This window comes from Salvelinus namaycush, chromosome 3 (assembly GCF_016432855.1).
Source record: "Salvelinus namaycush isolate Seneca chromosome 3, SaNama_1.0, whole genome shotgun sequence".
NCBI classification, from domain to species: domain Eukaryota; kingdom Metazoa; phylum Chordata; class Actinopteri; order Salmoniformes; family Salmonidae; genus Salvelinus; species Salvelinus namaycush.
Window position 1 is genome coordinate 33,735,524 of NC_052309.1, and position 243,754 is coordinate 33,979,277.

The 243,754-nt window shown below is 42.8% G+C and overlaps 7 protein-coding genes across 10 annotated transcripts; 4 read left to right on the forward strand and 3 right to left on the reverse strand.

The window, feature by feature from the left end:
• Window positions 1-13,660: 13,660 nt before the first annotated feature.
• arl10 (ADP-ribosylation factor-like 10) lies at window positions 13,661-18,634 on the forward strand. The gene is made up of 4 exons (XM_038975915.1): window positions 13,661-13,956; window positions 17,034-17,208; window positions 17,586-17,761; window positions 18,167-18,634. The coding sequence occupies exons 1-4, from the start codon at window positions 13,819-13,821 to the stop codon at window positions 18,332-18,334; spliced, it is 657 nt and encodes a 218-aa protein (XP_038831843.1). The 5' UTR covers window positions 13,661-13,818; the 3' UTR covers window positions 18,335-18,634.
• A 1,562-nt stretch (window positions 18,635-20,196) lies between these two features.
• LOC120030492 lies at window positions 20,197-22,271 on the forward strand. The gene is made up of 3 exons (XM_038975904.1): window positions 20,197-20,874; window positions 21,020-21,302; window positions 21,493-22,271. Exons 1-3 carry the CDS (start codon window positions 20,789-20,791, stop codon window positions 22,174-22,176), a joined length of 1,053 nt encoding a protein of 350 aa, XP_038831832.1. The 5' UTR covers window positions 20,197-20,788; the 3' UTR covers window positions 22,177-22,271.
• Window positions 22,272-27,258: 4,987 nt separating this feature from the next.
• On the reverse strand, window positions 27,259-30,183 carry LOC120044333 (nucleolar protein 16-like). The gene is made up of 5 exons (XM_038988949.1): window positions 29,995-30,183; window positions 28,618-28,726; window positions 28,464-28,533; window positions 28,035-28,141; window positions 27,259-27,860 (listed from the first exon to the last, which is right to left on the reverse strand). The coding sequence occupies exons 1-5, from the start codon at window positions 30,099-30,101 to the stop codon at window positions 27,717-27,719; spliced, it is 537 nt and encodes a 178-aa protein (XP_038844877.1). The 5' UTR covers window positions 30,102-30,183; the 3' UTR covers window positions 27,259-27,716.
• A 5,192-nt stretch (window positions 30,184-35,375) lies between these two features.
• Window positions 35,376-88,683, forward strand: LOC120030515 (G protein-coupled receptor kinase 6-like). 2 transcript variants are annotated; one of them, XM_038975924.1, is made up of 16 exons: window positions 35,376-35,568; window positions 39,061-39,156; window positions 57,044-57,156; window positions 61,927-62,004; window positions 62,235-62,341; window positions 63,004-63,096; window positions 64,785-64,848; window positions 65,206-65,346; window positions 67,722-67,912; window positions 68,359-68,396; window positions 69,111-69,200; window positions 70,217-70,425; window positions 71,635-71,772; window positions 83,015-83,152; window positions 83,636-83,770; window positions 84,128-88,683. In XM_038975924.1, the coding sequence occupies exons 1-16, from the start codon at window positions 35,517-35,519 to the stop codon at window positions 84,176-84,178; spliced, it is 1,734 nt and encodes a 577-aa protein (XP_038831852.1). In that variant the 5' UTR covers window positions 35,376-35,516; the 3' UTR covers window positions 84,179-88,683. The 2 variants fall into 2 exon arrangements, with proteins under 2 accessions (XP_038831852.1, XP_038831860.1); XM_038975932.1 differs by lacking the exon at window positions 83,015-83,152.
• A 21,510-nt stretch (window positions 88,684-110,193) lies between these two features.
• LOC120043848 (proline-rich protein 7-like) lies at window positions 110,194-120,552 on the forward strand. The gene is made up of 2 exons (XM_038988448.1): window positions 110,194-110,506; window positions 120,092-120,552. The coding sequence occupies exons 1-2, from the start codon at window positions 110,194-110,196 to the stop codon at window positions 120,550-120,552; spliced, it is 774 nt and encodes a 257-aa protein (XP_038844376.1).
• Window positions 120,553-126,228: 5,676 nt separating this feature from the next.
• LOC120030532 (drebrin-like) lies at window positions 126,229-219,875 on the reverse strand. Of its 2 annotated transcripts, none has more exons than XM_038975950.1 (14): window positions 219,735-219,875; window positions 149,752-149,807; window positions 146,922-147,034; window positions 145,048-145,122; window positions 142,755-142,904; window positions 139,806-139,883; window positions 138,929-139,080; window positions 138,783-138,840; window positions 137,821-137,877; window positions 137,332-137,446; window positions 133,147-133,260; window positions 129,528-129,976; window positions 128,920-129,010; window positions 126,229-128,692 (listed from the first exon to the last, which is right to left on the reverse strand). In XM_038975950.1, exons 1-14 carry the CDS (start codon window positions 219,815-219,817, stop codon window positions 128,640-128,642), a joined length of 1,644 nt encoding a protein of 547 aa, XP_038831878.1. In that variant the 5' UTR covers window positions 219,818-219,875; the 3' UTR covers window positions 126,229-128,639. The 2 variants fall into 2 exon arrangements, with proteins under 2 accessions (XP_038831878.1, XP_038831871.1); XM_038975943.1 differs by having other exon boundaries at window positions 145,033-145,122.
• A 9,242-nt stretch (window positions 219,876-229,117) lies between these two features.
• On the reverse strand, window positions 229,118-242,687 carry LOC120030547. Of its 2 annotated transcripts, none has more exons than XM_038975963.1 (10): window positions 242,587-242,687; window positions 239,135-239,281; window positions 238,753-238,860; window positions 237,163-237,568; window positions 236,726-236,841; window positions 236,298-236,445; window positions 235,979-236,031; window positions 235,728-235,825; window positions 232,734-232,866; window positions 229,118-232,513 (listed from the first exon to the last, which is right to left on the reverse strand). In XM_038975963.1, exons 1-10 carry the CDS (start codon window positions 242,605-242,607, stop codon window positions 231,035-231,037), a joined length of 2,709 nt encoding a protein of 902 aa, XP_038831891.1. In that variant the 5' UTR covers window positions 242,608-242,687; the 3' UTR covers window positions 229,118-231,034. The 2 variants fall into 2 exon arrangements, with proteins under 2 accessions (XP_038831891.1, XP_038831899.1); XM_038975971.1 differs by lacking the exon at window positions 242,587-242,687 and adding an exon at window positions 242,050-242,152.
• Between the last annotated feature and the right edge of the window lie 1,067 nt (window positions 242,688-243,754).

Sequence of the window (243,754 nt, forward strand, 5' to 3'; positions counted from 1 at the left end):
AATTTTGGCACAAACTGTCAGAAACCGTCTCAGGGAAGCTCTTCTGCTTGCTCGTCGTCCTCACCAGGGTCTTGACCTGACCGCAGTTCGGCTTCGTAACCGTCTTCAGTGGGCAAATACTCACCTTCGATGGACACTGTCACGCTGGAGAAGCGTTTTTCAAAGATGAATCCCAGTTTCAACTGTATCGGGCAGATGGCAGACATCATTTATGGCGTCGTGTGGGCGAGCGATTTGCTGATGTCAACGTTGTGAACAGAGTGCCCTATGGTAGCGGTGTGGTTATGGTATGGGCAGACATAAGCTATGGACCATGAACACAATTGCATTTTATCGATGGCAATTTGAATGCACAGAGATGCCGTGACGAGATCCTGAGGTCCATTGTCGTGCCATTCATCTGCCGCCATCACCTCCTGTTTCAACATAATAATGCATGGCCCCATGTTGCAAGGATCTGTACACAATTCCTTGAAGCTGAACATTTCCCAATTCTTCCATGGCCTGCATACTCACCAGACATGCCACCCATTGAGCATGTTTGAGATGCTGCGGATCGACATGTACGGTGGCATGTTCCAGTTCCTCCCAATATCCAGCAACTTCGCACAGCCATTAAAGAGGAATGGGACAACATTCCACAGGCAACAATCAACAGACTGATTAACTCTATGCGAAGGCGATGTGTCGCACTGCATGAGGCAAATGGTGGTCACACCAGATACTGACTGGTTTTCTGATCCATGCCTCTACTTTCTGTGATCAACAGATGCATATCTGTATTCCCAGTCATGTGAAATCCATAGATTAGGGCCTAATGAAATTATTTAAATTTACTGATTTCCTTATATTTAAGTCATTTAGCATTTTTTATTTATTTTATTTAACTAGGCAAGTCAGTTAAGAACAAATTCTTATTTTCAATGACGGCCTAGGAACAGTGGGTTAACTGCCTGTTCAGGGGCAGAACGACAGATTTGTACCTTGTCAGCTCGGGGATTTGAACTTGCAACCTTTCGGTTACTAGTCCAACGCTCTAACCACTAGGCTACCCTGCCGCCCCGGTATATAAACTGTAACTCAGTAAAATCTTTGAAATGTTGCATGTTGCGTTTATTTTTGTTCAGTGTATTATGACCACTCTATGGAAAGGGGAGACGCTCAGGTAACCCTTACAAATGAAGTATGTAGGTAGTTTTGTGCCAATAAAAATAAGGGGTTAAACGTGTACAAAAAACTAAAATATTTCCTGAGTTTTCTTGTATCTCCTAGATATAGGACAGACACTTCAAAACCTTATTCCTTATGATTTATTTTATGATTGTCTTTTTTGCTATTTATGAATGTTTTATTCAATGCGTTTCTGTGGGCTATAGTAGTAAATGCCAAATACAATATTTACCAAATAATTTTTTAATATTTGTTTTTATACCAAAGGGGGCATTAACATTCTAATTCAAATAGCTAAATGATCCATGGTATGACCATCTTAAAACAATTCCATATGTTAGCTTAGTACTCCAATTGATTCGTCAGTGATTCAAATGGAATGTAATCCATGCTTTCTGAGCTCAGTAGACCTAATACTGCTCATCACTCTTGGCCTTTTGTATTTCATCTCGTTATAAACTAAATGTTTTCCATTTACATGATTGGTCGTGTTGGTCCCTGCAATCAGTTCTATCTTGATTAATGGTAATATTCTCCAGCAGCAAACTGTGGCAGGGTGGCCATTGACAGTAATATATCAATCAAGAACTGTGGCTTTCAGCTTCAGTAATGTTGCCTGTAGCTTATTAAATGCAATTTCATGGTTTTGTCATCATTCTAACAATTTGTTCTTATTACAGGTGGAGCTTCAGTATCTTAAGAATGTGTGACAAAATATATTTCCGACATCATACACCCTGACCAGACAGGTTTTATCCCGGGCCGACATATATACTACAATTTGAGACGCCTTTTCAACGTAATGTATCATGATCATAAAGTTGAGGCAGTGGTAATAGCTCTTGATGCAGAGAAGGCGTTTGATCAGATTGAGTGGAAGTATATGGTGTCGGTTCTGGAGCATTTTGGGTTTGGAAAGGAATTTATTAATTGGATAAGAATTATTTATGCACACCCAATGGCCTCCGTGGTGACCAATCAGGAAATGTCGCAGTCATTCCGCCTGTTCAAGGGGTGCCGACAGGGGTGCCCTATTTTGCCTGCTCTCTTCGCTATAGCCATGGAACCCCTTGCTACTCGCATTCGGGCATGTCCCGATATAGCTTCTGTTAAAATAAAGGACACACAGCACAAAATTTCCCTATATGCAGACGATGTTTTTTTGTTTTTGTCCAAGCCTAAAACTTCTATTCCACCCTTACTTAACTTGATAAACACATTCGGCTCCTTCTCTGGCTACAAGATAAACTGGCAAAAAAGTGAGTTGATGCCAATATCACGGCCTGTGGATATGCAATTTCTGCAATCTACCCCGTTTAGAACAGTGAGGGACAAGTTCACAAGCCTTGGCATTGTAGTGACAAGAGACCTTGATCAGCTATTGAAAGCGAATTGGGACATGAAAATATATCAGCTTAAACAAAATATAGATTTTTGGAAAACTCTGCCTATTTCCTTGGTTGGTCGTATAAACGCTATTAAAATGGTTGTCCTACCCAGGTTTCTTTACCTCTTCCAATGTCTACCCAATTTCATACCACAAAGCTATTTTAAGAAACTGGATTCAATAGTAACTCCATTTTTATGGGATAACAAGGCAGCCAGAATTGCAAAGAAGCATTTATGCAAGTACAAGATAGAGGGGGGCTTTGGCCTTCCTCACTTCAAACTGTATTATTGGGCTGCTAATCTGAACATTGTGTCTTTCTGGAGGGAAAGTTTACCTGCGATGAGACAGAAGGATATGCCTTCATGGCTTTTGATTGAGCAGGCCTCCTGTCAACGTTCCTCACTCCCTGCACTTGTTAATAGCCCATCATATGTGAAAAAAGCCACTTATGACTCTCCAACCCAGTCATTTGTCATACGCTTAGGATCTGGAAACAGATTAGGGATTTTCTTAACATACCCACTGTTTACATAGACAGCCCGATTAGCCTGAATCATGCTTTCCACCCTGCATTGGATGATGTGGTGTTTTCACAGTGGAGGGAGAAGGGGCTCACAACAATTGGTAATCTATACATAGATGGTCAGTTAGCTTCATTTCAACAACTACAGGCAAAGTTCAACATGCCAACAACACATTTTTTCAGATACCTCCAAATCAGGAATTTCTTAAGGACACATATCCCACAGTATGGCATGAAGCCAAATAGTCCTACATTAGATAGCTTGATCCTTGTCAAACCCCATTCAAAAGGGTCGGTCTCTAGACTGTATGATGTGCTACAGGGCCACATAGAGGTATCCACAGACACCATTAAAAGGGCTTGGGAACAAGAACTTGGTTCAGAAATCTCAAATGAGGACTGGATAGAAGCTCTCAGGAATATAAACCACAGTTCAGTGAATGCCAGACACAACCTTGTACAGTTTAAGGTGATTCACAGGTTACACTACTCAAAAGTAAAACTGCATAAAATATTCCCGGACACCTCACCACTGTGTGAGAGGTGCAAGCAGGAGGAGGGGACGTTGACCCACTTATTCTGGACATGCCCTAAATTACATGCTTACTGGGCTCTCATTTTTGATTACTTATCTAAGGCCTTTGATAGAGTTCTAGCCCCAGACCCATTGATCACTCTGTTTGGTACAGTTGATGGGAATAACCAGGAAGGGAAAGCTGTCTCTCTTTGTACTCTATTAGCCAAAAGGCTCATATTGCAATTTTGGAAATTGGAGACTGTACCTACCTTTGAAATGTGGTTACGGGATTTAGGGAATGTAATACATATGGAAAAGATTCGATACAACACCTCCAATAGAAGTCCATTGTTTTACAAAATATGGCAGCCGATACTGGATAAATGGTCTAGTCCCGCTTCATAACTGGGCTGACGATCTGCTGCTACTCTGTGCTGTACTACACTCAATATTTATTTTTGGCTTAACTACACTGCTTGTAATGACTATATGCTGTCTTCTTATACATGTACCACCTAATAGGATTTTGTTTTATTTTGTGTATGTGTGAGTTAACTTTTGTTTTGTCCTCTAAAGTGGCCATCCCATTCAACTGTACAATGAATGTCATTGTTTGTATTGCTGTCTTTTTTACTTTATTTTTATTGGAAAATAATAAACATATTACTAAAAAAAAAAAAAAAAAAGAATGTGTGACAACTTGCTGAACTGATCTGGGGAAATTCTTCTTTATGCAAGCTTCAAACATCATACCCTACTAACAACTGTTTGGTCCCATAGCCACCACCTTCTGGTTACAAATGAAGACTACCTAGCAATGGGTTTACCACGCCGTTTCCTTTACTGCTACAGTACAAGGTTCATCTGGCACCTGCACGGGTTTGGGTAGCACTCCGTTTTTAATAACACTTTTACTCAAGTGCCTTTTTTACAGCTGGTGCCACAGTTTCTATGGTCATGTAGCAATAGCATCCTGATTTCAGATCTCATTATAGACAGTTGGCTCTGAGTACGGGTTTACTACGGACGCTTCCCATCCGTGTACTTTTGAGGGAATTTTTAGGCATTGGTTATTACCTTTTACGTTTCAGATACTTGGTTCATCTTTAGTGGGCCTCATTCATAAGCCTAGAGTCAGCATGTCGCACACTAGGCTAATGACATTAGTCAGGCACTACTACGTCTAGTTGTGTTGTCTCGTGCCATCTTTCCCTATTTTTATCTCATCAGAACGACTGTTCATCGCAACAAGACAAACTACTTGCTACTTCCTATTTTCCAGCATATGCTCGCAGCCTCAGACAAGGCGGTTTCCTCCGCTTGACGTCTCCGATGTCGTATTCTTACTGGTTATTCATGGTTCCTTCAATGTACACAACTCCTATTTACCATTTTCTTCATGTGATTTAGGGTTTCTGATGTGGTCTTTTCACCTTAATCACTAGCCTCATTCCTAAGCAATCTAAATCGGGTTCCTGCGGAACTATCATGATGGCTCCCACTTACACTTATCATTTCTCTTGCTTTATGCTTATATTTATTCATGTTCAACCCTACTCCGGTCCTTATCATTCATTCTCGTTTCATCCTTCCTATTCAACCCTCTGTTTCATTCCTCTCCTTTCTTAAATAATATAAAGGTGCTATCTTTCTCCTCTAAACTACACTGGTCTTTCTTTCAGAACTGGAGCAGTAACCACCGCAGCTACATTAGGTATAATTCCACCATCACTCTCCAGAAACTAGGCCACTGGCTATGCTCTGCTACACCTCACTTGTTAGGCCCAATCAATTTGACTTCTTCTCAGCAATGGCTGCTTACCATAGCTAATTTAGTTGCAGAGTTTCTAATGATACGCATGTATGTTGCGGTCATTCATATTACACCCGGCTTTTGGGTCAGTCATTATTTGGCATGCGTCCCCATCACTCATTTACTGCATGCACGACTGGATTCGAAAGAAGCAAACGTCTCATATTTGACAAATCGCATTACAGAATGTGTGGTTGGGTTCCACATACAGTTTAAATCGGAAGTTTACATACACTTTGGTTGGAGTCATTAAAACTCGTTTTTCAATCACTCCACAACTTTCTTGTTAACAAACTATAGTTTTGGCAAGTCGGTTAGGACATTTACTTTGTGGATGACACAAGTCATTTTTCCAACAATTGTTTACAGACAGATTATTTCACTTATAATTCACTGGATCACAATTCCAGTGTGTTAGAAATGTGCATACACTAAGATGACTGTGCCTTTAAACAGCTTGGAAAATTCCAGAAAATGATGTCAAGGCTTGAGAAGTTTCTGATTGGCTAATTGACATATTTTGAGTCAATTGGAGGTGTACCTGTGGATATATTTCAAGGCCTACCTTCAAATTCAGTGCCTCTTTGCTTGACATCATGGGAAAATCAAAAGAAATCAGCCAAGACCTCAGGAAAAAAATTGTAGACCTCCACAAGTCTGGTTCATCCTTGGGAGCAATTTCCAAATGCCTGAAGGTACCACGTTCATCTGTACAAACAATAGTAATCAAGTTTAAACACCATGGGCCCACGCAGCCATCATACCGCTCAGGAAGGAGATGCGTTTTGTCTCCTGGAGATGAACGTACTTTGGTGCGAAAAGTGCAAATAAATCCCAGAACAACAGCAAAGGACCTTGTGAAGATGCTGGAGGAAACAGGTACAAAAGTATCTATATCCACAGTAAAATGAGTCCTATATCGACATAACCTGAAAGGCCGCTCAGCAAGGAAGAAGCCACTGCTCCAAAAGCGCATTAAAAAAACAGACTATGGTTTGCAACTGCACATGGGGACAAAGATCGTACTTTTTGGAGAAATGTCCTCTGGTCAAATGAAACAAAAATAGAACTGTTTGGCCATAATGACCATTGTTATGTTTGGAGGAAAAAGGGGGAGGCTTGCAAGCCGAAGAACACCATCCCAACCGTGAAGCATGTGGGTGGCAGCATCATGTTGTGGGGGTGCTTTGCTGCAGGAGGGACTGGTGCACTTCACAAAATATATGGCATCATGAGGCAGGAAAATTATGTGGATATATTGAAGCAACATCTCAAGACATCAGTCAGGAAGTTAAAACTTGGTCGCAAATGGGTCTTCCAAATGGACAATGACCCCAAGCATACTTCCAAAGTTGTGGCAAAATGGCTTTAGGACAACAAAGTCAAGGTATTGGAGTGGCCATCACAAAGCCCTGACCTCCATCCTATAGAACATTTGTGGGCAGACTGAAAAAGCATGTGCAAGCAAGGAGGCCTACAAACCTGACTCAGTTTACACCAGCTCTGTCAGGAGGAATGGGCCAAAATTCAACCAACTTTTTATGGGAAGATAGTGGAAGGCTACCCGAAAAGTTTGACTCAAGTTAAACAATTTAAAGGCAATGCTACCAAATACTAATTGAGTGTATGTAAACTTCTGACCCACTGGGAATGTGATGAAAGAAATAAAAGCTGAAAGAAATCATTCTCTCTACTATTATTCTGACATTTCACATTCTTAAAATAAAGTGGTGATCCTAACTGACCTAAGACAGGGAATTTTTACTCGGATTAAATGTAAGGAATTGTGAAACACTGAGTTTAAATGTATTTGGCTAAGGTGTATGTAAACTTCCGACTTCAACTGTACCATCATACATAACATTTATTCTAAATAATTCAGAGTAACAATGCACTTAGCAGGTCCTTTTTGGGCCTGTGACTCGGGCAGATGCCCATATCGTCCTGCATTTTGGTGTGCACTAAAGCTCGGTTAGTGTTTCATGTCAATCATTACGGCATGCATTGTTGGATTCAATTCTAGGTTAGTGTTTCATGTTAATCATGCATGTCTCTTACTGCATGCGTGGCTGTGTAGACGTACACGTCTCATTTCAACCAAACACATTCCATATGATACTTCCCATTACAGAAGAATTGCACTTTGTCTATTCTTTACATACATCTCTTTTACATCTATTTATCTTGTCTTTAGATCCAACCATTTCTCCGCCATGTCCCTTCTCCCTGTTGAGTAACTTTTTTTCATTGGAGAGGGGTTCAATGCCAGATGTCCAGCACAGGACAACCGGTCATCAGCATCTGGCTCTGAGGAGCCTTCCTTGGAAACGAGGCCTACCCCAAAAAATTCAATAAAATTCCTTATTATATTCTCTCTGTTGTCATTCAGTTAAGCTTGTACTCGATTGAACCATATACATTTGCATAAAATAACTCGCCAACAGTAACTGTTTCACTGTTCAAGCTATACACCAAACCAATTTTCTCATTTTCAGGCTAACTTCAAATAATTAACTTGTAGCAACTATAACTATATACATTTGCATAAAATAACTCTCCAACAGTTACTCTTGAACCGTTCAAGGTAGAGACACCTAACCAACGTTCTCGTGTTCAGGCTATTCTATCCAATCAATCAGCCAATTAATACATTTTTCCATCTACCTACTTTTTCAACAGTATAACCAGTCACTACCCTTACTACTGCAGTCACTACCACTACTATAACTTACTTCAAACCATAAATACTTTTGAAAAAGCTAGCAAGCACACACATTTTCTTCAGGAAATGTACTTCTCTAGTTTGCTGTTTGATTTGGAATTAGGCCACAAAGTTTCAAAAAGGGAGGGCCATGGCAAACTAGATGATAAAGTTCTTGAAGGTGTTGCCAGAATGTTTTGCAGTGACTCAGTCTTTCACTGTAGTATTCAGCAAAGGAGTGACTATTTCTGAAATAAAACTATGGCAAATTGTTGCAGTTTATTTAAAAAAAAAAAAAAATCACCTTTATTTAACCAGGTAGGCTAGTTGAGAACAAGTTCTCATTTACAACTGCGACCTGGTCAAGACAAAGCAAAGCAGTTCGACACATACAACAACACAGAGTTACACATGGAATAAACAAACATACAGTCAATAATACAGTAGAAAAAAAGTCTATATACATTGTGTGCAAATGAGGTAAGATAAGGTAGGTAAGGAAATAAATAGGCCATGGTGGCGAAGTAATTACAATATAGCAATTAAACACTGGAATGGTAGATGTGCAGAAGATGAATGTGCAAGTAGAGATACTGGGGTGCATAAATAAATAAATACAGTATGGGGATGAGGTAGTTGGATGGGCTATTTACAGATGGTCTATGTACAGGTGCAGTGATCTGTGACCTGCTCTGACAGCTGGTGCTTAAAGCTAGTGAGGGAGATATGTGTCTCCAGCTTCAGTGATTTTTGCAGTTCATTCCAGTCATTGGCAGCAGAGAACTGGAAGGAGAGGCGGCCAAAGGAAGAATTGGCTTTGGGGGTGACCAGTGAGATATACCTGCTGGAGCGTGTGCTACGGGTGGGTGCTGCTATGGTGACCAGTGAGCTGAGATAAGGCGGGGCTTTACCTAGCAAAGACTTGTAGATGACCTGGAGCCAGTGGGTTTGGCGAGTTTGCAGATAACATCTTTTTTTTTTAAATGCATTTTATTTTCCCTGGAACCTAAATATGCTGAACTGCCCACAAATTCTGAAACATTGTCTAGGCCTACCCTAGACATTTGAAATAACAAAGTTAATCCTCTGTTCTACTGTTATGTTCTAATGTAACATTTTAACCTGAGGTCCGGATCTGATCATATATAGCATAATATTTGAAATAGCTTATCTATTTAATACTTTGAAGTAGGTCCAATTAAATATGCAATATGTAACTTTTTGGGCCACCCAACCAATTCACAGAAAAGTGTGTTAGATCTGTCATTCTCATTGAAAGCAAGTCTAACAAGCGGTCTGTTCTATGTGCTATGTTTCAGGTTCTTATGTTTCGGTTTTGCATCTTTTACTTTCTGTTTTGTACACCAGCTGAAAATACAATATTTTGGGATATGGAAAATACATTTCACAGCGGTTTAGATGGTTTAGTCCCAAACTGAAATTGGCGAACTATTACAATTTTCGCAACCAGGAAATGGCACAATTTCTGCATAGTGAATCTTTGAATTAATTGTATTCTAATTTGTTGAATATGTTATTTAGGGAGTATGAAACCATCAAATGTTAAGAATTTATTTTAAAATTTGATCATATTACTCCAGTGCTAGCCTCCCTACACTGGCTTCCTGTTAAGGCAAGGGCTAATTTCAAGGTTTTACTGCTAACCTACAAAGCATTACATGGGCTTGCGCCTACCTATCTTTCCGATTTGGTCCTGCCGTACATACCTACACATACGCTACGGTCACAAGATGCAGGCCTCCTAATTGTCCCTAGGATTTCTAAGCAAACAGCTGGAGGCAGGGCTTTCTCCTATAGAGCTCCATTTTTATGGAATGGTCTGCCTACCCATGTGAGAGACGCAGACTCGGTCTCAACCTTTCAGTCTTTACTGAAGACTCATCTCTTCAGTAGGTGCTATGATTGAGTGTAGTCTGGCCCAGGAGTGTGAAGGTGAACGGAAAGGCTCTGGAGCAACAAACAGCCCTTGCTGTCTCTGCCTGGCCGGTTCCCCTCGCTCCACTGGGATTCTCTGCCTCTAACCCTATTACAGGGGCTGAGTCACTGGCTTACTGGTGCTCTTCGATGCCGTCCCTAGGAGGCGTGCGTCACTTGAGTGGGTTGAGTCGCTGACGTGATCTTCCTGTCTGGGTTGGTGCCCCCCTTGGATTGTGCCGTGGCGGAGATCTTTGTGGGCTATACTCGGCCTTGTCTCAGGATGGTAGGTTGGTGGTTGAAGATATCCCTCTAGTGGTGTGGGGGCTGTACTTTGGCAAAGTGGGTGGGGTTATATCCTGCCTGTTTGGCCCTGTCCGGGGGTATCATCAGATGGGGCCGCAGTATCTCCTGACCCTTCCTGTCTCAGCCTCCAGTATTTATGCTGCAGTAGTTTGTGTCGGGGGGCTAGGGTCAGTCTGTTATATCTGGAGTATTTCTCCTGTCTTATCCGGTGTCCTGTGTGAATTGAAGTATGCTCTCTCTAATTCTCTCTTTCTTTCTCTCTTTCTTTCTTTCTCTCTCTCGGAGGACCTGAGCCCTAGGACCATGCCTCAGGACTACCTGGCATGATGACTCCTTGCTGTCCCCAGTCCACCTGGCCGGCTGCTGCTCCAGTTTCAACTGTTCTGCCTGAGGCTATGGAACCCTGACCTGCTCACCGGACGTGCTACCTGTCCCAGACCTGCTGTTTTCAACTCTCTAGATACTGCAGGAGCGGTAGAGATACTCTCAATGATCGGCTATGAAAAGCCAACTGACATTTACTCTTGAGGTGCTGACTTGTTGCACCCTCGACAACTACTGTGATTATTATTATTTGACCATGCTGGTCATTTATGAACATTTGAACATCTTGGCCATGTTCTGTTATAATCTCCACCCGGCACAGCCAATAGAGGACTGGCCACCCCTCATAGCCTGGTTCCTCTCTAGGTTTCTTCCTAGGTTTTGGCCTTTCTAGGGAGTTTTTCCTAGCCACCGTGCTTCTACACCTGCATTGCTTGCTGTTTGGGGTTTTAAGCTGGGTTTCTGTACAGCACTTTGAGATATCAGCTGATGTAAGCAGGGCTATATAAATACATTTGATTTGATTTGATTCTGCAATGATCATGGAAATAAAATAATCAGGAAATAGATTTTTTAAAATTGTTATGGCAAAGATTTTTGCTCATCCCACTAAGGGCAAATTATTAAATCTTGTTGTATTTTCTTATTTTTGGGGTTTTATGAATAAGCGTGTCATATCCCCTATTTGCACAAAATACCGCTTACCTGCTTGCAATGAAATACTTCAACCACCAGAAATATTATGCTCGCATGGTCTCAAGTTTTCTAGAAGTTAAGCACATTATCTTAATGTTTTTATTTAACCTTTATTTAAGAACAAATTCGTATTTACAATGATGGCCTACTGTGGGGAGGGGTGCTGGGATGAAGATTTTTTGTTATATATATATATATAAAATATAGGACACAACACACATCATGACAAGAGAACAACACAAAGAGAGACCTAAGACAACTGGTCAAGTAAATGTTTTATAAATGGCAACTTTTGCGTAAAAACTGGCATATGCATGCTTTATTGCAAACTGACCCCTTGCCAATAGGCACAAGAGTAGAACAGAGTATTGAATTTGTATTATTGGTTGCTTACTCCAGCTGTGTCAGATCTATATGTGCTTTTAAGACAACTGGGAACTCTGAAAAAAAACGAGGTCATATCATGACGTCAGTGATCTTCAGGTCGGAAAGTCTGACTTCTAGAAAAAATGCCAGAGTTTCGGACTTGGAATTCCAAGTTGGATTTGACCAGTCGGAGCTGTTTTTTTCCCTCCCAGTTCTCAGTTGTCTTGAACGCAATAAAGTCAGAAGTTGGAGATTTCCGAGTTCCCAGTTGCTTTGAACGCAGCATATGCAGAGAGGCTATGCCCAACATTTTATTCCACCCTATTTTTACTAGAATATTAACATTTTGTTAGGTTTTAAATCTGGAATAATGTGGAACTCTTACGTTATAACATAAAGGACACGAGCCAATTAAATAATTGGTTTGGTGAAAAATGTCTGTTGCTCTGTGTTGTGTGACAAGTGTGTGACGCCCTGCAATGGTCAGATTTTATTGAAGGTGTTCTTCATTTTTTTGACAATGATTTCACTGTCCACTGGTTACTTTAGTGTGGTTCACAAATGTTTTCAATATTTACTAATTTCACAACTGGAAGTGTTTTAAATATAGGTCATTATGATCTGGTTATAAACTACAGTTCAAAAGAAAACAGGACATCTGTGACAGTAAATTGCACTGTAGGGTAAATATTTAGGCACTATTATATAGATAATATTTTTGTTATTTCAAGGGAACTGACATGCCCTTCTGCAATTACATTCAAAGTGAACTCAGAGGCTTCGTCCACAAAGTACAGTCGTGGCCAAAGGTTTTGAGAATGACACAAATATTAATTTTCACAAAGTCTGCTGCCTCAGTTTGTATGATGGCTATTTGCATATACTCCAGAATGTTATGAAGAGTGATCAGATGAATTGCAATTAATTGCAAAGTCCCTCTTTGCCATGCAAATGAACTGAATCCCCCCAAAACATTTACACTGCATTTCAGCCCTGCCACAAAAGGACCAGCTGACCAGCTGTGTATCTGCACGCGCAGTGAGGCGAAGACTTCTAGAGGATGGCCTGGTGTCAATAAAGGGCAGCAAAGAAGCCACTTCTCTCCAGGAAAAACATCAGGGACAGACTGATATTCTGCAAAAGGTACAGGGATTGGACTGCTGAGGACTGAGGTAAAGTCATTCTCTCTGATGAATCCACTTTCCGATTGTTTGGGGCATCCGGAAAAAAGCTTGTCCGGAGAAGACAAGGTGAGTGCTACCATCAGTCCTGTGTCATGCCAACTGTAAAGCATCCTGAGACCATTCATGTGTGGGGTTGCTTCTCAGCCAAGGGAGTGGGCTCACTCACAATGTTGCCTAAGAACACAGCCATGAATAAAGAATGGTACCAACACATCCTCCGAGAGCAACTTCTCCCAACCATCCAGGAACAGTTTGGTGACGAACAGTGCCTTTTCCTGCATGATGGTCCATGGCCAGGAAGCTCCCCAGACCTTAATCCCATTGAGAACTTGAGGTCAATCCCCAAGAGGCGGGTAGACAAACAAAACCCCACAAATTCTGACAAACTCCAAGCATTGATTATGCAAGAATGGGCTGCCACCAGTCAGGATGTGGCCCAGAAGTTAATTGACAGCATGCCAGGGCGGATTGTATAGGTCTTGAAAAAGAAGGGTCAGCACTGCAAATATTGACTCTGCATCAACTTCATGTAATTGTCAATACAACTATTTGACACTTATGAAATGCTTGTAATTATACTTCAGTATTCCATAGTAACATCTGACAAATATCTAAGACACTGAAGCAGCAAACTTTGTGAAAATTAATATTTGTGTCATTCTCAAAACTTTTGGCCAGTCAGTAGCTGTTGTTGCGCAGCCCGTACCCTCTGCTGTCGTCACGAATCGAACCGACTGAAGGGTACAAGGAGGGTGCTGACGGGGCTCTTTCCAATACAAACAACGCGGAGAGATCAGGTGCACTGTCAAAAGTGGAAGTCATTAGATAATTTCATCCTTGGCTATCTGTTGTGTCCTGGAACGCAACATTATCCGGGCTTCCAGAAGTGCAACATGGTTCTGCTTCGGCACATATCCATCGCCCTAACTGCAGCGGTGGCTGCATTCGGGTCCGCGCTGTTTATCGCCTTAAATTATTTATACAGAAGGCGAATATGGTCTCCCGAAGCGGAATATTACATGATCAAAGAGGTAAGCTTTGCCATGTAGGAATGTTCAGTCGGCATAAGTTTATGGCTCTGTAACTGTTGCAATCGGGGGACAGACGCACAGTTTTCACGGTTTATCTCTGGATTCTTTACGTGCCAGAGCGTTAAAGTTCTGAAGGGGAATGTGGAATCGAACGCATGCAGGCATAGAGATGATTTAACGAATCACTTATGTATCGACATGGGGCCTTCCAGCCCAGAGAATGCAAATGACAATGATGCGCGTTCATCTCAGACCATGTTGATAAACTGACAATCTGACTTCACGTTGATAATGATGAAGCGTTTTGATAAAGAATGATGCACATAATGAGAATCATACAAGATTTACGGTCCAAGAAAGCTACAGTAGAAGAGAATACACACTAATAGTCTAATGTTAAAGTAGAAAATGCAAATCATTCCAAAGTAATTCACAGTCATAATAATACTTGAAGCATTTCCTCTGACTATAGCCTGCCCTATACGGACATGGGCATATTACCTGAAATTAACTAATATGATTTTCAGGAGCTCATTGGTCTTGATTCACACAAAGAGGCCAGATTAGACTACAGTTAATGTAATCGAGGGAGAATTGCTGAGAAACTTGCTGACTCCTCAAATGTGCCTCTCACAAACCAATGAGATGGTATAGAGCTGATGTAACTAACATTGGTGCCATAACAACATTACATAGTGGTCAAAGTGCAAATGCAGCTATTGTGGCACAAGTAGACAGCTATTGGCGGTTTAGTTTATTAGGATCCCCATTAGCTACTGCAAATGCAGCAGCTACTCTTCCTGTGGTCCACATAAAACATACAAAGTACAGAACAGTAAGAGACAAGAACATCATAAGATATTACATTAAATTCGAGTTATATATAGGAAAGACAACATACTATTTACACACTATTCATAAACACATTTTTATATTCTTATTTACTGTACAGTTAAATTAGATCTTTAGAAAGAGGAGATGAGCTGTGATACAATATGTTTTTCATCTGTTTTTTAAAGCTAAACTTGGATTTTGCCTGAGTAACCTCTGGTGGCAGAGCATTCCATGATGACATGGCTCTATACATAAGTGAGCGATTCTTTAAATCTGTTTTTGGTTTGAGTACCGTGGGGTCACAACAACAGAGGCTGTTGCCTGCATTGCACACAAAAATGCAAGTGATTGTGAAATACTGCAGCATTATCTATACTTTACTGGTAATCCTACAGGGACAGATAGTGAAAAATACTGATGTACAGTGCCTTCAGAAAGTATTCAGACCCCTTGACTTCTTCCACATTTTGTTACGTTACTGCCTTATTCTAAAATTGATCAAATCGTTTTCCCCCCTCATCAATCTACACACAATACCCCATAATGACAAAGCGAAAACAGGTTTAGATTTTTTTGCTAATTTATAAAATTTTAAAAAGCTGAAATATCACATTTATATAAGTATTCAGACCCTTTACTTAGTACTTTGTTGAAGCACCTTTGGCAGTGATTACAGTATCGAGTCTTCTTGGGTATGACACTACATTATTTACATAAGTATTCAGACCCTTTACTTAGTACTTTGTTGAAGCACCTTTGGCAGTGATTCCAGCCTCGAGCCTTCTTGGGTATGACGCTACAAGCTTGGCACACCTGTATTTGGGGAGTTTCTCCAATTTTTCACTGCAGATGCTCTCAAGCTGTCAGGCTGGATGGGGAGCGTTGCTGCACAGCTATTTTCAGGTCTCTCCAAAGATGTTCGATCGGGTTCAAGTCCAGGCTCTGGCTGGGCCATTCAAGGACATTGAGAGACTTGTCCCAAAGCCACTCCTATGTTGTCTTGGCTGTGTGCTTAGGGTCGTTGTTCTGTTGGAAGGTGAACCTTCACCCCAGTTTGAGGTCCTGAGCGATCTGGAGCAGGTTTTCATCAAGGATCTCACTGTACTTTGCTCCGTTCATCTTTCCCTCGATCATGACTAGTCTCCCAGTCCCTGCTGCTGAAAAACATCCCCACAGCATGATGCTGCCACCACCATGCTTCACCGTAGGGATGGTGCCAGGTTTCCCTCAGACGTGACAATTGGCATTCAGGCCAAAGAGTTCAATCTTGGTTTCATCAGAGAATCCAGAGAATCTTATTTTTAGTCTTTAGGTGCCTCTTGGCAAGCTCCAAACGGGCTGTCATGTGCCTTTTACTAAGGAGTGGCTTCCGTCTGGCCACTCTACCATAAAGGCCTTGGTGTACGATGGTATTCCTTCTGGAAAGTTCTTCAATCTCCACAGAGGAACTCTAGAGCTCTGTCCGAGTGACCATCAGGTTCTTGGTCACCTCTCTGACCAAGGCCCTTCTCCGATTGCTCAGTTTGGCCGGGCGGCCAGCTCTAGGAAGAGTCTTGGTGGTTCCAAACATCTTCCATTTAAGAATGATGGAGGCCACTGTGTTCTTGGGGGACCTTCAATGCTGCAGACATTTTTTGGTACCCTTCCCCAGATCTGTGCCTCGACAATCCTGTCTCGGGGCTCTACAGAAAATTCTATCGATCTCATGGCTTGGTTTTTGCTCTGACATGCACTGTCAACCGTGGGACCTTATATAGACATGTGTGTGCCTTTCCAAATCATGTCCAATCAATAGAATTTACCACAGGTGGACACCAATCAAGTTGTAGAAAGATCTCACAGATGATCATTGGAAACAGGATGCACCTGAGCTCAATTTTGAGTCTCATAGCAAAGAGTCTGAATACTTATGTAAGGTATTTCTGTTTTGTATTAAAAACCTGTTCTCGCTTTGTCATTATGGGGTATTGTGTGTAAATTGCTGAGGAATTTTGGGATTTTAATCCATTTTAGAATAGGGCTGTGACGTAACAAAATGTGGAAAAAGTCAAGGGGTCTGAATACTTTCCGAAGGCACTGTATGTAAACAAAACATATCGCAGTTCTGCACTTTACAGGAGCAACAATGATCTATATATCTGTACCTTTGAGAAGAAAGAAAAATGGAATAAGATAACTTCATGTTGCTGTTGTGAGAGAACAGGTGTTCTGATGGCATCCTGCTGTGTCTGCATGTTGAGCAGGAGGAGGATGGACAGCGCCAGGTGCTAGTCCTTGGCCTAGACGGAGCTGGGAAGAGCAGTATGCTTCAGGGGCTGACAGCCACAGACGGAGACAAGAGAGGGCACTGCCGTCCCACCAGGGGCTTCAACTTTATAAGCCTCAGTGCCCCTGCCCGTCAGCTGGATTTCCTAGAAAGTAAGCTATGCAGTTTGCACAACAGATTTTTGCATATGCTTGCAGAGCAATTCAACTGGCCTGTAAGACTCCATGCAGAGTGCTTTAAGCCTTCTCTATCACCTTTAATTTGGTCACATGGATTTTAAACTATCAGATTAGCCCTGAAAATGCCAGTGGCTTTACCAAAAGCATTATAATCATGTGCCTTTGCTTAGACTCACTCATACGTTTGGACAACATGCATCATTTACCTTTTCTTGAGTGGAATAATTCATTTGGCCTTCTTGTAGTGTGTCAAACAAATAAGAAAGTAGAAAACATAAGTTCATACATCTTCCTTATTGCCTAGCAACACCTCTCAAGTAAACTTCCTACCTCTGTCTGCTGTCTTCCAGTTGGAGGGGGTGAGGATTTGCGTATGTACTGGGCAGAGTACCTGGGGAAGACGCATGCCCTGGTGTACGTGGTTGACTCCTCTGATAGACGACGTCTCCCACAGGCCAAGGCTGAGCTGCATCGCCTCCTCAGACTGCACTCACAACTTCCTGTGGTGGTCCTGGGGAACAAACAGGTGACCTTGACTATTATACGGGTTTATACTGTCTATGGGCAGATTTCCATCGGAGATAGAAACACCAAGAGAATGGAAACGTATTCAATTTTTATCTAAATATGTTGATCTTAGTGTGGGCAATATGAGTGTCTCAGATATGGATACACGTATACTGGATACATGAATGCTCTCCAGTGAGCACATACTGTTAGTAACCCCTCACTTGAGCAGTGTTATAAAGAATTTGTAATACTGTTATAAGTGTGATGTTACAACTGTCATGACCAGTATTGTGACACATCCATGCATTGCTGTTTAGATTGTCAAACTGTTTTATTTATGATTTAGTCATTTTAACAGGTGCTCATCACACCCAGTGTGACTTGATAGTAAACTTCACTGTCCGTCTTGTGTCCCCTCTAGGACAAGCCAAACGCATTGAGTGTGTCGGAGCTCCATGAAGCCCTGTCTCTGGGGGCGGTGGCTGACAAGAGGAGGCTGTTCCTACTGGCTGCCCAGCTAGGCTCAGATGGCCTGATTGTCTCCCGTAATCTGCAGGCCTTCCAGGACTTGCTCCTACAGCTCGTCTGACGCCCCAGGGCAGGAGTAGTGAAAAGGGGGTTGACCAGGCAGGTGGGATGGGGAAAGTGGTCCATTGATGTGCCCGTGTGGTAAGGACCAGTGGCAATTGGACATGACTGTGTGTGAATACTTTTGAACTACAGTAGATCCTTCAGGGCCATCTGGAAGGTAGGGAGCGAAAATTGTTTGATACACAGTCAGGTCCATAATTATTGGCACCCTTGATAAAGATGAGCACAAAAGACTGTATAAAATAATAAATACTTTATATTTTATACTAATAAAGTTGCTCAAAGAGATTTTGTTTAACAAGTAATAAAAAATACATTTTTTTCAAAATAGACAAAAGATAGGGGACAAAATTATTGGCACCCCTGTTTTCAGTACCCTTGCGAGGATAACGACACTGAGCCTCTTTAAAAATACTTTATGAGATTGGAGAACACATTAGGAAGGATCTTAGACCATTCCTCCATATAGAATCTTTCCAGATCCTTGATATCCTTAGTTTGAGCTTATGGACTGCCCTCTTCAATTCAAATAATGCTTCCATATGCTTCCCTTTTTCAACGCCAAACCCACCCCTGATGTGCATGGCCAAAGAGCTCCATTTCAAGTCATCTGAACATAGCACCGCCTGGAGTTTGATAAACGGCATTGGCATTTGGATTGGAACCGGCGCTATGGTCAGATCACATGAAAATAGAGCTCTTTGGCCACGCAGACCAGAGGTATGTTTGGCATTTAAAAACAGAGACATATGCAGAAAAGTACCTCATACCTAAGGTAAAATATGGTGGTGGATTGTTGATGTTATGGGGCTATTTTGCTTCCACTGGTCCTGGAGCCCTTGTAACGCCAGTTAGCATTGTCTCTCGAAACTACCTTTTAACTTCCTTCATACTGGACACAGACACAAAAATGCTATCCATGAGTTTGGAAAGTAGCGCTCACAAACCAAAAGTGGTCCCTGAAAATTGCGTACATACACTATATATACAAAAGTATGTGGACACCCCTTTAAATTAGAGGATTCGGCTATTTCAGCCACACCCGTTCCTGACAGGTGTATAAAATGTTTTGTTATTATTAATAAAAACATATGTAAGACAGTTGTATTGCAAACATTTTTTAATATATATATATATTGTAGAGCACGGTCAGTACCATGAAATTGGCTTGTCCCTCAGGTCAGGAGTCATGGTTTAGAGACATTTTGAGTTTAAAAATATATTTTTCTCCCTCTTTAAATGTCATAATACAACGGAAAGTATTACAGTTATTTAGTGGACTACTTAAATGAAAATATCAAATAAATATTACAAATAATTTACAAGTAATAGCTGTCCCTCAATTTCATGTCACTGGTGTTAAAATGTATAAAAACCACAACTTTGAAAAAATACAACATCCTTGCCAAATTCTTCCTGGATCAAAGGTTCATTGGAGACGGCACTGTTTTGAAAAGCACATGGTGAGTGTGTACTCTTCATATGTTAACAATTTGATGATTAACTTGGTGATTTCATGCAAGGACTTAAGATGTGTCACTGGTGTTATACAGTTTATAGAAAGGGGAAAGGAAATTGGATTAAAATTAAAATTGCATGATTAAGTGATTTATTTACAATTTAAGAAGTGTTGTTTGAGCAACAGTGGCCGCCATCTTAGATATGCCATCTTGTCTGCAGATTTGTCACTGGCGTTATCACTGGTGTTACTGTTCTTGCTGGTAACACCAGGGACATGACAATAACGCCAGTTACAATCAATAACACCACAATCTTTTTTCTTAAAATAATGTTTTAAAACTCAACAATTATATTTTAAAAATACAAAAATACCTTGTCCATAGGTATACGGTAAGGAAACCAATATGTAATTGCGTAATTCAGATGAACTAACCCTTTACAGTTTTGCTCAATTGCTAAAACACTAAACCCCATTGGCTGAACAAAGTTCTCAGTTGCCTGGACTCATTTAGCTAATTATGCAGTCTGTTGTCAATACCTTAAACCATTTCACATGGTAAAACACAATATGCAGATCTCACTTAGACTTTTCAGCAAAACTCTAAACACATTCTCATTCTCAAAACACATTCTGCACTCTAATGCACATGTCATCCATACTGGTAAACACAAGTGGCAACAATCAAATACAAATAGAGAACACATGTCATTGATTGAACACAACCAGTAAAAATGTATTTAACAAGTTTCAAATGATGCGACACAACCAATATAAGCCAGTTCAGAGAGCAAACAGGTTGTTGAAGGTGGGAAGGAGAAAGTCTGAGAATGGATAGAAGAAACAATGTGAGAGGACGAGGACGAGTGATTATGCGAGGTGGGCGACGAGGAGGAGGGCGAGGAAGAGGAGGACGAAGAGGAAGACAAAGAGTGGAAATATCTGATAATTCGAGCAACAGTTATAGACCATGTTCTTGTCCATGGACTGACAATGAGGGAAGCAGGACTTAGACTGCAACCCAATTTGAGCCGATTTTCTGTGTCCACCATAGTAAGGACATTCAGAGAAGAGAACAGGTACAGTATACTACTGTATTTTTGTAATTGCAAATTTACTGTACTACACTATATGCAGCTGTTTCAATAGACATTTGTAAAGTTAATCACTGTATTTATTGTACTGCATGAATATGTTTTGTAACTGCACAACTACTTTTTGTAGAATTGCAAGGCTGCCACATGCAGGTGGAAGGACAGCTATATTCACTCGGGAGCAAGAGGCCGTTATAGTTGGCATGGTCCTTCAAGATAATGCAATACGACTCAGAGAAATCCAGGAACGAGTGATACAACACAACACACACTTCCAGGGAATCGACAGTGTGAGAATTTCCACAATTGACCGTGTCCTCCATCGTAACAGGATGCGAATGAAACAAATATACAGAGTACCTTTTGAGCGCAACTCACCAAGTGTGAAAGAACTGCGAGCTCAGTATGTGCAAGTAAGTGTACATTCAGAAACATTTACTGTAATCCAGATTGTCTACAGTACTAACACATACTATGTGAATGACATTACTCTTCAGTACATACAATGTATGTGAATCAGAAGCCTAATTGTACTCTACAGTATAGCACCGTCTCTGTACGACTTACAAAATCCTACATACAGTATATTGTATTTCTACACAGACAATATTTGACTTGGAATCCTTGGACAGACCCCATGAGTTCATCTTTGTCGATGAAGCAGGCTTCAATCTAACAAAGAGGAGAAGGAGAGGCCGAAACATGATTGGACAGCGGGCCATTGTTGAAGTCCCTGGTCAACGAGGTGACAATGTCACAATCTGTGCTGCTATCAGCAACCATGGTGTTCTACATCACCATGTTACACTCGGGCCATATAACACCGAGCACCTTCTAAGATTTATTGCCAATCTAAGAGATATTTTATTTGAGCAGCAGGTTCAAGAGCAGCAGGGTCAAGAGCTAAATGAGAATCCCATTCCCACCTATATGATGGTGTGGGACAATGTCAGTTTCCACCGAGCTGCTCAGGTAAGGGAATGGTTTAACATCAATGGGCAGTTTATGAACTTGTACCTCCCTCCATACTCGCCTTTCCTGAATCCGATTGAGGAGTTTTTCTCCTCTTGGAGATGGAAAGTGTATGATAGACAACCCTACACCAGAGTAAATCTGCTGCAAGCCATGGATTTAGCCTGTGGTGATATAGGTGAGGAATCATGTCAGGGCTGGATACGGCACACAAGAGGCTTCTTCCCCCGTTGCCTCAGGAGGGACAATATTGCTTGTGATGTCGACGAAGTGCTCTGGCCTGACCCAGCCCAAAGACAAGTAGAAGCACATTGATCACATGTTTACTCCTTTGATTTTTGTCCCTTTTAGTATTGTATACTGTAGTACAGTGCATTGTAGGCTGTATACTGTACAATGGACAAATTGTATGGCCCTGAACATTGTGCTTTCCATTTATTAACAGTACTGACTGCTCAATAGATTTTGACTGGTTGCAGGTTCATAACAAAAAACAAGAATTACAGTATCACAGAGACAAAGAACAAGAATTACAGTATCACAGAGACAAAGAACAAGAATTACAGTATCACAGAGACAAAGAACAAGAATTACAGTATCACAGAGACAAAGGACACGTTTGTGAGATGCAGGGTACAGTACTGTAAAAATAGGGGTACACGGAGGAGGAAGAACAAAAAACAAAATTGCAAAGAGTAAGGCAGAGTAGTAATTTCTGATCAATTTTGAGCTACTATGATAGAACATGTTTTCGTTCATCAAAAGACAATGACGGAAAAATGTGAATATTTTTTTAGATTAAAAATGTACTTCTCCCTGAGAATTGTATGTTTTGAACAATGTGTTTTCTATTTTTCGGTGTATTGTTTACTGACTGCTTGAGTGTATATCATTTTGATCACTTTGTTTATGATTTGAGAGCAGTGTTTGAATTTGAAGACAGGTAAAACAGTTTTGAGGCGAATGTTTCATTTTGCGAGAGGCGTCAGAGGTTATGTAAATAGTGTTTGAAGATGAGGTTTTGTGTTTAATGTTTTCAGGAAATGGAGCAAGGTTTCAGAAATTGTGTTTTAGCAATTGAGAAAAACTAAGTAGACCTACACAATATGTCACGACAAGAATTGATATACTGTTTTAACAAGCTACGCGATTTTGTGGATAGGCGTGAGAGTAGGATTTCATGTTTGTATTATGTTGCATGCATCTTACGCTGGAAATCGAATACAATTATATATTACATCTTTACAGACAACGAATCTGTTGTGTTATGAAAGACACATTTTAGTCAATCAATCTTTTGGTCTTAATCTTTGACCAATAACCCTCATTTTATTGTTCATATTAAATCAACCCATCTCATGAAATCTGAAATGTGTAATTAAAAATTACTAATAAATTGATACAATGTCTTTGAAATAATCTTATGTTTGTCATTGGTTTCACATTGTGTCACTGTATGGCATATTGGTGTTGCCCAATTTAATTGAATATGGTTTTTGTATCTACCTAACTGTTGCTACATTCATTAGTAAACATTTTAAGGATATGATCATTCAATTTTGATGACTCAACCTTAATTATTTCGAATGTTACAACAAAAAAATGTGTATAAATGGAAAAATGTTAGAGAATAGAACTTTACACATGCATGTTTAAAGTAAATTATCAATCAAAACAATTTCTTAGTATTACCATAAACCTTTGTCTTTAATTTGCATATATAATCAAAGACTGAAATTACATTCTAGAAAGCCTGAATTGTCATCTAAAATATAGGTAACACCAGTGCCAAAAAAAGGCAGCACAAGCATTTTTTTAATGTAATGTAGTAAAAATATAAAAATGTTAAGCTGTCATTTGTTGATTTATAATGTTAAGGGGTTAACTATTATCTGACTAAGTTTATTTTTTTAAATTTGTATTATTACAATTTGTAAAACGTTGGCTGTTCAAGAAGCCACCATTTTCATAGAATGACCCAGTTAATATAAGTTAAGCATGTAAATTGATGTAAGATTAATATAAATAGGTGTATGGACTTTGTTGTTGTTGAGAAATTCATGCTCTGTTTGAATTATTAAATATTTGTATGTTTTAACTTTTAGGAGGCAGTTGTTTTGCAGACAGCTTTTATTGAAACATACCTTTCAATCGTCTTATCTTCAACCTTGTTATCAATGACCAGTCATTCCTAAATCATGTATGAATTGTAATGCCATGTTTCTACTGCAGTAGCACTTCTGGGTGTTTTGTTTGACTGCTAAAGTGAAGTGTGGTTGTTAAAGTGATGGCCTTATTTGTTTAAATCTTAGGTTTTTTGACACAGTGGGAAAGTAGAGGCACTTTTTTTTAATGGGGGTAGATCAGCTTTAATATCAGAGATAGATTGTGGGTTCTATCATTTTAATTGTTTACATCATTTCTAATCCACTATATTATTTTTCTTAACACTGTTTTTCACCCATCCCTACCATCCTTACTGGAATGTCTGTAGACCGTCGCTGTGACCGTTAGTTTCCTTGTCGCAGACATGATAAAAAGTATAAGTCTCTGCAACCTGACCAAATCCTCCTGTGACAAGATGCAGGACTTCTAAAATGATCATATGACCTACTTTTAATTCATCCCAATGTGGCAGTACGCTATTTTCTGTAAGCTCACCATTACCTTGTGAATAATGTTGTGGGTTTCTTTTCCTGTAATATGAATAAAAAGTAGCTAAAGACATTGTCAGCTTTACTCTGGTCATTACTTGAACTGGCTAGCCAGCTAACTAGCAACGAACCAAAACATTGTTTAGAAAATGATTGATGTTAAAATAGAGAAAGTATGCTATTTGGAGCATCGGGCTGCCGATGTCAAGCAGAGGCTTTCGTTTTATGTTTATTATTTTTCATAAAGACAAGTTTGATGTCTGACGACAATAGAATGTAAATGATGTCGCTACGACAATTGTCTACAGACATGTCGCTAGACAGACTGTAAACCAGCCTTAACCCTGGCAATTTGACTGGTAAACTCATTGGTACACACGCAATGGCTACCTGGTATTGTGATGCAAAAATGTCAATAGTAATGTAGAACGTTCATTCAAATAATGTTAACGGATGTGGCACATGAAATGGAATGTATTTTTTGTAAATATCAGTTCAGTTGAATCAACAAATCACAGCATATTGATGGGTACACGTCCTGCTTTGCTCCTATGAGTCTAGGTTGAAGATGCAAGAATCTAGTTCTCACTATATAAAATGGCCTTAAATTGCAACATTTTATGAATGCAATATTTCCAGGTTGCGCATTCAAACCTAATGCGCACATATACGTATTTCGTTAAGGACAAACTGTTCCTTGATATAGCTAGTGTTTCCTGAGAATCCCCTAGAGCAGTGGTTCCCAAACTTTTTATAGTCCGGTACCCCTTCAAACATTCAACCTCCAGCTGCGTACCCCCTCTAGCACCAGTGTCAGCGCACTCTCAAAAGTTTTTTGCCATCATTGTAAGCCTGCCACACACACAATATGATACATTTATTAAACATAAGAATGAGTGAGTCTTTTTCACAACCCGGCTCGTGGGAAGTGACAAAGAACTCTTATCGGATCAGGGCACAAATATGATAATCAATAACTTTGCTCTTTATTTAGCCATCTTACATATAAAACCTTACTTGTTCATCAAAAATTATGAATAACTCACCACAGGTTAATGAGAAGGGTGTGCTTGAAAGGATGCACATAACTGCAATGCTGGGTTGTATTGGAGAGTCTCATTCTTAAATCATTTTGCACAGTCTGTGCCTGTATTTAGTTTTCATGCTAGTGAGGGCTGAGAATCCACACTCACATAGGTACGTGGTTGCAAAGGGCATCAAGCTTAACGACACGATTTGCCTAGGCAGGATACTCTGAGCGCAGCCCCTGACTTCAGATTCAATTACATTTTCACAGAACCGCTTGTTGCAATTTCGATAAGGCTCTCTTGATCAGATATCGGTAAGTGGACTGGAGGCAGGGCATGAAAGGGATAACGAATCCAGTTGTTTGTGTCGTCCGTTATGGGAAAGTACCTCTGTAATTGGGCACCCAGCTCACTCAGGTGCTTCGCTATTTCACATTTGACATTGTCCGTAAGCTTGAGTTCATCTGCACACAAAAAAATCAAACAATGATGGAAAGACCTGTGTTGCCCTTGTTAATGCAGAGAGAGATGATCTACAACTTCTTAATCATAGCCTCAATTTCGTCCCATACATTGAATATAGTTGCGGAGAGTCCCGGTAATCCTAGATTCAGATCATTCAAGCGAGAAAAAAAAACTCACCCAGATAGGCCAGTTGTGTGAGAAACTCATCATCATGCAAGCGTCAAATGAAAATGGTCAGTAAAGACAACTTTAAGCTCATCTCTCAATTTTAAAAAAACATGTTAATACTTTGCCCCTTGATAACCAGCGCACTTCTGTATGTCGTAAAAGCGTTAGATGGTCGCGGCCCATATCATTGCATAATGCAAAAAATACGAGCGTTCAGGGGACTTGCTTTAACAAAGTTAATCATTTTCACTGTTGTGTCCAAAATGTCTTTCAAGTTGTCAGGCATTTCCTTTGCAGCAAGAGCCTCTTGGTGGATGCTGCAGTGTACCCAAGTGGTGTCAGGAGCAACTGCTTGCACGCGCATTACCTCTCCACTATGTCTCCTTGTCATGGCTTTTATGCCATCGGCACAGATACCAACACATCTTAACCACCAAAGTCCATTTGACATCACAAAGCTGTCCAGTACTTTAAAAAATAGCCTCTCATTTTGTCCTGGTTTCCAGTGGTTTGCAGAAGAGGATGTTTTCCTTAATTGGCTTCCCATAAATGTAACGGACATGTGCCAGGCCCGCCACATCTGTTGACTCATCCAGCTGTAACGCATAGAATTCACTGGCTTGTATGCGAAGCAGTAATTTTTTCAAAACATCTCCTGCCATGTCACTGATGCGTCATGAAACAGTGCAGGTGTAGTACTGCTGGTAGTAGCAGTACTACCAGTAGAGCTGGTATGTCTATTTTCGAGCAAACGGTATGAGCTGCAGCTATGTTTGGCCACATACGGACCATTAGTGGAATTCCCGTGAGAGTAACAGTTAATGTGATTGATGTTAATTATTTGACTATGCTACCTGTATTTGACATTGTGTGGTTATTTCGCTGAACAGTAGATCATTTTATTTTAGGCAGTGAAACGAGGCTACTCAGGCGAGAAAAAAACATCACCCAAATGAATAGCCCCGTTGAAAATCTAAATCGACGGCATTAGGCGTACCCCAGTTTGGGAATAGCCGCCCTAGAGCATGTTCTTCATATTTCTGTTTTATTGTGTTGAGTTGTAATACTTTTATATGCTGCTGTAAGGTTTTTCTCACTTTTATTTTTACAGTGACATGTTACAACCTTTTACACAAGCTTGACAAATGACTCTATGCTTATACATCTTCCCAAAAAAAATCCAAAGAGGAAATGCATTAATGAAACTTACAAACATATGTTGACATCATTACAAAAGCAGTCTTAAATGTTCTTACTGTATATCATTTGTGTTACTGTATTTTGGGGAAACATACTAGAAGTATATAAAAAATAGTATTTTATGCATGTTATATCATGTCTGGTCTTTTTCTCAAATGTTTACAGTTCTTTAAAATCCCTACTCACTGTCTGTTCTAAATGATGAAAGCTTGTGTTTCTGGGTGAACTTTGACCCCCTCTCCTGTTCATCTTTGCCACAGTCACAGAATACTTGCGAGTCAGTGCTCCCAGACTGTCCCCCATCGATAAAGAAAGTCTTTGCCCACAACAAGAGCCACAGTTATGTGGAAACTGCTTTCCCACCTTTGAGAGACTCCATGAAGGTGGTGTATTCCTCTGGATGGCAGCGTTTATACTGGTCCACTTTCCTCCTGATCTGTGAGGGCGTGTCCTGGTAATAGTTCTTCTCATCTCTGGCCATAGCCTACAGAAATAGAAAAAAATCTGGTCTCACAATGCCCATAAGAACATACGGTACTAATTGCTATGACCCAAAAGGCAATATACTGCAACTACAAGAATACCAGCGCAACCTTTGAAATAGTACTACTGTAAAGAGTTGTCAAGTAAGGTGAAACTCCTCATCAGCTGTTCTTACCTTGTAGTTCTCGCTGTGTTCCCTGACCATGTACTGCACATACTCGATCAAGTCTGTGGATAAGGTCTTTGTGTCTTTCTCTGGGAGACTGGCCTCAGCCACCAGCTCTGTTGAAAACAAGAAGACATACCTGAGTTCACATGAACAGATCTTCTGATCAAATGTAATAGGTGAAGCGTTATATATGACTAGTCATATTACTGTCACAGGGAATGTGTATACAGTAGGTGTAATGGTACTCTGTAGCTCAGTTGGTAGAGCATGCATGGCGCTTGCAACACCAGGATAGTGGGCAGGACATGTATTATGTATGCACGCATGACTTAGTCGCTTTGGATAAGAGTGTGTCTGCTAAATGGCATATTAACATCCTGCTGGGTGAAGAACACAAACATTATGTCTAACAAGAAAATATGATTGGTGCCTTACCATTGAGTACATATGGCTTCCTTACAAGTTTGGGAGCGGGAGCATCTTCAGTTCTCCCCACAGCAGCAATCTGCAGACATATCAATTATAAGTGACTCAATTCACTAATTATTGAATGTATAGCATATCACCATGATGCACAGGATATACTCACGGCCGGTGTCTTAATTGGGAGGGCGCGGTTTGGGTCAAATGCCAGACCCATGTCTCGCAAGTTTCTTGCCACAGACTTTTTGTCACTCCAGGCATTTCGGATCTGAGGACTTGGAATTAACATTCATTTGTTACACAACTATAGCCATCTACCCATATGAAGTATTGTATGTCTGGAGAGTAGCCACCCTTTGCCTTTAACAGCTTTCCACATTCTTGGCATGAAGAAATTACGTATATTTCCCTTTTTTTCTGCCTTCTCGCCATTAAATCTAGTTGAGGAAATCAATGCCTTTGCAGGCTGAACGGAGAATGTTTTGGGTACGAACCGGTCCACGGGGACACAAGAGCATTGACGGCAGGTAGCCTAGCCGCCAATAACCCAAAGGTCGCTGGTTCAAATACCCGAGCCGACAAGGTGAAAAAGCTGTTGATGTGCCCTTGAGCTAGGCACTTAGCCCCAATTTGCTCCAGGGGTGCTGTACTACTATGGTTGACCCTGTAGAACAACACATTTCCATGCACCCATCTGGTAGAAGTAACAAAACATTCCTGGCTGCATACACTGCGTTTGGTCAGTAAGATTAAACCATCAATACCAGATCGCCATCTGCCAACCGTTGTGCTACCATTAAACAAAATTCCCCTATGATTATTTCATGGAACACTTATCACATAGTCCCAATGTGATATGGCTATGCTTTCCACTGCCTGTACATATCTTGCAGACTAAACTCAACGATTTATGATGGAGACTAGTGTGGGGGGAATGTTGTTATTTAACTAGGTATGTCAGTTAAGAACAAATTATTATTTACAAAGACAGCCTACCACGGCCAACCGCGAACGACGCTGGGTCAATTGTGCGTCGCCCTATGGGCCTTCCAATCACGGCCGGATGTGATTCACCCTGGATTTGAACCAGGGACTGTAGTGACGCCTCTTGCACTGAGATGCAGTGCCTTAGAACTCTGCGCCACTCGGGAGCCCACTCGGGAGTTCGGTATTCACATAAAATGACATGATCAAAAACGTGTAATTGCGGGTGTTTAAATCAATCGTTTTTGATAACGTAATTTAAGTGACTTCGAGGCCCTGACCGCCGACACTAGTCGCCGATCAACTCCATTGTAAATCGTGGAGTTTTGTTAAATTAGCTAAACCACTGCCGGACTAGCAAACTGACATAAAACAAGAAAAATAGACTACACACAATAATCCAACGATTCGCTAGCTAGTAGTTACCTGTCTAGATAGTTTGCTTTGATTGCTAGCAAACCTAGCTAGCTAACGTTAATAGAAACAACCACACAGGATGGATGCGCTAACGTTAGCATTGCTAGCATCGTTTGTTTTTCATCAACAATATTCGACTTACCACTCTATTCTCGGGGCTTCCCTTTTCTTAAACTGCTTTTTCAGTTTCTTTCTGTCTTTACTGTAGTCAAACTTGTTTCTTTTACTTTTCTTTTTGGCTTTAGGCATTGTTACTTTGCTTTAAAACGTGCTACCTTTTGATTCTGAACAACAACGCGTGGAGCTGAGCAGGAAGCAAGTGTGGACGCATGTGTTCTAATTCTTCTTCGATGGGGTTTAGCGGCGGTTGGCATACAATGTTAATGGTGCATTACCGCCACCAGCTGGACGGGGTATTGAATAATAAAAAATAAAAATAAACACTTTTCGGGAAAGGGGGAAAACGTCCTGCAAAAAAAAGTTAACTAAAGAAAATAAATACATCATACTTCTTCAATCACAGTCCACTCCAAAATACATCCTCACACAGCCTCAGGGGCCTGTGATGGGGTACATTCACAGACAGGATTTCTTGCACAGCCTCGGCTGTGAAATCACGAAGACCCCAAAAACCATCAGCGCATTCACAACGATTCCGATTTTGTTAGACTTCTTCTCCGCTTGTGCTCTACAGTTTATGAGCATTGCAATAAATACAAAGTCCACATTTTCAGCATGTAGCATTTAACTATCCCTCAGTTGATGAGTAACCTTCACTGGTCGTGGTGGCTCTAACGTTACTACCATTGATTCCAGTGGCGTGCCGTGGGCCTGGGGCCTGGGCCTTCAGTGAGGTACTACACAGTCCCACCCGAATTAATGCACCTCTTATTACCATCATTATGATGCCATGGCTCTAGACACTATACAGTTAGACAGAAACGCAGTATAACCAGGCGTTGCGTCACCTTGAAATTGACAAATTGACATTTTTGGGTAAACAGTGACACAATCAATCAATCAATCAAAACATGACACAATCAATGAGTCTTTTCAATATTTCCCTTCACCTTTTCATTGTGCAGCTCCGTTGCCCTGTGCGTTTGTTCGTTGAGCTGTAGATCCACTCCGGTGTCCCCAAAAGTTTTCAAAAGCACCATTGCTTGTAAGTGCCCAGCCGTACTTTGGTGTCTCGTTGCTGCCTTGGTTAGACAACTCAAGTTTGCAAAGCCAGTGTGGCTCCAAACACCAAATCGATCACTTGCAAATAATAGGCATTCTCAGCAGTACAGTTTGCAGTGCTTCTCGGAGCCTGTGAGCCATTGATAGCGCTGTTGGTCGGCGTCGGGCGACCTCTCCTTACAATGTCTAACTTTTCTTGAAAAGTTCGTCTTGAGAATGGCGTTATAATTATATCCTCGACCAAATCGATATCTTCTCCTCCTTCCGCCATTGTGGGTTGAAAAAACAGCTTAGTAGTACGCGAATTAATTCGTTTATCAAATTCAGTTTCCTAGATCTGCATAGACCTGCCCATAGGACCTGCCTCTCAATATTGGTAATCCAATCAAAAGACGTGCACGCACTACGCCTGCTAGCTGGCTCCTGTGTAACACTGGAGCCAGCCAGCAGGCGTACAATAGCCAACTCTAAAGCTGATTGGTTGACACTAAATTTTCATTTCCATTCCCTATAAGCTACAAGCGCCCGCACTGTTGATTCTGAAGGCCTGAGGGCAGATTTTAGACCCCTGGCAACACATGATGGCTGAATATGATTGGATAAAAGATCTAACATAAAGACCAGCCCTCCAAATCTCAACCTGGGGCTGGAAGCAGTGCAACCAAGAGGAAAGCTATGAAATGAAGAGTATAACTCTTACTCTGGGGAATAATTTAATACATATTTGTGGGAAAATATATTTTAAAAAAAAATTATATTCTGATGATGTTTAGGCCAGCAGAGAAGGCCTTGCTGGCCCTGACGGCCCACCACTGATTGATTCGTCCTCGTTCCTTCCAATTTTCTCACCGCCTCCAGATAGGCGACACGTTGGACACTCCTTATCGTTGCAGGGCACTCCAAGAATTCAGGCGCATGTTCACCTCCACAGTTGCAGCATCTCCCTTCATCTGGCATAACGATATTCGTCACTTCTGCACACACTTAACACATGACCAAATATGGTACATTTATAACACTGAAGGGGCTTGTGCACAAAAGCTTTTACAGGGTATCTCATGAATCCTAACTTTATATGAGAAGGGAGAGACTTCATCAAAGAACAGTTGCATGAATGAAGTGACGAATATCGTTATGCCAGATCTTGGGGAATTCCTCATCTTCCATTCCCCACATCCGTTACATCCCTCCTCCTCTCTTCGGATTTCGGACGCATGTGTTTGGTGTCACGTGAGTGGAATAAACGCCCCTTTACCTTTGACCTTTCTGTAGTAAAAAAAAAAGTAGTAGCAGATTAAATAAAAGTATCAAGACAATATTACTATCAAAATCTAATTGAAATCCATTCAATTATGGGCGACAATTTGATAACAGGGAAGGTGTGATAATGACCTATTCTGCTTTTGGTGGTGCTGATCGTGCTGCTATTGGTGATGATGATTATGATGAATGATGAGGGATTCATTATGAAATATCATTATAGATTAATTTGCAAGTAATATAACCCAAGAGTAGTCATTCTTCATCAGTGCCAACACAAAGGTTCCAACCACCTAGCCTACTGCGCAAACATCAGAAAGCTGTACTTTTCCATCTGGGTTCATTTCAATTGATTGACAATGACAAGGACTTTTAGCATCGATTGGGTTGAAATTGGTTGTCGTTCTTATTTTCAGAATATATTTCTTAACAAATTAGAAAGGATGTACACAAGCATTGGAGAAAGAGAGAGAGAGGAAGAGGAGAGAGAGAGAGAGAGGAAGAGGAGAGAGAGAGAGAGTTCGCCACCTCTGTGCAAAATCTATTCCAGGTGACAATAGCCTCAAAGATATGAACATCCAAGAGGATTTCTACATTTCATTCTGAGGACAAAAATAAAATGAGGCTTGTAGTGGTATCATTTTTTCTTCCTTGTCTTCTGGGGACCATGGTAACCAGGTTGCCAGCATCAAACCTCATTCAGGGGTGTAAGGGCATGCATATTGTACTGAGAAGGAGAGATCTCACTTTTTGAACCATTGGATTAGTGTGTTCTCAGGAGCGTTGATTCGATTTCATACTCTCCAAATGGACTTTGGTATATGACTGTTTCCATTTCCTTCACCTTAATGGAGGATTCTGTTACTCTCAGAGGAGATGTCTTATGTCCATCATAACAACCCACACTCACTGAGACTGTAACTAGTGTACCAAAAGAGAGCTTTTCTTTGGACGTGAAAGAACATTTCTTTCAAATCCTTTTTTCTTTCTATCCATTCACACTTTTTTTCGGCATAGACTATGATATCTAGTTTTATTAAGCATATCAACCTGAGAGCCAATATGAGAAACAAGACCCAATGCTATTACACATCTATACATAGTTTATGCTATTACATTATCTATGAATGTGTTACTTTTTTGGTAACCATATTTTAATCTCAGAGAGACAAATAGTCTCTATTACCAGACTCCGTGCATGACAAAAAAAGAGACACGCAATGGTCAAGGGGGTGTTAAGCGGAGCAGCACAGGGGAACCCAAGAACAGACTCAGACCAGGAAACAGGGATGAATGAACCAAGATATTTATTGTAACACGGGGAGAGCTGAAGTGCAGATCCAGGGAAGCTTGGGTGAGTTGTAGGAAACCAGATGTGGAGGCTGAGGTTGGAGTGAGCTGGTTTGGGACAGGGTAAACAGGTCCGGAGGGGAATCCAAGGGAGTGATGAGTTGAATCCAGAACAGGGTAGCAGGGTTGTGAGATGTGGAACAGGAGACAGAAACCAGAGTGGCAAAACTGCAGCGAGAGGAGAAACTGACTGAACGGGATTACGATCTGGCAGACTGGAACTAGCAGGACTGAGTATTTATAGAGGTCTTGATTATGGAACGGGTTGCATGTGGTGGGGAACTGCTTTGACTCCAGCACACCTGTCTCCAACCACACAATCACACACAGAGAGAGCGAAGAAGAGGGAGAGAACTGGGGGAATGGCTGCAGGTCAATGAGACGCCGGATGTCCACTAGGGGGTGTAGCAGGAGCAGATGGGACAGGGGGGTTCTTGTTAATGCATTGCCATGCCTCTAGATGTCCCTGTAACCAAGCAAAATATCTGTTTACTGTAGAATCAATTCTTCATGCTCATTTTCTTTATTCAGACATTGCATTCAACTGAATGGTCATCAGGCAAAAGGTGTTATATTGCCTCCCCTAAAATGTGAATGGCAACATTTTGTTAATAGTTGGCAGTCGTTTGAAACTATGCTGCATTTATAACAAAGTGGGGAAGTGGTAATTACCAGTTGTGAAGTCGTAAATACCAATTAATACATTCAAGTGATTTGAACTCGAAACGCTGATTGGCCAACAAGCTGCATCAACCCTAAACTAAAAATACAGTTATCATGCTTTTAAACAGATTATAGTGTAATTTTTTTTATGTACCTCCCAAGTGGTGCAGCGGTTTAAGGCACTGCATCGCAGTGCTAGAGGCATTACTACAGACCTGGGTCGCAGCCGGCCGTGACTGGGAGACCCATGAGGCGGCGCACAATTGGCCCAGCGTTGTCTGGGTTAGAGGAGGGTTTGGCCGGCTGGGATGTCTTTGTCCCATCGCGCTTTAGAGACTTCTTGTGGTGGGCTGGGCACATGCACGCTGACACGGTCGCCAGTGTTTCCTCCGACACATTGGTGCGGGTGGCTTCCGGGTTAAGCAAGCAGTGTGTCAAGAAGTAGTGCGGGTTGGTGGGGTCGTGTTTCGGAGGATGCATGGCTCTTGACCTTCGCCTCTACCGAGTCAGTACGGGAGTTGCAGCAATGGGACAAGACTGTAACTACCAATTGGATATCACGAAATTGGTGGAAAAGTACACACACAAAAAACAGAACAAAAAAATAACTTATTAGATTGCTTTTCATAAATAATGTTTTGTGTTACATTTAACTGCCGACAAGTGTGTAATCTAGGCCATTTCCTTAGTAGGTGACGTCAGAGGTCAGGATGTGGGAGAAGTCGAAGCTCAGGAATGAATGAGGAGTTTCCCACTTGCAATTACGACTTGGAGGGGCGTTCATGTGTATGGTTCACAGTCATATGTGGTAAATACCACCGTCCCACTTGGTTATGAATGCAGCATTGGTTTGCGCTGCCTACGTCATGTGTTGAATAACTGAATATGAATATGAAGATTTTATCCACGTTTGGTATTAAATGGGCGTGGTTATGTCACAAGAGCCCAATGAAAAATATACAACTATTTACACTGTCAGAATACACCAATAGTTCACGTGTGGGCGGGGTCCAGTGGTAAACACAAAATAGTCCCAGTTGGAATCGACGCAGTTTGACGCTTCGGGGGTGGAGGTACTACGGGGAGAGAACGACGGAGCGGAGAGTCATTCAGGGTTAAAATATTCCGCCTTGGGGGGTGGGGGAGGACATACTTCACTGCCAACCCGGTGACAAGGTTGGGTCTGCGGTGCCTGCAACCCAGGAAAACATGGAGCTCGAGAATATCGTGGCCAACACAGTCCTGTTGAAAGCAAGAGAAGGTAAGAGACGTCGAAAGGCAGGGACGGGTGACAAGCTTGACAGCTCCTCTCTCTGCACCGTCAGAACCAACTCTGAATCCGGGGATTCCCCCAGGAAATCCAGGCCATAGAGATAGGCGCTGGATGATTGCTGCCCCTCTTTATTATTTGCAAATCCTCTGAAGCGTTAAGATAAATATTAACATCCCATATGCTCGCTGTGGCCTTCGTCACACAATATTTATCCGAGTTTAACCTTGGACAGTGGTAGGCTACAGAAAAGATGCGAGTGTCAATCTGACTGCGCGAGACGTTTGATTCCCCTTATTCTGCTTTATACACTACAGCGTCCTTCGGTATTTTTTAAAAACAGGATGTTGAACAGAATACCATATTCAATGAGAATATAAAGAGCAACACTCATCACTCATGCCAGTACACATGCATTTGTGGACCTCTTTTTGGCAATGACAGTGTATGTCAGTGCGCTCCATGGTTGCAAGAATATTGTAGTGGTGTTGACAAGGGTGTCAACATTGTCAATTTGTGAAACGACAACAAAGATTAACTGAATAAGCAGCACTATAGGCTTTAGTATACTATCTGTGGCAGGTACTGTAACAGGCAGGATGCACATTTCGAATAACTGTATAATGTGTCCATCTGAAACACAAATTGCAACAATGTATATCAATTTACCACCCAATCACAGATTATCTGCAAAAGTAAGACATTGATGTATCTATTTATCAATTAGTGCAAACACAATAAACAAATATCTTGTTTTAGAACTAAGGAATGTGTTTCCTTCAAACTGTCTACAGAATCATTCCGTTCACAGGGTGGTTGACCCCAATCTCATGAACCTCGCTCTGGCTGTATCAGTCTCATTGCTTGCACAGCCTTCTAGCAGATCTGAAAGTAGTGGATATATAAAGTAAAATAGAAAATAATATAATAACTTTTATTTTCCCCAGATAGAACATCAGTATCATCATTGAATAACATCATACTGATCTGTAAATGTATATATTTCCAATCAATCAATCAGTTTTTCATTAGTTAAATGTTTTATAATGGAAAACAAAAAAACGATTGTACTGTGGTAGTCTATAGCAAAACACAGGGTTCAAAATGTTATTGTCCTCTGGTAGGATCAATAATGAACCACTGTGCTGGCTCTGTCTACTGTGCTGGCTCTATCTATTGTGCTGGCTCTGTTTGATAGAGAAGAAGTATTGAATCAGCCATAGACTTTACACAGACTTCTGTTGTCATGTCGCCTCTCTCTGGTCAGGTTGTATGCAAGTGAAATCTACATTCAATGCCACTGTGTAGTGTTATTATAGTTGGGTATAGTACACCTCAACCCTAAGTCACTGTGTAGTGTTATTATAGTTCCACTGTGTAGTGTTATTATAGTTGGGTATAGTACACCTCAACCCTAAGTTCTACTTAAAATCTCTTCAGATTGCAAGTCTTATTTCAGCCATCAGGGACTTAAGAGGGTGTGTTTTGCAGCAGAATGTAAAAAGATTAATCAATTAATTCTAAATGATAAAAGTAGTTATCTGAGAGACCGAGCCCTACTCAGTAGCCAAGTGAAGTGGTATGATCAACTCCACAAGGAGAATAACTCTAGTTATTACTGCAAACCAGCCATATTGTATCTGCTACACCCCAATATGGTGTTCTAATAGAAGCACCTCTACTTTATTTCCACTCTTGTTGTTTATGGTGGTGGTAATAACACTGCAATTATCTTATTATCAAATGGTAATAAAGTAGTTAATAATAGCTTAATACTTTCGGTCACAAACAACAGTTTAAAATGGAAAAGGACGGTAGAGTGAAAGAATAAGAGTCTCTGATTTGCAATATTATTTCCATACTGTTTGTCTGTCTTTGCATTTGCACTAATGCAGGATGTGAATAGGTTTGATCTCATTCTTTCAACACCAGTGAGTATATCTCCATCAAACAATACTGGGTTAGTGATAATATATTGTACACTGTCATTTGTCATTCTTGTACATCTATTTGCTAGGCATAAACCATGTACTCAGCGTGTTATTTGCATCCTGTCCACTTCCCATTGTGATAAAACATTGTTAGCCACACATAGTGTCAATATGTTCTCTGCCAACTACTATTTGAATAGCAAATGTTACTTTGCATGGCATCCAGTTCCTCCTCGTGCCCCTTATAGAGTTGGTTTCACCATCCAACCAAGATGGGAAACTTTACATCATAGGCAGCAGGCATATTCTGCATGCCAGTTTGTTTGTTTTCATACTGTAGCTACCCTTGACCAATGTCAGATTGGGCGAGGATTTTTGGATAGTTGGTGTCCCTTATTTGCACTGGTGAAAGTTAAAGCAGGATAATGGTCAGCTGTGCAAAGCCTTGTTTTGAATCTGGGTTCTGTTGATTTTTTTTGAAGGTGCACTTCCATTACCATAAGGCAACAAGTTAACCCCTAGCTTTTTAACTGGCACTTAGTTGAAACGAAGATGAGGAACTGACTTCATTTTCTCTACTTATGTTCTTTGTCTGCGGGACAGACGTTAACAAGTTCCTCATTGCTGCCCTGAGTCCATGTATGCTAGCTAGGCCTATATATCACTACACTAAAACCCTCCCTCCCCATTCCCTTCCTCTACCACTAAAGACAAAGGGCCTCAACCCTCCTGCCTCAGTGTGTACTGTAGGCTCCAGTTTACACACACACACAGTCAGCCCTGTGACCTTTCCCTGGACGGCATGTTGACAAGCCAGCTTTTCTAATAAGGAGGGAGCAGCAGGGCCTCGCACCTGGACCAGCCATTCTGCCTGCTCGCTGTGTGTGAATGCTGCAGCGTGTGACGTGGGTCTCACAGACGTCAGGCCAGCGGGGCATTCTCATGGCATTGACATGATTCTTTTCCTGAAGCCACTCCAGGACGCCTGCAGTCCATAGGCCTGTGGGAGGGAAGGTGGTGGGAGGGAAGGGAATAGTGGAGCCTTAGGCTGGGCAGCCTCCCTTGAGGAAAACAGAAATGGAGGAAAACAGAAAAAGTTCACTCTCTCTCCAGTCCCCCTGGCTCTTTCAGACCCCATGACCTTGGCGTGGGTCAGGGTCTCACCAGTCACCATTCAAGGTCAATGTTTGTGTCAAGACCTTAAAGAAATTCAAAAGCTACAGGCTATTTGTTAGCATTGTGGTTGGGTATTACTAACCATTTCCATTAGACAGTAATAAAGTAAGTATGCTTTTTCTATGTCAACAGTGGAGCACTGTCTTCTTGAAACACACTCCAGGACATCCATTATTTTAATCACCCTGACCCTCCTCTTTATCTTGGCCAATGTACAACAGCACTTTTGTTCTGAGTGTTTTTAGGAGAGCTGTATGTATTTTATGGGTCGCTCAAGTCTTAGTCTACTTACTGTATGTATCAGGTATTATTTTAGTGTTTCACCATGTGTTAAATGTTCCCTTTATTTGAATAATCAACCACTGTTCTTTTGCAGGAGGTGGTGGAAACAGAAAAGGAAAGAGCAAGAAATGGAAACAGATGCTTCAGTTCCCCCACATCAGCCTGTGTGAGGAGCTCCGGCAAACTACAGGTACGCTACCTCTCCTCTGCCCGCTAGCTCACCGCTCGCTCATGACTAGATATACTATATGTGCAAATGTATGTGGACACTTGCTTGTCGAACATCTCATTCCAAAATCATGGGCATTAATATGGAGTTGGTCCCCCTTTGCTTCTATAACAACCTCCACTCTTCTGGGAAGGCTTTCCACTAGATGTTCGGAACATTGCTGCGGGGACTTGCTTTTGTTCAGCCGCAAGAGCATTCCGAAGTTGGAAGCACAGAAGGGTCTAGAATGTAATTGTATGCTGTAGCGTTAACATTTCCCTTCACTAGAACTAAAGGCCCTAGCCCGAACCATGAAAAACTTCCCCAGATCATTATTTCTCCTCCACCAAACTTTACAGTTGACACTAAACATTGGGCAGGTAGCGTTCTCCTGGCATCCGCCAAACCCACATTAGTCCGTCAGACTGCCAGATGGTGAAGCGTGATTCATCACTCCAGAGAACGTATTTCCACTGCTGCAGAGTCCAATGGCAGCAAGTTTTGCACCACTCCAGCCAACGCTTGGCATTGCGCATGGTGATCTTAGGTTTGTGTGCGGCTGCTTGGCCATGGAAACCCATTTCATGAAGCTCCCGACGAACAGTTCTTGTGCTGGCATTGCTTCCAGAGGCATTTTGGAACCTGGTAGTGAGTGTTGTGACAGAGGACAAATTATTTTTACACGCTACGAGCTTCAGTACTCGGCAGTCCCATTCTGTGAGCTTGTGTGGCCTACCACTTGGCGGATGAGCTGTTGTTGCTACTAGAAGTTTCCACCTCACAATAACAGCATTTACAGTTGACCAGGGTAGAAATTTGACTAACTGACTTGTTGGAAAGGTTGCACCCTATGACAGTGCCACGTTGAACGTCACTGAGCTCTTCAGTAAGGCCATTCTACTGCCAATGTTTGACAGTGGAGATTGCATGGCTGTGTGTTCCATTTTTTTTACGCCTGTCATCAACGGGTGTGGCTGAAATAGTCAAATCCACTATTTGAAGGGGTGGATTTTTATATATACTTTTGTATATATAGTGTACCATGGTAGTAAAAGTCTGAACAAAAACACAAGATGGGAGATCCTGAAATCCACACTCGAGGTGAAAATTCACACAAAACAATAACTAGGCACTGAGATTCTTTATAAAATGCAATTCAATGTGAAGTTCACTGTGGTGTGGTCTGACAGAAGTCAAGGTGGGGTTGGTGGTGACAGACTGTTATGTTATGAAGTAGTCTGATGGCAGTTGACCATACTGTGCTTTCAATGGTGGAGCAAATCCCCACCCCATCCTCTCAAGACAAGAAGCATATATAATTTAGTACAGTTGGAATGCAGGTCTGTATAATATGCATCAGCTACCTTATTGTCTAATCATCCCATTATTTCCTTAGGAAGTACATTAGTTATTGTACATTTTGTGCACAAAGCAACATGTATTGGCTTTGTGTTTTTTGGCAGTTGTGGCTGGTGCTGCTGGTGGTAGTCAGGAGTTGTTGAACATGGAGTCACACCAATGCGGATCAGCTCACTGCATGGTCTTTTGTAATCATGGGGCTTGCATTGCATCCTGTGGAACACGTGAATGCTGAAGATAGGCTGCTGTGGTAACTTCTGTTTTTCTCAACCTTTCCCGATGATTTAGAGGCATTGTCGGCTGTTTCTCTACAGCGGCACAGAGAGGGTTTATAAATCCCTCTCATCCATCACTCTCTCAGATGGATGAGTTTGGGATTAGGTCTGTGATGGTCATGGAATTTTGGATGACGGTTATTGGCCAGCCAAATGACCGCAGTCACCATAATTTAAGACGCACATTTTCTCCTCTCTGCTCCTGACTTCATGTGCTGCCATAGAAATAGAATGAATAGAACGGGCGTCCCCGTTCAAGTCAATGAGGGCATAATGGGTGGACTGTACCCATTGGAGCAAAGCAGGAAGTAAAAGCAGGAAGTGTACCCATCAATATGTGCTGTGATTTGTTGATTCAACTCAACTGACATTACAAAAATACACTGCTCAAAAAAATTAAGGGAACACTTAAACAACACAATGTAACTCCAAGTCAATCACACTTCTGTGAAATCAAACTGTCCACTTAGGAAGCAACACTGATTGACAATAAATTTCACATGCTGTTGTGCAAATGGAATAGACAAAAGGTGGAAATTATAGGCAATTAGCAAGACACCCCCAAAAAAGGAGTGATTCTGCAGGTGGTGATCACAGACCACTTCTCAGTTCCTATGCTTCCTGGCTGATGTTTTGGTCACTTTTGAATGCTGGCGGTGCTCTCACTCTAGTGGTAGCATGAGACGGAGTCTACAACCCACACAAGTGGCTCAGGTAGTGCAGTTCATCCAGGATGGCACATCAATGCGAGCTGTGGCAAAAAGGTTTGCTGTGTCTGTCAGCGTAGTGTCCAGAGCATGGAGGCGCTACCAGGAGACAGGCCAGTACATCAGGAGACGTGGAGGAGGCCGTAGGAGGGCAACAACCCAGCAGCAGGACCGCTACCTCCGCCTTTGTGCAAGGAGGTGCACTGCCAGAGCCCTTCAAAATGACCTCCAGCAGGCCACAAATGTGCATGTGTCAGCATATGGTCTCACAAGGGGTCTGAGGATCTCATCTCGGTACCTATTGGCAGTCAGGCTACCTCTGGCGAGCACATGGAGGGCTGTGCGGCCCCACAAAGAAATGCCACCCCACACCATGACTGACCCATCGCCAAACCGGTCATGCTGGAGGATGTTGCAGGCAGCAGAACGTTCTCCACGGCGTCTCCAGACTCTGTCACGTCTGTCACATGTGCTCATGTGCTCAGTGTGAACCTGCTTTCATCTGTGAAGAGCACAGGGCGCCAGTGGCGAATTTGCCAATCTTGGTGTTCTCTGGCAAATGCCAAACGTCCTGCACAGTGTTGGGCTGTAAGCACAACCCCCACCTGTGGACGTCGGGCCCTCATACCACCCTCATGGAGTCTGTTTCTGACCGTTTGAGCAGACACATGCACATTTGTGGCCTGCTGGAGGTCATTTTGCAGGGCGCTGGCAGTGCACCTCCTTGCACAAAGGCGGAGGTAGCGGTCCTGCTGCTGGGTTGTTGCCCTCCTACGGCCTCCTCCACGTCTCCTTATGTACTGGCCTGTCTCCTGGTAGCGCCTCCATGCTCTGGACACTACGCTGACAGACACAGCAAATATTTTTGCCACAGCTCGCATTGATGTGCCATCCTGGATGAACTGCACTACCTGAGCCACTTGTGTGGGTTGTAGACTCCGTCTCATGCTACCACTAGAGTGAGAGCACCGCCAGCATTCAAAAGTGACCAAAACATCAGCCAGGAAGCATAGGAACTGAGAAGTGGTCTGTGATCACCACCTGCAGAATCACTCCTTTTTTGGGGGTGTCTTGCTAATTGCCTATAATTTCCACCTTTTGTCTATTCCATTTGCACAACAGCATGTGAAATTTATTGTCAATCAGTGTTGCTTCCTAAGTGGACAGTTTGATTTCACAGAAGTGTGATTGACTTGGAGTTACATTGTGTTGTTTAAGTGTTCCCTTTATTTTTTTGAGCAGTGTATATTCCATTGCATGAGCCACATCAGTTAAAGAATTTGCTTTCGGTTTTGTACAGCAGCTTCAAACAGCTGAAAATACAATATTTTTGGTTATGAAAAAGGTATTTCACAGCGATTTAGATGGTACAATGATTCACTATACTTGCTTGTTTTGTCACATAAACTGAAATTAAGCAAACTATTAGAATTTTAGCAACCAGGAAATAGTTCATCTTTAAAATCATTTGAATAAACATTCTATATTACCATGAAAATTATTGCGTCACAATACCAGTAAGCCATTGCGACGGTACCCATGAGTATACCAGTCAAATTGCCTGGGTTAGAGGTCCGTTCTATTCATTCTATGTGACTCAACCACATGAATGCCCTGCCATCCTGTCCTCAGTCAGCTGTTCGTGACAGTTATTTTATTTTCATGACCGTCTTCATCCATAACCAACTGTTACACGGTAACTGTACCAGCCCTATTTGGGATGTTTATGAAATTAATCCTGTTTACGCTGTAAATGCTGAGTGCATTTCATCATTGACTTCAGCCATGAAGCAGAGGCAGACATACTGTATTCGTGCTTCAATTGTACCACAGAGGAAACTGCGGCCTGGGTAGAAAGAGGAAGCTGACTCGCATGTATACTTGAATTCACTCTGTTGTTTTAAAAAGAAAATGGTGACACAAATGTTTATTGGTTTGGAACAGAAAGTAGGCACAGAACACACACACTAGTTTTACTGTGAGATGTCACTCACGATAATTGAAGTTTCGTACAATAAGTAGACGTTAGAACTGTCAAAATAGGTTTGTGATGCATATTTGAGTATGTTCTGCAGCAGTTTGAAGAGATTGCATTAGTTTAATACAAAACACAATCTAAACTAAGGAAACAAAGGTGGGACGTTCCTCTAAAATGAGTGACTCAATTAGAAATTGTGCACCAATATTGAATTTTAAAATCCAGTTATATTCAATGAAGTTCCCTTTATTATAAACCACATGGACTGCATTTACACAGGCAGCCCAATTCTGATCTTTTGCCCCTTTAGTGGCAAAACATCTGATCTGATTGGCAAAATACCAATTAGAGACAAAATATCAGAATTGGGTTGCCTGTACAAGTGTGAACATTTACATGTTAAAACATTTAAACGAAATTGGGATCCTGAAAGCTGCAATATGGAACTTTTTGGATGACACAACCAAATTATCATAGAAATGTAAGTTATAGATCTGTCATTCTCATTGAAAGCAAGTCTAAGAAACGGTAGATCTGTTCTATGTGCACTATTTATATGCTTCAAACAGCTGAAAATACAATACTTTTGGTTATGGAAAATATATATCAGTGGTTTAGATGGTACAATGATTTTCTACACTATACTTGCTTGTTTTGTCACAAACTGGCGAACTAGTGGTTTTTAGACTGTTATTCATCTTATTGCTTGCTAGCTACTCTGTTGACAGTTTGACAAGAACATGTGGTAGGTAGCTAACTAGCTTGTTGTTAATTGTTTACAAACCAATTAGTGAATGTGTTAGAAAGCTAAACAGCTACCTAGCTAGATGGGTGACTGCTGTGCCTAGCCAAAAAGGACTCGCTTTGAAAGTTGGATCATGTTATCCTTTGAGGCTTTTAAAATAGTTCTTACCCTATGATTTTGAACATTCAAAGCAACTGGGAATAGTCCATGGCAGGCATTGTTGTCACCTTAGCTTGCTAAATAACGTCTGAGTGATAGAAAGCACAAGCACCACCACCAATCATCCTACACCAGGGTTCCCCAACTGGGATACTGGCCTTCAAGGCAGAGTTCCTCTCTGTCCAGTGTCTGTTCTTTTGCCCATCTTAATCTTTTCTTTTTATTGGCCAGTCTGAGATATGACTTTTTCTTTGCAACTCTGCCAAGAAGGCCAGCATCCCAGAGTCGCCTCTTCACTGTTGATGTTGAGACTGGTGTTTTGCGGGTACTATTTAATGAAGCTGCCAGTTGAGGACTTGTGAGGCTTCTGTTTCTCAAACTAGACACTAATGTACTTGTCCTCTTGCTCAGTTGTGCACCGGGGCCTCCCACTCCTCTTTCTATTCTGGTTAGAGCCAGTTTGAGCTGTTCTGTGACGGGAGTAGTACACAGCGTTGTACGAGATCTTCAGTTTCTTGGCAATTTCTCGCATGCAATAGCCTTCATTTCTCAGAACAAGAATAGACTGACTAGTTTCAGAAGAAGTTATTTGTTTCTGGCCATTTTGAGCCTGTAATCGAACCCACAAATGCTGATGCTCCAGATACTCAACTAGTGTAAAGAAGGCCAGTTTTATTTGATCTTTAATTAGCACAACAGTTTTCAGCTGTGCAAACATAATTGCTAAAGGGTTTTCTAATGATCAATTAGCCTTTTAAAATTATAAACTTGGCTTAGCTAACACAACGTGCCATTGGAACACAGGAGTGATGGTTGCTGATAATGGGCCTATGTAGATATTCCATAAAAAAATCTGCTGTTTCCAGCTACAATAGTCATTTACAACATTAACAATTTCTACACTGTATTTCTGATCAATTTGATGTTATTTTAAACACACACACACACACACACACACACACACACAGACACACACACACACACACAGACACACACACACACACACACACACAGTGTGCTCAAATTACTGGCACCCCTGACTGGCAATGCACAAACAATACTTAAAAAAATATAAACAATATAATTATAGAGAAACTCAATACCAACGTGAGAAATACTGTACTTTATTAATGTTACAATGGAACCAACCAACATCATACAATTATTTAATACAAAATACATTTCACCAAAATCAAGGTTTCATAATTATTGGCACTCCTCATTTAGTACTTAGTGCAAACACCTCTGGCAATGATAACAGCATGGAGGCTTTTCCTGTAATGTTTGACAAGGTTAAGGAACACATTTGGAGGGATTTTGGACCTTTCCTCTATGCAGATCCTTTCAAGATCCTTCACATTCTTGGGTTTGCGCTTGTCAACTGCCCTCTTCAACTCAGGCCACAGGTTTTTGATTGGATTGAGGTCCGGCTACTGAGATGGCCATGGCAGAACATTGATTTTGTTGTCACAGAACCATTTCTGTGTGGATCTTGAGGTATGTTTTGGGTCATCGTCTTGTTGGAAAGTCCACATACGGCCAAGTCCCAGACTTCTGGCGGAGGCAACCAGATTGTCAGCCAAAATTGCCTGATACTTGGTGGAATTCATTATGTCATCAATCTTAACTAGTGCCCCTGGACCTCTGGAATTAAAACAGCCCCAAAACATCACTGACGCACCACCATATTTCACAGTGGGTATGAGGTGCCTCTCCTTGTATGCATTTCTGTTTTGACGCCAAACATGCCGATGCTGTATCTGACCAAAATGTTGGTCTCATCTGACCAGAGCACCTTCTCTCACCATCCTCCTCCCTATCATGGGGGGCAAAATGCATTTGCGTCCTCTACCCGTGAGGTTTTTAACTGTTCCATATCTTTTGAATTTTTTAAATAATTGCTCTGACGGTGCTCAGTGGTATATTCAATTGTTTGTGGATCTTCTTGTTGTCATTACCATATTTATGAAGGTCTATGACCATTTGCTCTTTTGAACTACCAGTTCTTTTGTTTTCTTCATGGTGTTGTATGACAAAGGGATATTGCATGCGTGTTACCTCATGTTTATACCCTATTGAAACATGAAGTGATGTAATGGCTCAATATAGTTCCTTAAGACTTAGATCAACTTAAATAAGGGGAATTTAATTCCTGGTTTAATTTTGGTAGATGTTATTTACAATAATCGTTAAGGGTGCCATTAATTGTGAAACCTTGAATTGGAGGACATTGATTTTTAATTAAATCAATAAATTATTTTGGTGGGTTCCATTGAAATATTAATAAAGTACAGTATTTCTCACATGTTGGTATTTTGAGGTTCTCTTTAGTAATATTGTTTATATTTTTTTAAGTATTGTGCATTGCCAGTCAGGGGTGCCAGTCATTTTGGAGCCCACTGTGTGTATAACACATATGGAATCATGTAGTAACCAAAAAAGTGTTAAACAAATCAAAATAGATTTTAGATTCTTCAAAGTAGCTACCCTTTGCCTTGATGACAGCTTTGCACAATCTTGGCATTCTCTCAACCATCTTGAAGGAGTTCCCACATATGCTGAGCACTTGGTGGCTGCTTTTCCTTCACTCTGCGGTCCAACTCGTCCCAAACCATCTCAATTGGGTTGAGGTTGGGTGATTGTGGAGGCCATGTCATCTGATGCAGCACTCCATTACTCTCCTTCTTGGTCTAATAGCACTTACACAGCCTGGAGGTGTGTTGGGTCATTGTCCTGTTGAAAAACAAATGATACTAAGCGCAAACCAGATGGGATGGCATGCTGGTTAAGTGTGCCTTGAATTCTAAATAAATCACAGACAGTGTCACCAGTAAAGCAACTCAACACCATCACACCTCCTGCATGCTTCACGGTGGGAACCACACATGCAGAGATCATCTGTTCACCTACTCTGCATCTCACAAAGACACGGCGGTTGGAACCAAAAGTTTGGACTCATCAGACCAAAAGACAGATTTCCACCAGATATCCATTGCCTGTGTTTCTTGGCCCAAGCAAGTCTCTTCTTATTGGTGTCCTTTAGTAGTGGTTTCTTTGCAGCAATTCGACCATGAAGGCCTGATTCACGCAGTCTCCTCTGAAAGTTGATGTTCCAGGTGTGTCTGTTACTTAAGCTCTGTGAAGCCTTTATTTGGGAAGCAATTTCTGAGGCTGGTAACTCTCTAATGAACTTATCCTCTGCAGCAGAGGTAACTCTGGGTCTTCCTTTCCTGTGGCGGTGTTCATGAGAGCCAGTTTCATCATAGCGCTTGATGGGTTTTGCGACTGCACATAAACAAACTTTCAAAATTCTTTAAATGTACCGTATTGACTGACCTTCATGTCTTAAAGTAGTGATGGACTGTTGTTTCTCTTTGCTTGTTTGAGCTGTTCTTGCCATAATATGGACTTGGTCTTTTACCAAATAGGGCTATCTTCTGTGTACCACCGTTCCCTTGTCACAACACAACTGATTGTCTCAAACGCCTTAAGGGAATAAATTCCACAAATTAACTTTTAACAAGGCACACCTGTTAATTGAAATGCATTCCAAGTGACTACCTCATGAAGCTGGTTGAGGGAATTCCAAGTGTGTGCAAAGCTGTCATCAAGACAAAGGGTGGCTACTTTGAAGGATCTCAAATATGAAATAGATTTTTGTTTAACACTTTTTTGGTTACTACATGATTCCATATGTTTTATTTCATATTTTACATTTTACATCACATTTTATTTCATTTTGATGTTTTCACTATTATTCTACAATGTAGAAAAACCCTTGAATGAGTAGGTATGTCCAAATTTTTAACTGGTACTCCCTTTTTCCTCCAAACATAATGAAGGTCATTATGGCCAAACAGTTCTATTTTATCAGACCAGAGGACATTTCTCCAAAAAGTATGATCTTTGTCCCCATGTGCAGTTGCAAACCGTAGTCGGGCTTTTTTATGGTGGTTTTGGAGCAGTGGCTTCTTCCTTGCTGAGCGGCCTTTCAGGTTTTGTCGATATTGGACTCGTTTTACTGTGGATATGGATACTTTTGTACCTGTTTCCTCCAGCATCTTCATAAGGTCCTTTGCTGTTGTTCTGGGATTGATTTGCACTTTTCGCACCAAAGTATGTTAATCTCTAGGAGACAGAATGCGTCTCCTTCCTGAGCGTTATGACGGCTGCGTGGTCGCATGGTGTTTATACTTGCGTACTATTGTTTGTACAGATGAACATGGTACCTTCAGGCGTTTGGAAATTGCTCCCAAGGATGAACCAGACTTGTGGAGGTCTACAATTTTTTTTCTGAGGTCTTGGCTGATTTCTTTTGATTTTCAACTTGATGTCAAGCAAAGAGGCAATGAGTTTGAAGGTAGGCCTTGAAATACATCCACAGGTACACCTCCAATTGACTCAAATTATGTCAATTAGCCTATGAGAAGCTTCTAAAGCCATGACATCATTTTCTGAAATTTTCCAAGCTGTTTAAAGGCACAGTCAACTTAGTGTATGTAAACGTCTGACCCACTGGAATTGTGATACAGTGAGTTAAGTGAAATAATCTGTAAACAATTGTTGGAAAAATTACTTGTCATGCACAAAGTAGATGTCCTAACCGACTTGCCAAAACTATAGTTTTTAACAAGAAATTTGTTGAGTGGTTGAAAAACTAGTTTTAATGACTCCAACCTAAGTGTGTGAACTTCCGTGTGTGTGTATATATATATATATATATATATAGTGGAAGATCAAAGCCCACCTTTTAGGATTAGATGGCTGTTTTCAAGGGTGTCAGTACAGTCGATGGCCTACACCCAGTTTGGAGCAGTTTGTTACAACACCACATTGACACCATTCACTCATTGCAAAATCTCACTACACTTCCTGTCCATCAAAGTGTCATGAAACTAGGGGCAAACGGTTGTATTGTGGTTCCTGTTCCTAGTTCTTACCCATCTTGTCTGTAAGGGCAGCACGATTTTACTGATTTGAGTCAGGGTCACACAGTAGGTTGTTAGTGGGTGGTGGGCAAAGAAAGAAACAATCCCTTATTAAGGTTAAATGGAATCATATGATTGCCTATTCGTCATGATTTATCTCCATAATACATTAGATTATGTTGAGATGTATCCACTGGGCTGAGGCTCCATCTGGCCAAGGGCCTTCTGGGTTATGACTCCAGCTCCCATGGTGGCCTTCCATACATACAATAGACACATTGATTGTTCCCTGATCATTCAAATGTTTTATTTCCCCCTGAGGTTATGAACGAATGTATTCCGTCTTTTTCTTTACTGTGCTTTCTGTATGAAGCTACAACAGCTAGCTCTATAGACTGGGCTGATTGGCATACATCTCAGCATTGTCAGACAGTGTTGCCATGCTGAAACGTGGGAATGGTGGTGGTAGAAACATGCAGGTGAAGTAGTCTTGAGTCTGTAGTGGTGCATTGTTCACTTCGACTCCAGTGGAGCACCAAGAGCCTAACGGTACAGTGCTTTCCACTTCAGCTGAGGCTCAACTTGCTTCAATCAGGAAGTGAAAACAGCACTTCATGCAAGTGGTGCATTTAGGGGCGGGGGAAACAAGGACAGGCTAAAACGGTTCTGAATTGTTGGTTTGTTCATTCACTTAATGTCGATCATAGTCATGGGTCCTCAGACAGTCAAAATGGCATTCAGTACGCTCCCTTATGAAGAAATGAACGATAATGGTTGTCAAGAGCCAAACAATGTAAACATTGTGAGCAGGAATAAGCTGTTAAGATGAGCTTAGAAGATAACAGGACTGCCCTAAGGCCTCTGGTTTATTTAAAAAGTCACCCCAATGGCTAGGCCTATTCCTAGACCTTATTTTCCTTCTAATACGCACATATACATACATACACTCACACACACACAATTGAGTGCACATTCAGAAGTGCATGTGTGCACACACACGCTCAGTAAAGTCTTCTTAATCATTGTGTTTTGAACATTTTGTCAAAGGACTCTGAACAATAACCACAGTGTTATGACCTGGTGAATTACAAATCTAAATTTGATTAGCTTTTCATCAACGCTGAAGCCGACTCCTAAGGCTTCGGAGCATTCCTTTAAGTGTTGGTTTCTAAAGCGCCGCTTGAGATCCACTTTGTCATATACATGTTGCCCCAAACTAAAACGACCCATGTAATTGGAGGTCAATACAGGCAACGCAATCTTCTTTTTGTCCTCCAGGAAAAAGGCATGGTATAACACAAAGCTTGACAGTGTTGCGAAGAGGTCTTGTTTGTGTCATATTCTCACCATAATGTTAATGCTTTAAGCTACAAACTCAGACCAGCCTGTCACGGAGAGGCTGTTGTTGGAAAGACATCCGGAAGTTAAACAATTAACTGATGATGACCCGGGAGCCAGTGCTATATGCTCCCACAGGGAGGTGACCAAGAACCCGATGGTCACTATGACTGAGCTCTAGAGTTCCTCTGTGGAGATGGGAGAACCTTCCAGAAGGAAAACCATCTCCACCAATCAGGCCTTGATGGTAGTGTGGCCAGACGGAAGCCACTCCTTAGTAAAAGGCACATGACAGCCCACAGATTCTCTGGTCTGATGAAACCAAGATGTAACTCTTTGGCTTGAATGCCAAGCGTCACGTCTGGAGGAAACGTAGCACCATCCCTACGGTGAAGCATGGTGGTGGCAGCATCATGCTGTGGGGATGTTTTTCAGTTGCAGGGAATGGGAGACTAGTCAGGATTGAGGAAAAGATGAACAGAGAAAAGTACAGAGTTCAGATGAAAACCTTCTCCAGAGCGCTCCGAACCAGACTGGGGTGAAGGCTCACCTTCTAACAGGACAATGACCCTAAGCACACAGCCAAGACAATGCAGGAGGGGCTTCGGGATACGTCTCTGAATGTCCTTGAGTGGCCAGACAGAACCCAGACTTGAACCCGATCGAACATCTCTGGAGATACCTGAAAATATCTGTGCAGCAATGCTCCCCATCCAACCTGACAGAGCTTGAGAGGTTCTGCAGAGAAGAATGGGAGAAACTCCTCAAATACAGGTGTGCCAAGCTTGTAGCGTCATACCCAAGAAGACTCAATGCTGCAATCGCTGCCAAAGGTATCTGAATACTTTTGTAAATTTAAATACATTTGCAAAAATTTCAAAAAACTATTTTTTGCTTTGTAATTATGGAGTATTGTGCTTAGATTGATGAGGGGAAAAAATATTTAATCAATTTTAGAGTAAGGCTGTAACGTAACAAAATGTGGAAAAAGTCAAGGAGTCTGAATACTTTCAGAAGGCACATTACAACAGGGGGCGTCATTACAGGCCTGAGCGGCTGACATTTTGATATCCCTCATTGTTCACTGGTTGTTACCTTCACCAGATGCTGTCTGATACACAGCGACAGAGAAAGACAACCACCCACTGAGATTGTGCAGGATGAAAACACACAGTTGTCTGCGCACCAACTCAAAGCTTTTCTTCTGCCTGCAGTTTGCAAAGAGAGTCTAGAGAGAGGGAGAGTGCGTGGGGTTCAGGAAACCCTCAACTTCCGTGTTTACCACTGAGGCCTGACAGAGAAATTGTTTACTACCCTCTGTTAAAGTGGGGCAGGAGAACACCTATGCACACCCACAGTTTCCTTCCAGTCCCCCAGGGAGCACTGTGCCACCCAATGGGGCAGAGAATGACTGGACTGTCACTGACTGAATGACTTTTCTCATCTCCTGAATGACCTGGTTATTTAGAAAGGCCCAGGCCGCCCCTCTTCCTCTCCCCAACTGCCGCCCTCCTCCCAGGCTTCAGCCCTAATGAGGGTTCCTCTGGTCTCCATGCTCGGCCTGGAGTGGCTGTCCAATCGTCTGGTGGTCAATAAAGCTTTGTGCACTCTCTGTGTCTGCTAATGAGCACTGGCTTCAGGTTTAACATACAGCGCCTGTGCTCGCTGCCTCCCTCCTCTCTCCATACATTTGTTACTGTTATCTGAGAATTGCCCCCATTGACAGTCAGAGCAGCGATGAGAGAGGGGAGATGGAACAGGGCAGGGTGCAGTATCAGGCAATCAGCCCCAATGCAATATGGCACAGATTTGCTGAATGCAAATAGCTTACTGTTTTCCTAGATTTAATGCCTGTGATCTTGTGGGATTAATTTCACAATTGGAACATCACTACACGTTTTTCTAAGAGCCCATGGAATCAAGTGTATATGTTTATGTATTAAATTACACCAAATACAGTGATACATTTTTTGGCTGACTTAAATTCTCCTCTCAATCTTCTGACTCACATTTTGGTTGAGTCAGGTGCTCTTGTAGCGGGGCCAAAACAATCCATCCATTGGATGCAACAATAGATGTGAAAAGGCCAGGGCTCAAAGGGGGGAGCTGCATGATCTCTTCCGACTGTCTTCCTGTCAATAGAGCCTCTGTCAGGGACTAAATGAAATTGCATTGTAACTAATGCGATTATCTCTATGAAACGGCCATTAGTGGGTCAAATCTTGTTTGTCCTCCTCATCGTTTCATTGTACAACCCAATCAGAGACCACCTAGCATAGGCCACTGGCAGAGCACATGGGGCCCTATAGATACACAACAGACCCACAACAACCGACAGCTCATGAGCATCTATCAAAATGATTTATTGGAAAGAAATGGGTAGTACTACTGTTTTTAGTGACATTAAAGGGCAAATCTGCAATTTTGTTATAGACAAATAAGACATACACATAAGACAAGCATGTTGCTAAATTAGGCTACAACCTGTAACTGGAAATCTCTACACTATCGCATAACATGCGCATAACACTTCTAGCAACTAATTTAGTTAAGGCCAGTGGTGATTTTAGCACTAAATCTTGGTGGGGCTAACCCCCAAACATTTTTTTAGATGCATGCCAGCAAAGCCACTACACAACACTAAACAATGCATTAATTGCGCTATAACGGTGACAAACGGTGCCCACAAACTGTTAGGGTCTACAGAGCTTTCTTTTCAGCACCATGGAGTGAATCTTTACCACTGCTACACCTGGCTATCAGCAGAGCCTTGTCTGGCAGTGAAGCAGTTCATTCTGGCTCATGTACTGCCTAAAAAAACAAACGTGGTTTCTACTGACAATTGAGATGTACCAACTATTGCATAAGGGGAAGATAAGAGGCAATCCGTAATTTCGATTAAGACATTAATGAGCGAGCTAAGACGGACGTAGTCAATATAACTATTCAAATCAAATTTTATTAGTCACATGCGCCGAATACAACCGGTGTAGACCTTACAGTGAAATGCTTACTTACGAGCCCCTAACCAACAATGCAATTTTAAAAAATACGGATAAGAATAAGAAATAAAAGTATCAAGTAATTAAAGAGCAGCAGTAAAATAACAATGCGAGACTATATACAGGGGGGTACCGGTACATAGTCAATTTGCAGGGGCACCGGTTAGTTGAGGTAATATGTACATGTAGGTAGAGTTATTAAAGTGACTATGCATAGATGATAACAACAGAGAGTAGCAGCGGTATTTGTTCAGCACTTTTGAAATGTACAGCGACTGAATTCAGAACATGGGCCGTTCTTACAGTATTCTTCCTGTACACCAAGTCAGAACAGTAGGATAAATAAAGGGGGCTTATAAGCAAACAATGAAAGCTCATACAATATGTGAATGTTTATCATTTTAAGCTTGGAAAAGAGACCCTTAAACCCAGACTTGGACCACACACCCTCTTCACTGACTAGCAGGCTACTGATTGCTTTGCAACGCTTGCAGTTAGCCACTGATTCCTTCCTAACCACTCACTGTTGAATTTGCGATTTCCAACTTGTTGTGTAATGTTTATGTCCTATGGTCGTTCAGCACCGATACGTTTTATCTATAATTTTCATATGACAAGGATTTGCCAGTAGATTGTCGACTTGATTCGTGACGACGACTGCTTGTCTAGCTTGCTAGCTAAGATTTTGAAAGTATGATGTTGACATTATCAGTCCAATTAAAGTTACGGTAGATATAACGTGATTTGACGTCATTTTATCTGTGGCCAATGACCTTTAGCCTTCTTGGATGGGCACTTCTAATGTAAATCCATGGCAGCCCCCAAGGGGCTTGAAATTTTGAGCTCTCACTGTAGAGTTTGTGATGAGTAGTGTCCCCATGACTGATAGAACACTGAGTCAATCACAGTGCAACCCTTAGCTCTGTATGTTACGCTGGCTGCCCCACCACCACACAAAGTACTGAGCTAGGCTGAAACACCTGCATTTTTGGAGTTGCCTTACTCAAGAAAGCAAAAAGAGACAATGTTTGTATGCGGCATTATTAGCTCAATTACATTTTTTATTGTTTGCAAACTGATACATGACACATATTAATGCCAAAAATAACATGCAAAACAGGCAACACTTGTTTTTTACTTGAACATTTTTTTTTTTAGCTAAACAGGTGGGGCTCAAAACAGGTTTTGAATGATGGGTCGCCACCGGTTAAGGCACAGTAGAACTTTTGTTTTTTTCGTAGAGAGTAGTGCTGTGGCTGTTATGCAATGTTGTCAGCCTGTTTAATGTCATGCAAAAGCCTACGGACTCATGGTAACATAAACACATTTAGCATCTCCAGGCCTCCACGCATACAAGCTGCTGATGTGCCTTTTGAACATCTACATTTAAAGTAAAATAAATCAGTACCATAAGCTGTAGGCTTGTTCGTTTAGCTGACAAGATAAATTTATAAGATCCATGCCATTATGTTATAGGATTTTATAGAATATAATTGAACTTAGCTGAATAAAATGGAAAGGATATTTTTCCCATTACAGAGCAAGTGCATGTGAAGTGGCTATGTTGAGCGTAAAAGTGATCATTCGAAACACGTCCTATATGCTACATTTTGAGTTATTTGGCAACTTTAGTTGTGAACGATACCAACCTTAGAATGTCTTAGAAATCAACACATATATGGGCAGCATGGTGCGACTACAGGCTATTGAGAAAGTAGCAAAAAAAGCTTGCGATCTGTTCCTTGCCCCAGGCTGCACAGCTGTTCTTTCATCATGTGATCATATTTTCATCCATCAGACTAAATCTCAATTGAATCTTGTCTTTTGATTTAGAATGGCCCAATGGAATGGCCAAATTAGAATTATCAAATGGGCAGGAGGAAAAAGACATGTAATCTGTATGCCCTCAAATAGCGAATGGAGGCCGCGTGCTTTCACGCCGGTCCATTTTGTAGGCAACTTGGGTTATATAGCAGAGCATGTGCTTAATATGAGCAGCTGAGAAATACATTTAACAACACTTATTTCACTCCACGCATCAACATCTGTTTGAGGAGCATGTTCTCGTTGCCTGACAGGTGATACAAAAATTCCTTATTACTAGGCTATTCAAAATCAAATACAAATTCACTAATTATAGGCTAACTGTAAGCCTGCCCTGCACAATCAGTGAACCAACAGCATCGCCTAGGGCTTGGCTATACGTTCTCTACCAGACTCATGGATATACATTTTGGGGCATAGCATAAGGTAACCAGTCCATCCAGTATCCATAATAATACAGTCCACACTCAAAAGCTAGACCAATTATGTACCAAAGACCTCTTAAATCAGTTTTAAAAATGTTGACTTTTTTCTGCCATGCTTAAAATGCGGTAGGCTATGTATTATATAACAGCACAATCATCATTTTTTCTTGTTTTGATGATGCGTTTGATGTGATTTTTCGATTGCATTTGCATTGATATCAGAGTAGTTAGAGGGACAATAGATCTCTGAGTACCAGACCATTAGGACCTGATGGTAGTTAGAAAGTTGGGTACTACCAAAGCATGTCCAGAGTGCATAAAATGAGATTCCGGTGTGGCCGTAATAAGGTCACCGCAAAAGCCCTAGCAGATAGCATGTAAGGTACCATACCGCACATGCATAGGCCTAACACTTCCAAAAGGATGTCTGCTCCTGAAAAATGTAACAGCTAGCTAATAGCTGTGTCTGCACTGTGCGCTTGTGTGTGTCTAAAGTTGCTCTCCGGTTACAGAGAGGAGCTTGCAGCAGCTCTCAAATGTATTTACTCAATAACGGCCACCTACACATGTCCTCCTTAGGCTCGGCTGGATCCTCACATTGGTTTTTGGGTCATACAGCCTCCTGTGTCCTCTTTTGCATCTAACTGAGCCGCAGATGCAAATCGCAGTATCCCTCTGTCAATTTGTTGTTCACCACACATACACAGACTGACAAGGAAATGGGGCCTAATAACTTGGATATATAAACGTAAAATACCTCTCCATAGCTATTTACACATGTGGAGAGACGATGGACCGTTTCTGATTAATTAGTTGAAGATGAGATTGTGCTGTGTGTAGGGTACGTCTAGACCTCATTCATAACCATTTCTCCGTCTACAAAGGGTGGTTAGGCAGAGGTGTGTGGGAATAGTTTGATACTCAGAGTACTCATACAGTACATTTGCTAATGTGCCCTATGTCTATACAAGATGTTTAAGTGCACACGCCTTTGAGTGGGCGTGAGCATGTGCGTTATGCACAGTACAGTATATATTTATTTACTTCTAATGTGTTTTTGTGCTTGAGTGTTTTCATTATACCCCGAGAGAGGCCCTCATTGACACCCCTGTCTTGTGTTCTTCCACAGAGAAATACTATAACAGCCTTTGTGAGCGGCAGCCAATCGGACGCATGCTCTTTCGGCAGTTCTGTGAAACCCGGGTTGAGCTGAGGCGCTGTGTCAAATTCCTGGACACTGTGGTAAGCAAGAAAGACAGATAGGCAGGATTAAAACGCTTGTGTTTGTTTTTCCTCGAGATGCACATCTTCTGAAGGACTGAATGAGCTTGTCCAAATGTATCTCAAGTTCTCATGTGTTAGGGGGAAGGAGAGGGGAAATCATTCAGTTGAAGGCATTCAGTTGTACAACTGACTAGGTATCCCCCTTTCCTTTCCCTCATGAAATACAGGATCTCTTGACTTCTGGGAGCAAAGGGTTGCAATCTGCGTCAATTTTCCACCCTCCCTCCCCTCTACTTTTTCAGTGAATGCGCCCCGCACTACGCTCTTGTGGAATAATGTTTAGGTTCTACCCACCCAGGCCCGCGAGGGAAGGTGCAGTGTTAGGGGGTGATGTGGAGGTGCAGGGGGGGCAGCAGGTTAGCTAGCCTACCAGTGTGTTGTTCAGAGCCCCTACCTGTTGACTCAATGATAAACTTGATCTTCCTCTCCACCCTGGCTTACCCCCATAGCATTGTGTGGCATTCTTCTAAAATATTGTTCTGGAACACACATACACACACGCGCGCTAGAGGTCTTCACGTGTCCAACAGGCCTGAAATTCTGAGGTCTGACCCGGGACCAGTGCAGTCCTAAATTATGACTTTTGTCTTTGATCCGGGTTGGGTCTGATATAATTGCCACGGATCTCGGGTATGTGCAATTAAAATGTATACTGACTGGACCCGATTGGACAGTGTTCTCTGTTAAAGAAGCCAATAAGGGGAATGTCTTCAGGGACAAGTTTTAGTGAACAAAGATGAGAAGAATGTTGGCGCAGTCAAATGGACTGTGTGCAACTCGCTATTCAGGTTTGATGCAATTTTCTAACATTAATTTATTTTCACATTTGTTCTCATTTGTTTTTGTATATCATTATTATTATTGTAGGCCTATTTAATAAATATAAACCAGTTCTTTTAAATGAGGCAAAAAGTTTTAGTTTTTTTCATTTTGCTGAGATATTTTTGTTGGCTAAATGAAGTTCGAACTGTCTTTTTAAGTTTGTGCTACATATTTAGTTAAAAGATAGGTTAAAAGTAGGCCTGTTGTAAAATAAATAGGATTAGCCTCTTGCTGTAATTTGTTGGGTGGGCCTTTGGTAGGCACTCACTTTTGTTGGTAATTTCTGCAATATAAGCCTGTTCAAAACTTTTGTTGGTAATTTCTGCAATATAAGCCTGTTCAAAACTTTTGTTGGTAATTTCTGCAATATAAGCCTGTTCAAAACTTTTGTTGGTAATTTCTGCAATATAAGCCTGTTCAAAACTTTTGTGAAGGTTGAAATAGGTGTTTTTATTTATTTCTGTTGAGCCATTTTCTTTGGCCAAATTAAGTTAATGTTGTGTTTGCCGCAATATAATAGAATTACCGGTAGGCCTACTGTAGTGCTACTCCCACTCGAACCATGAAGAGGGAAAACCGAAGAGGGCAAGATGCAAAATAATGCCACAATATAATAACATGTTTGTATTTTCCTTATTAACAATGACTTGAATTACTTTTGATATTACTAATAAAGTCAAACTTTTGTGAAGGTATGGTGGGGTGTGGATATTATTAGGCTTAGCTATGCAGGCCTATGAAGGCAGTGCGCACCAGCGTTCCAACTGACTCCTACAGTTGAACTTGAGGTGAGGAAGTATGTTTTGGGCCTATGAGGGTTACCAGCCTGTCGACTCAGAATAAATTATTCCGCTGCTCTGTCGTTCTCTACATACTTTAGTCTGAGACTGACATCATTTGAAGTCGTTTGTGATGATGAGGGGCACGAGGGGCGTTGTACAAGAAGTCATCAGCGATTGGATCGTATCTAACCAATCTGAATATCAAAGCTACATTTTCAAACTGCCGCTTTACTTTCACCTGTGTTCTGGCTCTGGCCCAACCCATGGGTTTCTGAAGCAATCAGACGGCCCTGAATGTGTTCCCATTCGGTGAATGTTGGAGGAGGTTCTCAGGTCCAGACTTATTGCGGAGAAGAAACTAACGTCCATTGGAGTAGTGCAGCGTTTGGCCAGAGCAAGGAGTCTGGGTAGCCAGGCAACAGAGTTACTTACCCCTTTAATCTAACAATATAATGCTTATCTTTATTAAATAAATTTGAATTAGCCTCTGTCTGTACGCCTATAGAGTACCACAGTATGAGTCATAATACCCATAAAACCTAGCGGTCAAACAAGGAAATGGTTCCAATCGTTTTTCCACCATACATTTTTCCCATGGGGGATTTTATAAACACTTCAAATAATGGCTGTGTTTCATGTAGGCTTACCGTGGTGTGATGATTTGATAACCGTGTAAATCTCTCTAGTACAAGGTGACTTATCAATATATTCTCCCGTATTTACCCCCCAAAATGAAATGCTAATGTGGCTATCATAAAGAACTACAAATGCCATGATGATCTGGACGAGACTGCCATTGAGGCAGGATTAACTATCTAATTTTAGCTACATATAGTAATGAATAAATTGGCTATATTTCTTTAAATTGACAATTCTTTGAATTATCTTGTGCAAGTTTTAAATTGACACAATACCTGTTAGCAAAGGTGTCAGCTAGATGACGTGCAGGAGCTTGCAGGGATTCATAGCCTTGCATGATGTCTACTTTGATGCTAATTAGCATTTTAGAATCAAAGTAAATAGAGCCGAATATATTGATAAAAGTCACTTTGTCCGAGAGAGATTTACATGGTTATCAAAACGTCATGCCAGGGTAAGCCTACGAAACAAAGCCCTTTATTTTAAGTTTTTATAAAATTACATAAGGGAAAAATGAATGGTGGAACAACAATTGGAACCATTTCACTCTTTGACCGCTAGGTTTTATGGATTTTTGGTATTTATTAGGATCCACATTAGCCGCTGTAAACGCATCAGCTACTATTACTGTGGTTCCACATGAAACATGACATAATGCATTAGCCAAGGACTGAAATACATACAATTAAAACGCCACACACAGCCTACATTTCAGAACATACACACAATATCTAGGTCTAATACATAGTACAGTGCAAATTACAATACAGGATATATAAAATGGCTGTGTCTCTTCACAGTTCCCTTTGTGCAGTAAGGTGTTTTTTAAACTGTTTTGTTTTTGTTGCTAGCTTGAGTTACCTGTTGTGGCAGAGAGTTCCATGTATTCATGGATCTATTTAATACTGTGTGTTTCCCAGCCTCTGTTCAATATTATGACACCTCCACTGTGGGGATCTATATCTGTATAGTAGTAGTAGCCTATCTGACAAGTACAAAGAAATGTATACCTGTGTCAGAACTAAAATGTAAATGTAGAATGGGAACATGGTACCGACATCTCGGTCTCTCTAGGGCTAGGCCTAAGCTTCTCTTCCTTTTTTTTTTTTATATACATTTTTTTAAATATTAAAATCATACAGTGGACGTCTAGGCCTATAGGAATGACATGATGCATTTAGCTCTCATCTCTGACAGCTGATCTGTGAAGTGGACAAATATAGTTTTTGAAAAGTAGAAACCAATAAAACAATAGGCTACAAAATGTTGATTATGCTCTACAACGAATAGTTTTTTCTTTCATTTGTTATAGGCAGTTAAGAACACATACTTGGCCAATATTGCTTGTTTATTGATGGCGCTGCCCGGTTGGGGGGTTTCTTTATCTCTCTTTCTACTCTTGGATATGAACGGGTCTCTCGACTCCGAACCGGTACTGGTCTGTTTGGGTCTGTTTTTCCACATGGGTCTGATTGTCCTTGGGTCCATTCGAACAGGTCTCTGTTTTCCTTTTTTTATTTGTATTTATATCTGGTTGGGTGGGAAAGCCATGGATCCATTTCAGACAGATCCAACTATCACACACACACACTCAGTCATGAGCCACCCACTTTATCTCCTTCCCTCTAACACATTATTACTCACACACGCTAATATTGATATGAGGAAGTGTCCTTGTAGCTAGATCCTCTCCGGTTGATTTAACAAATGCAAAAGCCAAGTAGGAAAAGGCTCAATGGGATGATAGCTAGTAGCATAATGAAGATAGTCAATGGCAGTAAAATGATGAATAGGTGGCTGACTTTATGAATTAAGAGAGAGCAGACAGTCATAACAGCTTTTATCAAGCAGTCTTCTCAAACTTCGTAAGTAGTGATCATGTCCTTTTACTGCACTGTCTCCTTCCTGCCTCGCACAGAGCCTGGGCTACATGAGAAGGAGCAAATGAGATTTGAACCGTCTCAACTGTCATTAACCATTATGGACAAGTTGTGCTGAGAGTCCATCGGAAGCACTTTAGAGTGAGGCTCTTAGCTTACTGTAAGTCATGCTGCTGGATGATGGCATGACACATGGGCTTGATGCTTTTGTACTTAGCAGGATTCAGGAATCAACAACACAGAGAGAAATATTAAAATAAAAATGATTTTTGGAGTGGGACCCAGGCGTGTGGCTTTGTAGAACTGTGCCTTAGTGAAGGGATGTACTACTTACAGTAGGACTGGGTTGTGTTCAGTATGCATATTAAACTTGTTTAATGAACATACTCAGGTAGTATCTCTTCAGTTTCAAATAGTGTTCTACGGCTGCGTGCCTACTGAACACGACCCTGTGGTTGCAGTGATGTGGTATTTTGGTACCATCAGAGGTTGTACAGAAAGTACTAGAGTGTAGGCTACTGTTATGTGGAAATAGTAGAACTGCCCCGTTAGAGCAGGTGTACTAGCGTTTGAATGATGTATGCTACTGTTTCTTCCCCCCACAGGCAGAGTATGAGGTCAGTCCAGATGAGAAGAGGAGGGAGTGTGCTCAGGAGCTCCTAGACAAGTACTTCAGCCCAAAGGTACAGTAGAAGAACACCTATTTTCAGCCAATGAGTGATTTGATGTCAAATATTCAATAATGGTGACGTGTGGTTTCCCGGGCCCAGATTAAAACTATTCACGGTCAAAAAATCTATTTCAATTAAGATACTCCATCGAGCATGCTTTTTAATTCAGGAGAGGGCTTAATCTGGGCCTATGACGTCATATATATGAAATTCATGCTGTATTGTGTTCCATCCCCCTGTAGTCAGAGGATCATGTCCCCGAGTTGGGGGAGGAAATGATGGGTCAGTTTACAGAGAGACTGGAGCAGGAGCAGGAGCCCTGTAAAGAACTCTTCAACGAGTGCACCAAGTGAGTCTGTTAACACAGAAACCCAGTCACAGAGAATAAACTAACATCAATACTTACTTAGCATATGGGATATATTCAAGATGGGAAAAGGTCGATTTTTCTTTTTAATGATCATCACACCATTATTCAACGAAGGAAGTCAGTTAAGAATAAAGGGTCATTTTCAGTGATAAAATATGCCAAGAGGCAGAATTTTGGAGTTTTCATTTAAATTGTCTCCTACATTGTGCAACATCCTGTGAACAGTTGTTCACACTTGTTGTATGGGCATGTCAACAGCATTGAGTGTATGTGGCGGCTGATGAAAATAGTTCTAATCAATCAACCCTAGCAACTTCAATCACCGCCATTCCATTCAGCAACATTTATATTCTAGAACATTCTCACAACTGTTCCAACAACATGAACTGACTCTTTATGTCATTCCTCCATCTGGTTGGGGTTAATTAATGTTTAGATGTGAACTGATGTTTGGGGAATAGTAGACAGAGAGATGGGCCCATGGCGTAGCAGCATGGTACATGTGTAGGGCCTGGAGATTTTCCTGGTCATGTGACCTGACCAGAAAAAACTCAAGGCCTTAGGGAGGGACCAGAGTATTTCCTGTTTAGGTCATGTAGTGGGCTGTATGTGTTCTGACTGTGTTCTGTCCTCTGTTGTAGACTGATCCATGACTACCTGAGCGTGGCTCCCTTCGCAGACTACCTCGACAGCATGTACTATAACCGATTCCTGCAGTGGAAGTGGCTGGAGAGGTATGGTAGCCTACTAGTTGAACTTGAAATCAAAGTGAAAATGACAAATACTCACACACCCTTTTGCTGCTTCCCACACTTATGAGAGCACACACACACACACACACACACACACACACACACACACACACACACACACACACACACACACACTCTTATCAGCCTGAGAACCTCACCTCAACACAGCACGAGTGATTACATGTTACGGCAACTTCTCACCACTCCATAGTATCCTCCTAGTCACGTGTACTCCTCAACAATGGGGCTGGCTGTGTTTTTGATATGCTCTGCTGTTAATTCTCCTATTGATGTGATTTATATATATATATTAGCGGCTCTCAAGGTTTTCTCCTATCTAGAGTTATTCTTATCAACTGTTCCTCAACTTGGTCTCATGGGTTTTTAGGCCAGTTTACCGTTAAGAGCTTTGTGACAAAAGTATTTTTTAAAAGCTCTACACAATGCACATACAATGTTATGAAGCGATTGATAGTGTTCAGGATAGTGGCATTGTGATGTACTGTATAACCTACACTTTTGGTTTCGTTTACATTCATACTCATACTTCAAATCAAGCTTTATTTATACAGCACATTTCAGACATGGAATGCTACACAATGTGCTTCACAGGAAAAAACTAAACTGAAATATTTACTACACAATTAACATAAGAGGATGAAAAGCAAAAGAATAGCAATAGAAACTGAACGACTAAAAAGCACCCTGAGCAAAAGCAAAGCTAAAAAGGTATGTTTTAAGATCTCATATAAATATGTCCACAGTTTCGGCCCCCCTCGGGTTCTCTGGCAGGCTATTCCAGATGCTTGGGGCGTAATAACTAAAGGCTGCCTTTCCCTGCCTCGTGGTCCTAGGCTTTGGGATAGTTAAAAGGCCAATGCCAGAGGACCTGAGAGACCTACTGGGTACATAACTTTAACGCATGTCTGACATGCATTGGGGTGCACAATCATGGAACATTAAAAACCAATAGAAGAATCTTAAAATATATTCTAAAACTCACAGGCAGCCAGTGCAGAGACCTTAAAACTGGTTTAATATGTTCTCTCCGTCTGGTCCTATATGGGCCATTTAAAGACCTTTAGCCCAGCAGGCCTATCATACATGGAATGGTCTCTCTATTTATTTACATTTGCAAACAGAACATGTCTCCACTCATCAGCCTAGCAGAGAGGCAAGGCTTGTGCAATGCCCTTCCCATAATAGTCATAGATTAAGTTTACCCACACACTTTCATCACTTTGGCTGTTTTGTAAATTGCACCTTTAGTGCACTACTTTTGACCAGGTCCCATAGAGTTCTGGTCAAAAGTAGTGCACTATGTAGGGAATAGAGTGCCATTTGGGACGCATCCTTTGACTCACAGTAAATATGCCAACAATTGTTAAAGGCCTTAAGAAAGTTGTCTCATCTTGTCTTTGGTGCTGGGCCAAACTCAAGTCTTTCTTTACAAGATAAAACAGAACATTTGACAGAATAGTATTTTTAAAGCAAAAACATTGTTAAAGTGTAATGGTCAAGCCGTTTACTTACAAAGTCAGATGTGTATGTTTCTGTGCGTTGCTGCTGTACAGTCAGTGTATGTCCATGAAGTTGAGCAAATTTGCCCCACATTGGACAATAAAGTTGTGTTGTTTTCTATTGTATTGACCCTGTTCTCTGTGTCATAGGCAGCCAGTCACCAAGAACACATTCCGACAGTACAGGGTATTAGGAAAGGGAGGCTTTGGGGAGGTAAGGACTCTCTCTGTTTCTCTCTAACTAAAGCATCCTTTCATTTAGAATGAGATTTTAGAAGTGGATAATGAGAAATAAAGTTAGTCTCTTCATCAACTTGTAAATGATCAACAAGGTCCAACAAGGATCTGTCTGGATGTAATTTGATGGGCCTATACAATTATAAACTGTGTGTTTGGGAAATAACTGCCATTTAACTGGTGTCATCTTGTGGTGTGAAATGGGTCATGCCACCATTACATTGTATTTACTGGGTCAAAGAGTAGACATTGCAATGGGGTGTTCATCACTTTTCTCTTGACCCCCCCACCCTCCTCCTCTCCCTTTCTCTCTCTCATCCACTTCTCTCGTCAGGTGTGTGCTTGCCAGGTGCGAGCCACAGGAAAGATGTACGCGTGTAAGAAGTTGGAGAAGAAGAGGATTAAGAAGAGGAAAGGAGAGTCCATGGCCTTGAACGAGAAGCAGATTTTAGAGAAAGTCAACAGTAGGTTTGTAGTAAGTATTCGAGCTACCTACTTACATACGTGACAAATGGTAGGCGGTATTAGATATGCACTGTATGTAGGGTTGTGCGATATCAAATTAATTTGAATATATGTTTTAGCGCAATGTTCCAAATGCCTTTATCGCAAGTCTCTAGGTTTTTATTTGGTCTCGTCTCCTTCACTCCTTCTGTGCTGTGTGCACTGTGCACCTTCCCACTCGCACACAGACACCAAGCCCAGCCCCTTGCCACTCACAGCAACAAAGATAAAAGATCACTTCTTCCTGTCTGACAACAAACAGTTTCAACTCGCTATTTGCATTTGAGGTTTGGTCAATGTCCCCTTCTAACGATACCCTTTTTATGTCTCAACTTCCAAAATGTGGAATAGAGTAGACCCTACTAAAACGGGAGTTATCAATGAACATGATTGTGGAAAATGAATGCTCAGTTTTTGCAGTACCGTAAGCAGCATTTTAGCTACATACTATTATGTGCTAGCTCTCTAATCTGTGTTTTATAAATGTGCAATGATCATAAAAATAAGCATTTATATAAGGAATTGGCAACTGTTCTCATTCTGAGAAGTAAGCATCTTACCCAGGTTGGCCACTTGATTTCAACATCTAAACAAAGTGAACAGGCTGTTGTTCAAACAGTTGGAGATGGACAGGAGCGTGTGTTCATAATAGTTCAGCTGTTCTACCTTGTTAGCAAGCATATAGATCCAAGTTGGCTAGACTTGAAATACAAAGATTAGCTGGCTACTCACTAGAGATTGTTTGAGATCTGTGTTCATTTTCTATAATGCCTGCTACAAGTAGTTGGTCATTATTGGTGGATGTGCATGGTTCTGGTTAAATTTGTAACAAAAAGGGCATTTTCATCGACAGACATGAAAGCCAGATCAGTGATTATTGCAAAAAAAAGCATGTTAAACTATACGGAACAAGAATATACCCACTGGGGAGCCAGGCTCAGCCAATCATAATTAGTTTTTCCCCACAAAAGGGCTTTATTACAGACAGAAATACTCCTCAGTTTCATCAGTTGTCCAGGTGGCTGGTCTGACGATCCCGCAGGTCAAGAAGCTGGATATGGATATCATGGGCTGGCATGGTAAAACATGGTGTGTGGTTGTGAGGCCTGTTAGACGTACTGCAAAATTCTCTAAAATGACATTGGTGGCGGCTTATGGTAGAGAAATTAACATTAAATTCTCAGGCAACAACTCTGGTGGACATTCCTGCGAGACATCTGTGGCATTGTGTTCTGTGACACAACTGCACATTTTAGAGTGGCATTTTATTGTCCCCATCACAAGGTGCACCTGTGTAATGATCATGCTGTTTAATCAACTTCTTGAAATGCCACACCTGTCAGGGGGATGGATTATCTTGGCAAAAGAGAAATGCTCACTAACAGGGATGTAAACACATTTTTGCACAAAATTTGAGAGAAATAAGCTTTTTGTGTAGATGGAAAATTTCAGGGATCTTTTATTTCAGCTCATAAAGCATGGGACCAACACTTTACATGTTGCTTTTATATTTTTGTTCAGTATATTTTCATAAAATAATGTAATTATTAGTAGGTCTTGTGTTTGTGGAAGGCTTATATTTAGCCTAGGTATAATTTTTCAAGCCCCGATTTAGATTACATTATGTTATTCCTAACTGTTTGAAATGCAGTGTATTGACCTTAAATTGTCCAACAAAGCTTATTTAGAGAAAAGTTGATCAAAATAGATTGACTCGCCCATAAGTTTGAATTTAAAAAAAAAATTGGGCTAAAAATCCTATCTGTATGTACCGTATATGTAATATATTTAATGTATACAGTACATGATCTACATGCATATATTATGCTGCACCACTTACTCATATTTCGACCAAAGATGTCAAGATGTCTGAACTCATCGAATTCAACTGTTGACCGCAACATAAACACTTTTGACCAGTTGAGTCTAGATGGCTCTTCCAGACGACTGTGTGATAGCTCGTAATAATAATAAAAACAACACTAGTAATTAAAAGATAACATCAGGGTTTGGTTCAGTGGGGTTTGTTTTCATTTCAAGTGACCCACCCCACACAACCCATTTTAGACTTATTTTATTTGGACATCCATCAGTCGGTGATCCAATGTTCTGGCCAAAAGTGGGCTTAGATGTTCATTCTGTTTCCCACATACACTCCTCTCCTTTTCTTAACTCATAGCTTCGAACTGGTCTCTAAACCCAGGGTATTCATTAGGGCACACCATAACAGAATGTAGCGAAAACAAGCGCTTATTGGACAAGTTCAGGTAGTCCCTCCCTGTTTAAGTCTGTTTTCTTTTGTTTGGTGCCTAATGAATATGACCGTGTTGTCTGTCTCTCATGGAGGTGAGTCTAGCGTACGCCTATGAGACGAAGGACGCTCTGTGTCTGGTGCTCACCCTGATGAATGGGGGAGACCTCAAGTTCCACATCTACCACATGGGAGACGCCGGCTTTGAGGAGAAGAGGGCTGTGTTCTACTCTGCCGAGCTGGCCTGTGGCCTGGAGGACTTGCACAGAGAGAGGATCGTCTACAGGTGAGGCTGCACACACAGTCTCACACACACACAGGCACATATGCATACACACACACACACAAGGCTGTTCTAAGGGAATGGTTTAGCGGGTACTCAGCTTTCTGCTTACAAGGCTGCAGGAACTTTATGGAGCATATTTAGTGTTTACACAAGTATCAGCTTACAAGGGCGGATGGAGAGAAAGAGAGAGAGCGCTTCATGTTTTCAAAAGGGAGAGAGAGAAATGGAGAGAGGGAGAATGATGGCTAGCAAGATGTAGATTGAAAGAAAGGGGGGGAGAGAGGGAGAACAATAGATAGCAAGATGTAGAGAGAAACAAAGAGAAGGAGCGATGGAGAGCTTGTCAAAGTTTTGTAAATCTGTCTCTCAGCTGCTCACAATGCTGTTGGAGGCGATAAAAGTTAGTTCTTAGTTTCATAACTCCTGGTATTTCTCTCTTCTTCCAGGGACCTGAAGCCTGAGAACATACTATTGGACGACCATGGTGAGTAGAGATAGCAATAATATGAATGCCCACTTGTATACAAGTAAATAAATATTCTAATAGCCCAAACCCTGGTCTTGGAGACCAACCATGGTCCTGGAACAATAGCCTGCATACCTTGTTGTTCCAGCTGAGCACTACTTTAAAACAATTGATTCAACTAATCAAGGTCTTGATGATTAATAGATCCGGTGTGTTTGTGATGGGCTGGAACAAAAGCCTGCACACATTCTGTAGCTCTCTGTAGCCAGACCTTACTGCTTGTGTGAACCAAGGCTACCATTCTGTTATTCACCAATAGAGGGAGCAGATTGTCTATGAAAAGACTTGTCTCAAGATGAGGGCTCCTGCTTTCTCAAGGTTGTCAGTGAATTCTGCTACCACTGAATGGAGCTCTTTAGCAAAACAACATAGATAATGTTTCCACAGTATGTGGCTTTCATGAGATCTGCTTTGACCAAAGGAAGCCCTCTATTGATATACATAGTCTCTTGTCCAGACTCCAGACTGGAGATAGCCTGTCAAATGACATCGGATTGAAGGGTATGCTATGTAATACTGTATGTGTCTTGTTGTGTTGTGTCGTGATTGGCCGTACCCGGGGATCTCCATTGATATGCATCGTCTGTGGGGATAGCATGTCATATGACATAAGGTTAACTGTTCCAGCATTAGGCAGTGTACTGTAACACAGTGTGTGATGTGTTCCTTTAGGCCATATCCGGATATCAGACCTGGGGTTGGCTGTCCACGTGCCCGAGGGAGAGACTATCAAGGGTCGAGTTGGCACCGTTGGGTACATGGGTAAGTACATTCAACAAAAGATATTTAACATATTTTTTTCAGATACTGTTCCTGTACTGTATAATGAACAGTAGCAATATACACGGAACAAAAATATAAACTCAACATGTAAAGTGTTGGTCCCATGTTTCATGAGCTGAAATAAAAAATCCCCAAAATGTTCCATACGCACAAAAAGATTATTTCTCTCAAATGTTGTGCAAATTTCTTTACATCCCTGTTATTGAGCATTTCTCCTTTGTCAAGATAATCCATCCACCTGACGGGTGTGGCATATCAAGAAGCTTATCAAATAGCATGATCGTTACACAGATGCACCTTGTACTGTGGACAATAAAAGGCACTCTAAAATGTGCAGTTTTGTCACAGAACACAATGCCACAGATGTCTCAAATTTTGAGGTAGAGTGCAATTGGCATGCTGACTGCAGGAATGTCCACCAGAGCTGTTGCTACCATAAACTGCTTCCAATCTCGTTTTAGAGAATTTACGTAGAGAATTTACGCAGTACGTCCAACAGGTCTCACAACCGCAGACAATGTATAACCACGCTAGACCTTGATCTCCACATCCGGCTTCTTCACCTGCGGGATCGTCTGAGGGGTGCTGGGGTTGTGTTGAGGAGTATTTCTGTCTGTAATAAAGCCCTTTTGTGGGGAAAAACTTATTCTGATTGGCTGGGCCTGGCTCCCCAGTGGTAGGGCCTGGATGCCAAGTGGGTGGGCCTTTGCCCTCTTATGCCCACCCATGACTGTCCCCCTGCCCAGTCATGTGAAATCCATAGATTAGGGCCTAATGAATTTATTTAAATTGACTGATTTCCTTATATGAGCTGTAACTCAGTAAAATCTTTGAAATTGTTGCGTGTTTTATTTATATTTTTGTTTAGTATAAATGAACAACGACATTCATAAAGTCATAAGTATTACGTAAATGCTTCGTAATCATGTGTCTGTTTGTGTGCGCATACGTATGTATGTATGCGTGCCTGTCATCCTAATGTGTGTGTGTGTCAGCTCCGGAGGTGGTTAAGAATGAGCGCTACACATTCAGCCCAGACTGGTGGGCGCTGGGCTGTCTGCTGTATGAGATGATCGAGGGCCAGTCTCCCTTCCAGCAGCGCAAGAAGAAGATCAAACGTGAGGAAGTGGAGAGGCTGGTCAGAGACGTGGAGGAGGAGTACTCAGACAAGTTCTCAGAGGACACCAAGTCCCTCTGCAAAATGGTACTGGACTGCAGTACCTCTTCATATTATCAACAACATGAGATCATGCTTTGTCTGTTGGCACAGGCATTTGCTTTGCATATCAAAATATATCTTTATAGTACTGACTTTTATTTGTGAAGGCAGCGTCATGTTTAAAAAAAGAATTTGCATTCGTGACGTACGTGCATGAAGGACGCTTTTATTCAGTTTTTTTATGACTTCTAATATAAGCACAAAAGGTTGTCTTTGATGATTTGAAAACTCCAAACACATAGTCCCAGTCAGTATCCACATAATAATAAGGAATTCTCCTCGACCATGCCCATAAATTGGGGAAAACCAACATTCTTTCCTATTGAACCCCATTGTAAGAGGCAACTTCGTCGTTGATGTTATACAGAAACAACAAAATATGCCGAGAAGCTGCTGTGTTGAATTTCATTACCTTCTAATTAAGATTAAATTAACTCCAACCCTGACGTGTACATTTATCCAAAGCTGGTCCTTTGGTTTACTCTGTAATCAATAGTGAAAGTTAGTTGACAGAGGATCATGTTTTTTTTTTTCTACATAAACTATATATACAAAAATCATGTAGCCAGGTCAAAAATCCCAACCCACAGTTCGCAATGCTCCCATGTAGGGAAATACAGCCTGCGAGAAGAGCCCTGTGGCTTGAGGCTATTCGGTGTGGTAAATGTGGGGATGCGTAGGCTACACGTAGCTATGTGTGTGTGGAAAACATTTAATCACAGGTAAGACATTTAACTTGTTAAGTACAGCCCGTTTGTAACTCCACTCACTACTTGTAGCTGTATAGTCCGTTTGTTTGTGTTGTTGGTCTTGGCTAGCTTAACGTTCCGGTCGGTAGCTAACTAGCACTCACTCACTTAAGTGGCTGCTAGCATCGTCATGAAACGGGGCATTAGGGAAGCCGTACAATATACCGTTTTTTAAGTAGGGAGAATGCTAGGGAGCAGGCAATGTTGAATCTTCAGACACATTTTTCTTTAAATGTAGTTTTATAATGAACTAAAACAAGCAGACAAGAAAATTGCTTTGAAAAGGTCAAGTTTTTGCTGTGAGCCAATGGGGTAACCTAGGTAACCATCTATTACCGACTGGGTCTATACAGCAGATCAGTCAATCATTCATCAGTTTAACAGTATAACATATTTACTTTGTTGCTTAGTAACACTGCTATCTCTCACTCTTGTCTCCGCCCAGCTGCTGGCCAAAGAGCCCAGTGAGAGGCTGGGCTGCCAGGGGGAGGGTGCTACGGAGGTGAAGGCCCACCACATCTTCCGATCCATCAACTTTAAAAGGCTGAAGGCTGGCAGGCTGAAGGCCCCCTTCACCCCTGATGTAAGGAAACACACTGTGTGGTCCAATCTGTTCACTGTACAGACGTCATCCTCCATAATGCATAATTTAGATAGATTCCAAGAGTGACACATGTAGTGACATTGTCATGGCATGAAACATCTAGCCTTTTTGTCTTTATATGGTAGTCTTCTTGGTTAGAATGAATGAGCTGCCTCCACTTGATGTGATTGCGTGTGTGCACGCATGTGTTTAGTGTATTACAAAGCAGGATTGAAATAGATGTGATTCGGTCATTGATCTATACAAAATACTCCATAATGTCAAAGGGATACTTCAGGATTTTTACAATGAGGCCCTTTATCTACTTTCCCAGAGTCAGATGAACTTGTGGATACCATTTTTAAGTCTGCTAGCCGATACCCATAGACTTCCAGTCATTGCACTAATGCTAGTTAGCATTGGCTCGCAAAACTACCTTTAACTTCCTTCATACTGGACACAGACACATACAAATTGTATCCATGAGTTGGGGAAGTAGATAATGGCCTCATTGAGAAAATCCCAAAGTATCCCTTCAAAGTGAAAATATATATTTTTTTACAAATGAAATAACTCTGTCCGCCATACATACAACATCTGTAAGGTCCCGCATGACCCCAAGTCACTTTGGATAAAAGTGGTTACTAAATGGCATATGCATTTGGAAAGTATTCAGACCCCTTCCCTTTGTTCACATTTTTTTATGTTACAAATGGATAAAATATATATTTTGCCTCAATCTACACACAAAAACTGCTTTTTTTTAAATTTGTGCACATTTATAAAAGAACATCTGAAACCTGACATTTACATAAGTATTCAGAACCTTTACTTAGTACTTTGTTAAAGCACCTTTGGCAGCGATTACAGCCTCGAGTCTTCTTGGATATGACACTACCTTATTTACATAAGTATTCAGGCCCTTGCTATGAGACTCAAAATGTAACACACACCTGTCTATATAAGGTCCCACAGTTGACAGTGCATGTCAGAGAAAAAAACAAGCCATGAGGTCTGTTAGGTTCTAATTCTAAGAGTAAAACACTCAACGGACATTATGAAAGCTTAACCAAGTTTATTTATATAGCTGCATTCAGACAAAACATGTTTCCACCACCACAAGTATATATACTCGAATTTAGGCACTCCTCCTTCTCTCCAATCCTTACATCTATTACGGTTTGACAGGAAGACGAAGTAATAGGGTAATAAACCATAATTTCTCCCTTAAGGGGATCTGAACTGACCTCAACCCCTCATTTTCCTAATCCACAGATGTTCACCCGTTTCCCCTATAGCAATCCTGTGTCTTCCTCCTGTCCACCAAGCACATTCCAAAGCCATCTGGCTCCTAGAGATAACCATTCACTTCTGATGTGAAAACCCTCTAAACCTCAGCACTCCATCAGTGACATTAATAAGTATATTCTCAGAACCCAAAAGGTCGAAGAAATTGTCTGTTGCGCTCCAAGACAGGATTGTGTCGAGGCACAGATCTGGGGAAGGGTACCAAAAATTTTCTGCAGCATTGAAGGTCCCCAAGAACACAGTGACCTCCATAATTCTTAAATGGAAGAAGTTTGGAACCACCAAGACTCTTCCTAGAGCTGAGCTATTGGGGGAGAAGGGCCTTGGTCAGGGAGGTGACCAAGAACCCGATGGTGACTCTGACAGAGCTCCAGATGTCCTCTGTGGAGATAGGAGAACCTTCCAGAAGTACAACCATCTCTGCAGCACTCCACCAATCAGGCCTTAATAGTAGAGTGGCCAGACGGTAGCTACTCCTCAGTAAATGGCACATTGACAGCAAAATTCCAGTTTGCTAAAAGGCACCTAAAGGACTCTCAGACCATGAGTAATAAAATAAAAATAACTATTTGGCCTGAATGCCAAGCGTCACGTCTGTAGGGAACATGGCACCATCCCTACGGGGAAGCATGGTGGTGGCAGCATCATGTTGTGGGGATGTTTTTCAGTGGCAGGGACTGGAAGACTAGTCAATAATGAGGCAAAGATGAACAGAGGAAAGTAGAGAGAGATCCTTGATGGAAACCTGCTCCAGAGCGCTCAGGACCTTAGACTGGAGCAAAGGTTCACCTTCCAACAGGACAATGACTCTAAGCACACAGCCAAGACAACGCAGGAGTGGCTTCGGCACAAGTCTCACTGTCCTTGAGTGGCCCAGCCAGAGCCCGGACTTGAACCTGATCTAACATCTCTGGAGAGACCTGAAAATAGCTGTGCAGTGACACTCCCCATCCAACCTGACAGAGATGTGGCTCTGCAGAGAAGACTGGGACAAACTCCCCAAATACATGTGTGCCAAACTTGTAGTGTCATACCCAAGAAGACAAGACTGTAATCACTGCCAAACTTGTGTAGATCGATGAGGGGGGTAATGATTTAATCAATTGTAGAATAAGGCTATCACAAAATGTGGAAAAAGTCAAAGGGTCTGAATACTTTCCAAATGCATTTCAAGCACAGACTGAACTACAAAGACCAGAGAGCTTTTCACAAGCCTCATAAAGGGCAGTGATTGGTAGATCAAATCAGTCATTGAATATCTCTTTTAAAGGCAGCTGTTTCTATCTCGGTATCAAATAATTTCTGGGTAACAATTAAGTACCTTACTGTTATTAATATATTTTTTTAAATGGATAAAAAGAGACAAAAATAGCTTCTTAGCAAAGAGCAATTTCTCAAGCAAGAATTTTGCCAGAACTGGCTGTGAGTGGCCTGATTGAGGGGCTTAATTGGACAAGATTATGGGAGGGATATGTAATCTGAAAACAAGCTGTAATTGGAAACTCTTTGTTATTGGTCTATTAACTTATACGCCAGGCAGGCCAAAACTCCATCCCACCAAAACAGGATAACATTTCAGGTGGTCTTTACAAACCGCTCTTCCACTAAAAGGACATTATCATTTTCACAATTTCATAGTGGGCAAATACAAACTGACAGAGCTTGAGAAGGATGGGAGAAAATCCTCATACAGGTGTACAGATCTTGTAGTGTCAACCTGAAGAATGGTGCCGGAGGGGGGATGGCTGCCGTTTTACTGGCTCCTAACCAATTGTGCTATTTTGTGTGTTTTTTCGCATTGTTTTAACTTATTTTGTACATAATGTTGACGCTACCTTCTCTTATGACCAAAAAGAGCTTCTGGATATCAGAACAGCGATTACTCACCTCGACGAAGATTTGTTCTTTAATGAGTCTGACGCAAAGAATATAATGTCTAGTTTGAGAAACAGACGCCTCACAAGTCCTGAACTGACAGCTTCATTAAATAGTACCAGCAAAACACCAGTCTCAACGTCAACAGTGAAGAGGCGACTCCGGGATGCTGGCCTTCTAGGCAGAGTTCCTCTGTCCGTGTCTGTGTTATTTTGGCCATCTTAATCTTTTCTTTTTATTGGCCAGTCTGAGATATGGCTTTTTCTTTGCAACTCTGCCTAGAAGGCCAGTTCACTGTTGACGTTGAGACTGGTGTTTTGCGGGTACTATTTAATGAAGCTGCCAGTTGAGGACTTGTGAGGCGTCTGTTTCTCAAACTAGACACTAATGTACTTGTCCTCTTGCTCAGTTGTGCACCGGGGCCTCCCACTCCTCTTTCTATTCTGGCTAGAGCCAATTTGCACTGTTCTGTGAAGGGAGTAGTTAGTACACAGCGCTGTACGAGATCTTTAGTTTCTTGGCAATTTCTCGCATGCAATAGCCTTAATGTCTCAGAACAAGAATAGACTGACGAGTTTCAGAAGAAAGATCTTTGTTTCTGGCCATTTTGAGCCTGTTATCGAACCCACAAATGCTGATGCTCCAGATACTCAACTCGTCTAAAGAAGACCAGTTTTATTGCTTCTTTAATCAGGACAACAGTTTTCAGCGTGCTAACATAATTGCAAAAGGGTTTTCTAATGATCAATTAGCCTTATAAAATTATAAACTTGGCTTAGCTAACACGACGTGCCATTGGAACACAGGAGTGATGGTTGCTGATAATGTGCCTATGTAGATATTCCATAAAAAATCTGCCGTTTCCAGCTACAATAGTCATTTACAACATTAACAATGTCTACACTGTATTTCTAATCAATTTTATGTTATTTTAATGGACCAAAAATTTGCTTTTCTCTAAAAAACAGGGACATTTCTAAGTGACCCCAAATGTTTGAATGGTAGTGTAGGGGTTCCTTTTGTCCAGGTGTGAAAGGGCAGTGTGGAGTGCAATAGAGATTGCATCATCTGTGGATCTGTTGGTGCGGTATGCAAATTGGAGTGGGTCTAGGATAATGGTGTTGTTGTGAGCCATGACCAGCCTTTCAAAGTACTTCATGGCTACAGACGTGAGTGCTACGGATCGGTAGTCATTTAGGCAGGTTACCTTAGTGTTCTTGGGCACAAGGACTATGGTGGTCTGCTTGAAACATGTTGGTATTACAGACTCGAGCAGGGAGAGGTTGAAAATGTCAGTGAAAACACTTGCCCGTTGGTCAGCACATGCTCGCAGTACACGTCCTGATAGTCCGTCTGGCCCTGCGGCCTTGTGAATGTTGAATTGTATAAAGGTCTTACATCGGCTGCGGAGAGCGTGATCACACAGTCTTCCGGAACAGCTGGTGCTCTCATGCATGTTTCAGTGTTATTTGCCTCGAAGCGAGCATAGAGGTAGTTTAGCTCGTCTGGTAGGCTCGTGTCACTGGGCAGCTCTCGGCTGTGCTTCCCTTTGTAGTCTGTAATGGTTTACAAGCCCTGCCACATCCGACGAGCATCAGAGCCGGTGTAGTACGATTCAATCTTAGTCCTGTATTGCCGCTTTGCCTGTTTGATGGTTCATCAGCGGGTATAGCAGGATTTCTTATAAGGTTTCGGGTTAGAGTCACCCTCTTTGAATACGGCAGCTCTAGCCTTTAGCTCAGTGCGGATGTTGCCTGTTATCCATGGTTTCTGGTTGGGGTATGTACTTAGTCACTGTGGGGATGACGTCATCGATGCACTTATTGATGAAGCCAATGACTGATGTGGTGTACTCCTCAATGCCATCGGAGGAATCCCGGAACATATTCCAGTCTGTGCTAGCAAAACAGTCCTGTAGCTTAGCATCTGCTTCATCTGACCACTTTTTTATTGAGCTAGTCACTGGTGCTTCCTGCTTTAATTTTTGCTTGTAAGCAGGAATCAGGAGGATCGAATTATGGTCAGATTTGCCAAATTGCAAATGTATGCGTCACTGTCTGTGGAGCTTTGTATGTGTCTCTGTGTGTGGAGTAAAGGTGGTCCAGAGTTTGTTTTCCTTCTGGTTGCACATTTAACATGCTGATAGAAATTTGGTAAGACAGATTTAAGTTTCCCTGCATTAAAGTCACCCGCCACTAGGAGCGCTGTCTCTGGGTGATTGTTTTCCTGTTTACTTATGGCGGAATACAGCTCTTTGAGTGCGGTCTTAGTGCCAGCATCAGTCTGTGGTGGTATGTAGACAGCTACGAAAAATACTCTAGGTAGATAGTGTGGTCTACAGCTTATCAGGAGATACTCTACCTCAGGCGAGAAAAACCTTGAGACTTCCTTCGATATTGTGCACCAGCTGTTATTTACATAGTCTGCCACCCCTTACCAGACGCGTCTGGACTTACCACTGTTCTATCCTGCCGATACAATGTATAACCAGCCAGCTGTATGTTGGCAATGTTGTTGTTCAGCCACGACTCCGTGAAGCATAAGATTTTGCAGTTTAATGTCCCATTTTCCACATAGGTCATCGATTTTATTTTCCGAAGATTGCACGTTTGCTAGCAGAATGGAAGGCAGTGAGGGTTTATTCGATCGCCTACAAATTCTCAGAAGGCAGCCCGCCCGCCGGCCCCTTTCCCGGGAAAGCGGTATGTCATTCAAATCATAATGCTGGTAGTTCTGGTGAGTTACCACCACTCTAATATCCAATAGTTCTTCCCGGCTGTATGTAATGACACACAACATTTCCTGAGCTAATAGCATAAAAAATAGTACATAAGAAAACAAAATAGTGCAAAGTTTCCTAAGAGCTAGTCACGATGCTGCCATCTCCGTCGGCGCCATCATTCTCTCCAAAGCAGTGGTATTCAAAGTTGGGGTTCGTGACAGGAGAACTGCTTTGGTGTCAGCAAAATTTCAACTACAAAAGAATATTAAGAAAACAGATTATTGTATGGGAATATATACAAACGTTTTTGAGAAAGCTCATTTAAAACATGCAATTTTATTGAGTAAATGTATTTATATGATTCTTTTCATTTTGATAAGAGATTAAAATTATTTGAATTTAAGCTTGTTGATATAAAAATAGAAAATTTACAGATTTTAAGGTTGTATCATTAGATTTGGGGTGTGTTGGGGTCACAAGAAATGATTGTGAAAAAAATGGGGTCCCCGCTGAAAAAGTTTGAATTCCACTGCATTAAAGTAATACTTCAAAAAAACAAGGCCTAAATACAAAGCCTTATGTTAGGGGCAAATCCAACACAACACATCACAGAGTAACTGCCTCCTTATTTTCAAGCATGATGGTGGCTGCATCATGATATGGGTATGCTTGTCGTCGGCAAAGACTGGGGGGTAAAAAGAAAATCCGAGTGGAATCCCTGCATTAGTTAACAACATAGCTCAAGCAGTAGGAAGCTCTATCTTCCATTTATATGCAGATGATAGTCTTAAACTGAGCTGGCCCCGCCCCGGATTTTGTGTTAAACGCTCTAAAACAAAGCTTTCTTAGTGTCCAACAAGCTTTCTCTGCCCTTAACCTTGTTCTGAACACCTCCAAAACAAAGGTAATGTGGTTTGGTCAGAAGAATGCCCCTCTCCCCACCGGTGAGATTACTACTGAGGGTTTAGAGCTTTAAGTAGTCACCTCATACAAGTACTTGGGACTATGGCTAGACGGTGCACTGTCCTTCTTTCAGCACATATCAAAGCTTAAATCTAGATTTGGTCTCTATCGTAATCGCTCCTCTTTCATCCCAGCTGCCAAACTAACTCTGATTCAGATGACCATCCTACCCATGCTAGATTATGGAGACGTAATTTATAGATCGGCAGGTAAGGCTGCTCTCGAGCGGCTAGATGTTCTTTACTATTCGGCCATCAGATTTGCCACCAATGCTCCTTATAGGACACATCACTGCGCTCTATACTACTCTGTAAACTGGTCATCTCTGTATACCTGTCGCAAGACCCACTGGTTGATGCTTATTTATAAAACCATATTAGACCTCACTCCCCCCAATCTGAGATATCTACTGCAGCCCTCATCCTCCACATACAACACCCGTTGTGCCAGTCACGTTCTGTTAAAGGTCCCCAAAGCACACACATCCCTGGGTCACTCTTCTTTTCAGTTCACTGCAGCTAACGACTGGAACGAGCTACAAAAAACACTCAAACTGGACCGCTTTTATCTACATCTCTTCTTTCGAAGACTCAATCATTGACACTTTTACTGACAGTTGTGGCTGCTTCGCGTGATGTATTGTTGTCTCTACCTTCTTTCCCTTTGTGCTGTTGTCTGTACCCAATAATGTTTGTACCATGTTTTGTGCTGCTTCCGTGTTGTGCTGCTGCCGTGTTGTGTTGTTGTCATGTTGTGTTGCTACCATGCTGTGTTTTCATGTGTTGCTGCCATGCTATGTTGTTGTCATAGGTCTCTCTTTATGTAGTGTTGTGGTGTCTCTCGTTGTGATGTGTTTTTGTCCTATATTTGTATTTAATATTTTTAATCCCAGCCTCCGTCCCCACAGGAAACCATTTGCCTTTTGGTAGGCCGTCATTGTAAATAAGAATTTGTTCTTAACTGACTTGCCTAGTTAAATAAAGTTTTTTTTATTTTTTAAATCAGCTTTACTCCAGACACTGGGAGAGAAATTCACATTTCAGTGGGACAATAACCTACAACACAAGACCAACTCTGCACTGAAGTTATTTATCAATAAGACTGTGAATGTTCCTGAGTGGCTAAGTTAGAGTTTTGACTTAAATCTGCGGCAAGACTTGAAAATAGCTGTCTAGCCATGACACCTAACACCTTGACAGAGTTTGAAGAAGAATGTTTAAAAGAATAGATATATATACTGCACAGTGCAGGTGTGCAAAGCTCTTAGACTTACCCAAGAAGACTCACAGCTGTAATCACTGCCAAAGGTGTTTCTAGCATGTTACTCAGGGGGGTGAATACTTATCTAATCACTACATGACCAAAAGTATGTGGACACCTGCTCGTCGAACATCTTACTCCAAAATCTTGGGCATTAATATAGAGTTGGTCCCCCCTTTTGCTGCTGTAACAGCCTCCACTCTTCTGGGAGATGTTGGAACACTGCTGTGGGGATTTGCTTCCATTCAGCCACAAGAGCATTAGTGATGTTGGGCTATTAGGCCTTTGCTCGCATCCGGCGTTCCAATTCATCCCAAAGGTGTTCGATGGGGTTGAGGTCAGGGCTATGTGCAGGCTAGTCAAATCAAATCAAATTTATTGGTCAAATACACATGGTTAGCAGATGTCATTGCGAGTGTAGCGAAATGCTTATGCTTCTAGATCCGACAGTGCAGCAGTATCTAACAATTCCACAACAAAACCTAAGAATATATAAGTATAAAATATATGGATGAGCAGTGACAGAGCAGCTAAGATGCAATAGATGGTAAAGAATAGATAGTGAAGGATACAGTATACATTATATACATGTGAGATGAGTAATGCAAGATATGTAAACATTTTAAGTGGCATTGAAGTGACTAGTGTTCCGTTTGTTGAAGTGGCCAATGATATCCAGTCTGTAGGTAGGCAGCCGCCTCTCGGCGCTGGTGGTGTCTGTTTAACAATCTGATGACCTTGAGAAAGAAGCGGTTTTTCAATCTCTCCCAGCTTTGATGCACCTGTACTGACCTCACCTTCTGGATGGAAGTGGGGTGAACAGGCAGTGGCTCTGGTGGTTATTGTCCTTGATCTTTTTGGCCTTCCTGTGACACTGGGTGTTGTAGGTGTCCTGGAGGGCAGGTAGCTTGCCCCTGGTGATGCGTTGTGCAGACCACACCACTCTCTGGAGAGCCTTGCGGTTGTGGGCGGTGCAGTTGCCGTACCAGGTGGTGATACAGCCCGACAGGATGCTCTCAATTGTGCATCTGTAAAAGTTAGTGAGTTTTTGGTGACAAGCCACATTTTTTCAGCCTCCTGAGGTTGAAGAGGCGCTGTTGCACCTTCTTCACCACACTGTCTGTGTGCGTGGACCATTTCAGTTTGTCTGTGATATGAACACTGAGGAACTTAACTTTCCACCTTCTGTACTGTCGATGTGGATGGGGTGGTGCTCCATTTGCTGTTTCCTGAAGTCCACGATCATCTCTTTTGTTTTGCTGACATTGAGTGAGAGGTTATTTTCCTGACACCACACTCCGAGGGCCCTCACCTCCTCCCTGTAGGCTGTCTCGTCGTGGTTGGTAATCAAGCCTACCACTGTTGTGTCGTCTGCAAACTTGATGATTGAGTTGGAGGTGTGCATGGCCACGCAGTCATGGGTGAACAGGGAGTACAGGAGGGGGCTGAGAACGCACCCTTGTGGGGCCCCAGTGTTGAGGATCAGCGGAGTGAAGATGTTGTTTCCTACCTTCACCACCTGGGGGCGGCCCGTCAGGAAGTCCAGGACCCAGTTGCACAGGGAGGGGTTGAGACCCAGGGTCTCAAGCTTAATGATGAGTTTGGAGGGTACTATGGTGTTGAATGCTGAGCTGTAGTCAATGAACAGCATTCTTACATAGGGTATTCCTCTTATCCAGATGGGATAGGGCAGTGTGATGGCGATTGCACCGTCTGTGGAACTATTGGGGCGGTAAGCAAATTGAAGTGGGTCTAGGGTGACCGGTAGGGTGGACGTGATATGATCCTTGACTAGTCTCTCAAAGCACTTCATGATGACAGAAGTGAGTGCTACAGGGCGAAATTTAGTTCAGTTACCTTTGCTTTCTTGGGAACAGGAACAACGGTGGCATCTTGAAGCATGTGGCGACAGCAGACTGGGATAGGGATTGATTGAATATGTCCGTATAAACACACCAGCCAGCTGGTCTGCGCATGCTCTGAGGACGCGGCTAGGGATGTCAAGTTCTTCCACACAAATCTTGACAAACCATTTCTGTATGGACCTTGCATTTGTGCATGGGGACATTGTCATGCTGAAACAGGAAAGGGCCTTGCCACAAAGTTGGAAGCACAGAATTGTCTAGAATGTCATTGTATGCTGTAGCGTTAAGATTTCCCTTCACTGGAACTAAGGGGCCTAGCCCGAACCATGAAAAACAGCCCCAAACCGTTATTCCTCCTCCACCAAACTATGCATTCGGGCAGGTAGCGTTCTCCTGGCATCACTCCCGAGAACGCGTTTCCACTTCTCCAGAGTCCAGTGGCGGCGAGCTTTACACCACTCCAGCCAACACTTGGCATTGCGCATGGTGATCTTAGGCTTGTGTGCAGCTGCTCGGCTATGGAAACCCATTTTATGAATCTCCCGACAAACAGTTATTGTGCTGAAGTTGCTTCCAGAGGCGGTTTGGAACTCGGTAGTGAGTGTTGCAACCGAGGACAGATGATTTTTACGCACTTCAGCGGTCTCTTTCTGTGAGCTTGTGTGGCCTACCACTTCGCGGCTGAGCCGTTGTTGCTCCTAGATGTTTCCACTTCACAATAGCAGCACTTACAGTTGACCGGGGCAGCTCTAGCAGGGCAGAAATTTGATGAACTGACTTGTTGGAAAGGTGACGGTGTCTCATTGAAAGTCACTGAGCTCTTCAGTAAGGCCATTCTACTGCTAAAGTTTGTCTATGGAGATTGCGTAGCTGTGTGCTCGATTTTATACATCTGTCAGCAACGGGTGTGGCTGAAATAGTCAAATCTGCTAATTTGAAGGGGTGTCCACATACTCTTGTATATTAGCGTTGTATTTTTCATTAATCTTTAAAAAAAAAAAAATATCTTCCACTTTGACAGAGTATTTTGTCTAGATTGTTGACAAAAAAATTATTTAAACCAGATTTAATTTAAAATGTGAAGAAATCCAATGGAGATTCATACTTATGATACCCACTGTATATACCATGTGATGTTATTAATACCCTCAAGAGTAATAAGGCATTGTCAGAGCACATGATTACATAAATGTACAGTGCATGCAACACAGGATATACAGTAGACATACAATGTTGTTTGCTTCCCCAGCCCCAGGCCATTTACTGTAAGGACGTACTGGACATCGAGCAGTTCTCCACGGTCAAGGGGGTGGAGTTAGAGCCCAAAGATGACTCCTTCTACTGTAAAGTGTCCACAGGCAGCGTGTCCATCCCCTGGCAGATGGAGGTCAGAGGTCACACACGCACGCACCAAAAGGAAGCAACCTGAAGCAAAAATGACTGGCGTGGTTTGATTTGTCATCAGCCCGTTTGAAAACACTTTTAGTCATTTCGAAGACAGCGTGTCAGTCAATTATTTTCCTATCAGCTATGTCCGACAAAGCCACTGGGCAAATGAGCTCTATTTTTTAGATGCTTTCACTTCCCTGTCCTATCAAGATGGCCTTCACTTTTATCATACTAATGTGCTGGTCAGTGGCCTGGCAAAAAAACACTTGGGTTCTGCACCATATTCCCTATGTAGTCCACTACTTTTGACCAGGGCTCATAGGGCTCTGTTCAAAAGTAGTGCACAATGTAGGGAATAGGGTGCCATTTGGTACGCATCTCAAAGTCCCCTTTACCCTGATATGCCCCTTTATCAAACAAGCTGTGTAACGATGGATTTTAGGTTTGATGTTGCGATCAATGTTGTTTCTTCTGTTTCCAGATGATCGAGTCTGAGTGCTTTCAGGAGCTCAATGTGTTTCACACAGACGGGACAGTTCCCCCGGACCTGGACTGGAGAGGACAGCCCTCGCCACCACCCAAGCAAGGGCTGCTGCAGAGGCTCTTTGGGAGACAGGTGAGCTCCTCAACCTTATTAAACATAAAGCCTCAGTATTGTTTGTGTCATTGACTCTCCATTGTATCTTATTATTGATAGGTCTCTGTATGTTTTTGGCTGTAAGTGTATGTATTCTTATTGACTACTGGGATTTTTTGATAAACCAGAATACACCTATTTTAGCATTTGTTATGTACTACATCACCCACCATGCTCTGTGTAAGATCTCACACCGAGCAGTATGGGTACTGTAGTACATCAGGCTCCTGAAGCTTACATATTGGTGTCCTGTCGCCTAATCAATGCTCCAATGTTTTCCTCATTAACTTCTCATTGGGCCTCCTGATAAATCTTTTCTGTATCACCCCCTGTCAGGACTGTTGTGGGAACTGCAGCGACAGTGACGAAGAGCCCACCAGGCTGTGACTGAGCTCCCTCCTACCAACTACACCAAGGATCTCATTTGTTTACAAATTTTGCACATTTGTATCTTTAAGATAGTTCTATATAAATATTGGAATGTATATTTTCAGTATATAGCCATAAAGTCCATGTCATTTAAATGTAATCATTATTCAGAACCCATCATAGGAGGCAACAACAGGTAAGCCTAACACTGCTATGTGGTCACCCCCCCAATCTGTTGATAGTGTTGTCAGCTTTTCTTTCTAATTTTCTTTCTATTTTAAAAAATGTCGACCGTGCTCAGATTGCTAAGTGTTTCTGAATGGGGGATGAATGAAAAGTGTACGTCCACAACTATTTTTATATTTATATTTTATTTACTTCATGTAATTCTAGGCAATCAAATTAGGAATGTTGTGTGAACTGTAAGCTTAAAGGAAATTGAAGACTAAGGTGAACTTTTGGTATGAGGTGATACATTATGTACATTCTAGGGTTCAATCTAGAGACACTTGATATAAACCAAATAGATATAACTTAACAATGCATATGTAAGTGCAAACAAGTGTATAATTTGTGACACTCGCCTCTAAAGTCCTAAGTGTGTCTTCCAATGAATCTGAGTTTAGGTAGAAAGCATGTTAGTTCCCAACCATATTAGGAGCTAGAGAAGTGAATTGACAAAAAAAAAAAACTTAATTGTAGTACAGTCATTCAGTTGTAAGAAATGACCTTTTTCATAAGACGTGGATAGCCGAGAATGGCCTTGAGTTTCCTCTACCATGACATCCTCTAGATGGCTACACGTTTGTCACGGAGCACTTGAGTTTAATTAAGCAATGCACTTATGACCAAACCGGTTTGTTTTCATCCTCCAAATATTTTTTAGGATTAATTCCTTCCCATTCAAGGTTCCTTTGATGGTTTATGGTACTCTATATAATTACCATATTTTATCAAATCTAACAAAGCTGTCTGTCAAGTAGGTTGAGACCATGCTGCGTCTCTCTCCCTCTGCTGTACCTCGTGTTCCTTTGCCGTGCTGATGTGTTTCTCTGCATCGTGTAACTCAGTGGGATTCTCCTTGTAAATGTGGGACTATAATAGGACTGAGGGACTGAGCTCCCTGACAGACTATGGGTCTATGGTATCACCCTCTGAACCCTCCTTACCAGAGACTCTATCAGACTGAGGAAGAAGAAGGTTCAACGGGGAAGGGAGGGGTCACCGAGAGGTCAAACCATCTCAATGTAAAGCTCAGCACTCTTACGGAAATTGGAAGAGACTCCCAAACTCCTCCTACCATCCTCGTCTCTCATTATCAAATCATGTTTTATCGTATGTGATTCTCAAATTAACTTGCCTACATTCCACTCTATACCGTACTGTACAGTGTAAAGTTATGCTACTTTTGTTTATTTTGCAATGTTTTTTTTACCAGTGTAAAGTTACAACTACAACAACAATAACAGTTCCACCATGAAACTAGAATAGGACTGAAAGTAAGATTAGTATGATTTCTCTTTACGATGTGCTCCTGAGCCAGGCTTACACACTGTGAGAGGAGGGAGGGCTTCTGTCTGTCTCTGCATCCATGAAACACCTCTGACACTTTCTTTTTGCAATGCACTGATGTTTTTTGTGTGTGTGTACGCATGTGTCCATATGTTACCATAACCACTAGACTCTGTACCCACTTGGCACAAACTGGTCAAGTCAACGTTGTTTCAACGTAATTTGTCAACGTATTGTGACGTGGAAAATACATTGGATTTGAAAAAAGTAATCAACTGTTGTAATTTCAACCACAGGAATATATCATCATAATAACCAATTTTCTAAATATGTTGAATTTGTACCTTTGAAACAACATCAGATCTTCAACATAATGTCCACTATAAGAAAACAACTGTAGGCAGGGGGGAGGGGAGGGTTCTACTAAGCTAACATAGGGAATTGTTTTAAGATAGCTAAATTATCCATCATATGACTATTTGATTCAGAATTGTAGGACCCCTGTAGGTATCCCCCCATTGATTTTGGCCTTCACCACTATAGTGCATTGAGTAACACATTCATATGTGGGAAAACAGACAGATAAGGAATAAGGTTTTTGATGTCTGTCCTATTTATAGGAGATATAAGAAAGCTCAGGAAATATTTTTGTTTTTTGAACACATTTAACCCCTATTATTGTTGGCACAAAACTAACTCTAACCTTCCGTTCATTTTTTAAAACTGGTACTGGGTTACATTCAGACCGGTCCCGTGACACTTGTGGGGATCGTAGAGCAAAACCAGTGTGTTCTTTAGTTTCATCTTTCCATAGAGTGGTTATATTCGTTAGTAGGCCAAACCGTTCAGACGTTTTTGTAAGAAGACCGATTTTTGGGATGTGTCCTGGTCTGACAAACAGCGCCGTAGCTCTGCCATTTTCTACTGCAGTGGCGGAAGGCCGACATAGGCGGATACAGTGGATTGAGATGCAACCCATGCAAAAAAACTAACTGATGGATTTTGATTGGGATTCTTTTGTTTGTTAATTAGATTGACGCACTTAAGGATATTTTTACCAAGCCCAGCCCTGCTAAACGTTGATATTTGTCACCGATTGTTACTAATGTGCTATCGTGAGAATGATTGTTGATTAGCAACAGTGAATCTATCAAAGTCAAGGGTAGGTATAACAGAGCAAATGAAATATGACCATATATCATCAATGATGATATTTAGGCCTATATAGCATTTCTAAAGTCATCAACAGCTATTGTTTCAATTCAACACAGGATTCAAGCTTTGGTTGATTTCAAATGGAATCTACAAGTTAGTAAAATATAAAGTTGGATTCATGTCTCCATCTCAACCAAAAATCTAAGTTAAACAATGACTAAATTAAATCAAACTGTATTTAAAGTGCATTTAATGTTTCATCTGATTTAGCCCTATTAATTCAAATTGTAAGTATACATTTGTAGACAAACTGGAATTAAAGCCAGACCGTGGCACGGACGAAACTATCCAAGGACACATCTCCTTCAAATGTCTATATTTGGTTGCGTTGACAACCAAGCACAATTCAATATTTTTGCAATACAGTAAATATCCTATTAACTTGTCAATCAGTTAACAAATTAATTGTGTGATTCAGGTCTTTATCTCAACAGAAAATAAAAGTTAGAGAATAGGATTAAGCCAGTGGCTCAGATGGAACTATACAAGCAGCAGATATTTCCTTTAAATGTTTATTTGTTTGCGTTGTCAACCAAACACAATTCAATATTGCTTTTGTAATACAGTAAATAGCTTAAAGTTATCTTACAAACTAAAGTAACACTATTTATTCAACTTTAAAATGAGTATCACATCCCTGGCCACATTGAGGTTACTGTAACAATAAATGTCTTATGTAATCATAGAAAGTGTGCATGTTCAAGATAGCATGCAAATGTCGCAGGTCTGTGGAGATTTCCTTGCCCTGGCTACCCAAACCCTTTGCTCCAGCCAAACGTTACGCCATGCCCACAAACGTTAGTTTGTTCTCCGCAATGAGTCTGGATCTGTGTACCTCCCTGACGATTTCTAGAATTCTCCACGTTGAGATTACATGGTGTGCAAAGTGGGTACCCACGTATGCAAGAACTGGTTAAATCAATGTTGTTTCCACATCAACGTGATGTTGAATTAACGTGGAAAACTGACTGGATTTTTCACCCAACTTTTATTCTAAATCCAATGACATGGTGAGATTTTGTGTTGAATTCACAGTTGACAACTCAACCAAATGTAACTCAACTAGATGTGGAACTGATGTCTGTGCCCAGTGGGTAAGGTACTGCTCATGATGAGTGAACATGCTACTGTACTAAAGGGAGTTCTCTGAACGTTCTCTGAATGTCAGGAGGTTGTCTAAATCTCTGTTAGCTTCCCAAGCCCAACAGGAGAGCACTAAACAACAGGTTTTGACAGTGGGTATGAGAACAGTTACATTTGACCAAACACATACTTAATTTTTACCTCAGTAAAGAATGCCGTAGTTAGTAGAGTACCAACAATTAAAGCACTGAAAGGGATGAATACAACATAAGTCAAACTACAATATACACTACATGGCCATAAGTATGTGGACACCCCTTCAAATTAGTTGATTCGGCTATTTCAACCACACCCGTTGCTGACAGGTGTATAAAATCGAGCACACAGCCATGCAATCTCCATAGACAAACATTGGCGTTAAAATGGCCCATACTACTGATGAGCTCAGTGAAATCAACGTGGCACCGTCATAGGATGTTACCTTTCCAACATGTCAGTTTGGAAAATTTCTGCCCTGCAAAACTGTAAGGGCTGTTATTGTGGAAAGCCGCGAATTGGTAGGCCACACAAGCTCACAGAATGGGACCACCGAGTGCATGAAGCACATAGCGCGTCAAAAAATCATCTGTCCTCGGTTGCAACGCTCACTACTCAGTTGCAAACTGCCTCTGGAAGCAACGTCAGCAAATTACTGTTTGTCGGGAGCTTCATGAAATGGGTTTCCATCTGGCAGTCTGACGGGCGAACCTGGGCTTGCCGGATGCCAGGAGAACGCTACCTACCTGAATGCATAGTGCCAACTAAAGTTTGGTAGAGGAGGAATAATGGTCTGGGGCTGTTTTTCATGGTTCTGGCTAGGCCCCCTAGTTCCAGTGAAGGGAAATCTTAACGCTACAGCATATTCTACATGATTCTGTGTTTCCAACTTTGTGGTAACAGTTTGGGGAAGGCCCTTTCCTGTTTCAGCATGACAATGCCCCTGTGCACAAAGCAAGGTCCATACAGAAATGGTTTGTCAAGATCGGTGTGGAAGAACTTGACTGGCCTGCACAGAGCCCTGACCTCAACCCCATCAAACACCTTTGGATTGAATTGCCGACTGCGAGCCGGGCCAAATCGCCCAACATCAGTGCCCAACCTCAACAATGCTCATGGCTGAAGGGAAGCAAGTCTCCTCAGCAATGTTCCATCATCTAGTGTAAAGCCTTCCCAGAAGAGTGGAGGCTGTTATAGCTGCAAAGGGGGGACCAACTCCATATTAATTCCCATGATTTTGGAATGAGATGTTCGACGAGCAGGTGTCCACATATTCTTGGCCAAGTAATGTATGTGCACAATAATGGGTCAAAACTAATGAAGTGCTTGTCTTGTATTGAGTCATGGACTGGACTGAGCTGTTTCCTATGTGAAAAGGCTCTATCTGTGAAGCGGAAATGGCGGTTAGCATCTGCTAGCACTGGATAATGAAGTCATGTACTTGTCAGGTTCATGTGTCACACACGTTACAGTACATTGACTTTAAGGGTTCAGGGACGTTTGCTTACCCTTTTAATATTATCTGTTGATTTTCACTGCTTTTGTTATTTTGCGCTCTTAACGCTTGTTTTTATAGCCTTCTGTGAGTCTAGACTGTAATGCTAGGCTATGCTAATACTAGGCATTCAAAATTGCCATGTCCTTATTAAGGTGCTTCCTTACATTATCTACCTGTACAATACATCCGCATTTTATTTCAGTATTTATTTTTTGACCATGTGCTCAATGTTTTTACCTTACACTGTTAGCTCCAAACTGGTTTCAGTTCAAATATTCAGTCATTTTTTTGATGTTGCCATACTCTTCACATTTTGCCAATTATGTTCAGACTGCACTAAGGAGGTACGCTTTGTTACAGTTCACGGGGAGAGAATTGACAAGTGTATGGGGTGAAAAAAATGTATCTGAAATTATATTGTGTCCAGTGTCCATATCCTTTAAATACCATATTAAACCAAGCACTAGTCTTCATTGTCTGATTAATTGTAACTGAATCCATGTCACATCATTTGTTTCAACGTTACATTGTAATGCAGCTCTGCTTTGGCGTTCCGTGACATATTGTGTGATATCTCTCTAAGCTCTGGAAGGTTGGAGATTTTATTCATGTAACCATCCTGTTACTCAATTGCCTTCCCACCCTGTCCTCTGCTAGGCCCCATGGCATACTGTGTGTGTCTATAGAGACCATTAGATCTGTTGTCCTACTGTGTTAACATGCCAAATGGAAGCTACCGAGATGATGATCGAGATCATATGTTGACAATGATGATTGATGATGATAATCAAATAAAAGCGTATTGGTCGTGTACAGAGATGTGTTATAGCAGGTGCAGTGAAATGCTGATGTTACTAGCTCCAACAGTGCAGTAGAATGTCTAGCAAATACAATACTAATACACAAATAATGAAAAAAGTATAAAAATAAATGTCAGAACGAGTCAAATTAACAATCCAAAGTAGATATATTAGAGTGAGCAGTGTCAGAATCCAGAATATAAATATTAATACGTGGTGTGTATAGACAGTTCATAATTTAGAAAATAAAATGGTATGTACAGTATTAGGTATATTAGGATGAGCTATGTCGAGAATACAATATATACACAGTGAGTAAACAACAGTATATGAATTGACCAGCGTTCAATGTCTCTCTGTACATGGTGCATTAGTCTCACCATGCAGGGCAGAGTACCTGGCAGGTAGATGGCTAGTAATGGCTGTACAACAGTCTGATGGCCTTGTGATAGAAGCTGTTTCTCATTGTCTCGGTCCCGGCTCTGATGCACCTGTACCTTCTCTGTCTGCTAGATGGTAGCAGAGTGAACAGACCGTGGCTCGTGTGGCTGAGGTCCCTAATGATCTTCTTGGCCTTTGACACCAAGTGCCATAAATGTCCTGGAGGTGATGATCATGAGGATATGTAAATGTGCCATGTGCATGCTATGTATCACTCTGATGTGATGTGTTTGTTTGAGCTCTTTTGGTTCTCTCTCTCTCCCCTCTGAAATCAACTCGTACTGTCTGACTCTGACCCGTCTCCATAGGTGCCTGTGAAACTACATTAGTCATGGCCAGTCAAACTGGACCTCCATGTAACATATGAGTTGGAATATTATTTTTTTGCATAAGTATTTTACTTCAATAAAACCATGTTTGTTTAGCTTTGGCTTGTCTTGTGTAATTCTTGCAAACAGATTTATGACCGTTTGAAATGTCATGAAGATAGGAGGAGCGAGGAGAATGTAGATGACAGTAGACTGTAACAGGTGGGATTCGTACCTGGTAGCTCTCGCTCGAGAACCGAAATTAAGTCTTAACCATTAGACTAAAGAGAAATCCCCTGGTCCAAGGGGGAACTATTTAGCTTATGCGTTTCAGGCAGAGCTAGCAATCACAGTGTGATTTGAAATTATTTCCGCTACACCTGCATTCCTTTAGGTATTCGATTTTCCAGAAGAGATTAAATTGAGGAAAATTTGGAGGAAAGCTGCCTGCACTCAATGGGTGGCTCACATCAACACCATCATCCCGGAAACACTAAACCCACTCCAATTCGCATACCACCCCAACAGATCCACAGATGACGCAATCGCGCTCCACACTGCCCTTTCCCACCTGGACAAAAGGAACACCTATGTGAGAATGCTGTTCATTGACTACAGCTCAGTGTTCAACACCATAGTGCCCACAAAGCTCATCACTAAGCTAAGGACCCAGGGCCTAAACTCCCTCTGCAACTGGATCCTGGACTTCCTGATGGGCTGCCCCCAGGTGGTAAGCGTAGATAACACATCTGCCACGCTGATCCTCAAGGGTGTGTGCTTAGTCCCCTCCTGTATTCCCTGTTCACCCCACGCCTGTGTGGCTAAGCACAACTCCAACACCATTCCTCAACATGAGCAAGACAAAGGAGATGATCGTGGACTACAGGACAAGGAGGGCCGAACACGCCATGATTCACATTGACGGGGCTGTAGTGGAGAGGGTCGAGAGTTTCATGTTCCATCACCAACAAACTATCATGGTCCAAACCCACCAAGAAAGTCATGAAGAGGGCACGACAACACCTTTTCCCCCTCAGGAGACTGGAAAGATTTGGCATGGGTTCCCAGATCCTCAAAATGTTCTACACCTGCACCATCGAGAGCATCCTGACCAGTTGCATCACGTCCTGGTACAGCAACTGCTCAGCATCCGACCATAAGGCGCTACCGAGGGTAGTGCGTACGGCCCAGTATATCACTGGACCTATATACTAGGCGGTGTCAGAGGAAGGCCCCAACAATTGTCAAAGACTCCAGTCATCCAAGTCATAGACCGTTCTCTCTGCTACCGCACGGCAAGTGGTACCGGAGTGCCAAGTTTAAGTCCAAAAGGCTCCTTAACAGCTTTTATCCCCAATCCATAAGACTGCTGAACAATTAATCATTATTGTTATTATTGTTATTTTACTTTAGTTTATTTAGTAAATATTTTCTTAAAACTGCATTGTTGGTTAAGGGCTTGTAAGTAAACATTTCACGGTAAGGTCTACAACTGTTGTATTCGGCGCATGTGACACATTTTTGGGTGCAGCAGATGCATCACCTGACATTATAACAGTCTGACTGCTCACATGTTGGTACCCACCATCCATTTGAACTTTTCCCCCCGTAGGATCGTGATGTAGCACCCACAGCACTGCATATCCCCTGTCCTCTGTTCTACCAGAGAGCCTCTGTCTCCAGCACTTATTTTCACCATACAGGGCTGATACAGTCTCTCCAAACCATAATCTATGCCTCTCCCTCCCTCACATCTCTCTTCCCTCTCACTCCTCACTAGCCTCCCCTCTGTTGCCTGGCAACTCTCTTTAAGAGGAATTTGAAATAAATAAATAATGCTGCAAATAGACTCTTGTTTTTTTATATTGAAAGGAGGCACGGAGTGCCCAGTGCAGACTGTCTTTATGGCATGAATGTATCATCAGGGTGTTGCATGCTTCAAGAGGGAGGGAGATAGAGGGTGCCTAGACAACACAATGTTTTTCTATTTTTCTCTCCCAGTCGTGGATCACCAAGGACGTTGAATGTCTTGTTCTTATGTGGACATTAGCTGATTGGGAGTGTGCTATTTGGCGCCCCTCTTTTATTCTCTCTCTCAATCTCTCCTGAAGCATGTAACACCAGGAACCCCTCTCCCCTCTTCCATCCCCCTCTCAACCACTGATGGCTTATGTTTGAAGGCGGTCAGTTACTGATTAGAGCAGGTGACTACGATGATGTACAGCACAGAAAACACATGTTTAGGCTCAGCTGCTGTCCCTTCAGGTATAGAGAGTGTTGCTACCTTAACGATTTTACAGCATTTGAACAATGCTGGTACAACACAAAAACTTTTACAAAACAGTATTTATTTAATCACATAGATCTGGATTACCTGTATCATCTGTGTCTGGCTTAGCACCTTTAATTTAATTTCTCAGGTACCCTTTGTCATCATAGAAGAGTGCAGTATGTGGATCTTAGAACGGTCTCTTCAAGTATAATGGCGCCGGAGGGGATGGCCGCTGTTTTACGAGTTCCTAACCAACTGTGCTATTTTTGTTCTCTCGCATAGTTTGTAACTCATTTTGTACATGATGTTGCTGCTACTGTCTCTTATTACCAAAAAGAGCTTCTGGACATCAGAACAGCGATTACGCACCTCGAACTGGATGAATTTTTTTTTTGTTAATGAGTCCGAGGCGAAGGATATACTGCTTTGTCAAGACAAGGCCCAAATTCCTGTCATCGGCGCGTATAAAATACAGAGAAAAAGGGGGAGGAGGGAGGGGTACCTTGTAAGAATTAGCCGACGAGTAGGTAAACCACCACTATCCTCCGTATTATTGGCCAACTTGGAATCATTGGAAAACAAACTGGACGATCTACGATTAACACTATCCTACCAATGGGACATTAAAAACCAAAATCTTATGTTTCACCGAGACGTGGCTGAACGACGACACTGATAATATAGAGCTGGCTGGCTCCTTGGTGCATCGGCAGGACAGAGCAGCTACGTCCGGTAAGACGAGGGGCATGGGGTGTGTGTCCATTTGGCAATAATTGCTGGTGCGCGATGTCTAATATTAAAGAAGTCTCAAGGTATTGCTCGCCTGAGGTAGAATACCTCATGATAAACTGTAGACCACACTATCTACCAGGAGAGTTCTCATCTATATTATTCGTAGATGTCTATTTACCACCACAAACCGATGCTGGCACTAAGAATGCACTCAACGAGCTGTATTAGGCCATAAGCAAACAAGAAAATGCTCATCCATAAGCGGCACTCCTTGTGGCTGGGGACTTGAATGCAGGCAAACTTAAATCTGTTTTACCTCATTTTTACCAGCATGTCACATGTGCAACCAGAGGAAAAAAACTCTAGACCACCTTTACTCCACACACAGAGATGCGTACAAAGCCTTCCCTCGCTGTCCATTTGGCAAATCTGACCATAATTATATCCTCCTGATTCCTGCTTACAAGCCAAAACTAAAACAGGAAGTACCAGTGACTCGCTCAATACAGAAGTGGTCAGATGACGCGGATGCTACGCTACAGGACTGTATTGATAGCACATACTGGAATATGTTTTGGGATTCATCCAATGGCATTGAGGAGTATACCACCTCAGTCACCGGCTTCATCAATAAGTGCATCGACGACGTCGTCCCTACAGTGACCATACATACATATCCCAACCAGAAGCATTGGATTACAGGCAACATCCGCACCAAGCTAACAGCTAGAGCTGCCGCTTTCAAGAAGTGGGACACTAATCCAGACGCTTATAAGAAATCCCGCTATGCCCTCAGACGAACCATCAAACAGGCAAAGTGTCAATACAGGACTAAGATTGAATCCTACTACACCGGCTCTGACGCTCGTCGGATGTGGCAGGGCTTGAAAAATATTATGGACTACAAAGGGAAACCCAGCCGTGAGCTGCCCAGTGACGCGAGCTTACCAGACGAGCTAAATGTCTTTTATGCTCACCTCGAGGTAAGCAACACTGAAGCATGCATGAGAGCACCAGCTGTTCTGGACGACTGCGTGATCACGCTCTCCGCAGCAGATGTGAGCAAGACCTTTAAACAGATCAACATTCACAAAGTCGCAGGGCCAGATGGATTACCAGGTCGTGTACTCAAAGCATGAGTGGACCAACTGGCAATTGTCTTCACAACACATATGTCATGTTGATCCTCAACACTGGGGCCCCTCAGGGGTGCGTGCTTAGTCCCCTCCTGTACTCCCTGTTCACCCACGAATGCGTGGCCAAGCACGACTCCAAGATCATCATTAAGTTTGCTGACAACACAACAGTGGTAGGCCTGATTACCGACAACGATGAGCCAGCCTATAGGGAGGAGGTCAGAGACCAGGCAATGTGGTGCCAGGGCAACAACCTCTCCCTCAATGTAAGCGAGACAAAGGAGCTGATCGTGGACTATAGGAAAAGGAGGGCCAAACAGGCCCCTATTAACATCAATGGGTCTGAAGTGGAGTGGGTCGAGAGTTTCATGTTCCTTGGTGTCCATATCACCAACAAACTATCATGGTCCTAACACACCAAAACAAGAAGGGAAGAGAATTGGCATGGGTATCCAGATCCTCAAAAAGTTCTACAGCTGCACCATCGAGAGCATCCTGACTGGTTGCATCACTGCCTGGCATGGCAACTGCTCGGCATCTGACCGTAAGGCGCTACAGAGGATAGTGCGTACGGCCCAGTACATTACTTCGGCCAAGCTTCCTGCCATCCAGGACCTATATACTAGGCGATGTCAGAGGAAGGCCCAAAAAATTGTCAAAGACTCCAGTCACCCAAGTCATAGACTGTTCTCTCTGCTACTGCACCTCAAGCTGTACCGGTGTGCCAAGTCTAGTACCAAAAGGCTCCTTAACAGCTTCTACACCCAAGCCATAAGACTGCTGAACAATTAATTAAATGGCCACCCAGACTTTTTACATTGATCCCCCTTTGTTTTTACACTACTGCTACTCTCTGTTTATTATCTATGCATAGTCACTTTACAAATTACCTCGACTAACCGGTACACCCTGTATATAGCCTCGTTATTGTCATGTAATTTTGTGTTACTTTTTATTTTTTACTTTAGTTTATTTAGTAAATATTTTCTTAACTCTACTTCCTGAACTTCATTGTTTGTTAAGGGTTTGTAAGTACGCATTTCACAGTAAGGTCTACACCTGTTGTATTTGATACTAGGAAGTTCACAAGGTGAGAAAGACAGCTGTTTCCCTCCTCTCTGTCTATTTGTATTAGCCAGAGATGACGCTATGCTGCCAACTCTCAGCTGGTTCATCAGCAAGGGCCATGGAAGAATTATAGCTTTATCTCCTCTCACAGCCTTCATGTGTCCCAGAGTGGCTACAGGCAACACGCATGCATACCGCATGTCTTGTGTCCCTGAGGTATTCTCTAATTACTGGGAAATTAGGACCTCACTTGAGTCCACTTCCAGAGAATACCTAAGAAGGCCTCGAGGAGAGTGAGTGAGCGGGACCCGACGTAACGACACAATGCTTTTCATTGTGCCCCGGCCTGGCCTCCGTGATGCTGCTGTGTCACTGATGCTATCAATCTGAATTACACCTCCGTGTGCCACGTGTCACAGTCACACTGAGTCACAACAACCAATCACAATGGACAGAGTGACTTGAATGTCACTCCAGTGAGCACATGATATGCACACATCTCTGACTGGGGAAAAAGTTACTGTTTAGGTATTTTCAAAGCTCTCACTCACAAGGTCACATTTTCCTGAGTCACACACATAATTATGACCAAGCCGCATTCTCCTGTTCCCTATAGAACAACACTGGACATATCCAGTCAGGATTAGGTCACATCTCACACCCAGAACAGTTAACCCTTGCTGTGAAATAAAAATATCACTCTTCAGTATTTAGGAAATGGGTTTCCTTAATCTCATCCTGACACTGCATCTGACCACTGAGCCCACAGTTTAAGTCAATCTGTCAAAACACTATACATAGGGAGGAGAGAGAGACCACAAAGAATTTGAAAACGAATCCAATTTTGATAAAACTCCTATTTCTATTGGGTGAAATACCAGTGTGCAATCACACCAGCAAGATGTAAATACAACCCATATTTATTTCCCCTTTTGTACTTTAACTATTTACACATCGTTACAACACTGTATATAGACATAATATGACATTTGAAATGTCTTTATTCTTTTGGAAATTTGTGAGTGTAAAGTTAACTTTACACTTTTTAAATAATTTATTTCACTTTTGTTTAGCTATTTCACTTGCTTTGGCAATGTAAACATGTGTTTCCCATGCCAATAAAGCCCCTTCAATTGAGAGATATTATTATTTTGGATTAAATTAGATTTTTTTTATTTCCTTGGTTGTACTGTACTCATGGGAATAAAGATACAAATTATAGCTCTCAATGGCTGATTGGCCGTGATTCCTCGTGAACATGATGTACTGAATATGTCATGATTTAGATGTTTGTGTTTTCAAAATACTGGATAACACTTTACTTAAGGCGTACAGGTACAGTATAATGCATGATGACGCATTAAGGGGCCGATTCAGACCCTAGTTAAGTGCGTGTAAACTGAACTTAAATCCCTTTTTATACACTTTTCTCTCAATGCGTATTCTGACCTTGAACTTAAGCATGAGAACAGCATGCTATTCACCCGCTATTAGTTCGTGTGGGGATCTAAGAAATGAAGATGTGGTGGAAGTGTGTCTACGTATATGCCATATTCTGATCTGGATTTAATTCCCTCATAATTCCACACCCTTTACACGCAAGGGAAACCACTGATAAGGTTGAGCCGAACCTACCGTTTCCAAGTGGAAAAAGGATCTACTTTCTTTTTTTTCCGACAGAAACATCATTCTCCATGCACTGTAATTTATAAATTGATAAGAGCTATTGATAAAAGCTAGGTAAATGAGTAATCCATTTGGAGAAGGGGATTGTAAATACACATTGCTATTTTTTTTGATAATTTTTCATTATGATCCCTGGAGACGAATGTGAAACCTGTCATATGGAGGCAAACAAAAAATCAACAAGACCTATTGCGACCCCTTTTCCACAGTGAAGTAGGCTATAAATAGATGTGCCGTTATTCAACATTTCCATTGTGTTCCCTCTTAATTTGCGTGGATGAAATTTGGAGACCCAAGCTATAAGCTTCTGTAGGGCTGAACCTGCCAAATTGATGAATGCGACGACACTGTATGCCCAGACTTTTCTCCATTTTATTTTACAATTTGTAACATGTTATATATTAGCCACTATCATGAGCCACTGTCAGTAATACCCACATACATTCTGTCAATTTGTCGCTTACATTTAGCATCATTCCATTTCATTATGTTTACCTTTCTTTACTCTGTCACGTCCGTGTGTTTCCTGAGGGTCGCTAGCATTAGTGGGTCATAGTAGGCTAACGTTGTGGAATAATTTGGGGCATGTAGCCATTTGACTTATTATGGAACTCAGACCACACGTAGCAGGTTAAACCTGGAGCCTGGAGCACAGTTCACTACCACTGGACTGAGTATTTTTAAATCTACCAGTTGGTGCTGAAACAGGGACCAATATGAATGTATTTTTATGGCTTTCTTTAATTGATCCCTATATTCTGAACCTGTTCTCTTGATGTGTTCTAGTGAGCCTGTTGCCAAAATTATCATTAAAAAGGTACACCATATTAAAAGGGACGGCTTAAGAAAAATGTAATGAAAACCCTATTGAATGAAAACTCCACGAGAAAATCTGTTGCCAGCAAGTGGGAGGGCTTTCAGCGGTTGAATAAAATGTTTTCAGCGCCCTCAATGGAACCACGCCTGCAAAGCCCATTACGCACCTGCTTAAGGTGTCTGAATGCCAACTACTGAGAAGTGCGTAGGAAAGGCGTGGTTAGGAAAAGCGTAATTGACCTAAGTCAGAATCTGCCCCTATATGCCTTGTCAAAAGTATCTATGAACTGCTTATAATGTGTTAGTATTCTCTTATAATGAGGCCTCTATTAGAAAAAGTGTCAAGTCTCTCCCCTGAACTCTGGTTTCCCTCAGCAAAGCGAAGGTCAAAGCCGACAAGAAGAATGCATATTTTCAGCTCAGAACAAAGACACTATTTCAAGGAGCTTTTCGCCCAGGGTCCTAAAAACCAAGAGGGCACAGTGTGCCTCACAAGTGAACAACAGAGGAACTAAGTAAGAGCTGGTGTGTGTACATGCGTGTATTTGTGTGTGTGTGCGTACGCCCCTGTGTGTGCGTGTGTGCACTGTGCGTGTGTGTGTTCAAACGAGGCACGGGACCGAGGTAAGCTAAGTTAGCTCTAAGGCATATGGAACAAATTGGCAGAAGAAACTGCTAGAAACGAGATGTCTCTCTTGGCTTTCTTCACTTCTTGGAACAGAGACATGACAAATGTACAGTGCTTTCTCCCCAGACGAACGCTGTTATACTCTGTAACGCAGAGTGTGCCGGGGTTTTTATTTAGCTACCCCTGTAGTGATGAGATGAATCAATCCGAATGCAGGCCAACACCTAGACAGAGAACTACATTACTGCTGCATACTGTTGCTATTACGTCGCTAAATCACCATGAGGCAACATGCAGCATCTTTATGATGACACTGCTCCGGTGCCCTTTCCTCTTGGCTCTGCATGCTCTCTGGTACGTTTGTTATCTATTATCGCACAAAAAAAGGTGAAGTGAGAGAGATCATTCACAGTCTTTAGTACTGTAATATCCCTCAGCTGTGAGTGTTGTCATAGCAATGTGATACTCAGGTCTGTATTGTTTCATAGTGATGTTGTACAGATTCCAAATTGAATGATAGGTCACCCAACCACAGATTGTTAGTTTAGAGCTAGAAAACTGTTTGACCACGTTTGGAACTTCTATAGTAGCCAGATTCCCCTACTTTGGAATAAAATGGTCTGGAATGGAATCTAGTGGTCTAGGTATATTTCAAACAACAACAACACAACACACTTCTCTTTATTACCAGAATGATTTAGGCTGGGATTCAATCTGACCGTGCTTTGTTGACAATGTGCCATTTAAAGGTAATTTTCCAATTGAGCCGACATATGCAGCGTTTACCGTGAATGCGGTCTCCGTGAACGCGGGAACATTGCCTTTAAAAGACTCATTGTTCAGAAAGCGCGATTGGATTTAATCCTGGCCTTAGTCATACTAAGTCAATTAATGTGTACATGTGTACAGTACATGTGGTAAAGGAGGACACTAAGTCAATTAATATTTATAGAAATGTCGTACAAGTACTTTGGCAGATCCAGTCTGACACATAAGCCACTGAACACAAGCAGGGGAGAGATCCGAGCCGTCCCTGTAAAAAAATCCATAAACCCTGTACATGCTACAGCATTTTCTCAGTTGCATTAAATATTGTCTATATGGTGTTCATATTGAGACTGAGGTTGTCCTAACATGGACACTTCATCTGCAAAGTTAATAAAAGTTATGAATTTCACTGGAGAGTAACTCATTTGACAATGACCTGATAGAGTGGTACATAGAGGCTTCTAAAGCTGAGTTTGCACAGCAGACCATCTGACAATATCCAGTTTTCAGTCAAGATTTACTCTGTTTTGAAGATTTGAAGTTGAACATTCAATGTTGATCAGCCTCAAAATCCATTTCTGGATGTATAAATTAATGATTATGTACCCATTGATACTTGAAGAATATAATTTATAAATACCTTATCAGCTTAGTTCAACTGTCGTACCCCATCAGAACTCAAAATATAACCTTGTTTTACTCCAATGTTTGTAAACAAAGGTAATGTAAAAACACTATATAGCACCAAAACATGGTTAAGGGCTCTATTCAATCTATATCGCGGAAATTCAGCGTTACAGCATGATTGAAATTTAAAGTCAGTTTTTTACTGAAACAGGGGCGGGAGGATGCTTTCTTATTGTTTTAACTGCTGATTGCCGCTTTAAGGAGGCTGTGGAGAATCTCTCTCTCATAACCTCATGTAGTGTTTGTCTAATTCATTACCCTGTGACACAGTCGTGGAGACTTCTGACACGGCCATGGAGGTTTTAGAGACAGCTTTAAACGGCGTATTAAAATATGGGTGAGGTTTGCGCAAAGGAAAATAGCCAGAGGAAATAACTTTTGATTGAGCTAGGCCAAGAGTCCAATTGAAATCACTTTTTGGGAAACAAATGCATCTTTTATGATAGAGAAGCTGGATGAAGACAAGAGTTCTAGTGTATAGTATTGTTATGAACTGTAGAATGCTGGAGACTATTATGAGATCAAATGTTGCAGTGCCAAGAGTGGAGTCGGCTAAAGAAAGGAGGGCACAGAGGTTGGTTTCTGACAGGACCACAGGAAAAGACTGCTCTCTGAAAGAGAGCCATCTACAGAAAAATGTCAAACCACTATTGACAAAGAATTATGATTGAATGATAATTCATTGCATTGTTCTGGGGATATTGAGGCTGTATTGTGTGGCGTACCTCTCAATTTAAATCGGCACGTGTCCCAAAAGACACCAAGTGTTAAACAATGATCAATGAACACACAATGGCTGTATTGTTAGAGTGGATATGGTGAGTAATGTAATGGGCTGGCTCTCTCAGTCATTGAAGAACAGTGGGATTCTCCAATGGCGTGTTACATAGGTTAGCAATGCAATGTATTGCAGATGAGCAGAATCAAGTTTTATAATTGGGCTCACAACTTTGTCTTTAAACTCCCTAAAGTATTCAACCCTAAAACAAAGCCACACAGTCACTGGACAAAGCACATGGCCAAACGCACACAAAGGTTATTCAACCAGTTTTTGGCCAGTGTGATGACTCCTGTTATGTGAAATATGGATACAAAATGTGCCATTTGCAGGTCTGGATAATGGGGTAGCATATTTATACAATAACACGCCAAATATTATTCAAGTAAATGTGAGAAATCAAAAAAAGTTAGATAATCATACTCTGCTATGTCAAAGATTAAACTCTAACCTTTTCAATGTAGCCTACTTGTGCGCTTTCGCCTCAGCCACAATACAACAACAATTACGCACTTGTGTCCTGCGTCCTTGGAAAACCCCTATCCGCATTGATTGTGTGGGTCACGATGATTACGATGGAGGGAAATGAGAAGAGATTGACTGACTATACGACAAATAGATAGGAAGGGAGGAGCCAGGTTGCCAAGGTGAATGTAGACTACTGTCTACTCTACGGTCTAGTCTACGGTATAATCCAGACCTCATTACTAAACACGACACCGCGCACATGATTGCCGCACATCGTTCATTAAAGGCGATACCAAGAAACCAGAGGAAATTAGCGTGGAACGGACGCGTAACATCACTCACTTAAATTGCGGTCAAGGCAACATAAAACACTTTATGAAATCTGTATTTACTTTATTGATAAATACACCCGAAACACCTTGATTTACCTATTTCCTTGCTGTCATAAACTGTGCGCTCAACTGACATTTCAATGGAACGGAGCGAGTCGTGTTTCTGATCCATCAGGAAGCTAGGAGACGTCCTGGCAACAAAGGTAAACAACGAATTGTATTTGCATTTTTATGGTCAGATTTTATGGAAATGGCGCGCTGTCTCCCTACCTGACATTCATCAGGTGCGCATGCGAAAGAAAGAAGACAGTTAGGTTTTTATGTCACAAGTGTTGCATATCTGTTGCATCATTTTAATTGTCCATCTCGTATGCGTTTTGGTTAAACTTGGCACTGGCATTATCATTCCAAGATAGATTAAACAAAACATTTAAAGTGAGTGTACATGGTATTTGTCGATTCAGTTTACCAAAAATGTGTTACCAGGCTCTAACATTTAATGTCAAATCCAATCCGGATTACTTGTGGAGTTAATTTAATCAAATGGAATTGACATATTTGGATTGAATAACTTGTTGAGTGAACAACAATGTGCTTCAACTGATATTTGTATTAGTTGTGCTAATAAAGCTACACACGTGGTTTTGACAAATTACTAAGAGAGGACAACTATTTGCTAGTCAGAAAAACAAAACTGTTGATTTTTTCAAGTTACCAAAGTTTGTTACCAGGCTGCCTTAAAATTTTAAATTGTGTCAGCTTCCTATACAGTAGAAACAACTGCTTTGAAAATTACACGTTTCAGAAATGACAAAATCTTTGAAATTATATAATATAGATTTCAGTAGGGAACATTATGCTTCAATCTGTCTCTTACACGTGTGAGCTTTTTTTCGACAGTTTCAAAGCTGGCAGTGCACTCAGTAATGTTCAGTTCTGTGTTTCACCAGATACAATGCTATACGCTAACGCTTATAGGGAAGCGTCAATCATAGTCTGCTGATGGAAAAACGTATGTGGTATGGCTTTACACCCCCTGCTATATTGTGGATAAAGAGTTACCCGTCTAACACAACACAGAGGTGTTTTTTAATGGAAGCCTCTCCAGCATAATTCCGGTAGAATCAGGAATTCCCCAGGGCAGCTGTCTAGGCCCCTTACTTTTTACTAATGACATGCCACTGGCCTTGAGTAAAGCCAGCGTGTCTATGTATACGGATGACTCAAATCAAATCAAATTATATTTCTCACATGCGCCGAATACAACAGATTTGATTTGAGTAGACCTTACAGTGAAATACTTACTTACAAGCCCTAACCAACAATGTAGTTTAAGAAAAAAAATATGAATAAGAAATAAAAGTAACAAATGAACAAAGAGCAGCAGTGAAATAACAATAGTGAGGCTATATACAGTGGGTACCGTTACAGAGTCAATGTGCAGGGGCACCGGTTAGTCGAGGTAATTGAGGTAATATGTACATGTAGGTAGAGTTATTAAAGTGACTATGCATAGATAATAACAGAGAGTAGCAGCAGTGTAAAGGGGGGGACGGAGCAATGCAAATAGTCTGGGTAGCTATTTGATTAGATGTTTGACTAGATGCAAATCGTCAATACAGGACTAAGATCGAATCATACTACACTGGCTCCGATGCTCATCGGATGTGCCAGGGCTTGCAAACTACTACAGACTACAAAGGGAAGCACAGCCGAGAGCTGCCCAGTGACACAAGCCTACCAGACGAGCTAAATTACTTCTATGCTCGCTTTGAGGCAAGCAACACTGAAACATGCATGAGAGCATCAACTGTTCCGGAAGACTGTGTGATCACCCTCTCCGCAGCCAATGTGAGTAAGACCTTTTAACAGGTCAACATTCACAAGCCAGCAGGGCCAAACAGATTACCAGGACGTGTATTCCGAGTATGCGCTGACCAACTGGCAAGTGTCTTCACTGACATTTTCAACCTCTCCCTGTCTGAGTCTGTAATACCAACATGTTTCAAGCAGACCACCATAGTCCCTGTGCCCATGAACACTAAGGTAACTTGCCTAAATGTCTACCGACCTGTAGCACTCACGTCTGTAGCCATGAAGTGCTTTGAAAGGCTGGTCATAGCTCACATCAACACCATTATCCCTGAAACCCTAGACCCACTCCAATTTGCATACCGCACCAACAGATCCACAGATGATGCAATCTCTATTGCACTCCACACTGCCCTTTCCCACCTGGACAAAAATAACACCTATGTGAGAATGCTGTTCATTGACTACAGTTACGCGTTCAACACCATAGTGCCCTCAAAGCTCATCACTAAGCTAAGGACCCTGGGACTAAACACCTCCCTCTGCAACTGGATCCTGGACCTCCTGACGGGCCGCCCCCAGGTGGTAAGGGTAGGTACCAAAGCTGATCCTCAACACAAGGGCCCCTCAGGGGTGCGTGCTCAGTCCCCTCCTGTACTCCCTGTTCACTCATGACTGCACGGCCAGGCACGACTCCAACACCATCATTAAATTTGCCGATGACACAACAGTGGTAGGCCTGATCACCGACAACGACGAGACAGCCTATAGGGAAGAGGTCAGAGACCTGGCCGTGTGGTGCCAGGACAACAACCTCTCCCTCAACGTTATCAAGACAAAAGGAGATGATTGTGGACTACAGGAAAAGGAGGACCGAGCACACCCCCATTCTCATCGTTGGGGCTGCAGTGGAGCAGGTTGAGAGCTTCAAGTTCCTTGGTGTCCACATCACCAACAAACTAACATGGTCCAAGCACACCAAGAAAGTCATGAAGAAAAAACCTATTCCCTCTCAGGAGACTATAAAGATTTGGCATGGGTCCTCAGATCCTCAAAAGGTTCTACAGCTGCACCATCGAGAGCATCCTGACTGGTTCCATTACTGCCTGGAATGGCAACTGCTCGGCCTCCGACCGCAAGGCACTACAGAGGGTAGTGCATACGGCCCAGTACATCACTGGGGCCAAGCTTCCTGCCATCCAGGACCTCTATACCAGGTGGTTTCAGAGGAAGGCCCTAAAAATTGTCAACGACTCCAGCCACCCTAGTCATAGACTGTTCGCTCTGCTACCGCACGGCAAGCGGTACTGGAGCACCAAGTCTGGGTCCAAGAGGCTTCTAAACAGCTTCTAACCGCAAGCCATAAAACTCCTGAACATCTGGTCAAATGGCTACCCAGACAATTTGCATTGTCGTCATCCCCTCACCCCCTCTTTACACCACTGCTACTCTGTTGTCATCTATGCATAGTCACTTTAATAACTCTACCTACATGTACATACTACCTCAAATGTACATACTACCTCATTGTTGGTTAGGGGCTCGTAAGTAAGCATTTTACTGTAAGGTCTACTACACCTGTTGTATTCGGCGCATGTGACTAATAAAATTTGATTTGATACACATGATAAGACACGCACTCTACACACACTGCCTTGGCAGCAGCTAATGGGGATCTTTATTAAATACAAATACTGTCCAGTTGTGTGGTCAGGAGCCACAAAGAGGGACTTAGGAAAATGACAATTGCCCCAGAACAGGGCAGCATGGCTGGCCAACAAATGTTCACGGAGAGCTAACATGAATAATATGCATGTCAATCTATCCTGGCTCAAAGTAGAGGAGAGATTGATTTCATCACTACTTGTATTTGTAAGAAGTATTTACAAGTTGAATGCACCGAGCTGTCTGTTTAAACAAAAAAATACAAATTTTCAGTCAACACTACTGTTATGTAGCTTCAGTTGATTTTACTTCTTGGTTGAATTTCTAAGTAAGCACATAGTTCTTAGCTGATTCAACTTGATTTCATAAGTTAACGTAAGACAATTTCATACATTGTAGTTATCTTGTAATTTTTTTTGTATACATTTTTTTACCCCCTTTTCTCACCAATTTATATGATATCCAATTGGTAGTTACATACAGTCTTCTCCCATCGCTGCAACTCCCGTACGGACTCGGGAGAGGTGAAGGTTGAGAGGCGTGCGCGTCCTCCGAAACACGACCCCGCCAAGCCGCACTGCTTCTTGACACAATGCTCGCTTAACCCGGAAGCCAGTCGCACCAATGTGTCGGAGGAAACACTGTACATCTGGTGACTGTGTCAGGGTGCCTAACCCGGACGACGCTGGGCTAATTGTGCGCCGCCTCATGAGTCTCCCGGTCAAGGGCCAGCTGCGACATAGCCTGGAATCAAACCAGGATCTGTAGTGACACAGCTAACACTGCGATGCAGTGCCTTAGACCACTCCGCCACTCGGGAGGCCCCGCGTTGTAGTTATCTTAACTTGACATTTTTAGTCAACACAACTGCAGGTTGCGTAGTGGTTAAGAACCAAAAGGTCGCTGGTTTGAATCCCTGGTGGGAAAATCTGCCGTTCTGCCCTTGAGCAAGGTAGTTAACCTGCAACTGCTCCCCGGGCGCCGATGATGTGGACGTCGATTAAAGCAGCCCCCCGCACCTCTCTTATTCAGAGCGGTTGGGTTAAATGCGGAAGTTGTACAACTGCATTCAGGCAGACTCACGAAACACAAATGCATCGTTTGTAAATGACGTTTTAGTGTTGAAGTGTACCCCTGGCTGTCCATACATTTTAAAAACAAGAAATGGTGCATCTGCTTTGCTTAATATAAGTTATTTGAAATTATTTACATTTTTACTTTTGATACTTAAGTATATTTTAGCAATTACATTTACTTTTGATACTTAAGTTTATTTAGAATCAAATACTTGTAGTATTTTACTAGGTGACTCACTTTTATTTGTGTAACTTTCTATTAACGTATCTATACTTTTACTCAAGTATGACAATTGGGTACTTTTTCTACCACTGGTTGAAAGCAAATCAACATAACATTTTTTGTCAACTCAACAAATTATGGGGGCACAAGGCAAGACCCAGATGCAGACACAGGAGGCAGATGGTTAGAGTCCAGATGTTTATTAACAATCCAAAAGGGGTAGGCAAGAGAATAGTCATGGACAGGCAAAAGGTCAAAACCAGTTCAGAGTTCCAGAGGTACAGAATGGTCAGGCAGGCGGGAATGGAGTCCAGAAAACAGGCAAAGGTCAAAACCGGGAGGACTAGTAGAACAGAATAGAAAAGCAGGAGCACGGGGAAAAAACACGCTTGTTGACTTGAACATACAAGACGAACTGGCACAGAGAGACAGGAAAGACAGGGATAAATACACCAGGGAAAATAAGCGACACCTGGAGGGGGTGGAGACAATCACAAGGACAGGTGAAACAGATCAGGGTGTGACACAAATTTAGCAATTTTAGTTGACATGGCTAATAAAACAAGTAATTTTGACTGAATTTGAAAAAACATTTTTTTTACAGTGTACAGAGGAGAGCAAGGCGAGTATCAGTCAATAGGAAAGCTGTTTATGTTGGCATCAGGTGCATGCAGGGTGGTTTCTCCAAGCATGGACATCTGCATATTATTATCTCTCCAAATTAATGAACCTCTAAATATTTACCTTTTTTGTTGGATGTTTGATATTGAATATAATGCATTTGCATGAACTTTCTTGTGTACTGTATATCAAGATGTAATAGGTATCAAGATATAACAGTATTAGGCTGCTACAGTGTAATAATCAGAGTATAGTCTAACCAACAAATGGCAGAATCGTAATAGGGGTTTCAGTGAACAGCTGTGTTGGGTTATTACATGAGAATAGGTGTCGATGCTTTACAGTGCGTGACTCAAATGGGTAATATAGGAGTCTATCAGCCATTAACTCTTGTGTAGATTGCACCGGGGCAGGGCTCACACGCTGAGATTGGACTAGTCATGCTGTATATTAAGTGAAATGTGATGACAGCTTGTGTCACAGTCACCCTCCAATAAACTACCTGAGGAGAAGGAGGTAAGAGGAGAGATTAAGGAGAGGAATCTAGGAAGCTTGGGGTAGAGTGGTGTAACCTTACCAAACCACAGCTTCTTACTCCAGCCCTATCCATTATCATGCTGAGTCACAGTCAGGAGGTGTGCCAGGTAGTAACATCAGAGAAAGGGACAACAAGACACTTCCATTGGTTCCATAGGTTTGGAGATGTTATGAGGGAATCACTCTTTCCTTTCTCCTTCCTAACCACCATTCTATAAGTCATCCATCCATTTCTCAAATGACATGCATTATGCCACCTCTGGGTGTTAAAGTATGATAATCATCAGAGATATACAAGATAAAAGAGCAAGGCCAATGACCCGTAAAGGAAGGAATTTATCCACCTCTAAGAAAGTCATGACAATAAGAGTCTGGGTGTTATTATTCTGTGGGTGTATGGAGGCCAAGGCCAGATTACAAATGCTCTAATGTGATGTGATAGTGAGGAGAGTGGCACGACTAGAACGTTTACTAGAGGTATCAACAACTCAGTCTATAAGATTCAGTATATAGGGCCTGGAGTTTTTCCTGACCATGTAACCTGACCAGTTAGAACTCTGGGCCCTAGTTAGGAGCGACTAAGATCCAGAGTATTTCCATATTTTTTCCTGGTTGGGAAAAAACGTCATGGCCTAGTTATAACTATGATTTCTGGTCAGGTCCAGTGATTCCATTGAGTACTGTCCCAGCTAGTGCACCCTGAGTGTGGGTGTGGCATGTGGGGACAGAGAATGACCTGCTATGTTGAGGTCAGCCGTATTAGGGCCCACACAAAGGGCCCTGTTTTCCCCATGAGATCCATGTAGGGTTCTGCTCCTTCCTCTCTGATGTGTGAAACTGATACTCACCCCCTGAGGTCACCATCATAATGATGCTTGAACATTTGAGATCACTTACCAGACAGGCCCATTTTTTGGGCGTATTTCATAATTGATAATGATTGTCCCCTCTGCCCTCTCTCCTCCCTCTCTCCCTTTGTTGAGCAGCGTGACGTTGTGAGTCCTCTGGAGTTCTGAGGTGCCAGAACCCATCAGAACCCATAGTCTGGGGATCAGGGTGCCAGAGGGGGGACGCAGAACCAAGTAGAACCCCACGGAAGCGCTCAGAACTCCGCAGGAGTGTACGGAACCCCTGGGCCTGGACCGGTGTCCTGGAGGAGGCAGCTGTGGGACGGACCGGGGGCGTCACGTGGCACTGCTCTGCCTGACTCCCACCCAGACCTCACCCCTCAGAGGGCCCTCTCAGTCTGCCTGCTGGGGAGAAGAGCAGGCCTTCAATCTCAGTGGGAAGGAGGAGCAGTGCTCTGTGTTTATTTGTGTTTTCATTAAGCTGTGTTTTTTCAGGATACCTGGACAGTGGATGTGATTTAGACAATGTGTTTTGCAGTGAGACTGCATGGAGAATGTAGATGACCTTGTTTTACCTGTAAAGAACCATAGGACATCTGATCTGCAGTGACCAGCAGGCTGGAAAACAACTGATCACACCTGGCCTTTGGACTACAGAAGCGCCTCTGAGACAGTACTGTTGGTGTGGGTGTTGTTGTGTGGGTATGAAGACACTGGACAGCCGGTCATTTTAACAGGGATCATGTACACTGTCATCAGGGCTGATCTGAGACATCAGCTGTCACACTGATATAAGATGACTATAAATCAACAGAAGACTACACATTCAACCAAACTCCTCTGGAAACTGGAGCCCTGTCTTTAACTTAAATGTTTTCCCGTCTCCTCAGTGACAGTCAGTGCTATTTGATTTAACGTATCTCCAGTCCAGTTGGCTCCTCATTTCACGCACCTCGGTAGTGCCAAGTCAACTAGTTTCTCATCACCATGGTGATGTCCCAGGGCACATACACATTCCTGGCCTGCTTTGCTGGGTTCTGGCTGGTGTGGGCTCTCATCGTCATGCTGTGCTGCTTCTGTAGCTTCGTCCAGCGGCGTCTGAAGAAGAAGAGGGAGGAGAGTCTGAGGGAGCAGTGTCTGAGGGCCTTGGAGATGGAGCCATTGGAGTGCCTGGGCCCAGGGGGGTTGGGAAGGGAACCCCCCACCAGAGAGCTCCTCCATTTCTGCCCCCCGCTGACCCTCTCCCCTCCAATGCACATTCTTCACTCCCTCCCACAGGGCAGCTGGGCCTCCCCTCAAGGTAATGTACCGATACAGTACTTTTCTTTACGGCTTTGAATATTCTACCACACAGATGCACGCACGCACACACACACACTATGACTAATTAAGATTAGACTGCAGTACTTTGAATCATACACACTTCAACCAAGCTAAATTACTTCTATGCTCGCTTCGAGGCAAGCAACACTGAAACATGCATGAGAGCATCAGCTGTTCCAGGCGACTGTTTGATCACACTCTCCTTAGCCGATGTGAGTAAGACCTTTAAACAGGTCAGCATTCACAAGGCCGCGGGGCCAGACGGATTGCCAGGACGTGCACTCCGAGCATGCGCTGACCAACTGGCAAGTGTCTTCACTGACATTTTTAACCTGTCCCAGACTGAGTCTGTAATACCAACATGTTTCAAGCAGACCACCATAGTCCCTGTGCCCAAGAACACTAAGGTAACTTGCCTAAATGACTACCGACCCGTAGCACTCACGTCTGTAGCAATGAAGTGCTTTGAAAGGCTGGTCATAGCTCACATCAACACCATTATCCCAGAAACCCTAGACCCACTCCAATTTGCATACCGCCCCAACATATCCACAGATGATGTAATCTCTATTGCACTCCACACTACCCTTTCCCACCTGGACAAAAATAACACCTACGTGAGAATGCTATTCATTGACTACAGCTCAGCGTTCAACACCATTGTGCCCTCAAAGCTCATCACTAAGCTAAGGACTCTGGGACTAAAGACATCCCTCTGCAACTGGATCCTGGACTTCCTGACGGGCTGCCCCCAGGTGGTAAGGGTAGGTAACAACACATCTGCCACGCTGATCCTCAACATGGAGTCCCCTCATGGGTGCATGCTCAGTCCCCTCCTGTACTCTCTGTTCACCCATGACTGCATGGCCAGGCACGACTCCAACACCATCATTAACTTTGCAACAGTGGTAGGTCTGATCACCGACAACGATGAGACAGCCTATAGGCAGGAGGTCAGAGACATGGCCGTGTGGTGCCAGGATAACAACCTCTCCCTCAACGTGATCAAGACAAAGGAGATGATTGTGGACTACAGGAAAAGGAGGACCAAGCACACCCCCATTCTCATCGACAGGGCTGTAACGGAGCAGGTTGAGAGCTTCAAGTTCCTTGGTGTCCACATCACCAACAAACTATCATGGTCCAAACACACCAAGGCAGTGGTGAAGACGGCACTACAAAGCCTATTCCCCCTCAGGAGACTGAAAAGATTTGGCATGGGTCCTCAGATCCTCAAAAAGTTCTACAGCTGCACCATCGAGGGCATCCTGACTGGTTGCATCACTGCCTGGTATGGCAACTGCTCGGCATCCGACCGTAACGCACATACTGAGGGTAGTGCGTATGGCCCAGTACATCACTGGGGCCAAGCTTCCTGCCACCTAGGACCTCTATACTAGGTGGTGTCAGAGGAAGGCCCTAAAAATCGTCGAGCCACCCAAGTCATAGACTTATCTTTAATACCGCACGGCAAGCGGCACCAGAGTGCCAAGTCTAGGTCCAAGAGGATTCTTAACAGCTTCTACCCCCAAGCCATAAGACTCCTGAACAGCTAATCAAATGGCTACCCAGACTATTTGCATTGTCCCCCCCACCGCCTCTTTTACGCTGCTGCTACTCTCTGGTTATTATCTGTGCATAGTCACTTTAACTCTACCTACATGTACATATTACCTCAATTACTTCGACTAACCTTTGCCCCCGCACATAGAGTCTGTTCCGGTAGCCTGTGTATATAGCCTCGCTACTCTTATTTTACTGCAACTAACTATTTGTTATTTTTGTTTTTTACTTATCTATTTTTTTACCAAATACTTATTTTTCTTAAAACTGCATTGTTGGTTAGGAAGTAAGTAAGCATTTCACTATAAGGTCTACACCTGTTGTATTTGGCGCATGTGACAAATACAAAAAAAAGCAAGTTTGATTTAGCTCTTTGTTTCTGATGCTTACCATGCAACCTCTTTACAGCTCCTTTTCCAGTTCAATATGAGCAATATATATGAGCAATATAAACACACAAAGCGCATAACCCAGGAGACACCTGCAGTTTTCTGTACATTACATGCTACAGGCATGACAGCAGTGACTATGAAGGTTTGCTGTAGGCTCTTGTTGTATCTGTAGCTGTGTTCCTTCGTGGGTGACATGGTGACAGTTAGCGCTGTAGAGTAGGCGGTGTGTAGGCAGAGCAGTGGTAGAGTTGGCAGCACAGCAGCCAGCGCAATGACAGAGACTGCTAGCAGCTCGACACTTAGTTGGCGCTAACGGCGTGACAGTCAGTCAGTGGCATGAAAGGTAGGCTAGCAGCAGCCATTGAAGTAGACAGAGAGGGCTAGCAAGCACAACAGCCAGACAGAGGAAATCAGTACCAAGGCAGCAAGGACAGGCTGGTTAAGGGGTGCACCTCAGAGTGGTAGAAAAATGGGGATATCCTCCCCCAAATGTCATTATAGCTCCAGGACATAAAATGTACATTTTTTATTGCCGTTTCCTCATGCTGAGATCCATAGGCCTCCAGCATTGGAAAGGACTTTTTCCAATAATACCTTCCTCCATGCCGCTGCTGTTGTGCTTGCGTCATAGGGGCTGTCCTTGGCGGCAGATGTGGGCCCCGGAGCCCCAGGGTCACGGAGGCTGAGATTAGCAATCCTGTCCCCAGTGAAGGTGGCTCCCCTCTGGATAGTCCCTGAGCCTTGTCCCCCCCCTGCCATTCCACCACCCACCATACTCCTCCACGGCCCTGCCAACCCTCTGCACCTGTGGCTCTCTCTAGGTTTGGAGGCATTGCTGACACTGGAAACAAACAGCCGCCTGGCGCAGCACATGAAACACTCCTTTCATCTCCCAGTGTTCTGGGCCTCCATTGTTACTGTATGGAAGTCATTTTTATTCATACATATAGCGGCTGGAACTAATATTAGAGACCAAAGCAGGGCATTATGAATGTGTAGTGGAAAAAGAGATCATAAAAACTATAGTGTAATTTGTTGTGAATATGTGGACACATACAGGGCATGTACAGTCGTGGCCAAAAGTTTTGAGAATGACACAAATATTAATTTCCACAAAGTTTGCTGCTTCAGTGTCTTAGATATGATTGTCAGATGTTACTATGGAATACTGAAGTATAATTACAAGCATTTCATAAGTGTCAAATAGTTGTATTGACAATTACATGAAGTTGATGCAGAGTCAATATTTGCAGTGTTGACCCTTCTTTTTCAAGACCTCTGCAATCCGCCCTGGCATGCTGCCAATTAACTTTTGGCCACATCCTGACTGATGGCAGCCCATTCTTGCATAATCAATGCTTGGAGTTTGTCAGAATTTGTGGGTTTTTGTTTGTCCACCCAGCGCTTGAGGATTGACCACAAGTTCTCAATGGGATTAAGGTCTGGGGAGTTTCCTGGCCATGGACCCAAAATATCGATGTTTTGTTCCTCGATTCACTTAGTTATCACTTTTGCATTATGGCAAGGTGCTCCATCATGCTGGAAATGGCACTGTTCATCACCAAACTGTTCCTGGATGGTTGGGAGAAGTTGCTCTCGGAGGATGTGTTGGTACCATTCTTTATTCATGGCTGTGTTCTTAGGCAAAATTGTGAGTGATTCCACTCCCTTGGCTGAGAAGCAACCCCACACATGAATGGTCTCAGGATGCTTTACTGTTGGCATTACACAGGAATGATGGTAGCGCTCACCTTGTCTTCTCCGGACAAGCTTTTTTCCGGATGCCCCAAACAATCGGAAAGGGGATTCATCAGAGAAAATGACTTTACCCCAGTCCTCAGCAGTCCAATCCCTGTACCTTTTGCAGAATATCAGTCTGTCCCTGATGTTTTTCCTGGAGAGAAGTGGCATCTTTGCTGCCCTTCTTGACACCAGGCCATCCTACAAAAGTCTTCGCCTCACTGTGCGTGCAGATGCACTCACACCTGCCTACTGCCATTCCTGAGCAAGCTCTGTACTGGTGGTGCTCCGATCCCGCAGCAGAATCAACTTTCGGACACGGTCCTGGAGCTTGCTGTACTTTCTTCGGCGCCCTGAAGCCTTCTTCACAACAATTGAACCGCTCCCCTTGAAGTTCTTGATGATCCGATAAATGGTTGATTTAGGTGCAATCTTACTGGCAGCAATATCCTTGCCTGTGAAGCCCTTTTTGTGCAAAGCAATGATGTTGGCACGTGTTTCCTTGCAGGTAACCATGGTTCCATGGAAGTATGCTTGGGGTCATTGTCCATTTGGAAGATGCATTTGCGACCAAGCTTTAACATCCTGACTGATATCTTGAGATGTTGCTTCAATATATCCACATAATTTTCCTCCCTCATGATGCCATCTATTTTGTGAAGTGCACCAATCCCTCCTGCAGCAAAGCACCCCCACAACATGATGCTGCCACCCCCGTGCTTCATGGTTAGGATGGTGTTCTTCGGCTTGCAAGCCTCCCCCTTTTTCCTCCAAACATAACGATGGTCATTATGGCCAAACAGTTCTTTTTTTGTTTCATCAGACCAGAGAACATTTCCCCAAAAAGTACAATCTTTGTCCCCATGTGCAGTTGCAAACCGTAGTCTGGATTTTTTTATGGCTGTTTTGGAGCAGTGGCTTCTTCCTTGCTGAGCGGCCTTTCAGGTTATGTTGATATAGGACTTGTTTTACTGTGGATATAGATACTTTTGTACCTGTTTCCTCCAGCATCTTCACAAGGTCGTTTGCTGTTGTTCTGGGATTGATTTGCACTTTTCGCACCAAAGTACGTTCATCTCTAGGAGACAGAATGCGTCTTCTCGCTGAGCGGTATGATGGCTGTGTGGTCCCATGGTGTTTATACTTGCGTACTGTTGTTTGTACAGATGAACGTGGTACCTTCAGGCATTTGGAAATTGCTCCCAAGGATGAACCAGATTTGTGGAGGTCTACAATTGTTTTTCTGAGGTCTTGGCTGATTTCTTTTGATTTTCCCATGATGTCAAGCAAAGAGGCACGGAGTTTGAAGGTAGGCCTTGAAATACTTCCACAGGTACACCTCCAATTGACTCAAATGATGTCAATTAACCTATCAGAAGCATCTAAAGCCATGACATAATTTTCTGGAATTTTCCAAGCTGTTTAAAGGCAACTGTACATAGCAGATCAGTGCCACCATGACAACACTTCAAATCAAACTTTATTTGTCACATGCGCCAAATACAAGAAGTTTAGACTTTACCTTGAAATGCTTACTTACAAGCCCTTAACCAACAGTGCAGGTCAAGAAGAAGAAAATATTTACCAAGTAGACTAAAATAAAAAGTAACACAATAAGAATAACAACTGTCACGTCGGCATAAATGATTCGGGAGACAGGCGCAGGAATGCGTAATAGGGTATTGTATTGTACCGACATTACGGTGTGCCTTGTAAAGGCACAGGGATGAAGACCAAGAAACCAAAGGGCACACGCATACACGTACTAATCAGTGGGAATAGGGGACAGGTGTGCGTAATGAAAGTTCCAGAGGGATCCGTAACAATAATGAGGCTATATACATGGGGCACCGGTACCGAGTCAGTGTGGGAGGGTAAAGGCTAGTTGAGGTAATCCGTACATGTAGGTGGGGGTGAAGTGAATATGCATAGGTAACAAACAAACAGAGAGTAGCAGAAGTGTACAAAGGGGGGGTCAATGTAAATTGTCCGTTGGCGATTTTATGAATTGTTCAACAATCTTATGGCTTGGGGGTAGAAGCTGTTGAGGAGCCTTTTGGTCCTAGACTTGGCGCTCCGTTACCGCTTGCCGTGCGGTAGCAGAGAAAACAGTCTGTGACTGGAGTCTCTGACAATTGTATGGGCTTTCCTCTGACATGGCCTATTATATAGGTCCTGGATGGGAGGAAGCTTGGCTCCAGTGATGTACTGAGCCGTACGCACTACCATCTGTAGCGCCTTACGGTCAGATGCCGAGCAGTTGCCATACCAGGCGGTGATGCAACCAGTCAGGATGCTCTCAAGGGTGCAGCTGTAGAACCTTTTGAGGATCTGAGGACCAATGCCAAATCTTTTCAGTCTCCTGAGGGGGAAAAGGTTTTGTCATGCCCTCTTCACGACTGTCTTGGTATGTTTGGACCATGATAGTTCGTTGGTGATGTGGACACCAAGGAACATGAAACTCTCGACCCGATCCACTACAGCCCTGTCGATGCAATGGGGGCCTGTTCGGCCCACCTTTCCTGTAGTTCACGATCAGCTCCTTTGTCTTGCTCACATTGAGGGAGAGGTTGTTGTCCTGGCACCACACTGCCAGTCCTCTGACCTCCTCCCTATAGGCCATCTCATCGTTGTCGGTGATCAGGCCTACCACTGTTGTGTCATCAGCAAACTTAATGGGGTCGTGTTTGGCCACCCAGTCGTGGGTGAACAGGGAATACAGGAGGGGACTAAGTACTGAGGGGCCCCAGTGTTAAGGATCAGTGTGGCAGACGTGTTGTTGCCTACTCTTACCACCTGGGGGGCGGCCCGTCAGGAAGTCCAGGATCCAGTTGCAGAGGGAGGTGTTTAGTCCCAGAGTCCTTAGCTAAGTGATGAGCTTCGTGGGCACTATGGTGTTGAATGCTGAGCTGTAGTCAATGAACAGCATTCTCACATAGGTGTTCCTTTTGTCCAGGTGAGAAAGAGCAGTGTGGAGTGCGATTGAGATTGCATCATCTGTGGATCTGTTGGGGCAGTATGCGAATTGGAGTGGGTCTAGGGTGTCCGGGATGATGCTGTTGATGTGAGCCATGACCAGCCTTTCAAAGCACTTCATGGCTACCGACTTGAGTGCCACGGGTCGGTAATAATTTAGGCAGGTTACCGTCGCTTCCTTGGGCACAGGGACTATGGTGGTCTGCTTGAAACATGTAGGTATTACAGACTCGGCCAGGGAGAGGTTGAAAATGTCAGTTAAGACACTTGACAGTTGGTCCGCACATGCTTTGAGTACACGCCCTGGTAATCTGTCTGGGCCAGAGGCTTTGTGAATGTTGACCTGTATAAAAGGTTTTGTTCACATCGGCTACCGAGAGAGTTATCACACAGTCATCCAGAACAGCTGGTGCTCTCATGCATGCTTCAGTGTTGCTTGCCTCGAAGCAGGCATAAAAGGCATTTATCTCGTCTGGTAGGCTCGCCGTCACTGGGCAGCTCGCGTCTGGGTTTCCCTTTGTAGGCTGTAATAGTTTTCAAGCCCTGCCACATCCGACGAGCGTCAGAGCCAGTGTAGTAGGATTCAATCTTAATCCTGTATTGGCGCTTTGCTTGTTTGATGGTTCGTCTGAAGGCATAGCGGGATTTCTTATAAGTGTCTGGATTAGTCTCCCGCTCCTTGAAAGCGGCAGCTCTGGCCCTTGCCTGTAATCTATGGCTTCTGGTTGGGATATGTACGTACAGTCACTGTGGGGACGACGTCATCGATGCACTTATTGACGAAGCCGATGACTGAGGTGGTGTATTCCTCAATGCCATTGGATGAATCCAACACATGCTGTGGAGGATTTGCATATCACACATTCCATATCCTTGACATCAATCAGTTGTCGTGTTTTTAGAGAGCAGCAACATTTCTTCCATTGGAAAACATTCTGTGCAAAGTTGTATGGCTTCCTGGAATATATAGGGAGACTCTCAACTGCATTCTCCTCGCATCTTCTCTCCTTGCCTCCTTAAATCTCATTGGATGAGAAAGCCAATGGTCCCACCTCTCTGACCTCCTCAAATCTAATCACATTTTATTTGTCACATACACATTTTTAGCGGGTGTAGCGAATTGCTTCCTCCGATGAGTTTTGAGGAGGAGGCGAGGAGAGCGGACGAGTGGAGTATGCAATTGAGGTTCTCCCATTATATAGTATAGAAAGGCTGTGGGTAGTCTTTGAAAGAGATGCGGGCTGGAAAATTGAGTTTATGATTAGTAGTACCTCTCCCTTTATCAGCCTGGGTTTCCACACTGGAGGAAGTAGCACTGTCAAAGCACTACAAATAAAGTACTCCAGAGGTGTGGTCAGAGGGTGTGTCATTGTTATTAGCCTAGCTAGCTACATTTACAACCCTCCAGATTCATCACCGAGTAGTCAGAGTCCAAGGAGATATTACTGCACCCGTTTTCTCCACATCCTTATCTCTGACTTGTATTCTGTTGTTCAAACCACAAGTGTATCAGAGTTTCCAGGCGTGAATAACCTATGACGTCTCAACTGTACTAACCTCACATGACGTAATTCGAAAGGAAGCCGTCCCTATATGGTAAACCCTGGAGGCGTGAACACTTCATACAGTTGAATGTACTTTACCGCCCACTAATTATTTTACAGATTTCATGTTATTGCCTCGTGCTACCTGACTGTTTGTCACATCAAAGCATGCTTACTATGTTTTATGTATCAATTGCAGTGATACCTGTTTTCAAAGACAGAAAAAACAGAGGTAAAATAAATGTTCTACATTCAGGGATGATCAAAAGCCCAAAACAAGAATATATTGATGATACTTTCATTACAATCAACATGACGAGCACAAGGCTCTATCTGTAAAAAGAAAGTTCTGAACCTTTATCGGTTTGAATGGTGTCAGCAATTTTTATCTTGTATTCTTTTGAACTTAATTAAAAACATGAATTGGGGTATTTAGAAAACGATATGTGTAGAGAACATTGAACAGAACAATAACTCCATTTGGACAAAAAAATGCAGATAGAACCTTATAGTCCCAAGCTCTCAATGATTTGTTTCCCCTGAAAAGAAATGCACAGTGCTTTCAGAATGAATTGTCTAATTCACACTGAACACTAGTACAGGCTTGGCTCGGTTCGGCCCTACAGTGTCTATCTACCCGCTCGCCTCTACTCCCATTCCATCTTTTACAGGTCCCTCTCTCTGTGTCACACCTGTTCTGTTCCTGTGGGTTTTCTCTTTGAAGGGAGTGAATCCAGATGATTGTGCTGAATACATCAGTAAATTAGCCTCCGACTTGTGGCTTGAATGTTTCTGTCAGAACAAATATCTCATTAAGCTCTCTTTACACTGTGTGTGTGTGAATGTGTGCACGTGTGTGAAGCCATTCAGTAATTCAAAATGCACAGAGTCCGAATTGAGTCATCAAAGAAGCCTTTATTGTCGGCTACTGTACTCATCAATGGAATGCTCACCGCTCAACCTGTGTTCCACATGATTCACAGTTTAAAGGCAGAGCTGTCAGTGTAGGAGTTGGACTTGGCAGTGGTATCAGTAACTTTAGATGTATAGTCAGCCATTTGAGATGACTGAGGCGTCAGTGAAGCTACTGCTACATTAACATGATGTAATAGCCAGCAGGAGTCAGCTTAGCAATGATAAACACCCACACAACCCTTTCCACAGGATCCCTAAGGTCTACCTTTAGACCTAAACACTGACAATACCATGGCCTAAAATGCCATGGTAAAGTAGCATTTGATAATAATGATGGATTTGGTTTATATTAAGCTTTTCCAATGCCAACGGCACTTTACATTGTTAAGGGGAAACTAACATACTGTACACGTTTGTCTGTTTCCTCCCCAGAGACTGACGTGTTTGGAAAGCCCCCCTGCTATGAGGAGGCTGTTCTGATGGAGGACCCCCCTCCTCCCTACTGTGAGGTGCTGGCTGACAGCCGGGGGGGCACAAACATCAAGCCCTCCTCCCGGACCTCCAGGCTGGAGCAGCAGGAGACTGAGACCTCCAAGACTCTTCCGGTCACAGTGTTCTCAGAGCGGGGCTACTCCTCCCTGATCCGCCTGCCCACTGCCCGACGCTGGGACTCCCTGGGACACCTGCTGTCTACCATGGACCTCAACCACAACACCCTCCCCACGGAGCCCCTCTCCCTGCAGGCCCAGGCCACCACAACCATGCCCCGCGAGGGCCGGACTCACACACAGCCAGAGCTGGGGCTGAGAAGTATCCAGGGGCTCAGGCGGCTAGAGCAGAGCTGTGGCCTGCCCACGTCCTTCCCTCTGCTGGGTCGCAGCACGGCCGTGTAAGCCTGAATAATCCTCCTGGAGGTGGGGGTGAGGCTGAAGCTAAGGACGCTGAATTGAGGTGGAGAGGCGTTGGGTTGGGTTTGAGGAGGGGCGTCTGGTTTGTAGAGTTGGACTGATGGAGGGGGTAGAGGAGGAAAAACACCTTTCAGACTCCCAGCAGCCAGAGGTGTTGTTCTCTGCTTGCTTCTCTGCAGTGAGATGAGGACAACCTTTCAAAAGATGACCTATCTGCCTTCCCCTCATCATCCCTCTTTTATCTGGCTTCGTCTCCCTCCATATCTGTCTCGCTCTATTCTCTCTCTCTGGTTGTGTTGATGTCTCTATTCTCCATGGCGTCGCAGCCTGATGCAGAGTAGCTATTACACCGAGTGTACAAAACATTCAGAACATCTTCCTAATATTGAGTTGCAACCCCTTTTGCCCTCATAACATCCTCAATTCATCGGGGCATGGACTCTACAAGGTATCGAAAGCATCCACAGGGATGCTGGCCCATGTTGACTCCAATGCTTCCCACCATTGTGTCAAGTTGGCTGGATGTCCTTTGGGTGGTGGACCATTCTTGATACACACGGGAAACTGTTGAGCGTAAAAAATCCAGCAGTGTTGCAGTTCTTGACATACTTAAACCTATGCGCCTGGTAGTTACTGTACTACCATACCCCGTTTAAAGGCACTTAAAACTTTTGTCTTGCCCATTCACCCTCTGAATGGCACACATACACAATCCATGTCTCAATTGTCTCAAGGCTTAAAAATCCCAGTGGTGGAAAAAAGTACCCAAATGTTATACTTGAGTAAAGGTAAAGATACTTTAATAGAAAATGACTCAAGTAAAAGTGAAAGTCACCTAGTAAAATACTACTTGAGTAAAAGTCTAAAACTATTTGGTTTTAAATATACTTAAGTATCAAAAGTAAATGTAATTGCAAACATATACTTAAGTATCAAAAGTAAAAGTATAAATAGTTTCAAATGTCTTATATTAAGCAAACCAGACGGCATAATTTTCTTGTTTTTTAAATTTACCGATAGCTAGGGGCATGCTCCAACACTCAGACATAATTTACAAACAAAGCATGTGTTTAGTGAGTCCGCCAGATCAGAGGCAGTAGGGATGACCAGGGATGTTCTCTTGATAAGTGTGTGAATTGGACCATTTTCCTGTCCTTCTGAGCATTCAAAATGTAACGAGTACTTTTGGGTATCAGGGAAAATGTATGGAGTAAAAAGTACATAATTTTCTTTAGTAAAAGTTGTCAAAAATATAAATAGTAAAGTACAGATACCCCAAAAAACTACTTAAGTAAAAATACTTGAAAGTACTACTCAAGTACTTTACACCACTGAAAAATCATTATTTAACCTGTCTCCTCCCCTTTATCTACACAGATTGAAGTGGATTTAGTAAGTGACATCAATAAGTGATCATAGCTTTCACCTAGATTAATCTGGTCAGTCTGTCATGGAAAGGTGCTCCTAATGTTTTGTGCACTCAGTATATGAGTCTGCTGTTGCCATGGCTCCCTGGAACTGTCTGTTGCCCATGATGTCTTGGCCCCCTAGCGACTCCAGGTAGAAAGACCTCTAGTAGCTCTGTGTTGCTCCTGTTGTATAACATTAACAGTGAAGGACCAAGAGAGTTGCTGAATTCAGTAGCTATCGCCCTGCTCTGAGAATTGCGATGTGCAATGGAAACATTGTTTTGAATTGAAAAAGCTCTTCTCCATCATTACTGTCATATCTTCAAGATGTTCTGGGACTATGTGGACTATGAATATCAATTTAATAAACCACAGCTGGGGATTGTTGCTCCTCGGTGAACAAATGACTGTGTGCGTGTGTGTGTGTATGTGTGTGTGCAAGCAAGTGTATGGTTGTGCGTGTGTGGTCTAGCTCCTAAATCATTAGTCCAATCAAGTACAAAGGGAGACAGCAGCCTTTTTCCAGCAGGAATAAGTTCCCTCTATCCGAAGAATTGAAACCCTTGTATAAATAATTCATAATGCTAATCATAAGATTTCCTTTCTCTCCCTCTCTGGGTTGTAAATGACTTCCTAATGGTTGCTATCTGTCCATCAGTGAAGCGTTTCATCGAGATTGTAAATCCATCTCTCTCTTTCTCTCCCTCTCAAGCTACTCAACAGGCTAGATGTGACTGTGAAACACTCCTTCACATTGCCATGCGGGTGCTACAGTACATACAGCAGACACCATTACAGAAAATTGAAACCGTCATGGTAGCGAAGCAAACCCATCACCATGCAGCAATTGCAGACACAGGATTTTCGTTCCTTTTTTCCTCAAATATTATTTAACTATTCATGGCTTTCTCTCTCTCGCGCTCTCATAATATCTGACCCCTTCTCTCAGCACCACTGGTGTTTTGAATGACATTCAGACAGCTCCTCTTAGTAGAGCTTTGGAAAACACTTCTCGCTAGTCATTTCCATCTGATTCTGACGAGGAACTCTAGCCTAGTGCTGAAGCATAAGTGTTAAATCTAATAATTCCCATTAAGGAATGTATAATTAGCATACACCCTCGGAGGGTGGGGGGGGGGGGGGGGGGGGGGGGGGGGGGTACGAAAGACGCTTTAAACAAGTGTTTTCCCTTGTCACTCACAATCAATTATATCTTGGGAATATTGTTTCTGTTTTCAAACATTTTTCACAGCTAGTGTGATTAAGCGCTGAATTCAATCCGTAGCGCTGATGATCAGTGTTACAGCATGATTACATTTAAAGGCAATGTTCCCCGTCAGCAGAGACTGCATTCACAGTAAACCCTGCATATGTCGGCTTAATCTGAAATTACCTTCATATTTTGATCACGCAGTCGTGCCCCAGATGCTTTTGCAGGGGAAAAATCTGAAAAATCATTAGGAAAAATGAGTGAGATATGAACAATAGTGCGTTGATTGCATCAAGGCCAAAGTATTTCCTTCTGAATCCATCCAATACGGGGCCCCTTTACTACCCTTCTCAGCCTATTAGGAACCATGTTACCCACCAAGGTCCACCTCTTTGTTATTAGCTGTTATGTAACCCAATTCAATCACATTATGTAACCACTGAAATTAATGCATTATTTGATGGGCTTACCTGGCAGTACCCTTGAGATGCTTGAACAAATTAGGAAGCTTGTCAGCTTGGTTCGGTCCTCAAGGACGCTCGAGTTAGGGTATTGGATTGGAGGTCTTCAATCCAAGGAACACCACCATTACAGGTTATAGCAGGTTATAGCAGGTTATACAAATGTGCAGGTAGGGAACATAACAGTACCCAACGGAAGGAGAGAGATGGAGAGACAGGAGGGGAAGAGAGAGAAAAAGGGGTGAGAGGAGAAAGAGAGCATGAGAGAAAGCTACTTGAGGCCATTCCTGTAAATAGAGATAATGTTATTACTGAGGGGTAAAAAAAAAGTATTGCAGTTTGAAGCGAGGGGCAATAGGGGAATGTCAAAGAGCACTTATTTATATATTAAGGTAGTTGTGGTTATCTTGTGAAAATCTCAAATTGAGGCAGTCCATTAAGTTTATTCCTGATGCTGTTTCTTTTTTTTTTTTTTACAGTATACAATTGCATTTAGACAATCATTTTGAGAGCTTAGGAGTTTTCCTTTTTTGGAACAATCAATTTAAGCTGATTATTATGGCCCCTGAATGTACAGATTCATGATATAAGTGTAACTGAAAATGAACACTATTTAATTTGAGGTGTTTCTATCCATGCTTGAATGTAGAAGTAATGTTAAATATTATTTTGCCAAATGTTTTGTCTGTTTAAATCACACACACGTCATATACAGTCTTCTTGATTGATTGACAATTGCTTCTGAGCTGTCATGCCTTGATTCCAGTCGCTTATTTAATTGTACAACTTATTTTGTTTATGCGGTTTTCATTTTCTCTTTCCCCACCTCCGCCACAGAAGAAAAAGACAGAGGTGTAAACTGTCATCCTTCCTCTGTTGGCCTACGTGTTGCTTGGCAACCACCAGGCCAGAGTGCTAGCTCAGAGTCTGTTTACATAGAGTGAATGGGAACGCCAGCTGTGTGGCCAGTGCTGAACATAGTCAGAGCACAATGGATATGGGCCACTGGGCTAGGTTACATGGCTTCTAGCTACTAGTGTGGGACTGGGACTGTCAGTAGTGTCTGACGACTGACAGAGTTTCCCATCTCCTAACCCAGGGGTCGCTCAACACAGTTGGAACTAGACCCATATCATAGAGAATGAGAGGCCTCTAGTGGCCAATAGGTATTAGCATTTGCAGCGCCATTGAGGGCTTCCACCACTTTAATGTAGTCAACTGGGTGGGACTTCCAACTTCCTTGGCTGGTCCATCACGGTGATCCTGTTGGAGTCATGTCCAACCGGGTTATGAGGAGGGATCAGTCAATCGTGAAGAAGAAACTGGACTACTTCAAAATGGAGATTGCTTTAATAGGGCTGCCTATGCTGTCACAGATGCTTTAACGGTACAAAGATGAGTCCTCTACCTCTGTGCCCGGGTACATCCACTGTCTAGCTGGCAATGTGGCAGCCATTTTAAGGAGCTTAATAAAATGCCCTGATAGAATGGACCGTTCCTCTAACATTGGGTTGGCATCACTGTGGTATATCCATCATTTGAGGAATTCAAACAGACATTTATTTACCATCCAAGGAAGCATATCGGTCCAGACAGGCTACAGATTGATATGGCTTATAGCAGGACGTGGCCCTGCCATAGTATGGACTCTCTGTGACACCTCCTCACAAAAACATACCTGTTCCGCTGTGACTGTCTGTACAGCATGTAGCATGCAAAGTGTTCTGTATACATCTGACTGCAGGAGCTGTTCTCTGTTAGTCACTCCTACATCTGCTGCTACTACTGTATTGTATGGAATGCATAGCAAAAATGTCACCCTACTACCTAAATAGTACTTTTGACTAGGGCCCATAGGAACTATATAGGGAATAGGGTGCCATTTGGGACGCAGCCTATGTGTTCTATGTATACCTGTGAGAAAGGGTCTTCATAGAACCATACTTGGACTATGACTAAGTCAATGGTACCAACATCTCTTTAATAAAATGCAGTTGAATAAAAATAGATTCAAAACAAACATGACAAGTGGCTTTGACAGACTTGTGTTTCAATGTTGCTGGATGTTTTGTGTTCATGATCATACCTGCTTTAAAGAGATTATTTGATTGCTAGATCATTTAAATGTAAAAAAAACAATATATGCTATAAGATTCCCTGACCAAGACAGATGTCATTTTAGTCACGTTGCAGGGATGCCAATGTTCATTCTAATGTTCTATTTAATTCTAGAATACTAGCATTTCCCTTCGCACTTCCTCCTTAAGTCATGATAATATTTCAGTGCTCAAGTGCATTGGATTTTATTTTATTATAATTTTATTTTATTTAACTAGGCAAGTCAGTTAAGAACAAATTCTTATTTACAATGATGGCCTACCGGGGAACAGTGGGTTAACTGCCTTGTTCAGGTGCAGAACGACAGATTTTTACCATGTCAGCTCAGGGATTCGGTCCAGCAACCTTTTGGTTACTGTCTCAATACTCTAACCACTAGGCTACCTGCAGCCCCAATTGTACAACTGGATTGGGGAGAAGTGGGCAAAAAAAAAAAAAAAAAATCAAAACTCTGAAGTCATCGTTTGGAGGTTTTTAAGTCTTTTATTAACATACATCAGCACTTAGCATGTCACAAAAGATCTTGCGCTTATTTAAAAAACAGAGTGTGAGAAGCGGACGCAAAAGAGGGAAGAGAATCTTTTTATTTCTATCTTTTAAATAAAAAGAGATCAGTTAAGACAAGGAACAGCTAAGCCTTGCTTTGGGGCGAGTATTAGGGGTAGTAGTAGTAGAGTAGTAGTCTCCTAGTAGTGCAATAGGGAGAGAATAATAATCACTAACCAGGAGGTTATCAGAGTGAAGAAGTAAACATTGAAATTATGTGGAAACGGTGTCAGTTACTGCTAAAGATGCAGGTTGGTCGGCTCTTACCAAGCATTAGGTGATTCTCATATACAGAAAAGGCTGCGAGGGATATGGTATCCCACCACAACTCACATTTCAAATCTCTCTTCAAAGAAACTTCATTTAAAAATCTCACTCAATCCCACAACAAGCCTCAATTCAAAGTGTCATAATCATAAGGGCCACAATAACAAACAAAAAAAAGTGTTAGTCGATCATTAGTTGTATATTACTAAATATCAAACGCTATTTACAGAACAAAAAAACGACATTGTTTTTTTTCTTTCTTATTGCTTGCTGGTTCCCACTCAGAACTCTGTGGTAAGAACAGAGAGATAGAACAATATAGAACTGTTCTATCTCTATGAATAAAAATGACAGGATTTATTTAGAATCAGATCAGAGGTGTGGAATCTCAGAAATGACACTACCCTTGAACAGTAACAATAAGAAACAACCTCTAGATCATATGAAGGAAGACTGAGACAGACAGTCTGCAAGCCGTGGGGGGGGGGGGGGGGGGGGGGGTTTCACGTCAATAACCATCTGTTCTAAACATTGGAGCATTAATAACATTAATAAAAGAGGATAATGAGTCTTGATGATCAAAATAATTTCTAAGGCCTACTGGCGAAGCTAGTCTACTGTACTGTTTCTCATTTAGACTGTAGGGGTCAAATCAGAACTGAGATGACTGGGTGAAAGTCAAGCAGGGAATGAGACCTGTACAAAAACAACATAGTCCCAACGGTAGAATTACAATAGTGCCTCTGAGGCCATCAAGGGGGCGTGCATGTGAACTACATCATTTTAAAAGAAGGACGAGGGAGATTTAAACAGATGGAATGCAAAAGAGTGAATTTGTGTCTACTGAAAATAAGGGCATCGTGTTATAAAGCAGAGACTACAGTGGCAGCTCTCCAACAACCTTAGTACAAGACACACTGTTCCGTTCATAGTGCCACAACGTGTGACGAATGTCCTCGTTCCCATCTGAGTACTCTAGATATAGTTATTGCCTAGTTTTCACTGGAGACGTAACAAAACGAGACTACAGCTATGGCCATGATTCAAAGATCCTGAATATTCATTTCTAGTACACTTTTAATAGTTAGTAAAAAACATACACATTTTCCTCTAGTCTGATTTTCTGCTGGGATAGCAGTAATACTTTCCCAGCAGAAAAACAGACTAGGGGAAAATGTGTGTATGCCAACCATCACAACAATAAGAAACTACGATAGATATTCCTTTTCAAAGTGACTTGCACACATATATATATATATATATATATATATATTTTAGGGTTTTACTATGATATAGTACAATAGTACTGCTATCCCAGCCTGTACTATGATGTCCGCCATGCCTTTGTCTGGTTCCCCGCTCCTCCTCTATCTGCCTACAGTGGATTACGAGTAAGACCCCATGGCCAAACTGACACATTGAAATATTCAGGATTACACTTGGCACCATTTTCTCTCTGATCCCCCTCACCCTTCCCCCAGGCACCGTGCCCACTTTTATCCCCAACCAGCTACCCAGAATGGGAGGGTTGAGGTTAGGTCCCCTAGGCCTCAGGGGAGAGGGCCAAAGCTAGGGCCAGAGCAGGGCAACTCTTGGCACTAGGGAGGGTGGAAGGTGGGGCACAGGGTTGGGGGAGAGAGGAGGAGGGGGCTGTGGTAGGAATAATTGTGATTGGTCACAAAAGGGTTTGCTCTACCTTTTAATAGGCTACCTGTCTGGTACAGGGGTCATATCTGCTGTAAAAGACACAGACGTGAGCTACTGAGCTGTGTGTATAAGTACGCAAGAAAGTAGTTCTCACTCCCTGCTATTTACTCTGCATAGCAAATAAGGAGAAATCTAAGAAATAAATAAAAAAACAAGAGCTCATCAACCAATTAGCATCTCTAACAATAACTCGACAACCTTTTCGGCGGCTAACATTTTTTTGCTTTATTCTAGAACATTATACAGATTTTTTTTTAATGCAAGACTTATTATTACTTTAAAAAAAATCAGTTTGGTCGTTGATGATGCGTTGTTTCTACTTCCCTCCACCGGACTGTACTACTCCGCCATCGTCTAGTCGCTGTCCTCCATTACAGGGTCCGTGTCCCAGCATGTGATGTCAATCTCTGTACACACACAGTGCATAGATAAACATCCACAAATCCACTGGGTCAATCTTTGCACACACACACGCTTTAGTATTTTCATCAAGGGTGTCTTAAAATATGTCACAGAAGGGGGCAGAAACAACCACATACCGTAACCATCATCATACATCAGACTGTCTTCACGAAGAAGTGTGACAGCAGTTCTTAAATAATGTGTTTCTGACTACGCCAAACATGACGCTCACCTGGTGGCTTGTTATAAAACACTGGCGTTGGGGTCATTTTAGCAGAGCAGTCCTCCTCCTCCTGCGATTGGCTGAAGTAACCCTCGCTCGCCTGCACAGGCAGACAGATTAGTTAATAACAGTATTGTCTCAGCATATAGACATTTTCCTCCAGCTATGCCATCACAAGGGTACACAGTTCAAACAAATACTGCATGTACAGTACAGTTTGGGTTATCTTGGGGCAATTTGTATAATCCAGTGCTGTACTGTGTATCTCTGTGTGTGTCAATCTTTGTTCCATATCAGGAACACAGAACAGACTTCCATCCTCTCTCTCCTAGGTAACCAGTATCACTCACTACTGCCGATGTAGAATGCATTTACTGCCACCTTGTGGCCCATAATATTATGACTTCAGAAAAAGGAGAGATGCAATACATGCATACAAAGTAAACAATTCACAACAAGTCATAAACCCCACATGATATGAAATTCAAGCTGAAATACAGGAAAATGTGTTCAATGTTAATTACATTCTGGTTATCAAAGTAGTTTCAAAGTAACTACATGGCATAAGACTAACATAATGTCAAGTTCTGCCAAGTCATGTAATATGTCGTAATGACCTGAGTCCCTTCTTTGAGCAGCGTCTCCCCATTGGTCATCAGCTGAGTGTCATCTGAAGCATGCTGCAGTGCATGCTGGTAGCTCAGGGTCATATCGTGGGTCCCAGCCACGTCCACCAGGCTGGAGGGCTCGTCCTCAGCACCCCCGTGGCCCCCCGGGTAGAATGGTACGTCCCCCATCTCGTCGAAGCTCAGCAGGGGCTGGACTCGCCCTCCAGGAGGCAGGGCCTGAGAGGGGGCGGAGCCTGTGGCAGGACTGCTGTCCCATAGGTCCACCAGGGGGTCTGCGGCGGTGGGTGCGGGAAGGGGCCTGAAACCTGAGAAGGGGTCGTAGTCATCCGAGGTTGAGGACGGGGCTTGGGAGTCTGGGCGGGTCTGGGGGGCCACGCTCTGAATGGGCTTGGTGGGGGTGGACTCCTGGACTGGGCCTGGCTGCTGCTTCGGCTCACCTGGAGGGGAGGGAGAGAGGGAATGTTATCAAAAGTTGTTATCAATAAGCCCTGATAGGAGACAAAGCGAAACAGTCCAACGATCATACATTTTTAAAACAAACTATAGAAAGTTGGTTGCAATTTCAGTTTAATCCACCAGAAAATATTATGGTTAAACTCAAATATACTAATTGATAAAACTTTTTTAAAAACAGTACAATCTTTGTAAATTATATCATAAAGAGGACTGGTGGAGCTGTCACATGCAGCTGACCAAAATATATGGAAACGTCTGCTCTACCCAAAATTACAACCAACTAATTAAAGCATTACCGCAAAAGTGGAAGAGGCAAGTGGAAGGGGGAGAAAGAAAGGAACTTGTCTGTCGGCCCTGCATTAAAGACCAAAATTGTTTCAAGAAAATTGTGATAAATAAAAAAGTATACCAGTTTATTTTAAGTGCCAAAAAAATGACAGCTGTGCCATACAGATTGCAAAATAGTTAGGAAGAGATTGAGTCAAAACTACAAATTTTTCCATTTAAATTATAATACAAAATTCATGCAACCAATAGAACGTTATATACAATGCCTTCGGAAAGTACTCAGACCCCTTGACTTTTTCCACATTTTGTTACGTTACAGCCTTATTCTAAAATTGATTAAAAGTTTTTTTTTTTTTTTTTTTTTTACAAATGTATAAAAAAATAAAAAAAAATATATATACATACATACATACATGTTACAAGTATTCAGACCCTTTATATCAGTACTTTGTTGAAGCACCTTTGGCAGCGATTACAGCATCGAGTCTTCTTGGGTATGACACTACAAGCTTGGCACACCTGTATTTGGGGAGTTTCTCCCATTCTTCTCTGCAGATCCTCTCTCACACTGTCAGGTCGGATGAGGAGCATTGCTGCACAGATATTTTCAGGTCTCTCCAGAGATGTTCGATCAGGTTCAAGCCCGGGCTCTGGCTGGGCCACTCAAGGACATTCAGAGTCTTGTCCCGAAGCCACTCCTGCGTTGTCTTGGCTGTGTGCTTAGGGTCGTTGTCCTGTTAGAAGGTGAACCTTCGCCCCAGTCTGAGGTCCTGAGCAGGTTTTCATCAAGGATCTCTCTGTACTTTGCTCTGTTCATCTTTGCCTCGATCCTGACTAGTCTACCAGTACCTGCTGCTGAGAAACATCCAGACAGCATGATGTTGCCACCACCATGCTTCACCGTAGGAATGGTGTCAGGTTTTCTCCAGACGTGACACTTAGCATTCAGGCCAAAGAGTTCAATCTTGGTTTCATTAGACCAGAGAATCTTGTTTCACATGGTCTGATAGTCTTAAGTTGCCGTTTGGCAATCCAAGGGGCTGTCATGTGCCTTATACTGAGAAGTGGCTTCTGTCTGGCCACTCTACCGTAAAGGCCTGATTTGGGGAGTGCTGCAGAGATATTTGTCCTTCTGGAAGGTTCTCCCATCCCTACAGAGGAACTCTGGAGCTCTGTCAGAGTGACCATTGGGTTCTTGGTCACCTCCCTGACCAAGGCCATTGTCCCCAGATTGCTCAGTTTGGCCGGGCGGCCAGCTCTAGGAAGAGTCTTGGTGGTTCCAAACTTCTTCCTTTTAAGAACTATGGAGGCCACTGTGTTCTTGGGGACATTCAATGCTGCAGAAATGTTTTGGTACCCTTCCCCAGATCTGTGCCTCGACACAATCATGTCTCGGAGCTCTACGGACAATTCCTTCGACCTCATGGCTTGGTTTTTGCTCTGACATGCACGGTCAACTGTGGGACTTTATATAGACAGGTGTGTGCCTTTCCAAATCATGTCCAATCAATTGAATTTACCACAGGTGGACTCCAAGTTGTAGACACATCTCTAGGATTATCAGTGGAAACAGGATGCACCGGAGCTCAATTTCTAATCTCATAGCATAGGGTCTGAATACTTATGTAAATAAGGTCTCTTTTTTTTTGTTTTAATAGATTTGCAAACATTTCTAAAAACCTGTTTTCGCTTTGTCAATATGGGGTAGTGTGTGTAGATTGCTGAGGATTTTTATTTTTTAAATTTAAAATCAATTTTAGAATAAAGCTGTAACTTAACAAAATGTGGAAAAGGTCAAGGGGTCTGAATACTTTCCGAAGGCACTGGAGATGGGGGATACCGCCACCCTGGCTCTGCAGATTTTGCTGTGAAGAGACAGAATCATTAGATAATTTGTTTTGGTACTGTCCCATATGTAGCTTGTTTTTGGTCGCAGGTTCAGGAATGGCTGAAGAATTGAAACATTTACCTGGAGCTAACTGCAAATAGCACTGCTGGGGGATTTGAAAAGTCACACTCAATCAATCGATAATATAATAATACTCTTAGCGAAAAAATTTGCTTTCATTTACAATCTGTAGAAACTATGAGAATAGAAAGGTTCAGAACTTTTGTGAAACATCACAGCGGAAATATATATGGCAAATAAAAATCAAAAGTGGATAATGGTCAGAGACAGATGGGAGGGGTTCAGAGATAGATGGGAGGGGTTCGGAGATAGATGGGAGGGGTTCAGAGATAGATGGGAGGGGTTGAATGGAGCTTAAGGATGGGACTAAAAACAAACAAAAGATAAATATTGTAAAATATACTGGGTCCGTAATATGTACAGCGCATTCATTCGGAAAGCCTTATTTTAAAATGGATGACATAATTCCCGCACTCATCAATCTACACACAATACCCCATAGTCTACAGTATATGTATCAGAGTGCCACTGGGGCCTAGAGACATGAGAAGGGGAAGCCCAGCCATCTGTGAAGGCAAATGAGGCCTGGGCAAACACAGTCCCAGTGTGTGTGTGGGTGTGTGTGTTTTTGTATGGGATAAATAATAGCCAGGCTGTATCACAACCGGCTGTGATTGGGAGTCCCATAGGATGGCGCACAATTGGCCCAGCGTTGTCCGGATTAGGGTTTGGCCGGGGTATGCCGTCAATGTAAATAAGAATTTGTTTTTAACTGACTTGTCTAGTTAAATAAAGGTTCAATAAAAAAAAGTGCCAACAGAGCCAGGGCTCTCAATAGTTTTAAATGCTAACATTAACCATGTACAAAGTAGCCTATAGCAACATAATCAAACAGAAATCAACTATTTAAGTCCTTGTTAGGCCCCAGTATAACACAACTCTGTCCAGTCTTACCCCACTCGTTCCGGCTGTCGTCCTCTGCCTCCTGGATGGGTGTGGTGACTATTTTAGGGATAGGTGTTGGGGACGTCCCCATGCTGTGGTCTGAGCTCCCTTCATCATCACCATCTGGAGGAAGGTCAGATAACACACATTGAGAGGGAAGACCACCAGAACTTCCCATAATCACCACCCAACATCACCATTGTGCAATACCTTCACTCACAATCAAAATGACACATTCAAATCACCAACACAATACAAATACAGCACTACCCCACAATCAAAAGCACAAGCATGTTCAAAAATGTTACCAAACAACCAAATACTAAACACAGTCAAAACGCCACCATAAAATCACATAATGAACACAATGAAATACCACCATTGGTCACAATAAGCACAATCAGGCTAGCCTGAACACTGAATTCAATTTCACACTGGAGATGACAATGGTGTAGTTATTCATTTCAATAGCGACTTGAATGGTGCAACAGCAGCTGTATATCTGCTAAAGCACAAATGCAGCTGGGGATGAGATCATTTGACGCATGGGTGACATCACTGGCGGCGGTGAAGCGTTGGGTCCTTCCCAGCAGGCATTTGTGCATATAGCTGAAGCAACAGTGATATTCCCATGCATGAGCTGCAGCAACAGTTACTCCGTAAGGGCTATATCTTCTCTCCTCTACAATACACGGCCTTCAATCAGTACTGTAGGTAGAAGTTGCCCCTAACCACTGATACAGGTCAGACATCCGATGATTATGATTAGCGCGGAGTTAAAGTAAGCTAATCCTAGATCTGGGTTTAGGGGCATCCTTCAACACCTCGAGCAAAAAGACAGTCAGATCTTCATGGTGATGTTGTCTTGATCTAAACAATGAATTCACCTGAAAGCAGCAATAGTGTGTGGAGGATTACCTTTGTTTTTTGTCTTGACTGATATAACCATGCCCCAGGATACACTGTGGATGTGTGTATTGTCCATCAAATTGACACATTAAGTGATTTGTGGATAAATCGGTTTTTCAGTCAGCTAGTTATTCTCTGCTGTCTGTAATGCACATTGCAAAGAATGACCTGGGAGATTTGACCTGAGGAGGGCGAATCTCGATGACAAAGAATTAATATCCATTCAACAAATAAACCCCAGCACATTATACAGGCTGATACACCAAACACAATTCCCTTCCATTCAATTCAGACCAGGAACTGCGGACACAATAACAGAACGTGCTCGTGATTACTAAGAGCCAAAGCACCAACAAACAAACCATTGATAATGACCAACATCACTGTGACTGGGAGCAACAGGACATAAAGATAACTGACTGGTGATGATATACAGTGACTACAGCATCTTGCTTTGGTGGGGTTCCCACTTCACTACTAATCTAGGGGTCTTTAAATACTAAGAAGAGAGGATAGGATATTGTCCCGTCCTTATCAAAGCTGAACCATTTATAAACACAGTTTCAATTTAAGGGGGGCAATATTTCACATGCAGAGGTGAAAAGTACAGGCTGAATTTCATGGTGGTATAGGAATCCATTTGCAGGAAAACTTTTATGACATATCTAGGGTGTTGGGTCTAGTAGGAACTAGTTGGAACTGGTTGGCCACCCTCACCAGAGCTGCCTTCACAGACAGACCACACAACATTAAGAAAGACAGTACAGTTCCAGTACAATACTCCACATAGGTCAGAGGTAACATCCATAACGGTCACACAGGGCCCACAACACAAGCCCAGAGACCACAGGCAACACAAATGAACGAGCAGCTCGACGGCGACACACACTCACAGGTCATAGTTCAGGAGGTACGCGAGGTATGTGTGTACGGGCAGAGCATCACAGTCCAAGAGTAGCATGAGAGCAGAAACAGGGTAAGGAGAAGGGGGTAAAGGTGGACACGAAGTGAGATCGCCAAAACAAGTAATGAAGCATGGAACCTACTGTTTGCAGGTTTGGATAATTCTCCTCCAGGTGAAAGCCTGCCCAATAGGGTTTACTATGACTAGTCCCCTAACCATACTATCATCCCCACAACCCCTGGATAAAAGATCAGACCTCAGTGGACAACATAAACATTGCGACAGAGGAATAATGGAGTAAACATCATTGGCGTGAAAGGAATGGAAGACTTGAAGCCGTTGACAAGATAGTGTGTTAGTACGTTAGGGTAGTTAGTACTAAGATTCATTTGTGATAGGATATATAAGAGGCAATAGTAGGCAGAACTAAGGGCCATGATCAACACAGCTCTTTGATAGATACAGCCATCATCAAGGGGGCTCCCAAGTGGCGCAGCGGTCTAAGGCACTGATTTTCAGTGCTAGAGGCGTCACTACGTGTTGTTGTATGTATCGAACTGCTTTGCTTTATCTTGGCCAGGTCGCAGTTGTAAATGAGAACTTGTTCTCAACTAGCCTACCTGGTTAAATAAAGGTGAAATAAATAAATACAATTAAAAATACATTTAAGAAAATCAGCAAGACAACTAAAAGCACAGTGCACCAGAGTGGGAGTGCAGAGAGAGAGGCCAAACCAGGAGCGGGCTGACTGACTGAGACACAGCCTGTAATGGGATCTGTCATCACACTGGGAGGACTTTTAGCACAGGGCACCGTGGGTTTTAGCACACTGCACAGCCACTCATCTCCTACAGACAGTCCCAACAATGTCCACTTTACCATGGGTATCTATATCACATGCGCACCAAGGACTCAAAATAGAATAGAGCATGTCAGGCCCAGGTTAGCTAACAGTAGTGCTGAGCTAGCGGGGGTGAGAAAGGATGGGGTAGGAGAGAGGTCGAGTTTGCCACAGCAGCTTTAGGGTGGGGTTCGTGGTGAAGGATTGGGGGTGAGTGTCCTCTACTGTGGTCCTGTGAGGGTGGGTGGGGGGGCTGAGGGGGGGTCTCCATGTCCTCCCTGCTCCTCCTCCTGTACAGTACCTACCGGGTGCAGCGGGCTGCAGCCTCGCATGAGGCGGGGTGCAGAGGGGGGGCGGACTGGGCTCGCTGGGACTGTGCTGCTGCTTCAAGAACGGGCTGTCCAAACGGCCTGGTAACGGGCTGTCCAAACGGCCTGACAAAAGACAGGGCCCAGGGCGACACACACACACACACACACACACACGGAGCGACACACATACAGACGCAGGGAGGACAAGAAAAGACAAGATAGGGAGAGAGTGAGAGAGAGACAGAGGCGAGAGAGAGAGAGACAGGGGAGAGTAGGAGGAAGACAGGAAGGAGAAAGTCAAGATAAAACGAGGTAAGGCCCAAGAGGATCCCCGTGAGAAGTGAAGGATTGTGGGGGAATGGGCATGGTCCCATATAAACCCATTAGTGAGGAGAGAAGAGGAGACACCCAAGAGAGGTTCACGGAGGAAGAACAGAGGGAAACACCAGAGGAATAAAACGTACGGATGGATGAATGGAGAGACAGACGACAAGACAAAGACGCACAGCCATGAATCAAACCAAAGAAGCGAGGTCAAAGAGAGAAAGAAAGAGAGAGTGGTCAGTGTGATGACACACTGTGGACAAAGTAGTGATGTAGTAGAAATGAGAAGCACTGTTTTTTGAAGTTATCTGTCTCCCTGTTCTTCTGCACCAAGCTCATTAATGATGGAGAAAGGAACTGAACATGGATTCAGTTCAGTATCTTCAGATGGAATGCACACAGCGGCTATAGTCCGTTATGAAAATATGCTGTTGCTTGTAGACAAAAACAGATTGTTTCAGGGAGATTCTTTGGTTGCTTGGGTTTGCAGGTGGACAGGAGTCTTCTTCAGAATGGAGACCCTCACTGAGTCAGGCACTTCTTCCAGTTTCCATTCACCTCCACCTGTCTCCTTTGTGCCACTTGTTATCCGCATCTATGTAGTCTGCAAGGGAACACTGCTAGAGAATCTGTCTCTCTTCTTCATCTGTCTTCAACTGGATTACTCCTCATCTTCATCTGAATTCTACTCCAACTGTTCTCCTGGCTTCCAGATCTCTGTGGGATATCCAGCTGTCTGGGTCCAAAGGGCTCTGTCCACTACCAGTGATAACAGACACACTGGGGGGACACAGTACAGCACAGGGACTGAGGCAGGCGACGAGGTGAATGACAAGACGAATGGTGGTTTTGGTGACCCAAAGACATCCTCCCGCCCTCCCTCCCTCCCTCCCTCCCGGTCTTACCGGCCCTGTGGATAGAGACAGGAGAGACGTCCACACCAGTGGTCACAGCCTTCTCTTTCTGCTTAAAGAACTCCCTGGGATTGTCCGCCCGCTGGGCAATCAGGGCTTTCGCCTCCTGTCAACAAACAGACATACAGTACAACATTAGACAACTAGAACACTCACACCACAAGAGCACACACACTCTCACACAGCATTTCTCTTACACACAGAGTCAAGAGACACATATCCTAGTGTAGCCTGAGTTGTCCCACTAACACAGATCCAAAACCCAGGAGTACTACTGTCACAATGACACACATATACAGGCCATGAGTCTAAGATACAATGTGCTTTACTCTCGGTCTCAACTTACTAACACTGGAGAGAAGTGGGACACACAATCTTATATCATGGCAAAGTAAAGCAGGCTATAGTACAACAAATCAGTCATTTCAGTGACACTGTGTTTTGTAGTAGCAGTGTTTGTATGCTGTTTTTTCAACCCACCTCCACTTCAGTCTCCTTCTTCTCTTTCTCCAGATCCTCATAGCTAGGTTCTGCTGTCTGCAGAGAGCGAGAGAGCACGAGAAAAACAGAGATACAAGGAGAAAGAGTATAAAGTTGATATCTTCTACATCTATCCAGCAGGGGGTAGCAGAGCCTACATGTTTAAATCACAGTGATGTCATCCACCACTAGCAGAATTGCAGTATGATTGTCTGGAAACAACAATACAGAAGCATAAAAGATGATGTCGACCATTTCATACAGCCACATTAGTACAGAATTACGTTCTCACTGCATGGCAGCCATCACAGAAACACAGACATATAAGCAGGCGTTCTCAGGGTTCTGAAAACAGAAGTATTGTTTTTGCAGGAAGTGAGTCTTAAAATAACAGTGGCTATAGTGGAATGGGAAGAGGAAGGAGATAAGTGAAAACATTGTGGGACCCAATATTTGGAGAATAAATCTTGTTTCATGTTGTGTCAGGGTTAAAATATTCATGTTGATGCTACTATTGAATTAAAGTTGGATTTTTTTTAAACAGGAAAGGTAATTCTTGATTCTTCTTAATTTTCTCCCCAGACAATATCAATGATTCATGACTAGTCTCAAAATTAGATCAGAAATTAACTCTAAAAGCAGACTGCCTCTTTCAGTGATGTGGAGTAACTAAGGCAAGACCCTCTTTGGCACAGAACAAAGAGTATGCATACAGTACATACTCTGTTACTATACACACACACACACTTTCTTAAAGAGTACAAATACTGGCCATGGCTCTTACTACTGTATGAATTCAGGAAGTAAACGTAAATACATCTATTTTCAATGACCTCTCAATAAACTGTGGATTAAAAGATGTCAAAAGTTTTTTAAAAATAGAATTTTAAATAATAAAAAAAATCACTTCCTGAATTGACAGCCTTCAATTCAAATTGACCCCAGCCCTGACACACACTTACTATGAGGGGCTGGTTCCGTGTCCTCTCTTTGGCCTCCTCTTCCTCTTGCATCTTCTTTCTGCTCCACACACACAAAGTTACCACATGGACCAATCACAAGAGTTTACAGTGATACTTCACATTACCCATAAGACACGGCAGCCCACCTGTGTTCCTCAATTTGCCTCTCCCTTTCGCGGTACCTCTTCTCTCTATCCTCTTGCTCCTTCTTTTCCAGCTCCATTCTCTCCTCCTCAAAGCGTTGCCTCTCCTCCGCAACCTTCTTCCTCTCCTCCTCCTTTCTCAACTCTTCTTCACGCTGGTAAACACAAAGAACCAAGAAATATATTTTATTATTTGTTTAATAATTCAATAACTGTGCTGGAGTCTGGTGTAGCTTCCGACTTCCGGACCACATATGCCCCCTTGGCGACGGGGGTTCGAGCCCCTCTGTACCCCTCTCTACATCGGTCTCCCTATCTGTACTGATATCTGTCCTGTCAAAAAATCAAATATTTAAGAAAAAATTCTTCTAAATACTTCAATAATCCCTTTGAATTAGTAACTACATCATACAACATCAAAGACTGAAATGCAAAACAGAACACTTGGCTTTGGTCCTTCTATTGAGAGGAAGCTAAATCAACAGGCAATTTGTAAGTGGAAATCTACTCAGATAAAGTTGCATTTCAGAGTTGAGTCTAACTTGCAGAGGGCAAAGCCGCCCCCTCACAATGATTCAAATTCAAATAACCTAAAGGACAGACAGCAGTTGATGTCATATCGCATGAGTCTGTCTCATTGGCCAGTGGCAATGCTTCAGGAAGGGGACATGGTTTGACTTTGTTTTGATCCTACTCCTACACACACTCAAATTGAAACCGCTATTCATGCTATCACTACTAGTCTGAGGAAAAGGTAGAGGGAAAAAAGACGAACGAATAACACTGCTGCTGCTCTTGTCTCCAGTCCTTGTTCCAGTCAAACCCCCCTCCCTCTTCTATCCCGCTTTTCCTTCACAGTTGGAATCATGTTCTTTCCTACCTTGGCTTGTTCCCAGAATTCCTCTCTATTGATCTTCTTCATCTCGATTTCTGCGTTGGTCTTGGTGTACACGGTGCCCTGAACATTCGTCCAATAGAGAAAGAGCAGAGGGAAACAGGAAGTGGTCGGTTACAACCATTCGTCAAAGAGCCACGGCACAGTTCTGTGCTATTCCAAATCCTATTCCACCCCACCACCCTGTAACCAACAGGGTCAGACTAGACATAGTGTCATATTTCTGTTCCACACACACCGTATCACTTATTGTACGCCACTACCTGGATATGAATTATATTAGTTATACAACTTTAACTTCTATCTATATCACGTATAAAGGGGGGAGTATCAGGCCGTTTACATTAAGAGCAAAGAAAGCACTAAGTGATTTATGATTCAGATGGAGAGAATAGTACAGCCTGGACTTGAACCCCTAAGGTGAGGGCCTTCAGAAAGTATTTGTACCCTTTGACATATTTCACACTTTATGTTACAGCCTGAAATCAACATTGATTAAATTAAATTGACACACAATACCCCATAATGACAGTGAAAACATGTTTAGAAATGTTTGCAAATTTATTGAACATGAACTGCAGATAAACTCAGAAAAAAAAAGAAACGTCCCTTTTTCAGGACCCCGTCTTTCAAAGATAATTCGTAAAAATCCAAATAACTTCACAGATCTTCATTGTAAAGGGTTTAAACACTGTTCCCCATGCTTGTTCAATGAACCATAAACAATTAATGAACATGCACCTGTGGAATGGTCGTTAAGACACTAACAGCTTACAGACCGTAGGCAATTAAGGTCACAGTTATGAAAACATAGGGCACTAAAGAGGCCTTTCTACAGACTCTGAAAAACACCAAAAGAAATATGCCCAGGGTCCCTGCTCATCTGCGTGAATGTGCTTTAGGCATGCTGCAAGGAGGCATGAGGACTGCAGATGTGGCCAGGGCAATACATTTCTATGTCCGTCTGTGAGACGCCTAAGACAGCGCTACAGGGAGACAGGACGGACAGCTGATCGTCCTCGCAGTGGCAGACCACGTGTAACAACACCTGCACAGGATCGGTACATCCGAACATCACACCTGCGGGACAGGTACAGGATGGCAACAACAACTGCCCGAGTTACACCAGGAACGCTCAATCCCTCCATCAGTGCTCAGACTGTCAGCAATAGGCTGAGAGGCTGGACTGAGGGCTTGTAGGCCTGTTGTAAGGCAGGTCCTCACCAGACATCACCGGCAACAACGTCGCCTATGGGCACAAACCCACCGTCGCTGGACCAGACAGGACTGGTAAAAGGTGCTCTTCACTGACGATGTTATTATTATTCAATGTCAGCTTATTTTTGTACCCATCTACCAATAGGTGCCCTTCTTTACGAAGCATTGGAAAACCTCCCTAGTCTTTGTGGTTGAATCTGTGTTCGAAATTCACTGTTTGACTGATGGACCTTACAGATAATTGTATGTGTGGGGTACAGAGATGAGGTAGTCATTAAAAAATAAGGTTAAACACTATTATTGCACACAGAGTCCATGCAATTTATTATGTGACTTTTTAACCACATTTTTACTCCTGCTTTTTTCCCCAGCTTATTATTTTTTATTAATTTGTAAAAATTTCTAAAAACATAATTCCACTTTGACATTATGGTGTGTTGTGTGTCGGCCAGTGACAAAATAGAAATGTTATCAATTTTAAATTCAGCCTGTAACGTGGAAAAAGTGAATACTTTGAGGGCACTGTGGATGCTCTCCACAAGGTTGTTCAAAAGTCCCAGTGTGACATTAAGCATGTTGAATACTAGAACCGCCTTTCCCATTGTCAAAAACACATGATCTAGTGCATTTTGTTAGTGTCATCTCAACCTTCAAGTTCTAGTTATTTGCCTCAACATGTGGTCATGTTTTGCCAACATTATCAGAATGTAATGCATCTTTAGCGTAGCGGCTAGCCTAACGTACTACTTCAGTTGTGTCCAGATAAACAGAGAGCGAATGAGGAAGGAGCCTGCTAGCTGTCCAGCTGAGTGACTCATTCCTTATTAACCCTCTAACACACAGTAAGGCCTATTGTCTCAGTTCCTAAACATGAACAATGCCTCACTCAGAGGCCCGTTCCATCTCTTTCTCTTGCTTTTCTCTCTCCCTCTGTCGTCTCCCTCTCTGAATCTCACCCTCCCTCTCCCCCACTCTCTCCTCTCCTCTAAAACAGTAACATGGCTGTAGCCTTGTGTCACACATCACACTAATAGAGAGCTCGAGGTCCTCCCGAGTGGGACTGCGGTCTAAAGGAACTCCATCGGCGTTACTACAGATCCAAATTCGATCATGGGCTGTGTCGCAGCCGGCCCCGGCTGGATGACCCATGAGGTGGCGCACAATTGGCCCAGCCACGTCCGGGTTAGGGGAGGGTTTGGCCGGCAGAGAAGTCCTTGTCCCATCGCGCTCTAGCAACTCCTTTGGTGGGCCTGGCACATGCACGCTGACCCGGTCACCAGTTGGACGGTGTTTCCTCCAACACATTGGTGCGAATGGCTTCCGGGTTAAGTGAGCAGTGTGTCAAGAAGCAGTGCGGCTTGGCAGGATCGTGTTTAGGAGGACGCACGGCTCTCGACCTTCGCCTCTCCCGAGTCTGTACAGGAATTGCAGCGATGCGACAAGACTAACTACCAATTGGATATCACGAAATTGGGGAGAAAAAGGGAACACCCGCTCCCCTCTCCTGCCAGACTGTCACCCTTTCCCTTAAACCCATCTCTACTCCTTCAATAACTCTCTCCCTCTGCATCTATCCCTCCACCAACTCTCTCTCCATCCTTCTAATCCACCTCTCTCCTTATAGCTCTCCATTTTATCCTCCATCTCTCCACCTCCTCCATCACCCCACCATCACCCCACCTCCTATCCACCCACCCATCCCACCCCTCTCTGTACCACTCCAAGCTCTCCGTTCTCCTCCTCTCTGGTTCTCAGACGGCTGAGGACGGGGCTGGCCACCGAAGCCGTCCCATTGGTCAGTCTCTGTCCAATGGCGGATGGTTCGATGTCGTCCATGGTGCTGGCATTGACGATGATGTTGACTCCCTGCGGGCAAAAAAGCAAAAAACGCCTCTTCAATGGAAGTATACCCTTCCCCTTTAAATTGATTGTGTGAGATGGTATCCCACGGTAACAGGAGCAAGATCCCAGGGGTTATATTAGTGTCAGACTACAGGGCACAGGCCTCCTCTGACAACCTTTGATTGGGGAAACACACACACGCTTTAGAGCCACATGGCTGGAAGGATAAAATTGGTTATGTCATGGAGGGAGGAAGGCTAGAGATGGCCTAAGTGGATGCAAGAGAGAGCGGGAAAGAGAGGTCAAGAGAGAGAGGGAAAGGGAGGTCAAGAGGGGTGAGGGAGAAATGCATATGTGCCCCATGCCAGACTTATGCCAGACTGTTGATCGAAGCTAAAAGACAAGCATCCAACAGTGTTTAATATCATGCACATATACACTGAGTGTGCAAAAGATTAGGAACACATTCCTAACATTAAGTTGCATCCCTTTTGCCCTGAGAACAGCCTCAACTTGTCAGGTCATGGAGTACAAGGTGTCGAAAGTGTTCCACAAGGATGCTGGCCCATGTTGACTGCAATGCTTCCCAACGTTGTGTCAAGTTGGCTGGATGTCCTTTGGGTGGTGGACCATTCTTGATACACACAGGAAACTGTTGAGTGTGAAAAACCCAGCAGCGTTGCAGTTCTTCACAAACTCAAACCAGTGCGCCTGGCACCTACTACCATACCCCGTTCAAAGGCACTTCAATATTTGGCTTGCCCATTCACCCTCTGAATGGCACACATACACAATGTCTCCATTGTCAATTGTCTACACCCCTTCATCTACACTGATTGAAGTGGATTTAACAGGTGACATCAATAAGGGATCATAGCTTTCACCTGGTCAGTCTCTGTCATGGAAAGAGCAGGTGTTCCTAAGGTTTTGTACGCTCAGTCTCAGTCGTGTTCCCAGAAACCAGAGTAATATAGAAGACACACAGATCAAATTGGCTGTTGTGTGTGGGAGTGAGAATGATGCTGTGGGGATCCTGTTGTGTGTGCATAAGGATGATATCTGAGACAGGATAAACCATACACACGTCTGCCTGTGTGTGTATGTAAATGTGTGTATGTGCGAGCCTGTCTGCATGTGTGTACCTGACAAGTGTTCGTGTCTCCCAGCTAACTGGGAGCCTTTTCAACCAACTAATCCCACATTAAATCGAAGGCCAGTGTGAGCAAGCAGATGGCCACAGAAAAGAGCTGTTAAGGCGAAGGTGACAGACACTTCACATCAATTGACTGAGGCTGGCTAGCAGGATTCCTTCAGCTCCAAGGCCTTCACACAGTCAGGAGAAAGACTCTGCTCTTTATCTCCATCGCTCTTTCACATATATATATTTTTAAATCTTTATGTAACTAGACAAGTCAGTTAAGAACAAATTCTTATTTACAATGACGGCCTACCGGGGCACAGTGGGTTAACTGCCTTGTTCAGGGGCAGAATGACAGGTTTTTACCTTGTCAGCACGGGATTCGATCCAGCAACCTTTCGGTTACTGGCCCAACGCTCTAACCACTAGGCTACCTGCCGCCCCAATTATTCAGGAGACACCACGGATAAATAGGCAGAAAGAATTGTAATTTATCTGTCTCCTAGCGCCGGTAGGCCGTTCACAATAACATTAGTGCTGTGTTAGTCATCCATACATATACACACACACAACCTCTACTGATCCTGTGGGCGGACCAGTGGAATCACTCCTATACCCAGAATCACTGAGCTGAATCTCAACAGGAAGCTAAAATGGCCCTAGGCCTCTGCTCTGGCCGGGCTGGTAGATGACAGTACAGAGTCTTTCTCTCCATATTTTAGATCCAAGTCATTAAAAGAGCATCACTGAAGGACCCTGGAGGAGAATATAGGCCCATATTCATAATGACGAGGAAATCTGTTTGCTTTTTTACATCATAATTAATAAGATTATGGACAAGGGGACCTGATCCCAGATCAGCACTCCTACTCTGAGACACTAACAAAACGGGCGCAGAGAAGCAGATGGCATTCAGACATGAAATATGTTTTAATTTAGTCATCCAGGGAAGTTTTAATAAACAGTTTCAACAATGTGTCTTGGAGAGAGTCTTAGAGTAGCAGTTGGGTTTACCTCAGTGAGACTGACCTGGAAAAACTCTGCAACGTCAGCCACATGGCTGGCACACTGACACTTCCTTGCATCAGGCACATCCTCACCAACCTGGGAGAGGAGAAAAGGAGAGGACAGAGAGGGAGAGGAGAGGGAAATGGGGGAAGGGGCCAAAGAGGGAAGACAGGAAAGGCAGGTTAGTGTCTGTGTCACCCATTTCAAGGATACAATCTTCATCATCAATCAAAGTAACCACATTGAAAGGAGTTGATGGTCTCTATCTAGTGTATAATGTGTTGTGTGTTTAAGGACTCAAGATAGACACCAATTTAAAGTTGAATACAATTCTATGTTCAGTTTTCCAGTAGTAAATGTATGAAGCGTTGTTCCTCAAAAGGAAAATTCCTGGTAGGATGACATTATCATGGCCTTTTGAAAACAATGGGAAATATACACAGTGGCCACTGATTACATAAAAAGAATAGTGGAACAGCAATCATCCATAAAAACACATGGCTACTGATTTGGTACTGCTGCTACAGAATGATCAAATACAATAATTAGTCAAATAACACCCATTTCAGGGCTATTCACCTAGTTAATGAAACATCTCTGGAGAACTGCTCTAAATACTTTACTATTAAATCACATCATAGAGCTTATAACAACAACAAGAAACGGCACATATTTTCAGTTTCCTGTTTGAGAGGGGAGTTGATGGGCGACTGCAGTGCCTGAGAATTACAAGGAACCCAAAACGAAGGGTTGAAATAACAAACAAGATACCCTCACTGCAGGGCCATTCGAACTTCTCTCCTGCCTTCTCCCTCCCTTCATCTCAATTTTCTATTGTGACAAATACATAACATTTGCTGTATACTTATCCCATGCAGTTTAGTCCAATCTTCATGTATGAGCGCTTCATACTGTATTTGGTATGAGTTAGCTACAATGTCGCAATGTAAAGGGTTTTGATTTGAGGAAAGCACTAGCTACTGCAAATTTAAATCCTGATTGTCATTCTGCTGTGTGCTACAGTATATGGGTCAGTGCAGAGCAGAGTGGTGAGAGGTGCTGTGATAGAGACCAGTAGCCAGAGGGGATGTCTGGGCCTGCCACAAGGATAGGGACAGATAGCCCATTAGGCTGTCTCAGACTGCCTGAGCTCCTATTCCTCTAAGCTTCACTCTGGTAGGAGGGAGGGCTTGGGCCATCAGAGAGAAAGCATGTGTAACACATACAGTGTATACCCATAAACAGAGATGCGCATACAGTATCAGTCAAAAGTTTGGACACACCTACTCATTCAAGAGTTTCTTTATTTTTTCTATATTTTTCTACATTGTAGAATAATAGTGAAGACATCAAAAAAAATGAAATAACACATATGGAATCATGTTGTAAACAAAAAAGTGTTACACAAATCAAAATATATTTTATATTTGAGATTCTTCAAAGTAGCCACCCTTTGCCTTGATGACTGTCAAGGAAAAGGGTGGCTACTTTGAAGAATCTCAAATATAAATTAGATTTGGATTTGTTTAACACTTTTTAGGTCACTACATGATTCCATTTGTGTTATTTCATAGTTTTGATGTCTTCACTACTATTCTACAATGTTGAAACAGTAAAGATAAAGACAAATGTGTAGGTGTCCAAACTTTTGACTGGTACTGTATACTGTACCCACATATTTATAGACATATACTGACCAAAAATATAATGCTACTCTGTTTATCATATATCCTGATGCCTAGTCACCTTACCTGTATACATATCTACCTCTATCACTCCAGTATCCCTGCACATTGTAAACATGGTACTGGAACTGACTGACCCCATATATAGTATGCTTACTTTCTCGTGTTCTTATTTCTATTTATTGTGAAACACATACACACACGACTCACCCAGTTGATAAGGACGTAGCGCGGCAGTGCGGCCGTGGGCTCCTTCAGGCTGCAGAAGCCGTACATGACCCTGCCATTGTCGAAGGTCACTGTGATCTCCGGTAGACCTCCAGCTAGAGGAGGAGGGGAGGAGGTGGAAGAGGAATAGTAGGAAGGGAGGAATAGGAGGGGAAAAAAATGGAGAGGTGCAGGATTTCCACAAAAATCCCACCAATACCACTCTCCAGGCTGACCTGTGTTACCCTCTAACCCAGTCTCTGCCCTCCACATTATGTTCCCCAGTGCCTCACACTTCAGTGCTATACTGCTCCAGGCAGAGGCAGCTCTCTGCCCTATATGATCCTCACTGTTACCATCCAATGGAATCATTTAATAGCTTGATAGGGATAGTTCTGGCTGGTTGGTGGGCAGATGCATGTCCTCCACGACTTACACTGAGGAGAGCTGTAGTCTGGAAGTATGGCAGGCTTAGGTCCACTGAGAATAGGCAATCTCCAGTCAACTGTAGCAAGGCACTGTTGAAATATTAAAATCTAATCTATGGTAAAGGTATTGCGATGGCGAGGCAGCTGACTTTGTGAAGTGGGGTGGGGGTGTGGAGTGCAGACACACACCTGCGTCTTTCACAGGGTCATGATGCGACAAATGCAACACTCACACCTGACTACTCTTATGCAAGTAAACAGAGCTGCCACCAACAGCATCACACACTCTCAAACCTACCCGAAAGCCTATCTGTCGAATCAGAGTGAGGCCTCACTGGTCCAGCCCGCCCACTCCACCTACAGTACACCAATAGGATGACTGATGGTCTGCCTCTCCTCAAACATGGCAATAAATCATATTCTGTGTGTGTGTGTGTGTGTGTGTGTGTGTGTGTGTGTGCACGCGCTGTTAGAAGCCTCCATAACAGTAGATCTAAGAAGACAAGGCCAACCAACCAGCATCTCTCCCAGACATAATAAACAGAGCAGTGAGAGCTCAGCACCAGGTACTGTTCTGTGTATCTGAGATATGGAACACTTTCATTAACAGGAATCTTAACACCAAAAACAATGGCTGGCTGTCACTTTCAATGGAGGCCTCAAAGCTAATAAGTATGCCCTCTACTGCCACATTTCCCCTCCAGACAAAGATAAAATATAATGCTACTCTGTTTATCATACATCCTGATGCCTAGTCACCTTACCTGTATACATATCTCAAATCAAATTTCAAATCAAATTAAAAAAATAAAAATAATAATAATAATAATAATAATAAAAAATAATACAAATAAATTGATTTGATATCTACCTCTATCACTCGTGTATCCCTGCACATTGTAAACATGGTACTGGAACTGACTGAATCAGGCCTTTGCTGCAAAGAAACCACTACTAAAGGACACCAATAATAAGAAGAGACTTGCTTGGGCCGAGAAACACATCCGATGAGTCCAAGTTAGACATTTTTGGTTCCAACCTCCGTTTCTTTGTGAACCAACCTCTATTAGTCAATTGCAGGCTCTTTACACCCACACACAGGTTGATAATGACAGATTTGGGTACTGATAAGCGCCTAAATTGGATCGCAGTAGCTGCACATGCTATACATTTTTTATTTTACCTTTATTTAACTAGGTAAGTCAGTTAAGAACAAATTCTTATTTTCAATGACGGCCTAGGAACAGTGGGTTAACTGCCTTGTTCAGGGGCAGAGTGACAGAATTTTACCTTGTCAGCTCGGGGATTCGATCTTGCAACCTTTCGGTTACTCGTCCAACGCTCTAACCATTAGGCTACCTGCCGCCCCATGATGTCAGAGCTCAGGCTGTGCGCTTCACAGCACCGTATGGGTTTTGACTGACAGATGTTCTGAACTTAAGCACCGCACACGACAAGAAGTTGCCCCATCCCTCCCCCTAATTGGGCAACTTTGCGTATTTGTTGTTGTTTGACTGAGGGAAATGCTGTAAATTAAGAGGACTTGATGTATTTTGAAAGATGAGACGTTGAGGATTATAATAAATACCGCTTTGATGTCACACAAGCAAGCCAGACAACAGTGAGTCCAAATGTGCACTTCACATTTCGATGTCATAAAACTCCTATCATATACAGTATCAATGTTTATGATCACTATGTTTGATGTACAGTTACAAGATGACATGGCATCATACCCTGAATGAGCCTGTTTGTCTATTGTGAAGACAATTCACCATGGAACACGCAGCTGAATGCACTCATGAGTCCTTTCTATGAGCACCAAAATTACCATCTGTTTCTCTGAATTGCCTTGGGAAAGCCTAACACTAAGATTGTATATTATAACTTAGCTAGTCATTTTGGCAAGAGAACAAGCTGGTGGTAGTGATGTGCAGTTCGCAAACAATTCGTTATTTTTGAACAACTTTTTTTCCAAATGTCATAATAAACGAGTGACTCGTTCATTTGACCTGCTGTGACTCGTTCATTTTAGTCGTTCCTTTGACCACAATGAATTCTACAACAGGATTAATATGTGCTCCTCTGGCTCTATAGGTATCTGCTAGACTTTCAGTAATTGCGCTAATGCTAGTTAGCATTTACTCAAGAAACCACCTCTAACTTCCTTCATACTGGACACATACATAAAAATGGTATATATATTGTGTGCTATACACATTGGAAAATAAATAAACGTGACTCTGGATGACAACAATGTTTCAAACATTAGGGCTGTGTTCCTAAAGAACTTAAATCTGCTTCATGTTTTGTTTCCATTCCACGATAGTAACGAGTATTAAACCTCACATTTATGAGTGTAGATGGATGGATGGATGGATGAATATATTATAGATTTAGCTTACCTCCTGATGATGCCAGTGTCAAATCATTGCTGTTGTCCTCATATGTGTACAAGGCCCTGCAGGAGGGAAACAGAGAGAAAGACCGTCAGACATAGAAACCAGAACACAGAATCAAAACATCCCAGCCACATACTCTTTTTGACCAGCACTTGCTCCAGTATGTTTATATTTCACATTCATACTGTCGTAACTCAAAAGAAAGGAGGTACAGAGAGATGAACAAAGAGATTAAAAAGGAGAGATGCCAGTACAAGGTGCAACAGACACTGTCACAGGGAGACTCTTGGTCTGCCTGGCTGGGCATTAAGAATATGACAAACACCTTTAAAGGGAGGCAACGTCTCGAACCCTGCCCGGACGAGAAGGTGCTGCTCTCTACAGCCAATGAACTAAACTAGTTCTTCACCCGCTTTGAAGCAAGGGGCGGCCCCGCTCCCCCAGCCTGTCTGGAGGAGGACGTCATGGCAACCAAGAGTGCACTTGTCATCAATGAGGAAGTCGTACATCGAGTGTTCAAACGCACTGGAGCATGAAAGAGCTTGGGGACTGATAACACAAGTGGTTGTGTCCTGAAACACTGGGTGCCACCTGATCAAATATGCTGACGACACTGCTTTGGTCAGTCTCCTCAAAGGGGATGAGACCCGAGCAAGCACCGGCTCTAAATTATGACTAAATCTAAAACTCGAAAAATAACAAAAAACAAAAGGACATGGTGATTGACTTTCGAAGGAAGTCTACCATGCACACACCATCACTGATAAAAGGTGAGCCCATTGAAAGTGGAGAAGTACAAATACCTTAGGCTAGTCATTCACAACCATCTGTCCTGCGATCAGTGTACTGATGCTAATTTTAAGAAAGGCCAACAGAGACTATTTCCTACTGCACTTTTTTAATGTTGAACTAACCATCATGATTCTCTTTTATAAATCATTAATTGAGAGCATTTTGTTCTACTGCTTGACCTGTTGGTTATCAAGGTCGCACAGAAAAATAGGTTGGGCAAGGTAGTCAGGAAAAATCATGGGCAGCAACAAGAATGGTCATCGCTCTACCTGGGCAGAGCCCTGCAGAAGGCGAATAAAATAGCGGTTGACTATTCCCACCCATTCCACCCCAAATTCCAGCTCCTTCCCTCTGGCCACAGGTACAAACTTCCTAGAGAGAAAAATAATAGGGCCAAGTACTCATTTATTCCAAATGCAATTCTGCAACTTAACAAAATGTTGGACTAATTGCACTTCAAAACTTGCAATGCAGCCTGTTTTGACATTGCACTTACTCAACCTACTTGCTTGTAAACATCCTTTGCTATTTGTTGTGATTTTTTTAATATACATTTTATTTTATTGCATCTGAGGACATTAAAGTTTTCTGAATCGTAATCTGTAACTACATGAGCCAAGGGAAGAAGAGGGCTAGGACACGAGGTGGAACTCTTCACACCTGGTCACAGGTGCTGTTAGCGCCGAGACGTGGAGAGGCGAGAGAACGGCATCACCGTTTTACTATGTTACGTAGGAGGTTAAAGCCTGGAGTGATTAACTAGATTTAGAAAGAGAATCCCATTTCTATTCACACTGCTGCTTTTATGGCAGTAGATAGAAATACACTCCAGCTAAACTGCCGGGATTATTGTTCCCATTCCCTGAGAGGAGATAGAGCCATAGAATTCATTCTCTGAATAGATCCATGAGGTGAGACTAATACCACAAATTCTGCACAGACTCCTCAGATACTGGCTGTGTCTTCACTGTCTAATACTTTGATTTGTGGGTAATCTCTCTACTACAGGAACGTTGAGGGAGACAACAAATTCTCCCTCAATGTGGGCAAGACAATGGAGCTTATCGTGGACTACAGGAAACGGAGGGTGCGAACACGCCCCCATTCACATCGACGTGGCTGTAGAGGAGCGGGTCGAGAGCTTCAAGTTCCTCACCGTCCACATCACTAAGGACCTATCATGGTCCAAACACACCAACACAGTCGTGAAGAGAGAATGACAACGCCTCTTCCCCCCTCAGGAGGCTGAAAAGATTTGGCATGGGTCCCCAGATCCTCAAAAAGTTCTACAGCTGCACCACTGAGCATCTTGACCGGCTGCATCACCGCTTGGTATGGTAACTGCTTGAGATCCGACCGCAAGGAGCTACAGAGGGTACTGTGTACGGCCCAGTACATCACTGGGGCCGAACTCCCTGCCATCCAGGACCTCTATACCAGGCAGTATTAGAGGAAGGCCCTAAAAATTGTCAAAACTCCAGCCACCCAAGTCATAGACTGTTCTCTCTGCTACCGCACAGCAAGCAGTACCAAGACTGAGACCAAAAGGCTCCTGAACAGCTTCTACCCCCAAGCCATGAGAATGCTGAACAGTTAATCAAAATGGCTAACCAAACTATTTACATTGACCTCCTTTATTATTATGTTGATGTTTTTTTGCACGGACTCTATGCACACTCACTGGACTCTACCCACACACTCACAACATATACACATGCAAATTGATGCTATGCACACACACACACTTTCACACGCTGCTGCTACAGTTTATTATATACATCCTGATTGCCTAGTCACTTTTAACCCTACCTACATGTGAACTCGGCAAAAAAAAGAAACGCCCTCTGTCAACTGCGTTTATTTTCAGCAAACTTAACATGTGTAAATATTTGTAGGAACATAACAAGATTAAAAAACGGAGATATAAACTGAACAAGTTCCATAGACATGTGACTAACAGAAATGGAACAATGGGGGGAACAAAATCCAAAGTAACAGTATCTGGTGTGGCCACCAGCTGCATTAAGTACTGCAGTGCATCTCCTCCTCATGGACTGCACCAGATTTGCCAGTTCTTGCTGTGAGATGTTACCCCACTCATCCACCAAGGCACCTGCAAGTTCCTGGACATTTCTGGGGGAGAATGGCCCTAGCACTCACCCTCCGATCCAACAGGTCCCAGATGTGCTCAATGGGATTGAGATCAGGGCTCTTTGCTGGCCATGGCAGAACACTGAAATTCCTGTCTTGCAGAAAATCACGCACACAATGAGCAGTATGGCTGGTGGCATTGTCATGCTGGAGGGTCATGTCAGGATGAGCCTGCAGGAAAGGTACCACATGAGGGAGGAGGATGTCTTCCCTGTAACGCACAGCGTTGAGATTGCAGGCAATGACAACAACCTCAGTCCGATGATGCTGTGACACACCGCCCCAGACCATGACGGACCCTCCACCTTCAAAATTGATCCCACTCCAGAGTACAGGCCTCGGTGTAACGCTCATTCCTTCGACGATAAACGCGAATCCGACCATTATCCCTGGTGAGACAAAACCGCGACTCGTCAGTGAAAAGCACTTTTTGCCAGTCCTGTCTGGTCCAGCGACGGTGGGTTTGTGCCCATAGGCAACGTTGTTGCCGGTGATGTCTGGTAAGGACTTGCCATACAACAGGCCTACAAGCCCTCAGTACAGCCTCTCTCAGCCTATTGCTGACAGTCTGAGCACTGATGGAGGGATTGTGCGTTCCTGGTGTAACTCAGGCAGTTGTTGTTGCCATCCTGTATCTGTCCCGCAGGTGTGATGTTCAGATGTACTGATCCTGTGCAGGTGTTGTTACACATGGTCTGCCACTGCGAGGACGATCAGCTGTCTGTCTTGTCTCCCTGTAGCCAGTATGTAGCGCTGTCTTAGGCGTCTCAGTACAAACATTGCAATTTATTGCCTTGGCCACATCTGCAGTCCTCATGCCTCCTTGCAGCATGCCTAAGGCACGTTCACGCAGATGAGCAGGGACCCTGGGCATCTTTCTCTTGGTGTTTTTCAGGGTCAGTAGAAAGGTCTCTTTAGTGTCCTAAGTTTTCATAACTGTGACCTTAAATTGCCTAACGTCTGTAAGCTGTTAGTGTCTTAACGACCGTTCCACAGGTGCATGTTCATTAATTGTTTCTGGTTCATTGAACAAGCATGGGGAACAGTGTTTAAACCCTTTACAATGAAGATCTGTGAAGTTATTTGGATTTTTACGAATTATCTTTGAAAGACGGGGTCCTGAAAAAGGGACGTTTCTTTTTTTTTGCTGAGTTTACATATTACCTCAATTACCTCGACTAACCTTTACCCGTGCACTGACAAGGTACCGGTACTCCTTGTACACTACATGACAAAAAGTATGTGGACACCTGCTCATTGAACATCTCATTTCAAAATCATGGGCATTAAAATAGAATTGGTCCCCATTTGCAGCTATAACAGCCTCCACTCTTCTGGGAAGGCTTTCCACTAGATGTTGGAACATTGCTGCGGGGACTTGCTTCCAGTCAGCCACAAGAGCATTAGTGAGGTTGGGTACTGATGTTGGACAATTAGGCCTGGCTCGCTGTAGGCGTTATAATTCATTCCTAAGGTGTTCGATGGGGTTGAGGTCAGGGCTCTGTGCAGGCCAGTCAAGTTCATCCACACCGATCTCAACAAACCATTTCTGTATGGACCTTGCTTTGTGCATGGGGGCATTGCCATGCTGAAACAGGAAAGGGCCTTCCCCAAACTGTTGCCACAAAGTTAGAAGCACAGAATTGTCTAGAATGTCATTGTATGCTGTAGGATTAAGATTTCCCTTCATTGGAACTAAGGGGCCTAGCCCGAACCATGAAAACAGACCCAGATCATTATTCCTCCTCCACCAAACTTTACAGTTGGCACTTTGCATTCGGGCAGGTAGCTTTCTCCCGGCATCCGCCAAACCCAGATTCGTCCGTCGGACTGCCAGATGGTGAAGCGTGACTCATCATTCCAGAAAACAAGTTTCCACTGCTCCAGAGTCCAATGGCAGCGAGCTTTACACCACTCCAGCTGACTCTTGGCATCGCGCATGGTTATCTTAGGCTTGTGTGTGGCTGCTCGGCCATCAAAACCCTTTTCATGGAGCTCCCGACAAACAGTTTTTGTGCTTCAAGAGGAATTTTGGAACTCGGTAGTGAGTGTTGCAACTGAGTGCAGACGATTTTTACATGCTACAGCACTCGACAGTCCCGTTCTGTGAGCTTGTGTGGCCTACCACTTCACAGCTGAGCGGTTGTTGCTCCTAGACGTTTCCACTTCACAATAACAGCACTTACAGTTGACGAAATGACATGTTGGAGAGGTGGAATCCTATGACAGTGACACATTGAATGTCAATGAGCTCGTCAGTACGGGCCATTCGACCGCCAATGTTTTTCTATGAAGATTGCATGACTGTGTGCTCGATTGTATACACCTGTCAGCAACGGGTGTGGCAGAAATAGCCGAACCCATTCATTTGAAGGTGTGTCCACATACTTTTGTATATATAATGTATATTGCGTTACTATTTCCTACCTTTTTTGCTAATCTTTTTCTTACTTTTTAAATCTGCATTGTTGGGAATGGGCTCGTAAGTAAGCATTTCATGGTAAAGTCTACACCTCTATTCAGCGCATGTGACCAATAAAATGAGATTTGATTTACTAATTGTGGCTGGCAGTCACCTCACTCCATCACCCAAGAGAGAGGATGGCTGTCACAGAGAAAGGCTGTGTGGAGCTCGCTAACACATGCCAAGAGAGAGCCTCGAGATGGAGAGAAATAGAGAGCGAGCGAGAGAGTGAACAAGTGAGAGAGAGAGAGATTAAAGAGGAGCGAAGGAAGAGAAAGGGAACAAGAGAAGAGCAAAGAGAGAAGAGCAGAGAGCGAGAGAGAACCCTGCAGAGAGAAGGAGAGAGAGGACAGCCAGAGTCTGAGACAGGACCACTGAGGGCTACCAGACCTAAATGGTTGGAGACAGAGGGAGGGAGAGAGAGGGATGAAGACTGTAGACACAGAGGGTGATGGAGGTAGAGACAGAGAGGGATGGAGCAAGTCCTGCTAGAGCCTCATGGCTGGCTAAACAGACCGTACAGGACAGTACAGGAGAGGAAGGTCGACCAGATTAATCTGGAAATGTAGGATGTCTGTCTGTTGCTGCCTTGCTGGCACACAGTAATCCCACTCACCTTCATTTACCCCTTGCTAAGTGTGTGTGTGTGTGTCATTACTAAAATAATGGTATGAAATGGTCCGACTATTATGCAGACGGAAGAGAGACAGTATTCCCAGTCATTAATTAAACTTGTTTATAATCCTCTTACTGTCACACACACACAACCAAAAATGATCCATTATGGAAATGATAAACACACATACTACTGATCCTGATAAAGCACTCCTTAATATTACTGTACAACAGTAATCATCAGAATCACTTCAGTGCCATAAATCAGATCATTCTTAATAAGTCATGAAGTAAATGAGATGGAATCTGTATCTCCTGAAAGCCATTACAGTAACGATGCAAGGAGGGATATTGAAGTCACATTCTTGATTATAATAATCATACTCCAGTGTCAGCCATGGCCATGTAAGGACTTGGGCCAGTGTACCTTGTAGATTGGAGTCCTGTTCATGGTTCGAGATCAAGACGAGAATGACCTGCATTGGAGATGATGAATTGCCATGAAAAGTGTGGTAAATCCTTGTAAATATAGTCTCAAGAAGATGCATTTGTTTATTATAACCTGCACAGTCACATACATCTTCCAACATACACTGAGTGCACAAAACATTAAGAGCACATTCCTGATATGAAGGTTTAGTGTTGAGCTAGTGTTAAGCAGTCAGCCTGGTGTTACTTTTGACTGAACGCTGAACTCCCCTTTCCCTTTTCTTCTGCTGAATCATGATTTAAAAACCCATTTAAATCTCCTCCCCCTGCACTTTTCCCTTACATTATTTTCACCCTGTTTTAGGATCACTTATAACATGCTGGATTCCTGAGGTATGTGCTAAACGTCCATGCAAGATGTCGAAGTCTCTGGTGTCTCTCTCTCCCTCTCTACTGGGTCTATTCATGGTGACACCTTCATCCATGCATGTCAAGGAGTTGAAATCACAAACAACCTCATCCCAATCCCTCCAAGCCAGCCTTTACTAAGCCTTGTTCACAACGCAGGCCTTAATGCTCAAATCAGTTTAGGGTTTTTTTCAAATCCGTTTTGGACTACTGACTGCCCAAACATCAAGTTACAAGTGACCTAATCGGATGTGTGTGTTGAGACAGCAGTCATTTGCTAGTTGTCATAGAAATTATGGGTGTGCACGCAGAGGTGTAAGCTGATTGGTGGTGGTGCTGGTGCTTCCTATCACTCAGAAGTTATGTAGCAAGCTAAGGTGGCTACCTACCTGGGCGGCAGGTAGCCTAGTGGTTAGGAGCGTTGGGCCAGTAACCGAAGGGTCGCTGATTCAAATCCCAGAGAAAAATCAGTTGATGTGCCCTTGAGCAAGGCACGTTTCCAAGTTGCTTAGAATGTTCAAAATCATAGTGTAAGAACACTTTTAAAGCCTAAAAGATGTCCCAAAACTAGACCTTTTTGGCTAGGCAAAGCAGTCACCTATCTAGCTAGGTAGCTGTTTAGCTTTCTAACACATTCACTAATTGGTTTGTAAACAATTAACAACAAGCTAGTTAGCTACCTACCACATGTTCTTGTCAAACTGTCAGAGTAGTTAGCAAGCAACAAGATTTGCCAAATTACAGTCTAAAAACCACTTGAACAAATAAATCAGATTTGACCGTCGCATGTCCAGGAATCAGATTTGTATCTGACTGTGGCTTGAACTATCTGTTTCCATGTTCTTTTTGGCTGTTCAGGCTGCAGGATAAAGAACAGATTCGATTCAGATATGCAAAGGAATTGGATTTGAGTCACCTCAAACTGCCAATGTGAACACGGCTTTAGATTCCCTACCAGACGTTCTATCCATTTCCATCCACAGAAGGCGGCTATAGCAGAGCAGCTATCCCTGAACAGGCCTCTCTCTGGCTAATCTAGCCCTCCCTATCCTCTTCTCCTCACCCCAGCCTACTGCACACCAGTACTGCTCAGACCACACAAGCTCCACCATTAGCTCATCTCCAGCCTGTGAGACCCACCCAGCCCAATGAGCGGAGAGGAGACCAAGAGGCAGGGGGACAACGGAGAGAATGAGAAAATTTGAGAACGGGGGAGAGAGAGGGAGGAAGAGACAGAGAGAATGAATGAGAAAGATGGGGTATGAGAGAGAAGGAGAGAGATGGAGAGAGAATGAAAGAAAGAAATCGCGGTAGAGAATGCAAGGTTGAGAGAGAGAATGTGTGAGCTAGAGCGGTTCGCTTGTAGCACTATAAATAATTCCCTTTAAAGCAGACTCCTTTTTATTATCCATAAAAGACTGGCGTGACCTAGAAACAGCTCTGCTCTGTGGAGCCTTCACTGGGCCTGGAGAGAGAGAGAGAGAGAGAGAGATAGAGAGAGAAGCTGCACAGCAAACAGTAGGCATGTGGCTACCGCTCAGGAGCAGAGAGAGAGAGGTGGGGAGGGGTACAGAGGAGGGAGGGGGGATGGGGGAAAGGAGATGTAGAAGAAAGGGGAGAGAGGGGGAGGGTGAGATGCTGTAATGCTTCGAACACACCGACAGCGTCATTGCATTTTGGTCCACCAAAATTACATTCATTTCCAATGAAAGCGCTGCGTTTGCCTTGTAGCATTGCGTTGCAGAGGCAGTTGCAGTGTGTTCGGTGTGGTGCATACGTTGGCTATATCGAACGTATACATCAAACTGTATGCGTAGACGGCTTGGCAGAAATGGTCGCAGAAGGTGAATGTTGAACTTTTGTTGCACACATATCCAGATGATGCTGCGTACTATTTTGCTCAACAACGCTGTTGGTGTGTTGGAAGCGTTAGTATGTGAGTGGATGCATGGGAGATGGAGTGAGGGAGTAAGAGAATGCAGGGGAAGAAGGGGAAAGGGGGTGAGGGGTGAGAGAAAAGGTGCTAGAGGCCTCCTATACTGTTTCCGGGGGGGGGGGGGGGGTCCCTCACTAGAGCCCAATTAGACCTCAACACTGTCTCCTCTCTGTTTATAGTGCTGTAGATGGAGGGAGAGAGAGATGAGTGAGGGAAGAATATCAGTGGAGATGAGGAAGACAGACCAACTAGGCTGTCAGCAGTCCAAAAGGTTTCATTAGAACCCCCTGGAACTCATTCCAGAACCATGTCATCGATGATCATGCCGCCGCACGCTCCAGCACAAACAACTAATCCGATTGGCTCTCGGAGGGTCACCGTGTCTAATCAGGGCGGTTTTCCGTGACAAAGCTCTACCCTTCCAGGAAGCAGAGCCGGCAATCCAACATTTCCTAAACGAACCCAACACAGATGCCACATCTTGCTTTAATAAAAGGTTTCGTATGTTGAGAGCTGCTCTAATGTCTGCAAACACACGGGTGGACACGCACGCAAAAGTAATAACCAGGGGCACCTCTGCTGTCAATCAAAGTGAGTGGGTCTCTGGGGGCGCTCACTAAACGTATATTTCATCTTCCTGAGGTAGTGTGGTGGCATTAGGGCAAGTGTTAGTGTTATTAGGGAGGAGAGCTTCCTGGTGTCCCCAAGGGGGTGTTAGAGGACACACACCCACCCACACAAGCACAGATGCACACACACACGCCACCATTCTTCCACGAGAAATTCCATAATTTGGTGTTTTGTTGATGGTGTTGGAAAACGCTGTCCCAGGCACAGCTCCAGAATCTCCCAGAAATGTTCAATTGGGTTGACATCTAGTGACGGAGACGGCCATGGCATACGGTTTATATAATTTTCATGCTATTCAAGCCATTCAGTGATCACTATTGTCCTGTGGATGGAGGCATTGTCTTCCTATGGGCTCATAGCCATGGTAGTCAGAAAAATAGCCTGCCCAGCATTTTTATACATGACCCTAAGCATGATGGGATGTTAATTGCTTAATTAACTCAGAAGCCACACCTGTGTGGAAGCACCTGCTTTCAATATACTTTGTATCCCTAATTTACTCAAGTGTTTCCATTATTTTGGCAGGTACTTATATGCATGCATGTGTAGTTAATTAAGCTAACAGTTAAAACCTGACCCGTGCCTGAGCTACCGAGAGAGTGTGCGCCAGCTACCGAGAGAGTGTGCGCGCGAGAGCGACCGAGAGAGTGTGCGAGCGAGAGAGACCAAGAGAGAGAATGTGTGTATCGTGATGAGTAAATTGAGCTGAGAAACATGGTGATATCATCCCTCTCTCCGTGTCTCATGGATAGAACCAGTAGAAGTCAGTTAAAACCAATGCGTTACTACTGAGACCTCGAGCTATATTCTATTCTCAGCCTGTGTACTCTTCCTTTTTATACTAATCCATTTCTCTCAGTTATGCCCCTCTTTATCTTTCTCCAAATCACCTCTCCCCTGCAGAGCTCCTGACTATCTCCTGCAGCTTGCAGAGGTGTGTGTGTGTGTATATATATATATACACTGCTCAAAAAAATAAAGGGAACACTTAAACAACACAATGTAACTCCAAGTCAATCACACTTCTGTGAAATCAAACTGTCCACTTAGGAAGCAACACTGATTGACAATAAATTTCACATGCTGTTGTACAAATGGAATAGACAAAAGGTGGAAATTATAGGCAATTAGCAAGACACCCCCAATAAAGGAGTGATTCTGCAGGTGGTGACCACAGACCACTTCTCAGTTCCTATGCTTCCTGGCTGATGTTTTGGTCACTTTTGAATGCTGGCGGTGCTCTCACTCTAGTGGTAGCATGAGACGGAGTCTACAACCCACACAAGTGGCTCAGGTAGTGCAGCTCATCCAGGATGGCACATCAATGCGAGATGTGGCAAGAAGGTTTGCTGTGTCTGTCAGCGTAGTGTCCAGAGCATGGAGGCGCTACCAGGAGACAGGCCAGTACATCAGGAGACGTGGAGGAGGCCGTAGGAGGGCAACAACCCAGCAGCAGGACCGCTACCTCCGCCTTTGTGCAAGGAGTAGCACTGCCAGAGCCCTGCAAAATGACATCCAGCAGGCCACAAATGTGCATGTGTCAGCATATGGTCTCACAAGGGCTCTGAGGATCTCATCTCGGTACCTAATGGCAGTCAGGCTCTGGCGAGCACATGGAGGGCTGTGCGGCCCCACAAAGAAATGCCACCCCACACCATGACTGACCCACCGCCAAACCGGTCATGCTGGAGGATGTTGCAGGCAGCAGAACATTCTCCACGGCGTCTCCAGACTCTGTCACATGTGCTCATGTGCTCAGTGTGAACCTGCTTTCATCTGTGAAGAGCACAGGGCGCCAGTGGCGAATTTGCCAATCTTGGTGTTCTCTGGCAAATGCCAAACGTCCTGCACGGTGTTGGGCTGTAAGCGCAACCCCCACCTTTGGACGTCGGGCCCTCATACCACCCTCATGGAATCTGTTTCTGACCGTTTGAGCAGACACATGCACATTTGTGGCCTGCTGGAGGTCATTTTGCAGGGCTCTGGCAGTGCTCCTCCTTGCACAAAGGCGGAGGTAGCGGTCCTGCTGCTGGGTTGTTGCCCTCCTACGGCCTCCTCCACGTCTCCTGATGTACTGGCCTGTCTCCTGGTAGCGCCTCCATGCTCTGGACACTACGCTGACAGACACAGCAAACCTTCTTGCCACATCTCGCATTGATGTGCCATCCTGGATGAGCTGCACTACCTGAGCCACTTGTGTGGGTTGTAGACTCCGTCTCATGCTACCACTAGAGTGAGAGCACCGCCAGCATTCAAAAGTGACCAAAACATCAGCCAGGAAGCATATGAACTGAGAAGTGGTCTGTGGTCACCACCTGCAGAACCATTCCTTTTTTGGGGGTGTCTTGCTAATTGCCTATAATTTCCACCTGTTGTCTATTCCATTTGCACAACAGCATGTGAAATTTATTGTCAATCAGTGTTGCTTCCTAAGTGGACAGTTTGATTTCACAGAAGTGTGATTGACTTGGAGTTACATTGTGTTGTTTAAGTGTTCCCTTTATTTTTTTGAGCAGTGTATATATATAGATATATGTGTATATAGTTTTAATGACTCCAACCCAAGTGTATGTAAACCAGCCGACTTCAACTGTGTGTGTATGTGATACATCTAAATGGCATTGAAATGAGTAGCATCTGGCTGTTTTCTGCCCCCAGGGCTTGTGAGCAGTGGCCTCACATGGGCTGCTGTCCAGGATTACAAAGACCTTTCCCAAAGTGCCAGTCGGGGACTATATGCTAGTGTTATTCTACAATATTTTCACCATAAAGCAAAAGAAACCACAGTCTTTCTTCTTTATCTGTACTCCATGACGCTTCGTCATTCATCCATGTCATGATGACCTACTCTACAACACATAACATCCCATTCCAAAGCCAAACCCTTTCGTGATGTAGGAGTTGAAGACAAACCCAGTTTTCCCCTGTCATGGCCCCAAGCCATCAAATTACTACATGCATGATTCAAACATCCACTTACTGCTGATCCTACAGACAAACAGGGAGGAGAGGAAGGAGAGAGGAGAAAAAGGAGAGAGAGAAAGAGACAAAGAAAGAGAAAGGAGTAAGCAAAGGAGAGAGAGGTAGAGCCCAGGATCCCTGGCAGGAAAAGCTCCTCTCTCTATTCTATACAGCAGAGGCCAAAACGGAAATCAATCACACACACACTAATGCAAATATGCTATGTGAGTCTGAACCTTACAATAGTGGCATACTGTCTAAGGGCTCTGTTCACACAAAAATTAACAGTATACATCACATACTGTTATAACATTGATACACCCAAGCACAACCACTTCCACAACATACTTACACAGTACATGCACGAGTACACAAATAAAACTCACAGACCTCACTCAAGTATATTGGGTTCTTTTTCTCTCTCCCCTTCTACCGACATCATTTTCTTGGAGGGCAGGAAAAACCTTGCCCCCGTCTACTCCCCATGGTGCATCACCATGACAACCAACGGCATCCCTGCCGTTGCCTTGGCAACAGCACTTCCCCGCCCGTAGGTAGGATGTTGGTGGTTGGGGTGTGTGTCAGGGGTGTGTGTGTGTGTGTTGGGAGGCAAGAGGCTGTGGAACGGATGGACACACCACTTCAAAAGAACCAGCTGCCTTAGCCTCTCTCGGTTTACTAAAAACATGCTCTAAGAAAATCCACCTTCTGATCAGGGCCCTGTTTCCCAAAAGCATCTTAAGGCCATGTTATTCGTTAGACTCTCTGTAGGAGCATAGTTAAATCTCCAAGCTGTTTCCCAAAACCAAAGTTACTGAAGTTGCTCTTGAAAACGCTTGTTATTGAACGGCTCCCTTACACCAATCGTAGAAGAGCTAAGTACATCATTAGATGCTTTGTCATTCCTCGTCACTTTATACACAGAAGATCGCCACTACACACAAAATCAAGACGTTTATCTGTCCTTCTGTCACAGCTTCAGAAGAAATGTTAGTGACTACAAATACAAAAGCTGCCCATTTCTTTGCATTACAAGCGACGGATATAAATATGCTTCAAATTAAAACCGAGATGCCTGTATCAAAAGATAAATACAGTATAGGCTACATAGACCTATATTTTTGAATGATATGGAAATCAATTTCCTGTTAATTCATTTGAGTTGTATTTAGCTCTTTGTATGCTGCTGTCTTTAATTTGTCATTTTTGCCTCAATATATTTAATGTGTAACATGTGCGCAATGATGTGCCAAATCTTGATTTAGTGCATTATTATAGGGTTAGCATTAGAATAAGCCTCCTCAATATTTGTAGCCATTGGTGATAATATCTCTCTAGGAGATGATCCGTCGTCAGTATTGTGGAATACTTGTAATGTTAAGTTAAGATTGGAAAGGGAGAACACTGATCCGAGAGCAGTGGTTCTTTTCGATCTGATCAATATCGACATGCCTCAAAGACGCACTTAGCGAACATTCTCTCTGCGTGGTATTTTGGAAAACGTATGTTACATCGTCGGCAGTCGTAGGAAAGAAACTTCGTTAAAGCACTCCTAAGCCTAAGTTCCATCCTTATGGGGAAACTGGGCCTTGGTCAATACAGATAAATCCATAATAACAGAATATCACTGATACAGCTCTTCTTAATCACCTAAAGAAATCAGTCATCGACTCCTCTGGAAGGACCTCACTAAGAAGGAGAACCACTGGCTATAGTTCATGTGTTAAAAGCTGCCCTGCTGTTGTAGAGCACAGAGTGCAGTAGTCCTAAATATGGTCTCTGACTCTCAGCCTCGTCCTGGGTAATTTGGCCCAATTACAGACTGATCCGGTGGACTAGTGTCCTCTGTGTGTGTGCGCGCGCGCGCATATTACAGTCCAGCTCACTGCCAGATGTGGAGTGTGTGCACTCGTGTGTCGTGTAGCAGGGAGGGTTCTGGGCACACTCACTGGAAGGCCCCATATTGTTATTGTCTCAATGTTCTGTTGCCACGACGATGCCCAGTCTGCCACGCTATCGCTATGCTTGAGCAGGTCCACATGGAGACAAAGACAAGAACTAGGCCTGTAAGGACGCCGAGGAACACCCAAATGCAAAGACCCCCCGTACAAAATCAGACGACCCACTTCACCCTGAACAGGAAGAGTCTGGCAGAAAGAGACGGGGGGGTCCTTAAAAATACATGACTCAATAAAAATTAGGTCTTCAAAACGACTAAATGGTAGTCGTAAATCCTCCAGTCTAATACCATAGAGATGAGAGGACATGTTTATTGAGTGTCAGATGAGATGTGCTGCGAAGTGATGTCATATGGGGGGTGGTGCAAATAAAGGTCACAGAGGAGTCATTATGACTGAACCACCTGTCTCACTCCCTACTGTAACACTCCCTCTATCACCCTGATTCACCCCTTTCTTCTCCATGTCAATCCTACACATGCATGCATTTATAAAATATATATATATATTTTTTCTATTTCACCTTTATTTAACCAGGTAGGCTAGTTGAGAACAAGTTCTCATTTACAACTGCAACCTGGCCAAGATAAAGCATAGCAATTCGACACATAAAACAACAGAGTTACACATGGAATAAACAAAACATACAGTCAATAATACAGTAGAAAAATAAGTCTATATACAATGTGAGCAAATGAGGTGAGATAAGGGAGGTAAAGGCAAAAAAAAGGCCATGGTGGCGAGGTAAATACAATATAGCAAGTAAAACACTGGAATGGTAGATTTGCAGTGGAAGAATGTGCAAAGTAGAAATAGAAATAATGGGGTGCAAAGGAGCAAAATAAATAAATAAATAGAGTAGGGGAAGAGGTAGTTGTTTGGGCTAAATTATAGATAGGCTATGTACAGGTGCAGTAATCTGTGAGCTGCTCTGACAGCTGGTGCTTAAAGCTAGTGAGGGAGATAAGTGTTTCCAGCTTCAGAGATTTTTGCAGTTTGTTCCAGTCATTGGCAGCAGAGAACTGGAAGGAAATACGACCAAAGGAGGAATTGGCTTTGGGGGTGACCAGTGAGATATAGCTGCTGGAGCGCGTGCTATGAGTGGGTGCTGCTATGGTGACCAGTGAGCTGAGAAGGCAGGGCTTTACCTAGCAGAGACTTGTAGATAACCTGTAGGCAGTGGGTTTGGCGACGAGTATGAAGCAAGGGCCAACCAACGAGAGCGTACAGGTCGCAATGGTGGGTAGTGTATGGAGCTTTGGTGACAAAACGGATGGCACTGTGATAGACTGCATCCAGGTTGTTGAGTAGAGTGTTGGAGGCTATTTTATAGATGACATCACCGAAGTCAAGGATCAGTAGGATGGTCAGTTTTACGAAGGTATGTTTGGCAGCATGAGTGAAGGATGCTTTGTTGCGATATAGGAAGCTGATTCTAGATTTAATTTTGGATTGGAGATGCTTAATGTGAGTCTGGAAGGAGAGTTTACAGTCTAACCAGACACCTAGGTATTTGTAGTTGTCCACGTATTCTAAGTCAGAGCCGTCCAGAGTAGTGATGCTGGACGGGCGAGCAGGTGCGGGCAGTGATCGTTTGAATAGCATGCATTTAGTTTTACTTGCGTTTAAGAGCAGTTGGAGGCCACGGAAGGAGAGTTGTATAGCATTGAAGCTCGTCTGGAGGTTAGTTAACACAGTGTCCAAAGAGGGGCCAGAAGTATACAGAATGGTGTCGTCTGCGTAGAGGTGTATCAGAGAATCACCAGCAGCAAGAGCAACATCATTGATGTATACAGAGAAGAGTCGGCCCGAGGATTGAACCCTGTGGAACCCCCATAGAGACTGCCAGAGGTCTGGACAACAGGCCCTCCGATTTGACACACTGAACTCTGTCTCAGAAGTAGTTGGTAAACCAGGCCAGGCAATCATTTGAGAAACCAAGACTGTCGAGTCTACCAATAAGAATGTGGTGATTGACAGAGTCGAAAGCCTTGGCCAGGTCGATGAATACGGCTGCGCAGTAATGTCTCTTATCGATGGCGGTTATGATGTCGTTTAGGACCTTGAGCGTGGCTGAGGTGCACCCATGCATCACACCTCCAGTGATGTGGAGGTTGTCACTCACAAAATGGCATCATCTTCACAGCCCTTTCCCTAACTGAATTTTGCCCCCAAATGGTATCCCCCTCAGTGCACTGTGCAACATCAAATGTGTCTTTGTTTCCCCAGAAATAGAACAGGATGGGTGTGTGTAGAGGCTTTAATCCCATAGTTTAATAAACTGGATTATCCCCAAAGCAGATAAACACAGGGTTAATTTTCTTTGCATAACACCACATCATCCATCCCTGGTTGTGTGTGTGTGTGTGTGTGATGTGTGTGGACAGTAAGAGTGACTGTTGTCATGCGAGAGTACAGTTGGTCAGTAAATAACATGCAGCCTCACGTACTGGACAAGATTGACGTAATTTTAGAGCATCTGTTGGTAGAAATAAGATTTAACTGAACAGAGAGTGAGTGCCAAAAAGAGAGAGAGTGTGTGTGTGTGTGTGTGTGTGTGTGTGTGTGTGTGTGTGTGTGTGTGTGTGTGTGTGTGTATATGTTATTGTGTGAGGGAGAGAAAAGGCCTGGGCCGGGAGTCTTCAGAACAATGCCTTTGTCAGCAGCCCATTCAATAGGGAGGGCAGGGGGCACTTGAGTTATATCACCCTCTGGCCCCTCAAATGAAGCCACAATGAGGTCACTTCCTGCTCTTTGGTTAACCAGCATCTGTTACCAGATTTGGGGGAAGAGGGGTTGAGATGGAGAGAGAGGGAACAGAGGGATGACGACAGGGTAGGGAACAGCCAAAACTATTTATCTGGTTTGGGAATGCATTTTGAGCAAAGGATTGAGCTGAGTAAGTGTGCTGGGAAAATGGCCTTATATAGTCATGGGTACTGAGAGGTGCGTTGGGGAGAGTGGCTGGGCTAAACTGTGCACAAATTGTGACCTTGGGACTATAATTTCTATCTGCAAAAAGGATCGTTTTGAGATACTGAACAAGTTTTAACATCCCAGATTTGTAGTGAATTATTTTTTCATAACCCATTAAGGTCCTCACCTTAAAAAAGGTACCTAAAGTGCAGAATATCAAAATCCTGAGACATCGCAACCTTATGCTCTGAAATGTCTATCTGGGTTCAGCCATAAGGTTTTATCTGACACTGCTGAATTAGACATGTTCAGTTAAGAAAACTGTAGCTATCTGAACACATAAAATGATAGAATAACACTATTTGACCAAGATAGAGTCAGAACACATCAAATACATCAAGACATGTATTATGATCAGATGAATTACTGATGTCACTGAACAACGATGTGACATTTACGTTAATAGCTAATGATTCCATGTGTTATTTCATAGTTTTGATGTCTTCACTATTATTCTACAACGCAGAAAATAGTTAAAATAAAGAAAAACCCTGGCATGAGTAGGTATGTCCAAACTTTTGACTGGTACTGTATATACACCTACTCATTCCAGGGTTTTTCTTTATTTTTACTATTTTCTACATTGTAGAATAATAGTGAAAACATCAAAACTAGGAAATAACACATATGGAATCATGTAGTAACCAAAAAAGTGTTCAACAAATCAAAATATATTTTATTTTTTGAATTAGCCACCCTTTGCCTTGACAGCTTTGCTTCACTCTTGACATTCTCTCAACCAACAAGTCTCTTCTTATTATTGTTGTCCTTTAGTAGTCGTTTCTTTGCAGCAATTCGACCAGGGAGGCCTGATTCACGCAGTCTCCTCTGAACAATTGATGTTGAGATGTGTCTGTTACTTGAACTCTGTGAAGCATTTATTTGGGCTGCTATTTCTGTGGCCTGCTGGAGGTCATTTTGCAGGGCTCTGGCAGTGCACCTCCTTGCACAAAGGCGGAGGTAGCGGTCCTGCTGCTGGGTTGTTGCCCTCCTACGGCCTCCTCCACGTCTCCTGATGTACTGGCCTGTCTCCTGGTAGCGCCTCCATGCTCTGGACACTACGCTGACAGACACAGCAAACCTTCTTGCCACAGCTCGCATTGATGTGCCATCCTGGATGAGCTGCACTACCTGAGCCACTTGTGTGGGTTGTAGACTCCGTCTCATGCTACCACTAGAGTGAAAGCACCGCCAGCATTCAAAAGTGACCAAAACATCAGCCAGGAAGCATAGGAACTGAGAAGTGGTCTGTGGTCACCACCTGCAGAACCATTCCTTTATTGGGGGTGTCTTGCTAATTGCCTATAATTTCCACCTTTTGTCTATTCCATTTGCACAACAGCATGTGAAATGTATTGTCAATCAGTGTTGCTTCCTAAGTGGACAGTTTGATTTCACAGAAGTGTGATTGACTTGGAGTTACATTGTGTTGTTTAAGTGTTCCCTTTATTTTTTTGAGCAGTGTAGTACTATTACAGTCATTCACCGTTCTCATTGTCAGAGTGGACACTGTTTGCAGAGCGCACAACCTATGCTACACTTGTGAGAAACACGTTTTAGTTCATTTCATTCCATTTAAGAGCTGTCAATTAAGTCATTGTCTTTTGTTTGGAGCGCTCGCTCCTGTCAATGTTGAGTAAGGACAAGCACCTGATTACGCATAGAAGTAGGCCTATAGGCTACTTGGCTTGCGAGCAAATGTAGGCATATAAATGTTCTCATTTGGGGATCTGATAGTATTTCTGATTGGCTTAACGCACCACCACTAATGAGCTGTGGAGCTTCTGAAAGTAATGTTTTCTTCTCCTCAAACAGCAAGCAAACTAAGTCTGTTTTTACATCCATTGACAATGACAATAGTTCCTTAATGTATTTGAAAAATCTTTCCAGTTCTCCCCATTTAGATAACTACTCAGTGTGAAAGGGAAAAATGTCATGAACTGATCCAGTGGAAACCTCATAAAAAAGGCCTACCTGATTACTTATTATCCCTTGCGCAAATAGCCTACATCTGTGTCTGTCCCGAGCTCACTGGCTGGTAAACTGATGGCCCAGAATATTTTATACAATGCTGCAAGGAGCTTCAGGCTGACCCAAGTTAATAGTTGATACAATGTTTCAAGTTCGTTACAGACAGGCCATGCGTAGCCAATGTGATTTATAGGATATTTATTTTTAGCAGTATATTTTCTACCTGCAGGCTGCAATGTTTTTATTTGTTGGCTTTATAGGCTATTTACATAGTTGGCAATGGATGTTCGTTTTTAGGTTTCTATCATTTTGATTTGGATAGAATTTTGATTAACCACATGACAATTAGTTTGAGATATGAAGACGTTATTATAAATGAAATGAAACTGGTCCACAAAAATGGCATTCCACATGAGAAAGTTTGCTGACTCCTCCCTGTAGCCCATTACTGGCAACTTCAGGAGAGTAACGTCAGAATCTGCGAAAGCGAGGAGGATGTCCGGGACAGGTTAAGGTTTTTTTCTTCTGGTAATCTAGATCTCTGGCTCCCTCTAGTCATTTGTGTCTTATTTAATCAAACAGTGAACTTAAAGCATCAGACAAGCTCAATGCATATAGTTGAATTCATTAAAACACATAGGGTGTGTTTGTATATGGAAAAATACATGTTTTAAAATGTTGTCTATTGGTCGAAAGAACATACAGCTTTTGGTCGACTAAGATAGGGAAAACCCTATTTTATGCAGATAAAACTTTCTAGTTTTACATTTTTTCCCAAATCTAACTTCAGACATTATATGTGAATAACTCACTTTTGACAAAAATGTCAGCTAGAACCTTAAAGTCCCAAGGTCTCAAATCACAAATTAAGTGACATGTCAATGAGGACAGTGTGTGTGTGTGTGTGTGTGTGTGTGTGTGTCCGTGCATGTGTCACCTGTGAGGGATGCAGTAGCTCTACAATTAACCTCTGAGACCTTCAACAATAATCAGCTATGATAACTGTGATCAGTCAGAAAATGAATCATGTATAATTACTTTTTACTGACATACAGGTCACACACTGACACTGTGGGTGGAGGGAGGGAGAGAAGGAAGAAAAGGTGGGAAGGAGTGATGTAGAGAAGGTGTGAGGGAGACAGGGAGAGATGGGTGAGAGGTGGAGAATGGGGCAGTGAAAGAGGAAGAAAAATGTGTGAGGAAGAGGTGTAGAGAGGTGGAGTGAAGGAGGGTTAAGATATCAAATCAGGGTGTGAACCGATGAGGAAAAAAGGGTGTGATGGATTGAGAGGTTGAGGAGGAAGAAGGGATGGAGGGAGTGACAGGGTGGGAGACAGGGGCAGGCACAGATGGGGCTAGGACAAGCATAAGGGCAGGGGTAGGGTTTGGGTATGCGTGTGATTTTCTACAACAGCAAGGAGCACAGCTGAAGCTGGACCTGTGACACACCTAGTGAGTGTAGTGGCTCAGGGCAGCCAGGGCCGGGACATCTGTGGCTCTGAGGAACGGGGTCACACACACAAAAAGACAGATCCAAAATACACACAGTATACTAAAACATTAGCGCGCACACACACACACACACAGTAAACTACATTACCAGTAAAACACACAGTCTCTCTTTGCTCTGACTGCAGGTCTTTCATATTAAGTCCCTATTTTTATTGGTCTAAATATAAAGTTACATCCATTTCATTAAGCCAGTCACAGTAAGAAAGTTGTACCAAGACGTAAAATAACTCCAGAGTACAGAGATGTTTATTCAAAGGTAGAGCATCACCACTGTACAGCTCCCTACCTCACAAGTCACAAACCCTAACCCTAGCTAAATTAAGGGCCTGGCCCAAAGAAAATTAGAAATGCATCCTTCCTAACTGCCTGCCTTCCTTCATTACTTCCTTGTTTAAGGAATTCACTGATCTGACATGATACCTTGCTAGAAATGATCCAATCTCTAACGCATCAGTGAAAATCAGAAGAATAGATAGGATAAACTCCATTATACACATTCTACCACAACCTAATACCGGTATCAAGGCAGATATTGGCTAGGTATCACGTATCCCCCTGGTTTAGACTACCTACTGTAGTCTGCAGGTGAGAGGATGACTTGTGCAAATCAATTTTCTCTTTTAAGGAGTCTCCTCTTACCACTGCTAGAGATGGCGAGACAGGAGGGAGAGGGAGTGGGAGGACCATTTTTGAGATTCCAATCTACTGAGGCTTTGTGGTTTGCAAGTGAGAAGAACACAATTCTTGTGAATCATGCTCTTTATTTCTGAGAGCTGCTGAACCCGCTCTGTAAGAATGTGACACTGAGATTATTGAAATCCCCATGTTTGTGTCTGTCTGACATTTCTGTCTAACATCTCATGAGGCATGTCTAACCTTTCAATTCACACTCAAGGCCACAGCTCAACAGATATAACTCTTCTAGTGGTTTTGGAGGGCCACTGGCCATTTTATTTCATCTTTGTGAAACTACTACTGAAACTAGGAAACACTCTTGCATAGCCTATTTCCATAGAAAACCTAAACCTTTTTTCCCCCAGAGCTTATTCCATGTCATGGATCAAAATGCACATCAAGTGTTCTATTCAGACGGAAGGCTACAGTTCTGGAATTGCAACATGCTTCAACCCTTTTTTGGACCATTTAATTTCTGTCAAAGTACTTGTATGTCTTCGGTTTGTCATAGAAAACTCCCTATTGTACTAAACCAACCTGTCCATCGCCCGGTTGGGTCAAACTCAGTGCTGACCCATTCTGAGCCACAATTCTAGCTGTCCCACGCTCCACATCGCTAACATGCTAATCACTACAGCAGAAGGAAAAATTGCAACCTGCCAAACCAGCGGTTGATGAGGCAGGGAAATTGCTGGATGAAAATTTCCACAGATAATGGCGGGGGAATTTGGTCAGTAAAGCACGCAGCAAACTTCTTCCTTTTCCATTGGGTATCTTTAATTGTGAATATTAAAGCTGCAATATGTAATTTTTGGGGCGACCCGACATAATTCACATAGAAATGTGTGTCATAGATCTATCCTAATCATTGAAAGCAAGTCTAAGAAACAGTAGATCTGTTTTCTGTGTGCTATTTTTATGCTTCCAGCTCTTAAGTTACGTTTTTTGCATCTTTTACTTTCGGTTTTGTACACCAGCTTCAAATAGTTGAAAATACAATATTTTTGGTTTTGGAAAATATATATTCACAGTGGTTTAAATTGTACAATTATTCTCTACACTATACTTGTTTTGTCACAAACTGAAATTAGGCGAACTGTGGTTTGCAAGTGAGAAGAACAGAGCAACTAGAGCATCAATTAGTGCATCTTTAAGTGTTGTCCGTGTGTATGTAGAACCTGCTAGGTACAGGCACCGATGCTATGTACAGAAACGATGCTAGGTACAGGCACCGATGCTATGTACAGAAACAATGCTAGGTACAGGCATTGATGCTATGTACAGAAACGATGCTAGGTACAGGCATTGATGCTATGTACAGAAACGATGCTAGGTACAGGCACCGATGCTATGTACAGAAACGATGCTAGGTACAGGCATTGATGCTATGTACAGAAAGGACGCTAGGTATCAGGCATTGACGCTAGGTGTGGATACGAGGTACATCAATTATGCTATTGTAGGTACAGGCATCACTCATGCAATACAGGGATTATATAGATCAGTAACCTAATCAATATGTCCCTACCTACATGCACATATCTACCTCAATTACCTCGAACCCCTGCACATGGACTCGGTACTGGTACCTGTGTATATAGCCAAGGTATCATTACTCATTGTGCATTTATTCCTCATATTATTTTTCTGCATTGTTGGGAAGGGACTGTAATTAAGCATTTCACTGTTAGTCTACATACACCTGTTGTTTATGAAGCATGTGACAAATAACCTGAGAAATGGTTTGCACTATAAGAAGCTGAGCTCAGACTAGCACCCAGTGGGCTCCCGCATCTCTGTAGACTCTGAATGACCTCAGTGTGCCAGACTGTCAGAGCCACTTTGTCAACAGCAGTTAGGCAGCTACCCAGAGCACGTCGTCACCATCACCTCGAGGCTACCTTCCAAAACTCCCCAATCAGCACAGAGGGGGCAGTGTCGCTCTCTCTAATTCAGACATTCCGTCTCAAAGGACACAATCAGCACAGACACTGAGACTGCCAAGTTTCAGTCTGACCTCGCCTTCGGACGGACGGACAGGCAGACAGAGACAGTTTACAACCAACTGCTGGATTGAATGGAATTCAGGTCCATTTTCAGTTAACACTAGTTTCATTCACAACCTACAGCTCAGAAAGCCATGTGTTAGGCAGGTTCGACAGTAATAGCACGCTGCCACTTTGTATTATCAATTCCATGGTCTTCAGGTATTCAGGTGACACATCCACTCTCCATGCGTAATCTGCAGTTATATAAGGTACTTGACTACGTGTTTTATAACCCGCTCCTGGCTGCAGAGAGGACAGAAGAGGCATCATCAGGCTGCCCTGTCTGTATTTATAGGATCTCCGGGATATTTGTGGATCTGCCTCAGTCAGAACATGTCATAAGCATGACAAGAACTCATTAACTGCAAGACAGAAAAATCAGTTTCTGAATTCAGTATTATTGAACCAATGGAACACCCCTACATCATGTAAAATGAGGATGAAGGCCTAAAACAGAGGCAGTTGTGGTCATCTGGGTCCAAATCCACAAAGCATCTCAGAGAAGGAGTGCTGATCTTGGATCTGTCCATACAATCTCTTTCATCATAAGTCAAAACTGATGATAAATCAGCACCTACTCTGAGATGCTTTGTGGATACGGGCCCTGGTGATGATCTGCACTAACAAATGAGTATATGCACTAAAGTAATCTGAAAAACAGTATTAACCAGTACAATAACACTGGAAACATTAAAGACATGATTTTCAACACAATGCCCCAAGACGCAGTCCAGTCTCCATGGTGGCCTGGCCAACCACAATACTACATTGTGCCCAAGACGTATATAATAGACTTCCCATGGCTCCGGAGCCACTGCCATTCTCTTCCTCCTCCTGCTCTAATCAGATCTTGAGGCTGACCGCCAGAACACACACAATATGCTGTTACCATGCCAATAGCAGATGGTCAACTGTAAACAAAAGTGGGCGGGGGGGGGGGGGGGGGGGGGGGGGGGGCAGAGGCCCAGAGTGGACAGGCATGTCCCCACGATCGCAGGCCTGCCAAGAGACTGTCACAGAGCTAATCTGAGCCCTTCCCTTCACCTTGGCAGGAGCCAGTCCCGTCTGCTGGCACGCGCACACGCACACACAGTTTCTGCAGCACGTATTGGAGGCTGGGCTGGCGTGCAAACAAAATGATGTGGATCAAAGAGGAGCCTCCTCACACACACTGGCCCAGTGTAAGCCGAGCAGCAAGCGCTGGAGGTCGGTTGGTCAAAGTGGGCGGTGTGCCAGTGAGCCCTGAGACATGGCTCCTGTCCCCCTTCACCCAGTTCCTTGTGATAATGCAGGAGAGTTGTACAATGTGCTAAACCTAACCACACATCACTACAAACCAGACCACATTCCAATCCACACATCACACTGCACTATAGCAAAGGCTACTACTATCATCCAGGCTACATCACACTGCACATTAGTCCAGGCTACATCACACTGCACATTAGTCCAGGCTACGACCACCCTCCAGGCCACATCACACTGCACATTAGTCCAGGCTACGACCACCCTCCAGGCCACATCACACTGCACATTATCCCAGGCTACTACCACCCTCCAGGCTACATCACACTGCACATTAGCCCAGGCTACCACCACCCTCCAGGCTACATCACACATTGCCCAGGCTACAACCACCCTCCAGGCTACATCACACATTAGCCCAGGCTACTACCACCCTCCAGGCCAGATCACACCGCACTTTAGCCCAGGCTACTACCACCCTCCAGGCTACATCACACCGCACATTAGCCCAGGCTACTACCACCTTCCAGGCTATATCACACTGCACATTAGCCCAAGCTACTATCACCCTCCAGGCTACATCACACTGCACTTTAGCCCAGGCTACTACCACCTTCCAGGCTATATCACACTGCACATTAGACCAGGCTACTACCACCTTCCAGGCTATATCACACTGCACATTAGCCCAGGCTACTACCACCTTCCAGGCTATATCACACTGCACATTAGCCCAAGCTACTATCACCCTCCAGGCTACATCACACCGCACATTAGCCCAGGCTACTACCACCTTCCAGGCTACATCACACTGCACATTAGCCCAAGCTACTATCACCCTCCAGGCTACATCACACTGCACTTTAGCCCAGGCTACTACCACCTTCCAGGCTATATCACACTGCACATTAGCCCAGGCTACTACCACCCTCCAGGCTACATCACACCGCACATTAGCCCAAGCTACTATCACCCTCCAGGCTACATCACACTGCACTTTAGCCCAGGCTACTACCACCTTCCAGGCTATATCACACTGCACATTAGCCCAGGCTACTACCACCCTCCAGGCTACATCACACCACACATTAGCCCAGGCTACTACCACCCTCCAGGCTACATCACACCGCACATTAGCCCATGCTACTACCACTCTCCAGGCTACATCACACATTAGCCCATGTTACCACCACCCTGCACTTTAGCCCAGGCTACTACCACCTTCCAGGCTATATCACGCTGCACATTAGCCCAGGCTACTACCACCCTCCAGGCTACATCACACTGCACATTAGCCCAGGCTACTACCACCCTCCAGGCTATATCAGACATAACTGTACTACAATTTGAACAACAAGTAATGGAGCAGTGTGGAGTCAACTAGGGATAGTACTGTACATCAACAACCCAGAGACTGAAGGCCCTTTGTGCCAAAAGCATGCCTGCTCTGTAGGAGTGTGGCGTTAGTTACAAACCATCCATCTCTTCTCGCTGTCCTCCCCCTTTCTCCTTCTCTCCATCCAACTACATCACTATGAACCATTGTGCTGATATCATCCCTCAAGAAGCCACACACATACACGAGCAAACACACACACACGTCTGAGTAAAGAACACCAGCAAGATTTCCAATGAAATTGGCTTGGATTGAAGTAATGCATGTGTTTTCTCTGTAATAAAGCTCAACATATGTCTGCAGCATGTCACAGCTTCTAGGGCTGAGTGGGTGGCCGGTGAGGAGAGGGATGGTGTGATATGTTATGTGAAGGGGGAGGAGTGAATTTGTGAAGGAGGAAGAAGAATCGACCACCCCCAACCCGTCCCTCTCGCTCATGCACAACTGGGGTGCGTTCAGCTCGCTTGAACGTTTGCTGCATTGCGAAACGGTTTGTACTGAACAGGTTCCCTCCAAAACGGTCTCATACGTTCTTTAACAAACTTTGAGGTACGTTTGCTCCCGTTTGGTGGGTGTGACTTGAAGCAATAAGTGACGTATTTAAAAAGGGCAGTGGCCATGCTGACTCAGTTCCCCAACCCACAACCAAACCTGCTCTGTTTTTCAAGTGGTCATTCAGTACAGCACCGTTCCCATTAATTTGAACATTCCAGAACGTAAAAACGTACTGAACGCCGCCCAGTCACACGGACACCCACACACCCTCTCCCAGGCTGCTGTAGCCTGTCATCATGGGGCTGGCTTCTCCTCTCCTTTCAGTGACGTGGTATAACTAGCAGGTGAATTGTGGTGACTGACAATCTCGACTGGAGTGCCAAGTTCTGCCACCTGCTTCCTCCACCTTCAATTAGAGCCTACAGTAGGGGTCTGGTGTGTGTGTGTGCACACAGTCAGTTCCTCCAGTAGGTTAGCAGCCATGTCTGTACCTTCTGAGGGCCATAAGGGGCTGCCAGGTCTGTCTGGATCAGAAAGGGGCTGCCAGGTCTGTCTGGATCATAAAGGGGCTGCCAGGTCTGTCTGGATCATAAAGGGGCTGCCAGGTCTGTCTGGATCATAAAGGGGCAGCCAGGTCTGTCTGGATCTAATCATAGCCTGTCTGTCTCTCAGTGTGCTGAGTTGTTTTATGGCACTGATACATACAAACATGCAAATCAGAGAGGTAGAAGGTGACTTCGTGTTCCTTCCTTCTATGCTACAGCCCCACTGAAGGAGGAGGAGGAGCCTGTTTTCAAATAAATTGGAAATTATTATCTGTGCTTGGTGTCATCATCTTGACATCTGAAGAAGAGGTGGGTGGATGTGCTTTCTGAAACAACAACAAAAGGGGAGGGCATCTTAAGAGCTAGAAATATAAAAGAAATGGAGAGCTGACGTTTTGACAGTACATTATCACAGGAATAATTTATCAAAAAAAGGCACTACGACTATATTACAAGGGCCCATATCAGATCCCAGGTTCCCAACCCCCATTACAACTACACTACGCTAGGAAACAGCCATGAGAGAGGAAAGGGAGTCCAATAGGACTTCTGTTTGGCTTTCTCCTTGTTATTTCACCCTCAAGAAGTGGAGCCATTGTGCTAGACTCTTCCCCTCGTGCAGCGCGGGGAGTCTGGGACTTGAGGTCTTTTTTTGGAGGTGGCGACTCACAGAGACTATGTTCCTCTGTCTGGAACACACACACACAGAGCAGAGGCGACGGAACGCCCCAGGAAGGAATGGAGGTGTGAAAGCTTTCCGGCTGAACTCTGCTCCACATGGGGCAGCAGCGTAGCCTAGTGGTTAGAGCGTTGGACTAGTAATCGAAAGTTTGCAAGATTGAATCCCCGAGCTGACAAGGTACAAATCTGTCGTTCTGCCCCTGAACAAGGCAGTTAACCCACTGTTCCTAGGCCGTCATTGAAAATAAGAATTTGTTCTTAACTGACTTGCCTAGTTAAATAAAGGTAAAATAAAAAAAATGGCCACGGAGAATCTCCAAGAACAGAGAGGACAGGGCTCTGAGCCTCAATGTGACTGCTGGGGGACATTCAGCCCAGAAGACCTGCCAGGGCAGAGCAGGCACAGCAACCAACTGGGCTAGGAGGGTATGATCTACATTCTGGATTAAAAATGTTGCTACTAGACCTCTGTGGTGTATTCATTCAAGCATTTTAGTTAACTGCTACCAAGACCAGGGACTAATATAGTCAGTGGATGTGGTGCCATGGCTGATACAGTTGGAGTTAAAGCCTTTAAATGCTACCAAGACCAGGGACTAATATAGTCAGTGGATGTGGTGCCATGGCTGATACAGTTGGAGTTAAAGCCTTTAAATTGAATTGTATAACTAGCCGCCACCCACTACTACGCCAAATAACTAATAAAGAGTAAAAGTCATAACTGACTACTTCCTGCACAAGAGGCCAATCGCTAATGTCGGACATGGCCTCTTTCCCCCTCCATCATGTCATTGACTACTATGGATTAGTGTCTCCAGCTGATGCCCCTTTGTCGGTCCCTGGTCCCCTCCCCTACTGATAGTCCCGAGGCTCCGGCCCCAGTCCCCTCGCTCCCTAAGAGCGGACGACTGAGTGATCACGCTCTCCGTAGCCGACGTGAGTAAGACCTTTAAACAGGTCAGCATACCCAAGGCTGCGGGGCCAGACGGATTACCAGGACGTGTGCTCCGGTCATGTGCTGACCAACTGGCAGGTGTCTTCACTGACATTTTCAACATGTCCCTGATTGAGTCTGGACTACCAACATGTTAAGCAGACCACCATAGTCCCTGTGCCCAAGACGACTGAGGCAACCTGCCTAAATGACCACAGACCTGTAGCACTCACGTTCGTAGCCATGAAGTACTTTGAAAGGCTGGTCATAGCTCACATCAACACCATTATCCCAGAAACCCTAGACCCACTCCAATTTGCATACCACCCAAACAGATCCACAGAGGATGCAATCTCTATTGCACTCCACACTGCCCTTTTCCACCTGGACAAAGGGACCACTTATGTGAGAATGCTATTCATCGACTACAGCTCAGCGTTCAACACCATAGTACCCTCAAAGCTCATCACTAAGCTAAGGATCCTGGGACTAAACACCTCCCTCTGCAACTGGATCCTGGACTTCCTGACGGGCCACCCCCAGGTGGTGAGGGTAGGTAGCAACACATCTGCCACGCAGATCCTCAACAGTGGAGCCCCCCAGGGGTGCGTGCTCAGTCCCCTCCTGTACGCCCTGTTCACCCACGACTGGACTACCTGGCATGATGACTCCTTGCTGTCCCCAGTCCACCTGGCCGTGCTGCTGCTCCAGTTTCAACTGTTCTGCCTGCGGCTATGGAACCCTGACCTGTTCACCGGACGTGCTACCTGTCCCAGACCTGCTGTTTTCAACTCTCTAGAGACAGCAGGAGCGGTAGAGATACTCTTAATGATCGGCTATGAAAAGCCAACTGACATTTACTCTTGAGGTGCTGACTTGCTGCACCCTCGACAACTACTGTGATTATTCATTTATGAACATCTTGGCCATGTTCTGTTATAATCTCCACCCGGCACAGCCAGAAGAGGACTGGCCACCCCTCATAGCTTGGTTCCTCTCTAGGTTTCTTCCTAGGTTTTGGACTTTCTAGGGAGTTTTTCCTAGCCACCGTGCTTCTACACCTGCATTGCTTGCTGTTTGGGGTTTTAGGCTGGGTTTCTGTACAGCACTTTGAGATATCAGCTGATGTAAGAAGGGCTATATAAATACATGTGATTTGATTTGACTGCATGGCCAGGCATGACTCCAACACCATCATTAAGTTTGCAGACGACAACGACGAGACAGCCTGATCACGACAACGATGAGACAGCCTATAGGGAGGAGGTCAGAGACCTGGCCAGTTGGTGCCAGAATAACAACCTATCCCACAACGTAACCAAGACTAAGGAGATGATTGTGGACTACAGGAAAAGGAGGACCGAGCACGCACCCATTCTCATCGACGGGGCTGTAGTGCACGGGGCTGTAGTGTAGCAGGTTGAGAGCTTAAAGTTCCTTGGTGTCCACATCACCAAAACTAGAATGGTCCAAACACACCAAGACAGTCGTGAAGAGGGAACGACATAGCCTATTCCCCCTCAGGAAACTAAAAAGATTTGGCATGGGTTCTGCGATCCTCAAAAGGTTCTACAGCTGCAACATCGAGAGCATTCTGACTGGTTGCATCACTGCCTGGTACAGCAATTGCTCGGCCTCTGACCGCAAGGCACTACAGAGGGTAGTGCGTACGGCCCAGTACATCACTGGGGCTAAGCTGCCTGCCTTCCAGGACCTCTACACCAGGCGGTGTCAGAGGAAGGCCCTAAAAATTGTCAAGGACCCCAGCCACCCCAGTCATAGACTGTTCTCTCTACTACCGCATGGCAAGCGGTACCGGACTGCCAAGTCTAGGACAATAAGGCTTCTCAACAGTTTTTCCCCCCAAGCCATAAGACTCCTGAACAGGTAATCAAATGGCTACCTGGACTATTTGCATTGTGTGCCCCCCCCAACCCCTCTTTTACGCTGCTGCTACTCTGTTTATCATATATGCATAGTCACTTTAACTATACATTCATGTACATACTACCTCAATTGGGCCGACCAACCAGTGCTCCCACACATTGGCTAACCGGGCTATCTGCATTGTGTCCCGCCACCCACCACCTGCCAACCCATTTTTTACACTACTGCTACTCTCTGTTCAACATATATGCATAGTCACTTTAACCATATCTACATGTACATACTACCTCAATCAGCCTGACTAACTGGTGTCTGTCTGTATGTAGCCTCGCTACTTTTATAGCCTCGCTACTGTTTTTCAATGTCTATTTACTGTTGTTTTTATTTCTTTACTTACCTATTGTTAAGCTAATACCTTTTTTGCACTATTGCTTAGAGCCTGTAAGTAAGCATTTCACTGTAAGCTCTACACCTGCTGTATTCAGCGCACATGACAAATAAACTTTGTCTTGATTTGAATTAGCTTTATTTAAGGCACAACTTAAGCGATCTGTTATTGTGAGCACGTGAAATGACAGCAAAAGGAGAAACATATTTGTAGAATGGGGAGCTGTTATTTAGTAAGGAGCCTGGGAAAGAGAAAGAAATACACAGGGTTCAGGTCCATGGACTAGATCATTGACAGTCTACCAACAGCTTATGTAATAGTCTGCCAACTAAAAGCAATAATATTGTTGAAGGCCCAAAGATGTTACTGTTTAAAGGCCCAAAGATGTTACTGTTTAAAGGCCCAAAGATGTTACAGTTTAAAGGCCCAAAGATGTTACTGTTTAAAGGCCTAAAGATGTTACTGTTTAAAGGCCCAAAGATGTTACAGTTTAAAGGCCCAAAGATGTTACTGTTTAAAGGCCCAAAGATGTTACTGTTTAAAGGCCTAAAGATATATATTTTTTCTATCATCATTTGGCTTTATTGGCAGAAAATGTTATCAAAATAAGGAAATTATCATATTTTCCATAGCAAATTACTGTTGGAAACAAGCACTTAGTAATATAGATTATGCATCAACATTATGTCTGTAGTTAGCATAAATCTGGGCAGGGTTTAAATGCCAGGCCTATATACTGTATATATATATATATATATGTTTGATACTGTAGATAACAGCCAGGTCTTTCTCACTACTGTTGCTGCTGATTTGTCAGTCTCAATCCAGTCCCATGACTCTTCCCTCTCAGTGGTTCTGCCACAATATCCCTCCACGTCATGTCGCAGTTTAAACGCCATCCTCCATTTCACAGCAATCACTTCATCTCTCGCAACAAGGGGAACATTTTCCAACCCGGTTGCCAAATTTGCAGTGCAGCTGCGGAGGGCGGCTTTGACAAATGCAATCATGCTACGATCGCTCCATGTCTGCTCGATTTCCGTCTGTGAATGTCCCCAAACAGCAGGCTCCCCGGGGACCTGCGGTGCAGTGGTGGGTTTATCGCTGTGCCCAGTCAGCAGACAGTACTGCTCAAAAAGACAACCAGGCAGAATAATGATTCACCCAAATGACTTCAATGTCTGCCAGCACCATTCCTCCGAAACACTGTCTGCAAACCAAACAACGTACGGTAGACCTTCATTCATGAATTTGTCACCTCATATTAGTTGAAGGGTTAAATGGACCTTGGTTGCTTTACGCATGTCTGTGTATGCATGCTGTGTGTCATATGTGTGTGGGTGGAATGTGTGCGTGCATACGTTCATGCAGGGGTGTGTGTGTGTGGTAATAATTTGGCCCCCGTGAAAAGGGCACAGGGTTGGGGGTGGTCGATTCTGCACCTTTCATAAACCATCAAGCCATCCAGGTTATTCAGTAACAGTCATAGACTCTCCAGGCTACAGCTATTCTAACTCTCATTTGGCATGGCGGCATAGTGTATCCGTGCAGCAACCAGAGACACACAGCATGTGATATCCTGCAGAGAGGCTTAGTCTGGCAAAGAAAAGAAAAAACGGTGGTCTGGTCTGGTTGGTTCTGCTGCTTACAGAGATAATAGGTCACTGCTGCTGCCATCAGACCTGAGTCTGAGCTCCAGTCAATACTGTTGAATGGCCACATACGCTGAGGGATTCGATATGGAAGCCATAGGAGGGCCAGGCCTGTACAAATACTGTGGCTCAAGGTATAGGGGAATAAAATAGTTGCAGGGAAGATTGAAACTGCAGCGGAACACAGAGACGGCAAAGGGTTTACAGGTTAAACAAGATATAGCCTAATAGCTGTGCGGTAAATATGTTTTCTGTGTTTATAACACACCGTATGGCTAATAAAAATGACACCTTGATTGGTTAGTGTTTTCTATTCACACTCTTAATAACCATATTTTGAACACTATTAGATCCTGGTCTGGAAAAAGGTCAACCATCATAGACCATTACAGTAAGCCATAGAACCTTATATGTAGTTTACCATGCTACGACAATCACACCCAGAAAATGTTCTCCTTAAAAAGGTTCTAAATACGTAGTTCTCAGTTCCCAGAAGTGATAAGCACAACATTCCTGCAACAGAAACTGCCTACAATACATTTCACTGGGTGTGTGTAAATGTGTTATCGGCTGTACTATCTTTGGCGTTAAGAACATGACATGATGAAAGACAGGGGCCTGGCAGACATTAAACAAAGCTCCGTTTTCTGCTTCCAAGCTGTTCCTCCAGCTATACCACCACATCAAATTCAAAGCTTACATTTAGTAGCAATGCTGAGGAGAAATGCTCAAACACCTTCAACACATGCTGAACAAGGTGGGAAAATGCTATCATCGGGTGTAATGTCTGGCCAGGCAGTGACAGCATTCCGTATCCAACCCAACTCTGTCAAATATATTCTTCCCCTGTCCCTCTCCCTCCTCACATGACAACCAATCCACAGCTGTTTGTGACAGCTACCCACTGACATATACTATGTGTCACCTACAGAAAAAAAGCAACACACAGCATGAGAAAGTTCACACCAACAACAGCAAAGGAACTAGGTAGGATGATAATTGAGTTCTAATTGGTTGATACAGCATGCAATCCTTTAGTGACTATACACAGGGACAGTGGAGACGGAAACAGCATCGCCACTTCTCCCACAACTGTACAGGAATTATGTGTAACCTTACTAACCATGTAACACAGCTACTGTCTTATTGCTGTATTACTAACTACCATTTAAAACAGTTTCCACCCATCTGATGTCTCTCACTGGTTCCCTGCTATGTAAAGGCCATCTGTGGAGGCCTGACAGGGGAGCGGTCAGTGGTAGGGAGTGGTGGCCAGTCCAGATTAAGTGGATAGGGCAGGAGGCGGTCACTCCCAACACATCAATGAGGCCCCTAAAACAAAACTGGGCAGAGTGACGAACAATGAGGCAGAGATGGCAGATGTACCATCTCGCACACACACTTTATGGATTCAGCCAGGTCCTAACTGGCCTCCATCAATCTCCAGCGCCGGTCACATCTGTCTGTGTTAACGGTTTACAGCCTCTCATAGCAGCAAAACAACAATACCAACAGGCACTTTGATGAAGTGCCTAACAATAAGGACCCTCGTCTGAACAGCGCAGTAGGCCTACTCCCGTCGATGCTGCTCTGGCACAGCACACTCACATACTATTTTAGGCTCTCGGACAGGGTGGTGGAAATATAACGTTTCTTTTTCCTCTTAAATTAAAAAAAATAAATCTCTCTTATTTCTTGACCTGAAATACCAAAATGTTCAAATGTATAAATAGCACAGTGAAGAAGACCAATTAGTGCATGCCAAGTGACTGGTAATGTCTGGAGGGCTACAGAGGGCATTTGTTACAGGGTCTCATGTATGAAATGATCTTCTCTTAACATTGGTCTGTTAAATAGACCACTACTATACTGTCCGCCTTCGGAAGTAGGCTAAAGGCCAGCCCTTGGCGGTGAAGATCTGTGTGAGAACAAGAGTGTTACTGAAACCCGTTAACTGAGTCCTTTAAAGTGATTAAGAAGACAGTACTGAAGCTGCCTGGGAAGCAAATCTAATCCAGTGTGGAACTTCCATTAAAACAATATTTCGTTCTAATCAGAAATGTCAAGGTTTCATATAGATTTTATAAAACCCAACAAATAAAATTGTTGCGCTATGGAGCTTATTTTATTAATATCCATAGGCTATCTGCATTCTTGAAACAACTTTAGGCTATCATTAAAGATTACAGTAAATAAAAAGGTTGAACAAAAAAAAACAAGAGCTGAACATGTGTATCTTATAAAAGGTCTTACCATCTGACCTGGGCTGTACCAATAGGGAAGTTTTATGGATTATTGCCACGGTGGTTACTCAATTGATTTAGACAGTGTCAGCAATTACAAATGTAATGGCACGAAACAAACAAGCTTAATTTGTACCGACCCTTCATAAGGAACACAGAGAGAGAGAGGCCATCTGTTGTAGGGAAAAACAACATGTTGAGACCGCATACGGCTTGGCTCTAAGGGAAGGCGGCCCTATGCTATGTGCATTAGAACTCTAACCTCTAATATCAAGGACAAACTAGCACACAATGGAAAGGGTCAAGCTACGTTTAATAATGGCAAAGTGTGTAGTAACCCTTTATTCAAGTGTGCAGGCACCTAGCACTGTCGTTTGGTTAGCAGTGTTTCTGTAGCGCACGAGATGGAGATTGCTAAATAAAATGGCCACTGGATTGATGAAAACAATCATGATATTCTGCCAGGTATGCAGAGTCAATTTTGTAGCTAGTTAACATTTAATTGAGAAAGTTTTTGGGAAAGTCTTTCCATCTACCAGAAGATGGTTAGGCCTTAATTGTTTGAAACCTGGACGTTTTACTTCATATGATGAGACCTGCCTTACCTTGCTTCAAAGCAGCAAAAGCAAAATCCGACCAGAGAAATGTTGAGCGAAATATATTGCGCTCTCCTGTTCTAATGATTTTCAAAATCAACGCTCTTTCATTGTTTAGCAGCCAAAGGCATTATCCTAGTCATATTAGCCCACTGAATGAAAGTGGGTATTCGGCGTATACCCTCCACTACACCACTGAGTACAGGCCATCGAAAGAGGCTCTAGGACACATATCTCTCTACTTCCAGAGGTAAATGGAGTCTCTCTTTCCATTGTTCCAGAACAGTCCACGGGGGACAGTTAAGAGGCTGAGTAGTGGCTGAGTCAGCATCCTCCTGCTCCACAAACGTCTCGACACAGATTCTCCTTCATGTCACTGATTTTCCTGCAGCACGGCTATGGGAATAGCAGGATTTAGGTCTCTGGACCTCCAGCTCATTTAACAGCCAAAACACTGCTCATGACAGAGATGGGTGAGGAAGGGGAATGGCAGGCATGGGGCAGTTTAAATCCAAACGGCTCAAATTGGATTCTCTGAAGCCAGATATTTACTTTGGCGATTAGCGGCATATAAACTGCTTATGCTAATTTGAGCCTCATTTTGCAAGCTTGTTTTGAAAAGCATCTGTAAAATGCACCATAATTTAGCCTGGACCTTAGCTCAGTCCACTTAGCAATGTCCCTATATGGTGTGAGTGAAGCATGCCCACTGTCAGACCACATCTTTACGTTGTAACCTATGGATATGCCACTCCATTATTTCTGCTCAGGCCTACACCTCTCATTTAAAGACCCACTCCAGCTACTTTTATTATCTTTTCCACTATTCCAAGTATAAATACAGTAAAATACACACACTTAAGGGGAAAATATATAATATTCTTTGACAGTTTGCAAAATTCAATGAAGTGGTCGGATGGGTGCACTGTGATGTAATTATGTTCCGACCCCCTGACCAATCCGCTCAAGAAAAGAAAAAAATTGTCCCGTGGCTGAATCTAGTTGATCTCTGTTTTATATGCTGTGAAGGTACTAAGGTGTACAGTCCTGTACATAGCCTATACCTGTAGTAGTCAACTCATGTGACAAAACGTTTCATTTGAAGAAGAACAGGGGGAAGAAACCGTGGACAGAGAAGATAAGATTATCTGCCCCCATGCCTGCTAGCTAGTATACCTAACGACTTCACGCTCAGTGACTCGTCAACTCCAACATGTGTTCACCATTCTGAGCAGTGAGCAATAACAGACATCAGCCCAGCAGACTGACAGAACAGAACAGACTGGCTCCTGATGGCAATATGATACCGTAGTATATAACCATATCAAACAACCACTACAGCAGCCTCCACAAAGGCCAGAGAGAAAGAACCGAAGCAGGACGAGATGAGGGGGGAGGAGTAGCAGTGTAACATACAGCATCTCCCTACCAATGTTCATTAACCATTCACTCTGATCCAAGCAGCAGTGACAGGTTCAGAGCAGGTATTAGGGCAGGTATTGAGCGGTCAGCGTATGGTGAATGAGGCCTGGTGTAGAGCGAGGTAGTGTGTGACAGACAAAGAGACTGATGGGGGCGGTGAGACGTGCTGAGTGAGTGACTGGAATGATAGGCCTTCTCACAATCTGGTTACCACTCGTAAAAAACACACACACACACCTTCTCCAATTTCAGTGTTTTTGTCTCGATTTCCCCATTTGCTCGTACTCAATCTCTTCCCCCACTCCCCCATTCCGTCTATAGGATGTAATGAATTCAGGAACAGAGCGTGCTCTCTCAAACATGCCGTGAACACAACAACTCACAGGGGAAGAGTGTGCGTTTCTCTCTCCTTCTCAACTCAATCACCCCCTCTCCTCTCACTAATGGGATACCCACTAAGCACATTTCACCCTCCTCTCTCTCTCTCCTTCCCTCCCTCTCCATCCCATAATAATCCCCTACGGCGGTTCACAGAAACACAACCATGCCAAGCCCTGCTAACATCCACTGTTAGCATCCGCTGCTATTGAGAGCTAATCCTAAAACTCTGAGATTTTCATTTGATAATGAGATTAAATGGCCTAAAGCCGTAGCCTCTGCGGTTTCTAAGCTGCAGAGAGGTCTTGGAACGGGGTATTGAAGGCTGGCCAAGTCACTTCACAACTTAACACAATAGATGTATTGCAGAATTTCACTACCGTTTGGGAATTCTAGGCCTAACCAAGACCTAAGTATTTTTCCATAGGTGTAGCATGCAGCCATGGCTAGCATACGTTTCTGCCAATAAAAATGTAATGGGTGTAATGGTTCTGTGTAATCCCTGATGGATGGAGAGAAGACACGTTCAGTGAGACCAATTGGATGAGCAGACATCATAGAATGCTACGACCATTACAAAGCCACATAGGGAGAGCTGGGTGTTATAAGGAAGGGAGAAATGTAATACCTCAACTTGTCCAATGAAAAATATTTTAGTTTTTGGTTGCAAAACATTTTGGGGAGTCGGAAGTGCCCTATTGAACATGACTCAGAATAGTAACCAGGTTACATGTCGTCACCTACCCCCTCCCTGACAGGACAACCTTACCTGGCTCAGCACCACTCCAACCCAGCAGGGGACAGACCATGAGAGGCTGGACATGTTTCACTGTTTACTTGTGAAAGCCATCTGTCTAAGTCTACACTCACCCATAGAAACGATAGAACAGGGGCATCAGATCAGAAACGACTGAATAAGGAAACAGGCAGAGGGGGAAGGACCAGAGAAGGGGAGAAAGAAAAGCTCTTCAGTTATCTAACACTTCCGTTTTCAATTACAGTATCCCATCCTCTGTGGTTAAATATATCATGGGTAGATATCTATAGCCTTTCTGGAGCATCCATCACTGATGCTCAACTCACTGGTCTCAGTCAGCAACCACAGCCCTGTCCAGGTCAGCTCAAAACCAGACATCGGGATGTCTTTTACCTGGCATTGTCTAAAAGGCAGATGAAGGAATGCTGAAGATTATTCCTGTTTAGCCTATTATCTTGGTTTTACAATCACTAGTCTAAAGGCCAGTTTTATGTTTTATTGCTTCTTTCAATCAGCACAACATTTTTCAGCTGTGCTAACATAATTGCAAACGGGTTTTCTAATGATCAATTAGCCTTATAAAATGATAAACTTGGATTGCTAACACAACGTGCCATTGGAACACAAGAGTGATGGTTGCTGATAATGGCTCTCTACACCCATGTAGACATTACAAATCTACCATTCCCAGCTACAATGGTCATTTACAACATTAACAATGTCTACACTGTATTTCTGATCAATTTGAAGTTATTAATGGACAAAAGAAAATTGCTTTTCTTTCAATAACAAGAATTTCTAAGTGACCCCAAACTTTTGAATGGTAGTGTATGTAATTATGACTATTTGTCGATCAGATCCATCAAATTGACTTGTATTCCCTTGCCAGATAATAACCCCTAACATGCAGAGAAGGAGAGAGAATGGAGATGAGAGAAAAAGACAGAGGGGAAACTAAAAACAGCCAGAGGTGTACAGAGAAAGAGAAAAAGGAAAAGACTGGAGGAGAGCAAAGGGGTAAAAGCAGGAGAATGAGTGAGAACGAGAGAAAAGTAGAGAGCACAAGACAGAGGAGTGAAAGAACGAGAGAGAAAGAGCGAGAGAGAAAGAGCGAGAGAGAAAGAGCGAGAACACACAGATGAAAGGCCGCAGGGGGAATCAAGCCGAGCCCATTCAGACTGATTGATGTCTGCAGGGTATTAAAATTCCAGTGCAGTGCTGCAGTCGGCCTGGCCTCCCAGAACACAACGCTACCAGGAACCTTGCCAAGGGTGACGTGAAGAAGACCCAACCTCTAGCTGCAGATAGAGATCTCCCATAGCAACAGGGAAGTCAAACCACAATCTGCATCACTATCGTGGGTTACGTCATACTAAAACGTGGGCAATGTCAGTCTAACCACCATTTGATACGACTTCTTCTGATATGTGGGGGTAGAATGGATGACACTGTGTATAATGGACATTGGGCACAATCATGTCCAAACAGACTGGTAGGGAGGCAGGGACTTGTTTTGTCCGAGGCAGCAGGAGTTGTTTGGTATTAAACACAGACTGAATAGGACCAGCATCCAATCTAATGCTGCAGAGAGAGAGAGAATACTAGCCACTGTAATAGCCTAGAAGAGACAGGCATCCTCTCTGATACAGCCCAGGTTAGTGTTGTGTGCCTTGCAACAACAACAAAAATTATTCAGACCCTTTGGATTTCTTCTAATTGTATTATTTATGCTACCTGACCAGAGCCCAATGGGCCCCGACATTATACATCGGGTTAGAGCTGGGTAGGGCCTGTTTTTTCATCAATAACTAGGGTAAGGGCAGGGCATCACTAAATTGATCACTCACGTTTTGAAGCGTGATCATAACGTGGTGTCAGCAAGGCTTCATCCTCGTCACACATATGACGAGATAATATTCATATTTTCTGTGAAATCATGTTTTGTCAAAGTTTAGAGTGATGAAATATAGCTAACTGCTATATTCTGTCTCTTCATTGAGTAGATCAGCCAAAGCGGAGCAATTGCTATGGATACTCAGATTTAGAGTGGCCATAAGCAGAGCACATGCAGAGCGCAGGGAGCGAGTGATGGAGCGGAGCAGCTAAAGGATTTACTAACAGAGGAAGTTCTTTCTGATTTCAGGCAGGGCCTTAAATTTGGCAGAAGCAATCGGACCTGTGTAGGGTAGGGCCTGAAAACCCTAGTGCCCTACAAGGGCATAGGGAGGGCTTAAAATTCATGCCCATACAGTGCTCTAGGTGTTCCTCTTGTCCAGGTGGCAAAGGGCAGTGCGGAGCGCAACCGCGATTGCGTCATCTGTGGATCTGTTGGGACGGTATTCAAATTGAGGTGGTTCCAGAGTGTCTGGGATTATGGTGTTGATGTGAGCCATGACCAGCCTTTCAAACGATTTCATGGCTACAGATGTGAGAGCTACGGGTGACCTTTGCATTCTTGGGCACAGGGACTATGGTGGTCTGCTTGAAACATGTAGGTATTACAGACTGGATCAGGGAGAGGCTGAAAACATCAGTGAAGACACTTGCCAGCTGGTCAGCGCATGCTCCAAGTACGCGTCATGGTAATCAGTCTGGCCCCGCGGCCTTGTGAATGTTAAGGTCGCACATCAGCTACGGACAGCGTGAATTCCTTTCCCAGACTCTGGTGTAAAGCAGACGGAAGCAGGTTTTCCTCCATTAATTTTTCTGTGCTTAGCTCCTTCCCATTTATTTTTCTTCTGAAAAACTCCCCAGTGATGTGTTGTCTTGAATTTACACCAAACATAAGGCTACGCATTTGTCACATGCGCCGAATACAACAAGTATAGACCTTACCGTAAAATGCTTACTTACAAGTCCTTAACTCTTCTTGAACTGCACTGTTGGTTAAGAAAATATTTTTTAAAACGAATGTAAAAAATAATAAAAAGTAACAAAATAACGCGGCTATATACAGGGGGTACCGGTACAGAGTCAATGTGTGGAGGTACAGGTTAGTCGAGGTAATTTGTACACGTAGGTAGGGCTAAAGTGCTATGCATAGATAATAAACAGCGAGTAGCAGCACTGTAAAAACGTGTTGCATACAGGATGCATATTTTGGATTACTTTTATTCTGTGTATGTGTGCATATATAAATATAACACACACAGTCATTAAAACTTGTTTTTCAAACACTCCACAAATTTCTTGTTAACAAACTATAGTTTTGGCAAGTCGGATTAGGACATCTACATTGTGCATGACAAGTAATTTTTCCAACAATTGTTTACAGACAGATTATTTCACTTATAATTCACTGTATCACATTTCCGGTGGGTTTACATACACTAAGTTGACTGTGCCTTTAAACAGCTTGGAAAACTCCAGAAAATGACATCATGGCATTAGAAGCTTCTGATGGGCTAATTAACATAATTTGAGTCAATTTGAGGTGTACCTGTGGATGTATTTCAAGGCCTACCTTCAAACTCAGTGCCTCTTTGCTTGACATCATGGGAAAAATCTAAAGAAATCAGCCAAGACCTCAAAAAAAAATTGTAGACCTCCACAAGTCTGGTTCATCCTTGGGAGCAATTTCCAAACGTCTGAGGATACCACAGTCATCTGTATAAACAATAGTACGCAAGTATAAACACCATGGGACCACGCAGCCGTTATACCGCTCAGGAAGGAGACACGTTCCGTCTCCTAGAGATGAACGTACCTTGTTGCGAAAAGTGCAAATCTATCCCAGAACAACAGCAAAGGACCTTGTGAAGATGCTGGAGGAAACAGGTACAAAAGTATCTTTATCCACAGTAAAATGAGTCCTATATCGACATAACCTGAAAGGCTGCTCAGCAAGGAAGAAGCCACTGCTCAAAAACTGCTATAAAAAAATCAGACTACGGTTTGCAACTGCACATGGGGACAAAGATTGTACTTTTTGGAGAAATGTCCTCTGGTCTGATGAAATAAAAATAGAACTGTTTGGCCATAATGACCATCGTTATGTTTGGAGGAAAAAGGGGGAGGCTTGCAAGCCGAAGAACACCATCCCAACCGTGAAGCACGGGGGTGGCAGCATCATGTTGTGGGGGTGCTTTGCTGCAGGAGGGATTGGTGCACTTCACAAAATAGATGTCATCATGAGGGAGGAAAATTATGTGGATATATTGAAGCAACATCAAGACATCAGTCAGGAAGTTGAAGCTTGGTCGCAAATGAGTCTTCCAAATGGACAATGACCCCAAGCATACTTCCAAAGTTGTGACAAAATGGCTTAAGGACAACAAAGTCAAGGTATTGGAGTGGTCATCACAAAGCCCTGACCTCAATCCCATAGAAAATGTATGGGCAGAACTGAAAAAGCATGTGCGAGCAAGGAAGCCTACAAACCTGACTCAGTTACACCAGCTCTGTCAGGAGGAATGGGTCAAAATTCACCCAACTTATTGTGGGACGCTTATGGAAGGCTACCCAAAACGTTTGACCCAAGTTTAAATTGTTTAAGGCAAAGCTACCAAATACTAATTGAGTGTATATAAACTTCTCACCCACTGGGAATGTAATGTAAGAAATCAAATCTGAAATAAATAATTCTCTCCACTATTATTCTGACATTTCACATTCTTAAAATAAAAGTGGTGATCCTAACTGACCTAAGACAGGGAGTTTTTACTAGGATTAAATGTCAGGAATTGTGAAAAACTGAGTTTAGATGTATTTGGCTAACGTATATGCAAACTTCAACTAATATATATACACACACACACACACACACACAAAGCATATAAAACATCCCTGAGCAGTTTCCTTCCTGTCCTGCAGCTTAGTCCACAGAATAATTATTTACTTGACCATGCATTATTTACTTGACCTATTAACTACATATAATTGATGTGATTTGTTAAGCCACATTTTTACTCATTAACTAATTTAGGCATGCCTAAACAACGGGCTGAATGGTTATGCAATGACTATTTTGGTTATGACTTTTTTATTCCACTTTGACAGAGTATTTTGTGTAGATTGTTAACAAAAAAGACAATTAAATAAATTTTAATCCCACTTTGTAAGAAAATAAAATGAAGAAATCCAAGGCGTCTGAATAGTGTTGCAAGGCACTGTATGCCGACAGAGACAGACGAGAGAGGGGGAGAAGGAGATAGCTGATCTGTGAGACAACTACCCAGAATGCCTCTCCCTGTGAGCTGGCAAAAGCTCTCTCCTCCCAGCCCAACCCCTTCATTTACTGATGCGGTGTGCTTACCTCAGCAAACTGCAGCCTGGCTGCCCTCAGTCACAGCTAGCATCTCTTTCCCTCATTTGCTCTTCTCACAGTTCATTCACCTCCCTCCCTCAAGCTCTCTTTCCAAAGCACACTCGCAGAAGTACACACACACGCCTTTGCTGGGTCATAAACAACCGGATGTTCTGTTTTTCAGGGGAAATGGAAGAGAGCGCCTATGAAGCGACTTCAAATTTGGACATCAACAAGGCCGATGCCATCTTAACTCCTCCACATTTCCTGGATTGGTTTAACAGTGCAGAAAACCTCTGTTTCTATTCTCACCAAGACCAGAATGTGGGGGATCTGGTTTCAGGCATTTATTTTACGCCTGCTAGGTTGTTATGTTACACACGTACTAACACTGGCTGTCTATAAACTAAAACGTGCGTACACAAAGCCTAACCAGAATAATCTATATTGATCTACTACTGCAGCTGTAGGCCTTGGAGCAATCCTCTTTCTGAAGAAAAAAAACATCACTAATCCACCGCACTTACCCGACTGTGCGTTTAACAATGGATATTGAGCTCCATCCAACTGGAAAACGCAGGCACACACACTGCTTTACCTCCCTGTCCTGCACAAGGCTGCTGAGTCATCGTGTGAATGACAAGTCACTTCCATTAACATCTGTTAAATCAGAAGCTAAACCACACATCCCTTAACACTGTAATATGACCTGTGTAAATGTACACAGGGTTAAGAGTAACACCATGTACATTAGCACCAACAGGAGCATTGCCATTTAGCAGAAGCTTTTATCCAAATACTGACCCTTGAAAGCTACTTACAGTCAACACACAAATATTCAGTACTGTATCAAACAGGAATCAAATCCAGAACTTTGATGATGCAAGCATTATGCCTCAACAACACATCTAAATCCACTATGTCCATTAGAGTATCAGAACTCATCTGTTGAGTGTACTGTTGTAACTTCCTCTTCCCACACGCCCCTGGCCTGGCTTTGAGATAACTGGCCCCCCTGAGGATACTGTGTTAGGGGAATTTGCATTAATCTGGTAAAACCAAATGAGGATTACAGATAGGGGTGCTTCTGGAATAATGTAATAGTGAATGAGTGGTGAATGAAAGCATGAAGGAAATGAGAAACACTGGGTCCATACTTGCGAACATAAGCAACCTTTTAAAATGCAAACAGTTTCTCTGGCACAAAATGTGTATCAGCCAATTAAAATCGTAGATTTACTTGCACGTGACTGATGGGGTGGGAAATTAACAACAGCCAAATGGTGGTAGATTTTGGCATTGGTTGGTAGAATGTCTATTCTTACCAGCCACATTGGCGGGTGGTCTCACAGAGCATTTATTTCATTTTTTCATCCAAATCCCACAAAAAACATTTGAGAGGGTCTGGGAGAGAGAAGCTATCGTTATCATCATAACGATTGGGAAGGGATTTGGGCTGCCCCTCAAATGGAAGGATAAGGAGTTAGGGCACTAGGGACACTAATGCCAACAATGTCTGTTCAGTGCTATATGAAGAAGGCACTGTCACGGACAGTCATGACAACTTCTTTATTTATTACTCTCTCTCCAATGCCCTCACCATCTCTTCCTTCAGGAAAGGCTGCCTTCCCACAGTCCCCAGTGTGTGTGTACCTGTGCTACCAAAGCCTGCCCCCCACAGACACAGGGAGAAGCCATCCTTGTCTATTGGGACCATGACAAAGCAGTGAAGACCGAGAGTCCCTCTCCTCAGAAGATCTCTGGGCTTTTGGCAGAGCTGGGCTAAGGGCCTGAGCAAATCGGTTTAGCATGAGATGGTTGTGTGAGGGTTAGGGCCCCATTGTCGTCAAGTGACATGACAGCATGGTTACATTAATAACACATGCTTAGGCAAGTCATTTCAGTAAAATGTTCACCTGAGTTTAAACATATATTTTCTAAAACTAGAGAGGCGAGTCAGGGAAAGAGGAACTGTGGTAATGATGTGCATATTAAATGGTGTCACCATGTGTATTCCATAGGAGACTATTTTTAAATCAGAGTGCAGCGGTGACAGTAGGTAAGTTGCCTCTAACCACTGATACGGGGCCAGATATGTTCTCAATCCCCTAATGATTAAATGTAGGATTGTGGCTTTGGTAATCTGATCCTAGATATGTGGTTAAGGGCTGCTATGACTGAGAAGCTCTTCAAGCCTTCCATTTTATGCACCTGGCACCATGTTAGACCGACAGACAGAGATATGAAAGCAGGACTAAATGGGAGGAGTTCAGTCCCAGGCATCAAACGCTCTTTACAGTGACCAGGGGCACCGTGCACCTGCTCACCGATCACAAGTCACACCAATACAAATCTCTAAGCTCCAAACAAACATCATTACTATATGATCATGTTCATATAGTAATGACAGAAGCAGAGCCATCTTTGAAAAATACACGGTGTGGATGCAGTGATGGAAAATCGGCACGGTAACACACATTCAGGTCATGTTTCCTCTTCAAGTGACATCCAAAGCTAAATCATGCAGACAGAACCTAGACGGCACGAGAGAGAACAATCCTGTCTATGTATGTGTCTGGTATATTTCTTCTGAAAGCTATGGTTCTTTTGTCATAAAATATGCATTATACGAAGACAAAGCACATTACATTAATACATAAAACATCCACATCTTGTCGCTCTGCCACAAATATTTTTGTTTCTTTCTGAAAAGACACTAAAAGCCTGTCTCTCAATTCAATTCAAGGGGCTTCTCTCGCTCTCTCGCTCTCTCTCCAGAGACAGTATTGTGTGTGTGTGTTTTGGGTTTGGTGGGGAAGATGAGAAGGCCTATGATCTCATCCTTAATCCCCTACATCAGCTGACAGCAGAGCAGACTCCTTTCCTTTCTCCTCAGTCCTCTGTGGGATTGGGAATTAATCAGAGTGAATGGTGTTATTCCGGATGCAAGCGAGGGAGTGGGAGAGAGGGAGTGGTAGGGAGAGAGAGAAAGAGAGCAAGAGAAAGGGACAAGGGGGGAAAGGGGGAGGGAAAGGAGAGAGCATAAAAGGGAGCGGGGAAAATGGGAAAAGGAGGGATGATACTGTAGCAAGGGAGGTAGAGGGGAAAGAGGGAGGCGGACAGACGGAGCGGGAAACCAGATGGAGGAGTGTGGGGGCTTTGCTGTGATTGCAGATACCAAATGATTACCCTCGAAGCATTGGAAACTACAATCCCAAAGAAGAACATAAAAACAGCCAAAGGGAGCCTGATTTCTACTAATTCTACTTAAAACAGAGATGACATTTTAAAAAGGTACGAGTTACTGGTTGGTTGAAAAAAAAAAAAAAGAAGAAGAAGAATCTGGTACTGAAAGTTCACTTATAACCCCATGTTTACATTTAGTTTAATCCACTGGCTAATATGACAGTTTGAGTTTAACCAGAACATAGCCAATGTTATTGCTGTGGTAACTGACTGTGAACTGCAGACACCTACTGGGCTGTACAGACAAACGTCCTTGAGGATGGAGGAAGCCTACAGTACGCTGACCCCCCATCTCGTCTCAGCCGGGCCTAAGCTCTCCCCCTCCGACACTATTCTGCAAATCATTTCAGATTTTCCACAAATCCCTAAGCTTTATCCTCCATGCAGCATATGAAAGGTCTCGGCAGCACTGCTATTGGTTCTATATAAATACAATTTTATTTAAGGAATTGGAACACGTTTTTCCACAATATTTTCATTTTGTGACACCTAAAACATATTTCTAGTGAAAATATGAGTGAGGCAGCCTATGAATGTACAGGCATTTTCCCATTAAAATGAAAGCTGAGTGAAACCATTCAATGTGCTCAAGCTTCATACTGTCTGCAGCTCTCTCGTAAACCAATGGAAACATATTTGAATCTGACAGGAAAAAATAAATAGAGGAAAAAAAGAAAATAACAATTGAAGGGAGAGCAAGAGACGGAAAAGAAAGAAGAGCAAATAAGAGACCGCAAAAGAGAGAAATGGAGGGATAAACAGTTTGAGCTAACTCAAAGAAACACATAAAAATCTGACAATTCTTGTTTGAAAAGGCAGGTTTCAAAGAGCTCTAACATCCCGGACCACCTCAACTAACTGTCACAATCACAACAACAGAAAGCAGATTCAGATGGAGAGACTTTTCCGGTAAATAAACAGCCCCATTGTAATTGCTCTCTCTCGCTCTCCCCCAGAGTCTGGGCAGAGGGCCCAAAGTGCTGGGAGCAGGAGCGTTGCACATGCAGCACGCACAGGCAGTGAAGAGAGTAGAGAGCAGTGAGCAGATCTCAACACCCTGGTCACTAGAGCATATGATGGATAGGACTGTGTGGGGAAAAACAACACTAGGGGCATTTCAACCTCATTGGGTCAGACGGAGCATTTACGTGAATATGATTTAGAGAAATTCCCTCGGTGACAAGAACTCCCCTTGCTGTCCCATTGGTTGATTTAATGATCCCTTGTTAGAGGTGAGGACTGCAAGGGGGGCCAATAGCGTGTGTGGTGGGGGGAGGGGGGGATTCCAATCTACATAACATAATTTCAGGACTGAGGTGGTTGAGAGCTGGTAAATTGCGCCCATGTAAGGCCATTTTTCCTCTGCCGTGATTTCACATGCAAGAGCAATTTGTGTAAAAGGCATGAGAACAAGAAAGGTTTGAGGGCGACAAATAATGCCAGTCAGTGAGTCAATGGAAGGAGATGTCTGTGGAGTCCCTCTGTGTTATCATACAGGTGTACTTCTGTTATCTCCCTGTGCTTTCCTGCCACTCAGTGCTTTCATCATGTCTGATGGGCAGAGGAATGGAATGCCTATCTATTTGACAAACAAACCCTGCAAACATTAAAGGTTCACCTATAATTTAACCAAAGGATAATAATGTACAGTTCAAGTCAGAGGTTTACATACACTTAGGTTGGAGTCATTAAAACTCATTTTTCAACCACTCCACAAATGTCTTGTTAACAAACTATAGTTTTGGCAAGTCGGTTAGGACATTTAAAATTTTCCAACAGTTGTTTACAGATTATTTCACTGTATCACAATTCCAGTGGGTCAGAAGTTTACATACACTAAGTTGACTGTGCCTTTAAACACCTTGGAAAATTCCAGAACATTGTCATGGCTTTAGAAGCTTCTGATAGGCAAATTGACATCATTTGAGTCTATTGGAGGTGTACCTGTGGATGTATTTCAAGGCCTACCTTCAAACTCCGTGCCTCTTTGCTTGACATCATGGGAAAATCAAAAGAAATCAGGCAAGACCTCAGAAAAAAAATTGTAGACCTCCACAAGTCTGGTTCATCCTTGGGAGCAATTTCCAAATGCCTGAAGATACCACACGTTCATCTGTACAAACAATAGTACACAAGTATAAACACCATAGGACCACGCAGCCATCATACCGCTCAGGAAGGAGACGCATTCTGTCTCCTAGAGATTAACATACTTTGGTGCGAAAAGTGCAAATCAATCCCAGAACAACAGCAAAGGACATTGTGAAGATGCTGGAGGAAACAGGTACAAAAGTATCTATATCCACAGTAAAACGAGTCCTATATCGACATAACATGAAAGGCCGCTCAGCAAGGAAGAAGCCACTGCTCTAAAACAGCCATAGAAAAAGCCAGACTACGGTTTGCAACTGCACATGGGGACAAAGATTGTACTTTTTGGAGAAAGGTTCTCTGGTCTGATGAAACAAAAATAGAACTGTTTGGCCATAATGACCATCGTTATGTTTGGAGGAAAAAGGGGGAGGCTTGCAAGCCGAAGAACATCATCCCAACCGTGAAGCACAGGGGTGGCAGCATCATGTTGTGGGGGTGCTTTGCTGCAGGAGGGATTGGTGCACTTCACAAAATAAATGTCATCATGAGGGAGGAAAATTATGTGGATATATTGAAGCAACATCTCAAGACATCAGTCAGGAAGTTAAAGCTTGGTCGCAAATGGGTCTTCCAAATGGACAATGACCCCAAGCATTCTTCCAAAGTTGTGGCAAAATGGCTGACAACAAAGTCAAGGTATTGGAGTGGCCATCACAAAGCCCTGACCTCAATCCTTTCGAAAATTTGTGGGCAGAAGTGAAAAAGCGTGTGCGAGCAAGGAGGCCTACAAACCTGACTCAGTTACACCAGCTCTGTCAGGAGGAACGGGCCAAAATTCACCCAACTTATTGTGGGAAGGTTGTGGAAGGCTACCCGAAACGTTTGACCCCAGTTAAACAATTTAAAGGCAATGCTACCAAATACTAAATGAGTGTATGTAAACTTCTGACCCACTGGGAATGTGATGAAAGAAATAAAAGCTGAAATAAATAATTTCTCACTACTATTATTCTGACATTTCACATTCTTAAAATAAAGTGGTGATCCTAACTGACCTAAGCCAGGGAATTTACACTAGGATTAAATGTATTTGGCTAAGATGTATGTAAACTTCCGACTTCAACTGTGTGTGTGTGTGTGTGTGTATATATACACTGCTCAAAAAAATAAAGGGAACACTTAAACAAGACAATGTAACTCCAAGTCAATCACACTTCTGTGAAATCAAACTGTCCACTTAGGAAGCAACACTGATTGACAATACATTTCACATGCTGTTGTGCAAATGGAATAGACAAAAGGTGGAAATTATAGGCAATTAGCAAGACACCCCCAATAAAGGAGTGATTCTGTAGGTGGTGACCACAGACCACTTCAGTTCCTATGCTTCCTGGCTGATGTTTTGGTCACTTTTAAATGCTGGCGGTGCTCTCACTCTAGTGGTAGCATGAGACGGAGTCTACAACCCACACAATTGGCTCAGGTAGTGCAGCTCATCCAGGATGGCACATCAATGCGAGCTGTGGCAAGAAGGTTTGCTGTCTCTGTCAACGTAGTGTCCAGAGCATGGAGGCGCTACCAGGAGACAGGCCAGTACATCAGGAGACGTGGAGGAGGCCGTAGGAGGGCAACAACCCAGCAGCAGGACCGCTACCTCCGCCTTTGAGCAGGAGGAGCACTGCCAGAGCCCTGCAAAATGACCTCCAGCAGGCCACAAATGTGCATGTGTCAGCATATGGTCTCACAAGGGCTCTGAGGATCTCATCTCGGTACCTAATGTCAGTCAGGCTACCTCTGGAGAGCACATGGAGGGCTGTGCGGCCCCACAAAGAAATGCCACCCCACACCATGACTGACCCACCGCCAAACCGGTCATGCTGGAGGATGTTGCAGGCAGCAGAACATTCTCCACGGCGTCTCCAGACTCTGTCACGTCTGTCACATGTGCTCATGTGCTCAGTGTGAACCTGCTTTCATCTGTGAAGAGCACAGGGCGCCAGTGGCGAATTTGCCAATCTTGGTGTTCTCTGGCAAATGCCAAACGTCCTGCACGGTGTTGGGCTGTAAGCGCAACCCCCACCTTTGGACGTCGGGCCCTCATACCACCCTCATGGAATCTGTTTCTGACCGTTTGAGCAGACACATGCACATTTGTGGCCTGCTGGAGGTCATTTTGCAGGGCTCTGGCAGTGCTCCTCCTTGCACAAAGGCGGAGGTAGCGGTCCTGCTGCTGGGTTGTTGCCCTCCTACGGCCTCCTCCACGTCTCCTGATGTACTGGCCTGTCTCCTGGTAGCGCCTCCATGCTCTGGACACTACGCTGACAGACACAGCAAACCTTCTTGCCACATCTCGCATTGATGTGCCATCCTGGATGAGCTGCACTACCTGAGCCACTTGTGTGGGTTGTAGACTCCGTCTCATGCTACCACTAGAGTGAAAGCACCGCCAGCATTCAAAAGTGACCAAAACATCAGCCAGGAAGCATATGAACTGAGAAGTGGTCTGTGGTCACCACCTGCAGAACCATTCCTTTTTTGGGGGTGTCTTACTAATTGCCTATAATTTACACCTTTTGTCTATTCCATTTGCACAACAGCATGTGAAATTTGTCAATCAGTGTTGCTTCCTAAGTGGACAGTTTGATTTCACAGAAGTGTGATTGACTTGGAGTTACATTGTGTTGTTTAAGTGTTCCCTTTATTTTTTTGAGCAGTGTATATATATATATATGAACGGATGCATGTGGGTACTATTGGAAGGGCGAAAAGAATGCTACTACTACTCACAATGTACAGTACCATAAACTCAAAATGTAAAACAAACTGACAAACTGCAGATATGTATGACTAAGTTATCAATAGTAATTCCATGCCAAATAAATCAACCCACTATCACAAATAACTTACTTTGTGCTTACCACACAATTTACAGCGCAGTTCAAACACAGATAATGTGGCCATTTATGTCTATGCGTACAGTTTGAAGGAAGTTGCTCACTAGCATTAGCGCAATTGCTAACTAACGTTAGGCACTTTTTCTATCATGAATTTCAAATAAGTAATTTTTGTCCATTTCAGGATCTATGATAGCGTTTTGCATAAATACTGCATGTAACAACTGTATTTTAACCCCCTAGATTTGATTGACGCACCCGTGTGTCATTAGAAGTCACATTTAAAAAATTTGTGAGTGTGAGTCTGAGATTTAGCTAGATCTCAGTTTGTTTGCATTGGATGTGTCTCAATCCACCGCACCACCAGTGTGGCACTTCCACATCTGCGGTGAAAGGTGGCAGAGCTATGAGACAGCCTGAAAAATCGGTCTCCTCACGAAAACATCTGTAGCATCCGATTTGACCTACAAACTATTATGACCACTCTATGGAAAGGGGGGGATTCTCACAAACACGACGGTGTTCTTTGTTTTGCTCTACGACCCCCAAGAATGTCAGGAGACTGGTCTGAAATCGGTACCGTCGAAGTGCCAACTTTGTTTGGTATCGTCCGAACCGTTTGTGCTAAATCTATGAAATAATGTCATCAAGGCAAAGGATGGTTACTTTGAAGAACCTCAAATATTAAATATATTTTGATTTGTTTAACACTTTTTTTGGTTACTACATGAATCCATGTGTTATTTCATAGTGTTGATGTCTTCACTATTATTCTACAATGTAGAAAATAGTAAAAATAAAGAAAAACCCTGGAATGAGTAGGTGTCCAAACTTTTGACTGGTACAAAAGACACTTTTTTATCCCTTTTGCCTCATCAAATAGCTAAATGATCCATAGTATGACCATCTTAAAACAATTCCATGTCAGCTCAGCACCCCCCCATCGTCTTCGACTAAAGAATACTTCTTCATTGCGTCTTGGACCACTGTTCTCTCTGCTTGACATCACCATTAACATGCCATGACTATGTTTCATCATTTATGGCAAACCATAAACGTGGAATAAATAATTGACTTCAGGCTAGCAAGCAGAACCGTTGCGCTTTAAATGAATAATTCAGCTTTGATTGTTTCTTAAGTTGCGTGGCATTGCGTTGGCTTTTTCTGGTGCAGCTCCAACCAGGGCAGTCTGTGCGTGTTATCATTGATAAAATCAGAGCCATACTATATTTGGACACTTGTGAACGAACATTACAACCCCGCTATGAAAACGTCCTCCAATTACCTTTAATAGAAAAAATGTAAAACTCATTTGGAGATGTAACTGGTCCATGAGAGTTTCAAAAAAAGAATAATAATTTGATCACATTTAAGTAGAGACGTGGGCAGAATGTTAGAAACTTTCAGTAATTTTTATTTAATTTTTTTAAACATCCTGTCTATAGCGATTGCCAAAAACACTGACAATGCATTCTGCAAGTTTGTTTGTCTATTCAAACAATTTCAGTAAATGCAACAGCACACATCTATGGAAAATATGAATTGATGTTCAATATTTTGTTTATCAATAGATGCAAGGTTTAGAGTTATTTTGTGCGCATACACCTTTAATAAATGAGGCCCCTGGGAGGTCACCTGGACAGACACTCATTGTTTTAGCACAGACCTCTTTAAAAACACACTGTGTGCATTGCAACCAACAGGCAGAATGTAGCCCTGCATTATAGCTGGATTTTTTAAAGCTTGCTATTTCCTCAGAGTATGATGTTATACTCCTGAGGAGGATGAGCTGGCCAATCAGCTGACTACTCGCATTAATATTTTTTATAACCGGTATACACCCACACCATTCTGTTGTTAGGGTTTGCCCCCACCATTCCAACACAGAAAACCTGATTTTTAACATACTAAAATTTTTGAAAGGAAAACTATTTAATTCATATTGTAAGTAATTATAGGTCATATTTCATAGGAATCTGGAAACACCGGAGTGTTACTTTAAAGCAAACTTGCTTGCAACCAAAAACTCACAATAATAAACTGCTGTTATAGTGTCAAGTAATTATGATACCAGACAATGAAATATCGACCTAGCAGGAGCATCGGAAAGTATAAGGCTGATGAACGTAAAAATACTTTAGAATATAAGAATATAGAAGTAGGCCTATATTTCATTCAAACGCTTCACCTTAAATCGCTAAATAATAATATAGCTGCGAACAGCAATGAACGGGGTTCACAGGATGACAGAAAGGACACAAGATCAGTTGGATAACAAAGCAGGCACTATCACAATATTTCACATTGTTTGTCTGCATCATTTAAATCTAACATTAATTTGCATGAGACAATGTTCACTTGATCAATAGTTATTGCTCTAGTATCATATAGTGCCACTGGTGCCAACAACATCTATAGTGCCACCAACTGGACTTGAACCAGACATCTAAGGCTGCAGTGACTTTATATTCACACATCTTAAGGACATATACACAAGGTTTACATACCAAATTACATTGCCCCATGTCTAGCGGTTTAGTTCTAGTAGCCAGTTGTCTTAGGTTTGGTCTTTGACCCTCTAACTTTCTCACTCATCATTATTCACGATTCATTCAGGATTATACGTAATCATCGTAGCATCCACATTAATATAGAAGTGATTAGAATCATATTATATTCCTATTTACAATAAAGGTGATTCCACATTTCCCATTCATTTTTTTATGTTCACAAAACAGTCTGAAACACAACCAAAAAAAACTGCAAATGCATCCAACAAGCTTGATGTAGTCATTGCATTCTAGGAATATGGGACTACTTTATTTAAAAGACTCTTTAGGGGAGTCAATCATTTTGACCGCTACTTTTTTGAGAGAAAAAATATACTAGAACTAAATCTTTCTTTGAGCAATTGCATTAGTATAAAATATAATTTCCTCATTTCTTTTAGCATACAATATAGCTCAGTATTTGAATTATTTGATAGTCATTCTTGCTCATCTTTGTCAAGGGTGTCAATCATTTGACCCACAGTATATAAAGAACATATTTGACAATCTTGTTATAATCACTCATTACAGTGACATAGCAATTGAAACATAATTGAAAGATGACCATTGACCTATGCTACTGACCAGTCATCACCTGACTAAACACTATCTGACCAGAGAGCATAAGATGTCCTCCTACATTAACCATGATAACACATACCCCTGGGTGAAGTCTTACATTATATGATCATGTAAATGGAAGCTGTAGGTCCTGACTGCACAATTTCCAGCCTCCCTGTCAGAGGCTTAAAGAGGTGTCGTCTTAGAAACCAGCTTCAGCACACGCACACACAACCACAGGATGTGCCTTGGAAACAAGCTTTGCCTCCTATTTCTACAGTTCAACAATTTGGGAACTGTTTTATAACGGCCTAATCAATTCCATGCATATGGAGGAAGAGGCAAAAGAGTGCCTCGTCGGTATTCTGTGACTATACCATTGTAGAAAAGAGAGCACAGAAAAAGTCTCTGGAACTAAACTGAACACAGGAAATAGTAATTATAGTAAAAAGTGGAAATTGCAAAGTCAATGAATAGCCTTGACTGGGGATAGCCTCCATATCCCTGCTAAGCAGTGTCTTCCGTTCAGAAGGAAAGATATGCAGGAAGGAAGGAGGTAGTGCCAGGAGAAACGAGACTGGAGACAAAGAGCATAGTAACACAGAAGATGCCACAGCCACCACCTGGGGGAAGCTTCTAGCTGCTGGGCCTATTTTAGAAGGAGTGTTTCCTGACAGGAAGTCCCATTGGGACAGAGTGCGCTGGGATCCACCTGAATCAGTGTGAGAAAGGAGACACACACTTCAAACTGCCGCCAACCAAAGCACACAAAGGCCACAGTCTTCTGCTTTGATTTCACCACCTTGTAGTAGTTTGTCGAAGGCCTGAAGAAAGCCTTTTTGTTGATATTTCATCAGGTTCTAGTTTTCATAAGCGCAACTCAGCAGGACCACTGCAGAGGCCTGGAGCGAAGCGGGCTGTACTTTGGCAGGCAGGGGGAAGCAGCTCTCTGATAAGACCACACTGCCGTTTGTTTTTGTTATGCCAAAACTACTCGCACAGCTAGGCTCATCTAGGGGGTGAGATGTTTAAAGTTGGAGATATGCTGTTTACTGTTGGGGGATTAGCGGGCTGATTACTTCGACACAGCTGATTATCAAGCCCAACTGAAGTCCAGTCTGAGGGCTAGGCGTGGGGTAGGAACTAAAGCTGGTTGTGAGGGGGGTGGGGGGGAGGAACTCACAAGGGGTTGAAGTGGAGTGGGGGTGGGTGGAGGGTCATGAGGGAAGATGTCAGCGAGCGTGCTAGCATGCTGGGCTGGTGATGGATAGATATGCTAGCTAGTCACTTCGTTATTTACGCTAAAGCCTGTTAGCATCAGAAATAGCCACGGTTGCTGGAGCGAGAGAGAGGGCACTGCCAGATGTGCTCTGATGGGATGACGATGCTGCAGTTGAGCTGACTGCTGCTGTGTTCCGCATACGAGACGCCTGAGAGGAGTAATTCCATTTGGGACGAGTAATGCTAGCTGGCGCAGACGGTTAGCAAAACATTCCTCTCACCAAGATGAAAGGTCCTGATGATACTGAAAGGGAAGTGTTTATTTGAACACTTTAGAGGGGACCAGAATCCTTTACATACTTTCCTTTGGGACAAAAGTGCATTCATCAGATAATGATGTACAAAGAAACCTGCTAAATATTCATAGTTCAGTCATCAACCCATTGTGAAGGATTCTCAAGCCCTGTTCCTTCACAACATTAAAACACTAGTCAGTGTTATTATGGCTTTAGTTTCTGATTTCGCTGTCATTGGACGGTGGCATGTTCATAATCACAATAAACAGCAGAATAACAGTCTAGTTTCAACGACTGAGGCTGTGCCAAAACACCCACACACTACAACGACAGGATTATTGTTACTGTCTCACACGCTCTGGTCGTTGGCCAACTGACAGTACACCCAAGTGCCAAATAATCTGCATTTTCACCACGGTATTGTTCTGAAAGGGAAGGAATTCTAGGATTTATTATACAGGAATCCATTTCCACAGTGAGGATTTCTTTCTCTGTAGGGTCCAGAGGTTGCGGGGGATCGTGGTGTGGAGGAGCAAAAGACTCGCTATGGCTATGAATCTCTTCACGAGAGACTCCCTGAAGACAATACGTTTCAATGATGTATTTGTCTCCTTGCTGTATATGATCAGGTTTCAGCAAACATACTGAGCTGTAGTCATAAAATCTGGACGTGTTTGTTTTGTATGTACAGACACACTTAATGCCCACCGTCTGTAAAAGACTAGTCAGTGAATTAAACTCAAGGTCAGAATGGAAAAGGGGGGGGGGGGGGATAGTAGCAGGAAATGTGCATTGAATTCCAAATTGGAATCAGGTCAGCACTTTGGTTTGGAAGGCACTACCTCTACCACACATGGCCTACCCCAACAGCACATCATTCAAAGTGGCATTACGGAATCAGAACTCAGTTCGGGGAGGTCACACACACACACACGAGGTCCAGACTTACAAGTCTCATATTCAGACCTCTATTCAACCAGCAACCTTGTGACCCTGAAAATGTGACCATATCCCTCACAATATGGCTCTTTCTCCCCGCACACAGGGTGACAGACGCACTGTCAGCAACGACCACGGTGAAAACACTTCATATAATTACATTTTTCCCAGAATACATCACTGTTGCTATACTGCACTGTACCCTGTGATAGCACGACAGATATCTTCTTCATTCCGCTCAAGCTGTTTGTCTAAAGTAATGTCATGCCTCTGGGTTTATGAGCAAATATTCAAAGGCCAAGAGATGTGACATTTGCAACCATGGTCTCACCAGTTGTACTAATGTAAAGCTGTGCTAGAAGGGGAAAAAGGGTTGGCAAACTTCACGTCACAGTCCGTTTGGAGCGATCAAGAGATGAGTGAAGAAGGTCTGAATGAATAAGACTAGTAATTCAGTGTGTTTAATTGGCTTCAAAACAGGGTGATTTTACAAGTGACCTGCCCATCGGTCACGACTTCACAGATTCCCACTGCCCTCGCTGGTTTTCAGGCCGTTTCTTGGCAGCAGAGAGCCAAACAGTAGAGTTTCCAGTGTCAGGGGGTTTCAATGCTGTCTGATGTTTCTCTACCTTCCTTGATGAGCCGAGTGACTGACTGGCTGACTGAAGGAGCTGAGCAAACCAAAAGCGTCTGTTCATGTCTGCTTTCTAGCTTTGGGCTCCCCTGAAGAAAGGATCATTTCTTTTTCAGAGGGGAGGTTCAGCTCTTTCAAGAGCCAATGCAACCTTCTCTCTCTGTCCTCCATTTGCAGAGGATGATAGTTGGACATTTCTACAGTTTGTCTTTGAGATCTCAGAGCAGTCAAAGCCTTAGACCATGAAAGAGTCAGTGAAAGGGTCCAAAACATCGTATTATTCCTGTCGGTGACCTTGAAAGAAGTGATCGAGCACGGAAAATTTAAAAGTAGACAGCCTTTGGTTTGAATTGTGCGTGTTAGTGGAAGACAGCTCTTCTGCGGCTTGACTACATAGCTTCTCTTTTCTACCCAAATGAATCTCCAACCTCTTGGTGTGAGAAGTGCAAGTGGAGTGCAAACGCTTTCCCAAACCAAATTTAAACATTTTAAATGCTAATGTCCCTTAACTGGAGGGTTATATAGTATTTATTGTAGTAGTGCTTTCATAGTGAACTCGAAACCCCAAAACACTTCGACAGGAACAGAATTCTTGCAAAATGACATTGAATTTCAAATTAGCATTTCGGGGATTTTTCTTGCTAATTATATGAATGAGGTCCAGTGACCCACAGAGGAGGAGGAGGAAGAGCAGTGGGTAGGAATTAGAGGAGGGGGGGGGGGGGGGGAAATGGGAGGAGGCAAGAGGTTGAGGAGGAAGGGCTGGGAGGCAGGGAGGGTGGGAAAGGAAAGAAGAGGTCAAGCTACATAAGCACTCAATTATTTTTGGACACTTGTCTACATGGATATGCTTTTAACCTACTTGAAACAAGCCATTACATTTCGTTATTATCATGGCATTTAGCTTGTATTATTCAGGTTATTACTTTAAACGTTAAATCAACAAAATGTCAGGTTGGTGAGGATCTGTCGCATTTTAGTATTGCCACAACATTAATGGAGTCAAGATCAAGATATTTGCCTACCTTGTCTGTTTGCTTTTCTGCATATACAAATGTTTAAAACGGATCCTATTTCAACGCACAAAATCATTCAAACAAAACCCAACGGACTTTCTCCCACTTGTACTGAAATATTCGCATTACATCACAAACCCTGCTGCTGTGGTCATTCGATGGCAGTGCCATACACTACTGTTCAAACGTTTGGGGTCACTAAGAAATGTCCTTGTTTTTGAAATTTAAGCAAATGTTTTGTCCATTAAAATAACATCAAATTGATCAGAAAAACAGTGTAGACATTGTTAATGTTGTAAATGACTATTGTAGCTAGAAGATTTTTAATGGAAAATCTAGAGGCCCATTATCAGCAACCATCACTCCTGTGTTCCAATGGCACGTTGTGTTAGCTAATCCAAGTTCATAATTTTAAAAGGCTAATTGATCATTAGAAAAGCCTTTTGCAATTATGTTAACACAGCTGAAAACTGCAAATTCATTCAATAGTACCCGCAAAACACCAGTCTCAAGGTCAACAGTGAAGAGGCGACTCCGGGACGCAGGCTTTCTCGGCAGAGTTGCAAAGAAAAAGCCATATCTCTGTCCAGTGACTGTTCTTTTGCCTTTTCTTTTTATTGGCATTTGCGAGAAGCAGGCCAGGCAGGTACTGCTTTCTATGCGTGCTCAGGCGCGCGCACTCTGTCAACATTAACAGGACAGAGATACCAGACACATGCTCATTGTTCACATGGAGCGCGTAAATGATGGTATGAAATAAACCCCAACTTGTTTCTCACAAGTGTAGCATGTTTTGAACTCTGCAATGTTTCCATTTCGAGAATGAGAAAGTAAATTAATACATGCATAACAGAAATCGATGTAACCAAATGACAGAGATTAACAGTAAATTGCCTGTTTTACAAACAGTAGGTTACCACATCGGTATTCATGAAACTGCATTGCGGGCCGATACTGTATAGCCTAGTGTAACGGATGTGAAATGGCTAGCTAGTTAGCGGTGGTGCGCGCTAGCAGCCTTTCAGTCGGTGACGTCACTTGCTCTGAAACCTTGAAGTAGTGGTTCCCCTTGCTCTACAAGGGCCGCGGCCTTTGTGGAGCGATGGGTAACGATGCTTCGTGGGTGTCAGTTGTTGATGTGTGCAGAGGGTCCCTGGTTCGCGAGGGGACGGACGTAAAGTTAAACTGTTACACTAGGCTACTATTCTACTTTGCCGCGATAGGAGGGCGGCACATTTTTTTTTTTACGCGCCTAGGGCAGCATATCGGCCAGAACCGGGACTGATTAGAATTGATTAGTCTATCTATTAAGAAAAAAATGTTGTATCAAATTATACCATGACAGGTTGGAGAGGATTGGAGCATTGTCCATTTGACAAAACATTAGCACATTATAGGCCTCAGAGCCAGAACAATCTTGTCGACTGCTGTTCAATAACTAATGAAGTCAGATACAGCCAACCTTTTTAAAAATACCAATTTATTTATTTAAGAGCAAGCAATAAAAACAGGCATTGTATAAAAGAAAGTCCACACAAACTATTTTTATATTGAAGTGCCATAGCCTGTAGTAGAGGCCGACCGATTATGATTTTTCAACGCCGATACCGATTATTGGAGGACCATTAAAGCCGATACCGATTAATTGGCCAATTTTTTATTTTTATTTGTAATAATGACAATTACAACAATACTGAATGAACACTTATTTTAACTTAATATAGTACATCAATAAAATCAATTTAGCCTCAAATAAATAATGAAACATGTTCAATTTGGTTTAAATAATGCAAAAACTAAAAGTGTTGGGAGAAGAAAGTAAAAGTGCAATATGTGCCATGTAAGAAAGCTAACGTTTAAGTTCCTTGCTCAGAACATGAGAACATATGAAAGCTGGTGGTTCCTTTTAACATGAGTCTTCAATATTCCCAGGTAAGAAGTTTTAGGTTGTAGTTATTATAGGAATTATAGGACTATTTCTCTCTATACGATTTGTATTTAATATACCTTTGACTATTGGATGTTCTTATAGGCACTTTAGTATTGCCAGTGTAACAGTATAGCTTCCATCCCTCTCCTCGCCGCTACCTGGGCTCGAACCAGGAACACATCGACAACAGCCACCCTCGAAGCAGAGCAAGGGGAACAACTACTCCAAGTCTCAGAGCAAGTGACGTTTGAAATGCTATTAGCGCGCATCCCGCTAACTAGCTAGCCATTTCACATCGGTTACACCACCCTAATCTCGGGAGTTGATAGGCTTGAAGTCATAAACAGCGCAATGCTTGAAGCATTGCGAAGAGCTGCAGGCAAATCGCACAAAAGTACTGTTTGAATGAATGCTTACGAGCTTGCTGGTGCCTACCATCGCTCAGTCAGACTGCTCTATCAAATCATAGACTTAATTATAACATAATAACACACATAAATACGAGCATTAGGTCATTAATATGGTCGAATCCGGAAACTATCATCTAGTAAACAAAAAGTGTATTCTTTCAGTGAAATACGGAACCGTTCCGTATTTTATCTAACGGGTGGCATCCATAAGTCTAAATATTCCTGTTACATTGCACAACCTTCAATGTTATGTCATAATTACGTAAACTTCTGGCAAATTAGTTCGCAATGAGCCAGGCGGCCCAAACTGTTGCATATACCCTGACTCTGCGTGCAATGAACGCAAGAGAAGTCACACAATTTCACCTGGTTAATATTGCCTGCTAACCTGGATTTCTTTTAGCTAAATATGCAGGTCTAAAAATATGTACTTCTGTGTATTGATTTTAAGAAAGGCATTCATGTTTATGGTTAGGTACACGTTGGAGCAAAAACAGTCCTTTTTCGCGAATGCGCACCGCATCGATTATATGCAATGCAGGACACGCTAGATAAACTAGTAATATCATCAACCATGTGTAGTTATAACTAGTGATTATGATTGATTGTTTTTTATAAGATAAGTTTAATGCTAGCTAGCAACTTAGCTTGGCTTCTTACTGCATTTGCGTAACAGGCGGGCTCCTCGTGAGGCAGGTGGTTAGAGCGTTGGACTAGTTAACCGTAAGGTTGCAAGATTGAATCCCTGAGCTGACAAGGTAAAACTGTCATTCTGCCTCTGAACAAAGCAGTTAACCCACCGTTCCTAGGCCGTCATTGAACATAAGATTGTGTTCTTAACTGACTTGCCTAGTTAAAGGTGTAAAAAAAGATATATAAAAAAAATTAAAAAATAAAATTTTAATTTCCGATTGTCATGAAAACTTGAAATCGGCCCTAATTAAATCGGCCATTCCGATTAAATCGATCGAACTCTAGCCTGTAGCGTTCTACGCATCTAGCATTAGCTGCTCGAGCATCAAAAGAAAGTTGGAAAGAGATGTAGAAAGTTTAATAGACAAACTAACTTAGCAAAATAATTGCTTATAATCATTAGTAAAAAACTCTATCACACTATTAAGTGAAGTTTATCTACATGAAAATAAAGTTAATAAAAAGAAATCCTTCAATGTATGTAGGCCTATTTAAACAGTTTTGACGGTTACTTTATTTTCATAAAGGTCTTCACCCATAACCGTCAGTTACACGGATTTTCAACTACAGTCACAGCCCTACTGGTGACTGACACACATGACTTCCAGGAGAAGCTTTTCTTCTGGAAGTCAGGGGCCAAACCTAGACATTTAAAACGGATTGCATAAGATAGAAAAATTTATTAATTAGAAGTCTTTCTCTTCAAATACTAAGACACTACATTTGTAACAAAGCCATTCTGCTTAAGCAACCAACCAGGACCTAACCAATCTGAGTATCCATCAAAATGATTGCTTTTTACCTAGCCTCGGCAGAGTCCTCAACAACCAGATGTTCCGCTTTTCAGGGGAAATGGAAAGAGCCCTGTGACACGACTTCTGCATTTGGATGTTAACAAGGTGACACCATCTTAACTCCTCCTCCACATTTACTGGATTGGTTGAAGTGCAGAAGAGAACCTCCCAACATTTTTCCCCCCTTGTCAAGACCAGTAGGGGATCTAGTTTCAGGGGCTTATTTTACACCTGCTATGTTAAGGTTACCTTTGACAAACTGTCTGTCTGTAGTTGATAACCTAATCAATGCAGCCCTATAGGCACAGGAACACATCATCAGGATCAATAGGGTCGTTCCACCTCAAAAAGCACAAGAAAAAGGATTGACACCCACCATCGCAGATTGTTCTAAAATCATTTCAGATAAGATTAGGATTCCTGCAAAAATTTTCAGTTTTTCAGTGTTTGACAAGTAGAATGGAGCTGCGGCTCAGAGGATTGTTTCTTCAAGTTGTTGGGTTGATGTCCCATCCTACAAGTCCAGGCTCTGGCTGGGCTACTCAAGGACATTCAGAGACTTGTCCCAAAGTCACTCCTGCGTTGTCTTGGCTGTGTGCTTAGAGTTGTTGTCGTGTTGGAAGGTGAACCTTCGCCCCAGTCTGAGGCCCTGAGCGCTCTGGAGCAGGTTTTCATCAAGGATCTCTTTGTACTTTGCTCCATTCATCTTTCCCTCGATCTTGACTAGTCTCCCAGTCCCTGCCGCTGAAAAACATCCCCACAGCATGATGCTGCCACCACCATGCTTCACCGTAGGGATGGTGCCAGGTTTCCTCCAGACCTGACTCTTGGCATTCAGGCCAAAGAGTACAATCTTGGTTTCATCAGACCAGAGAATCTTGTTTCTCATGGTCTTGAGAGTCCTTTGGGTGCCTTTTGGCAAATTCCAAGGGAGTTAAGAATTGATTGTGTAACTCAATGACGAATTGGATATGAAGAGTGGAAATGTCAATATAGGTACCATTGACTTGCATTGGATTTGTGCCATAAATGCTAAAAAGTTAGCATTTGAAAGTGTCCAGGTAAATAAAACCAAAGCATGGGTTCCTTTCATACCTGGTCAATGGACTACTTAGAGGGTAAGACAACCAATATATACTTGTGTAATTTGGGTGAACTATCCCTTTAACAAATAATCCCCTAATAGCAGGAATAGGACCGTCTAGTGGGCAGAACCTGGTAATATCAGGATGTAGGGTGGGACATACTGTAAACTCAACTTCAAATGACACATTTCTCTGAACGGGGGGGGGGGGGGGGGGGGGTCTGATACTATATACTCTTTGTTGGTGTGGGATTGTGGTGGGGTGTGAGGGGTCTGTGGGTGGCATTTGACCACTTCTTTGGATTCCTCATGTCTTACTCAATGTTTGAAAGAAAGTTTGGTCCAAATCGGATGTTAAGTCCTATAATTACTTAATATTATATGAATTCTATCATTTAAAATGGTCAGCTTGGTTGGGTGCAATCAATTAGGTTAATTTCAGACAAAATAATGTTTCCAGAATGCTAATCTTATCCGTTTCTAACTACAGAAACAATTTCAGAACAATCAGATGGTGGGTGTCATAGCTTGCTGAAATTACATGGAACGACCCAATAGGAAACATGTCAGGTAATGGCTTTCTGAGAGGGCTAAGGGTCAAACCAATAGAGCCCAGCGAATCAGCAACAGCCAGCACTCTATATGGAACATTCCAGATGTCTACGTGTGTTTGATATTGGATAAGCCTTGTGATATTCTAGCCAGCTGTGCTTCACCTCTTCGTGGTGAAGTTCAAAAATACTAAATTCTCTCTTGCGGGCACTCTGAAGGAGAGCCTGTCAAATGTCCTCTAGGCTCTAGCCATTACTGTCACTGAGGCTATGGCTGGCCCTCATTGAACCCAAAGACAATATCATCCATCATCTGTCTGGGTTCCTTCTGCTTGCTATCACTTTGGCTTTGTCTGCCTTCTTTGAAATGCTTTGAAAAATGTCTTGTCATGCCACAATCAGACAGATAGCGGCTTCTGACCCTGTATTAGGTAGCTACCAGCAGTGTTTGATTGTTGTACCTCCCACACCACACAACTATCTTTGTATTCAGGTTTCAGGGAACTGGTTAGAATTATTAAAGGCATGATGGGAGGGGTGTGTGTGTGTGCATGTAGGGCAGAATTTCTCCACTCTCCTCCCAACTGGAGAAAAGAGGGACCTCAGGAAGGTCAATTATATGAACAGAAAGCCCACAGTGAATCCACCAATTACTGCTATTATGTGAAAGACACCCAGGTGTCTCTAGGGTGTTGAGAGCCCATGAAGAGGGCTCATATTGCTGAGGGCATAGGATATTGGGTATGATAAATGGACTGGTATTTACAGTGTGTGCATGTAAGTGTGTACGTGCATGTGTTTGAGATTGTGTGAATAAAAATACTTGTGTGCCAGGAGGCCCTGGCAGCCATGTTATAGATGATGATGATGGGGTACGATTCAGACAGGGAGAGAGGGGAAAGGATAGAGGTTGTTTAGGGTCAGAGATGGTTGAAAGCCTTGTCTTTGTTTTGCTCAGATCAAATGTGAGTAATGGGGTCAAGTCAGAGGCCCTTTGCATTATCAGGCAATTTTTTGCCATCTGATAAATAAGCAAATAAAATGGGTCCTGGCGACATTTAAAAACACAGCCAAAGTAAATATTAACCTTTGGCAATAATGTTGGTGAAACCCACTTGAACAAAAAGCATGGGTAATATTCAACTATAGGTGTGCATTTCTCTGGCAGTGTGGCTACTGGGCTGGCTATAACACAGACCAATTGAGGGGGGATGCCTCCCTCAATAAGTCTTCATCACACATACAAGCTGTATACAGTGCCTTCAGAAAGTATTCACACCCTTGACTTTTCCCACATTTTGTTGTGTTCCAGCCTGAATATAAAATGGTTTACATTTAGATTTATTAATATATTAATAAAAAATTAAAAGCTGAAATGTCTCGAGTCAATAAGTTTTCAACCCCTTTTATGGCAAGCTTAAATAGGTCCAGGAATAAAAATGTGCTTAACAAGTCACATAATAAGTGATTTTCTCATCACTTCTGCATGTCTGTACCCCACATGTACAATTATCTGTAAGGTCCCTCAGTCAAACAGTGAATTTCAAACACAGATTTCACCACAAAGACAAGGGAGGTTTTCCAATGCCTATTGGTAAAAACAAAAAAAACAGACATTGAATATCCCTTTGAGCAGGAGGAAGTTATTAAAATGACACTTTGGATGATGTATCAATACACCCAGTCACTACAAAGACACAGGTGTCCTTCCTAACTCAGTTGCCAGAGAGGAAGGAAACCGCTCAGTGATTTCATCATGAGCCCAATGGTGACTTTAAAACAGTTACAGGCTGCCCATACCGCTCGCGTCGCATTGCAAAATAAATTTAGAAATCTATGTTATTCAATTATTGCACCCACACTGCTCGCACGCGCCAACGAGCGTCTGCGTTGCTAAGGGCTAACATAGAAATCAGTTCTATTTCTGATGCAGATCGCACTGCAAGTCCTGCCTCTCCCATCTCCTCATTGGTTTATAGAAGCAGGTACCCACGTGCCATCTCCTCATTGGTTATACCCACGTAGGTGACCGAAAGAGGTCAGTGGCGGTAATGCACCTAATTTATGAAAGTTGCCAATCGCAACATAAAGTCAAGAGAAGAAAAGGCCTGGAAGGAAGAGAGATGACTAGAAACGATTCGGTTGACCGTTTTATGTGTGGATTAATTGGCGGAGTAGAGGACCTTGTGCATTTCAGGTAAAATAACAACTCAATGTTTATATCCCAGGACAAATTAGCTAGCAACAGCAAGCTAGCTAAATTGGACAAATTAGCTAGCAAGTGCAAGCTAACTAGCTAAATTGCCATAAATGTTTAATGCTTTTCGACTTGTCCCCAAATTAATACAATTGGTCCAGAGTTTGTTTGGATATTTTAACATGCGTGTCGTGATCACGTTTGGTGTGGGGGGACCAAATAAATATATGCGCAATGTCGCACACGCGCAGCCGGTTTGGGTTCCGTGTTAGAGTTTAATGGCTGTGACAGCAGAAAACTGAAGATGGATCAACAACATTGTAGTTACTCCACAATACTAATCTAAATGACAAAGTGAAAAGGAGAAAGCCTGTACAAAATATGTGGCAAAGAAATGAACTTTATTTTTCCTGAATACAAAGTGTTATGTTTAGGGCAAATCCAATAAACACATTACCGAGTACCACTCTCCATATTTTCAAGCATAGTGGTGGATGCATCCTGTTATCAGTACTTTTCGGCAAAAATGTATGGAATGGAGCTAAGCGCAGGCAAAATCCTATAGGAAAACCTGGTTCAGTCTGCTTTCCACCAGACACTGGGAGATAACTTCACACAACTGACATTTCCACCTTGTGTGTGTGTATGTATATATAAGAAAATTGCACAATGCAGAAATTGCTCCGCCAATTCCTGGTTACAAAAATTCTAATAGTTTGCCCAATTTTTGTTTGTGACAAAACAAGCAAGTATAGTGTAGAGAACCATTGTACCACCTAAATCGCTGTGGCTCAGTTGGTAGAGCATGGCACTTGCAACGGCAGCGTTGTGGGTTCGATTCCCACGGGGACCCATATGGGAAAAGTACAAAAATGTATCCACTCACTACTGTAAGTCACTCTGGATAAGAGAGTCTGCTAAAATGACTCAAATGTAAATATATTTTCCTTAACCCTAAGTATTGTATTTTCAGCTGTTTGAAGCTGGTGTACAAAACCAAAAGTAAAAGACGTAAAAACAAAACTTAAGAATGGGAAGCAAAGAAGTAGAACATATCTACGGCTTCTTAGACTTGCCTTCAATAAAAAAAATGACATCTATAACTCGCATTTCTATGTGAATTTGGTCAGGTCGCTCAAAAAGTGACATATTGCAGCTTTAACTGAAAAATGTTTTCCATTTATTTTGGTTTACTCTTATCAAATGTTAAAAATCCTAAATGAATCAGGGATGAGCAGAGTCAGCTACACCATAAGGACCCCTTATTCATGTCCTCATTACATGTAGTGCAACAAGAGCACTCATGGTCTGTAAAGTTCAATACTTTTGATAGATTTAAACAATATTGGAGTCACCATGGTCACAATCATAAAGTGTCAACTCCATTTGCATGATATGAATTTTGGTTAAAATGTTACATTTATATTAGGTAATAGTGTCATAAAGCAACTGAAGAAAAATTCTAATGGCTAGTGTGTATACCACTTGAATGAAGAAAACATTTATTTTGCAAACTTCGTAAAAAACATGCTGAAAGATCTGATAGAATGGTTGTTTTTATTGAGGATTTCCAAAATAATAATTTTCCTTATACAAATGTTTGTATTAAACTTTTATTTTTGTCTGTTTTGAGTATCTTAATTGTCAAGTCAGTCAGTGGCTTGTCAACTGTCACTGATGGTAGCCCCCCTTAAGATCTGAAAAAAAATAGTGTAATCACTGTTCTGCAATAGATGCTTAAACAATTGAAGGGATAATGTTTGAGTTAAATGTTTTTGGTTCTAAATCTAGAAAAACATGCCAAAATGCTAACGAAATTAGCCCTGGAGCATTATATAGTGCTACAAAACAAAAATAAATTGAGATTTGTATTACATATTTGATTAATCTAATGTTAGAAATAACCAATCAAGACCTTTAAACACTTGTTGGACAATAAATTGTACAAATAGAATACCTGTTATGGTGTCTCACAGAGTTGACATAAATCCAGTCATGTGCATTTTATGAAAAATAACTACAAATTAGGTGGTTCCTTTACATGGTGTGATAGACCAAAGCATCATCTATCAAAATATACAGTATATTTCAAATTTTGTTAATATTAAGACAAATATTTGAGATAGTCCCTTCTTTTAACAATCCCTGAGCACTAAAAACTCTACATTTTTTCTCTGCCCCATGGCAAAAAACAGGGGGGAGGGTTGGGGGCTTGCGTGAAGACTGGGCTACGCCACTGGCTACAGACTGATTTAGTATTGATTTGTTTCTTTCAACCAGATACACATTAGGTCAGGCATCGTTTATACATGAAGAGATACAAAGCAGATATGTTGTCGATGATTCAATCAGTTCACTCTGTATAAGTCAATAGAAAAAAGACACATGCTCTGAAAATTGTTTTTGTATGTCTTTCCTAGAAAGACAGCCGTTATCTTCCTAGTTGGAAAATATGATAACGTAAGCAGTTTAGCTTAGAGTTGAGCCCAATGCCTACTCATATTATAGCCTACCCTCTTCAAAAGAGAGAGATGATATAATCATCAATGGACTTCATTGGGTGCAGCCTTTCAGAATGTCTCACTCTTGCTGCCATAGCCAAGTAAGTCCAGCTGGTTTTGTAAGTCTAAAGATATTCCACTTACCACTGTGTATCCATTTCCACACAAAGGGAAGACAAACGCCTCCGCATTGACACAAGGCCGGATGGAATGTGTGGATAAAACACACGGGACCTTCGCTCACTCAGTAGGCTGAGTTCATACTCCATCCCATTTACAAACATTTCCCTCCTAACAGGGACAAACGAGCAGTTACATCGCGTATAATGAGAGGAAGCAGGGCCGGTCACATTGAGCGTTGATAGATTGACACTTATCGCCTTGCTCCTCTCGTCTCTACACTCGCTCGTTGAGATGCAAGAACGCTACATATGCTATGTGCAAATTGAGATGTACAAATAGAGAGAACGGTATGCTTTTGCAAAAGGGGAAAGAACTGAGATGTTCTCAACATGTAACCTTTTCAGAGGCTCCCCACAACGCAAAGTGGCTGGGACAGTCAAAAAGACAGTGGTCCAAAGTAAAAACTAGTCAATAACAAACAATGAATCCCCCCTCCTTCCTTCCTTCTCAATATTTGCTAATTGAGTACATTGCCTGCTGATTTTCTGAACTAGGAGCAGGGACCGGTGTCAATTGGTATGCTCTGAACAGTTGCACATTTCAGCACTTGGAGGGATTTAATTAAAATACATCATTATAAAATAATAATGTATAAAATACATTTTCCCATGGCCTGAACCGATTAATCTGACAGCTTTGGAATGGACCCGTTATATTGCAACCTTTCCACTTGAAAATGTATCAACATACACCATGAATCCTTACATAGTAACCTTTACCCCGCCGCTCAACTATTAAACCCCGCAATAAAAACACTTAAAGCCAATGAGCCGTGACAGAGAAGGGATGTTCAATTGACTTACCAGTCGGTGGACGAGGTCTCGTTGATAACATCCTGGTAGGCTGTTAGAAGGGCCAGTCGGTTCTTGCTGAGATTCACAGCCATGTTGCTGTCTCTGCAATCATCCAGACCGGTGTAATACTGTAATGGAAGTAGAGGAAGGATAGAGAGAGACGGGGAGAGATTCTGAGTGGAGGAACAAAGACAAAGCAGCGCTATTGCCTCGCTAGCCGCGTGGTCCTAGTGCGATTTTCACCGGTCTCTAAAAAACACTGCTGGGTCCTAGCGCCTCAGAGTGATCACTAGCCTACACCGTCAGAAGTCAGCACTATACCGTGATCTGACCTGGCCTGACCTGACAAAGACCAGGGAAATGACAAGTCAAATCATTTATTTCTGAACAATATAGCCTATAGGAATGGGATCTAACTAACAGTAGAGAGGGGGCTTCGATTATTACACACACAATAATCTGGGGTTGGAACATAATGCTGGACCAAAGTCATATTTTTTACACTTTGACAAACTACATTCTCATTAATCCTCTTCATAACTTGCTCTCTGATAAAAACAGCCCAATATTTAATTGCTGTTATTGTTTTCTACTTTGTCTGGTACTGGCTGGTTCCCCAGAGATGGGTTTGCTGTCTGGGCTGAACTGTGGAAAAGAGACTCACCCCAAAGCCCCCCAAGCCTCCAGGCTGTAGCTAGCTGAAACTTTCCTCTGAGTGGGAACGTTTTACTTGCAAATAACCGGCGCAATCATGCTCTGATAGTACCACATCCGACCCAGTCTGGAGTGTGTGTCTGGGATGAGAAATGTGTCAGTGTGTTATTGCGTCATCGTGCCCCTGGAGTTCTCTGAGTGAGCAACCCAAACCCTGAGGACTAGGAGAGTCTATACTGTACTGTATGCAGATTTGGCAGAGAGAGAACAGTTTTGTCTACTGGTAATTGGGATATAGACCCTAGAGCACAGTCTTGATCTACAGTCTATTATTGAGTGCAGTCCAAAGCAGGCCAGTGTGTCAGATTGAGTAGGATGGTGTTACCCTTAGACACTGATCTTTTGTGTTTTTGCTCCTAATGGTTAAGGTTACAGTTTGGGGAGAGTAAGCTGATCCTAGATCTGTGCCTACGAGCAACTCCTACCCAGTCAGTGTTGGACGGACCCTAAGGGGCAGTCTCAGTGCTTTGCTTCCAGCAGTTTTATAGCTAATCTCATGCTATTCTACAGATTTTGCAATAAAGCTGAAAGAATTTTGAATTTTGAAAGCTAATTTCCTACACATTTTGCCATGAGGCTGAGGGGAAATGTTGCAGTTTTACAGCTATAATATCTGGTAATTCAGTTTTTGTTTGCCATGGCTTGTGATTTGTTTATATGCTATCTGGCGTGGGGGGCAGCAGCTACTCTTCCTGGGGTCCAAACACATTCTCAAATTGTTCCAAGATCATTAAGTAGTACTGAGCGATTTCCCGTAATGTAGTTTTTCTGGTTATTGAACAACTAATTGACCAATGTTGGTTCAAATCAAATCAAATCAAAATGTATTTGTCACATGCGCCGAATACAACAAGTGTAGACCTTACTGTGAAAGTCTTACTTACAAGCCCTTAACCAACAATGCAGTTCAAGAAATAGAGTTGATAAAATGTTTACTAAATAAACTGAAGTTTAAAAAAAAAATCTCATAAATCAAAAAGTAACACAAGACATGTATATAACAATAACAAGGCTATATAGAGGGGGTACCGGTACAGATTCAATTACTTGAATTCCATTCAGTTCGTTTTTTTTGTGTGAGCCCAACGGCAGTTTCTCTAGAGAGAAATCAAATAATTAATGAGAGAAATCAAGTCAAGAACTATGTGGACACTGGGATGAAGGGAGTTGTAGTTTTCATTAAGCAAATATTCATCCTAGTTCAGAGCAGAAAAATGGGTAATTAACTACAATGACCATAATCCATTGCACCTGTTCTTTCCGGCTCAGACAGAGATGGGCCGTGTTCAAGAGGATCAAAACCGTAATACTGTATATCATGGGTAAATTGTTACTGACTGACTGATCTACAAATAATAATGAGCAGTTATTTATGATGGAAGGTGATTTGTAGATCAGTCAGTTGGCAGTCGCCTGCACTGTCGAACAAACCCATGGACACACTTTGGCTGCTCTCCACTAATTGGTCTTTTGACCAATCAAATCAGATCTTTTCACATCAGATATTTTTCAGAGCTGTGATCTGATTGGTCAAAAGACCAATTAATTAAAAAAAATATCAAAATTGGGCTGCCTGAGTAAACGCAGCCAAATTGTGTCCATGGGCTAGTTCGACATTGCAGCCGACTGCCATTTACGCCTGCTATTTTAGGTTAGATACACAGAGACTGCATGAGAGAGGAACATCAAAACACAAGGAGGAGAGCAGGGGGATAGAGCTAGTTCATGAAAGTATACCTTATCTACTTTGAAGAACTAGTAAAATGATTGAGTCAGACAGCTCTGCAGCATACTTAGGCAGGCTAGCTAAATAGGAAGACTAAAGACTGTACAGTATGGGGAGCAGATATAGATCATGTTAGATGGTCTGGCTGGCTGACTGCTACTGCCTGAGCAGAGAAGAGATGATGACTTTAAGGAATGAAAAATGATAAAGTCCTCAAATAAAAAGTAAGTATTTTTCTATTGATGTCTACCCAATGTGGAACTGACAGAGACAAGGGAATATTTTCAATGTTTTGGCAATTCAATGTTCACTATTTTTGGCTTTGGAATTTCCATTAAAAAAGCTCTAAAATCAATTGAATGTAATTATTTCCGAATCCATTTCATGTTTAAAAAAATAATACAAACCCGAAAACCGTGATTTGTTTTTTTTTAATCGAACCAAAACCGAACCGACCTCAGAAAGGACGAATCACTCAGCATTAACAAAACTTTAATTCAAAATTATCTATCTTGTTAAGTGTGTTCAGGTGTGTTGGCCGCGCACGCCAATTGACTACACCTGATCTTAATGAGTGCTTGTAAGGATTAGCCCCTTTGTTCAATTTTAGCCTAAAATGACACACCCAAATCTAACTGCCTGTAGCTCAGGACCTGAAGAAAGGATATGCATATTCTTGATACCATTTAAAAGGAAACACTTTGAAGTTTGTGGAAATGTGAAATGAAAGTAGGAGAATATAACACATTAGATCTGGTAAAAGATAATACAAAGAAAAAACCTTGTGTTTTTTTGTAATTTTTTGTACCATCATCTTTGAAATGCAAGAGAAAGGCCATAATGTACTATTCCAGCCCAGCCATAATATAGACTTTGGCCACTAGATGGCAGCAGTGTTTGTGCAAAGTTTTAGACTGATCCAATGAACCATTGCATTTCTGTGCCTAATTTGTTTATTAATATATTTAAGTTCATAACTGTGCACTCTCCTCAAACAATAGCATGGCATTCTTTCACTGTAATAGCTACTGTAAATTGGACAGTGCAGAATTTAATCTTTCTGACAATATCAGATATGTCTATGTCCTGGGAAATGTTCTTGTTACTTACAACCTCATGCTAATCGCATTAGCCTACTTTAACTCAACTGTCCCGCGGGAGACCCACCGATCCTGTAGGGGTTTTAATTTGAAGTGGGGTCTGTTTGGATAGACTAAAATGAACAGCTGTGTATGCATAAAAAACATGGCATGCTAGCTCCATCCTGGTGGTGCAGAGGTCTAATTCTATGGATAGAGAACAGAAGATTGTAGGTTTCCATCTCACTGATGCTGTGTCACAATAAAAAAACATGTGTTTGCATAATTACTACCTGAGGAAATTAATTTCCATGTGTCATTTCTGTGTTGAGAACATTTAAAAAACATTCAGATACTTTATTCCTACAACTATGTGAAACCAAAAACATACGTTCCCACAACTTCCGAGGAACCAAATGTGCTAGCTGGGCCCATATATTTTGTTGAATTGTAGGAAATTAGCCTTAAAACTGCAACATTTTCTCTCCGCCCCATGGCAAAATGAGTAGAATCGCATTAAATTTGTTTTAAAACAGCAAATTGTTCTCTCTGTCAATTGGAAAAATTAGTAGAATGGCAAAAAATTTGCTTTTAATCTGCAACATTTTCTCTACGCCCTATGGCAAAATATGTAGAATTGCAGCACATTTTTCTCTCCGCTGCTAAGAGGGAGGCTACAACAATGTTTTGCCATAGGAGGGCTTAGGGCCCCCAAAAAGCTAGAAATGACTCTGGCTCCCAGGCCTCATTGGCTCAATGTCCACATACTTCTGCCAGCCCTACCACCAAAGGGCCAGGGAACTGTCACTCAGAACACAACACAGGACAGGACGTGTCTAGCATCCATGAGAGGAACGAACAGGTATTGTCAATGGACATAGCGGTAGCACTTTACATCACAGTATGGAATAAACTGTTAATAATATGGTAATAGTATGTCTCTTGTATACATACGTTCAAGGTTTCATATTATTTTCAGGAGCGGGGGAAGAGCAATAATCCTTCATCAGCCTGACACAGATCACAGCATGCCACTCAGAAATAGAGATGATGACTGTCAATCATTTACCCCCCCACCGCCCTGTTACATCTGCACCTGCCACGCCCTATATTGCTCATCCTGTGTCTCCTTGACCTGCCGCCACCTCTCTCTCTCTGTGTGTGATTGTGTGGGCGGATCCCCACCAGCTGCAACCTGTTCCATAATCAAGACCTCTACAATACTCAGCCCTGCCACTTCCATGCTGCCAGATCGTAATCTCTGCTCAGTCAGTCTACGTTTCTAGCCGTTTGTTCCTGTTTAGATCCTGTTTTTCCTTGCCTGACACTGTTTTCCTCTCCGCTACAGTTCTGCCCGTTCTGACTCTGATCCCTGTCTCCAGTCCCACGTCTTTTCAGTCCTGTTACTCTGTCCTGGATCCCCAACTCTACTGCTCCCTTGGATTCCCCGCCGGACCTGTTTACCCTGTCCCAACACCTCTCGCTCCAGCCTCAGCCTCTGCACCTGGCTTCCTGCAATCCACCCGAGCTTCCCCTGGCCTGCACTCCATCTTCCCCCTGTGTTTCAATAAATACCTTGGTTACCTCATCCCAGTCTCCTCGTCTGAGTCTGCTCTTGGGTTCACCTGTTCCGCTATGCGTAACACCCCCCTCCATCATGACAATGCCATCAGTCATACTGCTCGTTCTGTGCGTGATTTACTACAAGACAGGAATGTCAGTGTTCTGCCATAGCCAGCGAAGAGCCTGGATCTCAATCCCATTGAGCACGTCTGGGACCTGTTGGATCGGAGGGTGAGGGCTAGGGCCATTCCCACCAGAAATGTCCGGGAACTTGCAGGTGCCTTGGTGGAAGAGTGGGGTAACATCTCACAGCAAGAACTGGCAAATCTGACGCATGTCCATGAGGAGATGCACTGCAGTACTTAATGCAGCTGGTGGCCACAACAGATACTGACTGTTACTTTGGATTTTGACCCCCCCTTTATTCAGGGACACATTTTTCCATTTCTGTTAGTCACATGTCTGTGGAACTTGTTCAGGTTATGTCTCAGTTGTTGAATCTTATGTTGATACAAATATTTACACGTTAAGTTTGCTGAAAATAAACGCAGTTGACAGTGAGAGGACATTTTCTTTTTTTGCTGAGTTTATGTTCTCTTATCCTCTTTATCCAACGATAGCCCCATCTCCACATCAATGACCCTCATACGACACATGCTCACACCCCTCTTTCCTTGCCGTCTCATCATATGAGGATCTGTGTTTGGCCCCGAGCGGCCACCCTCCCCTGCCTGTTAAGTGGGTTAACATTAATTAATTCTCATCCATTCGGTCCTCAGTGTCTCCTGCAGACGACTAAGGTACCAATTATTTTCACTGGTTATTGTCCTCAGGGAAGACATCTGTCCGGCAGAGACTGGGCTGGGATCCAACGTTCAGGATTCTCCAGCAGCAATATGCATACATGGGGTGTGTGTTTGGGTGGGATCGTGGTGTGTGTGCGTTGGCCTCAGTGCCCAAAGCTCACACCCTGTCTTAAATGGAGCAGCAGGGGATTGAGCCAGCAGCTCCATACAGGGCTCTGACACCAAGCTCTCATTTCTAATGGAGTCTTTGAATGGCCAAATTACTCTGTCAGGGCTGAAGGGAGGAGAAAACAGCAGCTTTTGCATCAAGCTCAAACTGGATTACACATCACAAACTAGTTCATTTAATCTGTCCGAAATAAATACCACAGCATTAGAATTCCTTTCTCGTATTTGATCAAAGTAACATGATTTCACATTCATTCAGAGTACTTTCAAACTGGGCTGGAGAAACATAGTTAGATTGAGGACAATAAGCTGCTTGTTCTGACTTTATAACAGAGTGGTATTGATTTATTGATCTGGTTCTATTTGAGGAAGTCTGGAGGGTGAAGGGGAGAGACGGCAGGTGGACAAAGACAAAAGGCTAAAGTTTCAACTCACATCTCCACTCTACACACACTCTGATTACCCTGGTCCCAGAACTTTGTGCTTTAGCCAAGTCCTCCGACTATAAGGGATGAGGACCATATCCTTGGAACAGTCTGCCACAACTGACACATACTGTAGGCAGGCACGCACAAACAACAATTTTCTATCCCTGACTCACCCTCACGTCCAAGAGGAAAACAATCGCGGGGTGTCCTTATAAGTCTTGCTCAGACACAGGCCCCCCTGAACGCTCTCCCTCACTCTGCCGCCATGGAGAACAGACAGATGGTTGATGTGCTGAAAAAACACACTAAATAACCACCAGGAGAAAAAACAAGACACTTCATTTGGTCAGACATCCCTTCTTCTGTGCTTTATTTTCCACATAATGTGTGTCTAAGACAATTTTCCCTTGTGGACATCCTTTCCTATAACGAACAAAAACTAACATCAAAGTAGTGGCCCAAGATATGGAAAAATATAAGTTCAGTTGTAAGTTTATTTGAATTACTATTTTTAGAGGGAAGGATCGTAATCTTGTTCAAGGTGTAAGAGTTAACACATAAATCTCACACTACGGCTTTGTACACTTAAAGAAGCGTTTAGTGTTACTTTAGTCAACACATCCTTAGTCAAGTGTGGAGAAAATACGTGCCGTCAGAGTCTGTCTGAGACAAGGAGGCCAGCGTTACAGAACTAACATATATAACTCTCAAAAGGTTAACTTCTTGCTGTGCAGGAAAAATACAATCCACATACCAGACCAGTGAAGCCTGGACTCATAGAGAGCGTTCTAAGTTAGAAAACAAAATCGGACCACAGATAGTAGCTGAATGACAGGAATTTCAGTATTCGACTAAAACAGCTCCAAAAATGCAGGCCAGCAATCCCCGTTATAGAAAGCAATACAAAAAGTGTCCCTTGTCCATGACATGGCTAAACGGACAATAACACATCTCTGCCCATACCTGAACCGCAGTTAACTCTCTACTGTGTGGTGCCAAGTACAACAAAGCAATGATCTGGTGGCTTCTGGAATGTGTTCATTTCCTTTTTGCTGTGACTGTTTACACAAAGTGTCCAGCTTGGCTGTGGCATTGAATACAGGAGCCGCTTCCATCAACAGGAATGCAGGGTGTATCTGATATGGAAAAGTATGCAAGTATTTGTGTGCTTGTGGGACATTCATTAATTCATAAGGCGTGAAGAATAAAGAATACACTAAAGCAGGGGTAGGCAATTCTAGTCCTCGAGGCCCTGATTGGTGTAACAGTTTTGCCCCAGCCCGAGGTAACACACCTGACTCCAATAGTCACCTAATCATGAGCTTCAGTTTAGAATGCAATTTGATTAAATCAGCTGTGTTTGCTAGGGATGGAGAATAAGTGTGACACCAATCAGGCCCTTGAGGACTGGAGTTGCCCACCCCTGCACTAAAGCAATACTAGGGCTACTGAAAGTAAATTTGATATTTTTTTTAAATAATTGCTCGCCCCCCCACTATGCCTTGAGGTTACCAAAACACTCTCAAATTATAGCAATTTTGACACATACCCAAGGGCAAGGCCTACTGAAACACCTATCTATTCTTTGTGAATCCAGATCTCTGGGCTGTTCAATTATTTAATATATCTGCACTGATATTTTTTGCATTGTAGCAAACTCAACAGTTACTTCTGTAGTGGAGAATATCCTTCCTCCCCTCCAGGACTGTAGAACGCAGTCAGGCCTCGCATAGGACAGTGCTGGCCTGTGGTCTCCATCTAGTGGTCAATTTAGGAAACTGTCGGTCTCTATACTTCTTGCATTACAGAAAGAGACGCAGGAAGAGACCTTTTCCTACAATAAAGGGGCAATTTCCATGACTAAAAAGCAAGCTCAATGGAGAATCTCCATTGAAATAGCTTTTATAGTCCAGGATTAGTCACTGTGTCTGGCAAAACACCTCCTTGAATATTTACACTGAGTATACCAAACATTAGGAACACCTTCCCTAATATTGAGTTGGCCTTTTGCGCTCCAAACAGCCTCAATTCATCGGGGCATGGACTCTACAAGGTGTCGAAAGCGTTCCACAGGGATGCTGGCCCATGTTGACGCCAATGCTTCCCATATCCAGTTGGCTAGACGTCCTTTGAGTGGTGGACCATTCTTGATACACACGGGGAACTGTTGGGTGTGAAAAACCCAGCAGCGTTGCAGTTCGACACAAACCGGTGTGCCTGGCACCTACTACCATACCCCGTTCAAAGGCACTTAAATCTTTTGTCTTTCCCAGTCACCACATATACACAATCCATGTCTCAAGGGTTAAAAAAGAATAATTCATTCTTTAACCTGTCTCCTCCCCTTCATCTACACTGATTGAAGTGCATTTAACAATAACGGATCATAACTGTCACCTGGATTCACCTAGTCAGTATGTCATGGAAAGAGGTGTTCTTAATATTTTGTATACTCAGTCTTTAAACTCATGCAAAAATCTGAAAAACATCTTTAATAACATACAGTGTTAAGGGCTCCCGGGTGGGATCGAGCCCAGGCTCTGTCGCAGCCGGCCTCGACCGGGAGGTCCATGGGGCGACGCACAATTGGCCTTGCGTCGTCCGGGTTAGGGAGGGTTTGGCCGGTAGGGATATCCTTGTCTCATCGCACACTAGCAACTCCTGTGGCGGGCCGGGCGCAGTGCACGCTGACCAGGTCGCTAGGTGTACGGCATTTCCTCCGACACATTGGTGCGGCTGGCTTCCGGTTTGGATGTGCGCTGTGTTAAGCAGTGCGGCTTGGTTGGGTTGTGTTTCGGAGGACGCATGGCTCTCGACCTTCGTCTCTCCCGTGCCCATACGAGAGTTGTAGTGATGAGACAAGATAGTAATTACTAATAATTGGATACCACAAAAATTGGGGAGAAAGGGAGGTAAAAAAAATATATAATAATTAGACAGTGTTAAAACAAATGGTTGAAACAACCATATAAATCAAATTGTCATCGAGTACAGGAGTCAAGATGTGGCACGGCACTGGCCGTACTCTAATACACAGAAATGAACACTTGAGACAGATTTCTTCCATGAACAAGATGAGCTCAACTGATACACAGATTTAAATAAAGACAACTACATGACATTAACTCTGTAGCAGGTGTTCAAGAAATAAAACAAAGGGGGTAAAGAAAAGCCAGTCGATCGGAGTCAACTGCAAATCAATTCCATATGCTGCAATTTTCTTTTCTATGAATTGTGACCATCCATATTTTAAAGTTGAATTTAAAGTCCCATTTTAACCATTCCAGAAGTTGGTATACTGTGAACCAACTAATAACGTACCAGTCAGACAGTATTCAAAGTACTTAAGATGCAAAAAAATTATATTAAGTCGATTTTGTTCTACATGCATAATTGAATGTAAACATTTGATCTTAAACTCTATATAATTAAAATAATATCAAAAAGCTACACAAACTATTTAAGTAAAAGCATTAAATACCTATTCAACTCCAGGAGGAACTTGTCACACCAAAATGATGTGTAGCTCAACTACTACATTTTGCCATCTCACCCAATGGCCGGCATGTGGACCGTTCACCTCAATGATATGCTGACATTTTTAAACACAAAGAAATAGACCAGGCTGCAATGAGGATAAACGCTCAATATAAAACAGGTTGAGCCACAACCAGCTGTAATCGTTTAACCAAAGATTTAATAAGGATATCAACAGGAAAACTTTTTTGTAGGTTTTAGAAAAGTTATATTTTTTGTAAAATTCTACAGCCGAGAACCTTTACTCTCTTTATAGTAATCATACAGTAACACCTATGGTGCTGATAGTCAATAAAATCCCCCTGCTACTGTACATCTGGTCTGGGCACACCCCAGTTTACCGTAAACAAAATATGGCATTTCAGATATCTGTTTGACAGAATTACTGGTGTCAATTGACTCGGAATAAGGCAACAACGACTAAATCTAACGTTAACCAGGCCAGTGGTGTCAGAATATTTTTTTTTTTAAACTAGACAGACATTAAAATACATTAAAACTGGCATCAGAGAGGAAAATATTAATAAATATTTTAAGTGACTTCCGCATAAAAGGAAGGAAACCAGTACAGTAGGAGTGCAAATCCTGCCGTCGTTGGAAACAAACAGGAAGAAAATGCAAGACTGAAGGGCACTACTGGAAAACAGATGTTTTCCTGGATGTTGCTATTTGTGTGACTCTGTGAATGACTACAAATCAGAGCACAAGAGATTTAAGGCACATATTTTTGAATCCTTGATCCTATGGTTCTAATGATGAACTTATCCTTAAGATGCTTTTGGAAAACTTGGCCCAGGAAGGGAGTGGATTGTTATAAAAACCTCTGACCTACTGATTGTTTTGTAATATACTTAATTTAACAGTAAGAAGAAAATAAAAATCTATAGTATTTTCTACGAACGTAGAATACAAGTTAAGCTTTATAGCTACATAATTCAAGTCAGATGAAGCCGGAAAGTTGTATTATGCATAGTTTCATACAATGTACAGAATTAGATAATTGAATAGTGTCAAGGCAAATGGCAGTGTTTTCAAAGGTGTGTGTGTCGTAACTGAGTTCACAGGATTTTAGTCTTTGATTGTATGTTTGAGAGTTACCTCCCTTAAGGTAGAGTGGAGGAGTGATTGTCGGTGTTAAATCATGAGGCTGTTGGGGTTGTGTGCAGTTGTTCAGGCACCTTGGCTGGGCCTGGGTTGGAGGCAGGACAGAACTGGGCAGCCCTTTGACAGAAGCCTCAACATTACATCTCATCCTCCTGTTGGCCCCCAGAGCCACTTGTAGAGTGGGCTAAGGAGTCCTCAGTCCCCTCTCTGATATAGCATCCTCCATATTTATGGTTTTACCCTCTTCTACCCTCTCCAGTTTACTCCCCTCCACTACTGCCTTTTCTCCCTCCTCCGATTGCTGTTGTATACCATCCTCCATTTTAACAGTTTCTACCTCCATCTTCTCTTCTTTCCCATTCTCCCACATCTTTATATTTTCTCCCTCTTTCTCCACCCTCTCCTGTGCTGTTCTTACAGAGCAGTCTTTCACAGGCTCCACCTCCACAAAGCTGCTCTCCCTCCAGTCCTCTTCCACCTTCACCTGGATTACTGGCTCAGAGTCAGACGTCCTGCCCTGGTTCTCCAGAGGGGTGTCTCCAAAACCCTCCCCAGACTCGGTGAGGCAGAGCTGGGGAAGTGGAGAATTGGTGTCTGGGCTGGTGGTGTGACAAGGCAGCTCCAGGAGGAAAGCCCTGGCCCTGCTGGGTGAACTCAGGTCCTCAGCCTCCTCGCACGACTCCATTCTATGCCTTTTAGCTAAGGGGAGTGTGGTGTCACCATTTTCCTGATCCCCTGCAGCCATCCTGGAGCCAGTATCAGATCTTCTGGTGGTGGAGCGCTTGCTGAGGTTGAGCGGTAGGGCCTGCTCTGGGGGAGGGGTGATGGGTAGACAGGGCTTGCCACTCAGGTCCTGGGCTAAGACCTCCGACAGCCGCTTGGTGAAGGAGTGAAGCTGGGCTAAGCCCAGCCGTGTATGCATCAGCTGGCGCACCTGCAGGCTGCAGTCCAGATCCAGGGGTAGGACCCGGAGAGGGGGCAGGGGAGGCCTGCTGCTACGGCCCTCCCTGGTGCTGGTACTGCTGCTGCCCCCCCCCTGGGCTGCCTCATCAAGCCCACACCCCAAACACTGGTGGTGGGACTGGTGGTGAGACTGCAGATGGGGCTGGTCCCCATTGGGAAGGGGGGTGTCTGAGCTCCCTGCCTTGGCGTGGAGGTGGAAGCTGGAGGGCTGGTGGGAGGCAGGGTCCTGGGTGTTTAGACCAGGGCTGTCCAAGCTATTGAGGCCCAGTCGGCTCCTAAAGAGATCCAGGGGACAGAGGCCTTTAGAGGCCCTGAACCCTCCTAGGGAGCCCCCTGTATGGAGCCTGGGGAGATCAGACAGGAGATTTGAAGGAGACAGAGTGGGTGATGGTGCTAGAGTATCCCCGTTCGCCACCTTTACCTCCCTCTCCATTTTGGGCAGGAAGGGGAGGAAGGGGGCAGACATGGGGGACAGTTCTGGGGTTAGTGGCATGTTGGCCAGGTTTAGCCCCTGGAACACAGACAGGGACTGGAGAGAGGGGTCCTGCAGGGGGTTGGACCCCAGGTCCAGGATGGGTTTGGCTGGGGGAGACAGGACCACTGGACTGGCCTTGGAGGCTAGAAGTTTGGCCTGGTTCTTTTTGCCTGGAGGTCTGCCCCTGCCCCTCTTCACTACCACCACATCGTCTGGATAAATAGTCTAGTGAGAGAGAGAGATGCCATGAGGATGGATTCAGTTACACGTTCTGAATGATTCTCATGTTAGTCTCTATAATGTAACAGAATACATTAATTTACATCAGATTCAGGTCAAGCCAAGACAACTAGCGATGACAGCATATTAAATATCAAACGACTGACATGAACTGAGCAAGTCAACAATGAACTGTATGTGGAGTGAGAGATGAGCAGACACTTACTGGAGGAGGGGTGGGGGTTGCAGTCTTCTTCACCAGCGGTCTCCTCCCCCTGCCCCGGATAGGCCCAGTGGATGCTGGGAGTTTGAGTTCTGCTCCTCTTCCATTTATGTGCTCCTCATAGGGAAGCATCAGCCTGAGGGACACACACACACACAAAACCAAAAGTTCCAAAATGAAAAACACATTTTGTAAGGAAACACGAATGCCGAAAAGCCTAAAATGCCGTGGATTTCAACCAGGTACTGTACATCCCATTAGCCTAGGGGTCTCTAATAGGTCAGCCCACCAATGAGTAACTAGCCAAACAATTCTGAAAGTAAAAGCAATTTTCACGTGTTCCACAGCAAACAATCATAAACAAATCTCACAAGTATGGGACTGGTGACACCCCCCTGCAAGCTCCCAGCTGCTATCAACGCAACACTTACATTATCCCACCCCTGGTTAGCCACTATTGGCTTAAAACAGCCAAACCTAAACACAATATCTGCTAATTAATTTCCAACAATATTGCCCCCGTCTATGTGGTGAGCGCGTTTGTCTATCACTCCGTGTGTAGCCAGTTGATGTGATAACCATCTTGTGGGTTGACGGAAATATTTTCCCTAAAACCTTCAATTAAATGTTAACTGCAAAGTAGGCTTACCTGGCAGACGTACAGTGCCTTCGGAAAGTATTCAGACCCCTTGACTTTTTCCACATTTTGTTACGTTACAGCCTTATTCTAAAAATTGAATGAATACATTTTTTCCCCTCAATCTACACACAATACCCCATAATGACAAAGCAAAAACAGGTTTGTAGAAATTTTAACAAATGTAAAAAATGTAAAAAAAATAAATCAAACTTAAATACCTAATTTACATAAGTATTCACACCCTTCGCTATGAGACTCGAAATTGAACTCAGGTGCATCCTGTTGCCATCGATCATCATTGAGATGATTACATTGATTGCCTTTCCAAATCATAGCCACACACCTGTCTATATAAGGTCCCCCAGTTGACAGTGCATGTCAGAGCAAAAACCAATGAGGTCATGAGGTCAAAGCAATTGTCCGTAGAGCTCCGAGACAGGATTGTGTCGAGGCACAGATCTGGTGAAGGGTACCAAAATATTTCTGCAGCATTGAATGTCCAAGAACACAGTGGCCACCATCATTCTTAAATGGAAGAAGTTTGGAACCACCAAGACTTCCTAGAGCTGGCCGCCCGGACAAACTGAGCAATCGGGGGATAAGCGCCTTGGTCAGGGAGGTGACCAAGGACCCGACAGTCACGCTGACAGAGCTCCAGAGTTCCTCTGGAAGGTTCTCCCATCTCCCCAGAAGGACAAACATCTCTGCAACACTCCACCAATCAGGCCTTTATGGTAGAGTGGCCAGACGGAAGCCACTCCTCAGTAAAAGGCACATGACAGCCCGCTTGGAGTTTGCCAAAAGGCACCTCAAGGACTCAGACCATGAGAAACAAGATTCTCTGGTCTGATGAAACCAAGATTGAACTCTTGGCCTGAATGCCAAGCGTCACATCTTTTAGGAAACCTGGCACCATCCCTACGGTGAAGCATGGTGGTGGCAGCATCAAGCTGTGGGGTGTTTTTCAGCGGCAGTGACTGGGTGACTAGGCAGGGCAGAGGGAAAGATGAACGGAGCAAAGTACAGAGAGATCCTTGATGAAAACCTGCTCCAGAGCGCTCAGGACCTCAGACTGGGGCGAAGGTTCACCTCCCAACAGGACAACGACCCTAAGCACACAGCCAAGACAATGCAGGATTGGCTCCGGGACAAGTCTCTGAATGTCCTTGACAAGTCTCTGAATGTCCTTGACAAGTCTCTGAATGTCCTTGACAAGTCTCTGAATGTCCTTGACTGGCCCAGCCAGAGCCCGGACTTGAACCCGATCGAACATCTCTGAAGAGACCTGAAAATAGCTGTGCAGCGACACTCCCCATCCAACCTGACTGAACTTGAGAGGATCTGCAGAGAAGAACGGGAGAAACTCCCCAAATACAGGTGTGCCAAGCTTGTAGCGTCATACCCAAGAAGTTGAGGCTGTAATTGCTGCCAAAAGTGTTTCAACAAAGTACTGAGTAAAGGGTCTGAATAGTTACATAAATGTGATATTTTATCAAATTAGATTTTTTTTTAATTATGCATTTTAGAATAAGGCTGTAACACAACAAAATGTGGAAAAAGTCAAAGGGTCTAATTAATATCCAAATGCACTGTATATTATGAGTAAGTGTATCATTTGTATCTTATTTGCAAACTTTGGCATGAAATCAGCAGCAGCAGTACAGAACAGGCAGATTAGACGCCACATTCTTCATTCACTAGATGTGCAATTAAAGGGCCAGATCAGAAATTACACTCAAAACTCAATGTGTTTGTTTTCTTCCATACCTAAAAAAAAAAAAAAAAAATGTCTCTGTGATTTAAGCATTGGCATCCAATTTTGTTGTTTCTCTATGAACAATTGTAATTTTGACAAATCTAAACCAGGAAAAATACAACTGAGAAAACGTGATTTGGGAAAACATAAAACAGAACTTGGGAAAGAAATTACAGATTTTATAGAGTTGTTTATTAACCATTATTTTACCAGGTATATTGACAGGAAACAGTGCACTACTTCCTCTTGTACACTAAGGACCCGGGGAAGAGTTGCAGGGGAGAATAGAAGAATGTGCCCATTTGAAAGCTAGAAAAAAAAAGAATAGCTTGCGACGTTTAATTTTTTGAAAGTAGCTCTCATGCTAGAAAAAGTTGGAGACCCCTGCATTAGCCTATCATTCTAGAGAAATAGTATATATTGAATTTGTTTATTAAATCGTATCAGACCCCTGAATCAGCGTTTCTCACAGCTGAAGCCTGGGTTATATTGTGCACTGTGGTTATAAACATGGTTTCCTTTTGTCAAAAGAGAGAGGAGGCATGCTTTAGGTGGGGCACAATGTAAACTGGTCTGGGCACAAGCAGTGTTCCTGCCTCACCTCTCATAGTGCCTCCGGGTGCAGGTGGCTGCGCTGGTGCTGCCCGGGCATCCTCCTAGTTCATTATACACTTTCTTCCACAGACGCTGGGACGTCACCTACAGGAGAGAGATTGTAAATGGTTTAAAAGTAGTTTTTAGACCGTTAATTATTTCCATAAACATTTCAAACTAATTTGCTTAGATTTTGCAATCGTACCACTATTGTACAAGATATGTGGATGATACAGAACGATGGCCTTCACTACTCACCCTCTCATGGCCGCCCAGCCGTTTGACTACAGAGTACATGACAAACAGGTCAACTGTAGACACGGAGACAGACAAGAGTGTTAAAGCATATCATAGGTCCTAGGAGCTGTGGCCTTGACGGTCTGGTTTACAACGCTGACAGATAAACAGCTTGTTCAAAGACAGAACAGCATGGTGGGAACATTTTATTTAGTTCCGTAGGGAAAACTCATCAAATCAAACAGATCAAATCAAAAAGTACAGTGAAGGACCCTTTGTATTCAAAACCTTTGGTAAGAGTATTAATGGTGGTTGATGAAGTCATCAGTGAGCGACTCACTCTTCTTGAAGCCGAGGTTGGGCACCTTGCTGATGGGTGAGCCGCAGCGCTCCATGTAGCAGTAGAGTTGATCCAGGAACAGCTGCTCATCAGAGTGGGGGAGACAACCCTCCTCACAGTGCATCTCCACACTGCCCATCACATTCTCCTACAGGATACATAATGTTATAACAATACTAGATCTAGTAATGCTGTACAGCCCCATTCCAGTTGGTGTCTAATAGGAAATGTGGAATTTTTACATCTAAGAATAGTAACTACTTGGCATAAATAGTGTGTTGTGATGCATTTCATGACAAAGAAACCTAAAAGGTAATTACTAAGTCATTTCTAAGTGAATATGAGGTGAATAATAAGACATCTGAAAGTAAGTTATGTATGAAGTTATGTAGCCATATCAACAGTTATTAGAACAAAACAAAGTGTACCTTCATTCTCTCTATCCAGGACTCTGATTGGTTGAGGGCTGGTGGCTCCACAGCTTTCTGGCCTTCTGGCCTGCCCCTCTTGCGGGGTCGCCCCTTCAAGCTAAGAGAGGCGCATCCTTGGAATGAGAGATATACATTTAATCCTAATTCAAAATAACAAGATAATAATTTGCCTTTCAAAAAACATTGAACTAAGTACAAAATAACATTGTTTTAGGATCCCATAATTGCAGCACATTCTGTGTTCCCTACAAGATGACCACAACATACAGTAAATGAGTTAATATAATAGTTTAAGGTTGCATTAATTCATTTCAATGTATTGTCCACACATTTTAGATTCCATTGCCTAATTAGGGTTAAAAAATATAATCACTTCAGCCAATGGCCACATTTACATTAATAGAGAGATCAAGTTCCCCCAGCCTGCTGCTCACCCAGCTGGGTCCAGACACTGGTGTTGCTGTCCAGGGTGGGGTGGTTGAAGGTATCCCGGCAATAGAGGACTTGTGTGTTGTGTTGGGCCACCCTGATCCCTCCCAGGGCCAGCAGATGGGGGTTCTGGAGCCCCAACCCTACCTCGTCCTGGATGCGCCTCTGCAGGGCACGGAAGCGGCAGTACTGGGGGTAGCTGAGCACCTTGACCCCTAGACGCTCACTCTCAGCCTTCTCTTTGAGTGGTGTTGGGGCTCCGTTGGTAATGATAGGGGTGGGTTTGTGATGACCGTTGGTCCTGCTGGACTTCTGGCTGCCTCCTTTCCAACCTTGAGGTTCCGGACAGGTCCACCTCACCAGATCCTCCACCCGCACCACTATCTTCTTAGAGACAGCCAACACCTCATCCTGAGGGACACACACACACCCTTAGATCCCTATTAAAGCCATACTACTTTATTTGTGCATACCCTCCTCAAAGAAAGGGCCACCAAGATCTTTTTTTTTAAGAATCAAGGAAATACATCCCATGCAAAAACACATTGCTGTGAAGAAATTCCCTTAGACTTTACTAAATTACTAACCCTACTAACCCTAACCCATTTCTTTAGGGGACACAGAGAATGTGGTTGGTTTACAGTTTTTCACCACATAGGACCAGATTAAGTTCCCCCAGTCAGAGTACCAATGGCCTGTGGCACATGAGGAGCCATCAGAGCTCTCCTACGCCTCCCAGACCCGTTTGACACCAGTGACAATGATCCACGGCACTTCTGCTTCAGGCACTGACAACCCTACACAACTATACCACTGATAGAAGCAAGCTGGCCTATCTCACACATTTTTCACATTCCACCTCCAACTGTAGGTGACTACATGAACAACAAACTGGAACAGGTATTTTTTACCATGACTCCCCTCTAAAGATGTTATTTTTCACTATGATTAACATATGACTATAGTGAAATAAGAGACTTTGGAAAACCTGGGATTCATGATCCCAGCAACAAAACAAATTTGGAATGGAATAAATAAAAAAATACAAGTATAACATCTCATAGAACTACTCTTTGCCATACTTACGCACTTTTAAAACTTTAGGTATGAAGAACATACTTTAGTAAGAATGCATTTAATTATACATGAATTGTGCAAGTTAATTAAAAACATTTCACAAATAAGGGGAAAAGTGACACATCAATCTAATGATTCTTGTTAATAGTTAGTTATGCGGCAACCATTTGTAAATTGAGATTGTGAAACACTTGTGGTTAAACAAGTAGGCTAAAAGCCAGGCACACACAATTCATTATTGCATCAACCCAAGCCAAAATTTGACTATGGAAGAAATGCACAGTACAGTATATCCTTTCATGAGTTATGCTGTATATGACATGCTAGTCTAGCAATGACATATGGCCAGTAATTTTGTGTGATTCTTGGTGAAACAGTGAGTATGACAACCACACTCAGTGTTTACAGTAATGTAGACTTTAAAATGTACATAGTTTTAACATTTTTATAGTTCAGTTTTGAACACTTCTACATTATGAAAAACGATCAAGCTCGGTGGTACCCTGCCCCCCACCCACCTCTCCATGCTCTCTGGTTCTGCCTTTGGGAGTATCCTCAGGGAGGAAGTAGAGTCTGGAGCTGGCCAGCAGATGGCACTGGGCCTGGTCCTCCCACAGTAACATCACCTGAAATAAGAAATACATAGAAGATGCTTTTATCCAGAGCAACTTACAATAAATACGTAATCAGTACAGTGGCACAAGAAGGAATTAATCCCAAAACTCTGGGGCCTGTTCATGAGAGTGCAATGTTACAGAACGTTCAAAATCAGGTAGAAATCCTTAGAGAAGAACAGATATTGAGTATCCATATGCAACGTTCTACACAGTCACCACCCTGAATACACCCCTGGTATGGCAAGTATCATGTGCAAACTAACAGGGCTATTAGAATTCATACCTCAGCAATGCCCACAGGTTCCTCAGGGCCACAGCGGACATAGTAGAACTCCCCCAGTTTCCAGACCTGAGCAGCGGACCCGGCCCCACAGCTCACTGACTTATAGAAGGCAAATGAGCCACGCAGGCAGGAGGGAGCACCTAACCACTGTGTGAGCGAGAGAGAGAGAGAGGCCAGAGTATTTCAACCATTCCCATCTGTTCAATGACAGGGCATGTGATCTGAATCAACCTCGATCCATAATGTAAATGTAGTCTTGTTCCCCATTTGATTTTCATGAAGTCCATTTAAGCTAAATTGTAATATGGTATGAATACAACTCTGTTAAAGATTCGTTTAACAAACAACAAAACCATGTGTACACGTAATTTATTCCGCAATTATACTGGGAACAATAATCATGTGACAAGGACTTGAAAAGCTCCACATATCTTATTCAAATTGTTAAGAATATTTTAAGTACTAAGCTCCTGACAACTGCTATATAAATCAACTTCCTTTAAACAGAAAATAATATACCATTTGAATAATAAGGTGATTCCTCACAAAACAAGACCATGATTTTTAGTATGTTCACAAAATGTAATCAATAGAAGGGTCATTTGGAAGAAGGATTGTTGACATTTGAATTTTAAAGCATAATTGAGGAATAATTAATTGAAGTTTAAACATTTGGGACATTTTGTCTTTAAGCCTCTAATGTTTCCTCTAGCTTTACCGCTTGCTCAGTAATACGAGTAGTATTTTGATTTAAAAAAAAACTATTTTCTTACATTAATTCAGGAATATAAACATCAATACTGAAACAATAAAAAGTATGATTTGGCCATTTTTTTAATTATATTGTCGAACAGGCAATGTAACCAATCACAGCCATCATACTTGTATCATTGTGCATCCTGCAAATCACCAGCAGAGGGCGACCATTTTGAATATAGTTTCACATTCACTCTGTTTGGTAATGCTTACAAATTGGATCCTAACTCTAAAAGTATCTGAAATCCCACTCTGGAACTTTGAAATGCCCGTCGTGTGTATTATGTTTAATACACTCTTAGAGGCCTTGGTAAGGCCAAAATGTCATAAATATTCCAACTTCAATTAATAATTTTTCAATTATGCTTGAAGATACAAATGTAAAATATATGTCAATAATCTTTCATCCAAAGGACCCCTATATGGATTACATTTCGTGAAAAATCCCAGAAATCATGGTCTTCTTTTGTTATAGTTTCCTGAGTTATCACCCAGTACAACTAGGCCATCATTGTAAATAAGAAGTTGTTCTTAACTGACTTGCCAAGTTAAATACATTTTAAAAATAATAATTTTAAAAAGCTAATAGTACAACTAACTTTTGAGCCCATCACAAATGTCCGTAATCTAGACACGGGAAGTTTAATTTAAATTGCAAAACTCAAACAAATACAGATGTCATCCCTTCCATGTGTACAATTTGAATGTCAAACAACTCGCATACAGAAACACTCATTCACATGATACCAATTATCCATTTGGGCCATGAGCATAAACTTTCAGATTCCACCAAATGTTCCTGGCAAAGGCCTGCATTCCTCCCCATTTATCAACATTAGTTCATACATATGTTGTTCTGCTCAATCTATGGCTCTCTATATGAGAGTAACCTCGCTGCTAGTGTCCACAAAGGACAGCCATTTTCACTAAATTACAATGACTTTCAATCATCTGAATTAGGCCAAATACAGAGCCAGCTCTGCTTTCCACTCTAGCACCACCATGCACCAGTACACATTCCAAAATATTAATATATTTAGTAGGCAATCCTTATTCACAGATAGTATGATGTGACTGTATGCATATTTTCTAGGCCGTGAAAGGGTTTTAAAAATAAAAGGATACAATGGATATCCAACATAAAACACTTGTTTTGTGATGAATCAAAACTATGAAGAAATGTGTTGTAACAGGCTATTTTAATTCATATAGACCTTAAACTCTGATGGCCTAATCTAAAAATATATAATAAATCAATTAACACCCCTGTAGTTCTATTATAGGGTATATCCTAGCTGCCTAAATGCAGAATATTCAAAAATTCGCACCCCTCGTACCCGCCCATTGTCGGCAACCCCGTCCCCTACCCCCCTTCCAATGTAGCAGAGCTGTGCGTGCACACGTTGATCACTTGGCCAACTAGTGGTGAAAACGAAGCAAGGCTGATTTTACAGTAAATCCTTAAACCACATAAAACTGGATTTTCAATTTTGAGAAGGATTTTGAAGGGGAAAACAACGAACCTACTGAAAGGATACGTTAATGCTCATGATGGCATTTGATATAGCCTGCACTGCTGTTCCAGAAATAAAGAAACGAATAGAAAATGTATTCTTTCTGCAAAATAACAATGTGACCTTGGATATCCTATTATACAAAACATTGTCTACACAATATTACAACATTATACGAAGTGGAAAAGTAGGCCTATATCATTAGACAATTGGAACAGGAGGAACATATCATATCCACCATAACTTTGAGAAACCTATGATTACTGTATACGCTACAACTTAAATATCACTATGAATGCAGTATAGCCTATATATGTTCAACATTCCTGATATTAAATATTAAACCAATATAGGCCTACTGTTACTGAAGTCTTACAATTCGACAAAAGTTTTTGGTGGGCCTAGTATTATACAATCAAGATAATCCTCGCAATTTCAAGTACAAAGTACAGCGATTTCCTCACAATATTAACATTCCATTTTGAGCTATACCAAATAAACACGATACATAATGTCAGGGATTTTTTTATACCCATATGTTGCCCATTTGTTCGCTAAATAAATTGCTCCACCTTGTTCCTTAGATTATATTTTAATCTTTAATATCACGTCACTGCAAATGTAAAATATTAATTTTCGACTTACTCCAAACTTGATTTTAAGTTACAATACCATCGATTTGGTTGAAAAACAAGCATAAAAGTTTCTTAATATTGCGGAATCGTCAGATAAAATTGTCTTTAATGTGGAAATGTGGGGGTGGGGGTAGAGAGGGAGAACGTAAGTAGTCGACACGACACACAAAGAAATCAATCATTAACAAGAAGAAAATATAGACATATTGAAGTTGAATTAAATTGCAAACCCTGACCAATAAAATCCTATAATCATGTCAGCGGAATTTGGGGCTTTCAAAATATCATAGCGAGCTATTTTCTCCCTTGGAAAGTTGTGACTCATCCAGCAAAGTTGTAATTGCGAAAGTCTTTTTTAGCTTGATAGGATAACAATCAATTCGACATTCTAAACAAAATTACAGATTTGAAAACGGGCAAACTGATATCAAAATGAGACCGACACACAGTCGGTTTATTTTCGATATCAACAGGTAAAAGTGGCATGCGTGCGCATAGGAAAATCACGATTTATTTCAAAATAATATAAAGTGAGTGTCGGCTTTACCTGTATTGCATTCTGCTCCATTGCAGTAACACATTCCCTTATTCCCTCTCAGAGCCCCCTATCAAGTTACACAGCCGGGAACTCACCGGCACACAAACAAATGCTCAAGAAGAAAAGGTTTCTCTTTTTTTGTGAAAATAGGACAGGATCTAGGTGTGGCCAAAGCTGTTTGCGAGAGTAGGCTATAACATATTGTTCAAATGAAAGTGGATATTTTTCATGTAAGGACATTTTTATCATCCTGAAATCATTGTTGTTCGAGTTAAAAAATGTCCTTCTTTTATTTTTCACGATGGTATTGCATCAATTAAGTTTAGTAACATTGTAATATCAAAATTGTTGAGCTGATACATTGGTAGGCTATAACCACGGAGCATGCGTGGAGACAAATAATTGGTGATAATTTGAAGTAATCTTGGCTCGTATTGTACATGATAAATTCACCGTATAGTGTGGGAAATTTTGAAGAGCAAAGTCAAACACGTGATAGTTGTTACATTCGGCAGTGCAACATTGTAACTACTAGCCTACTGGGGGTACAGGGAAACTGACATTGCAACATTGTATCTGTATCATGCTAGCCATCTTTTATTTGCAACACTTTCTGAACACGTGGTCTGTCAATTGGAGTGTCTGAATATTCTATAGTTTTATAATTTTGCTGAAAACTTTAATTGAATAACCTGATGTTCCTCTAGTTTCTCCGACAGGGGGAGTGAGCACGTGTCTCTTTCCATTCTGTGGAACTTATATTTGGCTTGATCATGAAATTCATAAATGTGTACTCCAAGATAGTATTTGTATGAACAAGCTGCCATTTCAATATGGCTGCAGTGTTATAGTATCTTGTCTAAAAATATATTAAATACAGTGAGATAATCCCAATTCAAAGTTTTCATTCTAGTATAAAATTATATATACTAATACATTTTTTTAAAACATTATTTTAATTTCACATACAGCAGGTTCAGAAATAAGATAATTTCCCCCTTGAAAGTTAACTATGTAATACAGAAAATATTGCATTGCAGTTGTAACTATTTAAATACGATACTGTAAAAAAGAGAGAAGTTGAACTTTGTAAGAATAATATAATAATATATGCCATTTAGCAGATGCTTTTATCCAAAGCGACTTACAGTCATGCATGCATACAGTAGGTTGAATT

Coding starts and splice junctions, on each gene's coding strand:
- LOC120043848 (XM_038988448.1), top strand. CDS start 110,194: ATGGTGATGTCCCAGGGCACATACACATTCCTGGCCTGCTTTGCTGGG. Junction 110,507..120,091: donor CAGCTGGGCCTCCCCTCAAG/GTAATGTACCGA, acceptor TTTCCTCCCCAG/AGACTGACGTGTTTGGAAAG.
- LOC120030515 (XM_038975924.1), top strand. CDS start 35,517: ATGGAGCTCGAGAATATCGTGGCCAACACAGTCCTGTTGAAAGCAAGA. Junction 64,849..65,205: donor GAAAGGGAGGCTTTGGGGAG/GTAAGGACTCTC, acceptor TTCTCTCGTCAG/GTGTGTGCTTGCCAGGTGCG. Junction 83,771..84,127: donor AGAGGCTCTTTGGGAGACAG/GTGAGCTCCTCA, acceptor ACCCCCTGTCAG/GACTGTTGTGGGAACTGCAG.
- LOC120030532 (XM_038975943.1), bottom strand. CDS start 219,817: ATGGCTGTGAATCTCAGCAAGAACCGACTGGCCCTTCTAACAGCCTAC. Junction 139,884..142,754: donor AGAACGGAGAGCTTGGAGTG/GTACAGAGAGGG, acceptor ACGAATGTTCAG/GGCACCGTGTACACCAAGAC. Junction 128,693..128,919: donor GTTTTATAACAAGCCACCAG/GTGAGCGTCATG, acceptor GTGTGTGTACAG/AGATTGACATCACATGCTGG.
- LOC120044333 (XM_038988949.1), bottom strand. CDS start 30,101: ATGCCTAAAGCCAAAAAGAAAAGTAAAAGAAACAAGTTTGACTACAGT. Junction 28,534..28,617: donor TCCCAATTAAGACACCGGCC/GTGAGTATATCC, acceptor ATATGTCTGCAG/ATTGCTGCTGTGGGGAGAAC. Junction 27,861..28,034: donor AACACAGCGAGAACTACAAG/GTAAGAACAGCT, acceptor CTATTTCTGTAG/GCTATGGCCAGAGATGAGAA.
- arl10 (XM_038975915.1), top strand. CDS start 13,819: ATGGTTCTGCTTCGGCACATATCCATCGCCCTAACTGCAGCGGTGGCT. Junction 17,209..17,585: donor TCAGCTGGATTTCCTAGAAA/GTAAGCTATGCA, acceptor GCTGTCTTCCAG/TTGGAGGGGGTGAGGATTTG. Junction 17,762..18,166: donor TGGTCCTGGGGAACAAACAG/GTGACCTTGACT, acceptor TGTCCCCTCTAG/GACAAGCCAAACGCATTGAG.
- LOC120030547 (XM_038975963.1), bottom strand. CDS start 242,607: ATGGAGCAGAATGCAATACAG. Junction 239,282..242,586: donor TGGAGCAGAATGCAATACAG/GTAAAGCCGACA, acceptor TCGCTCACACAG/TGGTTAGGTGCTCCCTCCTG. Junction 232,867..235,727: donor ACCCGGAGGCACTATGAGAG/GTGAGGCAGGAA, acceptor TGTGTCCCTCAG/GCTGATGCTTCCCTATGAGG.
- LOC120030492 (XM_038975904.1), top strand. CDS start 20,789: ATGAGGGAAGCAGGACTTAGACTGCAACCCAATTTGAGCCGATTTTCT. Junction 20,875..21,019: donor ACATTCAGAGAAGAGAACAG/GTACAGTATACT, acceptor TACTTTTTGTAG/AATTGCAAGGCTGCCACATG. Junction 21,303..21,492: donor TGCGAGCTCAGTATGTGCAA/GTAAGTGTACAT, acceptor ATTTCTACACAG/ACAATATTTGACTTGGAATC.